This window comes from Triturus cristatus, chromosome 1_2, assembly GCF_964204655.1.
Source record: "Triturus cristatus chromosome 1_2, aTriCri1.1, whole genome shotgun sequence".
NCBI lineage: Eukaryota > Metazoa > Chordata > Amphibia > Caudata > Salamandridae > Triturus > Triturus cristatus.
In genome coordinates, this window is record NC_140580.1 from 300,495,859 (window position 1) to 300,784,216 (window position 288,358).

The 288,358-nt window shown below is 46.8% G+C and overlaps 1 protein-coding gene across 1 annotated transcript; it reads left to right on the forward strand.

Moving 5' to 3' along the window:
• Positions 1–232: 232 nt before the first annotated feature.
• Positions 233–243,367, forward strand: DNAJB12 (DnaJ heat shock protein family (Hsp40) member B12). Its single transcript, XM_085603836.1, has 9 exons — positions 233–481; positions 114,692–114,866; positions 134,163–134,308; positions 146,011–146,196; positions 155,978–156,057; positions 157,181–157,290; positions 218,635–218,807; positions 234,306–234,459; positions 242,747–243,367. Exons 1-8 carry the CDS (start codon positions 334–336, stop codon positions 234,425–234,427), a joined length of 1,140 nt encoding a protein of 379 aa, XP_085459962.1. The 5' UTR covers positions 233–333; the 3' UTR covers positions 234,428–234,459; positions 242,747–243,367.
• Positions 243,368–288,358: the final 44,991 nt, after the last annotated feature.

Sequence of the window (288,358 nt, forward strand, 5' to 3'; positions counted from 1 at the left end):
AATTACCAGTAACTAATATATACTTAATATAAATACAAATCGGCGGACCAGTAATAAGTTCCTTCTTTATTATGTGAAAGCTCCGTGTAGCTCGGTAGCAATAGCAACCGTGTTTCCAAACGTAAGCAAGTACGTGCGTCTAAGAAGTCAATGTGAAATGTGGCTTTCGGGAGGATACGTTCTCACAGTGAAACACAACGTCCTTCTTTCGTTTCCATGGTCAGAAGAAACTGCATCTGTCAGCACTGAAAGTGGTGACGCCTTTCTACTGCATCGCTCTTCCAATCGGTTTACGTCATCAGCAGGCGGCGTCGGCCGGAGCCAGGACTCCCGATGACTGTTTCCGCAATGGAATCGAACAGGGACGAAGCAGAGCGCTGTATTGCTATAGCGTTAACTGCCATCCAAAACGGGCATCAGGACAAGGCGCTGCGTTTCCTAGAGAAGGCTGAGCGGTTGTTTCCAACCAAGAAGGCTCGCGGTGAGTGAGGATGGGGGTCCAGAGGGGAGGGTGCAGCCCGGCCTGTCAAGGAGGCAGTCATGAAGGAGGGAGCGCATCAAGTGACCAGCCTTTAGTTCCGCTAGACGCATGCGCAATGCCAATGTGCATGACGGGAGATGAAGTCTTCAGTCGCGTCTCTCTTCTCAGTCCTGCTATTTGAAGTTACTTATTGTGTATTCGCGGTTCATGTGGTGGCAACAATATAAGTTTATTTTCTGTTGTTTTCATTACAGAATCTGTACATTTTCCAAAAGACTCTTATTTCACCTCAGGATCATTAATGGAACTACAATCGCCGTTTCCGGTCAGTCGACTGGTTGGTTTGTCGAATCATGGGATTTGTAGTTCATATCCAAGCTTTTATTACGGTTAGAACAGTTTGTATATAAACCCTGTGCTTATATCAAATTGTGGCCACAAAGTATGAACATGTTTTCTACTCACTTTGGTAGAACATTTTAAGTGCTTAGTAACAGCTGGGACTGCCCGTGCCAAGCACGTAAACAGGACTCCAGCTCACAGAGCATTTGGGCTTCTTAGCCCGAGTAGGACAGGCCATCGAATCAGCTGCTGGAGGTCGAGAGTTTTTCTCTCCCACTCTAGAATCCGAAACTCGAAATAGTGATTTTTGGGAAATCGTTGGACACAAGTGATTTCCCCGACCATATGAATTCTCGGAAAACCTTTTAAAATAATATATTTGTGTCCGTTTCAGGGAGATGTAATCCCTGTTTTTGTGATTACTATGCCATCGTCCGCATCCGCACACCGTACCCCTTGCCTGTCTGGTCATCAGCTGCGTTTGGAATGCTGGCCGGATGTCAGCTGATGGCTGAGACGAACGGACGCACCTCCTGGTTGTTCCCCTCTGATGTGAGCTGTAACGTTTGTTGGAATTTATAATCAATAAATTCATTCTTTGCACGTCTCCTGCGTGGGTATTGGACGTTACTCCTGTTCAGTGTGTTTTGGTGTAATTATACATTTCCTGGTTGTCCAGTGAGATCAAGCCATTGTGCCTACTACGACTTGAGACAATTGAAGGTGTCTGAAAGCGGCAACCTACACGCACGTACATATCCTGGCCAGGCACGTCAGCTGCCCGCGAGAGATGTTGAGGCAGTGGTTTCTTTCCTAGAAAACTCAAGAATATGATTCAGAGAAAAATGGGATGGCTCCGATCGGGTGGATAAAGTGTAGGGCTAGATAGACAATGCAAGTGGTTTGTTGGATTTGTGAGGCAGGAGTATCTTAATGGATTTGAATGGCTTGGGAGAAGAGGTGGCCCTTAAGTAGTGTGCTGAACGGCAGTAAATCGTCGATGGTTCTAATGATTTGCATTATGGTTTTCCTGAGCGGCAAATGCTCTGAGTGATCAGCCATTTTCTATACACGAGTTTATTGTAGAAATGATCTGGAAAACTTCAGTAGTGAATGTGTTGGGGCTTTGAATTAAGCTCCCTGCTATGCAAAGCCTTGAGTAAGAGGCTTATCAGTTGATCTTGGCACTTTATTTGATGGTGAGATAGTATGGCTACATGAGGATGCACGAAGTGACATAATGTGCAGTTACTTACTATGGGGCATATCAACAAGGGCTTTATCTCTGCTTTTTTGGCTTTAAAAGCCAAAAAAGCAGAGATAAAACTAGCACCCTATCAACAACAGGGTGCTAACATGCAAATTTGCATGTTAGCACCCTTTTACTCTACGCTTCCCCTTGCATCTCTAATGAGATGCAAAGGGGGCGTTCCAGAGTAAAATAATAGAAGAAATGTCGCTAAGCGACATTTCTCCTATTATCAAGAATATCGCTAACCCTGTTAGAGACAAAAAAAGCAGCGCTAACCGCCGTTAACGCTGCTTTTTTACGTCTGGTATTTTTCTGACTTAGCCATGATATCCTATGGAAGGAGGATATCATGGCTAAGTTTGCCTGTCCCTATCAACAAGCTAACGTGAGATTATCGCTGGGTTTCCAGCGATTATCTCACGTTAGCCTGTTAGCGTGAGGATTTTTATCGCTATTGAGATAAGCGTTGCTAATAGCACGCTATCTCAGCGATAAAAATTCACGCTAGCCGGCGATAATTATCCTAGCGCTAAGTGCGCTTAGAGATAATTATCGCCGGTTGTTGTTGATATGCCCCTATATTACTTCGTTCATTCAACCTCAATGAATTAAAATACGAGAAATGTGTAGGCAGGAACAGTTGTATACCGCGGCACCTGTAGCATGAAATAAAAAGTGATCACCCATACTGAACAAGTTAAGTGGTTTTTTTCTTCAGTAACAGTCAGTTCAGAGTGGTGCATGGCTTGCATTACAGTTTGACTGTCCTGCCCAATTTATCTGATGGCTCCATGGCAAATCGTGAGTGGTAGCGAAGGGGCGTAAAGGACAACACGCAGAAAGGAACTTCCTATCTTTTAGACGTCCTAACTTTTGGATTGTTTTTTTTAATATATTACTTCATTTCTCCCCTCCGATCCCAGGAGTTCCTTGTTGGCTTAAATTGGTCTTTTCACCGTCATTGCAAATCTTTCAGAATATTTGTAGAGCTCTGTCCCCAATGCGTGTTAATTAGGGTGCAGTAAGTAAGTGCTATAAGTAAGTTGGAGTTTCTCAAGGAGGTAATTGGTTTGCAGCTACTTTTAGATCCATACTTAAATGGGGGTTGAATGGAAGACCGATACTGTCTTTAGTCTCAGAAGGTGAGCTACATGCTTCCATGCTCCCAGACTCTGTACCAAATACAGTTCAAATCTGAGACTGGTTCCCTCACTCGAGCAATTGAGGATAGTTAAAAACATCTTTTCATGCAAGTCCTACCTCTCTTCAGCAAAGTCCTTATCAGTTCCTTCGCTCCCAACCAGTTCCATCTACCTCTTATGTTCTGCCTATAAAGCATTGCATGTTTAACCCCCAATTTATATGTAAATGACGTTTCATGAGTTCTATAACCAGGTACAGCCATGCTCCTAAAAGCCTATACTTTGTAAAGTAATTTAGTGCTTTCGAGAGCAAGTTCAATCCTCCATTTATTATTCACAACATTGGTGGCTGTTATAAATATTTCTCAGACCAACTCGCAAACAAGGATTCTACCTGAACATACTTTAGCATGAAAATATTATGGATTTTCAGGTTTCCTCCAGAGGTGGAAGGCTGATTTACTGTACTATTTTAATATAATTTTTAGTTGGCCCAAGAATAGGTCTCAAACACCATCTCCAGAACATATATCAATATGTAGTATGCACTAACCAACGACAGCATTGCTATTTTGGTTTATTGATGGGTAAGCTCTGCATATTTGGAAGACGTTGCCTGCTGTTAAGGAGATGAGGTGCCTGCTGTGTTTTTTATCATTGCAGGTGTATTTTTGTCCTCCACTCTCCTCTGGTGCACAGTAAAGACAAGACAGTCCTACAGAAATCTACTCGCCCACTTGCTATTTCGAGTCAGATGTAAGCAGGGTGAGCTATGTTGAGGGCCTCCTGGCCCATTCTGGCGAGCTGACAAAGAACAGGTGTTCTGTTCACTCAGGAGAATGACCAATAAAGATAATTTTAAATCTTGTTTTTTTATTGTCACATTTTCTCTGCGTTCAGAGACAGAGGTCAGATGTCAGCTTATGTCTTCTTACAACATGCTGCTTATTTAATCCTAGAGGTTGGTGTTTACTTTTCTTTCTCTGACTTGCAAAGTTAGAGGCTTTTGTAAAGTGAAATGCCTGACAGTCGTGCTGTACAAAGAGTAAACCGAAAGGCTGTAGGATGTCCGTGTTCTAAAATACACCATTTATATAGCTTGTAAATGAAATATACAAACATCTAAAATTACATTTCAGTAGTTATGAAAGCTCCTTTTTTGTAATTCATGAGTGATGCAAAAAATATTGTGATAGGATGGAAACAGATAAGAACACTTTACTTGGTGATATGCAAATGATAAATATTTTTGCTGAAACCCAGTTTCCACAGATTGTCTATACACTTTATCGTTTTATCAGTAAAACTGAAGGTTTGTGGGGAAGTTTGTGGCCATTTAAATGGAGAATGCGCTGTTTATATATGTCAGTGATCTATTACACTATGCTTTAGTAATATATTTATTACAAGTGAGTTTTTAAACATTAATTAATAACTATTCCTGCCCCCAAAGTCAGAGGTCATGTGTACTATGTGGGCTAGGTTCTTATAAATGGAGCAAAAGTTTAGTCTATTAAATCAAACAAGAGAGTTTATTGTGCTGAACTCACATATTTGAAGGTACTCTTGTGATAATGAAGAAAACGACGGTTCTGTAAAATTAAATATTTGCGTAGGATCATGCAATTTGAGTAAGTTAAGTACATTCTAGTTAGGTTGGGTAGATTATTCAAGTCACTAGACCTGCAAGTCCGGACACATTTTTTTGATTTTTTCGAGGTCTGAAAGAAAAGAACATGGGTAATAATACATCTTTTAAAATTCCCATTATTGTAGCAATTGTAACACCAGCACACAGTGCTGGGTTCCTACATATTTGAGTGCTTCATATCTTTAGGAAAGGGAAGGCTTACATTGATTCCCACAATATTATTTTCTTTAATGCCTATGTTTTATAATCTGAAACACATTAGCAGTGCAGAGAGAGAAAAATTACTTTGTCATCGCTTATATTTTGTAGAGATTGCAAAGTCTGTTCGCTTGAATAATTTGTGATTGTACTAGTGCTTTAGTCTGTTTGCTTTTAAGTCTAAAATATTTGTTTTTAGAGACACTGCTAATGTAAAAGTCTCATTTTTAAACATTGGTTGCTATTGTTGGTGGCAGGGTTGTACTCATTCAAAGGAAAGCTATAATGCAAAGAAAGTCAAAGTCTTCATGTTAACTTTTTCTTTTACATGACGATCAATATGAGAATAACATATTACGCACAAAAGGATTGTAAAAAAGTACAATAAAATAAATCTTATTTTCTGATTGTCTAATATGTGTAGAATCACCACTCTCTTGTGTCTTTCGTGTTTGTTTCTTTAAAAAGTCTTGCACGTATAATCCAGACGAATCAGGAACTCTACCCTTTCAAGAATGCACATCATTACTCTGTGAAAGTGGAAGAATCACTCCTAGCTGTTTGATCATCATTGCATGGTTCGGTGATTGAAGTTGTGTGTTTTTCTGCCCATACCTGAAAAGACTGATATGTTCTCTGTGAAGATCCCCCGGTTAACGTTTGCTAACTGAAAAAATGCTAATTGGCAGTCTCAGTTCTACATTCATGTCTTGCAGCAGTCCGTACCTGGATTAAAGCTAACTGTTTCAAATTAAATAGCATTAAAACTTGGGTAGTTGTTTTTTGGGTGTAGTGGACACCCCTAAACGATAATGTTCCTGCTCGGGCTCCTACATCACTACAGTCTTTTGTTAAATCCTTAGGTGTTCAAATTGATGAAGACCTTCATTTGATCACACTAATGAAGACTTTTTGTAAATCTTGCTTATTGCAACATAATCTCCCTTAGAAAATCTTAAACTCTCCTTGAAACTAAGAAAGCATTGTCACTTCTGTACATGTGCATTCTTGAAGCATTTTTGTGACTAGAATCTAGGAATCCTGTCTGACTTAATCACTTATAGCATCTCCAGAATACAGCTGCTCAAAGGTTGTGTTGTGAGAAGCTACACATTATCCCTGTTTTGGTCTTGTGTCCCTTCCTGACATTTAATAGGTGGATTCAGTTGACCGCATTGTTTGTTGTACACAGAACTGCGTTGGGATTGGTTTCATTTTTCTGGCAACTCCCTTTATTCCGCACGTTCCCTCATTTGTTTAAGCTACCAACTTCTCAATATCCACAAGCGAATATTTGGCTAGAGTTTCTAAGGAACGATATTTTATTATCATGCTCTTTACAAAAGAAATAATGAAGGTTTATAGAACCTTTTGCCCCTGCCATCCAATCACTCCTCAATTTGTATGTACAATGGCAAAAATTGTGCCTACATCAAGATCTTTGAATAGATTGCTTATTGTGACAAATTGCACTGTTATTTAACAGTCTTGTTGCAGCTGGCCTATAATTATTGTTGCTACTCTTTATAGTGCCACGGTGTTGGAATCCTGGTGTGAAATATGAGACCGCTTTTGAAATGTTATGTATGTGATTACCAAAGGGTTTTGGAAAGGAGCTGAGTACCAGGCAACCTATCTGGAGAAGAAATAGATTGGTGTATAGCTTCATGACTGAAAAATGTCAGTTTATAGCCACGCGGTGATGTTTGGTCTTTTATGTACATTTTGATGTTTTCTTTGCATGGTGGACAAGAAAATGCTGTTGTCCAGGATCTTGTTTGCAAGGCTTATTACAGAACTAGGGGCAAATTCATTCTCTGACCATTCCTTTGTAAAACTTGAGCTGGAAATTGAGGATGGAAGGAGGACGACATCTAGGTGGCAGATGGATCGTCTCCGCCTTCAAGATACTCATCGGGTAGCTGAGTTGAGGGATTGGATACTGGATTATTTTAGGATCAATGAGGGAACAGCAGAACTCTTTTCAGTTTGGGGGGGTTCAAGGCAGCTGTGCGTAGGCAAGTGATCGCTTTTTCTGCTGCTCAGTCAAAAAAAGGTGCGCAAAAATTATTGAATTTCAGCATGCTGTCGACAGTGCCCTGAGCCAGAGAAATATCTCTCTTCAGGGAGAGGGGTAAGTAGAGGGGGAAGCAGTGGGTCAGCTCGAGCAGGGCAAAATGACGCTCAGGGAATTTTTCTTAATTGAAGAAATAAACAGCTCTAGGACTTATCAACAACATGTATACGAGGATAGCCAAATGGTCGGTAAATTACTAGCCGGTTTAACTAAGACCAGACAGGAAGCAGCCTTAATCACCGAGGTCATCGATCCCAAGACTAAAGCCACGATAATAGATAAGGATAGAATAGCCCAAGTCTTCATGGAGCACTATCAACAGCTCTATGCCACTAAATATGTGGTTGGACAGGAGTCAATTCGGGAATAGTTTGAAAGGGTAAATCTTTCAAGTTTGTCTGATTCGCCCGCGGAACAGATTCAACTCGATATATCAGAGGCAGAAACTGTAACAGCTCTGAATTCCATTGCAGGGGCGAAAACCTGTGGTAACGATGGGCTACCAATAGAATTTTATAAGGCCTTTTCCATGGAGTTGATCTCCTTCTTGATGAAGCTGTTTAACAATATCAAGTTGGGGGGTCCCGGCCCCTCAAGTTTTAAAGAGTCTATAATAATACGTTTTGTGAAGAAGGGTAAAAACACCAAGGATGTTAATTCTCATAGACCAATTAGTCTTCTCAATGCAGACTATAAAATTTTAATGAAAATCAGGGCCCAACGCTTCACTCCCCTAGCGCAGGACCTGATTCATAGTGATCAGTCCAGGTTTGCTCCTGGAAGGTCGATGTCCTCCAATACCGGGTTCTTAATTCAGCTCTCGACTTTTTAAATAATAATGATACTCCAATGCTAATCATGATGGTGGACGCTGAAAAGGCTTTTGACCTGGTTAATTGTGACTCTTTTTTTTTGGTCTGGGCAAATTTGGTGCCCTGTCCAGGTTATAGATATGTTGAGAAACATCTATCACGGTGCCCAGGCTCAAGTGGTGATAAATGCAAATCAAGTAGGGACAGTAAATATCAACCGGGGGAACCAGACAAGTGTCCGGTGTCCCCCCTACTCTTGACCTTCTTTATTGAGTCCCTGGCCACAAAAATTTGCGACAATTTGGAAATTAGAGCTCCAATACAGGGTATGGCGAAACTAAAACTGTTCGCGGATGATATTGTTTTTATATTTAAGTCCTGAGAGCCTGAATTTGGACCTGGTATTTACAGAATTCAGCCAATTTGAATTGATTGGCGGTTATAGAATAAATTAAAACAAATCTGAGATTTTAACTTTAAACACTGACTGCGATTTTCTTCCTCTAAATCTCAAACCTTAGGCCTTAAAAGCGGAACCAATACGTTACCTGGTGGTATTCATCTCCAATCAGTACGAGCAGCTATTTAAGTTAAACTATCTAGCAATGTGGAATAAAATCAAGGTATTGCTGGACAATTGGTCATTTTTACCCTTATCATTAATAGGCCGTGTAGCCCTTATAAAGATGCCCATACTTCCCCAACTTGTGTTTCTTTTTTATAAACGTGCCTTTGAAAATCAATACTAAGTATTTTAAAGAGTTAGAATCTATGTTTAGGGAATTTGTCTGGTGTAAAAAGGCTTCCAGGGTCAAATTAACAATACTACAGCTAGAAATTAATCAGGGTGAGTTAGCATTGCCAAAAATTCGAACTTATTATGAGGCAGCGATTTTAGATCTTACAGCTCATTTACTGCAACCTAATGGATTATTAGACAATTAAAAAAAAAAAAAAAAATGATACAGGAATCTGGCTCGCAAATTCCGATATTTTGGAAAATATCTAAATTGCCGAAGAAGACTAGATACAAGACTTTGTAGGACTATGCTTCCAGATTGTAATCTTTCTTTAAACAAGCTGGCTCTTACGGATTCCGCTATTTGAAGTTAGCGGAATGTAAAAGATTGGGTCTCCAAATCCATTCTAGTCATCAACTGAGTGACGCATCTCAGAGGCGCGGATAACATTGCTCTACAAAACTCACCCTGGAGACCAGCTACCAGAGGTATGTGGAAGTCACTCGATACGTACCTAGACTCCTACGAACCCCCTTGAGGCCATTCCGATTCCCTCCTCCCCTCCCCCTCGGGGGCGTGGGGCGAGCAAGTTAAAATGTTACCACCTTAGGCCGAAGAGTCATCGGGGGGCCTTACAGGACTATCAATCCCGCCACAGGCTAATTAGTGGACTGTCGGCTTTGTCACATGGCTGTAAACCCAATTAGGCTCATTGCTACAGAACCTCTCTTGTATCCTCCTTTCACCCCTTTCATTCCTGCTTCTACCTTTCTACCTTCCTTTGCCTAATTTTCCAGCAAGTCAATGCAGAGGGTATTAGCTAAACATATACGTCAAAGTACCTGTAATCACTGCAATACAAACTACATTTGGCTAACCTCGTAACAGAAATGCTAATGTACTTGTTAATAAAACTAATAATAAAATACTTTGAAATCAAAAACTGGAAGAACTGTGGCTTAGAAGAACTAGGGCACCTTTTTATGAATAATAAAATAATTACCTGGCAAGAGGTTCAAAGTAGATACGGTCAACGTAATAAGCTTGGCTTTTTTGAGTATCTACAGATTGTGAATTTTATAAATAGATATCATTTTTCATCAAGCGGCGTCCCAACCAAGCAGGTGAACGCTTTATTTCTAGCCAAACTAAGAGGGGTGGGAAACTGGTATTCTGAACTTAGTAAATTCAATGAATCTCCCTTGGTTGAGAATTTTTCAGAAAGAGTAACACGGGAAATGAACTGTACTTTGTCAAGACACGAGTGGCAGTCCATTTCCCAGTTAGGGAGTAAGGCGTTAAGAGCTGCCAGTTTTAAAAGGATGGCCTTTTTGTCTCGGTAGATGGCATACTATACTCCAAAAAATCTTAGTAAAAAATATCCGGAAGTGCAGAATAGATGTTTCCGCTGTCAGGCAGAAGGTGAAGGGGCTTGCCTACATACGTTCTTCACCTGTCCAAAATTAGAGCCATTCTGGGTCAACATTTTTTGGGCTATTAGGCAATTCAGAAGAGGCTAGACCTGGAGGCTGAGATAGCCCTCTTTGGCTTTACAAAAATAAGGAAAGATCTGACAAAAGCTGAGAAGACTTTTACAGCCATTTGCTCCCTCATTGCTTCTTCTTTAGTCCTTCAGAACTGGAGGTCGGAAGACGTACCTTCCTACTCAAAATGGTTAATCAAAATGAAAAGAACTATGAAGTTTGAAGAAGCCTACACCGGGAGGGTAGGTGCTACAAGAAAATTCACTGCTGTTTGGGAATATTTAACAAACCTGGAAACCATGGTGGTAACAGAAATTTGATAGATTTTGGCACTTTAGAATTTCAGCACCTTGCACTTGATTATGCTGTATATGCACATCCAGAAAAAGTTGGGATTTCTGACCAAAGCTCTATTTAGAAGTCTTGAGGAAGTGACCAGATTATAGTCGCAATTATTCCATTTCTATTTTAATCTCTGCTGGCTATATGTCGGTAAAAGGCAGTTTATTGTGGGTCTGCCTGGGTACCACAGCACTTTAGCACCATTGTCTGAAATATTTTCACACCTGTAAATAGCCGTGATATCGACCCAAGTTTTGCCCACAAATTAAGGGTGCTGCTGGATTACCGCTGCAATATACTTTTCGTTATCTACTTGAATTTAATCTATGGTGGTTTTAAGTAAAACGTTCAGGTTCTGATTAGTTGATAATGTGTCTTTGTGGCTACTGTAGCACTTTAGCCCATTAGCACTTTACCATGCAAGATTTGCACACTTATAAACTGTTCAGGATGTAGCCAGATTATTCTTTTAACATGCTTTTTTTTATTTCTCGCTTTCTAATCCATGGTGGTTTTCTATGTATAGTGAACAGATTTTATATCGCAAAGTGTAAATTAAACTTCCTGTTGACAACTGTTTTTGTTATGATTATTTTGCTCAGCTCAATAATAAAAAAAAATCGAGAACACTAAACTAATTTAGTATGTTATCATTTTCTTGTAAATCTTTGTGACAAGATATGGCAGGCTTTGTATTTGTTTACACTGATATTATCTATTCTTTCCTTCTACTAACACATTATATTCGAGGGCAGTTCTATAATGGTTGATTATTAGAGTTCTAGAGTCTAGTGGCTTGTCCAGAGAAATCAGTGTCAGCTTTGTATTTTCTTTTGTATGGTGGTATGATGGACAAAGGTGCAAGCCTGTAGCACAGTGTCCGTTTTTGTTTGTATTGCTTAAATTTAACTTGTAAGTGTAGTGATCCTTCTCCTTAGGCGGTTCAGTGGTAAATGCAAATTGCCTTGAACTCTGCTTCTAGGTACAAGTAGCCATCCAGTGGAGTGAACTCAGGACTGGAGTCTTGCATTCTCTTGGGTGGAGGTTAAGAAGGAGTCTTGTGGCAATACATTGAACTATTTGTATCTTGCGTATGATGAAACTGGGTGTGCCAAGGTGTAGGATGTTAAAACCACAATGTGATGGATGGAATGCTTGAATTAATCTCAGCCATTGGCAATTGCTCGGGCTGCATCACAATCCTTCATTTTTTACCAACCATGCCAACTCAGTTTGGACCTAGCCATACGTAAATCAGTCTTGACCCTGCTCCTCATGGGAACAGTCCAGCCCGAACTGCTATTCTAGATCCTCCTTGAACCGTAATAAGCAACCCAGGACTGGTGTGCCCAGATGGGGGTTCCTTGGGTCCCTTCAGTGGCATAGTGATATGCCACTGAAACCAAACCCGATACTAGAGCCCCAGTCAGGTTGAAACCAGTCTTGGGTTGCTTGTGTTTTGGGTCTAAGAAGGACTTGGCTTTGTAGTTCGGGCTGGACTGCTCCTATTGAAGCAGGATAAATACTGACTTGCATATGGCTCGTCTAATCTGAGGTGACTCGATGAGCAAAAGAACGATGGGTTGGAAAGCTACCCCAAGCAATTGCCAGTTGTTAGACTTACTGCAGGCTTCATCCTTTCGCCTTTTGTGTGTGTAAAGTGTAGGATGTTGGCATAGTCAAGCTTGGAGATTATGAGTGTGAGGATGGCTTGTTGCTTTTTGTCAGTATCCAAGGTATGGCAGAATGCGTTGCAGTGTTTTTATTGTGTAGAAGGTGTTATCGGTGCCCTTGTTTACTGGTGGTATTATGGATAGTCTTGACTCCAATTTTACCCTAGGTTTCTGGCTTCTCCTGATTTTGTTGGAGAGGCTGTTAGGACCTCGGTCCATATGGAGATAGGCTGACATTTTTGACATTGTCAACGGTTCAAGATTTCAGTATTTGCGGTGTTGAACTTCAGGGAAAGATTCAAGTGCTGATTAATCACTAGTGCATTTTAACAGGGTGGTCTTCAAATACTGGCCTGGCATTTGGCAAGTCTGCCTTTATGCCCATCATTAATTTGTGCTCTTAATTACAGCAAAATAGTACTGTTATACATAGCAAACGTAGAGAATATTTTCTGTAATTATTCTCCTGTAGAAGATGATACAGCAATGTGTGAGTAATTGCATTACAATTATACTGATATACATAACGAACATACAAATTATGTTCCATAATTTTCTCATCTACTGCAGAGCATAAACTTGAGATCAGGTTATTAATTCTTGGATCGTGAGTTGTGAGGTGCGCTCCAGACTAGTAACAGCCATATTCCCAGATTGCAGTTGAGCTCACACTTACATACCCAGAAGAAAGTCGAACTTTTGTACTCAAGCAAAAAAAATCACAGCATTCCACAACCACCGATGCACCACCGGGCCGCCCAAATACAAAGGAACCGGAAGCCTTACAAAAGCCCTAAGCTTGCATGTCAAGACAGGGTAAAACATGTTGGCTGATTTTTAAGCATATGCAGTACATTATTTTGAATTTTTGCAAATGAATTCGAGTCTCTCAGTTTGGATCAACAATTCTGAGCTTTTTTCTAGAGGAGATTAACCACAGAAAATAATCTAACTTTCAGTCACATCGGTGATGTGTCAAACTGCAGTTTATTTTTGGTAGCACCAAGAAACCCAGTAAGGTCAGTGTTAAACCATTTAAATATATTATTGATGATAATAATAAGAACAAAGTGATCCTCTTCCTTTCAGTTTGGTCTTTAGCAGTAGTCTTCACGCTTTTTCCTGGTTAATAAATGGCTGTCCTAGATTGCAGGGCTGCTGCAGGTGGCCTAATTTTGTGGTGCAGCAAATGTGCTGGCTCCCAGTTTTGGAACAGACTACTTTATACATGATAAAGACATTTAAGGCTTTTCAAAACAACAGTGGCGGGTGGTGACATTCGAAAGTGGTGAGCGTAAAACAATAGCCTTACTGCAATGTTGCGAGCAAGCGTAGCCAGCGAGCCCGAACCACCTACGGGGGGTTTGGGGGGATTGTCTCCCCGAAAGTTTTTGTAAAAAGAGTGGGCAAATGGTGCATTTTGAAGCAAATTTGAAATAGCAGCAAGGTTAATAAAGCAATTGTGAATCTGTTCTAACAAAGGCAGTGAATGGCAAAACTCTCAGTCTAATTGGATGCATATCAGATGCCGGCCTACCGCATGCTCAGTCCATCTGTGCCACTGTGTGCTATTCTTTCACAAGTGATGGTTTGTACTAAACTGAGCTGGAGACCCTAGGCCTTAATGCACCACACAGATCACGAGGAAGCGGCCTCGTACCTCCCCAACCTGCTGATGCCACGCCGTAGACCAGATGCCAAAGGTTGGCCTGCTAAAACAGACACATCCACTGGACAAGATGCAAACGATTTGTGGGCAGAAAGCCATGGTACCAGGCCTCGCACTCTGGAACATGCTTCCTCTGCCCTTTCATTTAGAAACTATGAGAATCAGGAAAAATATGGAAATGCACCTGTTCCTAGGGACTTCTGGAGTGCACCAAAGCCGAATGTTCACCAAAAGGCAGTCTTTTTACATAACATGCAGGTTTCGGACATTTCTCTCATAGAGTCCTAACTAAACTTTCCTTCGCCGCACCCATGCAAAGCACTGCAAAGTAGCCTCTGTGCAACAGAAAGTTCTGCATATATATAAAAAATACAGGTATAGTGCCATAAAGAAGGAGTGAGTCTGCAGGTTTTTATCTGCTCAATGTGATGAAGCTTCTGTAGAAATATGTATAGACTCATGTTTAAACAAGCATTTACAATGCAATGGTCTCGGCATTGTTAAAGTTAGAGCTATTGGCATTGCTCATGACATTATTTTTGTTTATGTTTTTGTTTTTAAAACATTTAACCTCTTCTGTGCCCATGACGAGATAGTCTCGTCATGGAGCACGGTCGCGCTGTGCCCATGACGAGACTATCTCGTCATGAACCCCACCCACTAATGCAACGCCCGGCACAGGAGGGGGAAAGGGCGTGGCACTGAAGGGGTTAAAGAAACGGCATTGTTATTTACAATGTCAATAGCACCATGGAGCACCATAGAGAGCATGCACAACATGGCCCAGAGAAAGGATGCGCACAGCCCCGAGACAGCGAGTAACAGGACTAGGAGGATGCTCAGACCCTTCGACCTCAGGAGCATGGACTCTCCGTAGATGGGACACAAGGGCGCGCAGAATGAGGACAGTAAGGGGACACGAAGAGACCATGCACTTGCACCTGGAGAGGGCACAGGGAGTCGGGGACCTAAATAAAAAAACGCAAGGTCTCTTTGGAGACAGGAGACGGAGAACTCCACCTCCTCAGAGATAAAACACAGGAGACCTCAGGTCGATTATGATTCAGGGAGCGTCTCTATCATATATTGTATTTATATAGCGCTTACTACCCCTTGCGAGGCGTTGAAGTGCTTTGTGGAGAGTATGATGGGACCGCACAGATCTCCGGAGAAGCTCCGGAGGGCACCATGGTGAAATAAGAAGAATATAAAGAAACCCCTCCAGAGAGGAAGGCAGGTCGTGTAACTCTGAATAGTTTGGGGTCCGGTGCGTGGATCTCCAGAGGGGGGCTAGGGGAGTACAGCACTTGGAATTTAGGGGGGGCCAAGAGCTCTAAAATACCCTCGTTCCACCAGAGATTAGAAGTGAGGGCACGAAATGAGTAGAACACGCGGAAGAAGAACGTTCGGTACTGCGCTCCGTTCCCGCCTAGTCTACAGCCTCGTCGAGGGTACTGCCCGTGCCCTCAGCCCTCACCGGACTCCCCCGAGCCCCTCAGAGACGCCGCCCACCCCGAGGCTCACCTGCAGCCGCTGCCTCTCACGCCGCCAGCCTGGTAACGCCGGGAGACGAGGACACTGGATCCTGCAGGAGTCCGCCGCGGAACACAGGTGTCGCTGTGCGAGGCGCCTCTCCCGGAATCCCTTCCTGGAGCAGCTGGGGCAGCGGTGACGTTACCATCGCAGCAGCGCTCTCAGCCGAGGGGCCATAAAGCGGCGCTGCCTGCCCCTACTGCGCCACAGTGCTGGGTGTGCAGGGCCACACCACAGAAACAGCCTTACGACTCCTGTAGCCCGCCAGTTAATCCATTTGACTATTTTCAGATGGCTTCCGTTATGGAGTAACTCCCAGTTGCAGTTTGGACCTCAACTTTGGAGTTGAATTGAGCTTATTTTTCCAAATGGTATTTTCATTTAACAAACAAAATATGTATTATTTGAGGTGTGCATATGCTGCGCTGATTCCAGTTACGGGCCATTTGTAACTGGTCGACTGGAGCTTACACTGGGGTTTGAACGACTTGTTCCGGAGTAGACACCAGCCGGGCCGTGTACGGGGTACCATGGTGGACGGGGATGACGCCATGAACACCACCATCTTTCACCGAGGTCAAGCAGAAATGCCTTGGAGAAACGCAGCGTCATTTTCGGATTCGGGGGCGTGTTTTTCTTTCTCTCCTCTTCCCATTGGCTGGAATGTTTACATTCCAGAGGAGAGAAAGAAACTAAAAAACACGCCCCCGAATCCGAAAAAGACGGGGCTTAAATGGACAGACGCCCCTCTCCTCCAATGGCTGGCCTCCGTTTAGGAAGCCAGCCAATGGAGAAGAGGGGCAGGATCAGCCCCACTACTGAAAAACGTTAAATCTCGCGAGCGAGACTGCGCAAGCGCAGCCTTCGCTAGCCGAGACCTAATAAAGGAATTAATTCATGCACCCTAAAACAAAGGAACAGACAAATCTAGATAACCACATTCACAACTCATTGAGACATAAAACGCACAAGGCAAAGACTGCGTAGACACGCACACAAACTGGCCACAAAGAGCTCCTTCATTAAAACCATATTAACTGTGAGATAGCACTACTTGACAAACGGATACCTGCCTTGGCTCTTTTTGTTGAGAAATCGCAGAATGTGTAGAGAGAATCGCCACTGCTGAGAGCAGCAACGCCAAACAAACAGCAAGAAATGCATTATGCATGGATACACATACATATACTTCTTACATAACCGGATCTGTTGAAGTCCTACATGCATCGAGATGAAAATCAAAGCTCTACGAACACAAACAAATGTACACTCACGACCTCATTGCAAGTAGGCACAAAAAGTCTAAGCGACACAAGTCATATGGATTATAAAGTCCAGAAATGAAATGTAGAGCAGAAAAGCATGGAAAATGGAAGACGACACCTACATGCATAAAACGTTAAATGTCCAGGTGGCGCAGCTCAAATAAATTAAAAATTACCTAAAAGAATAAAGCACAGTCAAACATGGGAAATGGGAGATGTATGAAAAAGGGACCACATCTTATTTTTAAAACGGTTATACCCGGGGTTCTCTGAAAATAATAATTAACGTAATGTCTCGCAGGCATGAAATGTTATTTTATACAGATGAGGGATACACCACAGAAGCACATTTAGATCATCACTGTCTGAAAGATTGAATCGCATCACAGAGCTTTTGCATAGCAGTTTTCCTGCCAAGAAATGCAAACCTAAAAGACTCTTGTAAACCAGATATCCGTGCCGAGGATGCCCTGTCAAACACTCTCATAAACGGAGAATCTCTCCCAAAGCTAGAAGAGAATCCATAAATCAGGGACTGCTGTAAATAATGCAAACACCGCACATTCCCATAAAGCAGGAATCTCCCCCAAAGATGCTAGCAGGAGCGCTCATAAACCAGGGTGACTGTAAATACAAAACTCTGTACAGCTGTGGCCAGCATGCTTGCAGGAGGGGGGGGGGGGTGGGGCGCGGGTGTTCGCGGGAGCCGGGTGGGGAAATAAAAATAAAACTTAACCTACCTTACTCTCGGGTACCGCGCCGCCTCTGCTTCTGGACGGTGTGTAATGCTGCAGCCGGGTCTGCATGTTCCTACAGGAAGCACTGGAGCAGCCAGCAGGCCAGGCAGCCTCCCTCCCTTACCCTAGAGAATCACCATGCATGCAGCCTACATAAAGAAAAAGGCAGCGTGCGCATGACTGCTTTGTTCGGCCCTGGGGCCGACCAAACAGTCGGTACCCACAACAGTGGGCAAAGACACTCCCCCCTGCCCTCGAGCAGGACCGCTCCACTCACCCGCCCCCAACCAGGCACTCAGGGCACTTCTGCTTTCTCGCAGTGCAAGAAGCAGAAACATAAAATGGTAGTTTTACCATTTTACGTTTCTGCCTTCTCGCACTGTGAGAAAGCAGTGGGGTGACGCCCCTATGGAGGAGCCGCCACTGCAAAACAAAATTATTATTCTTTTTTATTTTTGTAGAAAACCTACAAGGCAGCAACTACCACTGAACTGCAACTGATAATCCGTGTTCCAAGGGGCATTTTTTTTCATATATATTAATTTGAATGTGTTTTTAATGTTACTTATGTGTTGAAACATTGTTGGTTTGTGTCGATTGCCATGAAGCTGACATCGGGCCACCTGTGGTACTTCATCAACAATTATAATGGAAGCTAAAATAAAACCCTATGCAGAATTCAGTTTACAAACCACCTTTCTCCCAAGTTCAGATGAAAAATAGAGCTTTTAACTATAACATTAATCAGACTAAATTACTGGTTTACTTTCTAGTAATAATGTGTACAAACAGTATGTAGTAACACTTACTTTCCTTCGTTTGTCTCCTTCCATATAGAATTCTTTAAGTACCTTTTGTGCTTTTAAGAAGCCTGTAGTAAAAGACACTGAGTTGTGAGATTTACACTGGCAAAACACATTATGACTGCTTAGTTCACATTACTCTCACTGAGCAGATACATACACGGCGTTGTTACCTCAAGTGCTTTATTTGTGCATTTGGTGGGTACTGACCCTCATTTGTTGGGATAGGACTCATACTTTGAACCACGGTGAAAGAGAGGAAGAGGCAAAGAAGGAAGGGAAAGAAAGAAAAACCGTGACAAAGGTTGTAAGCATGTATACAAAAAACAAAAAGAGTGACATAAAGCGACTAGAGGGGATGTGGTGAGAAAAAACAGAGGCAAGAGGTGGAGTCAAAACATGGAAGAATTGGTATTTGGCAACCCCAGCATTCAGAAGCGCCACTAATCAAGTCATGTGAAAAGCTGTGGGCCAGTGCACTTGTCTTCATTACAAATTCAGCAGTGCCCACAATGTTATTAAAACATGAAATTGAGAAGTATGTAGGTGCCACAAAGGCCTCACAACTGCTGTTCAAGAAATCACCAGCTCACTAGGTGTAAATTTTATCTCCTCCTGTCTCCCTTTTCAGCTCTGCTTTATTTATTGGATTACATGTTTTAATCTAGACACATTACCGTTTTGTATGTGCCTGACAATAACTGGTCATGCAGAGTCTGTTTCCACTTGAGCACCAGCGAGCAGCAGTGCCCATGTTTTGCCTGTTGTCACTAGACAGACAGACGGACAAAGCCACTTTATTCGATTAATTAAAATCATAAAAGTACAATACATAAATAGAAGGTTAAAATAACATAAATGATCCAATCTACAGCAGGAAGTCACAATCCTAGTTAAAATACAAAACCAATTAGAGTTCAATCAGAGTTGACCAAGGGCACTAGACCCACAAAAGGCTTTGGAGGTGGGCAGTTTCATTTTCCTCTCCTGTCGTCTGCGGGTAGTCTCTTATTCTATTTCAGTATGCATGAATTGAGAGCATTGCCAGGTCAGTGAAAGAATACAATCCTAGCAATGCTGCTGGGGAGACTCACAGGTTTCGAGTGCCCAATCTGATATAAAGGGAGAAAAGTCACTTAAATCCAATGAAAACAGTTGACCTTTCATCTTTTTAATGTCTGTAGTACTAACCAACATACTGTGCTCGCTTCAGCTTCCGAAAGCTCTCTGTTCATATCCCATGCCTAGTTACTGGTGATTATGAAGGCTTTCAACATTGAGGAGTCTCAGCGCGAGTGATTTATAAATGTATTTGCTCATGCATTGCCTTTCCTTCCACTTGGCCACATTTTCCTGATCATCAGTGGGATGTAGCTCTATAGATTTTGCAAAATCTGAGATTCCAAACCAGGATAAATCTCAATCTTTTCTGTGTTGTAAGAACTGGGCTTCTGATGCTTGTCCCTCCAAATTGGCCTTTAACATAATGTGCAAACGTTCATCAAATATGCTGTAAGCCTCTGGTTGGTTTTAATTTTTTTGTTTATTAATTTGTAACCTTTTATTGGGTCCCTAATACCAGTAAGACCTGCTTTGTTTCTCTAGATCCTAACACCTGGATTGCCAGAGTCAAACCTACATTACATAGTTAGACAACAAAGATTGGCAAGATTGAAAAAACACTCTACTTACATTGAGTGTTCTGCTGTAGCGTGCTGTGATGGTTCTCTTGGCCTCCTGGCAAACCACCTTAAATCCTTCTCCAAGTGGTTCTTAATATGCCTGGCAAAGCTGCTTGTGGATACCTCAGGCATCGCTTATGTGGGAAATGGCCTTTACAACGTGGTCCTAAGAAAGCGTGCCATTTTCCTGCAAGCGGGACAATGCCTGCCTTAACAACGCATATGCGTTAACCACGCATATGCATGGTTAAGGCAGTTGGTGTTCTAGCTATGTGAGCGGATGGGTGGAGGAGAGGAACCGAAAGGTTCGCGGCTGGAAGAAGGACAAGGATGCAGCTGGGTAGGTTGGGCTAGGGCTGGGGAGGAGGGGGATAGGTTTTAGGGTTGGGGGATGGTTTAAGGGCACGGGGGGCTGGGGTCAGGGCAATTTTTAGGGCAGTGGACTGAATTTTAGGGCTCAGGGCAGGGGTGCTGTGGCTAAAGTCGATTTTTTGGGCTGGGGGCTGGGTTTTAGTGCTCAGGGTAGGAGTTTGGGGTAGTTAATAGGGCTGCGGCGGGTAGATTACAATGCAGGAGGGACACATTTTAGGGCTCAGGGCAAAGATGGCTGGGGTGGGATCTTTACCACACATTTGCCAATCATGTCATTACAACTAAATTTGTTGAAAAGGTATGCGTGGTAAAGACGCGGTCATTGGAAAGACAGCGTGGTTTTGGCATATTTAGTTTAGCCATGCGTGGTTGTGTCATACAACCCGTTTATGCTAGTCCTCTTTATTAGAGCCTGCAACAACTTTACACAACATACTGCAGAAATCCTCAGTGGCTTCTACAACACTCTGGGGTACAAGCAAGTTTGTTGCTCATATCCAATGCTTTTTTGGCAGTCTGTATGCCCCTTCTTCACTTTTGAAGGTCAGGTTGCCTACCCTTTAACATTTCCACATCCAGACTCTTGAAGCAACCTTCATTTTCCTGGACAGGTGTAGTGGCTACAATAGGCTTGTCCTTCAGACATTTTTTTGTGTATGTTGTTGGCAGCTGGAAGTATACAGTATCCATTTTGAGAAGGTAATGTTCAGCAAATAAAGAACAGAACCAATTGATAAGTGGCAAGCAAAGAACCAAAAGTTAACTAAACTTAAAAGAAATTGAAGTTGTAAATTTCAGGGAACTGAGAATACATGTAATACCAAATATAGCAACAACATATAAATGTGGCTAGGTAATATCTAGCACACACAACCAGGTGCAATTGGAATATACTGCAATAGTGTTCTAACAGTTAGATGCTCAAAGAGGGACGGTTTGCCACGGAGACTTGCCTCAGCTGGAAGAAAGTTGAAGCACAATTAGTTAACCCTGAGCACTCTAAGGAAGTCAAGAAGCTCAAAGTCTTGTTGTAGTCTTTATATAATTTTTTCACAGATTTCTTTAATTTGTATTCTATGTTCACAACGTCTTCACAATTCTAGACAACACATGTATCGTTGTTGAATCAATTTCCCATCAATTTCTTCAAGGCTAGAGCAAATACAGTTTAGTAATGTAACCAAGGCTGATACTAAATTTGTAAACCTTCATCAAGGTCACACCATCCATGTGAGTGCTTAGGAGAGGAACTGTAGATTGAGAATTCAGGTCATGTGGTTCGCCAATGCACTGTTTAAAAATATAAATCGAATATGCCCCCATGTGTCAAAGTAAAATCATGTGCAAAAAACACACCTCGTGTGACACAACAAACTCTCATGTTTCGGATGTGTCAAGTCAATGTATGTTCCCAAGGTGTACCGTAAGAGTGCATGAAAGGGTCGGTGGCCTAGCAAGATAGTTGATCAGACATGGGGCTAGAGCGTCCCCCCGACCTACCGAAATATCCTGCCCGCTAGCCTGTAAACACCACACATTTTGCAAGTGCCTCATTGCTGGTGGGCCACCATGCCCATCTGGTATAATTTTGAGGAGACGTAGAAGCTGTGCCTGGTAGGTGAGTCATACTCTCCCTGGGGCCCGCGAGGCACTGAATCGGAAGTGGATCAGCTCCTGGTTGTGTTAGGTGGCAGCCAGGTGCTGCTGCTTTGTGAAAGGCTCCAGTGGCCCAGACGAACTGGTGGATGCTGTGCCAAAGGTAGGGAAGTAGCATGCCTCCTGAGCCTATAAACTGTATTCCACAGAGGGAGTGGCAGTTTGGTCTGCGGTACTCTGCTGGTGGTAGCACTCCATACCACATTAGCAATTGGGGTCACCTCTGAGTAACCTGACGGGGGAACAGAGGGGATTGAATTAGTTCTGTGTTGACTGTCCCTTTAATCTATGTTGTAACTCCAGCCACCTTGCTCGGAGAAGTGGCAGTTGAAGCCATTTTGACACATAAACATATGTCAATAGTACAGTGGCAAGTGCGAGGGTGTAGATTACTGGGTGACCTATAACCTGGGGAATTTGTTCTCTCCTTTCATGAGGCACTGGGGACCTTCTCAGTGGGAGGACGCCAGCATCTACAATATGAAAAAATTGCATAGACCACTAGGGAGATTTTTTTTTTTTTTTTTTTTTTTTAAAACCGTTTATTACAAAACTCAAAAAAATATACAAAGATGGGCCTACAACCTTCCGGCCGGCCGCTAGCAGACAAAAGGAGCATATGATACACATTGTAGAGCGTGTGTTGCGGCTGAGGAAGATGCACAGGAGTTAGCAGCGTTGATAGCCACACCATCCGGACCCCACTGTACGGTTTCATTTTAAACTGAAAGAACAACCAAAAAAACAAACAAACCCACAAGGCAATCCACAATCAGAAATAGCAGCATGTGCTCCCCTGAGAGGGGGACCCTACCAGTCCATAGGAGTATCAAGAAGGGGAAGAGATCAGGACTAGGGCTGGGTAAACTCAATGCCTGGAACAAGGAAGATGGGTCGGCTAAGGGGATGGGGCAGGCGACGGATCGGGCAATAACGGCGGAGCACAGATTCCCCCACGGTAGGCGTTCCAGGGGCCCCATACTTTCACCCATGTCCCAGGCTTACCTCTCACCACATACACCACCTTTTCCCGAAACATGCACCAATCCATATGTTCCTTCCAGGCCGAGACAGTCGGGGACCTCTGGGATCCCCACAATTGAGCAATATCACGCTTGGCCACCATATATCCCAGAGTCACCCACCACGTCTGTGGCGCCGAGTAGTCGGTAGGTTCCCACACATTCAACAGGCATCTCCTCGCTTCGGGTAGCAGCACCACATGCGTAACCACACGCAGGACCTCATGCACACCAAGCCAGAATCGCTCCACCTCCGGGCATTCCCACAATATATGCAGAAAGGTCCCCAAAGCGCCACACCCACGCTTACACAACCCGTCCACAGCATAGCCCATACGCAGGAGCCTTGGCCCCGTCATGTAGACTCTGTGGAGTATCTTGAGCTGGGCGAAGCGGAGGCGGGCAGGTATGGCCACCTCTTTCGGGGAGGCCACCGCAGAGGTCCAGTCCTCGTCGTCCAGCTCCAGTCCATCGGCAACCCAAGCCTCACGAAGGGCAGTCAGCAATCCCGAGCGGTCATTGATCAGTTTTTTGTAGATCAGTGAGATCGTGCTGTCCGGAACGTGTCCATCCAGCACTCTATCCTCCAGGGGGGAATACTCCGGGATGGATGCAACGTCCGGGAAGACGGAGCCCAGTGCATGACGGATCTGCAAATACCGAAAGTACTCCCTGTCATGCAACTGGAATTCCGTCTGCAGCATCTCAAACGTTTTAAATCCTCCCCTCGTCCAGAGATCCCCCACTTTGCTGATGCCTATCATGTCCCACTTCTCGAAGCCCTTCGAGGTCCACAGGGAGCCCAACTGCTCGGACGCGTATAGTGGTGATGCCCGGGTCAGACGGTCCTTCCACCCCATCGCCACATTAGCCGCGTGCCACACTCGCACCATGACACGCGTGGGGCCGGTCAGCCGAGCGTCGGGCGCGCTGGAGTAGAGCGCTCGATTATAGTCCCCACCCGGGAGTAGCATCTTATCCATTTCGAATGCCGGGTTTAAGGCGGGCCCGTACAGGCCGTGATTAATCGCAGCCAGCTGGGAGGCCCAATAGTACCGTTTGATATCTGGGAGGGCAATCCCTCCGTCATACCATGGGAGCGTCAGCTTCGCCAGGGCGATACGCGGCCTCCCGTCCCAGAACAGGCGGCGCTGCAAACTCTCCACCTCACGGAAGTAGCGCGCTGGGACGAGGTCCATAGTATTCTGCAAAGCGTACAGGAAACGCGGCAGAGACATCATCTTAAACAATGCCGCCCGGCCGAGCGGCGAAAGCGGCAAGCGCCGCCAGCGCGTGACATCTTCCTTCAGGCGCTGGAGGGGGGGAAGCAAGTTCCGATCATACCGGGCCTCCGGGTCCAGAGTAATGAAGACACCCAGGTACCGAAATCCCTGCGGGGCGATCTGGATCGGACAGCCCCGCGGGAGAATAGGAGCCTCCCCAGAGAGAACATACACGCACGATTTAGCCCAGTTGATGACAAGACCGGAGTTACGACCAAATGAATGCAAAACATCAACCAGTACTATCAGTGATTTACGTGGGGAAGCTAGGTACAAGAGGATGTCATCAGCGTATAGGGATACGCGGTCCTCATACTCGGGGGTCCAGCGGAGACCACGGATGGAAGGATCCCACCGCAGCCACTCCGCCAGGGGCTCCAAGGCAAGCGCAAAAAGGAGCGGCGATAAGGGGCAGCCCTGCCGCGTGCCCCGGCCCAGCTCGAACGGAGCCGATACTCTACCGTTCACCGCCACCTGCGCCAATGGGCCCGAATACAGCAATTTGACCCAACTGATGAACCCTGCGCCAAAGCCAAACTTCGCAAGCATCGCCCAGATGTATGGCCATTCAAGCGTGTCAAACGCCATGGTGGCGTCCAAGGACGCCAAAATGGCCGGCTCCCGTATGTACTGAACACGTGCAAGCACCCCATGCAAACGCCGCAAGTTAAGGGCCGTGTTACGATGGGGAATAAAGCCGGACTGATCCTGGTGAACCAGGTCGCCCACCACGCCGACCAGCCGATTGGCCAGGACCTTGGCGAGAATTTTGGGCTCCGCGTTCAGTAACAAAATGGGCCTATAGGATGTAACCCGGTCCCGAGGTCTCCCCTCCTTGTGGATAACCACGATTGTAGCCAGACGCTGGTCCAGCGGGAGGGAGCCCACCGAGTGAGCCTCCAGGAACATCGATCGGAGATGTGGTGCCAGCGTATCCGGTCGCAACTTGTACAACTCGATGGGGAGACCATTAGGACCCATGGCCTTGCCGGAAGCGACCGAACGTATGGCGAGGGCGATTTCGTCGGAGGTTGGAGCGGCGTCCAACGACACTCTGTCCTCCTCCGAAAGGGAAGGCAGCGCGATATCCCTGAGCAGGGCACGGGAATCCTCTTCAGAGCGGGAAGACACCGGGGAATACACCCCACGGAAATAGTCCGCGAAGCAGGAGACAATTTCTTCCGGCTCAGTAACACACACACCGTCCGTTTTTTCAATCAGCGGGACTACACGACTCGCTCTCTCCTTTTTGTCCAGCCACGCAATCAATTTACCAGCCTTATCACCCACATCATACAGTCTCCCCTGTTGCTCTCTACTGAGGCCCCTGGCCGCCTCCGTGACGAGGGCCCTATAGGCCGCTTGCTTGAGTTGGAGAACATGTAATACGGCATCCGTCACCCCACATTCTAGATTACCCTCCAACTCGGCTATCTCAGCTTCCACCCGGGTCACCTCCTCCCGCTCGCGCCTCCGGGTGTGGGAAATAAGGGACAGGGCCTCTCCTCGTAGTACTGTCTTGAATGCCTCCCACAGTGAGACAGCCGAAGGCACGGACCCCACATTCTCGTCAAAATAGCGCTGGAGGGATTTAATCAATTCAGCGCGAATGGTGGGGTCGCGCAGGTACCAGGGATTAATCGGGACCACCCTACCCTCACCCCTCGGAAAAAGATCCAGGTGTAACAGGAGCGGGGAATGGTCCGAGATACCCCGTGCCAAATGGCGCACCTCTCCCACCCTCCCAACATAGGCCGCCGGGACCAGGACATAATCTAGTCGTGAGAGACTACCATGGGCCCCCGAATGGAAGGTATACTGTAGCTGCGTGGGATGTTTTAAACGCCAGCAATCCACCAATCCCAAAGTGTCCAATAGGCCAGATAGCCACGCTTGGGCCCGGGGGAGGTCCCTAGGGGGGTGACGATCCACAGTCCCGGAAACCACCGCATTGAAATCCCCCCCCACCACCAGAATCCCCCCCGGAAGGCCAAGGAGGAGGCGCCCCAGGTCCGCAAAGGTAGTCGACTGCAGCCCCGGCGGGACGTATACTGACACAAAAACGACCACTTTGCCCTCCATCCTTCCCACCAAGACCGTGTAACGTCCCCTGTCGTCATGGAGCACCTCATCAATCTCCAACGGGAGCGAGTTCTTAACCATGATGCCCACACCCCTTGAGCCAGACGTGAAGCCCGAATGGGCCACTAGGCGATAGCCACGCCGATTCATGGCGCAGAAGGAGTTGCCAATGAGGTGTGTCTCCTGCAGAAAAACTACATCGGGCGAGATTCGCTTCAAGAACTGCAGGACCACACCACGTTTAATCCTGTCCCCCAGTCCATTCACGTTCCAGGACAACAGAGTTAGTTCCCTACCCCCCATCATAGACAGAAGCCACCATTTGTCCCCCCGAGAGCACTATAGAGCTAACACAATGATACTTTTGCCTTGTGGTAAAAACGAACAACACCCCCCCATCCCTGCCCACCGCCCCAACAAAACACCCCCCTCCCTGCACCCCTGCATGAGCCCGAACAGCCCCCCCAACGTGCAGTGTGCCTGTCGCCCCATATATATAGTAAAAACTAACTAAACCCCCTAGAGGAGGAAGGAGAACCCCCAGTAGACCCCACACAACCTCCATAGGAGGGGAAATTATACAGACAGACGCTTAATCGAGAGTGGCATCATTTTTGTCCAGAGTGAAGCCCAATATTACCCCCTCAGTCCCGATCTAGTGTGCCGTCTCCCCCCGCCACCCCCCCCGCCCCCTCGATCACGATCCCCAGACAGAGTGTCCAGCCAGTCTCCGGCCGCTTCGGGACGATCAAAAAAGTGCGTGCGACCCTCTACCTCCACTCGCAGCTTGGCTGGGAAGAGCATAGCGTATTTAAGGTTCAGGTCCCGAAGACGGCGCTTGACGCCTAGGAAGCTCAGTCTCTGCTTCTGGACCGCTGGGGTGAAATCAGGGTAAAAGTTCACCTCCATATTGTCAAGCTTAACCGGCCCATGCAGTCTGGAGGCTTGCAGGATAGCGTCTCTGTCCCGAAAGTTGAAAATCCGGGCAATGAGAGGTCGCGGAGGGGCTCCGACCTTCGGCCTTCCCCCGGGAACCCTGTGGGCCCGCTCCACCGCGAAGAATTTACTCAGCCCCCGTGGCTGGAGATGGGTAGCGATCAGGTCCTCCACAAATAGGTCCGCCGCCGCTTCCTCCCGTCCCTCGGGCACCCCGATGATGCGGATGTTGTTCCTCCGGGCCCGACTCTCGGAGTCCTCCAGGCACCGATCCATAAGCGCGCTCGCCTGACTAAGCCGGCGCACCTCTGTTTGTAGTGCCGCCACCTCAGTAGTAAGGCCCGATGCGGTGTGGGCCAAAGAATCAACTCGGTCGTTGGTCTTGGAAAGATCGGCCCTCACCAGGCCAACATCCACGAGGACCGAGTCGATCTTCTGTGCCAGTGTGTCGAACCGCTGGCCCACCGAGGCCTTCATCTCGGCAATGGCGCCCATGACATCCCGCAGAGTCAGATCCGTGGGCAGGTCCGGGGCATCAGGAGGGCCCTCAGGGGATTTGTGCGGTCCGCCGGGAGATCCCTTCTGGAGGGTATAGCGGTCCATACTGTTGGCCTGATGGGTGGTGCCACGCCGGGTCGACTTGGTCTTTGCCCGGTCTCCATCTTGTTTTGTGGCCATGGCCACCAGTCCCCCGGTCGCACCAGCCACGTCGTGAAGGGCAGGCAATCAGGGCCACAAGCTCCGGGGGGGGCCACCCCAGATCGGCGGGGTGGGTCACAGCCGGCGGGCAGGCCGAGTCTCCCAGCGAGACCACACCAACACAAAGAGCCCCGCGACCCAACCCTGCAGAGACGGCAAGGGGGTGCGAAAGCGAAAGTGCGGGGTACGCGACTCGCCCGGCCCGCCGCTGTTGTTCACTTTGTCACTGGGTCACCCCTCAGCGCAAATCCGGGGTCTGGCGAGGAGAAGGCCGCAGACTTCAATCGGTGCTCACTCCGGTGTCCGAGGTCCGATTTGACAACGGGAAACGGGTGCCACCTCAGCTCAGGCTCACCAACACAGTCCCCTCATCCGAGACAAGATAAATTCAGGATAGTCGTAGGAGGTTGCGGAGGTCCTCGGGAGCCTCGCACCTACGCGGCCATCTTGGTTGCGCGCTAGGCTCCTCCTCCACTAGGGAGATTTGAAGTGAATTTCCAGAGGTTCCCTCCTGTTCCAAGACTCCTGCAGGTGCTTCTCAGTATAGAGGAGGGTGAGCATTTGGTGGCATGGTTTTCTTAAAACAGATAGATCTAAGAGAGAGCTGGTAGTAAGAGCGGCATGGAGCGATGACCTGGATGGATAGCCAATAGATAGTGACTGGAAACTAACCTGGGAATTAGTAAAGAGGGCTCCTGCAAAATTTAAATTGGTCCTTTTCAAATACATATGCAGCATACCTGTCTTACCCCACTCAAATTGAACCAAATTTACACAGCTCATTCTGCGGATGTCCTCAAAGCGGACAGAGGCGAAGTTACCTTTATCAACTAGACATGGTATTGCAGCAAAGTTTTGATCTACTGACAGGAAATAGTGGGGAGATTGCATGGCGCAACAGAGATTGTCCTCGACCTCTCCCCTTGACAGTTCCTGCTGGGTAGTGGGTATCATAACTAAACTCAAAAATCAGAAGATGCAACATAAATTCCTTTACCTAGCGCTATTATAATTCGTGAACAGGCGTATAGTCATGGGTTGGCTGGTGAACAGAGAACAGGTAGTGTGTCTGTGGGTGAGAGACACAGTTGGGCAATGGCAGAGGAGACACAGATTAGGATGACTAAAAATGACAAGCAGGTGAATGAGGATCTGGAAACATGGTGAGTCACTCTGACAGAATTTGGTGAGGTGGAGAATGGAAGGAGAGCAATGCTGACTCCGCCTCATGCAGCCATTGGAGGTATCTAAGTCTATTAGTGTTTTTCTAAAGACTATTGGGGGGTATATCCACGGGCAATTGAAAATATTTATGATATTGAATGAAGAGTGTAGGTTGTGGGAATAATGTATTGGATGACTAGTAAAGTGCTTCACAGTGACATGCATGCTGTAAAACTTTAACTCATGGAGGGTACGGGGCTATGCGACACAGTGGTTTTTGTTATGTTACTGTTTCCTACTGGGAACATGATAAGAACAAGCATTTACATAGCCAATAGGTCTCGCCTTTGGGACCTTATAAGTGTTTAGTTATCCAGCATAATATCCTTGGTGCAACAACATCAAGTGTTGCATGGCTAAACACTTATAAGGTCCCAAATGCGAGACCTATTGGCTATGACAATGCTTGTTTAGACCTGCATTAGCACCATCAGCTGACGTGGCATACATAGCTGACAACTATCACGTTATTGGACAAGTTGGAGGCTGTCCCGGATAATTCAATATCCCGGGACAGTCCCGGCAACTGCACTTGTCTAGCCTTGCATACAACCTAGTGGACTGCGGGTGGGCTGAGTGGGTTCATCCATATAGTGTGCCTCAGGCGCAGAAAAAGGGGGGGGCAGGGTAGGAGAGGAGTCGCCAGAGGACGGAATAGGTAAAACTAAATAAATCCTATTCCGTCATCTCCATCAAGCGAACCCCCACTACACTAGGACCCTGGATCAGCATCAGCATGCGCGCTGACTCAGCGAGACCTAAAAAATGAAATAAGTAAATATTTAAAGAAAAAAACAAGTGCATGAAGACCATAATAAGAGTGTTAAACAAGTCAGAGAACTAAATAACATGGAAGGAGGTCACCCATTCATTCTAGAGTCCACTTTCAAATCTTCAATGTACTTTATAAATGTGACCTATCAACTTTCTGTTTGAAATAAAAGAAGGAACCAAAATCCAATTCATTTGGTCTAAGGATCAGAGATCCAAACAACCACATTTGTATACCCACATAGTGCTTAGCCCAACCATTAAGAGTAAAATATACATGCTGAGAAGTCATTCGATTCACTTGATTGGCCTTATGTGATGTCAGTGCTGCAGAAAATGGTGTTTGGCCACAAATATAGGTCTTGGATTAGACTGTTGTCCTTCCGCCCTCGTGCTCAGGTGTGGGTGAATGACACGCTCTCAAGGGAGTTTCGACTAGGTCAGAGGGACACAACAGGGCTGTTCATTGTACACCCTGCTGTTTGCCATAGCGATTGAGCCACTGGCAGAATGGATGAGGAGAGATGCCTTAGTGAGAGGCCTGTGTTGCTACCCAGATTGAGAGGGTGTCACTTAACTATATGCAGACTGCATATTTCTGTTCTTAGCTAACCCTATGCATTAGATCGTGAGGATTTTAGAAATACTTAGCACATTCACACTGCATGCTGGCATCAGTATCATCTGGCATAAGTCAGTGCCTCGCTCGCTGACTGGTTGGGAGCTCCAGCAGGTTTGGACATGTCCCCTACAATGGACTAGAGAGAGGTTTAAATACCTAGGGATCTATATCATAATAGACCAAAAGGGTATCCAACGACGGAACCTGGGTTGGTGCTTGATGAGTATAAAGCAGGCGTGGAGCAATGGAAACAATTGCCATTGTTGATGATGGGGAGAGCAGCTTTATATAACATCATCACCCTCCAGAATTTTCTTTATGTATTGCAAAACACACCTTATGGGGTCCTTGACAGTTTCTTTGGGTCCGTTCTTTCTGTGATTAGGTCATTTCTTGGGGTGAGGTGAGGGCACAAAGAAATACACTCAGTACTTAATGAGATATCCATATGAAGGACATATTGCACTATCTGACCTACGATTTATTATTTGGCTGTGCATATGGTAGATATAAATGACTTTGTGTTTCCCATGCAGCATGCACCCTCCATTATGGTTGGAGGGCGATGGACACTCAAGGGAGGGGGTACCCATGAGAACTCTATGGGTGAAGGTGGCCTGATCACCACCTACGCATACAGATTCGCTCATAAAAAATTGAAAATGGGGTGGTATAGCCATCTCGCCATGGAAACCCCCTTTGGGATTTGGAAATCCTAAAGGATTTGAAGCCCCTCAAAGTATTTTGTAGGTGACGGACTCCCAAAGATTCGAATACATGCATGTTTGTCACACATTGAAATACTTCTGCAGGGGCTAGAGGACAAGTCACTGCTGAAATATAGGGTTCTAGCTGCCCCACTGCACAAACCATGCAACCTTGTTGGTCTACAAAACTTTACTAAATAATTGTCACCAACCTCTTCCTGATATCAGGGAAAGGTGAGAACAGGGCATGGACATCCTGGAGGGTGCAGAGTTAGGAAGGCTTTCCAGTACCTACAGGAGGTCACCTTCAGAACAGGATATAGTTTGATACAACTCATTATCCTACATTTATCATACTCCACCCGTACTAGGCTGTTAAAGATGAGCCGGGCAGGGGACAACAGATGTCTGACATATAAATGCTGTTTGTTATTGTCACACTTATTGTCGTGAGATGAGATGTGATAAAAGGTTGTGGGGGGCGCAGTGGCCCTGTCATCTGGAGATGGACCTAGAGTATGAACTGGTGCATGCTAGCAGAAGAAGCTGTTTATAAAGCAGGAGGTGGCACCCAGAAATTTTCTAAAATTGGGACCAATCACGAGACCCAAGAGTCTGGAGAGTGGCGTCGCTCAGCGGGAGATGGTTACGGGTATGGGTACCCTTTCAGGTGACGCAATGAGCAAGACATTCCAACAGCTTAGAGTAAACGATTAGTGGCTATGGTATTTTCTGTAGATTCCACTGCGATTATGCAGAAAGTCGATGATAACTACTGTCGAAGTGTAATGTGATTAATTGCACCAGGGATTGCCAGCATATGGGGGGGCTTATGTTTTCGTCGTTGGCATGACAGAACAAATAAAAAGTAAGAACAATAAACAAGCATTAGCATAGTCAATAGGTCTCACCCTTGGGAACTTGTATTTAGCCAAGCAGCACTTTATCCTGTTAATAATCCGCTCATTCCCATAATTTAAAGGAAGACCTTTTAAACCCACTTAATTACTGGGCAAGTGGTGCATTATCTACATATTAAAGTATTGTGTTTCCTTACTTACGCTGAAGTCCTACCTTTTCAAAACTAACAACAAAGCAAACAAGCATTGGCATAGCCAATAGGTCTCGCCTTTGGGACCTTATAAGTGTTTAGCCATGCAACAGTTGCATAACTAAATACTTATAAGGTCCCAAAAACGAGACCTATTGGCCATGCCAAGCGGCCGTGAGGCCGTGAAAGTGATTACAATCACAATCACGATCAAACATCAAAGCGGCCGCGAAAGTGAAAGTAATAGCGGAAAGCGCGGCGCGCGCCCGCGAACATGCACTGTGGCTCTAGACTGGCCTGGTAGCACTTTTCGGAGCCCTCTCAATAAGTCTCGCCAGACCAGCGCATGTGCTGGGTCAGGCGAGACCTAAAAAATGACTAATACAAAAAGTAGGAAAAAAAGTTTTGACTAAAGTAAACAAGCAAAAGACACTCACTTTTATGCCATGATAGCGTTTAATTTTAGAATGCTGCTCGCATTTTTTTTTTTTCAAATAGCAAATAACGTGTGTTGTAAACTATGTTGCTAGGTAAAAATTAAAGTTCGAGCTGCTCGGTAGCGTGTTGCTGTTTGGTCTGTAAAAGTAGTCTGTGTAGAACCGAAGGTTTCACAATATTGTTTTTTGGCGGAAAGGTAGAATAGCCTTTTCTAAAAACAATTCCTGTTTGCGTATTTGTCTCCTTGAAAAATACACCTCTCCTCCTGTTTGTTGCTTCATCGAAATGCCTCCCTATGCATTCTGTTTTCTCCCTGGTGCTCCCCTCCCACAAGTCCTTTCCCCACTGTCTCCGTTCTGTCGACTTCAACTAAATACACCCCAAAAAGCCCGACTCGTTTTCATGTTGGACATCCTAATTAAATGAAGATGCTGTCCGAATGTGTGTGTGCGGGGAGGGGGTGGGGGCGATAGGGAGGGCTGGAAGTGACAAACTCAACACCGAGTTGCAAGACTCGATTTGAATTCAAAGAGAATATCAATAGCGTAGGACACTAAACAGCTCTCTAAAACAAGCAACGGCTACAGCAGCAGAGAGTCTCGCTTCAGGCCCCAGGGCGAGCAGGAGGAACACCACTGGCAGCCACAGACCGTTCAGCGCCACGTAAAACAAGCGAAAGCACGGCGCGTTATGTGGAAAGAGTAACCTGACCCACGAGGAATGCAGCTGCCATCCAAGGAGGCACTGCAGCTGCCGCCCTGCGTGCCGCTGCTAGCTCCCGTAAGCAAAACGCTGTGGGAGTGAACCTTTGCAAAAGAGGTGGGACATGCACCCACCTTTAGCCATTTGCAGGCTACGATGACAAAATGACACAGGCAACAACCAACCCAATGCGTGGGTGGAGTCAGACCAGCACAGAATAGTTTAGAGTGCTTACAAGAAGCCTCGCAGAGCAGCGCATGCGCGCTGGCTCAGGCTCGACCTAAAAAGAGTACTATATTCATGTGTCTGGATGATGAATTAAATCTCCCAGTGTTCTCACGTCTTGGGAAAAAAAATCACTCAGCCATAGTAACCTTTCAATGTATAACCACGGCTGGTGTTCACTAAATCAGGAAGTGACACATATCTGGATAAGGAGATGCTAAAAGGTAGACCTAGGTATATTCATTACATCTACTCAATGTCTACACAATGTTGTATTATAATGACATACAAGTGCCAGAATTATTATACATCTAGATGCTAAGTACAGTGTTCAATATGGATTCTTTAATGTTTACACGTTGCCATGAAAACTGTGATTGATTTTGCAGCTAGTAGTATATTGAGTTTGACTGAATTCATGCTTAAATGACGAGCACTCTGTTCAGTTTAATTGGATTATTTGTGGTGGTAGTACATGTGTGGTAATCTGAAATGATGAATAAACAATTCATCTAGCGACCACGGAACTCATGAACAACTGGGGTCGGTACATGAGGACCTTATTTAGTCCACGGCCGACGTTCTCTTTTCCATTGGAAAGATAGGAGCCAGTAGGGCGAAATGCCCCAGCTGGTATATCGCTGCATGCCGAAAGGCCAAATCAGACCTGCTGACATCGATAAAGGAGGGTAAAAACAGATTGTTGATACAGGCTTGTAGAAGGGAATACAAGAAGTTGATTACCCATGCTAAGATTGACTGGGATTATGAAAAATGGGAGAATCTTACTACCAGCTTAGCTGTCAGGGACTCTCGTAAATTCTGGAGAGTAGTAAACACAGGGTCCGAGGAGCTCGCTTCGGCTATTGAGCCCAATATTTCAGCCAAAATCTGGCAGGATCACTTCCAGTCCCTTTATAAGGACCTAGATAGAGTCCCATCACAAGCATCGCCCAAAATACACAGGCAACACGAGGGGGACCCCTTCACGGAGGGGGAGGTACGTGCCGCGATTTACGGGCTGGCAACAGGTAAAGCGCCTGGCTTGGATGGGCGCCCAGGAGATCTATTTAAACAAGAGCCTGATGTGTGGGCCCCATATTTGCTGGTGATTTTTAACGCAGTCTTGAGGGGCATGGAGGTGCCCTGTACTTGGCTGGGCGCAGAGATTGTCCCCATACACAAGAAGGGATCGCCTCTGCTCCCAGCCAACTACAGGCCCATCAGCCTCATTGATGTTTCACAGAAACTATTTGGGAGGCTGATATTAGACCGCCTTCAAACTTGGATGGAAGAATTCTCCATTCTGAGCCCCTTCCAGGCGGGATTCAGGAGGAGAGTTTCAACAACGGACCAGATCTTCCGTTTGAACCTCTTGTTCTGGAAAACTGCAATAATCGAGGGCGGAAGCTTATACACGGTCTTTGTAGACTTGCGTGCCGCCTTCGATCTGGTACCAAGAGCCAGATTATGGTCAGTGTTGGCGGACCTGGGTATCCCTCCAGACATTTTGAATATCCTGATAAGGTTACACCAAAATAACTTTGCGCGGGTTAGGTGTGGCAGGAATGGGACCCTTTCAGAAAGATTCCCCGTTGACAGGGGGGTGAGGCAGTGTTGTGTGCTCGCACCTACCCTCTTCTGCCTCTTTGTCAACGGGGTAATCGCCCACTTGGCTAAAATGGGTGACATTGATGCTCCAAAGCTCGGCGGCAGTAGGGTGCCTGCCATTATGTTTGCGGACGACACCCTGCTGCTGTCAAAATCCCCAATGGGAATACAACGCGTTCTGGATGGTTTCTCGTTATTCTGTGCAGAGCGGGGGCTGGAGATCAATGCTTTGAAAACAAAATATATGATTCTTAACCCCCCACCATCAACACGTCCCAACCCCACTATAGGCACACTGAGATTAGAGAGGGTTTTTACATTTGAGTATATAGGGGTGACTATTAACCAAAATATGACCTGGGATACACATTGGACAAAGGCCAATATTAAACTGGTACAGCTAACGGGTGGTATTTGCAGGTTACCAAACAGGTCGACCTACAAACCCATTGGCCCACTTCTTCAAATTTACAGCATGCAGGCCAGGGGTGCAGTTATCTATGGGGGGGAAATGTGGGGACATTTACCGGCCCAAAACCTCAACACCACTGAAAACAAATTCATCAGACAGCTGGTGGCTCTACCTCCAACTACCCCGCTTCTCCCTCTGAGACTAGACCTTGGCCTCAGACCAATTGAAGAAGAATTGGGTTTAAAGCCACTAAATTTCTGGCGTCGAATTTGGTGCACACCGGAGCTCTTGAGCTACAGGATGGAGTTACAGGAGATCTTACTCTTACCAAAGATAACAAACATCCCATGGCTAAAATATATCAAACGAATGTGCGAGAGCTTAGGAAGGCCGGAATTATGGTTAGATCCTGTAAATTCTTGCAGAAATGTACCACGTAAAGTTTTATCAAAAGAATATTATGATTTTAAACTAACCTCCCTATTAGGAAGCACAAAGCTGGGTTCCTTAACCAATTTTTTTATCCAATTTAAAGATTCATATCATCTGGAACTTGTGCTGGACCGAATCAGTCCTGTTATGACCAGAAAACTATTCTTACAGTGGAGATTTGGCACTCTCCCCCTCAGGTCATTCACCAGTACTTGGTCTCAGCCCCCGTCCACCGAGCAATGCCCTGTATGTTTAGATCCCCCGGAAAGCGAAATGCATGTGATATTCTTCTGTACTGCTTATAGTAAACCTAGAAAATATTGGCTCGTTCCCTTGCTTAAAAACTTAGGGTTCAGATAGTGTTATACAGCCTATAGAGTACTAAAAACGGATGCATCACCTTCAACTGTGTTTGCGGTAGCCAAATTTTTAACAGCGATGTGGCACACTCGTACCCGTTATATGAACTAGGTCGCAGTTTTGCCTTAAAGTTTTACAATGTACTGTATTGATGATTTTTAATTGAATTGTACTTTCACTTGATTTTAATAGACAAACTGCCAATGTAATGCATTACAATTCATGTTTCATGGCTTTTAATAATCTTACTGTTATGCACATCATTTATGATCTTATTGATCGAAATAAAGATTAAAGAAAGAAAGAATTCATCTTAAAATTGGATATTGGTTGCTTCTTATGTTTCTGACAGCAAGTTGATTGGGTACCTTTATAACTATAGTACATGGAAGATTTGAAACTTAACTCTAGCAATAGGAATAGGTGAAGTGTTTAAATATTAAGTTGGTCTCTGAGTTGTACACCACCCTTTGTTATGCTCTTCATGCACTCTTACGGTGCACCTTAGGAGCATACATATATTTAACTCATCTTAAACTTGGGAATTACCCGGTTGTTGTTTCATTTGAGGTGTGTTTTTTTTAACACGATTTTACATTGACACATGGATACTATTGGTTTAGGAATTCTTAAACTGTCCGTGGGCGACTACGTGACACAAATTCTTAACCTGCAGTTCCTCTCCTAAACATTCAAGAGATTGTTTTGACCTTGGTGAAGGTTTATGAATTTAGTATTGGGTTTATGAATTACTTTACTATACTGTATTTACTCTAGCCCTGAGGAAGTCGATGGGAAATTGATCCAATGATTAAACACAAATTGGTTAGAATTGTGAAGAAGTTGTGAACAGAGAATGTGATATTATAGAAATCTTTGAATACATTTTATGAAGACTACAACAAGACTTTGAACTTTTTAATTTGTTTGGAGTGCTACGGAGCAGTTTGGTATGTTATCAAACACGGTGTTCTTCACAGTTCTACTCTACGTCTTGACATATGATCAGGGTATCCCCTTGTCCTGATTAGATGGGATGGGAACTCCTAGAAAAGATATGCAACACATTCAAAGAATTATTATTTTTTACTGGGGGGTTGTAGGGGACCATTTGCACAGCCCACTTTGTCAGTCAGACCTTGGTGCGCTTTATTTTCAATCTGTCCTCATGAAGTTACAGCCAAATCATATCTGTTGATATGTTAAACACGGTCATGCCACAACACATTTCAGGAAATGCTTCCTCCAAAAGGAGTTTTTGTGCGCAAAAGAGTCAAAACATTGACTCTTTCGCTTGTAAATCCCCAAAGATCGAAGCAGAACCTATTGAGGCTCCCATGATGATATTAGAGCATTCTGCCCTCAGTTGGTGGGCTATGTGTTCCAAATTCTTAAAGCCCTCTTTCTGTGGCATTAGCAACTTTTAATTACCTCTTATTTCATTATGCGTCCTTGCCTTTGGCTCGAAGCCGTGCATTGAAGGTATCCCTATGACAGTGATTAATGCCCACAGCAGAAAACAATAATGGTTAGTTAATGTAAGCATCGGTTAAAGTATTAGGGTACATAACAACAACTTTTTATTGCTTCTATGCTTGATGGTTGGAAGTGTAAGAAGAGGGAGGACTTTTTGTGGGCTCTTCTGAAATTAATGTAACCATTGTGTGGATATTGTAGGTTTCCAAACGCTGGATATCATTTTTTTATGTATGGTTCTCAGAGAGAGCCATTAGTGTGAATAACAGGATTCCAAATACTGTAATTCACTGCTATGATTTAGCATCAGTGGTTAATGAATGTTACCCACCTATAATTCTGTAAATTGTACAGGCAAACCTGTTTCTAATTTCCTTATTGCAGAAGAGGTGTGACGAGTCAAGTCATCTGTAATAAGAAAATGGCTGAGCTGCTCAACTGTAATAACTTATTGCAGATGGGTTGTGATGTCATAATACCTACTGCCATAGTCACCAGACAAGGTAAAAGGCAAGTCGCCAAGCTTAAATAAAGTTGCAGTTAAAATAATGAAAAAGAGAACTATCTTTTCCTACTTATGATTTGTTTTTCTAAAATGAACAGTGACAAGCGTAAAGGAGATATTTATGCTAATGTGTTTATTTACTGCTCATAGTTCATTACAGGAGGAACCTCTGTATATTACTACTCTTTCCTAGTCTAAGCCCTTTCTTTAGCGTGATTAATAATGAACAGTTTGTAATATATTTTGTTACAAATTCTTAATTGCGTTTGGAATACTTAATTTCTGTTTTCATTCTGCACATCTGCAACCCTATTATCTCTTTCTTATAAAGAAGCAAACCCCCAAGGATTTAAGATGTTTGTAGGAAGAGTGACTATGTTAACCAGTATTATAAGGAATAAATGCCCTCTGCTGTATGTTAAAATTATATTTCAAGTCACCTTGGAGAAACTCTTTGGGGACATGCAATATCCTTAAAATGTATGGAAAGGGGGTAATTTAGCAAACACAAGGAGATGATGGACGGAGCACTGAAACTTTTCAGACACTCACCCCCAGTCACAGATCAGGATGCTTGTTTCCGGTCCAGGGAAGACATGGCTTGGCAGTTCGTGCTGGACTGTTCCCATGAGGCACATGGTCAATACTGATTTGCATATAGCTGTGTCTGAACTGGGGTAGCAAAGTGAGCTAAAGAACGATGATGGATTCAACCCAGATCTGTGACTGGGGGTGAGTGTCTGAAAAGTTTCAGCGCTCCGCCGATCATCTCCTCGTGTTTGCAAGGGGGTAATTTATCCCATAGAGCAATTATTTTCATCTGTAAGCAAACCATTTTTTTATTTGTATGTGCTGTATATCAGTTGCATGAATTAGACCTATAGATATCCTTAAAATGCTTTGGATATTACCAGTGCATTTTTTCAGCTGCGCTCTGCTGGTAAGATTGTTTGTTTGGACTTGAGGCAATGATATTTTTTACTGTTGACAAAGCAATATTTGCACATTATGTTGGTAACATAAAATCTGTCTTTGTTGTACAAATAATGGTGTTTTCTATTACAGCGGTTTGCAATTCTGTTTGAGATTGTGTTTGTAAAAGGTGTATATATTTTTCTTAATAACAGATTTTATTAGCATACATTTGATGACTGCGATCTTAATCATGTTTATAGCGTTATTTTGAGAACGTATACATAAGTTATTGATACGAATGTCAATTACAAACAAAACTTTTAAATAAAAACAAATCCAATGCCATCACATGAATATTTTGGATATGTATAAGATAGATATGTCTGTGACGGTAGGCAAGGATCAGGCTGAACACGAGGGCTAGCAAGACTTGGTTTTATTGCAAACACTCTTTTCTTGCGCGATGCCAGAGTAAACAACACTCCTCTTAGAGTTAACAACACTCTTCCTATTCAGTCCTGTTGTACTCCACAGGTACTGATCCTAGTCCTGTTACATTCCGCAGGTGCTGGGTTCAGTCCTTCGCGTCCTTTTTCTCACAGCTCCCTGTTCTTCAGGTATCTCCCCGGCACTCAGGAGGAAAAGAGAAATGGAATGGACTGCGAGGGCGGATACTATATAACAATACAAAATAGGGAGGGAGTGAGAGAGCACCAATGGCACAAATGAAAACCCTAAGTCCGTGCGTGACAGTGCTGGGAACCGGGTTACGTGAGTGGAAAACGGGAGGTGTCTTAACGGTTAGCGTTCACCCTCCTCCCCATCCACCCTGACATACGTTCCCGTACCTGTTGAAGCCACGCTGCTCCAGGGGCTTGGCTGGGCGCTGCACCTTGTCGTTGGCCTTCTGGCTCTCGCAGTTCCACTTCCCTCCTGGTCGATGAGAGCAACACCGCTTGTTCCTCCTCTGGGCGCTTGGCTCGGGACTCCAGGAGCTTCTCTTGTCTTCCAATGGCGTCTTCCTTTTCCGAACCGGGCTCTCCCTCGTCACAGCTTTTTTCCGCTCCTATTGGCTGGTTGGAGAGGTAGTCATGGTTGTGGGCTGCGCCTTCAGTGATGTCCTCCCAGTTAAAGGGACCGGGTCCAAAACATACAGTGTTTTCGCTGTCTCCCGTATGTGTTCCAGTCATCTGGCTGAAAGGAGAGGAAAGGGCTGGTTTTAGGGAGTACGGTCCACCAGTCATCTGTATGCTCCTCTCCCTCTAGAGGCAAGTGGGAATCGTGACCCTCGAGCCCCCCCCCCCCCAGGATTCTCCTGATCGGGGAGAGAGAATACTCTAGAGAGGAAGTCAGCGCTCCCGTTTTCCATGCCCTTGCGGTGTTTCACCTCAAACGAAAATGGCTGTAGAGACAGGAACCATCGCAGGATGCGGGGATTGTGTCCCTTGTTCCTACTCATCCATTGAAGGGGAGCATGATTGGTATACAGGGTGAACTGATTGCCCTCAGATAGTACCTCAGTTTCTCTATTGCCCATTTCACCGCAAGACATTCCTTTTCGATGGTTGGATATTTCTCTTCTCGAGGGAATAGCTGTCTGCTGATAAAGAGGATAGGGTGATCGATGCCGTCTGGGAAGAGTTGTGACAGTACTGCACCCAGACCATAGTCTGAGGCATCCGTATGCAGAATGAAGGGCTTGCTAAAATCGGGAGATGCTAACACCGGGCTAGTGATGATGGCTCTTTTTAATTGTAAAAAGGCTCCCAGCATCCCTTCTGAGGGGGTCAGTAGTGTCTGTGCCTTTACATCTTTACGTAGAACATCGGTTACGGGTGCCGCCACCTCTGAATATGGTGGGATGAATCGTCGGTAATAGCCGAGTAACCCTAAAAAGGCTCTCAGCTCTCTTTTGGTTGATGGGAACGTGGTTTCAATGATCGCCTTCACTTTTTCTTTTTGAGGGGCTATTACCCCATGACCCAAAACATATCCGAGGTATTTTACTGACTGGAAACCTACACAGGATTTTTAATGAATTGATATGGAGACCTACTTGTGCTAGGGAGTGCGGTACTAGGCGGAGGTGGGTTAGATGTTCCTCCCATGTTGGGCTAAACACCACAATATCATCCAAGTATACTGATGAGTAGGCGTGGTGTTCCCGGAGCACATGTTCATCAAACGTTGGAAAGTGGCGGGTGCTCCGTGAAGACTGAAGGGGAGTACTGTAAACTGATACAGACCATCCGGTGTCAGAAAGGCGGTTTTCTCCCTAGTGGTTTCTTTGAGAGGGACCTGCCAGTAGCCTTTTGTAAGGTCAAAGGTAGTTATGTACCTTGCCTCTCACATTTTCTCGATCAACTCATCTATCCTAGGTATTGGGTAGGAGTCGAATTTTGAGATAGAGTTGAGTGCCCTGAAGTCCATACAGAACCGGGTGAATCCGTCTGGCTTGGGGACCATCACTATGGGGGAGGACCACTCACTTTTGGATGGACGAATGACCCCCCATCTTTAGCGTCGCCTTCACCTCGTTTTGCACAGCCTCCCTCCGTGAGGCTGGTATGCGATACGGTCGCTGTTTTGTGATCTGGGCCGGAGGGGTTGTAATGGAGTGCTTTATAAGGGGTGTCTTCCCTGGTTCGTCAGGAAAAAATGGAAGAAAAGGGACCCAAGACTACCTCCAAGGACTGCTTCTTCTCGGGGGACAAATCCTCGTTTACAACCAGTTGGGTCAGAGTGCAGGAAGGAGAGATTGTTGCCGTGGGTAAGACTAGGTGGGCAGAACTGGGAAGGGGCCCTAACCACTTTGTCAATAAGTTAATGTGGTATGTTTGCACATGTGTAGGTCTTATCTCTATCTTGTAGCTGGCATTCCCCACAGTTCCCACAACTCTGTACTGCCCCAACCATTCTGATCAGGAACTTACTTGTGGAAGAGGGCAGCAGTACCAATACTCAATCGCCCACAGCCAACCGTCGCCACTTCTTCCCTTTATCGTAGAATTGTTTTTGTTTGTCTCGCTTTTTCTCCAGGTGAGAATAGGCAAGATCCCTCCGCTTTCCTACTTTTGCTTTAAGGCTCCTGGTATACTTAAAAAAACCTCAGGCTTCATCTGTCTTCTCCTTTTCCCAGATCTCCTTAGTCATTTCCAGGAACGATTTCGGTGGTCTCCCATACAGCATCTCAAAGGAAGAACAACCGAGACTGCTCTGGACATGGCTCCTGATCACATATAGAGCTAGAGGGAGAAGCCTGTGCCAATCCATCCCCTCACTGCCCAACATCTTTTTAAGAATCAATTTCAAGGTCCCGTTATACCTCTCAACCAGACCGTCTGTTTGAGGGTGATAAACGGAGGTTTTGTTGTGCTTAAGGTTTAGGGTTTTACACACCTCTTTCATCAACCGTGAGACGAAAGGCGTGCCATGATCTGTTAAGATCTCACGAGGGAATCCAACTCTAGAGAAGAGCTTGATTAGTTTATCAGCAATGTTGTGGGTGGTAGGTGCTGTGAGAGGAAAAGCCTCCGGATAGCGGGTTGTATAGTCTAACAACACTAGAGCGTACTGATGTCCCTTCCGTGTCTTTGGTAGGGGACCTATAAGGTAGATACCCACTTTTTCAAAGGGTACCCCTAGTATCAGTAGAGGCTGGAGGGAAACCGGGGGAGGGCGATATGGATTCCTTTTTTGACAGGTCTCACATTCCTGGCAATGTTTCTTAATATCTCTATACACCCCAGGCCAATAAAAATACCTTAAACTGATCTGTGTGACTTTTTCAACCCATATGTGTCCTGCCGTAAGATGTGAGTGAGAAAAGAACAATATCTGGTCCCTGAAGGCTTTGGGAACAATCAACTGTGGTTCCTCCCCCTTTGTCCCGTTACGATATATTATTTCGTTTTTGGTAAAGAAATGGGGATAGGTGGTTGGAGGCGTGATGTCATTGTCTCGGGCGCTTTGCCAGGCATGCTGGAGGGTGGGGTCATTGGACTGTGCGAACTTAAAGTTCCTATCTAAGAGCCATGGTTCAGATGTGACAAGAGCTGAGAGGTGTTTTTCCCTAGGGTCTCCCCCCTCCTCCCTCTTGGCTTGCTTAAGCACTATGGAAAGGAACATGTTAATGAACTCCGGGTTGTCCGTCCCGATAATAAGCTCCTCTGGCAGTTCTGTCAATACCCCAACCCGGACTCAACAGGGGGACCCACCCATTGGTGTGATGTCAACAGTGGCGACAGGGTAGGGTTTCACGTCTCCGTGCACACATCTGATGTGTACTAAAGCTTCTGGTTGAATCTGAGAAGAACGTAACGGCACCCCCTGTATAGCAGACTGCCTACACCCAGAGTCTAATAGGGCCTTTACCACCTTCCCATTCACCTCTACACTTGCGTAGAAGGCAGTTCCCATCTCTGCTGTATACAGAATGGAACGTGGTATGTATACAACTTCCACGGGTTCTTCTATTGTCCTTTTTCGGGGACACATTCGGGCTTTATGCCCCCACTCGCCACAATCAAAGCATTGGGGCCCTTTGTATGGCGGGATGTTCGGTTTTGGTAGATGCGGCTTTGGCATGTCTGGTGGGGGTCTACTATTTTGTTTCTCAAACTTTCCTTGGGGATTACGGGTTGGTTTCTCAGGTTCCCACGTCAAAGTACGAAGTTGGGCCCGTGAAAACGCTGTAGCCATTTCGATAGCTTGTTCGGTGGTCAAGCGAGAATGTTGCTTCAACCACCTCTGGGTGTTGTAGGGAAGCGCCTCCAGGTATATACGGTCCATTATTTCCTCCTACGTACTTTCTGCAGGCTTCAGCCATTTGTCCATGGCTGCTTTAAGGCAGAAAAACAGTGTTTTGGGAATCTCTCCTGGGTGACCCTTTTCCTTCCGGAAGCGCACTCGGAATGCCTCAGCGTCCAGACCAAGATGATCAAGGATTATGGTCTTGATCTCACCATAAGGCATGTTGCCTGTGCTGTTGGCTACCTGGTAGGCAGCTTGGGCTTCGCCGGTCAATAAGGGTGCCAGGAAGAAGGGTCACTTCTCTACGGGCCACCCGCAGGCCCTAGCTGCTCTCTCAAAATTGAGAAGGAAAGCGTCTGGATCCTCCCCTGCTACGTACTTCTGGAGGGACACCCCCATGGGTCCTGGGGTAGAAACACCTTGGGTTTCCCTGGTCCGGCATGCAGTCTGTTTAGTAGCCAGCTTTTGTAATTCCCCCAATTGAGCGGCTAAGCTGTCCTTAAAGATGTCCCTGTCGGCTTTGGCTGCGCTCATTTGCCATTGTACGGCCCATCCTAACTTCTCTTGTCTCACTATCAAGTGCTGAATTATGGCGTCCATTATATCTTTGTCAATGGACGGGTTTCCCGCATTCTCCACCAGTTGTGACGGTAGGCAAGGATCAGGCTGAACACGAGGGCTAGCAAGACTTGGTTTTATTGCAAACACTCTTTTCTTGCGCAATGCCAGAGTTAGCACCACACTTCTTAGAGTTAACAACACTCTTCTTATTCAGTCCTATTGTACTCCACAGGTACTGGTCCTAGTCCGTTACATTCCACAGGTGCTGAGTTCAGTACTTTGCGTCCTTTTTCTCACCGCTCACTGTTCTTCAGGTATCCCCGGGAGAAAAAGAGAAATGGAAGGGACCGTGAGGGCTGATACGATATAACAATACAAAATAGGGAGGGAGTGAGGGAGCACCAATGCCACAAATGAAAACCCTAAGTCCGTGCGTGACAGTGCTGGGAACCGGGTAACGTGAGGAGAGAACGGGAGGTGTCTAACAGTTAGTGTGCACCCTCGTCCCCATCCACCCTGACATACGTTCCCGTACCTGTTGAAGTCACGCTCCTCCATGGGCGTGGCCAGGCGCTGCACCTTGTCGTTGACCTCCTGGCTCTCGCAGTTCCACTTCCCTCCTGGTTGATGAGAGCAACACCGCTTGTTCCTCTTCTGGGTGCTTGGCTTGGGACTCCAGGAGCTTCTCTCGTCTTTCAACGGTGTCTTCCTTTTCCGAACCAAGCTCTCCCTCGTCACGGCTTTTCTCTGCTCCTTTTGGCTGGTTGGAGAGGTCGTCAAGGTTTTGGGCGGCGCCTTCCGTGATGTCCTCCCAGTTAAAGGGACCGAGTCCAAAACATATGGTGTTTTCGCTGTCTCCCGTATTCCCGTATGTGTTCCAGTCATCGAGGTGGAAGGAGAGGAAAGGGCTGGTTTTAGGGAGGTACGGTCCACCAGTCATCTGTATGCTCCTCTTCCTCCCAAGGCAAGTGGGAATCGTGACAATGTCATAATTATATTCATCCTTCTTTTGAAGCATGTGTCTTTCCTGTGCGTCATACAATCTGATTTAAAAGTCAATTGCGTCTGTTGCTGCCTCTAGCCTCGGTAGGACCAATCCCCTATAATCCGCCCATCTCTGCCATATATTCTGATGTTTCTGCAGACATCCACGAGCCCAGAAGACAGTAATATCCAGAACTATGCAGTAGTCCATTCCGTTTCGCCAAGCCCTGAGAGAGGGGGGTAGATCTAGTTTACATGCCCTGGCAATATCTTGCTTGGCAATGGTAAGACACAGCCCGAGGAGATGACGCTTATATTTATTGCCGCCTATTGTGTCTGTTGTGTGTAATAATATCAGTTTGGGAGACCTAGGTAGTCCCCATCCTAGAACCTTGACTAGGCATGCCAGCACTCCCGTCCAAAACCTATCCAGGGCTGTACATTCCCATACTGTATGTATGAAGGACCCCTCGTCACTGACAGCGTAAGCATGTAGGGGATGCTATTAGGTCTGCTCGCCACGGCCTTTAGCGTGTGTAGTTGGCTGTATGCAGGTATTTGAATTGAATGAGTCTCAATCACGAGGATATGGCTGCCCCTCTGGCGGACTCAAGGGATTCAGTCCAATCGTCGGAGTCCAGAGGGCCGATGTCTGCTTGCCAGGCATCTTTAAGTTTCTCGAGGGTGGTGGCGCTATGAGTGATAAGAGATTGATATATTTGGAGATCTTGTGTTCCCCCAGATCCCCCATAAGAAGTTTGGCCTCTAATGGGTTAAATTCTGGGATTGATACGATTTTGTCTGTGTGTGGGGTGATAGCATGTCGAAACTGCAAATATTTGTAGAACTGAGAGTTATGAAGGGAAAATGTGTACTTAAAGGTCTGAAACGATTTGAGGACGGTACTCTGGAAGATGTCTCCAATAGTCGAAATACCAATATAGTCCCATTCGCGAAATCCCTTGAGCCCCAGCAGGTGGGACAGGAGCTGTTTATGCCAAAGAGGTGTTTCAGGAGTAATGCGGCCCTACCACCCCATTGGGAGAAGGGATTGTCGCCAAGAGAGAATAACTACCTTGGTGGTGGGTAGCAGCATATGATGGTTTGAACTATTTTATAAATGGGATGTAAGAGTTGGGTCATTTAAAATCCATCGTTGTATTGCGTACGCTGGGTCATCGCTAGGGCCATAGCGCCAGTCGTTAATCACCTGTAGATGTGACGCGGTATAATAGGCTTGTATATCTGCAGCCGCAATGCCCCCACAGTACATGGATTGGAAGCATGTATGGAGCGCTCCTTGGGACGCACCACCCCCATAGGAATTGTCCCAGTAAGGCATTGATACGCCTAAACCAAGAAGGCTGAATCGGAAATGGGTAGTTCTGTAGGTGATGAAGCAGTTGCGGCAGCGAGACCATTTTAAAAATTGCGGATCTTCCATACAAAGATAGGGGCAGCCCCGCCCAAAGCTTGATGCTGGAATGCACTTTTCCCTCAACGATGCCAAGGTTTCTATCCCACGAGAGCTGGGGGGACTCAGATAGGAACACACCCAGATATAACAGTACATCCTTAGCTAGTTGTAAGCTCTCCGCCCACTTGCCCTGTCCCAGGGTGCATCTCAGTGGCCATATTGTGGACTTTCGGGGATTCAGACACAAGCCTGATGTCTCTCTGAAGATCCGCATAATCTGTAATATTCTGGGCTCGGATTTTTATGGGTCAGTGAGGAAGAAGAGCACATCGTCTCCATATAGTGCTATGTGATCAGATATGTCTAATGTCCATTCAAATCCCCGGACTAGTGCGTCTTTCGTAACCCTTATGGCAAGTGGCTCGATAGCCAGTGCAAAAAGGAGAGGGGATAGAGGACATCCCTGCTGTATTCCCCTTCTCACTGGAAAGGGGGGTGTGGTGCAGTATGCGACTCCTATTGTGGCAGTCAAAACAGTGGACCAAAATTGTACCGGGGCAAGAGTGTAAATAGATATGTCCAGCTAATCGAATCAAAGGCTTTATCCATATCAGCTAATAATAATGCTGCTGGTTTATTTAATCGATCTACAGCTGCGATTGCATTATGTGCTCGCCGAATGTTATGACGAGTTGAGCGATGGGGCATAAAGCTAGCTTGATCAAGGTGGACAACATCCGACATATATGGCATCAATCTATTCGCGAGAATTTTAGCTAAGGTTTTGACTTCAATGTTTAGGAGAGATATTGGACGATATGAGGAGTGTAGTTCGGGTGGTTGACCTGGTTTGGGGAAAATCACAATCTCTGCATGCCGCCAGTCCGATAGGAGACGCATCTTCTCTACCGATTCCTGGATGGTGTTAAGGAGGTGGTGGCCTAGTTGGAGTATAAATGCTTTATAAAATTCGCTCGGGTATCCATTGGGGCCAGGGGCTTTACCCGTCCGCAGCTCAGACACAGCTGCTGTGACCTCCTCTACTGTAATCGGCGTATCCAGGGAGTCTCGTGCGTCTCCCGAGACAGTACACGGTGAGATATCATCAAGTAAACTTTCGATCAGCGATACCTGTATCACCTCTCTTGGTTGATGTAGATCACTGTAGAATTGTGAAAGCTACTGGCGATCTCCACCGGGTCCATGATGGTCATTCCTTGTATATCCTGGATAGAGGGAAGAGGAGCAGATGCCACAGTCTGTTTACATAATCTATATAGTAATTTGCTGGACTTGTCTCCCTATTGATATATTCGGCTTTGGGATGCCAACCAAGTTTGCTTGGATTCCTCCATGAGTGTGCTTTGATATTGTTGCTCGGCCAATCATAGATTTCTACGCTCATTAGGAGATTCCTGTTCACGGCAACGACTTTCTAGTGTTATGATTTGTGCTTCCAGTGGCAAAAGCTCCTGCCGCTGGCGCTTACACTCCACCCCGGTGTAGATTATGTCAACCCAGCGTATAATAAGCTTCATGGCTTCTCACAATATCTCTGATGAAGAGACGGTATGCTCATTATGAATAAAATACTCTGTGATTGACACATTTATTTGATTCCTATATTTATGGTTGTGTTGATGCCATGGGGCTAACCGCCACCGGAATGGACGTGGATGTGAGCCGGTTGCAAGTGTTCGTGTAATGGGGGAGTGATCGGAAAAGCCGCAGGGAAGGATTGTGGCTTCAGTAATTCTCTGAATATGAGACCCAGGTATAAAATAGGTAATCTAGTCGCGATGATGTATTGTGTACAGCAGAGTGGTATGTGTAGCCCTTGTAATGGGGATGTCGCACTCTCCATGTATCCACCCAATCCATGATGTTTACCAGAGTAAGTAGTCTGGACTCCTTGGAATTCTCTTTAGTCCTGGGGGCCCGTCCCCTATGGACATGAGCATGCATGGTATCGTTCCAGTCTCCACTCATGATTGCTAGACCCTCGGGTAAAGGAGCCCATACTTGTATGAAACAGTCAATAAATGTTTGATATAATGGGGGTGGAGCATATATGCTGCCCATAGTTATGTGTTCTCCATTGATAGAGCCATGGACAATAATATATCTCCCATGTGTCGCTCCATTGGGAGAAATGTAGGAATGGGACACAGTGGTGTATGAGAATTGCGACTCCCCTAGAGCCCTGAGTGAAACCCATGTGATAAACCAACGCATTGTCCACGTACAGTGACACTATATGTTCCGTTTGGCCTATCATAATGCCATGACCTTGCAGCTCCGTCCGGAGGTGACATGCCAATGGTTCCATTGCGAGGGTAAATAACAAAGCGGACATCCTTGTCACGTGCCCCTTTGAAACAACATGGCATTCGATTCAAACTGCCCCGTTGGGACCCTCGCCATGGGTCTAGCATAAAGTGATTTGTTGCAATTTACAAACCCGGAACCCAGTCCCATTTTTAGAAGGACCTGCCAGAGATATTCCCATCGAACCGAGTTGAGCGCTTGCTCAGTATCTAAAAGTGCCAGTGCGCTTTCCTCTGCGTTCTCCCCAAAAGTCTGCATTATATGTGCTAGACTTCGGATATTCCTCAACGTATTCCTACTAGGTATGAACCCGGACTGGTCCACATGTACCAGCTGTGGGAGACAAGGGAGCAGCCTACTCGCCAGCACCTGGCTGATAATTTTGAGGTCTACGTTTTTCATAGAGATGGGTCTATATGAGTTTGGAATTGACGGATCTTTCCCTGGTTTGGGAATCATCACTATTAATGCTTCACGCATTGAGTCTGGCAGTTCACCCATCTCCTCTGCTTCCTCAATGACCTCTAACAATCTGGGAATCACTAGCCCGGCATATTCTTTATAAAATTCAGCCGCCAGAAAGTCCATACCTGGAGATTTAGCAGTTCTTAAATGTGTTATTGTTGCTCTTATTTCCTCTTCTATCGATTTTAATTGTAGTAATATTCTCCTCAAGCATTAGCTTATTCTCAGGAGATAGTTGTGGCATTGTGAAATCTTTCCGAAAAGCACACACGTCGTCCACTCCTCTGTGTGTTTTCGACTGATAGAGGGGTCTCATAGAATTCAGTAAATATTGCAGCTACCTCACCATTGCCCGACAGTCTCTCCATCAGCCCTCTCGAGTAACATTGTCCTGTTGATACCTGTGTCTCGTTTCCCTAGCCAAGCCAAAAGCTTGCCTGCTTTATTGTCAACATCATATAGGTTTCTTTGAGTGGCCAGGAAACCATTCCTAGCCTTGTTATTCATTAAGTCCTGGAATTCTTTTTGCTTTTCTAGGAGTGCGTGTTAAGTCTGCTCATTCCTATTAACAATACATGTCCTCACGAGCCTAATGATATCTTCCTCCACCCGCTCAGCCTCTGCTCTGCGATCCTGTTCTTTGGCGGTATTTAAAGAAACCACCAGACTCCCACTAATGGCCCTGTAGACTTCCCATAGAGTTATGTGGGAGGAGATAGAGCTTGTGTTTAAAAAAAAAAAAGTTGGCAGTCCCTTTTTGAAGTTTTGTCACCACCCTGCTGTCTTTCAGTTTCCAGGGGTCGAGTCTCCAGGTGCAGTAAGGCCGTGGCTCTCATTCCAGCAGGTCCCAAGGGTAGAATGATTAGATATCTCTTTCGCTAATTTTAGGTTTCACACATGATGAATGTTGTGTCCATGGGTAATACAGTGTTCTATACGTGAGAAACTGTGGTGATTAAAAAGAATACTGCTGTCACAAAACTCTTGTGTCTACCAGACCTCAACTAAATCCATGGCTTACAAGAACCTCCCCAACCTTGTCGCCCCTGCCCTATTATCTCAGTGTGATATGTTGAGTTCAGGTGCCACTTCAGACGTGCCTGTCAACTTCTGGGCTGCTAGGACAACAATGAAGTGGCTGGCCTCAGTCGCTTGAATTCCTGGTCTGTGGATATGCTGCGCAGCCCCTGCTGAGCTCCAGTGTGGGGCAGTGTCACATCCCCAATCACCACAGAGGGCAGGGCAGCTTGGGACGGCACAGGTTTTTCTTCTATCAATGCTCATCATCCAGTAGAACAACCCTCACTGATTCACTGTGCTTCAGTCTAGCCCCACTCATTGCTTTATCCAGGAGGGCCTCGCCACTGCCCGGCAACTTACAAACTGCAATTGCTCCTTCTCCTCTGGCCCGCTCTACCACTCCCTCTGGGGGGCCGCGGCTGGGCTTGAAACACTCATTGCTGTAGCTCCCCAAAAGACCAAATGAATTATATTGAAGTTGCACCACTTTTCAATTATATACAGTCAATTAGTCCACATTGGATCCATCAGATGATTGAATTTCCTTCTTTTTTTAGAAAGAACCACAGCCAACGCGTTTTGTTCTCGAAAGAGAACTTCTTCAAGGCGTTTGTAATTTTCACGGAATGTTGGATGTAATATTTAAGACAAAACAGTCCTTGTCCAATATAGCATAATCGTCCAGTGCTTCTAAATCAACTTGTAGGTTGAAAATGCTTTTATCATTCAAAGATCAATATTAATATCCTGTATGATGTAGTGATATGATAATCACTGTCAAGTTCTCTAATCCATATTTACATTAGGAACATCACGCACAGTGCCTAGCAATGGGGCATTGTTGCTCCTATCGATCTCCCGTCATACCAGATCCCGCCCGTGTTTCAAAGACCAAATGTCCCTGAAAGGGCCTGTCCAAGGCCACATCACTACTTCCTGTTCACCGTCTGCAGCGTCCCAGGCTATCCCGGGTCCCTTTTGGCAGTGGCGGCTCCTCCACTAAGGTGGAGGAGCGTCGCCCCGCTGCTTTGCAGCAGTGAAAAAGAGGAAAAATAAAATGATAATAACTTGACGTTACTATTATTTAATTTTTTCCCTGCAGCTTTGTCGGCGAGGCTGGGCTGCTCTGCTGACAGACAAGGGGAGGAGTGGTTTGCACTCCCTAAGTGTGCATCAGTGTTTGGCCGGCCGTCTCGACCTGGCCAATCAGTCATGTGCACTTTGCATGTTCTTCACCCAGGCTTCATTATAGCAAGCTCCCATTCCCTGGCTGAGCGCCGAACCACGGCGCTCAGACCTATCACAACACTGCATTGCAGCGTTGTGATTTGCTCAGGGGAGCCTTAGCTTGGGTGCTTCCTGTTCCTGGAACACCAGCCGGGAGAGACGATGGCAGAACAACGAAGAGAGGCGCTGCGAAGGTGTACTTTTTCTTTCTTATTTTACACCCCTCTTACCAAGCCCCATGCCCCCCACCCCGCCACCCCCAATCTGTGCGGGCCACTCCTTTTAGTTGTGTGCATGTGAAGCCGACTCGCCAATCTCTGCTGTGTGTGTGTGTGTGGGGGGGGTGCTTCACCAGCCTGAGCTTCTCTTAAATTTAGCTGCTGCAGTGGTTCCTTTAAGGGTTGCCCACTTATGTCCACGCCATGGCAATCCAGCAGATCCTGACTGCAACTCCACTGCCGTTCCAGAAGGCCTAGAGATCCCGGCAGACCTCACCTCGGGCTGTAATGTCACAGTCTTCCTTCGCGGCCCACAGTGTACTAGGCTCTCTCTGTTTTGATGTTCCTTGATTGACTCAGTGGTTTTGTCCGGTGTTGTCTGGTTCTCTGTCGGACTTTATGGATCTAGTAAGCAGCAGATTGTGTTGGATTAGTCGGGGATGGTTGGGGTGCTGGGATTGTGTTGAATTAGTCAGGGATGGTTGCGGTGCTGGGATTGTGTTGGATTAGTCAGTGATGGTTGTGGTGATCGAGGGAGTGTCCACCTTCTTCAACTGCTTGGCTACCTGCATCTTCAGCCTTAAACTAATTGTTCAGCTCTTTCTTGTACGGTCATCGATTCAGGACTTGGGCACTTCAATCTCCACTGACAGGCTGTGAACCACTCCTTCCGTTTCACCCTCTGCCAGTTACAGTATGAAGGTCAGCTTTCAATAGGTTAGCTTTCACATTAAGAATCAGTAGTAGTTTGAAGCCTATGCAGGATTTTTTAACTTAATTCTATACCTCCCACTTAAATGGTTGGGTCGCAACTGTTGAGGATAAAGTATCCCTGTTAAGCCCCCTTGCTGAATACATCTATTTTCCTGCCCCCGAGATGGCCTGTTTTTCTGTTGCGTTGTGCTGGCCTGGCTGGTATGCTTAGCCCTCACCACTGTGGCCACAATTAAGTATTGAACCCCACAAGGAGTCTCGATCTATTGAATCCCAAACCATATGGCTGGACCAATACAGCTGTGTCTTTCCACGCAAGCCAAATCTGATGTCCCGGTACCGCCCCCCCCCTCCCCCCTTCCCCCTTCCCCTCCCTCCCCTCCCCAATGAAAAATTCAGCAAGCATGCTGGATGAAAAACTGAACAGCGCACTTTCCAGAGCCCACTCAGTTCGGTGTCCCATCACATCGTCCAGTTAAGGCCTAAAGTCACGCCGTACACTGGGGGTTGGGGGAGCATGGGAGAGATTATACTCTTGGTCAGCCCCAGGGCACACAGCTGATGGCTCCAAGTGGGTTACAGCAATTCAGGAAGGGTGACTTCCAGAAAGCACAGAGGAGCGCCTACTCGTGTACGGGTCCTCAATGAAGACAGGGGTTATTAGAGCCCGCTGAGTTCGTGATGCAATCGGGATATATGTCATGTTTCATCAGAGCTGCCCTCGGCGCTCTTAGACTTCCATTTCAAACTAGTGTATACATTATGATGATTTTGCTCTACTTCATCTCTCAGACGATTGTGTTGACTACTTTATCTGTTCACTGTAATTAGGGATGTGTCTGTCTGTGAATAAACATTATCATTTTTAAAATCACTTTCTAAGGGACAGTGATTGTCAACTTTTTAAACATTCTGCATCGCCGAGACCGTTTGCCTTCAAACAATTGCTGTTTAATTATTTTTCTAATTGTCTGTGACTAATTATGCTTTTAATTTCTGTACTCACTGGCATGTCTGTTTATGGGCAATTACTGCTACTCTGATTGTTTTAATTATTACTCAAACTGAATTAACCTTTTTGTTTTTGCGCAATGATTCTCCGTGACCTCTCTTTACTATTAGTTATACGATTATAATGGTCTGATAATCAGCGATGAAACTGATGTTGAATTAACACATATTTACATGTGCGTATAGTTAATGTGCAGATGTGGGAAGAGGCTGTGAAATCATAAGAGGCAAAACATCAAGTAAGTCTCCTCTGTCAATAATGGTAAAAAATAGCATATTATAAATTGCACAATTGCATAGATGATTTATGCCTTGATATTGTTTCATGTGTTGGAGTTTTATATAGCGCGAACTTGACCCAAAGGTATTAAAGCGCTTTACACAGCTCCAGTTGGGTTACAGACGAACATATTCATTTTGTTAGGCACGGGGAGAGTAAGTGCTTTGCCCAGAATCACAGGATGTTGAGCCTACGCCGAGGCTTGAACCTGGTTCCCCAGCTCCGATGTCAACCGCTCTAGCCGTTAGGCCTAATCAGGTTAATTCGATAGGGACAGGACATACACAAGAATAGGGAATCAATGCAAAGAAACAGGAGCACCTAACTTAAACAGGTAATAAAGCTTTTCAAGTCATGAGCAAGAGGTCCACCTAAATCCTCACTTTGTCTTATTGTGTTGTAGACTATAGGTCTTCAAGAACAGGCAGCTAAAGGTCAGGCATTGATTTATTTTTCTAAATAGACATTAACTGCATCCCATTTGCGGTGGACGTAGGCGGCATCAGGGCTTTAAGTGGGATGGAAAAACTGGGGGGCTCTGAAAGGGGCGTGGCCAGTGTATATAAGGGCGTGGCTTAAAACACTTAATCTAAAAATCTGTGCTGAGCATTGTGTGCCGCCCGACTTGTATTTTGCTATTTCTGTCATTGCATCTAGATATATGATACAACAAGTAACATCATATCTACAACAAGTCAGGACTATTGGCTTTGTCAAAGGTTGTTAGTTGCATCAGATAAATCCGCTGCAACTATGGAACTATGGCTTGTATATATTATTGAAAATACTTCCACAAACTATGGATTATACAGGCCAGCTGTAATTGGGTTGCACTGGTGGGCTCCTGGTACCCATGAGCCCTGGGCCACTGCACCTGCTGAATGAATGGTAGCTGTGGCCATTGAGACAGGATTGTACCTTTGAGCCCCTGAGAGAGAGCAGGGGCATGCCACCACTGCACCTCCTGTATGCTCCAGATATGACAATCACTTCTTGTATGCTCTAGATATGACAGGCACTGATGAAAAGGCCACCAGGCACCGCCAGGGCAAGGAATGCTCAAGGCAAGAAACCAAGCGCCCTGGAACCACAGCACTTCCCAGGTCACGTGCAATGGAAGCACTGGCCCATGCACATGACTAGCCGTTCCCAAAAGCGCCTGCATGCCATGAACCCTGTGCTGACTGCTTCATCCTCCAAAGGTGGCAATGCCTCACTAGGCCCCCTGCGATGGCTCAGATGCCAGCTCGTGCTGTCTTCATTTGAACTGTGACTTTATGAATGAAGGGCCAATGGTGGCCTCTCTGCACTGCCCAGCTCTTGCTCCATTGCTCAGGGTTTATATGAGCGGACGTCCTATGACGTTCCCTCAGCAACCTGAAACCCTCTGTCACACTTGAATAGGAAGATATTCAGCCTCTTCCATCCATTCAGACTTGCAGCCTTGCGCCCCAACTTTTAACCCAGAAGCGACACCGTACCTATGCACTCAAAGCAACTCCAGCTCAGCTAGGTTGTAATTGTCTTTATATATTGCTTCTTGAGCCCGCTCAACGCAATGATCAATCTATGCAATGACATGCAAATTCACTGGGTTTTACCTACCAATTTAATCTCTCAGTCTTGCCCAACCGGAAATAGCTCCCCCTCAACCAATGAGACACACTGGTTTGTTTTCTTTAAACTGACGTCACACACACACTGACTAATGCTTCTGTCACCCACAAAAGGCCATAATAGATTTTACTGAACCCCACTAACTCGCTGTCTCGTCCCCAAAACAGGCTGCGCTTTCTTAATCTCCCCTCAAAGGTTATTCATTCCTTCCCTCTTCCAGACAATCGTTTCCACACAGTGAGGCACGCAGACAGACATTTACCTTCAGCCAGTCGGACATTTCGTTACTGACTCGGACAAAAGCTGATTTAATCTCGGCCAGCGAGGCATGTAGACCCTCTTACCGCCAGACTCATATTTACTGAACTCTTCACAGCGGCAGTTGAACATATGCCGACACACTTCAGCAGCGGCGAGGGCTGTCTCGTGGACTGACGACTCGTACACCGCCCAGCGTCATTTCTTATTTACTGGTTATGCAGCATAATGTCGTTGGGATGTTCAGGTCTGTCTGTGTTCACTTGTTACCCCTCTGATTTTTTTTTCTCACGGTACTTCAGGAATCAGTCTGCCACAAAATGACCCAATAACTCTTCCCACTCTGTTGCTAATGGACATTGTAAACATACACGATGAGAGGCCTAGTGATGTGGTGTTTCCAGATGACAAGAGAAGAGAACAAGGAGATGGAAACGTTGAAAAACACAAATACAGAATCAACTGCTAAAACAGGGAAGCGCCCGGTACCTTCTAACGACCGGGTCTTCTCTACGCCTGGCAAAGAAGATCAGAGTGCGCCCAGGACAGGAGAGCGCCGCTCCCTCTCTCTCAGGTAAAACAACGATGGAGGAAGCTGCTTCGCTGAAGGAGCAGTGCGGACTACCGAACCCCCCCCCCCCTCTCTCTCTCAGGTAAAACAAAGATGGCGGCGGGCAGTCCACATGCGCGTGCATTTGCACGTGCATGTTGACAGCCCGACGGCGTTAGCAGCGCACAGCGCTGCTCTCGCCATGCGAGGGCTTTTTACATGTGCACGCGTACGGAGGGACAAAGATGGCGTCGGGCTGTCCACATGCACGTGCATTTGCAGCTGTATGTGGACAGCCCAACGCCATCTTTGTCCCTCCATACGCGTGCACATGTTGAATTGATTACAAAAAGCCCTCGCATGGCGAGAGAAGCGCTGTGCACTGCTAACGCCAGGCGAGACCTAAAAACTGCCGGTGCTCAGACCCGGTGAGACCAGCCCCACTTAAAGCCCTGGGTGGCATACATTAGCTAGTGCTTCTCTAACCTCTCAGCAGTGGCAGGTCCTCCAGGCAATTGCTCACCGTGAAGCTCAACTTGGCAAAGCTTGGGACAGAAGCTTGTCCTGCAGTAGCTGAAGAAGTGTATGGTTTCTCGGCTAACATCGAGAGCCCCAAAGAGTAGTGGGTAAATGGAGATTCAATATGACTCCGATTAGTAATCATTTTAATCGCATCTTCGTATTCTGTCAGTCAAAGGTTGGAAGATGTAGTTTGTTTTCCAGATTTAGGCAATTTTCAAGCTTTTCTACCAACTGACAGCGATCACATACCAGTGCACACACTAGCCAAGTACTACGGGGCATACTCTTTTTTTCGGTATGCGCTTTATGAGCAAAAGTATTGAGGTTCAGAGTACATATGTAAAAAGATGTATATCAAACTGAGCTGGAGTAGCGATGAAGAGGAAAAAACTTTAACCCTTGTAACCTATGTCATTTAAGAGGCTAATCAGGCCAGCACTTCTTTGTGTAAAGTTTAGGCTGCTGAGAATGATTAATTTTATGGTAGCATTCGGTTCATCATTTTGCACACAGAGTTCAACGGTACATTTCTGATGGATACATCTGCCAGTGGATTCCTCACCTTGTGAATATCCCCTGCGCCAGCAACATTCGGAAACTTTTGTAGCAGTCCACGCCGATGGGGTCGAAGATGACGTCACAGAGACACGGCTCCGCTCGCGACTCCACTGACGTCACCGGCTCCATAAGAAGACCTCCTCGGCGTGATGACGTCAGTTCCCTTTTTTCCGCGCCGACGACGCCAACGGATTTCGGGAATCGTTACTGGTAGCTTTACCTGTTACTTTGTGTTTATTCCGAAGTTTCTCTGTCTTTCTTCGAGAATGTCGGCAAGGAAGTCTGGTTTCAAGCCTTGCCATGAATGTGGCAAACACATGTCCATCACAGACCCGCATGACGACTGCGTTTGGTGTTTGTCATCGGACCACGATGTTGAAGGATGTTCGTGTTGCAGGAAGATGAGCTCAAAGGCTCTTAAGGAAAGAGAGGCAAAGCTCTTTATCGCCCGGATGAAGAGAAAGGAGAAAAGAGGTAGAAGAAGATCCAGGTCGAGGTCGAGGTCGGCTTCCAAGTCGACTTCGGGACATGCTTCAAAGAGCAAGAAGCATAAGAAGAAAAGGAGGCATTCGTCTCATCACAAGGCCTCGACGTCGAAGTCTAAATCACCTGCTCGGCGTCGAAGGGAGTCAGTGTCTCCTTCTCCTGTTCCGGCTTCGCCTCCCGTTCCATCTTCTCCTGTGTTTTCTCCGGCTCCGGCTGGTTCGCCGGTGCCGGCGTCCTCTCCGGCGCCGATGGCTTCTCCAGGTCCTGCAGGTCCTTCGGCTCCGTCTCCGACTCCGGCCCAGGATGAGGATGATCAGGCTCCGGGTGAGTCTGTGACGCCGCAAGTTCCACCGTCGGCGCCGGCAGGCCCGAGTCCGGTGTTACCTGACCAGTATCCGGCTTTCCCTAATCCAGGTCAGGACCCCTCGCAGTATCTCAATGCGATGTATGGGGTGTTTTCACGGGCCATGTATTCCTCTGGTGCACCTATGGGTCCGATGGGTCCGATGGCTTTTAATCTGGGAGTGCCGCAGGTTTATCCTCAAGCACCGTTTATGCCTTTCTTCCCAGCGACGCCGTCTTGGCAGATGCCGGCGCCGAAAACATCGACGCCGCTTCCCTCTTCACCGGCGCCGACTCGACCTCGTTCGACGCCGGCTGCTCCAGCTGATCCGCGTTCGACGCCTCTGCCGGCGCCGTCGGATTCGATCACGGCGCCGCCGACGCCGCAGGTGCGGATCCGTTCCAGGAGGGAGGCGCAGAGAGTGCTGGAGGAGAGGAGCTATCTTATGGATGAGGCTGAAGAGGGAGAATTGGTCGAATCCGATGAGGTGTTTGACGAGTTGAAGGAGGCAAGTGGTTTGGATTTGTCTCCGGAGTGGGAGATCACTCCTCCTTCAGATGAACCTTCTAAAGACGCGGCTCCTTATCATGCTGTGATCAGAAAGGCTGCAGAGTTGTTGGACCTTCAATTGCCATCTGTTGAGTTCAAGTCCAATATCTTGACTGAGGTGTTGCACTCTCCAACTGCGGTGTCAGAGCCGCTGTTGCCTTTTAATGAAGCAATATTGGAGCCTGTGTTGGATGTGTGGCGCAAGCCTTTTTCGGCTCCTGCGGTGTCCAAGGTGGTTGCAAGGAGATATAGGGTGGCTCCGGGGGATCCTGAGTTTTTGTCATCACACCCTTCACCTGAAAGTCTGGTCGTTCAGGCTGCTTGTTCTGGACGTTCAAAAGGTGCGTTTCCTCAGGTCCCAGGGGACAGAGAGGCCAAGAAGGTGGACCAATCAGCCAAGAAAGTCTTTTCTTCAGCCAGTATGGCATTAAAGTCTTCTAATGCGACTTGTTTATTGGGGCGCTATATCCATGCGCTTATGGATTCAGCTAAAAAGTTGGCACCGAAGCTGTCGGAGTTGGATAGGGCAGGCTTCAGTGAAGTACTGTCGGATGCCCAGGCGGCTGCTCGCCAGGTTATACAGAGTGGCTTGGATACAGCAGACTCAGTTGCCAGGGTCATGGGGTCTTCAGTTGCCACCAGGAGGGGTGCATGGCTTAAGTCCTCCGAATTTTCTTCGGATGTCCAGTCGACCTTGTTGGACTTACCTTTTGATGGGTCTGGTCTGTTCGGGAAGAAGGCTGATGCTGCTCTCGAGCGCTTCAAAGAGAGTAAGGCTACGGCTAGGTCGTTGGGCCTTCAATCCCAGCCGAGAGGTACTTTCAAGAGGTACAGAGGTTTTGGAAGGGCGAGTTTTCGTTCTTATAGACCAGCCCAGCAGCAGCAGCAGCAGCAGCAAAGCTCCAAGGGATATAGAGGAAGACTTAGAGGTCGCTCACGTGGCCGTCAACTCTCCTCCTCCTCTTCCTCTTCCTCAGCCCCTCCCACCACCGCAAAACAGCCCTAGATTCGACATTCCGGATCATGCTGGTCCTGTGGGGGGCCGGCTTACCCATTTTCTACAAGATTGGGAATCGGTTACTACAGACCTTTGGGTTCTGGATCTTGTAGAAAATGGGTACGCCCTTCCCTTTCGGGAATTCCCTCCAGTTTACCCTCCTTGCCAAGGTGCTTGCTCGGAGGACCACCGTCTTCTCCTGCAGGAAGAAGTCCTGAAGTTGTTTCAGAAAGGGGCGATAGAGGTGGTTCCGGAGCAGGAGAGGGGTCAGGGATGCTACTCCCGGTATTTTCTGATCCCGAAGAAGGACGGCAGATTGCGTCCGATACTAGACCTCAGAATCCTGAACTTTTACCTGAAACAGGAGAAGTTCAAGATGCTCACCCTTGCGCAGGTTCTTCAGGCGCTGAATCAGGAGGACTGGATGGTGTCGCTCGACTTGCAGGATGCGTATTTTCACATCCCCATCCTGAAGTCGCACAGGAAGTATCTCCGTTTCACGGTAGGATCGCAACATTATCAGTTTGCGGTCCTCCCGTTTCGTCTTACTTCGGCACCTCGAGTCTTCACAAAGGTGATGGCAGTGGTGGCAGCCCATCTCAGGAGATCGGGAATTTCGGTTTTCCCTTATTTGGACGACTGGCTGATCAAGGCGGAGTCGTCGGAGAAGGTGCTGTGTCATCTGCAGGATACAACTCGGCTGTTGTACAGATTGGGTTTTTCGATCAACGTGCCCAAATCTCACCTGGTGCCCTCTCAGCGCAACCTGTTCATAGGTGCGGTACTGGACACTACTGTGTGTCGAGCATTCCCTCCTCCTCAAAGGATTCTCGACATACAGGAAATGATTCCTTTGTTTTTCAGCGGAGCGGTTGTTCCAGTTCTGAAGGTCCTTCGCCTGCTCGGTCTGTTCGCTTCCTGCATACTGTTGGTCAACCATGCACGCTGGCACATGAGGGCGCTCCAGTGGTGCCTCCGCAAGCAGTGGTATCAGCACAAAGGGGATCTCAGGGAGTCTGTGAGGATCTCCAGAGAAGCTGCAGCGGATCTATCTTGGTGAAGCGTGGAGGGCAATCTGTCTCAAGGAAGGCCCTTTCATCTACCTCCATCGGTGACCACAGTGATAACGGATGCATCCACCTTAGGGTGGGGTGCGCATCTGGGGGATCTGGAGATCAAGGGTCTTTGGTCTCCAGAGGAAAGGTTGCTTCACATCAACCTTCTGGAGTTACGGGCGATACGCTTGGCGCTCAAGGCCTTCCTCCCTTCCCTTCGCGGTCAGTCTGTTCAGGTTCTGACAGACAACACTACCGCGATGTGGTATATAAACAAGCAGGGAGGAGTGGGGTCTCTTTGTCTATGCAGAGAGGCCCTGCGTCTATGGTCCTGGGCTCAGGACCATCGGATTTGTCTGATGGCGAATCATCTGGCCGGGGTGCTGAACGTACGTGCGGACAGTCTCAGTCGGCAGTTCTCTGCCGACCACGAGTGGAGGCTCCATCCGGAGGTAGTTCGTCACGTCTTTCGGACGTGGGGAACTCCTCGGGTGGATCTGTTTGCCACTTTCGAGAACGCGCACTGCCTGTCATTCTGCAGTCTCCAGTATCCGATGCAGGGGGCGTTGGGAGACGCGTTTCAGTTGAGTTGGGGCTCACGACTCCTTTACGCGTTTCCTCCCATACCCTTGATTCCTCGGGTTCTGAGGAAGGTTCGCCAAGACCGGGCCCAAGTTATATTGATCGCCCCGGATTGGCCAAGAAGGGTGTGGTACACAGATCTTCTCCACCTCTCCTCGTGCCCTCCGCTCCGTCTCCCTCTGAGGGCAGACCTCCTCTCGCAGTCGGAGGGGCAGGTTCTACACCCCCACCTCCAGAGCTTACACCTTCATGCCTGGAGATTGAACGGGGCAACCTGAATTCTTTCTCTCTCCCGCCAGATGTGGTGGATGTTATTTTATCGGCCAGGCGACATTCCACCAAATCCATATACTCCTATAGGTGGTCTAAGTTCGTTCTCTGGTGTGGAGAGAGGTCGATTGATCCCTTGAAGGCTCGTTTGTCTAACATTCTGCAGTTTGCTCTTTCTCTTGCCCAGCAAGGCTTTGCTGTGGCCACTGTAAAGGGATATTTATCGGCTTTGTCGGCTTTCCTATGCCTGCCGGATCAGCCGTCCTTATTTAAATCACCTATTGTGCTTAGGTTTCTCAAGGGCCTTACGAATAAATTTCCTCCTACTCCCTTTATTGTACCTCAGTGGGACTTAAACCTTGTACTGACTTATCTTATGGGTTCTCCTTTCGAGCCCTTACATAAGTGTCCCTTGAGACTGTTGTCTTTTAAGACGGTTTTCCTCGTTGCAATCACCTCGGCAAGGAGAGTAAGTGAGCTTCAAGCTCTTAGTTCAAAACCCCCATTCTTGACTGTGCATGCTGAACGAATGGTTCTCCGGACCAGGGCTGCGTTTTTGCCTAAGGTGGTAACTCCCTTCCATCTGGGGCAGTCCATTACCCTTCCTACCTTTTATCCTCCCCCTCACCCTTCCAAGGAGGAGGAGAGACTTCACCGCTTGGACCCTAAGAGGGCGGTGAGCTTTTACCTGGACAGGACTAAGGACTACAGGTTTGATGACCAGCTCTTTGTGGGCTTTGCTGGCTGCAGAAAGGGTCGTGCGGTGCACAAGCGCACCCTTTCAAGATGGATTGTGCTATGCATCAAGATCTGCTACTCCCTAGCTGGTAAGGAGCCTCCGGAGGGTTTAAGAGCTCATTCCACTAGAGCAAAGTCTTCTACCTCTGCTTTGTCTAGGGGTGTTCCTGTGGAGGACATTTGTAGGGCGGCAACTTGGGCCTCCCTTCACACCTTTGCAAAACATTATTGTTTAGACTCTGAGGTGAGGAGGGACGGACATTTTGCCCATTCCGTCCTTCAGGATTTTCTGGTATAGGGGGATGGACACCCTCCTCCGGGAGCGGGGACTGCTGTGGAATCTATTCACAAGGTGAGGAATCCACTGGCAGATGTATCCATCAGAAGAACAAGTTACTTACCTTCGGTAACGCTTTTTCTGGTGGATACAGTATCTGCCTGTGGATTCCTCACTGACCCACCCGCCTCCCCGTTGTCCATCCTTCTATTCCAGTGACTCTATGATGGTAATTCTATTGATGATTTCAAATGTATTTATGACTGTCAAGGACACTGGGTTATTTCTAGTGCTTTGATGTTTCTTTTCCACACTGTGTGTGTTAATATGCATATTGTGTACTGTGTATGCTGTTTATGTACATATTGCTGTCAGTCCGTCCGTGTGCCTCGAAGGCACAGAAAAAAGGGGCGGAACTGACGTCATCACGCCGAGGAGGTCTTCTTATGGAGCCGGTGACGTCAGTGGAGTCGCGAGCGGAGCCGTGTCTCTGTGACGTCATCTTCGACCCCATCGGCGTGGACTGCTACAAAAGTTTCCGAATGTTGCTGGCGCAGGGGATATTCACAAGGTGAGGAATCCACAGGCAGATACTGTATCCACCAGAAAAAGCGTTACCGAAGGTAAGTAACTTGTTCTTCAGACTCATTGCATCATGTTTTACAGTATTGTGCAACAGTGTGGCTGCTTTGAATCATTCAGTGGTTCAAAACATGGAAATTTATGCAAGGCTCTTCTGTGGTATATCTTTAGTATTTTATTGTTTTATAGCAGTACTGCAACTTGGATCATGTGCCTCTCTAGTTCGACTCTCGTTAATCGACAAGCCATATTTGAAATTATAACTATAAGGAAAAAAATGAAACTGTAAGAGCAAGAAATGTATTTCTAGGCGAAAGGTTTCTTGCACGTCTTAAGCAAAGTTCAAGAAACGCATGTTTTTTGTGTGGCATGATGCATAGTTGTGTGTTTTCATTTATTACAGAATTATGAATTTTGAAGAAGAAAGCAGTATGACAGGAGCACAGAGCAAAAGAATTTGTAAACTTCTCAGTTCACGCTAGGCTGTGAGATGTGCCCAGTAAAGTGAGCAACATATAGGACCTCATTCAGAGTGCCAGGGAAATACTGAGATCAGATCAAGTGCCAGTGGCAGCTGACAGGGAACGGGGGTGGCGGGGCGGGGAAGAGGAGGTGAAAAAACCAAAGTATAAAAAAGAACCACTTACCTCTTCGGCCGGCCGCGTCTCTCCTCCGCTTCCTTTCCGACGAGTCCCGGAACAGACGCAGGAAGCATACAGGCTTCCCTAAGCCAAACGCAAGGCTGCAATGAAGCGTTGGGATTGGTCTGAGCGCCATGGTTCGGCGCTCAGACGGGGACTATGGGCCGGTGCATGTTCACCACCAGGCTGGGTGTTTGCATTACAACCTGGTGGGGAACATGCAAAGTGCGCATGACCGGTTGGCCGGCTCAAGACGGCCGTCCAAACATAATGCACACTTAGTGTGCCCACCACTCCTCCCCCGGTGGCCCCTTCCTGACCTAACCTAGGCCCATAGCTAAGACAAATAAAATGATGATCACGATGTGATTATCATTTTATTTTTCCTTTTTTCACTGCTCTGAGAGCAGTGGGGCAACACTCGACCGCCTTCGCGTAGGAGCCGACCCTGTCAAGCGCAAAACCGTGTATTGTGCGTGATATTGGTAGTCAAGTTGTGTAGAATTACGGAGGACAAACGTGCAAAAATTGAATAGGAGAAAGTGATCGAAAAGAGGAAAAAGTTTCCGCAGTAATTGGGTGCCTGGGCAATATCTGCATTTCCCAGGGTGTTTCTACATCCTAATTCCTTTCTACTCGAAATGAGGGCATCATTACGATGAATAAAGGGAGGATGGAAGTCTGTGCTTTGGTCACGAGGAATTTTGATGGAAGGAACTAATTCAGTGTAACCTGTGTGTGTTAGGGTACACTAATAAGTAGTAAGGGGTTAGTTAGGTTCAGTGTGCTTACCAAAGCTTTCAATTTTACTTGCGTACAAATAATATTTTGTATTCTTTCATGTTACATGCCTCTTTATTTTAACTTGGTATAGCCTACTATGCAGTTAAATAGACACAATCCTTTGTCACCACGTTACTCAAAACTGTATCTGTTAGCCTCTGTATACATCTTCATGTACCATAAAATCTATGAAAGAACCCTTTGTTCACTTTAATAAGGCTGTTGTTAAAAAAAAAACTGTGCATTGATAGGTCTATGGAGGGTTACGTTTCGTGCTGTAGGAAGAACCAGCACTAAATTACATAAAATTATGTAACTTGTTCATTCTAAGAAGGTATTGTTGCTCTTAGATCTTCTGCAGATCCCTATTTTTGAGTACTCCTGTTGCACAATTACTTCGACTTTGGGTGCCTTTATTCTAATTGAGTAGTTTGCCCAAATGCACAGCACCTTGAGACATAATGCCCAAAATGCACAGACAACTTGGCTCAATTAAAGTGAGAGAAATAGCATTTGCATATCTAGTCTGACTTCCTGCCACCATCAATTGTAAGAGATAGTTTTGTAGGTGTTGACTCTACCCTCTACTACTGTATTTTTAAATAAGCAATGATGGAAGCTGCCTATCTTCTGTATTAATGGTCCATGGCTTCATTGTCTTTGTTCCACGAAGCTCAAGCAAAATCTGTAGACTGGACTGATTAACAATGGTCCGATCATTAGTGCAGTGTTTGGATTCACAAGTCACGTATTACAGTTATCTTTGGTATGGGTATAGGGCCTGACCGCAATCTGTGTGAGCTCGTAGCACTGCTGTCTCATCACATGGATTGCAGGTCGGGGTTACATGCATGTTTATCAGTAGCGTGGGTATTGTGTGTTCTACATCTAATGGGATCTGGTCATTTTGTGGCTAATGTGTTGCAGGAATTTACCATTCAAGAGACACAGCATTGTGGATTAGATGGTAAAAGCTATGGTCATATGTAGATACATCAGTGAGTACTAAACTGATGCATGTGGATTGAGAAGTCACAGTCCAGAGATCCCAAGTGTGACTGAGCCGTTGCCTTGCTGGTCAGCACTAGCAGATCTAGTCTTACTTTCTGCTTCCAATAATCTAAGATGTAGTTTTATTAGTCTTGATGTGGTTGACTCTATCTTCTCCCAACTCCGTATTTTACCAAGCAGAGATTGAAGTAGCCTGTATTGTTGATCCATGGCTTCACCATCTTCATCCCTTTATGCCCACGCAATATCTTGTATGGAGCCTCATCAACCATTGTTTTATCATTAGAGTGGTGCTCACGAGTACTGTATTGCAGTTGTCATGGTATTTGGGGATTGGCTGCCTCTTGTGTGGCCTCATAGCTGCCTCCAATAATCCTAAAAGGTAGTTTCATTGGTGCTGGCGTGGCTGACTCTATTTTGTCCCAACTCCCCTTTTAAACAAGCAGAGATGGAAGTAGCCTGTATTGTTGGCCCATGGCTTTACCATCGTAATCCTTTTATGCACAAGCAATATCTTCTAGGGTAGACCCCTCAATATCATTAGAGTAGTGTTCACGAGCACTGTATAAGCAGTTGTCATGGTATTGGGGATGTGGATTGGCTCCTTCTTGTGTGACCTCATTGCAGTATTGCATTGTCCAATGGATTACAAGTCGGAGGCTGTGTACTACTTGTGTGTTTGAAAATTGCATTGGTGCTGTGTATTCTACATATGATGTCATCTGGCCATGTTGTGGCTAATGGAATGCATGGCGCAGACACAGAAACGTGGATTCGATGGTAAAGGCTATGCTCATTTTGATGCACATACCACTGTGTTTACTACAGTGGGGCCGGGTCATGTGGATTTAGGACACAGGCCAGACATCCTAAGAGGGGCTGGGCTGTCGATTTGCCCATCAGGGAGCTGAGATGCACAGGCCACAAATCTGGTTTCAGCCAAGTTCTTTTTCTGGAGCTATCTTCGGCGGTGACAGCAGAGAATGATACAACTAATAAAGGGCATGTAGGTGCACCAAGGACTGGAAAGTTAAAATGTCCTATACGCTAAGGAAGGGAACCACCGTTTTCTGTGGCTTGCAGTGGCTCCACTCAAAGGGCACCTGGACATGGTGTCATTGTGCACCAATCTGAGCACCACTGTACTGCACAAGCTCTGAGGTGAGGGAGTAAAGGATTCCGATTATGTCAGATTGAACAGATATTATCAAGCCGGTTAGAGAACGCCTCATGTGAGGGATGGGTGTAAAAAGGCCTGAGTCCCTGGCTATCAATCATGTGTCTTACATTATAATTTTCCTCTAAACCTGGGGTTAAGGCAGTATCCACTCTATGGGCAGTGGTATATTGTGAGTGCTGCGTCAAAAAGGGGGGAGAGGGGGGTGGACCAGGAGCTAATTAATGGTCCAGTACCTATGCTCCGAAATGTCAATGAGGTACTCACTATGGAGGTACTGTTCCGTGGTGGATGTGGTCAAAGATCGACCGGTGTCCACCCAAAGGTTAAGGGAGAGGAAGAAAAGTGAGGTCTAGGGTGAGGTACTGTGGATGGGGGGAGAAACACTAGGTGTCTCTTGGTGCCCTCACACACCCCGAGGGATGTCGTGCTTCATCATCGGGCGTATGCTCCTCGTCGGGCCGGCGGTGCAATGCCCTACGGGTCCCCCGAAGGGTCTCTTTGTCGGAGATCTTTTCGAGAACTGCCGATGGGTGCATGCGGGTATGCGGAGGGGGAGTACCAAGATCAGTGATGAAAGTAGTGTGTGCAAAGTGAGATAAAAATACCTAAGGGTTACCAAAGACTAGGGGTGTTTTAATAAAGAGGTACCCTTGGTACACTAAAAACCCCGTAGGTTATTAGTTCCCTATCAGGACGTAATGTGTCTAAGGTAGCTTACAGAGTGGTCGACATGTTTCACGCCTTATGTGGTCGAAGCGATCCTTGGCGTTTCATCAGGACCAGAGAAGGTGAGTTATGTGAAAAAAGTGCACAGACTGAGTGTAGTGAGTGGGGTATTAATCACCCTCTCACTGGGCAAGGGGGAGGTAGTAACTCTGACACAAGTAGTGTGTGGTTAAGGAGTCAGTTGTGCCCCCTTTGCGTAAGACCTAGAAAGGGAGTTGGGATTACTCCATGAGCTATGCGGCGCAGGAGGCCCACACCATCTAGGAGGGTTGCTCAGGTGACGGCACTGGAAACCTGCCCGATCCAGACGCCAGCTTGTGAGTGCACCCTCAGTCCGAAGTGCCCTCTCTTTTTTTTTTTTTTTTTTTATTTATCTGATAAAGTGCAGTGCACAACAATTAACAGTGGAGCCCATACCGGGATATTGATACATAGATTAATGCATCATAATACATGTTTGGCATTGTGAACCAAAGTGCGTACATAATAAATTGTCAAGATACATTATAAGCATTACAGTTATAGTAGGCACATTTTGCAAATTGCCAAAATTAGGCTAGGATAAAGCAAGTGGACTCCTGCTGTGCAGGGAACAAGAACAAAGAGAGGAGGGAAGGGAAGAGGAGAGGCTAGGAGAGTGAGAAGGGATAAAAAGAACAACAATCCAACAACATGAGAGCTCTATTGTCCGTGTTATGCAGATTTTAGCGTACTAAAGCCATTCATGTTCATATCACATATATATCAGTAAACAGTGCCACAAGACAATACGAGTGTGTGTCCTTACCAATGGAGGGCATACATGCAGCCCCATTGGGCCGCAAGCACGCTACGGAGCGGGAGGCAGCAGGTCAAAAGGGGATACTGGTGGGGGTGTTCGCGGGTGAGGGACCGCGTGTATGAAGGAGGGTGGTCCTGGGGGGGATGCATGTTGAGTAATTCTATGAACAGTTAGCAGTAAGTATAATGATGATCACTATTGTGTCACCCGTTACTGCAGCTGGAGTGAGTACATTTGACCTCCAGTGTGTTCAGGGTGGGCGTTTATCAGTTTTGGCTTCGACTGCGATCAGGTATGTCTTCCATTCCTCACCTCCGTGCAAGAGTCGCCCCTCTCAGAATGTGTGTTTCCACTCTGGTCCACATACGTAAGACACAAAGCCAGCCCCAATTTCTGGAGGAACCGGGTATTTCCAGGCCATGGCTAAGTTTCATTTAAAAAGAATGAAAGCCAAATCAATAAGTCGGTGTCAGCAGTGCCTTCTTGTCTGCTACGTGAGTAATAACAACAATGTTCATCAGATGTAACCTCCATGGCAAGGATGAGCTGAGGCGAACAAGTCCAGGATGGTACGCTGTCTATACAGTATGTGTATTATTTCGGTCTACACAAAGTTGCACTGCATTTGTGCTTGGGCATTATTTATGTTTTTTTTAAAGCCCAATGTATTGTGTTTTGTTTCTAACTTATTACATGATTTACATGAATACCTTTGTAAGACCAGCATTCAGTGACCATCCAGCAAAGTCATAGGCATAGAAACAAAAGAGACATAAAATGTTATTCTGAATGCATCCACAGCCAAATGCTCCTAGGAGCACAATAGATTCACGCTTGTGAGGTGTGGGAAGATTGTGTGTTATATTGAGTTGATCTCTGCTCTCCATCCAACATTTCTCGCCACTCCTGTAAATCATGCTGCAGCTTTTTGTCTGTTCGTACCAACTTCATCCAGACTTCCTCTGCCAAAGACCGCTCAAAGACATCTTTATACCGCAATTGTGGTGAAGGGCCTTCGGCCCTATGCATGGCTAGCACCAACATTAAGGACATAAACTTAACATACATCTTTCACCTCTTCTGTTTAGGGTGTAATCTGAATATGCACGGTGTCCAAAGCACTCAATTTGTACCCCTGGAACCAATGAGAAAGCCTTCACCACCTATGCCTTATATTGATTGCCTACCGGCACATTCAAATCCTATGTAAAAAGAAATCTTCCCCACTTCAGCATCAGGGGCATCCACCTGAATGTGATGGATATATTTTGCTGAGGTTTGTGGTAGGATAAGCCTGGTGCTGTATTTTAAACTAGGCCAAGTGATGGCAGATGTTGATAGAAACATGTGATACTGTATTACTCTAACCCACTCCGGGTCTGTAAATGGGGCGTCCCAGTCCATCTCCTACTTGGCTTGCACCATCAGAGGCTGCGACATTTGGTCCCATAGTGTCGCTATATATAGACAGGAGTTGCATCCACCCCATCAGTAAGGTCTACAATCACCTACAGTGTGACCGAATCTGGGGGGGGGGGGGGTCGTCCGGGTAATCCTCCCCAGCACCGTTGATCTGTAGACCTCATCTAAGCAAATGTAAGAATTTGCAGCAAACAGAGTGGAAATATTTGTCTAGCCTCATCAAACGTGACAAAGTCCTCTCTATCATATAAAAGCCCTAGTTCCCTACAAACCCCATCAACCCCTCCTGCGGTTTCTGCTGTTTTTTTTGGTTTTTGGAAGTGCAGGAAGTCCATGTTCCCCACCCCACGTTTACTGTACCAATCCCAGATTTATGGCATCAAAACCACAAGGAAGGAAGCTCTCTGGTCCACCTTCTTAATACTAAATGCGTTGACTCTAGAGGGTAACACCCAGCCAGAAGGTCCTGCTCCCTGTTGCACTCTCATTTCTCCAGAGTTGCAAATGCTACATCTGAGATGCCAGGCAGTAACACTCAAAGTTAGGAAGTGCCAATACCCTTTCTCATACGTAAGCTTCAGTGTGTTAAGCTTTATCCTAGGGCGTGTTCCACCTCATAGAAGGGTGATCAGTATTGTATCTATTCTGTAGAATACAGTTCTGTGCAGATATCACACCCTGGATAGCATAGAGGCATCTTGGAATAAGTATAATTTTACTTACTAAAGGCAGGAGACCGCGCAATGCCCTGTATAATCTTTTCAATATTAAGTTCTGCACTGTGTGGGTAACCATTATCCCAAAATATTTACAAGAGTCAGGTTGCCAATGCATTCCTTAGTCTGGCAGCAATGCCCTGATCGGTCTGCGGGCCACAGCACTCATGGGGAATAACCACATGTGTATTTATTCATGGTTAACCCAGACATGTCTCTAAAGTCTTCTAATTGTTTCAATAGGCACGTGGTGGATCCCACAAGGTATCTCATGTACAGCAGTGTGTCATTGGCATACAGCAACACCACATTCATTGTGTATCCTATAGTTATGCCTTCCTCAATCATTTCCAGTCATAAAATCCTAGCTAGCAGTTACGCAGTCGTGGCATGTACCTCTACCCTGTTCCGAGCTTGAGGATATCAGTTTCACAGTTTTTACCCTTGCCGTTGGCCGGGCATATAAGAGTCCCACCCAGAGCATGAAAAAAACGCTCAAAGTTCATAGCCTTTAGGACCTGAAACATATATTCCCAATCAGCTGTGCCGAAGGCTTCTTCTGTATTGAGCAAAGTCACCTGATAATCCAGGTCTTTAGTACTCAAATAATGCTCTAATTGTAATTGTAACTGTAAATAGTATTTAAATAGTGCTTACTACCCCCAGACAAGCTGTTGAAGATCTTTGCTGCGAGTGGCACAATACGGAACCCAAGATTAAAGTTTAACAGTTAGTAGGTTAGTAATACGTTTTTCCCCCTTGTGAATTAGTTGTGTTAAGTTTATGCACTTGATTTCCTGTATGTTTATTAGAGTTTAGACTTTGTGTACTCACCTATGGAAATTAAAGATGATGCTTCTATTTGGGATAACTCCTGCCTGGTCTTAATAGACCATATAATAATGGTCTTCATAGACCAGCACAGAAATGACTCTTGTACAACATCTAGCTAATAGCTTACTAAGAATCTTACTTCTGTGTGGATCATTGAGAGGGGCCTAAATGACCCCCATTTCCCCAGGTTCGTTCCCTGCTTTGTGTATCCTCACAATTAATGCCGCCCTCACTATACTCGAAAGGTAGCCATACTAACCTGCCTCTTCTGCGACCTCAAGCAGTGTGTTCATCAGTTGGATCTGGGCTAGCTTGTAAAATTCAGAGGGAAAGTCAGTCCGTGCCAGGAGCATTCCCACTCTGCAAATCTTCCAGGGCTTCTCATAACTCTGTACCCTGTCATAGGCTGGTCCAGTTCATTGTTAGTGTCCTGAGAAAGTCTTAGTAGCCTCATCCTGTCTAAATATTGTCTCCGGTACCCTGACATGTGTATATCTCTTCATGGGGTTCAAAAAAGGTGTGTTTATTTCTTCCTGTGTCCTAAAGATGTCCCCTGTACCTGCAATAGACGTTAAGGTAGTCCTGTTAACATCCCTCAGGAGCAATCAGGACAGCAGGACAACATTGCTCTTAAGTTTTCCCCTTCTGTATTTAAAAGTTGCCTATACATTCTGTGAGAAAACTTGTCTAATCTATCATACGCTTCTGCCAGAGGGTTTTCCTGGTGCGTTAAGGCTCAGGCATCCCCTCCCTTCTGCCACAAGCCAGCCTCTGTTTTCTTTACTTTTTGCTCCCCATCAGATGACAGTCCCTCGAACAACAACCTTCATCGCTTCTCTATGAGCGTTCTCTTGTTTGTGAAGCGTCAATTAGTGTCAGTATAGTCTGTTATTGTTTGCCTTATTGACCTAGAGAACTGTCCTTCTGGCAGTGCCTCCATCCTCAGTTGCCGCATAGGCCCTGACCCTGTTTGAGTGTCCGTATCACTGGAGAGAGATCCAGGAGAGTTCTGCCCATATGCAAGGGCTCTCGTCTAGGTGTGTCTGTCCTTCTCAGAAGACATAACACAGTTTAAAGTCTCCTGCCCACAACACTGGTCACTCAACCAAACAAACACAGAGTTCTTGAGACTAAGTAAAGAAGGTCATGTCCTCCACATTCGAGGTGTAAACATTTAACAAGCATATTGGACAACCCTCCAGCAAGCCCACGACCAGAAGACAATGAGCCTCTACCCCACGTCGTATGTCTGTAGACTCAAACGGGCAACCCAGATGGGCACTGCCCTAGAATAAGAGGAGTAGACAGATAAGTATAGCTGACTCCTTCTCTTTAGTGCCAACATCACATGTTCCAGAAGTATAAAATGTGTCTCTTGAAGAAACACCATATCAGTGATACCGTTTAATATAGAAAAAAATTCTATGCCACTTAACATAATTCGGAAGGCCTCTTGCATTCCACATTATTATTTTAATGTTATTCATATGGTCGTCTGTTCACTTATAGTAATCGACAAAGGGTCAAAGAACCTCAGATCGTGCACATCAACATAAATAATTGTGCATGTATTATCTATATCTGTGTGTAAATGATATGGTCTCCTGGTCAATTCAACACTTATTCTTATGCATTCCTCCAACCCACCCTTTACCCCTCTCCGGGACTCTTTGTGAAACCTTTAGTGCCACATAATTGCATTCTATATATTGCCAGATCCCCCCTGTTTTCTCGTAGAAGGAGCCCTCAAAGGTAGTACCAATTTGTGGCCTTCCAGGGACGTCTATCCCCGGGCCTCCCCGTCATTGATATTGCAGTATCGTTCAGAAGCTCCACGATGGGAGCCAAGCACAATGCTAAGCTGTGCCTCTCCTAGGCGCTTACGGCATGTGCCGCCGCACACAGGTTGCATCTTCGTTCCTCTAATTGCTCCCAGGTTATCACAGCCACGGAGGACCCTCTCTCCCCCCTCAGTGTTACACCAGCCCATCCCCCGTGAACTTTGATAGGGCCAGCAGCCTAAAAACACCACTAGTGAGGCAAGGCCCAAGAAGTGAAGGTACAACCCTCTTGTTGCTTGTTGAAGAAGCCCTCGGTGGCATCAGTATGCTTTCCCTACTAACGAGGAGGTAGGTGGGCTCGTCCTGACAGCAGTGGAGTCTGTTGGAGGCTTAAAGGAAAGATTTTGCAGGACTATAGTTTGGGCAGGCCAGACTTGTGCTGGAGTACTTATGCTCCTCCATCTTGACAGCCCTGCCACCCTTGGACATTATTTTGAGGGTTTCCACTCCTTTTGCATTTTCTCATGCCTCAACCACTCTGCTCGTCTTGGCTTGACATTGGTTAGTACATGCACATTTATTTAGTTATGTTTTTGTCCTGCCCAAGAATGTTTCCACGCAACCCGCTCAAAGTGGCAGTTTCTGCCATCTGTGTTTCTGTGGAAGATTTTCCATAAGCATCTGAAGCTTGATCATCAACTTGCAGTGTGCATAAAGTTCAAACCAGGACCTAAGCATCTCTGCTGTCTAGCACATCACCATAAAGTTGGCTCGTTTTACAAGGCACCCACCCATTGCTACCTTGATATTAGTAGATTGCTTTATTACCAACAAAAATAAAGAATTGTGTATTGTTGTCAGATGTGCATGCAGATGCAGTTAATGCATGTGTTTCAGAGATTGGATTGCGTTAAAGAACATAACCGGTTAGAAGGACTGTCTGTTCCGTCACAACCATTTGCTTATATAGTGAATGCTCATATTTAGGCAAGCCTAATGACATTTCTAACCATTGTTTATAGATCGTTGTATGTGCAGCTCAAGTTATTAGCAGGAAATATCGTTGGGATGGCACTTTGAGATGGGAAACCTTTACCCGGATATCACATTTTTATTATGATTATTATCCTAGATGTGAGCCTATTTCATTATGCCTCAATGGCAGCGTGTATCTCTGCCCATTTTTGCATTTAAATGTCCGTTCTGCAGATCCTATCATTTACTGGATGATCGAAGCCGAAACCCTTTTTTCCTTACAGAGGATATAGCACATGAGAGGAATTATTAATTTACTTTCATGTATAATTTATTGGTAAAGGGAAGTGTCCTGCTTTCCATGGCTGTAAATTTAATTAGCGGCCCAGGTTATTCCAGTGTACATTTCTCACAGAAATAGTAAACTGGATGAGCCTGAGGTATAGAGGAGACCTTGGTAGGCCTTTGAAAGGCTGGTTCAGGTTCGGCATCATTGGTTAGTGACTGGTGCTCTATGTCAGAAAAGATTAAACAGACCAGATTTGCCGTAATCGAAATAAGCCTCATTGCTTCCTAAGTAAAGTTTCAATCTTGCACCCTTTCACCGATGGCCATTCTTCTGCCCACAGTGCTGTTTCCATGTTATCACTAGACTATTTCAGTGGCTGTCATTTTCTACTTCTGTTCATGGTGGGTTTATCTGAGTAGACTGCGGAATGTAGATGCCTGTGTCCTAGCATGGCCACAGGTTTCCAAAGCTACTCACAAGGAAGTATTTTTGGGGGTGGTTCACTTCCAGTGTCTGACATCTTTGATTGAAAAGATGTCATCGTATGAGGACCTACGAACTGAATGGCAGTAAGTTTGGTTTAGAAATTTTATTAAACCTGACACTGTGAACGCTTCCTTGTATTTGAAATTCTTAGGTTTTAGTCACTTTAAACTGTTTGTGTGCTTTTCTGGTTGAACGTGGTTATGACTTACTTATTAGATTTGCCTTCATCTGAAAAATCTTTCACCAAAACAGCTTGACAATTTAAAATATTTTGCTAAAATAACAATTTCAGCAATAATTCTGGATCAGTTGCCCATTTACCAACTCCATGTGGTTTCAAAATAAGGGTTATGGCCAGGAAGGGAAATTGAGTCTATATTAATTAATGCTATGGAGAACCATTTGGAAAAAGTAGATAGACAATGATATTAAACCTCTTTTTCTCACTTCTCATGTCAAACCTGCAACTGTCACTCTTTTTCTACGCTTACAAACTTAACAGGAAAGGGCTCTGTACCCATGCATAGTTTAACAAGCAATAATAAAGTAACAGGTCTGCCTTAATGTAGTATTGCTTGAAAATATAATTTGTTAATACCTGTGTATTCATGCATTTACTCACGACAGTGATACATTCTCAGTTCACCAGTGCTTGTTATGCTGTTTACATCAATCTGGCATGAGAACATTAGAAGCGAGGTACACATTTCCTTTTCATAAAGGAGAGGCACTAAGGAAAAAGACCACATTTTAAAACAAACTTATCTTTACACTACACACTACATGCAGTTTTTATGATGTAGCTGTGCAAGCTTCCCTCAGACAAAACAGCTGGCATAGCGTAGGCAGTAGCTGACAGCTAGTTACCCCAAGCACGGTTCAGGAAAGGCTCAATTCCTGGGTTAGAGTCCCATGTTCCTATTCAATATTTGTCGCTGAATGAAGCTACAGTTCCATGAACTTGCCTGATCAGGTTAATGGCGTGTTGTGCGTACTTAGATGTAGACATGGGTCAAGGGAGAAAGAGGTTTGTTTGGAGTGAAATGGGGTTGTAGACCAGAGTATTTGGCTGGTTAATACCAAGTCGTTGGAGAGTATAATGGGTATGCAATGGTTACTGGAACTAGTAGAGGGAGCAAGTGAATAGGAATCCATTATGTTGGGACTGAGGTGGATAAATGAGCTCACTGTTCCCTTAGGTCCGAATCACGCACTCCCCTTTGGCATTGATTTGCCACAGATTAGATTGTACATTTTCATGTTGCTCATTTGGCACACCAGTGTAGTCACTGCACCCACATAGTTTCCATGAAGCCGCCCATGAAAAAAACACTAAACTCGAAAAACCGTCCACTTTGGGAACCTAGTAACAAAGAAGGAGTATGCAGTTCCTAAAGAGGCTAAATGTGACTGAAGAACTAAGTGTATATGACTGGCTTACCCAGAAGGAGGATGCCCATTCGATGCCGCCAACCGATGGGGCCAGTCTTGAATAATATATAGGTGAGTGGCTGCATCCTACACAAACTGTGACCATTATTTACCTTCCTGTTCCCTGTTGCCCCGCTGCCATAGTACCCACAGGGATTTTTAGGTCTCGCCTGAGACAGCGCTTTAGCGCTGCTCTGGCGAGACTTATAGTAAGCACTTTTGGAAGTGCAAACGAGTGCTTTCAGGCCGCCAACTACAGTGCATGTGCTCCGGGCGCGCGCACCATTTGGCAGCCTGAAAGCACTCGTCTTTCACTTTCGCGGCCGCTCGGCCGCTTTGATGTTTGATCACTTTCACTTTCGCAGCCGCACTTTTACAAGCTCCCGTTATGCAATTTGGCAAGATTCTGTCACTTCGCGGTTAACTTCCTTGTTTTTTTAGCGTATACGTTATGTACATATTTCTTCGCTTCTATATGACTTGTTCTTCCTTGGACCTCTGTTTTGGCATGAGTTTCTCTTTTTTTCTTAGCCAGCTGGGGTGGATCCCTAGTTCCAGCTTCCCTCTGCTGCATGTCGCAGCTGTGCCCTGCTGCATTTTCAGCGAGGTCCTGATCGTGGCGTAGTGGTAGGAGTCTCTGTTTTTGTAACACAGAATATTTATTTAAATTATTGCCAGATATCACTCGCTGTTGGTGCAGCAGTGTTGTAAGAACAGTATTAAAGTTTGGCAGACCTCTGCTATTCTAGTTTTTCCCATTCTTGTTCATGTTGGTGGAATTCACTATCTGATTGTATCTTCCTGTTCGACCCTACGTGATGCAAGAGGTATTCTTGCTTGTATATACGTGCTAAAATAAAATCTAGGGAATGTATTTTCCCCATTGACGTATACTGAAGCAAACAAAGGCAAGTTAAGGCAGGAGACACCTAAAATAAAGCCATTTGTGGCTTCAAAAATGTTAAGTGAACTTGTCACAATGTATACTTACATCACGCCATTGGTGCCCTTGCTGTTGCACATTGATTTTCGGCAGAGGCTCTATGAACTATACTGGGCATCCTGTGGCCACCATGCTTTATTAGCACACAGATATCTAAGCTACCTGTAGAAGTCCCCGTGCCTTTCCCGGCACGATCATGCTTGTGGATTCTGCCCGCTCCTAGGCTGTGGCTCCCTTGCATGCCTATGGGCTGTGAAGTCTGGTACTCTGTTCAGTTCGGCATCACCTGGTCTTTATTCCAACTAGGTCGATTTTCCAAGAACTTATGCCACAGTTGCCTTGCGTGGGAGCCTCACTGCTGTCACTGCTGTTACTGCCAGGGTGATCTCAGATTGAGATCCATGGAGCTCTGTTTGCCGATGGGTCTGATCTACTGCTGGTCTCCTCTTCAACTAGGTGCTGTTCCACGATTTCAAGGTCTGCAGTGTGGTCGTGTACTCGTCCATGCTCCCCCGACCCCAATTTGGGACCTCTGCCTGTCTTGCCAGCGCCATTCCAGGCACCATCTCCCTTGCTTTCTTCTAGAGTGCCTCTTTTTTCGATGAAGGGGTGCTCAGGGTGGTGAGGTTGGTTTCCGGTCTCCATCCTCTTGCTGCCTTTATAGAGTGATGATGTTTGATTCCGTTTTAGGGGACCTCAATGTCTGTCCTGGGAAAGAACAAAGGTCTCGTCTGCTGCTTCTTCAGTTGCCTTCATGTTTTTTAGGTCTCGCCTGACCCAGCGCATGCGCTTGAGAGGGCTCCAAAAAGTGCTACCAGGCCAGCCTAGAGCTACAGTGCATGTGCGCGCGTGCGCACATGCTTGTCCGCGATTATTTTCACTTTTGCGGCCGCTTGTTGTATTTGCAGCGCGCTGCTGCACGCCACACACTGCTGCACGCGGCACACTGCTGCACTCCACACACTGCTTTTATGCGAGTTTATGCTACTGACGTTGTAAATGACAATGCCTTTTATTTGTTTTAAAACCAAAACATAAATAAAAGGCATTGTAATTTTACAATGCCAATAGCTCAAACTCTTATAAATGCGAGACCTATTGCATTGCAAATGCTTGTTTGGTATGCTGCATGCTTTATAACTATACACGATTGTGGCGCATGCATTGCCCCAGCTGTTCCACTTGAAGCTAGCACTACATTGAATGGTATAACTTAAGGATACCGTGTGACATGCTTGGCTATGAGACAATCCTATTTGGACTAGTCTTTTTATAAGTGACTGTTTTTATGTCTGTGTTTTTATTTTTAGATTGGCTACCGCACCTACGGACACCACACGCCACTGGTGCCAACAGACTGGTAATATCTAGGTTATCGCACCTCATTACCAGCCACTTAGTGTAGATTCCAAACTTTCATATTTTGGTCCTGAAGAATTGCCGCCTGATCCCCTTTGGGACAGCCTAGGCAAGAAACATGTTGACCACTTGAAGCTCAGAGCAACTGCCTATAACATCACTATAGACAGTCGCCATCACTCCTTTTAATCAGGGTGGGAGACAGGATTATTAAATTAGTTGCCCTGATCCTCCCTTTTCCTGTTTTAACTCACCTGGTCCTTTTTAGTAACCACAACACTACACTTCTACACTTTAGGGCCCCTCACACACAAACTCACCATATGGCAAGTATAAAAGATCTCCGCTAAAGAGCCCCCACTGAAGGTGCCCATTGGGTATTGCAGCGCCGACCCGACGAGGAGCATCCCCAATGATAAAGCATGACACCTAGCAGGCTGGGTGTGTGAGGGCACTAAATCCGAAAGGAGGAATTCCCATCCTCCTTCTGGGTAAGGCAGTCATATGCACTTAGTTTTCAGTCACTTTTAGCATCTTTAGGAACTGCATACTCCTTCTTTGTTACTACTATCAGGGCACGTATGCTGGACCTTTAAAAAGACCCTTTGTCTCTCCTTGTTGTTAACACTTTGGGAACCTCTCATGGTAGGAGTGGCCATTTTGAGGAAGAATATCTCTTTTGTATTCGTTTCTGTGCAGGAATTAGTTGAATGTTTTAAAACCTTTCTGTTAAAAACGTTTTACTGTTGATACAATCCTTTCATGATCAATTGATTATATTTTGCCAAAAATACAAAATATCTCACGTTTATGTATGGAAACAAAAATTCAATTATGTTTGCAACATTCTAAAGAGTGTTTTTTCTGGGTTTTCTTTTAAATACAATGAACTGCATTAAAAGTAGCCCCGATTACAAAAAAAGCATGCACACATTCGCCGCCAGTGAGAAGACTGGTGAGTAAGTGCTTGTGCTGTAAATGGATCCTGTTGACCGACCACTTTTAACTTCTAAGGAATGCAAATGTAAATACCTCTGCAATACTTCTTTGGCTGATCTAAATGTTAAAGACACTTCAGTGATGCAGTTATTGAAAGGGACTTTCCCAAATTGACAAATAGCCGAAAGGAGCTAACCCAAAGCTTTTTTATAGGTTGAGCCTGGGCAGCGCATGCGCTGCATGCTGTATTCAGGTAAGGAACTGAGGCTCCGCCTACTCTCTGCCCGTTTTTTCCATTGACTTGTGTCATTGTCCACTGTAAACTGTGGCTGTTCATTGGTCAATAGGCTTAGGAGTCCCTCCTTAGTACTGCCTTGTCTCATTTTGTAACAACCCATGACGACACCCCCTGTTACGTGTGTTGTTACTCTGTAGGCTTTAATTGCAGCCTCCGAGCTGTTGCAGGCAGGACACACTCTCTCTTAATGCTTTTTTAAAAATGTTCACAGCACGGGCCCAACGCATTTGCAATGCAATAGGTTTCTCATTTGCGAGAGTTTAAGCTATTGACATTGTAAATGATAATGCATTTTATTTATCTGTTTTAAAAACAACACATACATAAAAAGCATTGTCATTTTAGTTACAAATCCATCTTGGAACAGAAACTTAACCAATAAAAAAGCACCTGTTCATTTTGTAGGCACGGGCATGCAGCTACTTTGAAGGGGTTTGTTAAAAATTCTTTAGCCATGCTGCACTTCATTGGTGATTCTATGTAGCATGGCTAAAAAACATTGACAAAGCCAAGACATATTGGCTTTGCCAGTGCTTGTTAAACTGTACAGACCATTTCAACCTCAGCGTGTTACATAAACATGCATGAAATGCACTGGATAATGCAGGTTCCATAAATGATATCCGCTTGGTTAAGTGGATTGCGCTTAGGCAGGGTCAGGGCTTCAATGATTTTAAATCTCAGAAGTGTATTTCCGGGGGATATAATGCTTGAAACCAGCCTATGGGCATTTTTGTTAAGTGCCACCTGAGATTTATGTATATTTCCCACTAAGGTGCCTAAACAGTCCTGCCAAGGAGGGAGGCTGTTCATACTAAAAGCCGGAGTTCTAGTTGGGCTTACCTTTTTATATGTAATTTTATCCCTGTGCTATTGTACATGCTTTATATATTTGCCACTATAATTCTGTTGTAGGGTTTCAGCTCAGAGGCTTGAAATGACCTACTCTTGAGATCAACTGCTAGAATTGTTTCTAGCAGTTTCTAATTGGTAATGGGTTGCAGTGCCTCAAGTAATGTGCTAAATATTATTGAGCACTCCTGAAGGACCATTTTACTTTCATGTATTTGATAGGCATACACAGTTTTGAAGCAGAAATAATAAATGTTAATTATTTAGGACATTGGCGTATGAATATTTTGACTACCTTGATTTAAGTTGTCAAGGCTGTGAGAGGAACTCCACAGAGAAGCTACACGCAATGAAGTGGAAGTGATTTCTAGAAGGATAATTATTACAGCTTAGAACTGGCAGATTGTGTTGTTTTTTGTTATGATTTGGGAGGTAAACTTAGCCTCGAAGTCTTAGGCTGCATTCTACCTTGACTGTTTTAAGACCCACCATTACATATGTCTTTAGATCTCAGTTCTAACCAAATTCCTGCACTTATGTCAACATTGAACCCTACTTCTAGAGATTGGCCAGGTCCCCACAGTCTGGGTGGTAGTCTTTTACACTCCTGTTTTTGCCTCTTCCTCAGGTCGGGTACCACTTGGGCAGAGCCTTTTACTTCACGTCCTCCCTCCTTCTGAACGTGTTTTTACCTTTTATTACTAGAGTGGAAAGCTTCAGTGTACTGGATTCGTAATAAACCCAAAATCAAGGTACATCTAGTGTAAGGTGGCCTTTAAACCATGATGACGAAGGCCTCTTGACTTTTGCTGAAATGGGAAGGCAATTTTATTTTAGTTTGTAGCAATTAATTAAGGATTTTATAGCTGTACTAATAGATTCTGAATCTACACATTTGATGTTTTAAATACTTTTTGTTCGTATTTTTTATCTGGTTTATAGAGCAGTTTGATGTCTGAGTAAGGTTATGTTAGTGACTGCTCAAGGGGAGCGAGATGTGCTTATAAGGCTTCTTCAGAGAGATTCTGGACTATGTAATAGCACCAAGATGCATATGAACTACGCCCTTTGAACGTTTACAGAGTCAAGATCCACTAAAGAGCGTATGGTAAATGAGTGTACACACTAGCACACGTGGTCCAAATGTGTAACACCTCCCCCCTCACACTCACCTCCGCTAATTTTAATTCCAAGGCCCTGACAGCTTCTGTGTGGGGGCCGGGTTAAAAATTGAATGATTTTCACAGGATGCCAAATTGTGCATCATCTCTATCAACCCACTGGATTATCGTTGTAGTACCTTTTAATATAACTATAAATAACGTGAAATATTTACGTATTTCAGCAATAGCAGGCCTTATGACGGCAGATTTTTAGGCACGTGTTGCAGAGGGCTCCCAGCCACAAGCTAATCCGACCGTGAGTGAGCCCGAATAAGAGCATTCATTGTTGTGCACTCTTTGTTTCTCCCTGCTGCTGCTGCTACTAAGAGCCTGTCACATACTAAACACTGGAATCCGCCTTTGGCTGCCTGCCTCCAGGCCGCTTTGCAGCATCCAGCCTGCCTTTCCAGCATGCAGCAAGCTCAAAGCAGAGTAGGGGGAGGGATGGCTGTGTACCCTTGCGGTGCAGATGAAGATGCAAAAAGGTGCATTCCTTACATCGTGTTAATGTACATTGTAGTGCTAGTTTGTCAGTCACACTGTAAAAAATAACTACAGTTGTTTATCACCCGGCATTTCTCTTACCTAATATAACTAACTGTCCTTGTTTTTAACAACTTTAGAAGCATGAAATGCTGAGTTGGCCCGGAATAATTCAGACCTTTGATCTGTATTTTATATAATATATATCAATGTTTATTTATGGTTTTTCTATTTCTTGCCTACAGCTTTAGATGTGTATGACGAGACCAACTGTATCCTATATAGACTTAGAAGTGTATTTGTGTCCACCCCTGGCTCATGATTCAGTGTTTTCTTTTTTATCTCATTACCTACCCCTTATTTGATGGCTTTCCTCCCTATTATTGTGTTTATCTCGTCGATGGAACATTTTCAGTCTCACTGTGTCTTAAGTAGATGAGTGTACCCCTGTCACATACGATACATATTGGCTTTGCCAGTGCTTGTTTAACACGGGCGACAGTTTTTATAGTGTTTTAAAAGAAGACTGCACAGCTTGCCGTCTTTCATATGTGACTTTGGTTTTGAATTTAGTATCCTGAAAAGAGGCAACATTTCAGTCTTCGTCTGTTGGCGGATGTGTAAACTGCACTAAAATGTATTGATGCCTGCAATTAACCTTCGGTGCCTGTGATTTTAGAAACTGAAACTGTTATTTATCTGCTTTGCTGATATCTAAATGTAGCATAGTTATTGTCCCAATAGATAGTTAATATATTGAATTATAGTAAAACAGCCTGATGGGCAATGTCCAAATGTGTGCATTATAGGGCTTTGAAAAGCCTTACTTGTTAAAATTATCCCCACTCAAACTTATAATGCCTAGAGTGTATTTCTGCCCAAAATGTTTGGTGAATGTGCTTGAAGCATTTTGTATCGATATGACTTTTATCTTTCCTTTGTACTCTTTGCACAGGAAGCTCTTTATGGTTCCGGTACTCTGCTCTGCTAATTGTAGACATTATAAGACAGCCCTTATTTTTCTGCAGAAGGTAGCTACCTCTAAAATTTTATTACTCAGTGATAACTTTATTAAAAGTGCCTTAGTAACTAGGAAGAGGCATGGACTAGCTTCATGCACATAAAGAATGTTAATTTTACGGGTGTGCACTGTGTACTGTCGAGGACAGATTCTCTGTTCTCCATTATTGTACATTGTTTTCAATTTGTTATTGTTTGGTTGATTAAAACCTTTACAAACTTTTAAAAAGAGATTTAAAAAAAAAAAGATACTGTGTGCAATGATAAAACCATGTGATAAAAAACAAACGTCGCTAAATACAAGCAAAGAAGGTTCAGCTGAACCGTTTATTTTGTATTTATTTTTTGTTTAAAGTAGGCGTCATGGCACATAACAGAACAGACTTTGGCACATGAAAATAAAACCGTGTGCAAAATAAGCAGAACACAGACCTGTTGGAAAACAATAGATCTACAGAATACAGGCAGAAAAGATTCAGCCGAACCTTGTTTTTAAGGGTAGTGCAAGTAACAGATCGCCTTTTTTTACATGGATTATAAGCAGTGTCCAAAATACGCAGAACACAGGCCAGTTGTGGAGTAACAGATCTATAAACGATACTAAACAAAAACATGTCACAAACTTACTCAGGAGCTGACCTGATACAGTTCAGACAGTGCAAGTTTAGAACAAACCAATAACCGACTGACCAATATTTTTCTTTGGTGGTAAGTGGCAACCCTAACAGCAACAGGTATATTTCTTCTACCATTTGGTGAAAGAGCATGCTTTATTGGGATGGTTTTGTTTTATCTGATGAGTTCCACTTAACATGCAAGCCCAGTCCTTGGCACACAAAGGTAGCATTAGGAAGCAGTGGGAAGAGTGGAGTGATACACTCAGCCACCTTTTGAGGCAGAAGATTCACGTGGCACGGCTGGAAAGGAAACCTCTCTTGTCTTGGACGTTCATAGGCCTGCTCCCTCGAGAGCTGCAGAACACCAAATGGCTGGAGCATTTGGTTCAAATTCATGTCTAATAATTCCACTGGGTTTGCGGGAGCCGTCTAATACAGATTGATGGGTGTTGGCTCATTGGTTCTCCAACTGGATAAGCCCTTTTACCACTCTTGTGACAAACTTGGTGGACCGAATATTAAGCATCGGATTCTCTGGGTTCATGGATGTAAGGATAGCTTGCTGGCAAGTGCGGACACCAAACTTGCTCAATTAGCCCCGTAGCAGAGTTCTTCGGTCATTAAGCAGTGCAAGGCATAGACATACTACATGCTCTATCGATTCCTTGCTGCTCCCGCACCCCTTGCTCATTGTGTTGTCGTTTACGAAGCACCAGCCGGGCAGGTTTACGTTGTGCCAGTTGTGCTCTGTCTGAATGGAAGGACCAGGAGCGAACACTCTTTTTGATGTACATTTTGAGGGTCATCTAGGATGGGATAGTACTCTAAATTTCTTTTGCTTCTAGAAGTTGGAAGGAGTCATCTAGGTAACATCGGTGTGACCGTCCCAGCGGGCTGGAAGATATTTCCTGCCACAGCATAGCCTCCAGGCTTGCTTCTCTGGGCATGTGTAGCTTATTACACAGCTTGACAAATGCTCCGGCTGCAACGGCCCGATAATCTTGAAGGCCAAACTCAAGTCGTATCTGGGTGGGAGATGCAGTTTTTTGAAGAATCAGCACTTGCGTAAAGATTCTTATTGTAATCTTCTTGACCAAGCAATTGTCCTTCCCCAGCATGGTCTCCTTATCGTAGGATAAATCGTTGGAGATTTTAGCCTTCATAACGGTTATTAGAGGGGTCAGACGTAGTCCAGATAGCCGCTTTGCAAGCTTCATAAGTGCTACCTGAAAGGTCATAGCTTTGGTTCCGACCTCATGCCTATGTTTTGAGAAGGTGCACCTTCTAGCCATGTGGGACCCCTAGGTCTTTGTATGAGGTGGCCCTTTCTATGTTTTTACTGTTGAACTGTCATCCGCCACCTTGATATTTTCTTGTCCCATAGGTGATTGTCCTTGTCTTTGACTGAATTAGTTCCAGCTCATTTCAAGTTGTGTAGAGCAGCAACCGATCGAGCAGCCCCCGCAAACTATATACACACTATAAGATTAGCCTAGTTTACGCGTTGGCCTAAGTGTATTTGCCTTTTGTGGATTTCTGTGGATTCCGGAAGTTTCCATCAAAGAAATGTAAGGGAAAGGCATGATTTCAGGCAAAGGTTGACGTTTGCAGGGCATTGTAGGGAAGAAAACCTTGTGAGATCCAGGCAAGGCACACCACCCTGGAGTTCCCTGGTTGTCTAGTTTTCAAAAATGTCTGTGGCTGATGGGTTCCATGGGTGGTGGCCGAGCATGGCCCCAAATCCCGCAGCTACCCCTGTCGCTTATCTCTCCATGTAGCGATTTAGGGCCTTTTGGGTCATGGTCTCTAGGCTCACCCACTCAAGTGGGGTACTATTCTTATTGAGAGACGTGTGGGAACATAGGGGCCCTGTCATAGCAAACAGCAATGTCCCGGGGGTGGGCACCCGGGACATTGCAGGAGTCTGCCTTGGGGGTAGCGGTCCCCAGTGCCATCAAGGGCTTCTGGAGGGGGTTGCACAGCCCCCCTCCCATCATTTGTAAAGCCCCTGTAGGTGGTGCTTTTCGGGGGTCTGTAACAGACCCCCGCATTTGAATATTTAGTGCCCCCGGGGAGGTGGTGGTCCCTGGGGCAGTGTGGGGGGGGCTTGAGCCCCCCACACTAATTATTAGTTATAGCCCCGGGGAGGTGGCACTTCCAGAGGCTGCGGGGGGCCGCGTGCCCCAGCGCATAAATTGTAAAGCCCCAGGGAGGTGGCAGTCCCCGGGGCTGTCACCACACCATAATTTAGTAATGCCCCCATGACCTGGCCCACCCGGGGGTTTCTAAACAAACAAAGCGCGGGAGACCACTCTTCATTTTTTTTAAATTTTATATAATTTCATCTGGATTCATGCACCCAGCGCTAATTTGACCGGAATTATTTTTAAAAAATGCTTTTGTTTGGGCCTGGGGGTCCTTGTGGGACCCCTGAGCATGCCTAGGGGTCAGTGTGTTTCTAACCTGCCCCCTTTTCTTGTTTTTCATCTTTTTTCTATATTCTTGTGACTCGGTTACCGAGTCACAAGATGGCTGCCAACACTTCCTGGTTTGGAGTGTTAGCAGCCAATTAGAATGAAGCTCTGGATCAGGAGTCGCGACTCCTCCTCGGTGTTCAGATATATAATTTTTTTTATTTCTTGATTTTCACAGTAACTACTAAACGGGAAAACGTGTTTTGGGACCGCTTTTTTTCTCGGCCCCCGCTTAACGAATCATCCCAAAACTTTCAAGACAGGAGCTGACCGGAGCGCCCCATTCTTTTTCAAAATTTTGCGAAGTTTCGTCAAACGACGCCAAAGATATTGGCAAATCAAAAAACGCTTTCCTATGGAAACTAGGTCCTAACTATAACTACCTAGTGGCAACTGCCAGTCGGGGTGATCAAGACCGGGTTTACCCGGTCGAAATGCATCATGCTGCTATTCATGGAGCAATAAAGCACTTTCATCTTTTTTCACGTAATTGAGTGGTCTGTACCTGATTTGCGCGATCTGCATTTCTTCAGGATTCCTGGTGTGTGTGTGTGTATATATATATATATATAAAATCCCTGATGTCTAGTGGGCTTTCTGCCCCCCCTCCCCTGGAGGGGGGGGCAGATTGAGGGTATTCACCCCAGTCTGCCCCTGAGGGGGTCAGAAAGACAGCACATTCTTTTTGGGGTGGGGGCATGGCCATGCTCTTGGTGGGTAGCCCCCCACACCTGTGTTATTATTTATTTATTTATTAATGCCCTGGGTTCCAGTGGAGATTAGGGGTAATCATCCCCATCTGTCTCCCCGTGGGGGGCAGAAAGGTTGTCTGCCTTGTTGATGCAGTAGGGCACATCCATGGCAGGCAGCCCCACCACTCCATTTTGTTTCTTATTCCCTGGTGTCTAGTGGGCTTTTTGCCCCAAAGTCAACCCCCCCCCCCCCCCCACCCCCGGTGGGGCAGAAAGACTTTCAACACACATGGGTTTTGGGAGCATGGCCAAGTCCATCGTGGATAGCCCTCATGCCTATGTGTTTTTTTAATAATATGCCCTGGTGCCCAGTGGGGATTGGAGGTAATCACCCTCATCCTCCCTGGGGGTTGGGGCGTAGGGTTGGAGGCAGCAAGACTGTCTGCCTTGTTGCTGGGGTGGGACCAGTACATATATATTCTTGAAGAACTGGATCGGTGTGGCTCTCAGTCTTTACATTGGAAGACTTTCCTGTTTGATATATATATCACAGGGGATTGAACTTTTACGCAATGCTAATCATCTTGCCTTCCGCCCAAGAATGCTGACATTGTACAGTACTCCATGCATCACTTACCTGGTAGCCACAAGGTGCATCCTGGGAATCATGGTCCACAAGAAATGCGTGAACTGTGAAGGGTGAGCATATCATCAAAGGGGCGGAACGGTCTTTCACCAATCGTAGTGGGGCAAGATGGTATTTAAAACGCACAGCGCAAAGCCTCCTGCAATATCCTGGCGCTGATGAAGGCCGGAACAGGCCGAAATGCATTTGCCAACAATTGAATAAAGGAAGTTTCCACTGTTCCCCTACGGGCTTCTGCTCTTTCTTTGGGAGGAGTTTTGGTGATGTAGCACGCGTCGGCCAGAGACGCGGTACAGAGGCCCCCATCTCTCAAGCAGGCCCGGACAACACTGGCATCCGCTTCGGCAAAACCCTTTCTTCAAGTTATTGAAAGTTCCGGGCACGCCTGCATACTCGGAAGACTAGCTGGCGGTACAGCGAGGTTATTAACCTCGGTTGGGCGGGATGCATTGCCAGACCTGCCCCCACCTAATGGAACACCGAGCACAAAGGCTGAGATGGTTCTGGGGACCGGAGGAAGCAACTTAATTTTAATTCACAGGGGATTGAACTTTTACGCAATGCTAATCATCTTGCCTTCCGCCCAAGAATGCTGACATTGTACAGTACTCCATGCATCACTTACCTGGTAGCCACAAGGTGCATCCTGGGAATCATGGTCCACAAGAAATGCGTGAACTGTGAAGGGTGAGCATATCATCAAAGGGGCGGAACGGTCTTTCACCAATCGTAGTGGGGCAAGATGGTATTTAAAACGCACAGCGCAAAGCCTCCTGCAATATCCTGGCGCTGATGAAGGCCGGAACAGGCCGAAATGCATTTGCCAACAATTGAATAAAGGAAGTTTCCACTGTTCCCCTACGGGCTTCTGCTCTTTCTTTGGGAGGAGTTTTGGTGATATATATATATATATATATATTACCGACTGGCGGTCGCCAGTAGGTAGATATAGTTAGGACCCTGTTTCCATAGGAAATCCGCAACATTCTATTTGGAATAACTTTGGCGCCGGTCGACGAATCCTCGCGAAATTTTCAAAATAGGTGGGGCGCTACGCTCCGCTCCTACCCTGAAAGTCTCGGGGGGATTCGTCAAGCAGGGGCCGAGAAAAAAGGGGGGTCCCAAAACGCATTTTCCCCATGCATTTTTCCATAGGACCTTTAGACACAGCTACAGCCCGAACAGCTGAACAGAATTACTTGAAATTTGGCAGAGAGGTAGCCATAAGGTCAAGGCAGTGCCTTTTGCAGGTGTAAATCTGTTCAGTATTTCCTGAGAAAATAGCATTTAAAAGCATATATATATGTGGGCGGAGCCTAACCACACATCTCATCCTGAGATCTGATTGGCTGTCAGCACTTCATCCAAGAAGTGTTGGCAGCCATCTTGGGACCAATATACATGATAGCACCTCATTAAAAAGCATTGCAGTTAATAGAAGGTTTTAAGACTTTAGTTACATTATAAATCATTTGTTGATGGTACCATACTCATTTTAGGAATTGTGGTATGTTCTAAGGTGATTTCACCATGTGAAAAAGCCTTCTGCTGGGATATCATGATTGAGAGAAAAATATTTTCTCATGCTTTTACCACAGAGGTTTAGAAGGTGATCTATAGGCTAAACTGAGAGCTTATTTTCTGTAAATTCACATTATCTTTCTCAGTCATGTGAGAATGAAGTCTGACATTCTCAGTAAAACATGTACATCCAACAAGGGCAGAGACTGTCAGTTGATTCCTTTGTGTTCTACTGCAGCTTCCCAGAGTGTTCCAAAGAACTACTAGAGCGCTAACAGTCCTACTTATGATAAACGTATGGCACACCTTAAGCCATCTTGCTTGGATTAAAGTGGTAACTCTTAAAACATTTAATTTAAAAAGGAACAAAATGAGGGGGTTCATTTTTCCATAAAAAGTATGATTAGTGCTGCAGAAAGAAAAATTAGGGCACATTTTGAGTGACTTCTCAAATCCTCTTCTATTTCATTAAAAAATTCTGACATGCAGACTGAAACATGCACTTTCAATACCAGCAGCAGTTTTCCCTGGTGAGCAGTAGCTTTACTACAGTGATCTAATGAGCAAAAAGAGTGCTAACATTCTGAATTTATGGCACATGTGTGACACATCTGAATGCCTTCTTGATGGAATCAAAGTAAAAAACTGAAAGTATTTCCTACTGAGGAGACTGCAGTAAATGAGGAAATTAGGAAACATCATAACAAATAAGTCTCCCAAGATGGCCACCAGAGACAAAAGAGCCCAAATGTAGCCCAAATATCACCCAGATGTAGCCCAAGTATAGCCCAATGACAGAATGTCCCAGAATGTTCTTAAAAACAACTAGAGCGCTTACTGTCTTCATTATGACAAAAGTAAGGCACACCTGAAGCCATCTTGATTGGAATAAACTGGTAACACTTAAAACATTTAATTTAAAAAGGAACACAATGAGGAGGTTCATTTTGCCATAGAAATTATGATTAATGCTGAAGAAAGAAAATGAGGGCACATTTTGAGTGACTTCTCAAATCCTCTTCTATTTCATTAAAAAATTCTGACATGCAGACTGAAACATGCACTTTTAATACCAGGAGCAGACTTCCATGGTGCAGTAGTTTTACTACAGTGATCTAATGAGCAACTAGAGTGCTAACATTCAGAATTTATGGCAAATGTGTGACATATCTGAATACCTTCATGATGGAATCAAAGTAAAAAACTGAAAGCATTTCCTACTGAGGAGACTGCAGTACATGAGGAAATTAGGAAACTTCATAACAAATAAATCTCCCAAGATGGCCACCGGAGACAAAAGAGCCCAAATGTAGCCCAAAATCACCCAGATGTAGCCCAAATATAGCCCAATGACAGAAGTGTGCAAAACACTTATTATTTTGTGTTTTTGCAGTGTTATATAGTGCAGACTTGTCAGGTATTGGAGTGCTTTACATGAGCATTGGTTACATCACACAAGAACAAATTCATTTTGGTTGTAGACATGGGGAGACTAAGTGATTTGACCAGAATCACGGAATGTCGAGCTGAAGCAGAAACTTCAACCTGGTTCCCCAGTTGCAAAGTCTGCAGTTCTGGAAGTAACACCACATCCTCTCCCCTAAGTGCAACATTTAATCAAGTGGTCAACTGGATAAAAAAACATAAAGATAACAAATAATTTAAAAGTGCTTTGTCGCTATTTGAAAACTCAGAAAATATGTCCTTATTTTAGTCTTTTAGAGCACTAACCATAATTTTGATGCCAATAAGACCCTCTCATATATGTAATTTCTAAAGGAAATGCTCTAGGTATTACAGTTTTGATTACATCAAGATGATGTCAGGCGTTCCACACTTTTGTAATAAATGTAGAATGTTAGCAATCTAGTTGTTCATTAGGATACTGTTGAGAGGCAGAGGCCAGGGGCACGGACTCTGAAAATTGAAGGCAGGTAGGAGGGTGCAAAGGCAACAATTTAACCACACTGAGCAGGCAGGAAGGGCCGTGGAAGCACAACAGACTATGGAGGGCAGTGGAAAGGGGGGCAGGGGCAACAAACCAACAATACAGGACTTGCAAGAGAGGCTGTTGGAGGGAAGATCTATTACGGGTCAAGGAAGCTAGGGGCGGTCCCCAGATCCCCGGGAGCCACCACAGAACTGAGCAGGAGAGTGAGTCAGGGACAAAAGGGGCACCTTAATTTGAGCCGGGGTGCCTAGGAACGCTTGCTCCAAAAATGAAGAAAACAGACATATGAGACATGGAATTGGAGGCAGAATACAATGGCAGTTTAATGAGAAGATGCAACTTCAAAGAAACCGCAGAATAGAGACATAAAGTACAAAATACAGAATCCAGATAATCATACAGCTGTCATAATATTCTCTGTATCTCAATTAATGTACTGACAGAGAGAGAGAGAAAACACATCTATAAATGCATCATGAAAAACAAGTTACACCAAGGAAAATGTTACCTAGGAACACTCACGTTTACTCTTAGAGCAAGCATTCCTGCAATTACAATACAAAATCTTTTAAATGCAAAAGTAAAGAGAACAATGGTTAAACATAACATGACATTTCATATAGGTAAAATAGAATAAGATACTTCAAGCAAAGCAGAGCAAGACATTTTAAGCAAAGGAAGACAAGAGCTCCCAGCTCTTGGGTAAAACCTGCACTGCCTGTTAACCTACATACAGACGGCGAGGTAGTCCGTCGATATCTGTGGGTGCTCCCTTTTTATATCATTTTGTGGGCTCTTTTGCACGCTACATCTACCTACGTATGCTACCCAAAAGCTTCGTCTGCAGATTTTACCAGACATTTCGTCATTTACCCACTTAATGCTGACAATGGACTGGGTGAAAAGGTCAGTCTCTCAGGCCAATCGCTTATCGTAAGTTCCATAGAGCAAGCAGAAAATAATGGGTATTGTACGGGAATTCAATATATTCATGTATAAAATCTCCTCAGTTCTCCTAACTTGACGCTCTGCGGTTGCCACTTCCTTAAAAGCGGGAAACCTGCCCAGGAAGCAAGTACCAGTCCAGGATGCAGCCTACTGTATGTCGACAGCTTCAGGGGGATGTTGAACTTTGATACCGAGCACGGAGCACTCGGGTAGGGTGGGGGCTACTAGTTTGGATCAGAAGGCCTCGCAGACCTGCCTTCAGACTGCTATACACTAAAATTGCAGAGCTATGGTCAATTTAACAAAGAGGCCTACATATTGAACAGAAGGGCCTACACAGGGGTTTTATGCTGGCTGAGTGGTAAGGATGTCTCAGGATAATTATATAGCAACACAGGACCCGCTGGTCAATTTAATACGGCCTACAAATGCAGCTGGCAGGGCAAGGACAAGGGTCTCATACTTCAGGTGTGGACAGAACGGGCCAGGGGCCCCCTGTGATACAAAATCTACCCTCCTTCAAGGCTGTGGCAATGTAATAGACCATTGTGGGCAGAAGGAAGAGGCAATGGTAGTACAACCATACATGCCAACAGACCCGATTCAGCCAGGAAACGTCCAATGTTTTTAAGCTCAAATGGGCTTTATTTGATCTGTCTCCTGTCTACAATATCCTCTTTTTCAATGTAACTCAAAGGGGAAAATCAATACCCCAGTTTTTTTTCAAAATCTCCCTCTTACCAAGTTCAAAATGTTCGCAAGTATGGTACATTGGATCATGGAAGGAAATGGGATAGGGACATGGACTTGGATAACAGAGGACAGGAGGGACATGGAGAGGTGCACCAAACTGACCCTGCAGGGCAGGCATCAGGGTTTGCAGCAGCACAATACACCACACAGGGCATGCAGGACGGGAGTGCAGCACAACAATCCATAGAAAGCAAGAGGGAGGGGACAGGACCATGCACATGGACAACAGAGAACAGAGGGGCAAGAGGCAATGGTAGCTAGCTGACCATAATGGACAGACAGGAGAGAAAGCTGCAGTATAACAGACCATAAAGGGCAGGAGGGACGGATCAGGGGCATTACAATGGAACAGACAAGCCAGGAGGGAGGGAGTAGGGCTGGGGGCAAGGGGGCAGGGCAGGAGCAGCAAGATAGCCATGGAGGTCAGGCAGGATGGGCACTAGAAGCAAGACACACCATGAAGAGCAACAGTGAGACTGTGATGGCATACACACAGACCATGGAGGGAAGGTGGGAGGGGGTCAGGGGCAGCTAACTGACCACACAGGGAAGGTGGGAGGGGCCATGGCAGCACAGAAGACCATGCATGGCAAGTGGGAGGGTTAGTGGCAGCACAATGGCTATGATGGGCAAGAAGGAGGGTGGAGGGGCATGCACAAAGGACGATGGAGGATAGAAGGAAGGGTCAGGACCTGTGCACAGACAAGAAAGTTCAGGGGAAGGGACCTCACAACAGACCACACGGGGCAGGCAGGAGGAGCAGTTGCAGCACAACAGACCAGGGAGGGCAGAAGGGTGTGGCAGTACAATGGACCATGTAGGACAGGAGGAAGAGGATAGGGGCATGGCATGTGGACAGGCAGGGTGGAGGTGGCAGGGACAGGTTACAGTCATCTGACAATGCTAGGCAGGTGGGAGGGGAGTGGCAGCTCAACAGAACACTCAGAGTAGATAGGAGTGGCAGGTCCATGGGACATGGTGGGCAAAAAGGATGGAGCAGGGGCATGCACAAAGACATCGGAGGGCAGGGGGAAGGAGAATAGGGGCAGCAAGCTAAGCACAGAGTTTAAGCAGGAGGTCAATGATGGGGCATAGAATTGGGCAATGGAGGGCAGGAGGAGTGGACTGGTACATCATACTAAATTGAGGGCAGTGGCAGCACATCAGACCATGCATGGCAGGAGGGAGGAGGCTAGTCCATGGATTCACACAACAGAGGATAGGGAGGAAGGGGATGGAGCAGCAAGCTAACTGTTCAGAGAAGGCGGGTATTAGGAACTTTATTGTTTTTAAAACATTGTGTCTGTGCGAACTACTTAAAATATGAACAAGTATGCAGCATAATCTCACTTTTATTCAGGAAGAAGAGGACGTTTGTGACTGTGACTCCGGGCTCACTTGGCAGAAACACCCCCTGACCCTCCACCCCCTATCGCAAAATGTAATGCCCGTGAAAAGGGTAGGTGAACACAGTGTTATATAGAACATAGTCCTGAGAGCACGATTGAAAATGAAAACTAGATATAGTGTATGGTATAAACTATGCACCAAAAAGTGTGATATAAGATGAACCGGGCGTGAAATATAATATGCAATACATTGTGCGCAATGACAGATTCATGGGAGAGCGCGAGATAGCACAGGCACTAGCGCGTGCTATGCGATATGCGCCTTGGAGTGTAATATGCACAGGGCAGTGTTGTGTAACCTAACTAGTCTCTAAAGTTGTAATATAAAATATGTGCTGGGGAGTGTAACGTTGCATATGCACTGTGACAAAGATATGGATCCCAGATTGTAATATGTATGGCATAGCACTGTGCGTTATAACATAGGCATCGAGAAAGGCACGTTAGATGGGGCAATATAACCCGTGCGAAGACAAGTGTGGCATGACATATTCACGGGGTGGTGTTACAGTGCACATGGGCTAGAGAGTGTCATAGCATATGCACTAGCTAGTGGAATACAACACAGAGGTGTGTGGCACTCGGCAGGCAATGGTGGGTGTAACACAGCATTGGGCTCTGTCAGGAGCACGCTGTGACTCTCAAGTGATGTTCGTCCCCTTTCCAGAGAGTAAAATAAAAAGTATTACACATCCGGCAGTGGATGTGTGTTTTATTAACCGTGAGGGGGGTTTCTGGGGGATGGGGTCATCAGGGCCAATAAATTAGAATAAGAAGGGGAACCAAACAGCCCCCCTTCTTAAAAAACTAAAATAAATAAAAGACTGGCATCGTGCCGGAGGCCATGCCCCCTCCGTGCAGCACTCTGCAAACGCGCCCCCAACAGGCATCTCCAGTATGCGCCAGGGAGCTGTGCTGCAGCCAGGTGTTCTGAGGCCAAGCCCCTTTTTACACCTCTCTGCAACGCAGCTCTGTGGCGCTTACTGGAGGTACCTAGTGGTCTAGTTTGACCCTAGGGACCCTTAGGATTCAGGGGGACTTAATCTCTCAACTTAGAACAGCCACAGGGCGCGTTTACACAGTGGTGAAGGGAGGGGACGGGGCCTGAGGTGACGTGTGCAAACACGCACTATGGCACGTTTTAAATTGGGGATATAATTTCCCTTCAATACTGAGGGCCCCTGGGGGCTAACTAGCCCACCAAGTGCTTCCAGTAAGCGCCACTGAGCTGCATTGCAGAGAGGTGGTCCAGGCCGTTCTACTTTTTACACCTCTCTGCAACGCAGCTCTGTGGCACTTACTGGAGGTACCTAGTGGGCTAGTTGGACCCTAGGGACCCTCAGGATTCAAATGAACTTAATCTCCCAACTAAAAATGGACACAGGGCGTGTTTACACAGTGGTGAAGGGAAGGGACGAGGCCTGAGTTAACGTGTGCAAAAACGCCCTGTGGCCTGTTTTAAGAGGTAGTTTTAATCCCCATGCCCTATTATACACTAGGGGCTTACAGAGGAGGTCATGCTAATCACAGGGGGACCCCAACGCATAATGTTCCCTAGTGTATGTAGGTGTTTTCACTGTATTCTAAGTGTCTTTTAACATAGCACTGGCTCTAAGACTGGTTAGTCAGACTCAGTTACCACCAGTATCCGTCTGAAAAAGTTGAGGGTACAGGATGATTTTGCAACAAGGCTTCTTTCTGCTCTTCTTTTTGTTCTTTCTGCACGTTATCCTTCTTCCTGCACTTATCTTCGTATTTGAGGACTTCTGTTGCTTCTTTCTGCACTTCTTTTGTTTCTTTCTGTGCATTTTTTCTTCTTTCTTCACATGTCCTATCTCTGTAGGCATAGTTAGAAATTAGCATTTAAAAAACCTTTAAAATTCACAGAAAAAAACATAGGTTTCAGGCACGTTATAGTTAGGAATTAGCATTTAAAAAACCTCAGAAATTCACTGAAAAAACCATAGGTTTCAGGGGTGTTATAGTTAGCTGGACTTTTCACTTGTACAAAACCATTGAAATTCCCCCGTTATAGTTAGTTCAGCTAACTATAACTCGCGCGCCCGCAATGCACTGCTGATGACGTCACATATTACATCACTCATGACATGGTCAGTGACATCACTCATGACATCACTGATGACATCTCAAATGACATCACTGATGACATCACTGATGACATCATCCTTGTGATAGAGTGGCAGACCTCCTCTTCCCCTAATATAACCTTTGATACACACATTCAAAAATAGAAATTAACATTTTAAAAACAATGGACATACCAATACCAGTTACAACAACCTATACAGTAATTCTAAGATCCACATACACATCCACTCATTCACCAACAGTCCTATACAGTCACTCATACATGTACTCACTCATCATATGTACTCATACACCTATACATCCTGTTACACAATGCCACTCATCCATAGAGGTACTCACACACATAGTCACTCATGCTAATAAAGAATCAAACATACATTTACTTGCATATACAGTTATACACACACCACCACACTTACTTCTACGGAAACTTACACATACTTAGTCTTTTAAACAATCACTTATAGAAACACATATTTATTCATATAGGAACTCTTTCAATCTCTCACTGTCACATATACTCGCTTATATACACCAATAGTCACATATACTAGTTTAAAACATATGTAGTTACTCATAAAGACACTATTGAGACAGTCACTCACTCACTAACACACCCATACACTCACTCATCCACCCATAGAGTCCTGCACACATGCTGTCTTCAACACATACAAAGAGTGAGTCATTCATTCATGCACCTATGCACTACGTAATACCCCCACCGAACCATGCAGACACTCAGACTGATACTCATAAAACCAACTAATAACCTATATAAACACCCATGTAGCTACTCACCAACCCATGCAGCCACTTATACACAAAGTGAGAGACTGATACAGATATTTACATATTTAAACATTACTCACTAAGCCATGTATTCACTATGAAACACTTAATCAGTCAGTTACACAATCAATTTTTCAAAAACAAATCATCAATTTAGACACTTATATACCCATTTATTCTTCCATCGACCTTGAGATATACATATATAAAACATATTTAATTTTCAGAAACACACACATTCACTGGATGATGTCATCAGTGATGTCATCAGTGATGTCATTTGAGATGTCATCAGTGATGTCATGAGTGATGTCACTGACCATGTCATGAGTGATGTAATATGTGACGTCATCAGCAGTGCATTGCGGGCGCGCGAGTTATAGTTAGCTGAACTAACTATAACGGGGGAATTTCAATGGTTTTGTACAAGTGAAAAGTCCAGCTAACTATAACACCCCTGAAACCTATGGTTTTTTCAGTGAATATATATATATATATATATATATATATATATATATATATATATATATTTTATTAAAATGTCTATGGTGTCTAGTTTGCTTTATGAAGGGGGGCATATTGGAGGTATTGACTCCTATCCACCCCAGGGGGGGAGGGGTGGGGCAGAAAGACAGAAAGGGTTGGGTGGAGCAAAAGACTTTGCCCAGGGGGCGTTTCTCCCAAAATCCCTGGTGTCTTCTGGATGGATCCCTGCTGGGGGATCACTCCCAACGCAGCAAACCGCTCAGTGCGCATGTCGATTTGGCAGTCCTGAGACGGCTGACCAAACCGACATGTGCACTGATAGCATATAATAGTGCAACCACTCCTTCTCGTCACTGCCCTTGCAATGGCCCCGCCCCTTAGACTCGCCCCGCCCTTAGAACCACCTGAAAAATAAAACGATAAACCAGTTTTATTATTGTTTTAATATTCAAGTTTTGAGGCTGGCAGAGAGGTCGATGCTTCTCCGCCATAACAGAGGAACTGAAACTGCACCAGTTCACCAGTGCGTGAGATAAACATCAAGATGTTCACCTCACTCAGTTTGCGACTACTCAACGTTTATTCCCCACCCCCACCCACAGCATGTAACAATACAAGGATAATCTCACTCGTGTTTCATAACACATTCTTTATCACATCCGTGGTTGAAAACAATAGGTTTAGCTCACTCCTGCATGTGACGTACCTGGTTTATCTCACAACTTTGTGTGACAATCGAATTGAACTCACCTGGATTTGGCAGCACGGCAAGTCAAACTCACCTCTTTGTGCACCATTATGGAATGTATTTCTTTCTGCGAGTGACAGTATGAGGTTATCTCACCCCTCTGTGTGATAGTAACAGATGTTTTGTCTCGCCTACCTCCACCTACGCATGTATCTTTCTCCCCGAGTTATCTTTTTAGGTTGAGCCTTCTGGACATCAGCCTTGTAAAGATTCCCAGATTCATGCGTGACATGTTGCTTCAGCCAATATTTTTTCTTTGAATTGTAGGATTTGTAGTCTTGATTACCATTATAGAACAAGACTACGAGACCCAGAAATCAAATAAAAAACCTGGACTGAAACGGCACATCACGCATGGACTTGGAAAACTTGGCAAATATGAGACCGCGCATGTGCTTTCTGTTGCGAGATATATTGTAGCTAAACAAGAATAAAGGGATTGGAGCCCACCCACTGCTTATCATTGGTTGCCTTTCCTGTCACTCATGTACCAGCTTCCTATTGTCGTACCAGCGTGTCAATCTTGTGTTTGTACTTTCCTTGGAGCATTTCCTCTTTACCATCTCTTTGATTGCCTGGCCTCTCTGCTTCCGATTTAAACACTGCATTTTTATTTTGTGTTAAGCACTTCATAACAGTGCATGTGTTTTCAAGCTGACTCTCATATGTACTTCTTGACATCTGCAGATGGGTTTGCTCAGCATCGCCTGAGTGCTTCCCCCTGCTTCCCTTCCTGTAGACCTTGCACGTCTGTATCTCCCCATTGCCTCTTCACACCTGTCTTGCTTCCCGCTCCTTATTGTCCCTTACCGCCACCCGCACTATCTGTATTGCTTTACCTCCAACCCCTATATTGCCCCCCCCCCCTTAAAACAATGTTTTTACACGTTTTCTTTTCTTTTTAGTTACTGATCCAACTTGGAACGGTAACCAAAAAGAAAAAAAAAAGTGCATCTTTGTAGTTGTATATGTGTGGTGCACACGCCTTTAAACTAAAGCCACTTTTTAGCCATCATGGCTTAAAAACAATTGGCAAGGCCTATAAAGGTTACAAAGGCGAGATCTATACGAGAGCTGTTGGCTTTGTCAATGTGTTTTTAGCCGTGTTGTGCATGGATGCTGTGCAACTTGGCTGAAAGTAAAGAACAAAAACGCAATGATACGGTCAGATCTGACCATATCATACTGTTTTTTTCCTACTTTACTTTCAGCCATGCTGCACAGCAGCCGCACTGCTGTGCAGCACGCCTAAACAAAACGTTGATAAAGCCAGTAGTTCTTCCGTAGGCGAGACCTATTGGCTTTACCAATGCGTGTTATTCATCAGCATTTTATTAATAACGTCTTGTGCAATGGGTGAGGTATGAATACAGGCCGTCCAATTAGAAAAATATGAGAAAAATCGTTGGAAACTGTACGAAAAATGTATATTATTAGTTTTTTTTTTAATTTCATCATACCTTGATGATTAGAAAACAAGCTGATACGTACTTGGGAAAGCTGATATGATGGTGAAGAGTTGCTAAAATCTTGGCATCCTAAAACACTTCTGCTGGCCTCCTCTTGCTGTTTCTTTCCATAAGACACATTTCTTACCACATTCAGTCATACCTAATAGGACATATCATCCCGTGGGTGACTCAGTGACTTTGGCTGTGTGTTTTCGTGACAATATAGTCAGTTATCTTTTTAATCAACAGAGAATCGAACACCGTGGCAGTGGGAAAAAAGTCACCAAGTTGCCCTTTTAGAAATATCCCAAATCTAGTGGGAATGAAATTTGCCTTTTCCGCCAAAAGACAGAGGGGCTTCAGATTTTTAACAGGCCCTATACAAGAGTCGGCCGCTGTGTCTGGTCTTGCTGAAATAATAGTGTGGGCTGCAAGAACAACGGAAGTTAGGAGAACCAGATGAAAACAATACGTAAGTTTGATACTTATGCAGGTGTTGAGGTAGTTTTTTAAGAAAGGGTCTCCTAGACTGCTGGGGTAGTGTATTCGTTCTGCGGCATAAGCCGGGACATTGAATTTGGCTATATATATATATATCTCAGTTGTACAATTTTAGACAGCATTTCACAGTTGAGAATCAGAATCTCTGTAGTTCCCTTCATCTTTTAACTCAAAGATGGCTTCCTGCCACTGACTGGAATACCTGGTCATTCTAAAATGTCACTTTTCCATGTTGTTGTTGCACCGCAAGGCTCATTTGCACCATCTTTCGTAATTGTAATGTCTAGTTCGCCACCATGCAGATGCTACACCAGTGAGTGTGGTAAGTGCGGAATCCACTTTTCTCGGCCATCTAATGTGACCACAAGAGAATGTAGTTCATTAATTAACTGCATTCTTCAAACATTACACTTTCTCTACATGTCAGGCAATTCTGCAAGAGATATATATATATCTCAAGAAACGATTTGCCGAGCCCGGTTAAGAATAATTTCCAGCCATTTAATGCATTTTTCTATATAGTAGGAGTCTAGTTCTCATTATATTTTCAGTCTACCCTGGTTTGGGAAATCTGCTGTTGCAGATGTTGGGGCATGTGGAGGCCACCGGCCAGACTGGGATTTTCTTAGCTGTATGGCACTCTCCCTCTTTTCTCTCCCTGTATGGGTAGAAAAAAGTGGCCAGCCTTTTTATCCACTTTCCTGACCATGTCTTTTGAGCTCTGGTCATTAATTGCTAGACTTAGTGTGGAGGGGCAGTGTGGTGTCTTCCCACATAAAGGGCCTCTTGTCCTACCACACATTGACAGGTTTTTAGGAGATGTCGCCTAAGCAGCAAAATACTTTTCTCCATGGTGGATACTTGTATTGATGACCCACAATGCATATCTTTCATCCATTTAGGTTGTGGAAGGCCGTGGGACTGCATTTGCTTTGGTGATTCCCCCATGCAAATTTTGCCGCTCTCTTACCTTCCAGCGCTCATAGGCAGGGTCTACTGCTGTCACCGCCCGGCAGGGGTCAGTGGGTAGCCTGGTCCACCTACTTACGCGTTGTCGGTCAATCTGGTTGACTGCACCTGTCTTTGTCACTCTTGTCACAGACCCCACTGTGCATTTTTCACCTGCTTGTGATTGTCCAGCATACAATCATTTCCCCACAGCTAGAAGTCCCAGGACAGGACTTCCACCGGCGTGGACGAGGGAAGATGCCATGATTTTATTTCTCATCTGTTAGTCAATGACAGCTGTGAAACAGCCTGATGTCCATTTGTGTTTGCAGCCCGATGTCCTTCCCATTTTGGGCCAGAAAAACGGTTGAAGGGATTGGAGGTGGGTGGGTGAATTAAAACTATGCATCAATTGAAGTCTCAGAAATTCATTATGAAGTGCATATTTCCCAACCTTTGTTGGGACTTTACAGGTGTAGGGACTAACTTCCCTTATTTCTAGTTATGATGTGGTTGTGACACTGCTTCCTTTTGATATGTCTTCCTAGTTAGGGCCAGCACCTTGCATATGCTAATTAGCCCCATGCTTGGCTTTAGGGATTTTGTATCTTGTTTCCAAGGCTCACAAAGTACAGCATCAGATGGGTAAAATAGGGGTTTTGAGGATGTCTGAGAATCAGCAGAGATGATCATTAGGCCTGCGTGATGGGCCTTAAACGCCGGTAGAAGGCTGAAATTCTCTGAGGGATCTTGGTTCCCTTGGAACATTTAAGTGAGCCCTTGAGAGCACATGGTGTTCCCTTTTTTGTTTTTTGCGTGCATTGCTGCTACCCATGATGTACCTGGTTTGTGCGAGGGGAGCACGCGTTGGACTTTCTGCTTTACATATTGTGTGTCTGAGGGAAAGCTCATACTTCTGCCACCCATTATGTATATCGTGCTTTGTGTGTTAATAGTAAATGTAGTAACTGTTCACTGCACGAGTGAAGCTTGTACAGGTGCCTGTGCAGGACACATTGTTAGCTCCACTTTACATTTAATATGTTCAGGGTATCATGAAGGCATGTGTCATTGAATATCATATTTGTCCTCCTGTCGTTTAGCTCCAAAGAATGCCACTTACATTAACGCGTTAATCTGACCCTACTCGAACCTTTTAGCAAGTTACACAACGCGAGGAGTGAGAAAGACAATTTCATATTTCAGTGAAGGATGCTTGGCATAAAAAATGTTTGAAGGCCACTGCCATAACAGGACAGCAGTGATTGGTACCCCTAGTCTTAATTCGGCAGGGGTGGGGATCTTGAATCACTTGCATGATATTTTCATAAAGTACCAGACACCTGATGAAATCTGAAGTTCCCAAAGCCAAGCCGAGCAAAGCCTCATAGAACTATATTGGCCATAGGGCTAACTTTATAGAAAATATATTGGTTAACCTACAGCAGGTATATTAACATTTTATAGAATTTCCTGTGCCCCAGAAGATACCACCACATACTGAATTTCTGTACAAAACCTATTTTTTTGAAGTTTTCTCCCCACCTGTTAAGAAAGGTCCTTCTCTCCCCAAAAGATAAAGCCCTGATTGAACTTTAAAAGTTAACGAGTCGCTCTGATACCTCCGGGTCTAGCCAGCGCTATATAAAACTCGTCAAAATAAAATTAAAATAAAATAAAAACGAGTGTTGTATATTGGGTTTTGATTTCTAAATTATTCAACATCATGGTTTTATAACCTGTCTGAACACCTTCTTTGCCTAACTACAGTAAAGTTCCCAAAGGGAGTAATCTGGTTACCTAATTGTTAAGTTCAACTGTTGTCTCCTAATAAATCGGTGTTAAACTACTGTTGATTTTTCTCTGACAGCCAAAGAAAAGGCCTTGCACAAGAGGATCAGAATGGCATACTTTTCTTTTTTAGCAATATGTTATTTGTCATTTCCGGTTGGCAGCCTCGGCGGATTGCTTTTTGTTCTTAGTCTGAATGCAAAGTTATTGTTCTCAACCAGTTCGAAGATTTTGGCTATGGTCATAGTTTTGGAAACCTGGCAGTAGTGGTCAAAGTTCAGGAAGTCTTGTTAATCTGTATGTAGGGTATTGTGATGACCTACCTTTTGTTAGGGTGGCTGGGATGTTTTATTTAAGTTAATTGTGGATAATTGAGACAAGTGTTGGGTCATCCACATAGGAAGTGTCTTCTGGGTATTTGGTGAAGGGACAGTTGGTTTTCGCTTTGCAATGTTTTTATGAGCTCTTATTTAGTGATGAGTGACCGTCTGAGATTAGTGTGTAATAGGTGGGTTTTTTGGGGGGGTGTTCTAGGCAATATGTTTCTGTTGGACCTAAAGTCCTAGGGTAGCTTGGCTCAGGTGGAAAGGCCTTGTTCCGGAGTAACATGTCGTGCTTGCATCACACTCACCTCAGCACTCCAGCGTATCACCACTAAAAACGACACTACACCAAGGTATTATAAAAGTTAGAAAAGCTTTATCTTTCCTTTTATCAGGTTTCTCTTTTCTTTCAAATGAAACCAATCAGTTTTTATCTACACCACATTAGGGTCAAAACATTTCATTGTGGTTAAATTGGCAGTACTTAAGTACCTTAGCCCTGATGTGAAATCAAGCGCGCCACCTGGTGGTCAAACACAGCACAGCAAATTCAATAACGCTTTAAATAGAGTCATTAAACATAGCGCTGCACATAGCAATTTCATAGCGCCTTAAATAGAGTCATTAACATAGCGCTGCACATAGTAATTTCATAGTGCCTTAAATAGAATCATTAACATAGCGCTGCACATAGCAATTTCATAGTGCCTTAAATAGAATCATTAACATAGCGCTGCACTTGGTAATTTCATAGCGCCTGAAGACATGGCCTGTGACATATCACCGCACCCGGCAGAACATTTGCGCCTCAAAAGTGGCCCTTCCGCTTAGCAGTGTACTCAGTACCTCATTAGTGCTATCCCCGGCAAGTACCTAAGGCCTTAACGGGACTCTCCGTCTGAGGCGAGGTCCTCGGGCCCCAAACTCCCTTGTCCTGGAGCCCTACAGAGGCAGGAGATGCTGGTGAGGTGGGTCCCAGGTCAGGGGGAAATGTTGTGGCTCACTGGGCCTCCCCAGGGGAGGGGCGAACTCTGGGCCTCTCTACGGCCTTCCGCCCACCTCCCCCAGGGGTTACCTTTCTCCTCAGCCTTCTCTCGGCCCTTGCGCTGGTTTTCGCCCCTCACGGGCCTCCTCTCAGTTAGCGCTCCACTCGGCGCGGTCCGGCGAGGTGGTGGGGGTTCCGCAGGACTCCAGACGGCTCCGGAGTTTCCCTCAGACTTCCAAGGCCCGCGCCCGCAGCCGCCGATGCAGCGCGACCTGCGGGGGCACGGCCCAGTCGGCAAATCACACGGCGGCAGGGGCGGCGTCTCGCAGTCCGCCCCCGTCACGTGATTGGGGGGAATCCGCTTCACGGCCTTACGAAGCTCTCACAGGATGGCTCCAGGCCTGGTGAGGCCTTTGCAGGATTCCAGTGGGCTTTCCTGCCTTCCGGCTGCAGCGATGGGGCCCTGGGCTTCTCCACGGGCCCTGATAACTATGGGGGCGATCTTTCCGGCCCTGGGCTGCAGCGGTGAGCTATTCTCTGGGACAGCCCTGACGCAGGTGGCACAAATTAAGGGGTGGCCTGCAGTTTGGGGGTGGCGAAGTGTTCGGCGCCTACCGCCCCCTGTTTCCTCACAGCGACGCCCAGGCTCAGGACAGGTTGGTTGGAATGCGGCCGGCCACACGCCAGTGGCGGAACAAGATAGGGGGGACCCAGGCACAGTCAGGAAAATGGTGGATAAGGTCAGAAATGGTCACTCTCTTCCCCAGTTCTCTTCAGGGGTCCTGACTAGGCGGGGAGCACAAAAAGTTGACGTGATCCCAGGGTCAGAGGCTGAAGGCAGGGCTAGGTCACGAGGTAGGGGATAGTGTCAACCGAGGGGGGAGAAAAAGCAGGCCCTAAGAACAGTCAGTTGCCCCCTCTTGCGCCCCTACCTCCCCACTCAGGTGCCTTACTCCTGACTACCTCAGTTCACACAAAATGGCCGTCGCACCTCACCTCTATATATAGCCTGGGCCCTGACTGGCTAGAGTGGCCCAGAAGGTTCTGGAACTCCTCATGCCAGCCTATGGCCCAGGTTCTAAGGTGACAGTTTAGGCCACCATTTTGTGGAGGAGCTCTCTCCCTCCCTCCATTTTAGGGAAGCACCGTGCGCCACACCATCAATTAGTGATGATGGGGCACCCAGAGCCTCTAGGTCAACACCAAAAAAAAACTAGTGGACAGAAAAATTAGAGGGTAAAGGAAGAAAAAAGGGGACAGCCAAAGGGCTGGCAGGTCTAACAGTTTCATTAATACATATGTTGTTATATTATTGCAGAGCTCTTGCAGATAGGGCTGAAGTTGGCGAGATCAGGAATGATTTTTGAGTTACTTAGCTTTTTGTTGGAGTGTCTTTATCCATGCCTGTGACCATTCTGGACTTTTGTGTTGTAGCTAGCTTTGCTGGTGTTTTGCCGCTTTGTTATGTTTAGGTCTCTCCTCTGCGCACTCTACAAATGGCCATATTTCTTCCCTGTCATAATTTAAGGAATGTGTGAACCAAAAATGTGCTCTTTTGATGACATATTTGTTTTTAAGGGTTAAATAAGTCCTTGTCAGTAATTAACTTCAACAAGTTTTTTTTGTAGCTTTCTGTTGACTGGGGTCAAGCTTGTATCCAGCTGTGAGTGAGTTGGGCCTGCCAGAGTGTGAAATCTAAGCTTTGCAGATTTGCGATGAGAATATTAACTGTGAGGTATTGGAGGGACATTGAATTCAAAGATGGGGAAGATTTTTAGCACAGTAGCGAATTTTAGGTGTTGTCTCAATGAGGAGCTACACTGTTGCGGCAAAAGATTTTGGAGCCTGGACCAGGCACATTCCAGGGCTTATGGGGTTGAAAAAGCAAAGTCGGACTTGACTGAGAGTAGTTTAATGCGTCTGCAGTTAGCAGCTCCGGTAAGTTGGTCACGCGACACTTGCACTTGGGCTCTTTCCAGGGCCTTAATGCCTACCGCGCTTTCTCACTTATCACTTGTCTGACAGAGGAATGCCGAAGGGGAGCTTCCTGGTGCTCGGCTGCAGGGTGAGGAGTCTGAGGTGGTGTCGATGAGGTCACATGAAGTGACATAACTTACCCGAGCTCGCGCTGCCGCTACAGGGAAATAGCTACGGTAAACAAGTTCGACGTTCTTTACAGTGCTAGTGTATGATTAGGGCAGAGATAGTTTTCCCTGCCTGGAGTCAGAGGGTTGGCTGGCGTTTTCTAAGAGGAGTGCAGTGCAGGCTTGCATTCCTCAGTGACTTGCCAGAGCTGTTGTTTTGATTGCAGCAGTTAAATCTTCAAAGCGTGAGATTGAAAACGACTTGCAGTTTTCGAAAATGTCCGGCAAAGCGTCAGCCCTTAATAGAAAGTGATGTATCGCTCACACTGTGGGGATCTTGTAGGTGTTCACTAAGCATTTCTGATGCATGTATCACACTTCCCTGCACACTTGAACTTACCTGGATGACCCCGGTGTAACAGTTGAAGAAATTGTGGAAAGCTGCACAGTGGCTGTTGGGCTGACTCAGAAATACTTTTCATTGAAGATGAGTTTCCATCCAAAGAAAAAATTAGCACATGTATTGTGTGCATTTTGTGTTTGTAGTCCTCCTAAACCCTCAAATCATTCTCACTTCCTTTAATGCTCTTTAACATGTTGATTTTAGTCTCCCTTTCTTCAATACTATGCAGCCTTCATGTTTGTGCGGGCTGTACCTTAATAGCAGAAGTGGTGCTTTCCTGCAAGAGTCTGGACATTCATATTTTTTTAGTGTGCCACACATTAGCTCAAAAGTCTGAAAATTATATCAGTATTGCATTGGCTCCCAGCCATATCAATGACCTCACCGTGAGCTAGCATCCTTTTGTAGAGCTATTGCCCATCTTTTAAAGCCACACACTTGAAGAAATAATCTTGCACCTAGGCCGCAGCCATATGTCAATCAGTTTCAGCACAAGCGCTCTCCTGTAGCCCTTTTGACTCTCTTTGTTCCATTCTACTATCCTGAATTTTTTTGTGAATTTATGGCAAGTTTTTTTTTGATGGCCACCCAACACCTGACCAGTTTTATGAATCATGCTTTTCGTAAATGGACTGTAGAATAGACAATACAACACCATTTAAAGCAAATATATATCTAAAACAGCAGATAAAACACACCAACACTAAACTGTTTATTTAGTGCTTCATTCTGCTGCGGCTGAGTGCTGTAACAGGTGTTGCTATTGCCCAGTGAAATGGCACTCAGTTTTCAGATTTCTAAAGGATGTGCACTTCGCTTGTCCTTATCAAAGTTCAATCTTGAGAGTTGCCAATAACCACAGATTTCAGTGGCAAACCATTTTGCAGAACCATTTACCGTTTAGCCTCTGGCATCTATTGTGATTTTTTTTCCTGTAGGACCCTCTTGAGATCACCCAGTTGCCAAATTGCCAGTGCCCCTTTACATCATTACTTATGAAGTGCCAATGACTTCAATTCCTCCTTGCTTCTCACCACTTCAGTTTCTAACCCCCATCTAATTATGCCAGTGCTGATATGAGTCCTCACACGTTTCCCTTTCAGAGTTTAAGAACTGCTTCCATTCGTACTTGTGCATTCCTGGTTTGCCTTCCTGTTTTATCCTGGCCTTATTTGAGCCACAAAGAGGACGATTGAACTGCATTGAAGAAACATTTGATTGACCGAAGACCAGTTACCTCAGTCCTGTCCTTTGCTCCTTGTGACATGCATTTGTTCTAACACTTTTCTTGTGTCTCTCCTATCTCGAGGAACAGAGACTTTAGTTAATCCAATACAATTCTGAAGCATTATTTATTGTACTTAAATTCTTGCACCTTATATGTTGTTTGTGTTTCATGTGATACCTTCTGTCACCAGCTGTTATTTTCTTCTGAATTATTTATTATGCTTCCATTCCTGCACCTTACATGTTGTTTGTGTATCATGTGATTCCTTCTGTCACCAGCTGTAATTCTCTTCTGATGTATTTTTTAGCTGTACCAATACTGTACTTGTGTCGAGAGTCAAGTAGCATAATGTTTTTGTACACTGGGAGTTTCTGTGCAGTATTTGTAGGAATGTACTGTAGCCTGCTTTTCTCTGTGAGGCTAGGCACCGAGAGCCTTCACCTCAAACTCAGAAATCCCTCCTCTGATATGGACTGGTGCTGTCTCCCTTTCCATCCTCCCCTCCCCCACGAGGTCACTAGTAACGCCTCTACCTCCTCATGGAAGATGGATGTACCAACTTCTTCTCAAAGAAAATGGGGATCCTTTGTTCTCCGAAGAGAAAAGATATGGCCTGAAAAGGTACGATCAAGAATCTAAAATTCCTGAGACCATACAATGAATGAATCGATAGTTAATAGCCAGGAGCTAAGGTTATAAGTGCTGCACACACTATAGTCTGACACTAAAAGAGAGACAGGCTGTTTAATATCAATCAGCATATAACACACGCAAGCGCATTCAGCTGGCTTTGCTATATGCCTTGTAAAGATATATGTGTCGTTTACACATCAGTTTAAACAAAGAGAAACATACAGTGCATGTACACACAGTACATTTCCATAATTGTAACTTATTTTGCAGTAAGAAGAAAGTCCGTTTTCTAGACCATCTGCAAGGCAGATAACCCAGAAGAGCTGGGAAGGAAAGGGCAGTCCAAGCAACAGTGCAAGCAGTAACATTCCTGCAGGAGGGGTGGAAGATTAGGGAGTGAAGACTTTGCTTGACACCTCCCGACACATACACACCTCACTTCAGTGGCACATAAAGGGATGCTCTGTCACAGTGCATTCCAGAGTTGATCGTATGGGGGAGGGGGCTTTGTCTTCTTTCTGATAGAGCTTACAAAATGTAAAGTTGGATACTATTTTAGTCCAGCATGAACATTCTAGAAATCCATAATGTGATTGATGGTTATTGTGAGAAGTTGGCCTGGCATATGCTGTCTCCCAGTTACAGGGACACCTTGCACCAGTCCAATTCGACTCTTATTGATGATAGGTTTAAGACAACCTTTAAAGAAAGCTTTCCTAGTGGTAGCTGTGGAGAGCAGCCTTCAGGCTAAGTCTTGAAGGAGTGTTAAGCTTATTGTTTTATCATAAATAACCTCTTGAATAACCAAATGAAAGAGTAGCCCACACAGGTGTATATATATCAAATATATGTATTTATTCTAGAAAGAATCCCACAGTCTCTTTATGAAGCTGTTGCAAAGTTACAATTCAAACAAGCATTTATAAACACAATAAATAGCACAGGAATCACAGGGCCCCAGGGGGGGACCAAACCATATATCAAAAAAGTGGTATAAGAACCATGACAATTCTACAGACAGTGCCTAGGGCATTTAGGATCGCTGGCCCCTTAAGAATCCACCCCAGGTTATGAGGAAGCGGACCCACGGGAGGCGCGTGCTGTGGAAATAGCTGCTATCAGGATCTCTATTAAAGTCTATGGAGAATGTCGCGGTTTGATTTACACAGATTAAAGACACTTCTAGCAGGAGTTCAAAGTTAAAACTTTAGACTTAAGCTTTTGAGGAGCCCACTACCACGAGAGTACCGAGGTACCCCTGTTACCTGCCCCAGGGAAGCCGGGTGCATAGGTCGTTTTCGATGTCGGGTCGCGGGCTGATTTTCAATGGGAAAATGTTCAAAAGTGCTGCTAGCCAAAAGCGTTGATGATGCCGTGAAGATTGAAGTTGTAGAAGTTGAAGAGAAGAACCTGAAAGCAGAGGGGACAGAGTCTGGGTCACGGCACAGTGACCAGGGAGCTCAAAGCAAAGAGCCCTTCAATGTCGGGTGCTTCAAGTGGAAAGAGGTGTAGCTTGGATCTGCAGCCACGGGCTCCGGGAGGCTTCAAGGAAGGCCAGCTTCTGGAGGGCGACTGTCCCACGTCGGACGAGGGTCGCTGCGGTGTTAGTGTCCGGATTGGATCCACTAAGCCTTGGCAACCGCAACCCACGCAAGATGAACAAATCAGCTACTGGTGCAGACCCACGAGGTCTGTGAGAGGTCTCCTTTGGAGAGACTGTAGAGCAGGCCTGGATCAACCAGGGGAACTCTTAGATGTCAAGATTGTCCTCCGCTCGGGCCCACAAGTCGAGAGACAAGGGACCGTGGAAGGCAGCAAAATGGAGTGCGTAAAAGGGAGCCCACGGGCCACCGGAGGGGGCGAGGGCGCTGATCTTTGGCACAAATGCTGCTTGGTGGTTGGCTCAATAATGGGCCAAAGCACAACTTCCCCACTGGTCAGGGTCGTGTGCTACGCAAGAAGTGGCCGGTGTCCTGGGGTATTGGGAATCTCGGCACCCACGCGGTCCATGGTGCACAGGTTTGCTGTGCACACTCACTGGCCTCTGGGATGCTTAGGAAACCCACCTCAAGGGTGCTGGAAGTCGACGAAGTTCGTGAGAACAGCGAAGTTCCAACCGGGTCACTTGCAGTGTTTCAGGTGCCTGCCATGCAGGGGGGTAACTCCTTTACCCCAAGGGAGATTTCTTCCGTCAGCTGGGCAGCAGCAAGTCGAAGGTCAAGACTGTAAAGTTCAAGATTAATCTGAGGCTCTGGGGGCCACGCTATTCACCTTTATCCCCAAGATTAGGGGAGTGTCCAGAGTAGTGTCCACCAATGAGTGGTGAGGCGGGAAAGAGTGGCTACACCCTCTCCCCTTTGTGTGTTTCCCGCCTGGGCGAGGGGCAGGATGCCCCTGAACTGGTTCCAAGCGGTGTATGCAGAATGCAGGCTTGTAGCTGCCTACGTGCAACTCTGAAAGGACATTTGGTGCACCCACCCAGTTCCAATCCACATATCCTGTCTGGGGAGATGCTAGCACCTCCCTGCCACAGGAGCCCTATTGTCCAGCTGGCGAGGCTGGGATTTTCCCCAGCAACAGCCAGCCAGAGTCGTGTGGGTGGCGGGTAGTAGCCATTTTGTACTACTTGTGCACTTTTAAATTGGTGTCTAAATTCTGCTGCTTTTCCCATATCGCCCCTCTAGCAGGGGGGAATCGTACCCTCATGCCCATGGCTGGACTGGGGGTATGATTCCTACATGTTTGACACCAAACACGATATGGTTCTGTGTAGCCATTCTCAAGTTATCGCGTTATCGCGATAGACTTATAATGCGGTTAAGAGTATATGGTATGGCTACACTACAAACAACCCAGCAATGGTTTTACGAAGGTTGCAGAGAGGCCCTACTCATGTAGGGGTCCCCCCTCACACGTACCTCAGCACCCTGCCTTGTAGGATTACCAAGGCCTGCTATAGGGGTGACCTATGAGAGTATATGTGTTGTAATGGGGTGGGATATAGGGTACCTATATCCCTGTAAGTGGTGCTAGCACCACCTTACCCAGGCTACAGTAGTGGTCTGGTGGTGTCAGTTTGTATGGCTGTCCCAGGGTGGCACAATAAGTGCTGCAGCCCGGGTAGGCCTACTGAGGGACCCATGCCCTGGGTACCTAGGGTACCATCTACAAGGGACTGCCAGGGTATCCTCAGTATCGAATTGGTTTGTACCTAGGGTGCTCACATTAGTTTTAAGGAGAAAGCAGATAGGCTGGGGTCCTGGATAGCAGGATCCCAGCCAGACTAGTCAAAAACCACTCAAATACCAGGCAAAAAGTTGGGGGCAACCATTAGTCAGATTCCACCTTCCTACAGTTATACCGTTATAAATAATACAGTAATTTGCAAATATGGTGTAGAAGTACCGCACCTGATTGATGCCATATTAGAGAACTCAGTATCTCTTTTCTCAGCTATAGAATGCTATTGCAGTTGAAATCTAAAGATCCTTTTTATTTGTTTAAGTTGACTGCCGTTGGTTTTTTATGGAAACCATAGACCTCAGCTTCTAGTGTATGAACAGTCACTATAGTAAACTTACACAAGTGTCCGTTCAAATGAGAACTTGAAGGCCAATGAACCCACATCCATCATAGGTCATGTTTTAAAGACCCATGCTATTTGGGCTGCCCAATTCCACTAAGAAATGAAGCAACTATATATCACTATTAAATAGAGTACTTCTCTGGTATTTTATCAGTTGTTGTACAATGAATTATGCAGCAGGAAGAGCAACATTAGGTGCCCTCCAAAGCCATCCCTTGAATAGTGATGGGAAGGCGACCCAAGTGGTCCACCGTTAGCGGTTTGAATACATACAGCTAGGTTTTTACTTTTTTCTGAATCTGATTTAAGGTGACTCAGCACATAAGAAGAAAGGTGCTGATTTCACAGTTCGGCAGCTGCACTTAGAAAGCTGTTCCACCAAATTTCTTGTACTTGGACTGGTAAACAAGGCATTAGATTAATACTGCAGCGTTAGAAGGGGGGGGGGTGCATGTTGTAAGTTTCTATTTAGTAAAAGAGAGCCATTGTTGTTATAGAATCACAACTTATTAGAATTACTGACATCTGGATGATCGATCAAAACGTCTAAATAAAAAAATTAAAAAACAGGAGCGGAACATTCTTCCCATCTAAAGGAACCAAGATGATAAAGGTGGACTCGAATCTCAAATGTACCCCCACTACTAGACCTTCTTGAAAGAGGAGTTTTGAGATCTCTGTGCTGCACTTTGACATGGAGTGTTTTTTGTACCTTGCCTAATGGCTCCTTTAGACAACCATGTGCTCCTGATGTCGAGATGCACTTGGCGGTGGGCTGAGTCTCTGTGATTTGGACTCTCTTTGACAGAAAAAACATTACTTCTCATTCATGGGACCTCAATCTAATGGGGCCTTCCTGTATTGACTTTCTTTAAACCTGCAAATAATTAATTTCTTGTATTTCTGTTTCTTATTTTTGTGGCAGCTTCTATCTTGAGTTAAACTGCATGATGTATATTGATGTTTTTACTTTGTTGATGCCGGTGGAATGGTTCTGCTAATGATAAACTAGTGTTGTGTGTAATGTTGAGGTATTCCTGGCTAAGTCAATATTGTTTGACTGTTGATAGCCATCAATGTATGAGGAAGTTGAACAAGATATATATTCTCTGCTTCCACACAGAACTGACTGATCACAGTAGTCCATTATTTGGCGCTTATTAGGCAAGAATATCTGTGCCCCTGTGCACTAATTGAATTAACACAAGAAATGCTCCAAACATTTATGTGCAATGAGGGCATGCCTTTTGTAAAGTGCACATGTCCTGCTATGGGCACAATTCCCGATTGCCTGTTCGTCAGGTGTTGTATGCCATCGGGTTTCTGAGACCGGTATACCAGTCTGCCTTTGTTAGAAAGCATGATAACTCAGTCCACCTGAAAAGGATTTGCTTGTGTTGTCAGTAAGGTTCACTGCTACACCAGAATGCTGACTCTAAATATGCACGAGGCTTCGATGTGTGATGATGTCAGTCTAGCACCTCTCCGAGGAGCTGCGAAGCTCGTTGTTTGATTAATTAGCAGGCTAAGTAGGAATACAATGCTAATGGTTAATCTATTGTGAGCTAAAATGTAAATAAAGTTGTTCCTAACCTATTTTTAAAGAAGATGTTCCTAATGCTTGTGGGACAACGGTAATTTATTTATTTAACCTGCACATAATGAATGAGTAAAAAATAATTGCTTTAGCATCTGTACACTTTGATATTTTTGATCAGCATTTGATTATGATTATTTTTTTTACCTTTTCCCAGCACTAATTGAATCCCTCACACAAAGTGGTCAGTCTTCGGATAAACATTCGCACAACAGAGACTCTACGCACACTCGGCATAGAAACCCTGGAAGCGAAACCCCTTCGGCCAACGGAGAAGCAGTCGGGGAAGGAAGCAAAGCCTTCACGCCTGACCAGGTGGAAGCAGTAAAAAGGTACGAACCAAACTCTGTTTCTCATTATGGGCACCATTACAAGTCTGCTCCTTTCAGTCATGATGGGACCTCTTCCTGCACTCAGATTTACAGGCTGCAAGAAAAAAAAAAAACGGACCGGATTTTACCTATCAGAAAATCTGTCCTGTAGAATTGCCATGGTACTGCTCCCCCTTTCTAGGCCCCCATCAGACCCCCTTTTATGCCATCACCCAGGGCCACTGGAATTATGCAGCAGTGGAGGGCCAAATTATGTGGCAGGATTGACTAAACTATGCAGCAAGAAAAGACAAATCATGAAGCGGATTGCGGCAATTTTGTGCTAGTATTTTTCTTTATTTTATCTTTTTTATACTTGTTAACATTGCCTGGTGATAGGGAGCTCCTCACTGGTATCAGTTCAACACTTAAATATAGCAGTAAGCAACAGAAAGGTGACCATTCAACATTTGCAAAGAGCCTTCCACTGCGCCGCGACTCCTGTCGCTGTATTTTTAGTAACTTATGAACTGTGCAAGAGCACTGAACTGACTATCTGTAATAGAACTTTGTAGATGTGTGGGAAATAAAGAGAAGTTGGCATCATCCAAAAGTTAAATTTATAGTATAGCCCATTTGGACCATAATGAGGACCCAAAAGACAGTAAATGGGATTAAATGCAGGTTAATTACAAATTCAAAGCCAAACGGATGTATAAAAGTCTCAATAATCTATTGTAAAAATACAGAATAACTACTGGTAGTCCAAATTGTTTAATAACATTTAGTCTTAATAACATGAAGCACACAAGGAATTCTGTAATGGCAATGCAGAAAATAAGTAACCAAAATCTGGTGATCGGTATATGATTTCCAGTCCTCTTGCCTATACATGAGTAAATCTAAATTACCTAACCAAGCCTAAACTAAGTAGCATTAGCGGTAGTTGGGGAAAACCCTAATTAGATCCTGTAAACAGGAACATGTCCGCTTTGCAGAGACCTCTGTTGAAGTTCTCCAAAATCTGGAGTATTTTAAAGAATAAAGCCACACATCAGAAATATAGCAAATAGGTCTGCACCCCTCTGAGTCTCAAGGGAATCTGCCTAAAGCTAAAGTGTGACCAGTAATTAAAACTTCACAGAACATTCGAGAATCCCACATCAGTCTTTCAGTTCTTTTCCACCTTCTCACAGTAGAACTTGACTGCCTCATTTGATACTCCCATCTCTTGGTCTGAACATCAGGGCATCCTTGGAGTCCTCCCATCTCCAGATATTAACATGAATCAGGGTCCTCCCTTTGTTCGTTCCTCTCGTCCTTGCCAAAAGTTCTCCTCCCGAGCCTCGCTATCTCTCATACACAGTGTGCCTTTCACTAACTACGAGATCATATGAATGCAACTTTCAAAGAAGAAGGAAACATTGCAACCCGAGCAAACTTTCACATTGAAGGTTAAATGTTGGTGTCCAAATGCCTAAGGCCTTTAGTCAAGTTACGTAGCAGAACATTTCAATACACATTTTAAATGTATGGTTATGGACACATATACAGTTACAAAATAAATGTATATATATAAATGTATATATATATATATATATATATATATATATATATATATATATATATATATATATATATATATATATATATATATGTTAACAAAATTACTCAAACTACACGTATGGTGATGTATATGATAACTGCAATTTGGTATCCCTATAAGGAAAGTATTAGTATGCACACTCATGTAAATGTGTGTATTATACAGCGAATGCAACTTCAGTAATTCGGTGAAGTGCACCACTTTATGTTAGTGTTATTAATGCACACAGATATCTAATACCTCATGCACATATATTTATGGCATAGTCAAGACGTGAAAGGGTGGAACCGAAATTATGCTGCTTCAACTGTTTGATCTAGAATTTTTTTTTTGCGGTGGGGTTAAAATCTGCAGATTATGGGGCAAATGCAGCAAACCCATTATTATGCAAAAAAACGCTGACCCTGCAGAACTCGCATAATTTTAGTGGCTCTGCCCTTACCCCACCCCTGTTCCGCCAAGATAGGGACGCTCCCTTTTAAGAGATGCAGAGAATATGTGGTAAATGTGAACTTTAATTCCACAACAAAGGAAACAGGGCATAGAATTCCACCTGGTAAAACTTGATCTGCAGAGTACCCATTCAATGGGGATTAACTAATAACTGCAAAGTACTGTCGGGGTATTACCAGCACGGAGCCAGTATTTATGGGTGCATAGTTACCACACCACCAGTATCTTTGGATTCAGTTGTTGAATGGTTCATCAAAATACAGGGAAATACCTCAAAAGAGCTATTTCATCTTCCACTGAGAACAAATGTGAGAAGTGCAATAATAAGGGGAGTAGTTTGTCTCAAACTGTACTTCTTTATCTGATACAGCATGTCGATAATAATTCTCCTTGAATGAATGAAGACTGTATAGAGCACTGCACTCAACCCCGGAGGGGCATCTCTGCGCTGAAAACGGAGGTATGGAGGCTAGAACAGACGATCAGTTGCTAAAGAGTTCCGTTTTCAGGAGTTTTCGGAACTTAAGAAAATTCAGGCACTTGCATAAGTGAATGGGGAGCGAGTTCCAGTATCGAGGGGCAAGGTAGGAGAAGGTTTTGCCACTGGAGCAAAGTTTGTTAAACCTAGGGATAATAAGCAGAGCCTTCTCTCCAGAGCGCAGCGATCTGCTTGGTAGGTAATGAACACATTTTTCTACAAGGTACATGGGACCATTGATTGTTTTGTGGACCACGCAGCAGATTGTAAACTTAATTCTTTTAGGAATGGGACGCCAGTGGAGGCATCTCAACAATGGGAGAGGTTCAGTTCTAGGAGGCATATTAAGGGCCAGGCGCACTGCCGTGTTCTGAACCACTTGCAACCTGTTCAGCACGGTGTTGTTTGCTGCTGCCAAAAGGGCATTACAGTAGTGAGACAATTGACTACCAGGGCTTGAATCAGGGTCTTACGTACTGATAAAGGGAGGAGGTGGAACACTCTCCGTAGAAGCTTCAGCATATAAAAACGGGTGCCTGAGGTAGTTGCAACTTGATCTCTCATAGATAGGGAGTGGCCCAAATAGACTCCCAAGTTTTTTGCCTTCGTTGTAGGGGTAGGGACAGGGCCTAACTGTGGTGGCCCTCAATCGGGGGACGACAGTGTTTGTGCTATGCCAAAGAGTGGTAATTCTGTTTTTTCGGCATTAAGCTGGAGAAAATTCTTCGTCATCCAATCGGAAATTACTCGCATACCTTCAGCAAAGAGATATTTTGTCGGGACCGATTAGTTATCAAACAAAAGAAAGAGCTGGGTATCGTTCACATACGAAAAGGGAACAAATCCATGATCTCTAATCATTTTTGCAAATGGGACCACATACACATTAAATAGTGTGGGACTGAGACACGAGCCCTGCGTCACCCCCCTCGTAAGAGGTCTAGCACAAGAGCGAAAGGACCTAAATTAACGGTCTGTGTGCACTGCTCTAGAAAACTTGAAAGCCATTGAAGGGCAGGCCCCTCATTCTTTTTAAATACTTTGTCTATGCATCGCATCATGCACAAACACAGTGCAAGGAAGGAAGGATGAAGAAAGTCTAAGAACTCTTCTGTTATTTCCTGTCATCATCAATATCAAGTTCTGCATGAGTCCACTTTTAGTGTAATCTCACTTCTGCCACACTTAAGTGCTGCTCTTTCTGTCCTTGGTTTTGACGAAGTAAGAGAAGTTCTGGTTCGGCACAGGAAAACCCTCGATTTAGATTTTCTGCATTTTGTTTCAGGGACAACCCTAGGATTGAAGTTGCAGCTCCTCCTGAGTTCTCTAATTTAGGCCAAGCTATGTACTCTTTTATTTTTGCCATTCTGGGAATGGTCATCCTGCGCTCATCTTCTTCAATATCATGATCCACTAAGTTATGTACATCCTCCATCCTTGATGTAGATTCCATGATAGTTATTTGAAGCATACTTCCCATCTCATTTCCAGAAATTTGGCTCGTCATGTTTGTTTTTCATTTGGCCGCTTATAAGCTTCTTATTTGGACTTTCATCAATTTGTTCATAGCACTTCAGAGTGCTTCACAAATGGAGAATATTCCAGTTCCATCTTTTACAAATAAAAACAGGAAAGCTGAATTGAGTCTTGGGAAGGGAAAGTAGAGACGGGTACATCAAAATGTTCCATGGATTATACAGATCAGTTACTGAAGAATTTACTTGAGAGGAATGTTTTCAGATTTTCTGGGATTCAAGAAAAATGCTTTGAATGAATGGAAGATCTTTTTTATTCTGTTCTGCTTTTGCTCCTGGAAGTGTCAGATTGGAAGCTTCTTTCAAGCTTAGCTATCCCTGGCATCTGAGTTCTTTCAAACCCCTATTGATGGGGCATATACTGGAGTATGTGTACCTTTATAAGCAGTGAAATTGATTCTCACCTCAAGGAAACCTAACAAGGTTTCTTGGGGGAGTAGTAGTGAGAATATTGCTTACTTTGAAATCTCCATGAATATCTACTTAGAGGGACAAGGGTAGATCTTCTAGATAGACCTGTCAGGTCGGTATTTCCAGAATCAAGCAGTAATGACTGAAGAGTGGAGGCTGTACAGAAGTTATTTGTGGTGAGAGGAAAATTTATTTCATTTATCGGTTAAAGTTGGTCTAATGTATGAGCTGCATGATATAGGGTTCCATTACTACATACTAGGTAAAATTAGGAAGATTAATGATGGATCAGCATGATTTACAGGCAGGCACCCCTTTTTATCCTGAACATAAAGTGGACCCAATCGGAATTATACCAATGCCTGTCTCAATACAAAGATATAGAGTGAGGACTTAGTTAACTGTGCAACACTCGCTCTCTGTTTAATCTCGCAGAGAATCTGTAAACATACTTTTGTCTTGCTCATGTAGCTCTCAAGAATGCAACATTACCTTTTCCTGAGCTCCCCCCTAAATTCCATAAGCGCGTTTCCAACTCAGTTTAAAATTTATAAAAAGATTACTAATTTTTCTGCTATATTCTATAGATCAGTTACAGCTGAAATTGCTTGAGATGTTTGGCAGCAACGGTGTTTTTTTATAAAGTTCAATATGAACTCTTAACAAAAAATAAAGGATTATATACCGCTGAATGATTGGCCAAAGCCTTTAACCCAACATCCAGCCTCATGGCATGTATAACTGAGGCTTTTACATGGCCATGAGCAGATTTCTAGTGTTTTCCAACTAGGGACTCATTGTCAAATGCACAGAATGGACACCTAGGGAAAGTGCAAAACTTGGAAATTGCAGATTCAGGTACCCACTGCTGAAAAGAGCTTGGTAGACACGCACTACCTCTTCCACTGAATATGCAGTTTCAAAAGGGGGGAGATTTACTACCCCCAGATCCCTAGTCATTGAAGTTGGTGAGATAGCACTTAGCACAATAGTTATAGAATACAGCTACCCAAATTAGTCATAAAATTGAATGCATATCCTAAAAGAAAACGTCTTGCTACACATGGCTGTTACGCTTCAGAGTATAAAATGTTTGCATGTCACAGCCTTGCAAAGGACAATGCTCCTTGCAATTCAAAGTTCAAGCATACAACAGTATTTAAATACAATGAAGGGATCTTAAATGACCTATAAATTAATTAGTGTTAATTCATCAGGCAGTATGATTTATTGGCAAGACAGGGAAGGCTAATCAAGTTTAGGATCCTCACCATAACCTATGCGTTTATGGGAAGTTTAACAGAGTTTTAATTTCATGCACTCTTGCAGTGCATTCATGGGACTTTAGTAATGTACTAACAAGGCTTAAGAAATCACAGGCTTTAGACCCATCCAAAATATGACTTTAAGGTGCTGTCATGAAAGACAGTGGTTTCATTGCAAAACTCAGTGAATAACTGGGACTCTCTATATACAAACGTACTCGCAAATTCACAATTATTGTATTGTGCTAGTCAGGCACCCCAGATTTCCATCTGAGGTTGTTTACCCATTTCATATCATTGTAAGTGGGGCCATTATTTACTCCACTGATCAATCATCCAAAACAATTCAGAACTATGAACCAACTCTGTGTGGCCTTTTTTACCCCATGAAGAAAAAAAGCAACCTCCAAATCTGATGTGGCCCAATGGGTCATCTGGTGTATTAAGCTATGCTAAGCTCTGCTAAACAGCCAACACGACCTGTGTCACCTTCATTATAGCTATAAGAAATCATTCTATAAGGCACTGCAGCTCCCAAGCAGGAGGTAAAGCATTGGCTCAGGTGTTAGGTCCGTTACGTAGGCAATGCTGGTAGGACAATGTGAGACAGAACAGCAGTCTCTGCAGTAGAAACATGGATGAGCTTCATTCTTTAAACAGTAATGTCAGAATAGACTGGTGGGATAGTGAAGTTCAGCACTGTAACAATGGTAATTGCATAGATGCCCAACTCACTAGCTTTGGCAAGGCATGTCCAGGGTACAAAGCAGCATGCCATGTAGGAAGTACTTAGTTTATTTTTTTTTAAAGTATAGTTGTTGATTGCCAAAATTATGTGGCTTCCATCCACCAAGCATGGAACTCCTCCAGTCCTCCAATAGCTCTGCTGAACCTGTGTGTGCTGTGAGTGTGGTTTTAGGAAGCGCAGCCTGGGCCACCCGCTACTAAGCAAGTAGGGGGTGTGAGCCATGGAGGCAAGCCATACCATCTTCACTTTTTGCACATGTCCTGTCTCAAAAGCAGCTTCAGTGCCACTACTGGTCAGAACCTCTGATCGCCCCTGAGAGCTACCTCGCAATCAGCTCTAAAGTCAGCCTGGCCAAAAAGCAACATCACACTGTCCGGGGTGAAGGAATATCCATGGTCTTTATTTTATTTTCGTTGTGGTTTGTGTAAATAGATGGAATGGACTGCCAACACATTGAATGAGAGGATCACTGCATTGACTCTCCTGTTGTTATGGGCCTTTTGGGAAAATGAAAGAATTACTGACTAATCCTGCTCCTTCCACTGTGTAAATGCTAGGGAATTGTGAAAGAGTCCTGGTTCTATGAAGTAAATGCCAGTGGCTCCAGTTAAGTCCTGAGAGGAGGTTTAGATCAGTGGATTGTGACAGAAGAGTCATTTCAATGTCTTTTCTGTTCCAAGCTGTCACCTTCCATGTCTTAGATGAAAGAGACAATTACCACACAAAACGTGAATCTTAGGTTATTCAAATTATTTCTACCTTGTTGCTGTGCTACCATGCACCGTTAAAAGACAGCACTATAAAACTAAGTAAAAAGCACCCAAGTGTAGGAACCTGTTTTGCCAAACACCGGTAATTGATAAATATCAACCCTGCTGTGGTTGACTAGTCGTATCTCATAGGAACAGGAAGTAGGGGATAGTCCTGTAGTCAAACACTAAGGCATGGGACCAGGCGAAAAAAAGTGAGAGGAAAAAAATGTTTTTATCTTTCCTAGTCGAGAGGCCGTCGGAGAACCTGTCGGCCGCACTCACACAAACTTCCATTCTACTCACGTCATCAAGGATCCTGCCCCGCTCAATCACCTATTTGGGTCCGCGTATCCTGGCTCTCAGAGACCTCTTAGTGAGAGCGACGTGTGTTTATATGTGTGAGAGAACCATTGGTGAGTCTACACCCCGGCTCTGCGTGTGACGTCACTTCGACTTATGGAGTGGCGACCGACAGAACTCCCAAAAATCATGGGAATTGTTGTTCAGGAGCTTTTTTCTTTTTTCATTCATGTGTGAACATGAACGGGTATTTGAGGCATTTAGTACATGTAGGCTCAATGTGAGACAACAAAACCTTTACTGGATTGTATACCATCTAAGGGAACCCTGACCTTACAATACTTAGTATGCAGAGATCTAAATATCGTGCAAATCTTTATAACCTGTGTATCTTGGAGAGAACTCAGAGACACTACTGATTTGACTTGACACGTGGGTCTAGCATACATGTTTAGAAGTGGAAAGAGCCTGTAAATAATACCTAGATAGTGTCTAGGGGTCTAGGGTTACAGGGTGTGACTCATTTATATGTTAGTTGGCCCCATGGGATGGAGTCATTGATTCCTTGTTCATGAGTCCTGAGGGGGTACACCCTCATTTGCTCTCTCTCCAATAGCCTTTTGGACAACCCTAAACCTCCTCTGATTTTTTTCATTTACCGTCCATTGGAGGTCATTGGCTGAATGTTGCATTTCCAGGTAATGAGATGTAAGTCTGGTAGCTGTTACACCCCTACGTATAGTGCTTCTATGCTCACTGATATGTATTTTAACTTTCCTGGTAGTCATTTCGATGTACTAGCTTTTGCAAGGGCACAAAATCATATAAATGACGTTCCCACAATTACAGTTCGTGTGGCATCGTTGTTCCCAGATCCGCTGTAGTCCGAGGTCAATTTCGGCAGTGTGGACTGTAAAGCGGCACACAACACATGAGCCACACGGGTAGTGTCCCCTCACCTGAGGTTGGTTCCTCAGGGTTAACTGGGTGCTCTGTTGGGGTTTCCAGCTATCAGTGTGGACCAAGGTGTTTCTTAGACTCCTGTTGCGTTTTAAAGAAAACATTGGTTTCTCAAACTTAAGTCGGTTGGAAGTCAGTTTGTTCCACTTGGTATTTATGATCTTCTTGATTGCGTTTGATGACTATTTAAAAGTCGTGATTCATATCGGAGGGTTAATTAATTTTTTTGTGGTTGTCTCCAGTAAAGCAGAGCGGGGAGTGTCACGCGATCTCTTTTGGGTTTGTTCTATTATCTTCTTTGGATAGGCTTTATCCTGTTGTTTTCTGGTGAGCTTAGTTGCTTCTTCTTTGTAGCTTTCCAAGTCTGAACAGTTCTTGCGAATTCTTACAAATTGTCCCACAGGGAGGTTTTATCTCAAAGCGCGAGTATGAGCGCTATTGGAGTGTTGCAGGCTATTTCTGTCTGTTGGTTTTGTGTAGAGAGTGCTTTCCAGTTTACCATCTCTGGCTATGATACTAACATCCAGGAATATCATCTTCATGTTGTGGGTGGACATGGTTAAGCGAAGAAAAGGATTCCGTTGGCTCATTCATGTTTCAAAGGCTTACGTGTTTTCTCAATCACAGTGCCATATTATCAGGATGTCGTCGATATATCTCAACCAACTCCGGATTCTGTTGGAGTATGGATTATTAGTCCAGATATGCTCTTCTTCCAGATGGCTCATATAAAGGCATGCAATGCTGGGGGCAAATGTGCTGCCCATGGAAGTCCCATACTTCTGTAAATAGAGCTGGTCTTCGAATGTGAAGAAGTTCTCAGTTATGGTCATGTGCATGAGTGTCATAATCCATTCGATAGGTGCTTGCCAAGGCCACTCTTGTGTGCTTAATAGGTTCTCAATGACGCTTAGGCTCTCTGTGAGAAGTTGGCCTGGTATATGCTGACAACTAATTAAAGTGGGCACCTTGCACTAGGCCAAACGACCCTTATTGATGATTAGGTTAAAGACAAACTTTATTGAAAGCTATCCTAGTGGTAGCTAAGGAGAGCAGCCTTCAGGCTAAGTCTTGAAGGAATGTAAAGCAGCTTGTTTTACCAGTTTATAACCTCCTGAATGACTAAATGAAAGGAGATCCACACAAGGAATATATAAAATATATGTATTTATTACTAAACACTCTCTACTAACCTCTTTATAAGATTAAAGAACAAAGCACACAATATTAAATCACTAGAACGACAGTAAATAGCACAATACACAGTGGGCTCCAGGGGGGAGACCAAACCATATACTAAGGAAGTGGTATAACAACCCCGACTTGACTAGACACAGTGCCTAGAGCACGTAGAATCGCTGGGACCCCAAGGAACCACCCAAGGTAGTGACTCAGGGGACCCACGGAGGACGGGTGCAGTGTGTGAACACAGGCGCGAACTCCGTACAACTCTATGGGAAAGTCGCAGTTGGAAATTTAAAGATTAAGGACACTTCGGAGAGGACTTCAAGCAATCCCTTTGGAACATAGAATGTTCTAAGGCCAGCACCCTTGTGAGTACCGAGGTACCCGTGTTACCTATCCCAGAGGAGCCGGGTGCATAGGGGTCAAGTGGTGTCGGAAACGCTCGTTGATTTCAATGGCGTGATGCGAAGAAGTGCTGCTGCCGGGAAGATGAAAAGTGTCCTGTGTGATCCAATCCTAGATCGTTGCTGAGAAGAACCTGAAAGCAGAGGCGACAGAGTCTGGGCCACTTCACAATGACCAGGGGTATGATAGGCGAATGCCCACCGATGTCTGGTGTTTCAGGTGAGAAGAGGTGAACTTGACTCTGCAGCCACGGGGACCAGGAGACATCGACGATGACCAAAGTCCGGAGGTGCGCTGTCCCACGAAGGAGTCAGTGTCCGGATTGAACACCAACAAGCCTTGGCAACTGCAACCCACGTGGGCAGAGGAAAGATGCTTCGGTGAGGACCAGCAAGGTCCTGGGGACTATCCAAGCTATGGAGAGTCAGGGCACGCCTGGAGCAACCAGGCAAGCCCACGGAAAGTCAAAGTTACCTTCACAGGTACCCACAGGTCAACGGACCAGGGATTGCGAAGGGACCTCGAGCTGAATCACAAAATACCAGCCCACGGAACACTCGTGGAGTGTAGGCCGGAAATCTTCGGTGGAAACACTGCTCGGGGTCAGGACTACAAGTAGCCCAAAGCACAGCCTCAGGGATCGGCAAAAAGCATATGCTGCTGCAAAAGAACGTGGTGCACAGGGGTTCGGGTTGCATGGTTCCCACGAGGGATACGGGCCTCAGAATTGCTGAGAGCACAGATCAACCTCAGAGACTTCGGGAACCCACCTCCTGTGTTGCAGAAATCTTCGGAGTCCTCAGGAGCTCGGGAGATGCAAACGGGTCAGATGCGTTTTAGGTGCCTGCCTTGCAGGGGAGTAACTCCTTTACTCCAAGGGAGATTCTTCAGTCATCCAGCGTCGTCGAAGTACTTGGTTTCTGTAGCAGAGTTTAGTCCAGGTAAAATCTAAAGTCCTGTAGTCAGGGGTTCCTACTTTATACCCAAGGAAGGGGTGGGTCAAACTCTGGGGACCCACCTATGGGAGGGTCAGGACAGAGGGGTGGCTACACCCATGTCCTTTGTCCAGTTTCGTGCCAGAGCAGGAGAAAATGGCTCCTGCAACCGGTTTGAGCTGAACTATGCACAGGGACACCAAATGTGCCCCCAGTGCAGACTTCAAAGCACTCTCAGAGTGCACCCGCCCAGCCCCAATACACTAAAGCCTGTCTGGGAGGTGGTCACACCTCCCAGTGACAGGAAACCTATTGTCAAGCCCTCCCCTGCTTGAGTTTCGTCCAGCAGCAGAAGGGCAGACTCGTGTCTGTGGCTGGCAGCATCCATTTTGTGATGCCCAGGTCGAGAAAACCGGTACCAGGTGTACCGGTGTTGTCATATTTCTCCGTCTAGGAGGGTGGAATCATACCTTTCCCACCAAACACAACATGTTTCCATGCAGCCGTTTTAAAGTTCGCATCTACCGCGAGGTTATAATGCACTTAAGTATATATGGTTGGCTGCATCACAAACAACCCCGGAAAATAGTTTCTGAAGGCTGCAGAGGGGCTCTGCTCATGCATGGGCACCCTCATAAAACCCAGCACCCTGCCTTCAGGATTGATAAGGCCTGGCATAGGGGTGACTGGTTTATATGTGCAGTGATTTAGGATAGATATAGTGAACCTATATCTAAGTGAGGGGTGCATGCACCACCTTACACAGGCTGCTGTAGCAGACCTGTGGTGTCATTTTGAATGGTCTCTCAGGGGTGGAATAATACATGCTGCAGCCCCTGGGAGGCCTCTGGGGTACCTATGCCCTGGGTACATAGCAAACCATATACTAGGGACTTATAAAGGACCCCAGAATCCAATCTTGAGGGTTCCTAAAGTACATGACAACCAATTTAGGGAGAACGCAGATAAACTGGGGTCCTGATTAGCAGGATCCTAGTCAGACTAGTCAAAAACCATCAAAACACCAGGAAAAAAGTGGGGGTAACCATGCAGTCAGATTCCACCTTTCTACACTCTCCTCCTGCGGAATGCTGGTATATAACGCTCCCACATGCAAACACATCATCATTTCTTGTGTGGGATTGTATTCCAAATCCGATAGGAGGTTGAGAAGATGTTTGGTGTCCTTTACATATGACCTGATCTGTGTGACCAGCGGTCGCAAGAACCAGTCGGTATACTGGGAGAGAGGTTCTAGGACCGAGCCTATCCCGGAAACAATAGGTCTTCTTTTTGGAGGAATCCTGCCTTTATGGATTTTCGGGATAGTGTAGAACAGTGGAGTTCTGGGGTCTGTTGTTTTAAGGAAATCCCTTTCATTTTTTTTCTTTTCCAGCGCTCTTCCTGTGATCTCAGCAATCTTCTTCTGTTGGTATGAGGTAGGATCCCTTTGAAGTTTTTTATAGTGTCTTTCATCTGAGAGTAGGATAAGGCACACCTCCCTGTAGCTGTCTAGATCTTGAATAACAGTTGCTCCGACTTTATCCTCTGGTTTGAACACAAGGTTAGGCTTATTGCTCAATGATCTTAATGCCTCTCGTTCTCTTCTGCTGAGATTATTGAAGACGTCACTTCTAGGTTGTAGTTGTTCTACCTCGTTAATCACCACTTCCTCGAATGTAATTACCTCTGGGGGCATCATAGATCATGGGGAATTGAAGGAGGGTTTTTTTTGCAAAGTAGTATTCATGGTCTGCTTCAAGTTGAGGCTTCCCCTCAAAGTATGTTTTTACTCAGATTTTCCTGAAGAATACTGCCAATTCACACCGTGTTTTAAATTTGTCAAACTAGGTTTTGGGAACATAACCGAGTCCTTTATTAAAGACTGATAATTCGTCTGAAGTGAGGATCTCATTTGTGAGATTAAAATCAGGTCTACAGGGAACTCGCACCTGCTTGTTGATCCTTTATCTGGCTCCTCGTGTTTATCCCTTCTCTCATGGTGTCGTCCCATTGGACTCTTCTGTTGTTCTGTCTGCCCCGTCCTAAAAAATACTGTTGATTTTGGTTTGGGTGGAAATATGGCATGTTCTCGAACTGAGGGTGTCCTTGGAACTGTTGTGGTCCATATTGACCAGGCAAGTGAACATCTGGGGAGGGGGGGGTATGTGGGGTTGTACCCCTTCCCTCTCGGAGGACTTGGTCTCCCTCTCCAGCTTCTAGATGAGCTGTCACTCGCCCAATTATCCTGGTGTGAATGGGACTAACCTGAGTCACTCTTGTATGATGGTTCAGTGTCTCAGTCTTGTTGCTTCTTATAATCATCTCTAATGTATGGGTATACTTTCTCCTTGCGAGAACTTCGTGAGATCTTTTTGTAATTTATTGATTTTACTCTGCATCAAATAATCTTTATGCTCACTAATCTCTTTATTTACTTCGTCTAGTTTCTTCTCAAACACTGTTATTTTGATCTGAGTGTTCAACATGTCCTCACTCGCCTTGATCTTAATGAGCAGGGCTTCAGATAGTCTTTTGGCTGTGTTAATGATTAAAATTAACCAGTCTCGCGTGCATCTCCGCAGTCAATGACCATTTAAAAAATAGGATCTTCCAAGAAAATCCATGGCTCATTATTCACTAGCAGACCTGTTGAGGCTTCTTTGCCACGTAGATATTCAGTCATTATGGCTCCGCAAAGAAGGATCTTCATCTGGTTTCTCTTCAATTCTTTCAGTTCATTCCAATTCTGTGACTGATTAAGGCACTGGGTAATGTTTGTGTCTGGTAGTAGGGACGGAGCTGCCGCAAATGCCATTTTGTCAGAGTACCCAATTCCCAACATTTCCGTCATCTTTGGTGATGAATGGGTGTATTTTATTAAAAGTGGTGCATGTAGCAAAGACTTGTGATTCACTGAAAAATGAGTGGAGTTTCCTATGTATACCTTCCAGCTGTGCGCTTCAGTGCTACTATGAAATCTTGGCCGATGGACGAGGGTAGATCCCCTAATCCGAGCCGGAAGGGTGGAAAAAAGGAAGAAATACGGAGGGATATGTCCTCCTAATATAATACTGGCACTCAAAAAAAATATCCCAACTTGGTTTTTAATATGTTGTGCACTATTCTCAATTGGTCATATACCATCAGCTCATAGGCAGGGAAGGAAGCAATTCCTTTTTGTTAACTAACCCTCACACACTCTAGTAGTGTCATGCTCATCGGCTTCACCCTGACTCCTAAAGGTCAGGGAGGGCTCGACTGTATTTCAAGGAGCACTTAGGAGAATAGGCCAGGGGGTTCTAAAGAATACAAATCCTCCGAAAACTGCAGGTATCCCTTAATTAGCAGAATTTCAGGGGATATTAAAAGAAAGTAAGGTAACGGGGTCGTGAGGATTTCATGGCCTAAGGCAAGCCCGTATGCGCCCGTCCGCGTCTGGCCCACGTCTAGCGCCATGACCCCTGCTCCAATTCTCAAATGCCATAAGTTATCGTATTCGCGAGAGGATCTCCTAAAGCTGAATACGAATATCAATACGGGATGCGGCATACCAATAGACCTCAGGTTTGAGCCAAGGAGGTCCCAACACTGTAAGTTGAACTTTAGTTATATTAAGGCAAAGAATATCACTAGCCAAGAGGCACAAAAAAACAGATCAAAGCAGAATGAGTGGAGAGCAGTAATAATTAATGCACGTTCACTGATTCGACACAACACTGAATTGGCGGATCTGATTGAAAGCCAGAAACTCGATCTAGCATTCATCACAGAAACGTGGGCTGACGCTGCCTCAAATTCGGAATTGAAGGCAGCACTCCCTACGGGTTACTCTATGGTTAGAGCAGACAGAGAACATAAGCGGGGGGGAGGGCTTGCTATTATTTTTAGAGAAGAACTTAGAGTGTTGGGTTGTGCTAGAGGCAGCTCACCAGAGTGCGAAACTCTAGCATTTCAGATTACACTCCACGACAATTACACGTTAAATGGCATCCTTATTTATCGTCCACCAAAAGCTCAGAATACCCTGTTGGAGAAGATAAGTCCCTTTCTAGAATCCAGTATAAAGCATTCCGACTTCACAGCAATTAGGAGACTTTAATTTTCACTTAGAAAAAGGAGAGGTTAATAACACGGCCGCACTTACTGACTCAATGGCAAGTTTTTCCTTAAAACAGATTGTCAGACAAGAGACCCATAGTGCAGGGCACACCTTGGATGGAATTTTTACCTCCAATTCAAAAATAAAAGTGTTGGAAGTTATACCAGTCATTTGGTCAGACCATAAAGCTATAGTATTCACCATACAGGATATCGGACAATCAATGACACCTACTGATACCCGGGCTAAAACGGTATATCAGGATTGGGCCAATACTGATATCTCCAGGCTACAAGATGTACTAGGAACATCCAAGTCAAATTTAGAAACTGACTCGAACGGTATGGCCAATAGAGTATACCTGTGGACCAAGTTGACGGTAGAATCAGTAGTTCCAAAGAAAACCTTCCTGTCTAAAAGGAAGCAACCTTCTCAACCATGGTTCTCGGACAAACTTAGAGAACATAAAAAGGCATGTAGAAGGTCAGAAAGAAGGTGGAGAGCGAATTATGATGATGTGAGGAAAAGAGAGTACGCACAGACGTTGCTTGAGTATAAAGAAACTATTAAAGAGGAAAAGTCTAAATATTTTACTAATAGGATTTTAGAAGCAAAAAATTCTTGCAGTAAATTGTTTGATACGGTGAAGAAACTTACTAGCCCTCCAGAGAGTTCTCAGAAGCAGAATGACCTAGAGTTTTGCAACACTCTGGGAACATTTTTATTGATAAAGTTGAGACACTATACAAATCATTGAAAGCTAGTTCACAGTTAGCCTCTGATGATAGCACGGCAGGAAATTGCACTACAAAACCAAGTCCGGTGTTCCTCTTTCGTCCGCCTTCAGAGGAGCAGATCAGACAAATAGTTATGTCAACTAAGTCTGGAGCTCCTTCTGACCCCTGTCCCCCCAAAATCTTTCATATGCTCACAGATATGATCAGTGAACAACTTACAATAGTATTCTCAGAAATAATAAGGTCTGGGATTTTCCCAGAATCATGGAAAATAGCATCAGTCCGGCCTTTATTAAAAAAGAGTAATCTAGATCCCAATGAGCCAAGTAGTTATCGACCAATCTCAATAATTCCCTTTTATTCCAAGGTGTTGGAAAAGCTAATTAATACGCAAATCTCAACCTTTATCATGGAAAAAGATCTTTTAGATCAATCACAATATGGCTTTAGAGAAGGTTATGGAACCGAGACAGCATTGGTAATGGCAGTAGAAGAACTTAGAACAACTCTGGATGAGGGAAAGAAGGCCGCCTTAATTTTGTTAGATCTGTCGGCGGCCTTCGACACAGTCAATCATGGAATCCTAATGGAAAGACTAACAGAGTTAGGGCTCCGTGACTCTGCCACCACACTGTTATCATCATACTTAACAAACAGATCGTTTGTTGTAGAAATCGATGGACTGGTCTCTAAATCCTTCAACTTGTCATGTGGAGTGCCACAGGGCTCTTCCCTCAGCCCCACTCTCTTTAATATATACGTGGCACCTTTGGCGGCCATAATTAGAAAAGCTGTCTTCTCGGCTGTCTCATACGCCGATGACACACAGATAGTGGTCTTGGTGTCTGATAACTTAGATGAGACAGCTGACCGATTCAATACCTGCATGGTACAGATTAATACCTGGATGCAGAGAAATTACCTCAAACTTAATGGGGGGAAAACAGAGGTGCTGCTATTAGGAGCCAAGACACCCTTCTGGTCTCCAAGATGGTGGCCGGCTGACCTAGATGAATGTCCAGCCCCAGTCACGAAAGTGAGGAACTTGGGCGTCATAATCGACGAAAGACTAACGTTTTAATGGCAAATCAAGAAACTGGCCTCTGTCTTTTGGGGTATCTTGAAAATGATCAGTAAGATCCGTCATAATATTCCACTAGATTCCTTGAAAACTGTGGTTGTTGCTTTGGCTTTATCGCGACTGGATTATGCCAATGCCCTATATATGGGTCTTCAAACACAGTTTCTAATTAGACTCCAAAGGTTGCAAAACGCAGCGGCTAGAATGATTTTGGACATTCCTAAGTTTGAGTCTGTCTCCCTTCGACTGAAAGAACTTCACTGGCAACCCGTGGCCAAAAGAATTATCTTCAAGTCACAGTGCCTAGCATTCAAGGCATTACATGGGAATGGATCACACTATCTCAGAACACATATTAAAAAATACATTCCAGCTAGGAACCTAAGGTCATCACAAGCACTTCTTTTATCAATACCCAGATATAAGCAAGCACGGTAGGAGCTTCTTTCTGGGAACGGCAAAAATTTGGAATACTCTACCTAGGTCAATAAAGAATAGCAATTCACTAATGACATTTAGAGGGTTGCTGAAAACATGGTTATTTAAGAACTAACAATCTAAACATTTGGTGATCCAAGCAAAACTGTATAGAATCCTTATGTGTCGATCATAGCGCCAAGACGCCCTTGGGCATTCGTGCGCTCTATAAGTTTATAAATCAAATCAAATTATGACCCTTATCACATTAGACCTTATCTTTACTTTGCACATGAAACACCAGTTATCAAGAGGAGGATATAATCACGTTGTGTGTTCACTTCTTGCTAATGAGGGGGGTGTGGGGCAACCAGTAAGAGAGTCACTGTGGCTTTCTCAGGTAGCACAGTGTCAATAAACATTATTCACAGGATCCTCTTGACCAAAGTACCATATATTGCTTCCCACCTGGAGTTTGGACTTCTAACAGCACTGCAAGCAAAGCCCTCCCAGCACTTAGGCATGCCAACAAGATTTGACCCAAAAGGTATGGGACTTCATAACCAAATATCCAAATCATTCCAAACAAATCCATATACTTCGTCTTCAAGTATATTCCCTCTTGCTTGACTGCTCTTGAACCTTGAATGAGGAGATTTTTTCTCTGAACTCAGTTTAGAAAAGACCATGGTCCTGGTTGTAGGATAATCTTTAATCATGTAGCTGCCTTCCTCTCTTGGTTCCTGTCATAGCAGTGACTGCAGCACTCAGTCTTAGCTACATCATCTTGTTTTTACCACCTGTGGTTGCTAAAGGAAAACAAAGCCTCACAACTTCTAGATCCATGTACTGTGCATGTTCCTACATCGAGTAGTTGGAGTCAGAAAGTACTCCTTGTTTTAACCCCTTATTTCTTCTTCTCACAAGCACATTTTCTCTGATCCATATTTTGGCCTAAGCTGACGTCTGTGTTTATTCTTTGTAGGTAGAGAGGAAGATATAATATATGAGTGATAGAGCGCAGGATAAGAAATGGAAGTGACCACCCAAATGAAGTCTAAGATCTTGTTCAAGATGCTGTCATGTGATTATCCTGATGTCCTACTCTTGTGATTGCAACTGAGATCCTACAGTGATCTTTCTGTAGTATTGCCACCCTGATGTGTTCCAGCTCCTAAACATGTGTGCCGTTCTGTAAAATGTGAGTTTTGTTGCACACTCCACTGTGCTCTGACAGTCTTTGAAGAGTACATAGCCACTTTTCAACACCACAGTTCCAGTGTGTTTTTATGATTGATCGCATTCTTCTCACTTCATTTCAGTGTCTGAAAAAACAAACTTTATGTCAAGCTTTCTTATCAGCCCAAAATTATTGGAATTCACTTTCTCTTTTTCTTTTGAACCTGTTCCTTGCAATGATTCCGGAAGGAGCGAAATAACATTTGTTTACATTAGCTTTCGGAAAATAAGTGAACATGTTAGTCTGTGTGCCCTGACTTACCTGTTTGCTGGCTTCTTGCTGTTCTTACAATGGTTGAATCGACTGGGTTGTTGAGGGGTGCAGAGACATATTGCAGATCGTTGTTATGATTTTGTGATGTTGTTTTCATCGTTTTATATTGTGTTGTTATTGTATTGTTTATTTTTCTGCCTTGGTATGAAAATTGCTTATCCTAGTTTTCGGAGCCATTCTCACAAGTTTGTGCTTAAACAAAAACTCAAAATGCATAAAAGAAATACATGTCTAAATTTATAGTAATTGAAGTAGCTTTCTGATCAAGCCATAATTCCTGTCAACTACAAAGTTTAAAGCAGAGAAGTGAATTGAGATGGGGTAATCCATGCCTCTTAACTTTCACTGAGCTGGTAATACTTAAACTATGCTATATTTAGATCTTGGGGTTATAACGTCTGTTTTATTTCTTCTTCCTCTCCTCCAACTTGCAGAGTGAAACAGTGTAAAGATTACTACGAAATCCTTGGAGTGACCAGAGATGCCACAGAAGAGGACTTGAAAAAGGCTTACCGTAAACTAGCACTAAAGTTTCATCCAGACAAGAACCACGCGCCGGGTGCTACGGAGGCATTTAAAGGTGAGTCTTGGTTTTCAACTTGTGATCTCTCATGAGATGTCCGGTGTCGGAGCCACAGGATATTACAGCTGTTCTCTTAAACATAATGTGTTTCATTTCTAAGAGCTTTTTTACCAGCGGTTTTCAATGCATGTAATAATAAATTACGGTCCTCCCTCATATTATAAGTGCACTGGACTTTGCTTCCCATGTAGCTAGTTGTATGCTTTATAAATACTTTTAAAAATTCCACCAGATACATAATTTAATTGTGGGGCTACTACTACGTACAGAATGTGATTCTTGTTCAACATGGTCATTTATAGTTTACTTTAGTTTAATAAGTTGACATAAAGTGTTATCCTTCATCACATTTGTTAGACTATTTTTTACCCTAATACGTAAACATCTGATTTTATGCCATGTTGTTTCTGGCTTCCGCTTCTCTGTTCACCATGGGGGGTTCCCAACGTCTTGCTGGTAATGAGCAACACTTGCATATTAGTTGCACTGGTGCGCAGCTTGAAGCTCAAAAGATCTATCTTGCCTCCCCTCTTTTCCATCTCTTGCCCACTCTTTACTTTACCACTCTCATTCGTTGCCATTCCTTTCCCTCAATTTACATTCTCTTTCCATTCTCTTTGCTGCTTTTCTTTCCCTTAGTGTCTGTCATGCTCTCTTCTTATTTGACTTTATCTCCTCACATCTAATTCCCCAATAAGCTAGCTGGCACCTGATCTGTATACAGTGCTGGTTTCAGTAGCAAAGTATCGTTTCACGGGAAAGCTAAGATCTAAACAGCCCAGTAAAGTTCTTCAACACAATCATAGTTTCCTACACAGTAGATGAGCAACTGTATTCGTGTAGTCAACCTTTAGGGCCGTCTGGCTCGGGCAGTCATAGATTGATGCTGGGGACGGATAGGACCAAAAAGCGTCTGAGTGATGACTCGGGAGTGTATATGCTCTTTTTCATGGGTGACATCGCTGAACGTTTCCCCAGACAGTCCATCTAAATCAATGCGAGTTTTATGTATTTTTAAAATCTATTCAGGTCTGTAATAGCTGGGGTATGAGATGGCGCTGCAGTCGCTGAGGTGGTGTGTCTATACCACAGCTTGCTGATATCATGATATAGGTTGCAGCTCGCGCTCTTAACTGCCTCTCTGCCTGCATTTACCTCTAGCACCTATAAATTGTAGATCGGTCTCTTTCGTAGTCAATCTCAAGAGAGAGACTATAATTAAAAGGGCTTTTATGCAGCTCAGGAATGATGACTAAAAACTTCCTAGGTAAGTTTTGTTTAATCGCGAGTTTCTGACAGAAGCCGATAATTATATGATTCTTACATAAAGGACAAAGGTCGAACTTGTGCGGCCTGAACCTCTCTTAGATTCACATGCTTTGCATTATTTCGCCATCTAGTGGTTGGGTCGGTAGATTCTGGGGTTGTTAAAAGTTTTTCTCTTTTTGTGCTTCCACAGTAGATGGATGTTGAGTGTAAGCTCAGAGTACCTCTGGGCTCCACATCCATTTTCATATTTTTAGGTCTCGGCTAGCGTAGGCTGCGCGCGTGCGCAGTCTCGCTGGCGAGACTTAATGATATGGGGTATTTTCTGTAAGGGGCATTAAGCCCCGCCCCTCTTTTCCATTGGCTGGCGTCACCGTTTATGCTAAACGGTGGCCAGCCATTGGAAAAGAGCTCCTTGTGACGTATTCGCTTGGCTTTTTCGGCCTTCCCATTTGGACGGCCTCGCTTGCTTTGCGTTCCTTGCAAACGGTTTCTTATCTTTATGGGGCCAAACACATGGCCCCAGAAAGATAAGAAACCTTTTAGCAGCGAGGCCGTCCATGTGGGACGGCAGAAAAGGCGAACGAAACGTCATGGCAGAGTCATTGCGAGCGCTTGGTCCTGTTCTACCCCCACCCGCCCTGTGTCCTACTTCGGTCCCAGAATCCGTGTTCACTTATCACCACAGACAGGCAGGAGATCTCTAAACACTTCCGGCAACATAAAAACAGCATCACTGACAAACCAACGAAAACATCTCTCAAATACGTTCCAACAATCGCACGCTAGCTTCGAGCTTGATCCCCACTCTGATGCGCGAGGAAATGCTAAAAATAGTAATGAAGCTCGAGGGTGACGAATACCTCAGAGAATGGGAAGTTTAAAAAGTGAGAACGAAAACTTAACTATAAAGTGCTCTAGAAAACAAGCGCCATCAGATGAATTGGACTCATTTCTGCTTTGCAGCGCTCGGTTTGATTCCAGGTTGTGAAGCGCTACTGGGTTTAGAGGGTAAGGGAACCGAGAGAGCAGGAAAGCAAGGAACTTGCTCGGGGTCACACAGTTTTCTTAAGTGGTGGGCAGAGCTGGGATTATAAACCCATCTTGCTGGTTCCATATCCGGTGATCTGAAGTCTGGGCCGCATTTCTTGCTCTGTAATCCCATTAAAGACGCAGATGAGAAGAAGGCTTTCGACAGCTGGACAGAGGAGGGGCCTCCCCAAGCGACAGCCAGATGTGCTGCTGTTTTCTGTAGGTGTGGGGGACAATGCCTCACCGACAATTGCACACATTCTGAATGAATGCTCCCACCTGCTCACACCAATCAAAGGCCCTTCAAAGCTCTTTGTGTCAGGCAGTTTTAAAAAGAAACATACAATGGAGATATTTAGATGGAAGCGCCTAGCGGTACCACGGCATAGTAATCGAAGCACTCTTAGAAAGTCGATAGTGTTAGCATGTTCACAAGTGCTGGTGTGAGCTTTAAAGCAAATGCTGACACTAAATGGGCTGCAAGCACAGCCCTCCTATTACGTCAGTATGTCAAATCACGGGTCACATATCAAGCAGAGTGCCACGAAGCCTCTCAAGCACTAGAAAATGTGCGTATGCTCTGTTGTGATTTTTGATGTATTTGTTTTTAAAGAAGCCGCCGACGGGAAATATTTTCAAGAGTTTGAATTGCTAGGTAGGATGACAAAACATTGTAAAGGATTTTTCTTTTTTAACTGAGTGATATGTTAATTTGAATCTGTTTATATGTCCGTCATTGTCTGAACATGTATTTAATATGTTTTTTTTTAAATTGGAAATGATTCATTTATTGATTTGAAGTCATTGTAATAAAATATTAAAAATTGTTTTGTTCATCTGTCCCGGTCGTTAATACGACTTGGAAAACAAATTCTGACGTATTGAGAGTGAAATTTCTATTGGGTGCGGGAGTATATTCCCAAAAAATATGACAGAAAAGAAAGCGTATGTGTAACGAAATGACGCGTTTCTAGCAAGTTTAAAAATTGCTGGTAAACACGTTTCTCACCAAGAAAACACAAGGGAAAGTCGCTGCAAGTAACGGGCCATGTATAAAAGATCACAGTACAGTGTAAGAAAGGGCTATACACACACACTAGATATATATATATATATATATATATATATATATATATATATATATATATATATATATATATATATATATATACATATACACATACCATTTCTAGGGGTGACGTCATTCGCTGCTTTCGAGAGAGAGAGTTTACAGCGGTGCCCTTACTGTAGTTCCCTTTACAGAGTTACAAGATTTTTTTTACCCTCCTCAGGTAACAGCCTTATATAAGGTATCAAAAATTGTGTCTGTGTGTGCGTGAAGAGGTTTTGAGCACGTGTCTGTGCGTGCGTCTTCGTGAGTGTGCATTAGCGGGTGCATACCAGGTGGCTGCTTTTATTTTCGTCGGTAACTGAACATGTAAATATCTAATGTAAAACAGTGTCAATAAACGTAGGCAATTTTATAAGATGAAACGGAGACCGAATATGTCTTATTGCAAACCCTGCATTTCTGTAACTGCCAGTTGCCCCCATCACAGAACTTCATGCGCCCCTCCCCGTGAATATCCAAGCCTTTATGCGGAAAATACTGTTCCACTTGAAATTAACTTGAGGTTAAAAATGAGACCTGGAACTGTAACGACTTCATTAGTAAAAGCATGCACTCAGAACCCCGGAACTACCTCACAAACACAATCACAGTACAGTTGACTTAGCGCGTTCAACACTCGCTGCTGACATCGGATGTCATGGGCAGTCCATCCTTCTGAGGTCGGTCACTTATCTTTACTTTGATTAACAGTACTGTAACGCCGATTATTTACAGCGCTTAGAAGTGACAACGCGCTGTTAAGTTGTTGCTGTTAGTAGCGCTCTCCGTTCGAGGCAGGAACACTCCCAGTAACAGTAGCCCCTCCAGGTGGAACCGGATGTGCATTCAGTGGCTGGACTCGGGCTCGGGGCACTCACAGCTGTGTGAAAAGGACAGGATGAGGGAACTGGGCTGCAGGTTGCCCTCTCCATGGCGATGCATTGCTTTGCCGGGCCTAGTATTATTAATTAAACACCCCCAGTTCTAGGGGCTAAGCTTTTCCTGTGGCTTCAAATATCGATGGGCGAAGGGGTCAAGACCGAGAGAGAGCTCATCTGCACAGGATCACACGATGCAGGTAGGGATTCGGGAACACGTGTGACTGTAGTGTGGGCCGCCTGTTTCTACTGGTGACACTTGGGCACCACAATTTCTTCTCACGGATTTTAACACCAGGATCTCTAACGGGTCCCAGATACACCTTCTTGCTGTTACAGCCCGTTAGAACCTGCAGACTTTTCGTACTTTTATGTGTATATTTACTAGGGGTGGGCGGAATTTGCGGAATTAACCTTCGCAAATTATCGCGAGAATGTTTAAAATTATCGCAAACAAGCAGAAATATCGCGAAGATGCGGAAGGTTTTTTCCGGCATGTTCGCGCGATTTTCTGCATGGTTGCGGGTCGCCAACTTACCCATGTGGCTGCTTGCGGGCGCGGCCATCTTGTTTTGAGTTGTTCTCGCGGTGCATGATCGCGAGAAGAAAGACGTGATCGCGCGACGCATGACGTCACTGCGGGCGCGAACTGTCGCGAGACAGCGCAAATGGCTAAAAACAATACAACATCTCATGGAGAACGCGACCGGATCAAGAAAACTTGTCGGCGAACGCAGGGAATCAGGTAAGGCGATCGCGCGCGCGCGAGAATGTATCATTTTACAGCGCGAGCAAGAAACAAATTATCGCCAAGCTGCGGAAACCGGAATTTTTGACATCTTCGCGCTCTCCGCGGAACGCAAAAATGTCAAATTATCGCAATTTCCGCGAACGGAACGAAATTTTTGCCCAGGCCTAATATTTACACATGCCTACACTCCATATATATTCCTCAGAGTACACAAGTCGCTACAGAGAGGCCAAAAGGAAAGCCCTTGGCCACAGGACCCTTTTCATAAAACAAACTACAATTCTCAGCGCGTTTTTTGGCAGAAACGTACTGATCCCTGCCACTTTCAGAATGCAATGTATTCCCTGTGCAGCTATGGCCCTTTTAACTGTAATAAACGATTTCACCTTGCCATGCATTTATTTTTTTCTGTTTTGGTTTCCTCAATGTGTAGGACGGCGCCTTCTGGTATTCGTCCAACCTCTGGGCGCTTTAAATCACCGTGCCTGTGTAAGTCTGCGCGTTTATATCTTGGGAGCACCGTTGATTCCACGACAGTTTAACGCTGTTAAGAGGGCCCCGTGGGGTGTTTCTGCTCCGAATCGTAGGTGTGTGCCACACCTTTTTCTAGCTCCTTAGACTACTTAGGTAACTCACAAGCACTGTGTATGTTACTGCTCATCTTGCATACGTAATGTCTGCAGTTTCTTGGAGAATTAAGGGTAGTACACAAATAGAAAATGGAGTCATTTGGCACATGTTTCAGAACTGATTTAATGCCCTATTTTAACTCTAGTTCTGCTGTGCTTGTCTGACTTCCTAGTAGAGGAGTGTTCCAAAAACATGCTTGCTTCTAAAACAACATGCATTGAAAATGCAATAGGTCTCGCCTTTGATTAAGTTAAAGCCATTTGCTTTATTAAAGATATCACTTTATATACATATATCCATCCCAATATCACTAATACATGCTTTTTATACATGTATAGATCTGTATATGTATGCACACTATGCTATTATATACCTATATACATATATAGATCAACATATATATGCACATATATACACATACAATACATCTGCATATCTAAATAACGAAACCTCTAAATACATGCTTAAATATGCATATTATGTACATTGAAAAATGCTAACACAATAATAAAAACACTTCTAAAAATAAACACAATTTGCTAGAAAAAATGCTCTAACTTGGACAAAGACGAGACCTGTTGCATTTTTAATGGTTGTTTTATCTACCGTTGGGTTTGGAAATGAATAAATCTACAGAGCAGCCAAAGCTACCATAAGAAACAGACCAATAAAGCTCATAAAATTAATTACGTCGGAAGACAAACATGTAGACTTCAAGCCGTAATGGGATATGTTTTTCAGAGGAATAAGGAATTCAGCGCCTTAATGGCCTCATACAAAATCCCAAGTAAAATGTGTAAAAAAAGGCCAAGAGAAGCAGAAGTCAAGTATGATGGTCTTTTACACCAGAACTATAGAATATAGGGCAGGATAGTCCTTTTCAAACAGGATGCTGTAATCAGGCAGCGATGTATGGGATCAGAGTCGCCACAAGAGCAAGCAGAACATACCCAACTAGGCCATCTCCACCAGATGATTTATTGATCTGTCGTGCTGATGAGAAGGCCTGCAGGTACATATGAGTGAAGGAAGACGAAGAATCTTGCTTCCTCCTGGAGAGCCCACACCCTTTACAAAGAAAAAAACACTACCTCCCTGCACTACCTAGTCTTTTACAACAGGGAATGAAGTATTTGAATAAGACTGTTGCATTTAGTGTGCAAAAGAAATACAGACTCCACAAGACCCACTGACATTATTAAAGCCCAAGCAGAGCCCAGCTTGTTACTACAGCCATAAAGAGAGCTTGTAATACGGATCACAACCAGATGGGGACGCAGCGAGCAGAAAGATGGAGCGAGCAGCAACCCAGTGGAGGACTGCAAACACAGGTGCTCTTCTTTCAACACATCGCCACCGACTGGGAAAAATAGAAGTGCTCATGCAGCATCTACCGTCCTTCTAAGGAGAGCAAGGAGCGCACTTACAGAGGATAAGGCCATACTCGCTACCGTCTCTGGACTCCAGATACATCTAATAGACAGTTGTGTATAGGCTTGGTACTTCATACACTTCCAAATCTACGAACCTCTGTGATTAACAACCCTCTATAACAGTCATGATTTGGTTGGTAGCAGTGCCAGTGAACCTTAGAAAAGTTTATTAAGACAACCGCGACAGCTCAAGGCATGGGAGCCTTACAAACATGAGTAAGTGTTTTCAGTGGATCACCTACACTCAGAAGAGGAAATGGCGTTAATGGAACCTTATTCACACAGACCCAAACACAATAATCTCAGGGCCATTACACATCTCAGGTGACATCACAATGGCAGCAAAGCTCACCTGCACATCACATATTTTTAGAGAACGAGCTCATGCTATGAGAGAAAGCGCATAATGAAAGTAACTGAATCATGTCACCATGAAAGAGAAGTGGGTGTTTAACAGGCCTTGAACAATCATTAAAATGTTACCAGACCTGTAGGTCTAGTGACTTACATAATCTACTTAACTTAACTGTAATGGTTTTGATCCATAAACTGCTCTCAAATTGGGTGACCCTAAGAAGATATTTTATTTCACCAAGCTGCCTTTTCTTTATTATCACATAGAGCATCTTCAAATATGTGTGTTCAGCGTGTGTGCTGTACAAAAAGCTGGTTTGTTTGATTAATTGACTAAACTGTTGCTCCATGTATTTTTTCAAATCTGACCCACATATAGGGGCACGTATGATCCTTGACATGTCTTTTAGTTCACTAACCGAATTGTCATCAGGGTGGGGGCAGGAATGTTTTTCAGTTCAGGTTTAAAAACGTTCACTTTTAAATAATCTCACTAAAGCATGATGTGGTAGTGTACTATCATTTCCAGTCAGCACATTTCCCAGTGACATGGCCACAAAATTTCCAAAGATGTGCAGTTTTACTATAAAATTATATACAGTACTAACGATAATGTTTGGAAATCAGGTTTCTGCAAATATTTAGCATTTGCACATCAGCAAGTAAAATGGTCTGATTTGTTTTTACCCTATTAAAATCTTTCCCATCACACTTCTGAATTTCAAAAACTGTGCTTTCCTAATTGCTGATATATTTTGAAATATTTGTACTGTTCATTTGCAAGTTATTTATATGTTGTACGGTAGAAAAAAAACTAACAGCCTTTACTAGCACGATTATCAGACAGACCACTTTACAAAATCCTTTAACTTTGCAGTCAGAGAAACACAAATCTTCAGCATAAAATAACCAGCAATTTGCAAGAAGACATAAGCGGACATTCAAGCTCTGTCTTTGAATGCACAGCAGATAAAATCAGATAAAAACAAGATTTGAAGGCATCTTAATTGCTAATTCACTTTCTGAATGAACAGGACACCTGTTCTTTGCCAATTCAAGCTCTCTCTCTCCAGAGTTGACCAGTAGGTCCTAAAATTATTTGACTCGCCATATCGAGTGTGACTAGATTTTTCTTGGCCTGTTTAACAATATCAAACGTGGATACTTCATAGAAAGAGAAGGCAAACCAACACCATGTATGCTTAAGAGACGGGCCCACAATATCCCAAAAAAGTCCATTCTAACACTGCAAGTAACAGAACTTCTAGAAAAGAATGCCATACAAATAGTACTGGTGCCACAAGGACTACCTGGCAACAATAGGCTTAAAAGATGGCTACTTTCACATGATAAGTCAATATCATCGCACGTACCTGAGATTCATAATGGCTAATAACCAGTTGAAAGTTCTACCCATTGTGATAAAGTCTGCTTCAAGAAAGTTCACAGAATGTCTTTGGAGTAGTGGTGGTTTAGCTCGGGGGGGGAGGTAATCAGTATATATATATTTATACCTAGACGACTGGCTAGTGAGGGGAAATTATTTACTACAATGCCAGAAGATCACCAGTATGGTGATTCAGTTATTGCACTGACTGGATTCTCAGTAAACATCAAGAAATGATCCACTATACCAGAACTGGAGATAGTGTATTGGGGAGCCCAACTAAAATTAAAAGGGCTGCACTAGCAGTCCACACAGAAAGGAGGATGATGGCATTTCAGGAACACATTTGTCTTTACTAGACGTCACAATGTCTGACAGTAAGAACACCTATGAGATTAAAGGTCATGCACGTATTCCAGTAATACCACATGCCATGCTATACACAAGACCACATCAGGAGTTGGTGATGAGACAGTGGTCACAGAAAAAGGAAAAGTATGACAATCTCGTGGTAATTAGGACAGCACTTCCCTCTATGACTATAAGAACCATGGATGCGTCACACAGAGGCTAGGGGCGAGCATATCAGGAGATCTCCAAATAAACATCGAGGCAGCTGTACAACTGTAAACATATAAGAAACTAAAGACAATTTTTCTAGCATTGAATATAAATAAAAGAAAGGGACATGTTGTTACAACCAGACAATACAACATTGATGTTTTACTTGAACAAAGTTGGGAACAAAATCGGGCACCTGGTCAAAACTAAAGCAGGAAAAATTGAAAAGGGCAGCAGAGAACAATATCACCGTTACTGCAATCCATCTCTCAGGACAGCCAAACATGGGAGCAGACAGGATAAGCAGAGAAGTAAGCATATCTCCCAAAAGGGAACTCCGTTAAATAATTGTAGACAATATTTTTGCAGTCCAGAACCCTCACAATAGATCTGTGTGCAACTGCAGAAAATGCAAAAAGCCAAACCCTCGCATCCATGTTTCATTACCCACTTTCTCTCAGAAATGCACTGCCACTGAATTGGTTAAGGATATTTGCCTACACTTTCCTCTTCCAATGGTGCTGTAGTTCAAAGTGAATGGCAAATGCAGGATATCCGGGATAAAGTGATTCTAATAACCCCAGTGTGGGCAGGCAGTCGTGGCTCTTACTCCGGATGACAACGTTCAAGAGACACTTAGAGGTTGCCAGAGCTCATAAACCTCATTGTTATGGAAGGAGGAATCTTTCCCTGTTCAGAGACCGATCAGCTAGCCATAGAGTCATTGCTCCTGAAGGCATAAGATTTCCGCACCTTAATCTTCCTAAGTCTAAGACTGGTCACATACAAATGCTGTGCCGCTAAATGATTAGGATTCATGAATTGGAATCAATAGCAGAGATACAGAGACTTTATGACAAGTGAGACCATCACTATACTCTACTTAATGTACCTGTGAGATTGTAAACTGCATCTGTATCATTAAAGGTTCTCCTATCAGTAACAGACATAAGAGACCAGGATAGCTAACAACTTTTTAAAATACCAACCATAAAATAGTGTCTGGAAGGACTTGAGAAAGTCTGCCCCCAAGAACATTTCCGCCAGCAATGTTAAACTCTAACATGGTTCTAACAAAATATAAAATACATGACATTGAAAACAGTCTGTTCGGTAGCAATAACATAACATCACTAAAAAGTGAGCTGCAAGCGGTTACTATACAGAAACCATACTTTCAAGTGCATTAAGATAGGATCATGATGAGAACTAATCCTAAATTAATTCTCAGGGTTACATCCAGGTTTCACATTAACCAAACTATCCAGTTGCCTTTTTCTGGACCCAGTTAGTTAATCAACCTGGTAAACTTTCCTTCCTCTATTCCTGAAGTTTATCTCATCGAGGACTATGCTTATGAGAATTCAACTAGCATAACAAATATTAGTATTTTTGTGTAGCCCTCTCTGTTCCAAGTGTGTTGGAGGAAAACTCCCTCCCGGAAGTTTCTGAAAGTTTAAACATTTAGTAAAAAAGTGACAGCTAAGTCACCGCGACTGTCCTCATTTGCACTTCGTCATATCCCGGTGGGCCCCAGCTATATACCTCAATCTTAACTTTATAACTGTTCTGCCAATGGTGTAGAAGACTATGATGGAATCATGCAAATATAAATGTTGCTCATTTAAATGGGAGTGGGTGATACGGGATGTGCTTTCTAATATCAACCCATAAACGTTTCATTTGGTCTACTTGGTTAATGCCAAAAATGACTCATTATACTTGTGTTCTCCAGATGATTTGCTTCTGCTATAATTTTGAACAGAGTATGCATGAGGGATATGGTTTAACAGATGTAAATTTGCATCAAAGCTAGTGCCCTATATACCAATCCCCCAGGATCAGAGATGATCATGGCTGATAAATAACTCCTTCTATGAGTTTCCCCCAACCAAATTCAGATTTTTCTCCTCTCTGCTCCAACATCTGCATATCCTGGAGTTTAGAGGCTTTTATTTCTTGTTAAATTTAGGAAGGTTTGAACTGTGAATATTAAACTATGATCGATTTTTAGAGCAACCAGTAATAACCAGATGTAACAGAGTCTGTTAAACATATAATTGTGATCCCTGCACGAACAAGTGTTTATTCAGCGGCTGCTATTTACTGAACCACTTGTAATGAGGGCCTGTATGTTATTATAGATAATGAGAAGTGACGTGTATATTGTTCCATTGTCACCGTTACTGGGGACTATTTGTATCTTAAAGATGTCCATGTAAATATTGGTAAATGTTTCATTTAAAAGATGTCTGTGCTAAAATAGCCATAACTGGCGGCTCACTCTATCTTTTAGCAATTGGCAATGCATATGCGGTACTGAGCAACCCAGAGAAGAAGAAGCAATATGACCAGTTTGGAGATGAGAAACAGCATGGCAGTCGGCATGGGCACAGTCACGCAGACTTCCATCGAGGATTTGAAGCAGACATATCTCCAGAGGACCTCTTCAATATGTTCTTTGGTGGTGGCTTTCCTTCTAGTAAGATGTTACCATGTTTGCTTGTATCTGTTGTTGAAACAAACTTTTGGGTGCATCAATGGCGTACTGATTTCACATTGTAGCTATCATGGAGCTCTTTCTGGGGATGCTGAAGTTTCACTCAGGCAGGGCAACAGCTAAGTCACTATAGTTGGTGGAATTCTGACTTTCCTGTCATCCTATTAAACTTGGAAGAGAAGATACCGGTCTCAGTGCAGTAACTAATAATTCTGAGGAATCAAGAGCCCCCATCCATAGTCTTTGTACAGAGTCATTAAACAGACTTTAGCTCCCAAAAGACCTCATCAGAGACTCTGGCTGCCAACCTGAGGCATCTTGGAGCAACCTGCTTTGGCTAAATGTGTAATATAATTTAAGTCCCTCACTGTGCAGCTTCAGATGTGTTACGGTACCCAGTAGTAGTCCATATGTGTGCTGGAGCCAAGATGGGGTTGCACATGCAGAGCCATTTATCATCTGTTGGAGGAGCTCTATTAATACATGACTGACGTTTTTGACTTGATGGTTTCACCTTAGTTACCTGGAAGCTAGGGTTTCCACAGAACTCGCCATGTAGATTACGTTTCTGGTATCAAGAACACATGAAAAACGTCTTTTACAAGTAACGTGGTAGACCGTAGGTTTCAAAATATTTATATGCTCCAGTGTTGTTCATGTGAAGAGGTTTGAAGCTCCTGCAATGCTAAAATTGTATAAAGTGGTTAACAGCTCAGTGCAGAAACCCCCCACTTTTAATGGGTCACACCCAGTACATCTCCTTGGTCCCCAGAGGCTGTGCCATATTAGCCTTAGCCATTGCGAGAGACAAAGAAAACAGACCGGTATTTTCCACTCCCACCTTTGGACTGAACTCGTAGAAATATTGTGAAGTTAGGAATCAGGCAGACTTGTAAAAGAAGTTCTTGAAGGGTATAGAATAGTTAAGGAGACTTGCCCTCAAGAAATTCCGAATTAGTTTACACACACTGTGTTGTCTTTCATAATTAGTGCTGTATACATGCAAATCCAATTAACCATAATAACTCGGTGATAATGAATGTTATTAGAATGAATAAAATATAAATCGCGAACATTGTTCACCATGCATTCCTAACCAGTTCGTTTAAGAAGCTCCCTATTTGCTTTGTCGTGCTACATTGTTATGCTGTCTTGCTGCAGAGCCATGTAATATACCCATACAGAAGCTGCAGAGCTCTTGGTCTTCAATATCTTATCCATACAGACAGCATGTCCACCAGCATCTGGTTTTTTTCTCTACCCTACCCTGATTGGGAAGAGCTAATATACCTTTTTCTCCATAGCATCTCTATGGAGCTGGAGGGACACCTGTCAGTTGAAACACCGATGATGGGCGAGTGGCAACAATTAGCTGAAAACAATTCTTTCATTTGAACCATCGTGAAGCATAAGTGCAAGTTACTTTCTAAACCCTGCTCGTAGGGAAACTATAGTTTTAGGAAAGTAATTTTGAAAGAAAAGTTTTACCTCCTAACTGCTAGTTAAAGGTAAAGCAGTGCAGAAATGAACAATGACTGCATAACTCATAACAATGACCACCCCACAACATAAAATAAAGAATTATTATTTTGCACAAACTTGAGCAAAACTGGAACTCATGTTAAACTAGCACACTCACTTTTAGGTCTTATTCTTAGGCCTAATGCACATTTCTGCTAACTAAATATACTGAGACACATTGTTCGTATTAACATATTTCAAGGCCTATGGCATACATTAACATTGCATATGTATGGGGATTTTTCTCCCTAGGCTCCATCAAGCTTCACTAGATATTGGAGAAGAAAATAAATGTATTATTGTTGAGGAATTGAGTTTAAAACCACATATGTAGGGTTGAAATATAATACGAAGCAATTGCCTTGTTGGTGCAAGTTTTAGTAATTAGCTGTCCAAGGGGATAAATATAAATCCTGTATACCAATGGCAAGTGCTATCAGCATTAAAAATAGCATTTGCTTCTGGTGGTTTTTTCTGAAAAACCTAAGCAGCATACTGGATTGGCCTGTGTTTTTTTTTCCTTCAGATGTATGGGAAAGAAGTAAGTTCGAGGCATGTGGGCTGCTGAATTCATATCTGTGCATAGATCGCCGCCTAGTGTTGGGTCCGGATGTTTGCACGTTGTTGTCCTGGAAGAGTCTTCGAAGTATCCTGGGATAGGTGACTCCTCCCCTGGACTACAGTGCGCATGGGCATCCTCTCCATCCTCAGATTGTTTTTTTCCGCCATTGGGTTCGGATGTGCTATCTTGACTCAAGTTAGGAAAAAATATTTTCGAGGCCAAAAGGCCTTTAGTTCGCGTCGGTTTTGTTTCTCGATCGGTATCGATAGACCCTTTGTTAGTTTACTAACTTCTAGATCCAACTTTTCGCATCTTACCTGACCATCGGCCCGAAATCGACGATGGAATCGAGGACACCATTCAAGAGGTGTCCGGTATGCAATGCGAAATATCCCCACATCGACGTCCATCCGGTGTGCAACAAATGCCTTTCGCCGGATCACGACGAATCTACATGCATGGCCTGTGCCCGGTTCCGATCCAAGAAGACTCTACGGAACTGACGAGCGGCGAGGCTCGAAGCACAGCACGCGGCACCGGCCCCGGCCGACATCTTCAACGCCGAGACCGAAGATGTCGAAGAATTAGGGAACCTACCCTCCAGTCCCGCTCCCGAACATGACTCCGGATCGGAAGACGTCGACGAAACACTCTTTCACAGAGATGAAGACGACACCGAGGTAGGAGACTACAATGAGGCCTTAGGGGCCGAAGAGAGTAGCTCCGGTGACGAGCAAGGCCTACCCGTTCAGACTGAAGAGAGCCCAGTGCAAAAGTCTATGGCTCCGGTCGAGGGATCGCCTTCGGGCCTTACCCAAGACCTATCCCGCAGTTCTTCGGCCCCGCCCTCGGGCCCGGCCTCGGACATTCAGCGGCAGCCATTAATGCCCAAACCAGCTGGTTTCCCCTCTTCGAAACCGAAACCAAAAGCTGTTCAGGTTCAAACGAAACCGAAAGTGGCGCTGGTCGGATCGAGGCCTTCCACACCTTCGACGCCATCGAAACGCGTCGACACCGAGCGCACCAAGCGCGACTTCGGTGCCGAACTCGAAGCGGCCGACGTCGGAGTCGGCATACGGAAAAAGGCCTTCGGTGCCCCCACACCTGCTCGGCTCCAGGCACCGACGCAATCAACTACGACCCTAAAGGTCAAACTGCCTGCTGCGTCTCACATCGCTTCGACGGCAACACCAAAGCCTCATGCATCGAAGACGTCGACGGCCATTCCCGCCCCTCGACTCGATGACCCACCGGCGCCGAAGAAGTCCACGGCCGCCTCTACAGAACCGGTCGGCGCTAAAGACTCGAGGGCGCTCCAGACGCGACCCGTTGCGGCGCAGAGCAACAAAACCAAGACAGTCCTCAAGGACACGTCGGGCTCCGAGCCAATAAAAGCTCCGGCAGCCTCTTCGGCGCCAGCCAACATTACTTTTGGCCTGCCACCAGCCACGGCCCCGAAACTGTTCCAAATCAGGACACGGGTCACACACACCACGGTCACACCTGCAGACCGCTCTGATGAGACGTCTCCATCACATCTCATCGACGCCGACACCGGCAGGATGATTATCCACAAAAGGAGGATAACTTCGGAGCCAGCTTTGGACTCCTTCCGGATCCCACTAAAAAGAAAGCTGCCTGTGGTTTCAGAACCTGTTCTTTACGAACCTTTCCACTCACCCTACCAGGATCCACAATCCTTCTCTCCCACACACTCCGACACGGATGCGTTGGAAGACTACATGGGTGAACAAGTCCCCTACCACGGAGACATGGACCCTGCCGACCAGCAGGACCCTGATCAAGCTTGGGATGACCCTGTGGACCCAGGTGCACCTCTAGATGCACAGGACCCGCAACTCTATGGAGCAAAAACATCTCCCACAGAAGACACTGCAGCGTTCAACGCTCTAATTGAACGTGCTGCGGCCAATCATGGAGTGCAGCTTCACTCTGACACCGTCGAGGACGACTTTCTTATGGACACTTTCGCATCCTCAGAAAGGCATGTAAAGACTCTGCCCATGTTGAAAGGGGTCCTCAAACCAGCCAAGGACATCTTCAAGGAACCCACCAGGGCAAGGGTGATAAACCCCAGGATCGACAAAAAATACAGATCAGCGCCTGGGGACCCTACTTACATCAGAGGCCAATTACCTCTAGACTCCATTGTCGTTGCGAATGCTCGCAAGAGGGCACACTCGCAAACGACAGGTGACGCTCCTCCCCCGGACAAAGAGTCCAAGGTGTTAGAGACCTCTGGCAAGCGAATTGCCGCCCAGGCAGCTAACATATGGCGTATAGCCAATACTCAAGCGCTCCTCGCTCGCTACGATAGAGCGCACTACGACACATTAGAGCAACTACTCCAACATCTCCCTGACCAATTCAAAGAAGGTGCAGAGATCCTCATCAGGGAGGGACAGCTCCTCACAAACGCATCCATCAAGTGTGCGCTAGATGCCGCAGACACAGCTGCCAGGGCCATAAACACTAGCGTCATGCTGCGACGACATGCCTGGTTGCGAATCTCCGGATTCAAACCAGAGGTGCAAAATAACATACTCAACCAGCCTGTCAACCCCGACTATTTATTCGGCCCGGAGGTTGACACCACTCTAGAGAAAATAAAAAAGGACACGGACACTGCAAAGTCCATGGGGGCTCTCCAGACTCAGTCCTTTCGGAGCGGCTCCTTTTGTCGCCCCGGAAATAAAGGAGCAGGTAGAGGACAGGGGTCACAGCAAACATACAACAAGGGCAATACACAAACCACCTACGATAAAAACACCCGGGGTGGATATCGTGGCTCCAGTACAAAAGGCAGAGGACGCGGCTACGGCAACACCAGGTCCTCCCCCAAGAACAAGCAGTGACGCCCTCTCCCTTCCTCCCGACCACCTAACACCTGTCGGGGGAAGGTTACAGAGGTTCCTGTCCACGTGGAACTCCATCACCACGGACAGGTGGGTCAAAGATATTGTCGAATACGGTTACTGCCTAGAACTAACCTCCACTCCACCCACAATTCCTCCAAAAAACCGTCCTATGTCCTCAGAGCACTTAACGCTCTTACAGCAGGAGGTGCAAAGTATGCTTCTAAAAGGCGCAATAGAGGTCGTACCCGTCCACGAGCAAGGTACGGGGGTGTACTCCCTGTACTTTTTAATACCAAAAAAGGACGGGTCTCTCAGACCTATATTAGACCTGAGACCCCTGAACAGATACATTCTTTCCGAGCATTTCCACATGCTCACTCTACAGCAAGTCCTTCCGCTTCTCAGGCAGGGAGACTTCCTGGCTACACTGGACCTCAAGGAGGCGTATTTCCATATACCCATTCACCCCTCACACAAAAAATACCTCAGGTTCACTGTCCAGGGGCAGCACTACCAATTCAAAGTCCTACCCTTCGGCGTGACAACAGCACCCAGGGTTTTCACAAAGTGCCTAGCTACTGTGGCAGCACATCTACGGAGGCAGCACATACACGTCTACCCCTACCTGGACGGCTGGCTCGTTCAAGCGAAGTCAGCCCAGCAATGTGCCAGCCACATGTCCCGCACCATTCACCTCCTTCACAGTCTGGGATTCTCACTAAATTACCCAAAATCCCATCTCCAGCCCGCACACGTACAACAGTACCTAGGTGCGACTATAGACACTCTGGCGGCCACAGCTCAGCCAAATTTAGTGAGGATCAACAGCATGCAAATGCTGATTCCCAAGTTCAAACCCCAACACTCACTTCCGGCGCGAGTGTTCATGCAGTTGATAGGCATGATGGCCTCCTGCATTTTCATAGTCCTGCACGCGAGATTACATATGCGCCCACTTCAGGAGTGCTTAGCACGTCAGTGGAATCAGGCTCACGGACAGTTGAAAGACCTAGTGTTGGTGAGCGGTCGGGCATACAACTCTCTGCATTGGTGGAATCCACAAAACCTTTGCAAGGGCCGACCGTTCCAAGAGCCTGTTCCACAGATAATACTGACAGCGGACGCGTCTCTCCAGGGATGGGGAGCTCATGTACTCCACTACACAGTGCAGGGACTATGGACAACACAACAGAAGAAGATGCACATCAACCTTCTGGAACTGATGGCAATTTTCCTAGCTATGAAAGCATTCAAAGTACATCTGTGCAACAAGGTCGTGTTGATCCGGACGGACAACATGACCGCAATGTACTACATACAGAAACAGGGAGGAACACACTCTCCACAGTTGTCTCATCTGGCTCAGAGCATGTGGAAGTGGGCCATTCAGAGGAACATGTTCCTCATGGCAGAACACCTCCCCGGCAAGGACAACCAGATGGCGGATCTGCTCAGCAGACACAGCCACCAGATGCACGAGTGGGAGTTACACCCATCAGTACTCCAGCCGTACTTCCAGCAATGGGGTCATCCGGAGATAGACCTGTTCGCCACAAGCGAAAACGCAAAATGCCAAAGCTTTGCCGCCATGTTCCCACATCCGCAGTCGCAGGGCAATGCGATATGGATGAACTGGTCCGGCAGATTTGCGTACGCTTTTCCCCCAGCACCACTGATACCGCTGGTGGCACGCAAACTCAGACAACACTCACTGACACTCGTCCTGGTTGCTCCAACGTGGGCACGCCAGCCGTGGTACACCACCTTTCTCGAACTTTCCGTGGTGCCGCATCAAAGGCTGCGGATCAAACCCGCGCATTTGACGCAGAACCATGGAGACATTCAGCACCCAGATCCGCAACAGCTGAACCTGGCAATCTGGCTCCTGAAGTCCTAAAGTTTGGCTACCTAAACCTGCCACCTGACTGCATGGACATCATTAAGGAAGCCAGGAGACCAACTACCAGAGCTTGCTATGCAGCCAAATGGAAGAGGTTCGTCATTTATTGCAATAATAATGACATTAACCCGCTAGACGCATCCATACAAAACATAATTTGTTATCTATTACACCTATACAGATGCAATCTGGCGTACACCTCTATACGTGTCCATTTGACCGCCATATCAGCCTATCTGCAGACCAGGCAGCGCCTCTCTCTATTCAGAGTGCCTGCCATCAAAGCATTCTTGGAAGGCCTCAAACGAGTCATTCCTCCAAGCCACCCACCGGCTCCAATGTGGAACCTCAACTTGGTCCTCACACGCCTGATGGGTCCACCCTTTGAACCTCTACACTCATGCGAGCTTCAATTCCTTACCTGGAAAGTAGCTTTCCTAGTAGCGATCACTTCTTTAAGAAGAGTTAGTGAACTCCAGGCACTAACCATTCAAGAGCCATTTATACAGGTTCACGCCAACAGGGTCGTACTACGTACCAACCCAAAATTCATGCCCAAGGTAATATCGCAGTTCCACATGAATCAAAATATTGAACTGCCTGTTTTCTTCCAAAACCCACAGACTGTCGCAGAAAGAGCACTCCATACACTAGATGTAAAGAGGGCCATAATGTACTACATCGACAGGACTAAAGCCTTTAGGAAGACAAAACAACTTTTCGTTGCCTTTGCCCCACACCACAAAGGTAACGCTATCTCCAAAGCAGGTATAGCCAGATGGATCGTTAAGTGTATTTAAATTTGCTATCAAAAGGCTAAACGCACATTAACGATTCCCCCACGAGCCCACTCAACACGTAAGTTAGGGGCCTCCATGGCTTTTCTAGGAAACATTCCCCTGCATGATATATGTAGAGCAGCCACCTGGTCCACTACACACACATTTACAAAACACTATTGTGTAGATGTGCAATCAAAACAGCAGGCAGCTGTAGGACAGGCTGTTCTCAAAACTCTTTTTCAGACCGCTGCAGCTGGCACGGGTAGCCGCCGCTAATAGAGGGCACTGCTATGTATTCTATGCACAGATATGAATTCAGCAGCCCACATGCCTCGAACTGAATATGCTACTTACCAGTATGCATCTGTTCTTGGCATGTAGGGCTGCTGACATTCATATCGCCCTCCCTCCTCCCCGGCGCCTGTAGCAGCTGCAGCTCTCAGAATTACTGTAAGCATGGTCATCACTTTCTATATCTACTCCATCACTGCCACAATGGCGAAAAACAATCTGAGGATGGAGAGGATGCCCATGCGCACTGTAGTCCAGGGGAGGAGTCACCTATCCCAGGATACTTCGAAGACTCTTCCAGGACAACAACGTGCAAACATCCGGACCCAACACTAGGCGGCAATCTATGCACAGATATGAATGTCAGCAGCCCTACATGCCAAGAACAGATGCATACTGGTAAGTAGCATATTTACTATTTAACGTCGGCAAAGGGGAATGACCTTCTCAACAATAAAAACAATTTCCCCCATGGAAAACAGGTTACATCTGCAAAACACATTAGCGTCAGACTTAACTACTAAAGCATTTTCTCCCTTGTGGAAACCTTTGTCTAAACATTATACGTTGGAGTATGCTAGAACATTTACAATAGTCATTGATTTTCCTGGAGTGCCTCCTGTTTAAATTCCTGAAAAAGTCACAAATTTGTTTTATACGTTGGTGAAATCCAACAGAAACAAATTCACACTTCTTCAACATTGGACTTGGTGAGACTAGCCAATGTTCTCAACCCATAAGAAACCGGAAAGGAACAGTCCATGGAAGTGAGACCTTGTATCCTCAGCATGTGAATGTGAATAAATGGTTCCATCGTCATGCACAATGCCCTTCACATATAAAGGGCTGAGGGGATGAGAGAGATTGTTTATAGGGGCTCTCATTTGTACTCTCCCTTTCAATATCACGCACACGAACAACAAACGTACCCCCATATTTGGCTCTAATTAGTGAGTAATTTACCCAATTCAGGATGATTTGCTTCTCAGTACCTGCAGATAGTGCCAGAAGGTATTTCCAAAAAAGAATGGGATGGCCTCAGACACCCTATGGGTGTCCTACTTCATAATTGGCCATCCCATGCTCGCCAGAGAATCCTCTAGTGGCGGGCGGCCCTCATCGTGAGTTGAGGAACTATCCAGGGATGATCCGGGGAATGGGGATCAAGGTAGCTAAAAACCTGTACACCTACCCGTAACAGAACTGTGCCTTTATTAGGGGGTGGTGTAGGGATGATTAAAACTAACAATCAAACATTTGAGGCTTAATTTCACAGCTCATGTTCTTTTGGATCGACAGGTTTAAGCCCTGAAATCCTGCTTGCCCCATGTGAATCTCTGTCTATAAGTATACACACCCACTCACTGCACACACATACATACTATACCAGTTCCTCATGGCTGGTTATGGCAGAAATTGATTTTGCTCTTTGTCAGTGTTAGGGTCCCTAACTTCGGGAAAATCACACCTCATGGAGGAGTGAGGTGAGGGGAGCCTTGAAGACACACATTGGTCAAAGGTCTCTCCCTGGAAGTGGCACCTAGTTGTGCGCCTCTATACTCCTCCCAATTATTTGGTCAGTCAGTTCACGTGCTTCAAAGATCTGTGTGCAAACTTCACATTACACGTTGAAAATGTGCAGAGCGTCAATGACTTTCGTGATATTAACACCTGTATATTTCAATGACATAAACTATTATTAGATTCCCATTTTTAGCAATATGTATCGAAACATACTTAGTGGAACAATATTTTAGATCAAGAAACAATGCTTTTTGGGGATATGTATGCAGCAAAAAAGTCTTAAAACCTCATATTTTTCCACCAGGTAACGTCCATGTGTACAGCAATGGTCGGATGCGCTACACCTACCAGCAGCGTCAAGACCGGAGGGAACAGCAGGGTGATGTGAGTAGCCTTCATGGATAAATTTCTGAAGTTATCTTATTTAGTAATTCATAAGCATATTAATATCTAAGGTATTTGCTAAACATCACAAGTATTTTCTAGGTATACTTTATATAATTTAGGCTATGATGGCTTTACTCACGCACATTTCTAATTTCATCTCCCCGCCCTCCTGCCCCCATCTCCCATGCCCCCCTCCCCCGAATTCCCCAGTAAGTTGCAGCTTCCAAGAACCAGAAACCAGAACCAGGAGCCAAATGGATCTCCCTTGACCACAAACTCCGAGTCTAGCCTTTTTAGGTGGCACTTCCTGTTTTCCCCTCCCCAACCCCTCCATTGCTTTACATAGTATGCAAGGAGGAAGCAGCACCCCTCATGTTTTCAGCCACCAGAAGCAGAGATAAGAGAAACAAGATGGCAAACTTAGAGCTCAGCGTTTCAATTATCCTCAGGACCTAAAAGCATGAAATAAGTTAAAAGCTCTAGGGGTGGGAAATACTACTTATTTATTTAGAACTTTACCTTTAAATTATTGTTATTCTAAACTAGATGCAACTGGTTTTTTGCACTCCACTTATATTGCTGACCACTGAATGATTTTATCTTGTGCCAGCCAGCAATTTCACAACCCTTGCTGGTGTTGGACCTCATGTATTTTGATAGTGGATGTCTTTGCATATTATTAAAGCCCCCTAGACCACACAGACTTGTGAAGGAAACTGCCTACAGTGTCCTCTTCAGCAGTACTTCCTGGGCCGATGCACATAATAGAATTAATAGCTAAAAGATGGTTCCTTGTGGGCGAGACAGTCTCCCGAAACTGTCTGGCAAAAGAGGGTGTTGGTTCTTAACCTCTTCTATGCCCATGACGAGATAGTCTCGTCATGGAGCACGGTTGCGCTGTGCCCATGACGAGACTATCTCGTCATGGACCCCGCCCGCTAATGAGAGGCCCGGCACAGCAGGGGGAAAGGGCGGGGCACTGAAGGGGTTAACAGGCTAGTTTCAGCAATGGGACGGGTTACCTGTGCATGTCGTGAGATGTGTCATCCTGGGAAAAATTAAGATTTGTTGACTTTTAGTGTAATATTTATTTTCTTCTTCTTCCGAACCATTCCTCCAGGGTGGCCTAGGATTGTTTGTACAGCTGATGCCGATCTTGATCCTGATCATTGTGTCTGCCCTGAGCCAGATGATGGTCTCCAGCCCCCCGTACAGCCTTAGCCACAGACCGTTAGTATACATACCATTTATTTTCAGTGCAAATATAATGTCAGGTAGCTATTTACTTGCTTTTGTTGTTTACTTTCTCCCTGGATCATAAGAGTTTTTCTTTTGTACCAAAATCTTTGACTTATAAAATTATTTCGAGCCCATAGGCTTCTCATTTAAGAGATAGATCAAGGTATTACTTTTCCTGTTTCTTTGATCTGTGCCACTGCATGTTTGGTTTACAGAAACCTAATATAGCAAAACCAGGTACTGTATATTCTTTCAGGTGTATCGCCATGCCTTCTTTGTTCTGTTTCTGTCACCGTTCCTTGTTGGAGGGCCTGTCCTCTGACATGATTTACAGGGTTGGCTTATTAAAAATTAGGTCAGAAGGCGATGTCCACTATTGGTGCTGTACACCTTCAGTGTCATACCTTAAAAAAATTTCTCCAATACCTTACCTGAACACATGAATAACTGAACAGGCAAGAGATCAGTCTGAGAACTATATGAGAAGTGAGCTCGGTTTTACCATGTTCTCTGATGGATGTCTCAAAAAAGGGTTATTCCAAAAACACAAAGGCTAAATTATCATGAAACATGGCACTTGATTAACTTCTTATTTGTGCATGTCTTTTTAGAGAAATAAACATTGCACAGATATGAGGATGACTTTTTCTTTTACCATGTTTTTTTTACAATATGATACCTGTATTAATGAAGATCCTATAGTCATAAATGCTTGAATAATTCATGCTTTGTGCGTGGACTTTTCCTTACATACATATATATTGTTCATGTATGAATATAGGGTTCCAGTGTCCATATGATGAACAGCAGTACTGTCAGCTGGAATGTTTTCCTAAATGTAGCTTTAAGAATTGAAAAATACAATTTTCACGTCTACATTGCAGCATCTTTGCTGCAAATGAGTTTGAAAGTCTATACCAGAAAGGGAAAATTGCATTCTAATAGGCCTACACTGAAAATTGTGAAAAATGCATCGTGTTTCTTTCAAATTCCAGGCACCTCCTCCACTGATAAGGCATTATATTGGCAGTTGCACACCAGATCCATGTTCCCTTTTGTGACTCCTATGAGTAGGATCTCAGAGCACATGTGTGTTTTCACACCCCAGTTTTTGTACAGCAATATCTGAAAGAGACACGTTGGTGATAGATTCCTTACCTTAAAATTTCCCCCAGCCGTCATTCTGGATCCGGAAAGTTTTCGTCACTAGTACCCCTGCGAGTCGGAAGGTGGTGTCGTGCGGCTCTGCGTCCGTCATAGGTGTCATGATCGCCGGGATGACGTCACGGCAGCTACTTAGATGCCAGTTCTGTTGTTTCTTTTTCCACGCTAGCATGCGCAGATCCAGAGAGAGCGGTACCCCCAATCAATTTTTGACTAAGGGTTTTAGTGACTTTTGTCTCTGTTCTTTTGAGTCTTTGACTCCTGGTGTATAGGGATGCCCGGTTTTAAGTCTTGTGAGGCTTGTCCTCGCATGATGTCGGTAACGGACCCGCACTTTGAGTGTCTCTACTGCCTGGGGTGCGACCATGACCCCGCGTCATGCCCTGACTGCCGGGTGATGGCTCCAAAAACTTTGCGGGAGCAGTCCCGAAAGTGGCTTGAGGCCCAGGTGTCTGCTCCGCACCATTCAAGGTCCCGTCGGAGGTCGAGGGACCAGTCGCGGAGCCACCACCATCGTTCAACGAAGCCTTTGCACTCTGGGTCAGGTAAGGCGAAGCACAAGAAGTCAAAGAAGCGGTGTCGCTCTTTGCCTTCCCCTAGCCTGTCGCACAACATGGCTGAGGGTGCAGGTGGTGCTACCCCACGGCTCCGGCAGAGCCTATGCAGTTGCCGAAGGGCTAGCCGCCCTTCGTGGGTCCGTTGGCGACTCTGGCCCAGCTGCAGGAATTTCTGTCAGCCATGGCTCGCCTCTTTGGCCCGCGGGTCCGACTGGGGGTCCTTGCCCTTCTTCGTCGCCGGCTCCGGCCCCAACATCATCGACGGCTCTGGCCTCTGCGCCGCGAGACCCCCATGGATCCATGCATTGATCCAAGCCGATGTCGGTTGGCCTCATATGACCTCCATCAACGTCTATGGCACCGCCGCCATCTTCGGCCGGTTCCCCTGCGGATGCTGTCCCCGGCTTCCACTCCGACATGGAGGCGGTACCGGACCGGTGTCGATTGACACAGATTCCGACGGGGAATTTCTATACCTTTCTCCATCCTCCTTCTTCTTTTCCGCCTGCCCAGCAAGTTCCGGAGGACGGGGAGGGGTGTGAAGACCCTCTTGCAGCCCAATGCGAGCTAGACCCGGACTAGGAAGAGGATTTGGAGGACGCAGGTGGACTGGATTTTTCCCCAGAACCTGGCGCACTGTCTCCTTCTACCGTGGCTTCGGAGGAGGGTGGTACTTATTCAGTGGTGCTGCGTAGGGCAGCCGAGGCTCTCCACCTCGAGCTCCCTACAGTGGCCGTCAGGACTAGCCTTCTGACAGAAATGCTTTGGCAGGCGGCTTCCTCTGCGGAGCCGCTACTGCCCTTCAGTGACACACTTTCAGACGTTCTTTTGGGCACCTGGTCCAGGCCCAACACAGAGGCGCCTGTGGATAAGAACGTGGCCCGACGCCATCGCCCGACTCCATTTTCCTCTCCCAACACCCTACCCCTGAGAGCTTGGTTGTCCAAGCCTCTGCGTCCCCGAGCAAATTCGCTTCCGCACCTCTGGAAAGGGAATCCAAGAAACTGGAGCAGTTTGGGAAGAAGATTTTCTCTTCCACTAGTTCAGGGTTGCGGTCTGTGAACACCACATGCCTCTTGGGCCGTTATTCCCACTCTGTGTGGGATACCGTGGCGCAGGTGCTGCCTCAGTGTCCGTAGGAGGCCCGGACGGTGCTCTCCCAAGCTATTGCTTAGGGGAGAGATGCAGCCAAGTTCACGATTTGTTGTGGCCTTGATATTGCCGACTCACTGGGCAGAACGATTTCCACGACAGTGGCACTACGCCGTAATGCCTGGCTGAGGACAACTGGCTTTTCTAGGGATGTCCAGAACACTCTGATGGACATGCCTTTTGATGGCACTCGCCTTTTTGGCGACAAGACAAACAGTGCGTTGGAGCATTTTAAGGACTAGCGGGCTACAGCCAAGTCCTTGGGCCTTTCAGCCACACGCACTCCTTCGGCTTCTGCTTTTCGCTCCTTTCGTGGCCAAGGAAGGGGCGCACAAACATGTTTGTTTCTAAGTCACAGCAACAGTCTCAGCGCAGCCGCGAACGTGGGACCCGCCGAGGTGGGTCACGGGGTCAGCGGGCGGGTCAGTCCACCACCACTGCCTCCAAACCTTCCTAGTTCGGTGTTTCAGGACCACCAAACTCCAGTGGGCGGCAGGATTCGCCATTACCTCCCCCACTGGCGCACCATCACTTCAGACAGGTGGGTTTTACAGATTATCCAAAGGGGCTACTCCCTCCCTTTCAAGACCACCCCTCCAGCCATGCCACCTCAGTACTACCGCATGTCGGGGGATCACTTGGCACTTCTCCAGCAGGAAGTTGCGGCCCTCTTGGCCAAGGGGGCCATCGAGCGCGTTTTGACGCCAGAAGTAGGTTGTGGTTGTTACTCCCACTACTTCTTGGTTCCAAAGAATGACAAGGGCCTGCGTCCTATCTTAGACCTTCGGAACGTAAATCGCTTCCTCCGGAAGGAGAAGTTCAAGATGCTCACACTTCCTCAGGTCTTGTCTGCCCTAGACCCGCAAGACTGGATGGTAGCGTTGGACTTGCAGGACGCTTATTTTCATATCCCTATCCTGCCGGCCCACTGTTGTTAACTGCGGTTCACGGTAGACCACAAGCACTTTCAGTTCACCGTGCTCCCTTTTGGCCTTACCAGCGCCCCTCAGGTGTTCACGAAAGTGATGGCGGTGGTCGCAGCTCATCTGTGCAGATGAGGGGTTTCAGTCTTACCCTATCTCGATGACTGGCTGTTGAAAGCGGGCTCGCCCCAGGCAGTCGTCTCCCACCTCCAGACTACGGCCGACCTCCTGCATTTGCCTGGGTTCTCCATCAATGTGCCGAAGTCGCACCTGATTCCTTCTCAGAAGCTCCTCTTTATCGGAGTGGTTCTGGACACGGCGCGGTTTTGGGTTTATCCTCTCGAACAGTGAGTCCGGGACATTCGGGCTATGGTTCCGAACTTTCGGCCCTTGTCCTGGGTTTCGGTCAGGATGACCTTCAGGCTGCTAGGCTTCATGGCCTCCTGCATCCTGCTGATCAATCATGCCAAATGGCATATGCGGGCTCTGCAGTGGGACCTGAAGTTCCAGTGGGCGCAGCATCAAGGGGACCTGTCCGAGTACGTCCAGATCTCGGGGGGCACTGCACAACAGTTGCAGTGGTGGCTCACGAACCAGCATTGGGTCAGCGGCAGATCACTCTCCCTTCCCCAACCGGAGCACACTGTGGTGACGGATGCGTCCCTCCCGGGATGGAACGCCAACAAGGGAGAGCCAGAGATCAGAGGCCTCTGGTCTCCGGTGGAGTCCTGGCTCCATATCAACCTTCTGGAGCTCTGGGCGATCCTACTTGCACTGTAGGCATTCCTTCCCTCTGTCAAGGGGAGAGTAGTGCTGGTGTTCACAGACAACACCACCGCCATGTGGTACTGCAACAAGCAAGGCGGGGTGGGGTTGTGGACCCTATGTCAGGAGGCTCTGCGTCTCTGGACATGGGTGGAATGTCAAGACATTTCCTTGGTGGTTCAACACTTGGCAGGTTCTTTGAACGCCAGGGCGGACGAACTCAGCCGCAGGTGCATTGATGGATCACGAATGGCGTCTTCACTCGGAGGTGGTGCAAGGTCTCTTTCGACAGTGGGGAGAGCCTTGGTTAGATCTATTCGCCACCGAAGAGAACACGCAATGTCAGCAGTTCTACGTGTTGGAATTTCCAAGGCGGCACTCGCTCGGCGACGCTTTTAGTCACAAGTAGAGTTACGGTCTATTGTACGCCTTTCCGCCTATACCACTTCTACCCAGAGTGCTGAAGAAGATCAGGCGTGACGGTGCCCAAGTCATTCTTGTGGCCCCGGACTGGGCTCGAAGAGTTTGGTATCCCGAGCTACTCAGTATGAGCGTGGATCCCCGATTCGACTGCCTCTTCGGGAGGTTCTTCTGTCACAGCAGCAGGGGACGGTCCTCCACCCGAACCTGTCCAGCCTCCACCTCCTTGCGTGAAGATTGAGCGGTGACAGTTGATTCCAATTGACTTGCCTCCTGAAGTCTGTGATATTCTGGCAGCCAGGCGTCCCTCCACTAAATCGGTATACACCAGCAGGTGGAACAAATTTGTGGCATGGTGCATAGCAAAGGCTGTGGATCCCTTTCTGACCCTCTTTCAGAAGTCCTTTTGTTCCTTCTCTCTTTGGCCCGGCAGGGCTCTGCTCTGGGCACCGAGGGCTATCTTTCTGCAATTTCGGCCTTTCTCAGGCTCCCTGATCAGCCCTCTCTTTTCAAGTCCCCTGTTGTAAATAGATTTCTCAAAGGCATTACTCACCTTTTCCCTCCTATTCCTTTTGTGAGGCCACAGTGGGACTTGAACCTGGTTCTTAAATATTTGATGTGCGCTCCCTTTGAGCCTCTGCAAAACTGTCCTCTACGTTTACTAACTTTGAAGACTGCTTTCCTGGTTGCCATAACCTCCGCTAGGTGCGTGAGTGAGCTCCAGGCTCTTTCCTGTAAACCTCCTTTTCTGTCTGTTCATCCGGACAAGGTTGTGCTTCGCACTCGTCCTTCCTTCTTGCCAAAGGTTGTTACTGCCTTCCACATCGGGCAAACTATCACATGCCCCCTTTCTTTCCGCCTCCGCACCCTTCCAGAGAGGAAGAGAGGCTCCACCGTCTGGACCCAAAACGTGCGCTCTCATTCTACCTGAACCGCACACAACCGTTCCAGTTGGATGACCAGCTCTTTGTTGGCTACGTAGGCGCCAAAAAAGGCCGAGCTGTACACAAGAGGACTATCTCCCACTGGGTCGTCTTGTGTATAAAAGCCTGTTATTCTCTGACTAAAAAGGAACCTCCAGTGGGGTTGCGCGAACATTCTACCAGGGTGACAGCAGCTATTACTGCATTGGGACGTGGGGTCGCCCTGCAAAACATTTGTCAGGCAGCCACATGGGCCTCGCTGCACACTTTTACTAAGCATTCTTGCCTTGACAGTCAAGTCCGGAGAGACAGCTTCTTTGGCCGTTCTGTTATGATCTTAGTTTCCAGGCCCACCATCGGGGTTGGTATTGCTGGGGTATCTATTCTAAGGTAAGGGATCTATCACTAGCATGTCTCTTTCAGATGCACAAGTTACTTACCTTTGGTAACGATATATCTGTAAGAGACATTAGTTAGTGATAGATTCCTTACCGCCCCACCCATCCTCCCCGTTCTGCGAAATGATTTCTAGGGTTAAGGTCATCCCTTTCAGGGCCTTAGTTTCAATGCACCAGTAGTCAGAATCTTTCATGGCTCTGCGTTCCTGGCGCGGAAAGTCGTGTACAGAACTGACGTCAGCGCGCGAGGGCGGCGTCTAAGTAGCTGCCACAACGTCATCTCGGCGATCATGACGCCTTCGACGGACGGGAGCCACACAACGCCACCTTCCGACACGCAGGGGTACTGCTGACGAAAGCTTTCCGGATCCAGTCTGACGCCTGGGGGTAATTCTAAGGTAAGGAATCTATCACTAACTAATGTCTCTTACAGATATATCGTTACCGAAGGTAAGTAACTTGTGCTTCAGTCCGCTTTGTGATTTTTCACCTTCTTCCAAGTGAAATGTTTTTTATCAGCAGCTGAACACATTATCCAGTGAGAAGTGCTCTTCAAGTGGAAGGAAGAAGGCTGTCTCAGACCCAGACAAGGTCTATGTGGTTTTTCTTTCGGCTTCACACTCTGCCTCCCGGTTCCACACTCTGTGAAGGAGAAAATGTCCAATAGGTTCTTGAAGGACCAACAGGGCATAAGGCTCAGAGTGATGCTCTGGGGTATGAGAGCAAAGAAAAGAGGAAGTGGAAGGAGGAAACCTCTTCAGCTGCACCCTCCAGATGCAAGCTGGTTCCCGACAAGGAGCCCTCAAGAGGGAGATCCAGAGACAGAAAACTAGGCACAAAACACAGTTGATATCATCACTCTTGTTGTCATTCATAATTGCTGTAGTAACTTTCCATGTTGAATCCTTGGGCGCCTAATCACTAGCAGTCTACTATGGTGGGTACAACACCATGTACTCTCCACTGTTATAAAGCTATCAAGAATATCAATCTTACAAAGATGTGATACCTTCGACATCTAAGGACCTTCGGGTGACGTCACCAAGATCACGTCACCATCAATGTAAAAAGACTCTTTTATTGACGTCCACAGCGCTATTGTCGCCTGAGGTCTCAAAGATTAAGCGTCAATATCGAATAAACAACATTGAACAAAATCACCTTCTTCATTAATGTCGGGAGGAACAAGAATGGATATCTCTCCATCACCGTCAATATCCATGATGATATTTGGCTCTCCATCTCCTCCTGCTTTATCAGTTGCCTTGTGAAAGTCCCTCATTCACAGAGGCTTGTATCACATGATCAGACTACCACTACAAGGTTTTCTACATCTTCTCTGTCTTCAACACCACAAAACAGAATAAGAGAAGGCATATCTAGATTGCATCAGGCCTTACCAACTCCTGTCATCCCCTTCCTTTAAGGACCTTGAGACCTATTATTCCATTTGAGGATCCCATTCAAGAGCTCTTGCAGTCTTTGTAATTGTCTCCACCAAAGATGGTATCCTGTACCACATCTACATTTCTGGTGAGTCAGTCCAAGAGAAATCTATCAACTTCCTTTCATCCTCCATATTCTTAAAGGGATACATGTTCGAGGCATGTGAGCTGCAGATCACACTCTAAGCATAGATCGCCATCTGGTGTTGGGCCCGGATGTTTGCACTTGTTTTTGTTTTGGAAAAGTCTTTGGAAGTCACAAGGTAGGTGACTCCTCCTTTGGATGATAGTGCACATGGGCATCGGCTCCATCTTCAGATTGTTTTTTTCCACTATCGGGCTCGGATGTGTTTCTCGCACTTCAGTTCGGAACCGTCACCGATTCCACTCTCGACACGCAATCCTTCACCCTTCTCAGGTATTGTTTTCAATCGTGATCCCTAGTCTTCGCGCATCTCTTCAACATCGAAGTCCTCGATTCCGGTCGTCGACGAAGGCCTTCGGGCCTACCTGTTCCTTAGTATCTGGCTCATGAAAAAGACGCCATTCAAGAAATGTCCTCAATGTGGGTCGAAATTTCCCCACACCAATCTGCATGAGGTGTGCAACCTCTGCTGGTCTCCGGAGCACGAGGCCAGAGACTGTGTGGCTTGTGCCTCTTTCCGCTTAAAGAAGACCATTTGAGATCGTCGAGCCAGGAGAACAATGGATCGCTTGTCGGCACCCATCCCCGATGACATCTTCCAGAAGTGCGTCAATGTACCAGAACAACAGCGCATCAAAGACAGTACCGTCAGCGCCTCCGAAGCCAATGACTCCGACCTCGAGGACATCACTCTTGGGCAGCGGGTCGTATGTAGAGACGTCGACCACGACCCCCTCCCTACACCATTGAAAAAGGCTTCGGTCACACCTTCACCTTCGGACCCAGGTGCACACCGAGAGACTGCTTCCCATGCCCCGCCCCCGGGCACGGCAAAGAAGCCTACTAAGCCTTCAGGCGACTTGGGCTTGAGTCAGTCTACCATCGGTACCGAGCGGACACCGGCACCGAAATTGAAACCGCCCTCCTCCTCCACCAAGCACTCTGCGCCGAAATCTACAGGCACCCCGCCCCATCGACTCCGAAAAAACACTCGGAGCTGAGCAAAAAGCCGATCCCTAAAGCTTCGGATTCACACCCTTCGGAGCCGAAAAAAGCCTCGGATCTGAAAAAACACCCGGTTCCACAAGCGGCCACAGAGACTGTAAAACATCACAGTTCCAAGCCAAAGGAGCAAAAAACCATTCCAGAGTCGGTGCCGCGCAAGTCTTCCGAACCGAAACGGTCACGCCGAAAGACCAGCCTCCATCAGAAGAGCTATTTAAACCAGACCCTAAACAGAAAACTCTTCTAAAAGACCCTAAAACTGGTCAGCTGACTTTAAGTACAAAGAAGAGACCATTGGATACGCCTGTATCCTGAGACTGAGCCTTTAGCTCCACCACCTAAAAAAAGGGACATTGCCACACATCTCTCCTCAGGGTCCCTTCTCCACCACCTCCCCCTCCACCTCCTCCCCCACCACACCATTCTCCTACACCATCTCCTCCACCAATGGAAGATGATGATGACACCTCTTATGACCCGGGAGGGGGTGCGGATGATGAGCCACTAGGGGATCCACCATTCCCCTGACCCCATGGACGAATATAGTACATCAGATGTCCCTAATGCTCCACAGGATGACATCTACCCCTCCAGGCCTTCCCCTCCGGAGGACACAATGGGTTTTCATCAGCTTCTACACAGAGCTGCCCAATACCATGGGGTTGACTTACATACTGACCCTGTGGAAGAGGATTTCCTTATGGACACCTTTGATAACCCACAAAGATCCACGGCTATTCTGCCCATGCTAAAAAGAGTTACCAAGCATGCACCTGAGGTATTTAAAGATCCTGTCAAGGCTAGGGTTATTAACCCCAGGATCGAGAAAAAATACAAGGCTGCCCCAGCAGACCCAGCGTACATTAAGGGCCCCGTACCACTAGACTACCTTGTAGTCTCCAATGCTAGAAAGATGGCCAACTTTCAGACATCAGGGGACGCTCCACCCCCGATAAAGAGTCCAAACTCTTAGACGCCTCCTGGCAAAAGAACCGCTTCACAGGCAGCTAACATATGGTGTATCGCCAACACTCAAGCCCTGTTAGCCAGGTACGATAGGGCACATTACGACCAGCTTGAAACCCTTTCAATACCTCCCGGACAAATATAAGCCTAAAGCCAATCACCTTATACAAGAGGGGAAACTCATCACCAACACATCCATTCGTTGCGTGCTGGACGTGGCAGAAACCACCTCCAGAGCTGTCAACACATGTGTTCTCCTGCGTAGACATGCCTAGCTGCGCATTTGAGGTTTCAAACCTGAAGTACAAAGTTCCATCTTAAACCAACCATTCGATCAGGAACACTTATTCGGCCCTAATGTTGATTCATCCCTTGAAAAGATGAAGAAGGACACGGACACAGCTAAATCAATGGGAGCCTTGCAAGCGCAAGCTCCCAGACGTTGCTTTCGTCGTCCCTCTGATAAGGGCACCTCCAGAGGCTACTCCTCTGACAACCCCTCCACCTCTTATAAGACTCCCACCCATTCTACATTCACCAGAGGTTACCAGAGAGGAGGCTACAGAGGCAACAATAACAAAGGTAGAGGCAAGACCAACAACACCTGCTCTGCCTCCACCCCTACCCAATGACTTCCCACCGTTCCCCCCGGCCCATTCCAGTCCAGTCAGGGGAAGATTACAACAGTTCCTGCCTGTTTGGACCAACATCACCACAGACAGGTGGGTGAGACAAATCATTCAATCAGGCTACTGTCTAGAACTCACCTCTACCCCCAAACATACCACCCAAACAACACCCAATGTCGTTACAACATTTATCACTGCTCAAGCAGGAAGTCATCTCCTGCCTACAAAAAAGTGCAATAGAACCAGTTCCCCTGCACCATCAAAACACAGGAGTTTACTCTCTGTATTTTCTCATACCAAAAAAGGACGGCTCTCTGAGACCTATTCTAGACCTCAGATCCCTAAACCTCTACATACAGTCAGACCATTTTCACATGGTCACACTTCAGCAGGTCCTTCCTCTTCTCTCACAAGGCGACTTCCTTGCCACTTTAGATCTCAAAGACGCCTACTTCCATATTCCCATTCACACATCTCACAGGAAATATCTCAGGTTCGTAGTGGACGGTCAACACTACCAATTCAATGTACTCCCTTTCGGAGTCACCACAGCACCCTGGGTATTCACCAAGTGCCTGGCGGTAGTGGCAGCTCATCTAAGAAGACAGCACATTCACTTCTTCCCGTATCTAGACGACTGGCTCATAAAAGCCAGCTCATACAGTCAGTGTGTACAACACACTCACGCCACTATTCAACTACTCCACGACTTGGGGTTTACAGTAAACCACGCAAAGTCTCATCTACAACCGTCCCACATACAGCAGTACCTAGGTGCCACAATAGACACCTCACGCACGCGAGCTGTTGCTGCCTCAGTCAGCCTCGAGACTTCACGTGCTAAAGGGAGCATGGATCTCCGGAAGGCCACTGAAGGCCCAGGCGTGACTCCGCTCGCTGTTATCAGATTGCAGCACATTCCTCTCAGTGTCCCAAAGGAAATTCACAGGACGAACATTACACGTCTGTAGGTGCCAGTACTGGTGTAATGAGGAATAGTCCCATATCGTATGATGTGTCATAGATCAGCGTAGTTCGAGCAGCATAGAGGGAACATGAGTTGTGCAACTGGTATATCCGGCTGGCGTGGGATAAGCTCTATGTACATGGAGAATTGTATTTTTTTAACCGAGCGTTCCTGGAGAATGAGTGTGGGTAGTCTAATGCTTTTAACCACTTTGAGTTGTGCATTCCCATCCCGATTGATATCTGTTTCTCAGGTCTCACGAAGTCGCGTAAATTGGATCAGAGTATGTTATTTCAGGGCCCTATAGAGCCAGGTAATGAAGTGTCGGCCTTCAAACACTGTTAATAATTTATGTAGTACTCCGTGGGTTTGTGATGCTTCATGGGTAATCCTCCACAGCTTATTGCTGATCCTTTTGAGCGGTGAGTACAGTAGAAATTGTCCTGCTTATCAAAGTTGAGAAGTTGGCCATCCACAAATAAGTCAACCCAGCATTGAAATATTTTTGTCTTGTCAGTGTCTTAGTTCTGCAAGTGTCAAGGGTAAATTGTCATTGGGTAGACCCTAAAGTGGGATTTCTGGGGGCATATGCTCATAGCCTACATGTGAGCTGGAGAGCTCTGTTGAGAAAACAGTTTTTTATAGGGTCAGCAGTTAAATTAACAACCTACATTACTAGCGTGCTGGGACCACAGATGTGACGGAACCCAAACCATAGCTTGAGAAAAACACAATCTATACTTCACTGATGAGGACTAAGTAGGCCAAATGTGGCTTGGGTCGCATGTGTCGCCATCTGTAGAGGGACTTGCCAGTTTGGGATTGACTATTCCTATTGGAGCCAGACTATGGCTTGTTTAGATAGGGTTGGTCTCTGTAAAGAATGGCATAGTGTATCATAAACAGTGGACTAGAATCGTCCTTGAGCAATCCCCAACTGCAACAAACAAGAGCCTTCTTGTAGTTTGTTGCAGTCTTTTGAGGAGGAGAATCCACAGTATCATGTTCATTAGAAGTTCATTCAGTTGTACACATCACAGCTAAAAATAGCAGAACTCCTAAATGTACACCATTGTTAGAACAATACGCAGTAAATTTCAATTTACACAGGAAGACTAGCATCAGAGTGAAACATTTGCCTCAGACACTAAACACACCACATGTGTTTCTCCCATCCCTTGGCTCCTAGTGATCATGGCTGCTTTCCAGGAGGCCATGAAGCAGATAAATGCTGGTCATCAGGGGGACACGCTCCATATGAGCCACCATAAAAACCTGTGTCAGCAGAGGGATTTGTCCAATTAAATCAACATGTTTAATATTTTTTCTTCACTGTGCAATAGAAAGTAGAAATGGCAAGTACTGAGCAATACAGAGCCTAGCATAACCACGCAAGGACAGAAGTACTTAAACAACTATTCCACTCTGCGCATTGGTAAAGCACCTGTCAACAGAAGCCATTTTTTTAGGTTTTTATATTTTTTTTTGTAATACTGCAAAGTCATTCTCAATTTATTTCATAGACTCCCTCTTAAAAGTTGCCACTTTTCATTGATGATGCTGTATCATTTATCACGTGATTTTGGGGGGGGGTAGCTATTAATAGTTCAGCAGGTGCTGTGGCACCTGTGTCAAGGGGGCGAGGGCGCTGAGAACCCCAATTATAGATGTATGTTCCACTAATCTGTGGGTATGGAGGCTCATTTCCATTCCTTGCACGAACGCACAGTAGTATTGACTGAGCTGTTCTTCACACCTTCTGGTTTGCTTGAAAATGCACCATTTGCCCACTCCTTTTTCAGATTCCCCTCCCCCCCCCCCTCTCCCCCCCCACCCCACCCCCTGTAGGTAGTTGCGGCACGCTTGCTCGCCGCAGTGAAGTAAGACAATTGTTTTAATGCCATACCACTTTCAAATGTCACCAGCCGCCACTGCTGGTGGATCAGGGCAGAATGAGCCTCCACTGCTTATTTCCATGGCATCACAATTTGGTGATCTTAGAGTCACCACCTTAAAACCAGAAACTCAACTGAAGATTTTAAACCTTCCATATTCTGGCACATCTTTTAATGGTCATCATGCCAATGAGAAAGTGGTCAGAATGAAAAATGAAGCACATAACAGCAATTCGCATCCCAGGTCACATGAACCAACAAGCAGACTTTAACCAGTTGCCATTACGAGGAGACCCTCTTCACAATGACACAAAATTTAAAATGCTAAGACTGCGCCTCCAAGGAGCCAGAACATGGATCAAGGAATCTCCAGGGAAGAATATTCTAATTGCTCCAGACTGTTTGTGACTATTGTGGTACCTGCCTGTTAGAAATGTCCGTCAAACCACACATGAGGCTGCCACCTAAACCCAACCTACTAACCAGATGTCACGGGCAAGTCCAATATTTAAACTTTGCTGACTATGACAGCACGGTTTCTGAAGTCAGGTAGTAAGGACATCTAATCTTCCCAGTTTGCCTCAACATTTTGCGAGAGGCTAAACACCCTTCGATAAGATCTTGTTAGTCTATGCTGTGGAAACATTTCTGTTTGTGGTGCCAAAGCAATGGTCACAATCGTATTGCCTGTAGAGAACATCGTACTACCTTATCTCCTGCACCTGGCACAGTCTAAGATTTCGTTTTCATCTATTAATGTACATCTGGCAGCTGTCACAACATAGAGGAGATCTCCAAATCAGATTTCGTTTTTCAGGGTTCCAGTAAATAAATACTTCTTGGAAGGACTCAAGAAAGTATGTCCACCATTCCGTAGACCATCTCTACTGTGGGAACTTTAATCTAGTTTTATCAAAAATAATGTTCCCTCAATTCGACCCTTTTCACAGGGCTTCATTGCAGTAGATTTCATGGAAAGCACTTTTATGAGTGTCACTTCTGTTCGAGGAGTGAGCAAGATACAGGCTGTCTTTCCTTCTGCCTTACATTAACAAATATCATTTCTGAGTTTCATATCAATCAAAACATTACACTACACAACTTCTTTCCAAATCCCTCAACATGTTCTGAATTGCCCTTCATCCATTAGAAATAAGGAGAGTACTTTATTTCTTCCTTGCCAAGACTAAAATCTTTAGAAAATCCAATCATCTCTTTGTAAATTATGGGCACATTAGATGGGGTTTAGCGTCATGTAAGCAGTCTAATAATAGATGGATAGTTGCTTGCATCCAAAACTCACTCCATAATGGCTAAAGCAGCTACTGCAGTGTGGCTCAGAAATATTTTAGTTTGACATTTGTAAAGTTGAAACTTGGAAATCTGTGCATAGATTTACTAGACATTATTGCTTAGACTCAGACACACAGACTGATGATAGGGTAGGTCAGGAATAACTTGTTGCTACTCTATGCCTATCAATAAAGGTCCTGCGATGCAAAAGAAAAGGCTACTGACTTGCAGTCCTGGTTCTGTATCGTAGCAATCTGCATTGATGTTCTAAATGGCCTGCCCTCCTCCCCTGCTAGGTAGAGTCGGGCACTGGATATTACAATTATTTGTCTTTCCATAAACTACTATCCAGGAGACAACTGTAGTACAGAAGAATGGTTGGACCACAAGATGCCTCCAACACTGGTGCAGACACTATGGTTGAAGCACTGAAACCTTAGCATACTGCTCTAGATGAACATTTCTAAACTGGGCTCAGTATGACTGAGAACATTCCCAGAACTAGACACAATGCCTAAATTCAGCCTCCAGAATTGAATGCTCCAAGGGTGACCTCTGAAAGTAGCAGCAATGCAGCAGCCAAGAAGTCTCAATTGATAGAGTACTTTAGGCACTTCTTTGAGTGTTACGCTCCATAAATGACTTTCATGTCCCAGTACATCAAAACTTACCCATAGAACTGGGCATAGTTCACCACATGCAGCCACCACATCTGTACCCGAATTCGGATTCCTGAAACCAGCCACAGCATACCAGATGCCATCCTCTGCACTAAGCAAAGCAATATAGATGTAGCCTAGTGTAATAGTGACTATGTACAAAGTGTGTCATCTGCACTGGAAACAGTACTCCAGTTTCTTCTGGAGACATTTACTTCACAAGTACGGGTCTCAGCTACCAGAGGCGAGAACATCATAATAGAAAAAGGGCTCCAACAAAACTTCAGGTGTGGTCTCCAACATTCGATAAAGTCCACCTTTCAGTCTCAAGCCTGCTCACAACACATTCTCAAAATGAATGGCAGTAGTAGCAGTCCACCTATGATGGGAAGGGAATTTTCATCTACCAGCTGTAAGACTGGCTACTAAAAGCTCATAGTCATAAAAACGTGAAGCAACTGCTGAACATTCAATGTCTTCACAAAGAGTAAAAAAATCACTCTCAGCACCAACAGTGCAATAACTCTTATTTTGGAGCAATGATAGACACTGTAGAAAAAAAGAGTATTTTCTTTGGAGGAGAGAGTGCCATCCATCTATGACAAATTCTAGCGAAAACCTCCAACCCAACAGTGAGACAACAATACATAGAGGATCAGTGCTGCCAGAAAAGGAACAATTGGGAAGTCAATGTGACCTTAACCTCAGTGGCAAAACAATCACTAGCATGGTGGTGCTTGAAGCAGAACCTACTCTTAAGGGGCTCCTTTTCAGAAAGAGTTTCTATCACACAGAGTAGAGACGGTGATGAGCTCATTTGCAGTACCTGTCTGTGCAGGGGTCAAAGCCTTGTTACATGTAAACTATCTGAAACTCATAGCATCCACCTAACTTTCAAAGCTTTCCTACATTGCTGGAAAAGAGATCAACAATTCAGATTCAGACAGACAACACCACTACGATGCATTATCTGAACAAACAAGGAGGCACCAGATTGAGTTCTCATTCTGTGGAAATACAAATGTCTGGCACTGGGCCTTAGCCAGGGAAAATACCATTAACTGTGTTGCACATCCAAGCAACAGTAAATCAGCTAACAGACTTTTCCAGGCACTATTATGAGTAATCGCATAAATGGGTTCTGGATGACCGTGTCTTAAATTAAAAAAACACCCTCTTAATACCCTCTTCGCAATGGCAAAAAAACACAAAAAATGCAGAGACTTTAGGTCCAGATGGGCAGAACTGGGCTCTGTAGGGAATGCCATGTTCATCAGTTTGAGGCCGTTTCTTAACATTTTTCCACCGATTGCCTCAGTAATTCTGCAACTGCTGAGATATTTAACAAAAAGGATACTAATAATGCCAGATTGGCCGACGCAGGGGTAGTGTCTGGACTGCCTACAAATGTCCACTGCACCACACTGGATGCTTATATGCAAGCCGGTTCTACTGACCAGACTTCAGAGCCAAAACCTTACAACCACCTTGAAAATAATTGAATTTGGCTGCATGGCTTCTGAAGTCAGACAGGATGGTCATTTGAATATTCCACTGGCCTGTATGAAAATATTAAAAGAGGCTGAACGTCTGTCTATATGACTGTTATTCCGTGAAATTGAAAAGGCTTTGTTTTTGATGCAAGGATAAAGAGCACAAGCCATTCATCTATTTACTCTACTTAGCCCATGATGAGCTTTAATTTGCATTGATGAAAGTTCATCTGGCTGCCGTTCCAGCCTACAGAAAATCTCTGAGTCAATAATGCTTTTTATAGAATGCAAGTCGAAGACTTTCTGGAAGGACTTAACAAAATGTTCACTCCAATTAGACCTCCTTCTCTAAAGGAGCCGAACATTGTCCTCTCAAACTTGATGAGTTCTCCTTTGGAGCTAATGCACAATGCTGCGTTGCAGCATCTCTCATAGAAGACAGCTTTCCTAGTTGTCTTTACCTTCACCTGAAGAGTGAGCGAGTTGCAAACCTATCAGCAGTGGAGCCCTACATTATTTCCACTCTTAACAGTGTGGTGATGAGAAAACATTCATTATTCCTTCCCAAAGTAATTTTGGATTTTCATATTAAACAAAGTATTACTCTGTCGAAGTCCCTCCCAAATTCTTTCTGAGCTGCCGGACAGGCCCTCCTTCACTAGATATTAGAGGAGTCCTTGGCTTTTACCTAGACGCAACCAAAACATGAAGCAACTTCATAAACTATGGCCAGATCAGACTGGTTTAGCCACATCCAAGCAATCTATTGCAAGAAGGAATGTATCGTGCATCACATTACACAACTGGCTAGCAAACATGTGCCAGGGAGGCCTGAGGCTCATTCTACTAAAGGAAAAACAGCAACAACAACATGGGTTAGGACTATTCAAATTGCTGACATCTATAAGATAGTAGAACTATTGCCTGAACTCTCAAGCATGTTTTAGGATTGCAAAAGACACACAATTGCTGGGCAGAATGCAGAACAAATTAAAACATTCACCCCCAGTCAAGAGATCTCGGTTAAATCCATCATTCTTTTGCTCACCATGCCACCCCAGTTTAGACCGGGCCATATGCAAATCAGTCTTGACCCTGTGCCTCATGGGAACAGTCCAGCCCGAACTGCCAAGCCAGGTCCTCCCTGGACTGGAAACAAGCATCCTAGGACCGGTTTCGGGGTTTCACCCCTCTTCAGCCAGGATAGCTTGATTCCAGTGGCACAGTGAGCCCAGGGCCCACGTCTGGGCATACCTGGCGCACTTAGGGCGAAAAAGCAAAAGACACACAATTGATGGACGAATGCAGAATAAATCAAAACATTAGGATTGGCCAAGAAACCTTGACAAATCTCTTTAAATGGAGACTCTGGTTATTTTATACTACCCTTACCTGACTTTTCCATACCTTTCTATCCCAGCTGCTTCCACAGCAGCTGCCTCTTTCTGTAGTCACTTGTAAGACAGGTGGTGCTTATGTAGGTCAGTCTGTCTCAGTACAGTGCACCAATATACTATATGATCTCCCTGACAAGCGCATTGTGCCCTCAACGCTAGCACATTTCAGCATGAGCATTGCCCCATCCTCTCTGTATGTTGGTGTTTGAACTTTAATTTTATAAACTCCTAAAAAAATAATCTTTTTGGTTATCAATTGTGATGCGAAAAATACACACTGACATGCTGCCTCATTGCATTTGCGGGTGGGAGGCTAGTTATTTGGGTGTGGTGGTACCTGATCTGAAATGTGGGCGACACCTGCAAATTGTGGCCTGACAGGTTTGGCTTCGGGGCCATACTGCATACATCTTCGGACAGAAACGTATAGATGCAGATTTCTCACCTTTTGATTATTCACCAGGCAGACTGAATCCAGAAACTTTTCGATAGTACCTCTGCGCGCCGGAAGTTAGTGTGCTGCAGCTCCATGCTGATGCAGTTTCATTCAGGAAGTGACGTGCGAGGCCTATATAGGCTCCACCCCCGCGTTCCGACATTTTTGCCTTTCTTTCCATGCCAATAGACACAGATCCAGAGCTTCTCTCATCTCTCAGAGACTGCTTTTCTGCTTTTTTTTTTGTTTTGTTACAAAGTTCTCAACAGTGTGCAAGGGATGTCATCCCATAAGATGACAGTTTTTAAGGACTGTCGCACACAGATGTCTTTGACATCCCTACCAGATCTGCCTGTGGTGTCTAGTGTCGAGCAACCACTCCTAAAGACATGAGGGGACTTTGTATCAGTGAACCCTAAGACCATCACGGAATGTGAAGTTAAACTCTTATCACCAAGCACAAGATGTAGTGCTGGAACTGCTCCAACACTCAGTCCGCCACCCCACAGCTTAAAGGCCGAATCTCTTAAGTGTACCCTTGTAGGGTCACTGCCTCCCTGTTGGAGGCACAATCTAACGTTTCTGTACGGGTTGGTAAGTGGTCACATCGGGCAGGTGGGATATCCAAATTCTTCTCAAAGGCTACACCTTACCTTTCCCTTTCTTCCCGCCGCACTTCCCTCTGTCACCTCAGTGACTGACGAAGGACCATCTCTCCATTTTGTGGTAGGAAGGGCATGCCCTTTTGGCCAAAGAGGCTGTTGAGAGGGTGCCCGCACCGGAAGTAGGGAGTAGTTGTTAATCCTGCTACGTCTCTGGTATCAAAGAAGGACAAAGGTCTTCAGCCTATTTTAGATCTGAGCCCCCTCAATGCTTTCCTCCTTGTGCACAAGGTTTATATGCTCGCCCTGACCCAGGTCTTGTCTGCTCTAGATCCTGGAGACTAGATGGTGTTGCCTATTTCCATATTCCCGTCCTTCTAGCCCATCAGCACTTCCTGTGGTTCGTTGTGGGAGAAGAGCATTTTCAGTTTGTTTCAGTTTCAGTTCTCACCTTTGGTCTAACCAGTGCCCCTCGGGTATTATGGAAGTGATGGCTGTGGTGGCAGCACATCTTCGCATGTCATGGGTGCCTGTCTTCCCCTACCGCAACGACTGGCTGTTAAAGGCGGGCACGCTCCAGACAGTCGTCAACCACCTCCAGACTATGGTGAACCTCCTGGCATCTTTAGGGTTCACTATCCATGAACTGGTGTCACACCTGACTCCTCAGACGTTCCACTTCATCTGGCCCATTCTGGACACGGTTCGGTTTTGTGCTTTCCCCCCAGGAAAGAGCGTCCAGGACGTTAAAGCTGTGATCTCCGATCTTTCAGCTTCGGTCCTGAATTGCAGTGGGGTTGACTCTGAGGATGCAGAGATTCATGGCCTCGTGCCTCCTGCTGGTCAAGCATGGGCCCAACATCAAGTGAACCTCTCTGACCACGTTCAGATTTCGGAGAATGCAAAAAATCTGCAGTGGTGGCTACTGGACTGCAATTGGGTGAGCGACAGACCTCACTCCCTTCTCCACCCAGAGCTCACAGTGATGACCAATCCATTGCCTCTGGGTCTTGGAGGCCACCTGGGAGAGGTGGAGATCATGGGTCTCTGGTCTCTAATGGAATCCCAGCTCCATATCAATCTGCTGGTGCTGAGGGCTATTCGCTTGGCACTCAAAGCCTTCTGCTGCACATCAAGGGGAGGCTGGTACAGTCGCTCACTGACAACACCACCGCGTTTTGATACTGCAAAAATTGGGCGGAGTGGGGCTCACAGTCCCTGTGGGATGAGGCCCTTGTGCCTCTGTAAATGGCTGAACCACCATGATATCTTCCTAGAGGCAGATCACCTGTTAGGCTCACTGAACGCCAGCACAGACAAACTCAGCTGTCTATACCTTGCAGATCACAAGTGGCAGTTACACCAATGGCGCAAGGGCTCTTCCACAAATGGGGAGAACCTTGGCTAAATCTATTTGTCATCACGAGAACATGCCAATTCAGCAGTTCTTAATGTTGGAGTTCCCCAATCGTCTCTTTCTCAGAGACACGTTCCACCTCGAGTGGAACTCAGGACTCTTATATGCCTTTCCACTGATACCCCTCCTGCCTTGAGTTCTCAAGGAGAACCAGACAAACCGGTCTCAAGTCATCCTAGTGGCTCCAGATGGGGCACAGAGATTTTGGTGTCCAAGAGCTCTGGGCTTCAGCATATGTCCTCCGATTAGGCTGCCCCTCCTGGAGAAGGACAGCGGTCACAACAACAGGGCAGGATTTTGCACCTGAGCCTTTGCAAGCTCCACCTTCTTGCATAGAAGTTGAGCAGCTACATCTAAACACTTTTGACCTTCATCTAAAGGTGGTTCATGTCATCTTGACAGCAAGGCATTCCTCAACAAAAATTGTATATGCCTGTCATTGGGACAAAATGTTTGATTTGGTGTGGCACTCACCAGGTAGACTCTCTCCAGGCCATACTGTCTGACATTGTGTTATTTGTTATGGGTTATCTTTCTGCCCTCTCAGCCTTCTACGGTTGCCTGATTGGCCTTCTTTATTCAAATCACTAGATGTGATTCAATGTTTAAAATAGCTACAACACATTCCCTCTTCTCCGTCCGTGATGCCCCAATGGCACCTCAAACTTGTCCTTACTTATTTAACCCCTTCGCTGCGGCGGGAATTCCGCCGCAGCGCTGGGGGGGGGGTTTGGGGGCAGCGCGGTGGCGCTGTGCTCATGACGGAGCCACTCCGTCATGAGCCACGGTTGAGCTGTGCTCATGACGGAGTGGTTCCGTCATGACTCCGCCCACTGCGCTAATCGCCCGCACAGGCGGGGAATCAGCGCAGCGTGGGAGGAGCGGCGGCCAACGGCCGCAGCATGACAGAACCACTCCGTCATGAGCACACGGCACCCGTGGCTCATGACGGAGTGGCTCCGTCATGAGCGCTGAAGGGGTTAATGTGTACTCCATTAGAGACGCTCAACTACTGTCCTCAGCTGCTTCTCACCATTAAAAGTGGGTTGCTAATTGCCATAACCTCGGCGTGGCATGTGATGAGCCTCAGCCTCTGTGTGTTCATCCACCATACACTACCTTGTTCCCCCAATTAGGTAGTTCTGTGCACTAGAGCCTTTCTACAAAGTTGAGATGTCGTTCCTTGTTGGTCAAGCCATCACCCTACCAACGTTCTCTGCTCAGCCTCACCCCTCAAAAGATGAGGAGGGACTCCATCGCTTGGACCCCGAAAAAGTGCTTGATTGTAGCAAAGATCACAGTGTGAACGATCAGCTCTTTGTGGGGTTCGCCGTAGTGAAAAAAGGCGAAGCAGTGCAGACCATCTTGTGCTGGATCGTGCCCCGCATTAAGATTTGCTAGGCATTGGCAAAGAAGCTGGCTCCAGGACGCTAGTGAGCCCACTCCACCAGGTCCAGAACTGCTACCACTGCATTAGCATGCAGAGACCCAGTCATAGACATCTGCCAGGCATGTGGGCATTCCTCCATACGTTCATGAAACACTGTTGTCTGGACAGCCAAGTCCGTGGAGACGGGCACTTTGCCTGCTCTCTTCTGCAGAACTTCCTAGTTTGAGTCTATTCACAGCCCAGCTCCCAAAGGGACTGCTTTGGTATCTGTTCAAAAAGTGAGGAATCTGCAGCTAGAAATCTCTCTCAGAAGAACAAGTTATGTACCTTCAATAATGCTGCTTCTGGTACACAGATTCCTCACAGACACTACCATTCTTTCCATTTTGTGTTTGCACTCACCCATTAATAAGATCCCAAGTCTAGCATTCTGCACATTGGTCTATCAGTTTGCTTCTGGGGCTCAGCACCTACAGGCACAAAAGAAAATGATGTCAGCAAGCAGGTATGGCCCTTCTATAGGCTCCGTCCGTCATTTCGGGAGCGGAGAGGTATCAGTACGGGGCCGTGCAATGCCACTTTCCAACCCGCAGAAGTACTATGGAAACGTTTACGGATTCAGTCTAATACCTGGGGAATTTTCAAAAGGAGAGATATCTGCGGGTAGATAGTCTATACCGGAAAGAGCGTTACTGAAGGTAAGTAACTTGTTCATCCAGGGTGGAGTGGACACGGGCCCTCGTTTTGTGCGTTCCCAGGACCCTGTGGCACATATATGGTACCAGCACTATTTTAAGGGGGTATTTCTTCATTGGCATTGAGGCATTGGCTTTTGCTAATTAGGATCCACTTTGCCTCTGCACCCACACTGCCTCTGCACCCACACTGTATCATGGATGTGGGCACAGAGGCAAAGAGACCGCAAGAGGCACCATGACCCTCTGAAGGGGTAAAGAGGGTCCCATGGACCCCCTCCCCCTACAGACATCACCCTGCAGTAAAGTGCAGTCACTCACTTCACCCTCCTGCAGGAGGAATTCTGCCACCCTTGAAAGTGCAGACCTGGTGCCGCCTGTGCTGTGAAAGACGGACCGGCTGCTTCAATCAGCTGGGCTATCTTTCACTAATAAGCTGTGGCTCCCTGAGCGGCACTTGTTCGTGGTGCATTATATGGAGTATGGTTCTCTGTCCTCGTTTTCATCTGGCGCAAACAGGGACAGTGCGCCTTTACTTTAAAATGGCCCCCGTTGTTGTTGCAGAGGCCTCTTCTCCCTCCATTGCCATCACCAACTGCACACATCCGCGCACGCACACCTAGTACTTTCCAGCCTCATATCGCCCCAGCTTGGGAAGGTCTTTGCTATTTTCAGCTGTGGCCAGCACAGCACCAAACAGGAGGATGAAAAAAGAGGCAGAAGAGATGGAAGGAGGGAAGAGGCGAAAGAATGGAATAACGAAGCACAGTGCATCTTTGCTATCCGGGTGGGTAGACCAAAATGATATAGCATTGGTGTTTCACATGGTAGTGGTGAGGGACTGCATGGCAATGTACGTTTTATTTACTGGAAGTATGAGTAGACTTCGATGACAAAGAAGCTTTACTTTTTGCAGGGAAAAGTAGTTGGAATTTTAAGGTTCTATGGCTATGTTTGGAAAAGGGCATGGCAATGTGTATCTTAACTGTGGGGTTCAACAGATGCAGCAATATTTGCTTTAAAATGTATGTGGTTATTGGCACAATTATACTTTCTTTACATTTGGGTGCATTATAAGTTTTAGCATCCAGGGCATCTTGCGCATCCAGGCAGTATCTGTATCCCTATGTTTAATTCTCCTGTCTGAGCTCTGAGTTCGTTTGATTACTAATCCTAAGACTAATAAGTAACCTGGGCAACATCCTGGTCAATTTAAGCACTGACCAACAACCGTGTTTTTCCCGTCCCTGGCACAATGAACTGCAGAGGTCTATTCGAGCACAGTACTAACCTAACAGGTGTACATTATATACTTCGATTAACCTGTGGTGGGTGGACACATTGAGCATCCTGTTATTAGCAGCAGTAGACTGTTTTAACAGAACCATAAAATATAATGTTGGCACCATGGAATATTTGAGCAATACAGATATGCATCTGGGAGCTGCTAGGGTAAGTGTGTGTGTAGATCCTAGTATTGAATGGCATAAAATTAGATGGTATATGACTTACTGGCAAAATAGTTTTGGTTGGTTATTATCTGACACAAGAAAAGTGATGGGCATTCAGTCCAGGCACAGTGTTTATAAATGATCTTATTTTGCATCTAATGGGAATGTTAAAGGAGATGCAATAATTCAGATTGGTGGTGCTACTTCAAGGGCACACATGTATTTGGTTGCTGTTTACCCTAGGTTTTATACTGGGCACACAGTGTTAATACAGAGTCTGTGGAGAAATAACGCTCATGAATACTCCACACTGTGACGGAGTACTGTGGCTGATCCTAAAGTATTTGAGTAAACAGTTGCTATTCAGATATTGTATTGCAGTATTTATGTAGCACTTACTACCCCTAAGTGGGGCGCTGAAACTCTTTCTTACACGGGTAGTATGTTACATACACCATGAATGGTGTGTGGTTGGGAGGGTGTCTTTGATTGATTTTATGAAGGAAGTGTTTCCATTTTATGTGCAATGACCACAGACGTGTATTTATATAGTGTTATGGGACTGGGCGCTTTGCAGTGTGGGGATGATGAAGTGTGATCGACAGGACCGCAATTATGGGTTTCAGTATCCTGGTGGCTTCAAACAGCTCAGCAATTCCCTTTGTTATTTCTTTTGATATAGTCTGCTTAGATGGTTACAGCACTGGGTTGTCCAATGTGAGATTTTGTGTATAGTTCGGGCCCTGACCTGGCATGAATGGAGAGAGAGAGAGAAGTGGGGAGATTTATTTGGGTGGGCTTTTATTATCATCTCCTATCCGAATGTCTCTGTGAGATTTTAGAAGCGATTGGTTTATATAGATGGGAGTCTCCAGTCTATATCTCAGGAGCTACTGGTAGCTTGCCGGTAACCTAAAGTAGCTCCTTGAAGTGTTCTGCAGGCGAGTATGTAATTAAGAGGGTCTAACTACATTGAAGGAGGCAGAAAAACACATCTCCAGACCCTTAAAGTAGCAGCCAGCCAAACTAATGTCAGGATCACATGCTTACACAAATGCATAGTGTGACAGTCTGAGGGACAGGCAACATGACCACTTGTCTCCGCTCTCAATTTAGCAAAGTCACATGTAGGTTTGTCACTTTTCAAGACCCACTCTCTTAACCGCTAGACAATATGTGTGATAAAGACAAGATGTTCTTGGAGTGTTACTAGTCAAAGTGAAAAGGGCATACTTGAAAGAAAATTTTGTATTTGGCAACGTGATATGATAATGTTTGAAAATAAAGTGGAAATTCAAACATGTTTAAAGCTGCTCTCTGAATGACAATTCATGGTGTTTTGGGGAGATTGGAGCAGTTGGAGACGCCTGGTATAGATATTTGGGATCTGCAGTTGTGTAAGTTCTATAAGGTACAATCTGATGCTGACTGCTGCGTATTATGATCTTAGTATTATTGTGGGCAAATAACTGTAATATGTGCAGTACACAACTATATAAAGCCTTGGTGAACCAAAGGTAAGCCCTTTTGAGCTTACCTGCATATTGGAAGCAGTTTGCTGGTTGAGTTGTTTTTCCAAATCATCGGTTGTACGCTGAGGATTGCGTTTTTTTCTGGGCTTTGTTGCCAGGTTTGTTGGTGGTGCAGCTACCCAAGAAATGAGCGTGAGGATGGCTTGCAGTTTTTATTGATATGAAAGGTATTGTGGCATTAGTGTTTTCATTATGTAGAAAGAAAACTTTGTGACATTGTTAACATGTGGTATTAAGGATAGGCCTGAGTTCATGATTACTCCTAAGTTTCCAACTTCTCCTGATGTTGGAGGGGCTTCAAGTTCCTTAGGCCATATATGGGTAGGCCGGTACTTTTCCCATTGCTTGCAGGTATTTTTCTGTCTTTGCAGTATTAAGCATTTGATGGTTATTCATCATCCATCATCAATGTGTTCATGGCACCAGAGGCAGTCATCAAGTTGTGTATCGTAGAGGTCTTCGGGGATATCCATTTAAAAAAGTATTTAGTTGTACATCTGCATAGTTGCAACAGTGGAGGTTGTATGATTTAATCAGATTTGAGAGGGGAATTAGGTAGATGTTGAATAATAGAGGGGATATGATGGACCCCTGATGAGCACCACAGTGTTGTGTCTGAGTAGGTGATGTGAGAAAGGTAGTATGTAGACTACTCTTTTGTCAGTCTGTGAGATAAGAAACTTCATGAGAATTTTCCCAGATTGTGATGTCCTTGTAGTCGTGTGGTGGGTCGGACAGTGTCAAATGCAGCTGATAAATCCACAAGCAGCAATCTAGCTCACTGCATTCTTGTCTACTGTGAGTTTTAGATCATCCCAGATCAATATGATGGCTAACACTCCGGTTCCGGGTCTGAAGCTGGACTGCTGGGCTGACTTTAACCCATAATGTTCTGTAAACAGTGCTTTCTCATAAATGATTCCTAAAATGATCCAGTTGCTGTGGGCCTGTAATTTGCTGCGCCAAGGTTTTTCTTTTGAGGAGAGGTCTAATGAAGGAGGTTTTCAGATGGGGTGGGAATGAACCTCATTCCAGGGACTTGCTCAGACCCATCGGGCTACTCCCCCTGCACACACTGTACAAAGGATATCTTTAAAGATTTGAGCGGTGTTGGGTCTGAAAGTGATCCTGATGGGCTGGTTGCAATGATCATGTTGAGGAATTATTTTTGTGACAAAGTATAAAACGTAATCATATATGGATGATTATTGTTGTATTTTTCTTTGGTGGTTAAGTCATGTATTATTGTGGTGTTTTATAACTTTCGCTTATAAACTGCCTTCCTCTGGCTCGAAATCCTCCTGGTCGCTTTCAAGCTAGCTTGTTTATTAGGTCTCGGGACCATCCGGTCGGCAGACCGGAAGTCCGGAGATTTAATGTCATTGAGAAGAGGGGCTTGCACCCGCCCCTCTTCGCTCCTGTTCTCCATTGGCTGGCCTCTTAAATGCTGGCCAGCCACTGGAGAAGAGGTCCAGTCACTCCGTTGAAGCCCCGTCTTTTTCGGATCGGGGGGCGTGTTTTTTGCGAGAAGTCTCAGGGAGGAGACAACAGCAAAACACTCCCCCAGATCCGAAAATGAGGCTCCCTTTCTCCGAGGCATTTTCGCTGTGCCTCGGAGAAAGGCGGTGGTGTTCCTGGCGTCCTCTCCCCCTGCTGTTGGCTCGGCGTGTCAATTTGCATGTTCTGCGCTATCTAAAAAGCGGCATCGGACTGCTCGGCGTGGATGTGCCTGGAGGGATTCGGTTTGGTGTGTAAATCATCTTGACGGACAGTTCTGCGACAGCTCTTGGAATGTGTCGCTCACACCCCCTCTCGTTAGTTTACCTCCTCGACCTCACTGCGGGACTATTCACTGCTGGGGCACAGTTCATTCGTTTCAAAGGAGATCGAGAGACCCCAAAAGTTCAGGAAAAGGGCTGCGCCCCCATGTCTCTGTCAAGCTATCATTTGGCGAGCAAGGATTCACACCATCTGTGGCATGTCCCTCACTCCTGGGTAGAGTGATGTTAACGGTTAATAAAGCCCTCAGCCGGGAAATAATCCTAGAATAGTCCGACAAGGCAGGGCCTGGAGTGCTTGCCTAAAATACCAGCTCGGACACTTATAATACAGATTACTATCGGAGGCAGCAGAGGGCCGGGGGCTTCATTCATCGGAGCACCAGTCTGCCAATGGCCCACGGGCGTGCAAGCGAACACGTCATATGTACGCACAGGCAGGCATTTTTATTCTATTTACTGAAAATATGGCGAAGGTCAAAAAAAGACTTTCCCTCAAACATTGGAGCTAGAATAGTAAACCGCCCTGTCCTCGAACATCTGAGGGTAATTCTGTGGGTATACTCAGCATAACCACTGTGTCATGGGCCCTACTCACCGCAAAGCAGGAAAAGGGGACCCTTTACGGCTGCTTGAATTACAAAATACAGCCGTAACCAGGGTTCAGTAGGCCCTCAGGCCTCTGTGCCCCGGTGCCACCGCACCTGCTGCACAAATGAAAGCTACGCCGAGTTTCAGGGGAGGGATACAAAAGGAGGCTCCTGCAGGAGGCATCGACAGACAGTATTTAGAACTTCGGAACACCTCGTTGAAACATTGATTGTAGTGCAGGCCTGGAGGGCCGAGTCACACTACGGATTTATATACAGAGCGAGGACGTCGCTTGTGAGCCCTTTGTGAATAATATTCATTTTCCCTGTTACAGATGCTTGGCAGCACCCGGACTGCCCTGTCAAAACGTAATACATGTTTGCCCTGTCCATAGAACACTACTGTCCGTATTTAATGAAAACGGGGCTTCTAAGGTGCCTGTGTCACCCATCCTTAGACATTCCGGCCCGGTGCGCGCGCCACGCCCTGAGCGGCGGTGCGCGACCTGCGGTGGTGTTCCTGGCGTCCTCTCCCCCTGCTGTTGGCTCGGCGTGTCAATTTGCATGTTCTGCGTTATCTAAAAAGCGGCATCGGACTGCTCGGCGTGGATGTGCCTGGAGGGATTCGGTTTGGTGTGTAAATCATCTTGACGGTCAGTTCTGCGACAGCTCTTGGAATGTGTCGCTCACACCCCCTCTCGTTAGTTTACCTCCTCGACCTCACTGCGGGACTATTCACTGCTGGGGCACAGTTCATTCGTTTCAAAGGAGATCGAGAGACCCCAAAAGTTCAGGAAAAGGGCTGCGCCCCCATGTCTCTGTCAAGCTATCATTTGGCGAGCAAGGATTCACACCATCTGTGGCATGTCCCTCACTCCTGGGTAGAGTGATGTTAACGGTTAATAAAGCCCTCAGCCGGGAAATAATCCTAGAATAGTCCGACAAGGCAGGGCCTGGAGTGCTTGCCTAAAATACCAGCTCGGACACTTATAATACAGATTACTATCGGAGGCAGCAGAGGGCCGGGGGCTTCATTCATCGGAGCACCAGTCTGCCAATGGCCCACGGGCGTGCAAGCGAACACGTCATATGTACGCACAGGCAGGCATTTTTATTCTATTTACTGAAAATATGGCGAAGGTCAAAAAAAGACTTTCCCTCAAACATTGGAGCTAGAATAGTAAACCGCCCTGTCCTCGAACATCTGAGGGTAATTCTGTGGGTATACTCAGCATAACCACTGTGTCATGGGCCCTACTCACCGCAAAGCAGGAAAAGGGGACCCTTTACGGCTGCTTGAATTACAAAATACAGCCGTAACCAGGGTTCAGTAGGCCCTCAGGCCTCTGTGCCCCGGTGCCACCGCACCTGCTGCACAAATGAAAGCTACGCCGAGTTTCAGGGGAGGGATACAAAAGGAGGCTCCTGCAGGAGGCATCGACAGACAGTATTTAGAACTTCGGAACACCTCGTTGAAACATTGATTGTAGTGCAGGCCTGGAGGGCCGAGTCACACTACGGATTTATATACAGAGCGAGGACGTCGCTTGTGAGCCCTTTGTGAATAATATTCATTTTCCCTGTTACAGATGCTTGGCAGCACCCGGACTGCCCTGTCAAAACGTAATACATGTTTGCCCTGTCCATAGAACACTACTGTCCGTATTTAATGAAAACGGGGCTTCTAAGGTGCCTGTGTCACCCATCCTTAGACATTCCGGCCCGGTGCGCGCGCCACGCCCTGAGCGGCGGTGCGCGACCTGCGGTGGTGTTCCTGGCGTCCTCTCCCCCTGCTGTTGGCTCGGCGTGTCAATTTGCATGTTCTGCGCTATCTAAAAAGCGGCATCGGACTGCTCGGCGTGGATGTGCCTGGAGGGATTCGGTTTGGTGTGTAAATCATCTTGACGGTCAGTTCTGCGACAGCTCTTGGAATGTGTCGCTCACACCCCCTCTCGTTAGTTTACCTCCTCGACCTCACTGCGGGACTATTCACTGCTGGGGCACAGTTCATTCGTTTCAAAGGAGATCGAGAGACCCCAAAAGTTCAGGAAAAGGGCTGCGCCCCCATGTCTCTGTCAAGCTATCATTTGGCGAGCAAGGATTCACACCATCTGTGGCATGTCCCTCACTCCTGGGTAGAGTGATGTTAACGGTTAATAAAGCCCTCAGCCGGGAAATAATCCTAGAATAGTCCGACAAGGCAGGGCCTGGAGTGCTTGCCTAAAATACCAGCTCGGACACTTATAATACAGATTACTATCGGAGGCAGCAGAGGGCCGGGTGCTTCATTCATCGGAGCACCAGTCTGCCAATGGCCCACGGGCGTGCAAGCGAACACGTCATATGTACGCACAGGCAGGCATTTTTATTCTATTTACTGAAAATATGGCGAAGGTCAAAAAAAGACTTTCCCTCAAACATTGGAGCTAGAATAGTAAACCGCCCTGTCCTCGAACATCTGAGGGTAATTCTGTGGGTATACTCAGCATAACCACTGTGTCATGGGCCCTACTCACCGCAAAGCAGGAAAAGGGGACCCTTTACTGCTGCTTGAATTACAAAATACAGCCGTAACCAGGGTTCAGTAGGCCCTCAGGCCTCTGTGCCCCGGTGCCACCGCACCTGCTGCACAAATGAAAGCTACGCCGAGTTTCAGGGGAGGGATACAAAAGGAGGCTCCTGCAGGAGGCATCGACAGACAGTATTTAGAACTTCGGAACACCTCGTTGAAACATTGATTGTAGTGCAGGCCTGGAGGGCCGAGTCACACTACGGATTTATATACAGAGCGAGGACGTCGCTTGTGAGCCCTTTGTGAATAATATTCATTTTCCCTGTTACAGATGCTTGGCAGCACCCGGACTGCCCTGTCAAAACGTAATACATGTTTGCCCTGTCCATAGAACACTACTGTCCGTATTTAATGAAAACGGGGCTTCTAAGGTGCCTGTGTCACCCATCCTTAGACATTCCGGCCCGGTGCGCGCGCCACGCCCTGAGCGGCGGTGCGCGACCTGTGACACAGAGGCCCTTCCGCCTGCATCCGCTCCAGTGCCGCATGGCGTCTGTACATCACCAGTTTATTGCCGCTCAGCTCTATTTTCCATTGTTTCTACCAATTGCCAGTGGGGTAAAGAAACTTGAGGGCCCCCCCCTGCAAAGCACATGGAGCCCCCCCACCCAGCGGCCTGGCCCACCACCTACCACTTTGCCCCACTGCCCAAAATTCTGGTATATTTTGATTTTAAACCTCCAACATTTAATGAAATGCCTCTATATTGTCTTGCTCAAAGTATTAATGAGAAAGTGGGAAACACTCTGTGGCTCTGTGTGTGGGTGCAAATGCAATAGGTCTCGCATTGGAGAGTGATTAAGCTATTGACATTGTAAATAACAATGCTGTTTCTTTAAATGTTTTAAAAACAAAAACATACAAGAATGTCATGAGCAATGCCAACAGCTCTAACTTTAACAATGCCGAGACCATTGCATTGTAAATGCTTGTTATTAATTTGTGTGCATAGTTTTGGTTCCAGTCTGGGCCTTGTGATGGAAATTGTTATGTATTTGAGCCAGCAGAGGGCGCTGCTTCCTCGGATTTGATTACCAGTTTGTCCCTGACTTGTAACATCCTTTTGGACTTCAGACCTAGTCAATCCTATGAAAGTATGGAGCAGTACTGTCGAATATTCTTGCTGATAAGCATTAGATTACATAGAGGCCATTGAATGCCTGAACTTTCACTTAGAAGTATTTGCTTTGTGCAGATGGTTGTGACCTGTTTCTATGCCTTCGTGATTACTACTCCAGGCGCCTCGTTTCCTGCCCACTCACCGCTGCTATGCCAACCTCGCTCGTTCTGATAGCTGTGCTGACTGAACGAGTGCGTTAAGGCTTTTAACTCTGAATCACCACCACTATGACAGCGAGCTCTGCAAAAAAACACCCTTTTACATAGAATAAAAACACTTGCTGGTGGTCCACACCCGTTGATCTGAATAAAATCATAGCAGTAATTTGGATTATTACTGCGAATTTTGAGTTACAATCATTTCTTGCCTGCACACTGCAAAGTGATCTGTGAAGCAAATGCTTTGCTTCCAAATTCGGTTCAGTGCATTATTCACATCCTTCTTTAATGTCTGGAAACTGGTGTAGGCTCTCTGTTCCTGCTTCGGGAGGGTGATTGGAGCACCCTGCAAACGTGCAGTCCATGCAGAGGCAGGGCAGTGCCTAAATGTTATTGAAATATCAAGCATCTCCCCTCTGGATGTAGGCACCTCCTCAAACTTGTCGACACTATCGCATCTACTCCTTCTTCATCGGAAACTCCTTACCGATTTCCAACCATCTGCTTAGCTCCAGGACCATATCAAGTACCGTTAAAAAAAATAAAAACATTTTATTCGGTGTTTGAAGTAATACAATTAAGCATTATCCCGGATAACATTTTCCATATCTCAATTATCTTTTTGTTTTCATTTCATAGTTTAGGTAGTAGTGACCTCAATCCAAAATGTGTCATCCATACCATTAGGTGCATTGCAACAAATCAAACCAAAACCATCGAATTCATCTACATGTCTAGCTATCGGTAAGATGCTTGAACCTTTACTGAGCCTATTGTGCACAATCGACTAGTGGTCTTGTCTAATGCGGGTTATTGAGTGGCGCCAAAAAGTGCCCAGCGGGTGTTTATACCTACCATTCTAATGACCATCATGTATCCTTGGCCATAAGCATCTCCTTCCAACCACAAACGTTACCAATTCGCCCTTTCTTTAGTCCTGAGAGTTACAATGGACAATATTGCTTTGTCCCATAGATTAGCTATCGGGCACATGTATAAGCCTCTCGTCTTCTTTTTGTAAGTCTGTGGACTCGTTTACCGAATCTTTAAAGGTAGGAAGATGTCCAGCAGACAGAATTCCTGAGAGCAAAGGTGCAACCTATCCGATGTTTCTGAAAAGTGGAGAAGTGTGGCTCAATGATTAGAGCGGCAGACCCTGATGCAGAGATCTAGCCCGGGACCAGGGTTCAATTCCCCGCCTCGGCGGGTCTTGGGCTCAAAAATTCCACGGACCTGATAATTCTCGCCTCGGTGCCTGTTCCAATCATGGAGTCCCACTCTGCAACTCTGGGCATTAGCTTGCTTAATCTCCACAACGGCCCCCACAACGCTAAGGATGCCTGGTCTCCACCTTGGGGGTGCCCAGGAGTGGACACCTCACAGGGAAAGCCAGGATGGGTTCCACAGCGGTATTCGTACAAGCGCCTTGAGACCCTTGCGGGTGAGTAGTGCGCTATACAAGTATCAATTTACAATTTACATTTACAAAAGTGATTAGTAATCTCTTCCAAGAATGGAATTATAAGGGGACATCCCCACACTGTGGTAATGAAAGAATCCCTGTTGAATTATGTACATATAGGACTTGTCGTTGTAGTTTCATTGTTCATCTTGTTCTTCATCTTGGGTCCAGGTAGGTCTATAATTGGATTTTGTGTGGTTAAAGTGAGCATTTCTAAAGACCTTGTGGGCCTTGTCCGTCTCCTATTTCATCTTTAGGCCCAGCATACTGGTCATATTCATTGCGGGGAGAACTCTATTGAAATAAATCACTATCTCTGGCCCTTTCCTATTGTAAACAACAATTTTAACACCTCTTGTCTCTAGGAGTTCTCCATCCTTAGATCTCCATTGTTTCCGTAAGAGCTCAGAATTGCACCATATTATGGAAATTGTCCAGCCCTGGGGTCCATCATTTTCAATCATGTCAGTCATGGATTTCAGTTCTCCTGAGGAGTAACAGTTTCCCAAAGATGGGAAGCTCACCCCTCTCCAAGCTGCCAGCTTTCTGACCCCCATGTGTGCCATTGCTCTCGGCAAGCCAACTAACAGCAAAGCCAGGGCATTTGTTTGGGCTGGTGCGGCTTTCTGTTGACAATTAACAATAGCTACTTAATGAGTGTCCATGTGCTGGATAGAAAAGCTGACCAGCCTGCTGACTGTTATTGATAAGCTACCCCAAAAAGCCAAGTCTTGCGAATTCTCTTGAATGCCTGTACATTCTTCATGGAGTGGAGATGCTGAGGAAGAGCATTCCAGTCCCTAGCAGCCATAGGAGAGAGGGAGCTACCACCCCACCTCTTTCTTTTGAATTGCGGGATTATTCTGTCAACCAGGTACTGAGGACCAGACTAATAGAAAGCTCTGTGCATCAGCACAGTCCTTTGAACCTTACTCGTTCCTTGATAGGTAACCAAAGCAGCTCTTTCAGATAAGGGCAGATGAGGTCCCTTCTTGGGAGTTTCAGCAGAAGCTGCGCCGTGGCATTCTGAACCCGCTGATGTCTCTTAAGTAGATCAGCAGGAAGACCACTATATAAAGAATTGGCATAGTCCAGACGTGATGTGATAAAGGCCTGTATCACTGCTTCCTGCTGCAGCTGTGGAAGCAGATAGAGACATTTATTTAGAACCTTCAAAAGCCCAGCAACCTGAGGACCAAATGAGACAATACTGTCAAACTTCACCCCAGATTGCGTGCTATGGTAGCAGAGGCAGGTGGTGACAGCACACCGCTAGGAGGGAGTAGACTGAAAAGTAGAATTCCTGTTTTACTAGCGTTACATTGTAAGTCACTAGAGCACATCCACTGAAATACCGCCATAAGGCAAGCCTTAAATTTTCTAAATGCGTGGAGTACGTTTCTGCCTAGGGTAAGGAGAATCTGAGTGTCGTCAATGCAAGACACTATTTCTAAGCCATAAGATTCAACAAGTGTAGCCAATTGAGTTATATAAACATTGAACAGTGTTAGGCTTAGTGCCGAACCCTAAATGACACCAAAACCTATGTGTTTGGGCTCCGAGGCATATGGAGCCATTCATACTGATTGGCTTCTTCCCGACAGAAAATACCAGACCCAGACTAATACACCAATGCTTCCTAGACATGCAGAAGAATGTGATGCAATCCGGTGTCAAAATCTGCAGATCGATCGAAGTATACCGACCTGCTTCACCTGATCTGCCGGCATTTTAATGGTGTTCACAACCTTCAACAGGGTACTTTCTGTGCTAAAACCGGGGCGAAAGCCAAATTGAGATGGATCTAGTAGCTGGTTTTGTTCAAAGAAGTCCTATAGTTGTGTACATAATGTATGGAAAGCTACTAGTGGCTAACGCAAAGCGTCTGGTTGGGTACATTTCTCAACAATTTTTAAATACCTCACCTGGTTAATTATGGGTGTCTTCAATTTGGACTGTAAAGAAGTTTGCTTGAGCTCTCCTGGTTGCCCGGTGGTAATTGAAAGGAGCACTTTTATATAGTATTTTGTCTTGAGAAAGAGAAGATTTCCTCCAGCCTCTTTCCAGTTTTTTACATTGCTTACTTAGCTTTTTGAGTTCATCATTAAACTAGGGTGCAGAATGAAGTTTGCCCGTGGAGGGAGTAGATCTCACCTTAATGTGGTAATGGTGTCTATAAAAGCCAGACATTAACCGCCAGGGCATCCGAGTCAGTGTCTCTGCCCATTGGCGGTGCATTCTCATTCAGAGGGAGACTAAACTTTGGGGTGGAGACTGTGGCCCAGTTTCTGCATCACAGAGGGGGACTAGTTCCACGTCCAAGAGGATCGTGTACAACCCTCCATTTGAAATTTATGAAAGCATGGTCTGACCATTAATTCTTTATTATGTCTTAAACCGCAACCTTGCCGTTAGTGAAAATGGCATCCAGGATGTGACCCGCCACATGGGTCATTAACGAATTGTTGCATGTTCCAGGAAACCATATTTTCCAATATTAGTCGACCGTGCAGGTCTGAAGCCTGATCCACATGTATATTCAGGTCCGCTAAAACCATGAAGTTTGAGAACTTCCAAAAATGTAAAGATGACCTATGAATCTCTATTGGTACATTAATAAAATAATATAGTAGTATTGGGAGCACTACCATTTTTGCCAGCGCTGTCGTGCTCATAACAGCCAAAGGTATTGATTTCTAGATGTCGGTGCATCCTCTCAGAGACTGCATCGCTGCTCCTACATTCCTAGCCATTGGGTCTCAGAGTGATAAATAATCACCCAGGAATCTGAAAGTATGTGGCTTCCAGGAAATACCCGGATGGAGCTGCTGTGGTCAATCTAACTGGAAAGACGCAGGTTTTCCCCCAGTTTACCCTGAGCCCAAATGTTCTTCCAAATTCTTTTAAATATTCTACTGAAGGTCCCAAGTCTGTGCTGCTATCCCTCATTTGCAGTAATAGGTCATCTGCGTACAACAAGATGGTGTTCATACCGTCCAACAGTAGAATGGCACTGTTCCTGCCTTGGGTCCATCATACACTGGCCGAAGTTTCATCACCAGAGATCACAACATTGGGGACCCATTCTGTGCCCGATAGACCATATATGAGGAAAGATTTGTATCCTCTGTCCTAACTGTAAGTGCGGACTTGGAGGTAGACCCACCAAAGTATAGCGTCATCCAGACTGAGGTGTCGGAGCACCGCCTATAGGTATCTCCAATAAGCTACATCTAGATCTACCAACATGATAGTTGCTTTAAAAAGGTTTTGTGGGACTTCCTCGAGCATTCTAAAGTGAGGTCTGATGTTCCAGTATGTAACTCCCAGGGATAAACACACTATGCTCTATGTGTACCAGTGTTGGGAGTACAGGAAAGAGTCTCTTTGCTAGGATTTTACTAGTGATTTTGTAGTCTGAGTTTAACAGGCACAGTGCCCTATATGTGGCCTTTCACAGGTTCATGTCGAGACTGAGTCAAGGGGACTATTAGGGAATCTCTAGTTGATTCCAGAAAGTGCCCTAAATCCAGGGCAGCCAAGTACATTTCCTCCAATCCCGGCACCATTTCTCCTTAAAAAGTAATATAAAATTCTTCAGGCAAACCAACTGATTCCATGTTTTTTCCATGAGTTTTGTCTCTTTAGACCCTTTCACCAAAATCTGTCACCTGGCCCTTCATGTAATCCCAATATTCCTACGATATTTGCATTAGTCCCACCTTCTCTAAATAGTATTCTATTTTGTGTAGAACCCTGTTGAAGACGTGGTATAGTTTCACAGAGTTGTCTTGGATGCTTCATTGAAGCCATTTTGAATTCCTATTCGATCACCTAGTTCATTTCTTAACTGTAGGATTCGCACCTCTCCTGCACGGGTGTAGCCAACCGTGCAAGCAATCGCCCAGCCTTATCCCCCTCTGTAAATGAGGCACCACAGTTTCTCATTTAGCTTGATGTATTTATCTCTTTCGGCTAGAAGTGTCTTTAAGTTGGAGGCCTTGCAAACTATTAACCTTTTAGGTCTGGTAATTTTTGTTTAAAGTGGTCCGTTCAGGACCCATGATTTTCCTCTCTCCTGCTATTATTATAATACACAATCGAATAGAGACATCTAGCCCCAGATTCCTTTCCTTTGAATTTTCCAGACGTCAGACTGGATCTGGAAGATTTTTCTTCGAGCAATACCCATGTGTACCAGTTGGTGGCGTTGATCGGCTCCAAATCACGTTGGCACCGCCTGCGCTATTGTGAAGTCCACACCACCTATGTAGACAACCATATCGGGGTGCTGACATTACTTCTTTTCTTTCCGCGCCAGCCAGCGCAGATCAATGGAGAAAGCTAACCTCTGTCTCCTTTTGACAGGTTTTTCGTCACATTTTGTTGATCTCTTTTTTGGTAAGTAGGTTTTTCCTCATGTCCAAGAAGACTTCTGGGTTCAAACCGTGCAACGCCTTCCAGTGCGCTATATCTGTGACGGGCCCAGACCTGGTTTGTCTCTGGTGCCTGGCCCCGGCACCGATAACCCCCACCCCTTGAATCCAGCGATGGATCTAGACTGACACCAGTCGAGCCATTGCAACCTTCCCTAGTGCCAGCCCCACCAACACCACCACCACTGGCAGCACCAGCCCCATTCTCTTTCCCGACCCAGAGCTGGATTGGCACCTACCGGTACCAACAGAACCCTTAGGTCTTAGGTTGGTTCTTCATCCTTTTTTCTGAAGGGCTAGAAATGGGAGAAGATTGAGAGGTATCACTGGACCCTTTACAAAACCAGCCTTATCAAGACATGAACTGGTGTGAAGAATTGGGTGAGGTCAGCGGACTGGATACCTCTCTAGAATCTGCCCTGCTTTCTTCTCCTACCGTGACTAATGAGAAGGGAGCATCATACGCTATGGTGGTACGAAGGGCAGCTGAGGTCCTGGACCTGCAGATCCCTTCCGTGGCAGTCAAGAGGAATATCTTGACAGAGGTCCTGCAACCAGGTGTCTCCTCAGAACCCTTGTTGCCCTTCAACGAGGCCTAAACTGATGTCCTACTGGGAACCTGGTCCAAGCACAGTATAGGAGCTCATGTGAATAGGACAATAGCCCGTTGCCACGGCCTTTACCTGCCGACCCAAATTTACTCAACAACCACCCTACCCTGAGAGCTTGGTGGTCCAACCCTTTACCTCCCACGGCGCATTTCTTTCCGCACCACTGGACAGGAAATCCAAGAGACTTGACAGTTGGGATAAGAAAAACTTTTTTTCCGCCAGCCTTGCATTGCAGTCGGTGAACACCGCATGCCTATTGGGCCGTTACTCCCACTCCCTGCGGTTAACAGCTGTCCAAGTGCTGCCACAGGTCTCGGAGGAGGCCTAGGCCATGCTCTTCCAAGCAGTATCAGACGGGAGAGTTGCAGCAAAGTTTGCCATTTACTGTGGTCTCGACACGACCGACTCGCTGGTCAGAGTGATTTTATCGACATAGGCTGTTCGACGCCATGCTTGGTTGAGAACTTCTGACTTTTCAGGGAATGTCAAGGCCTCTCTCATGGACATCTCTTTAGAGACAAGCCAGACATGGTGCTAGAGCGCTTTAAGGACTCCCAGGCTATGGCCAAGTCCTTGGACCTCTCAATGGCCACACATCTCCTGTCTGCCTTTAACCCCCTTCATGGCTACGGAAGGGGCTTTCAGCTGCACCTGCCATACCCCCAGCCACAAGACTGTGAAAGTTTAGTACCCTCTGCGTGGCCATGGGCGTGGCTCGTTTTGACCCCATGGTTTGGATGGCCAGAGGTTGGGTCAGACCCCCAACCCCCTGTAGCCTCTCTAGTCGAGCCCTTCTAGATCATGGACGGCTAGTTAGTGGCAGGATCAGCCTTCACATCCACCACTGGCAGAATATCACTTCGGACAGGTGGGTTCTCCAGAAAATCCGAAGGCGCTACTCACTCCCCTTCAAGACTACCCTTCCTCCATGCCTCCAACTTACGACCGGCTGACGGAGGATCACCTGACTTTGCTTCAGGAGGAAGTCATGACTCTTTTGGCCAAGGAAGCCCCATCCTAGCTCTGTAAGCCCTCAACTACTTCCTCAAAAAGGAAAAGTTCTAGATGCTCTCTCTGGCTCAGGTCTTGTCTGCCTTGGACCCAGGAGACTGGATGGTAGCATTGGACTTGCAGGATGCATATGTTTCACGATGCTGTCCTGCCTGCTCATTGGCGCGACCTGCAGTTTACGGTAGGCCACAAGCACTTTCAGTTCAAAGTGCTTCTCTTTGGCCTTACCAGCGCTCCTCGAGTGTTCACCAAGGTGATAGCGGTGGTCGCAGCTCATCTGCGCAGATCAGGGGTTCCAATCTTCTCCTATCTCAATGACTGGTTCTTGAAGGCGGGCTCGCCCCAGGCTGTCGTCTCCCACCTCCAGACTATGGCGAACCTCCTGCATTCGCTGGGGTTCACTATCAAAGTGCCGAAGTCACACCTGACTCCCTCTCACACACTCCCTTTCATCTGAGTTGTTCTGGACACTGCAGTTTTGGGCATATCCTCCTGAAAGGCTAGTCCAGGATAATCTGAAAGAAACACGTTAGTTAGATTCCTCACCTTAGAATATCCCCAGGCGTCAGACTGGATCCGGAAGATTTTTCGTCAGCAATACCCCTTGCGCGTCGCTAGGCGTCGTCTGCGGCTCCGCGTCCGTCGTCGGCGTCGTGCGCCGGGATGACGTCGTCGGAGTACTTAGACGCCGCGCTGACGTCAGTTCTTCTTTTTTCCGCGCCAGTAAGCGCAGATCCGGGAGAGCTACCCCTTTTAGTCTTTTTTGACTAAATCTTTTTGATAATTTTTGATCCTTGTCTTCGACATCTGGTGCCGGTAGGATGCCTGGGTTCAAGGCTTGCGAGGATTGCCATCGACTGATGTCGGTGACCGATCACCACCGCCGGTGCCTCTACTGTTTAGGCCCCGACCACGACGCGGAGTCGTGCTCCGACTGCCAGGCCCTGACTTCGAAGGCTAGGCGGGAGCGGTCCCGCAAGCTTCTCGAGCTTCGCCACTCGGCTCCGCGTCATGCGCGATCCCGGTCCAGGAGGAGGTCCAAGGATCGCTCGCGGAGCCCTAGCCGACGCCACCATCGATCGTCCGGCTCCAAGTCGTCGGGTAAGTCCAAACGTTCTAAGAAGTCCAAGAGGCGACATCGCTCTTCGGACTCCCCTCGCCGGTCGCGCGACTCGGCCGAGGGTCAGGGTGGTTCCACCCCCGCGGCTCCGGTGGAGCCGCAGGCGCCGCGTCCGTCCCCATACCTTCCGGTCCCTGGGACTAACGCGACGCCGGCGGAGGTCAGTGCCTACCTCTCGGCCATGAGGAGCCTGGCCCCGCCGTCGACGCCCGCTGGCGCGCCTTCGGGCCCCGCGGACTCGACTGGGCGACCTTGCCTGCCGGCGGCTCTGGCCCCGGCGCCGTCGTCGACTCCGGTCTCGACGCCGCAGGTCCCCGCGGGGCCCATGCCTGGGCGGTTGACCTGATCACTCCTCCACCGGCGCCGGCGAATGAACCACCGACGCCGCCGCCGGCGCAGACGCCTACACCTCCGGCGCCGCCGACGCCTTCGGCGCCGACTCCGGACGGCGTCCCACCCCAGTTTAGCCCTATTCCGGACCCGGCGCCGCAACGGCGTCGACCGACGCCGCGTCCGGCGCCGCTTGAGACCTATCATCTCTACAGTCCGGTTCCGATCGTTTCTCCTGTTTATCAGGAATCGGAAGAAGGGGACGACTGGGAGGGGTTCGAGGACCCTATGGCTGTTCAGTCACAGCTTTCACAGGACTGGGCAGATGAACTGGGGGAGGTCAGTGGGCTGGACACCTCGCCGGACACTGGATTCACTTCTCCTCCGACTGTGGCTTCGGAGGAGGGTGCAGCATTTTCTGTGGTGCTGCGCAAGGCGGCCGCAGCCCTTGGGCTCGAGCTGCCTGCCGTGGCTGTGAGGACTAACATCCTCACTGAGGTGCTTCAAACCGCAGCAAGCTCCACTGAGCCTCTGCTGCCGTTCAATGAGGCCCTCACTGACGTTCTGCAGGGCACCTGGTCCAAGCCCTCCACAGTTCCTCCTGTGGATAGGAACGTCGCCAGGCGCCACCGCCCTGCTCCGGGCGACCCCAGTTTCCTGTCCCAACATCCCACCCCCGAGAGTCTGGTTATCCAGGCCTCTACCTCCCAATCCTCCTTCCCGACCGCTCTGCCGGACCGGGATTCCAAGAGACTCGAGCAGTTTGGTAAGAAACTGTTCTCGTCCCTTAGTTTGGGCCTGCGGTCTTTGAACACCGCCTGTCTCTTGGACCGTTATTCCCATTCTCTGTGGGATACGGTGGAGGACGTGCTGCCCCTGTGTCCAGAGGAGGTCCGGACACGTCTTACCCAGGCTTTGGCCGATGGGAGGGATGCGGCACGGCACGCCATACGATGTGGGCTTGACACCACGGACTCGCTGGGTCGGGCGATTTCCACCACGGTGGCGCTCCGCCGCCACGCCTGGATGCGGTCCACGTCATTTTCCGGGGATGTCCAGACCACCCTCATGGACATGCCCTTTGATGGCACTCGCCTGTTTGGTGAGAAGGCGGACAGTGCGCTGAACCGCTTTAAGGACTCCCGGGCTACGGCCAAGTCCTTGGGCCTCTCGGCTCCGCGGGCGCACACCTCCGCTTTTCGCCCCTTTCGTGGCCAAGGAAGGGGCGCCTCCTCACGTACGCAAAGCCACCAGCCGCAGAACCAACCTGCGCGCGGTCGCGGACGTGGTTTCCGCCGTGGCGGAAATGGAGGACGACGTGGTCAGCCCACCTCCACCCCGGCAGCATCCGCCTCAAAGCCCTCCTAGTCCGAGCTTTCAGGCCCATACCACGCCAGTGGGCGGCAGAGTTCGCCATCACCTGCTCCACTGGCGGTCCATTACATCGGACAGGTGGGTGCTGCAAATCATCAGAAGGGGCTACTCCCTCCCCATTCGAGACGACCCCTCCAGCCATGCCACCGCAGCACCACCGTATCTCGGGGGATCATCTGAATCTTCTCCGCGAGGAAGTTTCGGCCCTCTTGGCCAAGGGGGCCGTCGAGCGCGTTCCGAGTCCAGAAGTAGGTCGTGGTTGTTATTCCCACTACTTTCTGGTTCCCAAGAAGGGCAAGGGGGGCCTACGCCCTATCTTGGACCTCCGGAACGTCAATGCCTTCCTCCGAAAGGAAAGGTTCAAGATGCTAACGTTGGCTCAGGTTCTAGCTGCCCTAGACCCCGGAGACTGGATGGTAGCGTTGGACTTGCAGGACGCATATTTCCATATCCCCGTCCTGCCGGCCCACCGGCGTTACCTGCGGTTCACGGTGGGCCCCGAGCACTTTCAGTTTACCGTGCTCCCCTTCGGCCTCACCAGTGCCCCTCGGGTGTTCACGAAAGTGATGGCGGTGGTCGCAGCTCATCTGCGCAGATCAGGGGTTCTGTAGTAGGGGATCTCTGTGTATAGTCATAATCTAGTGAATAGTCCCGCCCATGTGCGTGGACCCCGGAGCAATAAAAAATAATCTCTAAAGGTGACAAATCATGCAGACCTGCATACACCTTTAAGAGAGAATTTAATTTAAAGACAGATAATGCAGCCTATACCCACAGGCTACACTGTCCAGTACTTCAACTAGAATTCCACCAAAAAACCACAACAGCACTGCCTGTCTAGTTTTTCTCCCCAAGGAAAAAAACCCTGCCTCTACCAGCAAAAGCCTCTGGAATGATAGAGAGGAAGGATAGGACAGACAAGCCCCATAGGCTGCCATTATGTGGCTTAAAACAGGATACTGTGCCTTTAAGAAAACTTTCCAGGCTTCCAGAACTTTCCCCAGTATCCCAGAATGCCCAGCAGGTCCCATTTACTTTCAGTTCTTTTTTCCGGCTCCTGCTAGCAGGACCCTGGAGCATTGAGCTCTTCCTTTTTCAAGGTTTTTTCAGTGAGATTTGGCAATTTTTGTCACTTTTGCTTGTGTTTAATAGCTGGTACTGTCGACATGCCTGGCTTGTTCGTCAAGTGCCCTGAATGTGGTCGGAAGAAGGCTAAAACTGACCCATACGAGGTGTGTGTAGGTTGCCTTCCCCAGTCCCACGTGCCTGAAAGCTGTACCATCTGCCACTCGTTTTCAGCAAGGACCCTGAGGGACAGGATGAAGAGCAGGCTTCAAGCCCTGGAGGAGCGAAGACTGAAGGCACCAGGTGGGTCTGGAGGGGCTGATTTGACCCATACTGAGGCCTCTGGGGGGCTCCCCAGGGGCAGGAAGACCAGTAAATGCTCCCACTCCCCGTCGAGGGCGTCGACGACGGCGTCGAGGAGGATGACCACGGTCTGCTCGCCGTCTCCCCAGGGCTCTGTGGAGAAGCGGCGTCGACGATCGCCGTCGAGGGACCTGAATAGACCGCCGTCGACTACATCGGCGTCGTCGGTGACGACGCCGTCGTCGGCCTCGTCCGGCGGTCGCCGTCGAGTGAAGACCCGGCGTCGGCGTTCGGCGTCGAGAGGTCACAGCTCGCCGTCGATGAAGAGAAGGAGATCGACGTCGAGAAGGAGATCGCCGTCGAGAAGGAGATCGCCGTCGAGGCGAAGATCGCCGTCGAGGCGAAGATCGCCGTCGAGGCACCGGTCGACGTCGAGGAGAAGGAAGTCGACGCCGAGGAGCTCGACGTCGAGACGGAAGTCGACGCCGAGGAGATCGACGTCGACGTCGAGACGGAAGTCGACGCCGAGGAGATCGACGTCGAGGCACAGGTCGACGTCGAGGAAGGGAGAGTCGCCGGAATCGGTGTACTCGGAGGTGTATACCCCACCTTGGAAGGCTCCTACGCCTCCACCGCCTCCTCCACCGCCTCCACCGCCTCCACCACCGCCTCCACCACCGCCTCCACCACCGCCTCCACCTCCGCCACCGCCTCCTCCACCACCGAGGCCGCGGACGCTGTCTCCTCCGCCCCAGCCGCTGTTGCTGCCAAGCACTCCGGCGGGACCGCCGCCGGTTCCCCCGAGGTCGGTTTCCCTTCCGCGGTACCCGACTCCACCGCAGGGGACCCCGAAACCACGCCGTCCACGGTCGCCTGGACCAGCGAGACCGGCGGAGAGGCCTAAGCCGAAGAGGTCGCGCTCCCGTTCTCATAGGAGGCGACGATCGCGGAGCCGAGGGCGGTCCTCGTCGGACTCTAGACGGCACCGCAGGAGGTATAGATCCAGGTCGCGCACGCGCTCCTCGGACAGGGATCTTTCACCGACGTTGTCGGACTCCCCGGGGACTAGGGTGTCTCCGGTGGACGACCTGGTCTCGTTCCAGGAGGTGCTGCTACGAGGGGCGGCGAAACTGAATATCACGGTGACGGTGCCAACACCTACGACGTCCGTGATATTTGAGACGCTTCATCAACGACATTTGTCTCGACCCCTCCTGCCTCTCGTGCCTGGCCTGGTGGAACCAGCCTTGGAACTGTTCCTCACCCCCGCAACGGCGAAGGCCGCTCCGTCCAGGCTCATGAAGAAGTACAGGGCCCCGGAGTCGGATCCGTCTTTTTTGAGAATGGACCCAAAGCCGGATTCGGTGATAGTAACGGCGGCGAGAAAGCAACATGCGACCGCACCGGCCTCCACGGTTCCACCGGACAAGGAAAGCCGCTGGCTGGACTCGGCTGGCAGGAAGGTGTGTGGTACCGCTGCCACAACGATGAAGGCGGCGAGTGCAGGGGCGTTGTTGGGCCGGTACGACCGGGCCCTGTGGGAATCCCTGCAGCAATATGCGGACCTCCTGCCACGAGACAAGAAGGAGGACTTCTTGGAGACGGTGCGCGAGGGCATGCTGGTTTCGAACCAAACGATCAGCGCGGCGGCGGATGTATCACTATTGGCCGCTCACGCCTACTGTCATGGCGTCCACCAACGGCGCCATTCCTGGTTGCGCCTGACATCCTTGAAACCGGAGGCGCAGCAGAGAGTGGCCAACCTGCCCTTCTCGGGGGAAACCCTGTTCGGGAAGCACGCGGACGATGAGATGGCCCGCATGAAGGCCGAGGCGGAAACCCTGACGGCCGTCGGGTTGGAGAAGACCGAGAAAAAGAAACGCCCGTTCCAGAGGAGGTTCGGGTCGTCCGGCCGAGGGCGTGGGCAGGGCTCGGGACAGCAGCAGCAACAACAGCAGCAGTTCCGCAAGCCCTTCCAGAAGCGCCAGAGGGGTAGAGGAGGCCAGCAGGCTACTACCGCAAGCAAGGGCCCGGCCGGGTCTCGGCCCTGAGCTGCTACTTCCCCCTCAACCGTTACCCACTCCAGTGGGGGGAAGCATTCAATTTTTTCCGGCAGAGTGGAGAAAAATTACTCAGGACAAGTGGGTGCTGAATATTGTTTGCAATGGATACAGTCTTCGGTTTATCAGCCCGCCTCCAGCGATCCCGCCGGTCAGCTCTCGCTTCCAGCTGAGGGAGCTCCAGGCGGAGGCAGACATCTTGTTGAGAAAAAAGGCGGTAGAAGACGTACCTTTGTCTCAAAGGGGAAGAGGTCTGTACTCTCGGTTCTTCCTCGTTCGCGAGAAGGACAAGAACGAGTTCAGGCCCATTCTGGATTTGCGACAAGCAAACAAGTGGATTCGCAGAGAGAAGTTTCGCATGCTATCGTTGCACCAGATTTACCCTCAGCTGCAACGGGGAGACTGGCTCTGTGCCATAGATCTACAGGATGCGTACTTCCATGTGCCCATAGCGCGGAAGCACAGGAAGTTCCTACGATTCCAAGTCGGCGCCAATCACTATCAATACACAGTACTGCCATTCGGGCTGAAGTCTGCGCCCAGGACCTTTTCGAAGTGCATGGCGGTGGTGGCGGCACACCTGAGGAAGAACAAGGTGTTTGTCTACCCGTATCTGGACGATTGGCTGATCAAGGCATCATCCTTCGAGGAAGCGCAAGAACACTTCCGATGGACGTGCGAGCTCTTGAACAAGCTGGGGTTACACGTCAACATGTCCAAATCGGTCCCGACTCCGGTACAGTGCATACAGTACCTGGGGGCCTCCATCGATACACGGTCAGCAAGCGTGTCTCCTTCGGAGGAGAGACGGTTATCACTCCTTCGGAAGGCTCAGGACCTCAGGACTGCTCCATCAACGACTGTGAGGAAGGTGTCGTCTCTACTGGGATCGATGGCCTCCTGTATCTTCCTCACTCCGCACGCACGGCTACACATGCGACCTCTGCAGGAGTGCTTGGAGGACCAGTGGGATCAGAGGACAGGCTCTTGGGACGACAAGATCCGACTGTCTCTGCATGCTCTTCAGTCTCTGAAGTGGTGGTGTTCGGCGGAAAACCTCCTCAAGGGGGTTCCTTTCCACAAGGACATTCCCACGACGAAGGTGGTGACGGATGCGTCTCTCCAGGGCTGGGGGGCGCACTCCGGGGACCTGCAGATTCAAGGGCTATGGTCTCCTTTGGAATCGACGTACCACATCAATTTCCTGGAACTCAGAACTGTCTTCCTGGCACTGAAGGCCTTCCTTCCGTCCTTCCAGACCAACTCGCTCCTGATACAGACGGACAATACAACCACGATGTATTACCTCAACAAGCAGGGGGGGTCGAGATCGCGCACTCTGTCGCAGGAGGCGCAGGCGATCTGGCGCTGGCTGCTGGCCAGGGGACTGACGATTACGGCCACTCATCTGCCGGGGGTGCAGAATGCTCAGGCGGACGCCTTGAGCAGGCTGATTCAGGAAAACCACGAATGGGTCATAAACGACGAAGTACTAGGAGAAGTCTTCGCAAGGTGGGGGACTCCAGACGTAGATCTGTTCGCCACCGCCGAAAACAGCACATGCCGAGACTTCGCATCCAGGTACTACCAGCGGGGGACGCTGGGGAATGCGCTATGGATCGACTGGTCGAACAGCTTTCTGTACGCTTTTCCACCCATTCCCCTGATTCCGGCGGTGCTCATCAAGCTGTCCCGGTCCAGGGCGCGGATGATCCTGATCGCCCCGGAGTGGCCCAGGCAGTGGTGGTTCACGGACCTTCTTCACCGGTCTCTCCTTCCTCACATGCGGTTGCCGTGCAGGCCGGACCTTCTCACGAAGTTCGGGGGGCGGATGGTGCACCCCAACCTCTCGTCTTTGAGTTTGGCGGCATGGCTCCTGAAATAGTGCAATATGGTCATCTGAATCTACCAGACGATTGTATGGACATTCTGAAGGAGTCTAAGCGACCTTCCACTAGGACATCCTATGCTTACAAGTGGAAGAGGTTCTGTATTTGGTGTAAGTCCAAGAACTTTGATCCGACGACATGCAAGGAAGATGTCATCCTTCCATACCTTTTACATTTGGCGCAGTCTGGCCTTAATTTCCATTCCATTAAGGTGCATCTGGCTGCTTTGACTGCTTACAGGAAATGCCCTTCACAGACTTCCTTCTTTCAGATCCCTGTGGTCAAGGATTTTTTGGAAGGCTTGAAGAAAGTGTTTCCTCCCGTCAGACTTCCCTCGCCTTCCTGGGACTTGAACGTGGTGCTGTCCAGACTGATGAGGGAGCCTTTTGAACCCATTCACAAGGCTTCGTTGCAGCACCTATCCTGGAAGGCGGCGTTCCTAGTGGCCATTACGTCGGCCCGCAGGGTGAGTGAACTTCAGGCATTATGTTGTCAAGAACCTTATACTGTATTTCATGCTGCTAAGGTTGTGATGCGTACTCACCCTAAGTTTCTTCCTAAAGTTACCTCTGATTTTCATGTCAACCAGACTATAACTTTACCTACGTTCTTTCAGAATCCCTCTTCGCCAGCGGAAAGGGCTCTCCATTCCCTGGATGTTCGAAGGGTGTTGAAATTTTATCTGGATAAGACCAAGGATATTCGTAGGTCTGACCAATTGTTTGTTAATTATGGCTCAGTCAGGACTGGTCTTGCGACCTCGAAGCAGTCCATCTCTCGGTGGATTGTGTCCTGCATACAGTTGTGTTATCAAAAAGCTAATAAGACCTTAGGGGGTAAGCCTAAGGCTCATTCCACCAGGGGCAAAGCTGCCACGACGGCTTTGCTGCGTAATGTTCCGATTGCGGAAATCTGCAAGGCGGCCACTTGGAAGTCGGTCCATACTTTTGCTGCGCATTACTGTCTGGACACGGATGCCAGGGCAGATGCTCAGGTTGGGCAGGCTTCGCTGCGAAATTTGTTCGCACAATAGTGGTTGTGTCTTGTATGTTCTCCACCGCTTTTGTTGTGTGGGGATGGGCTTGCCATTCTATTCACTAGATTATGACTATACACAGAGATCCCCTACTACAGAAGGAGTAGTTTCTTTTCTGTAACTCCAGTTCTGTAGTAGGGGTATCTCTGTTATAGTCATAAGCGCCCGCCCTCCTCCCCGGTGGAGAGATATTTATTTATAGATGGAATGCTACAGGTCTGGCGTGCTACGCCTTCAAAAAGAACTGAAAGTAAATGGGACCTGCTGGGCATTCTGGGATACTGGGGAAAGTTCTGGAAGCCTGGAAAGTTTTCTTAAAGGCACAGTATCCTGTTTTAAGCCACATAATGGCAGCCTATGGGGCTTGTCTGTCCTATCCTTCCTCTCTATCATTCCAGAGGCTTTTGCTGGTAGAGGCAGGGTTTTTTTCCTTGGGGAGAAAAACTAGACAGGCAGTGCTGTTGTGGTTTTTTGGTGGAATTCTAGTTGAAGTACTGGACAGTGTAGCCTGTGGGTATAGGCTGCATTATCTGTCTTTAAATTAAATTCTCTCTTAAAGGTGTATGCAGGTCTGCATGATTTGTCACCTTTAGAGATTATTTTTTATTGCTCCGGGGTCCACGCACATGGGCGGGACTATTCACTAGATTATGACTATAACAGAGATACCCCTACTACAGAACTGGAGTTACAGAAAAGAAACTACTCCTTCCAGTCTTCCCCTATCTCGACGACTGGTTGTTGAAGGCGGGCTCGCCCCAGGCTGTCGTCTCCCACCTCCAGAGTACGGCGGATCTCCTGCATTTGCTGGGGTTTTCCATCAACGTGCCGAAGTCACACCTGAGTCCCTCTCAGAAGCTCCTCTTCATCGGGGCGGTTCTCGATTCGGCGCAGTTCCGGGTCCATCCACCGGAACAGCGGGTCCGGGATATACAGGCCCTGATTCCCATCTTTCGGCCTCTATCCCCGGTTTCGGTCAGGCTAGTGTTGCGGCTTCTGGGGCTGATGGCCTCCTGCATCCTACTAGTGCATCACGCCATGCGGCGCATGCGGGCTCTGCAGTGGGACCTGAAGTTTCAGTGGGCCCAGCATCACGGCAACCTGTCCGACCATGTCTTGATCTCGGAGGGCACTGCACAACAGTGGCAGTGGTGGCTCACGGACCGCGAGTGGGTCAAGGGCAAGAGCCTCTCCCTTCCCCAACCGGAGCATGTCGTAGTGACGGATGCGTCCCTCCTGGGATGGGGTGGCCATATGGGAGAGGCGGAGATCAGAGGCCTCTGGTCTCCGGCGGAGTCTCGTCTCCACATCAACCTGTTGGAGTTGAGTGCGATCCGACTTGCACTGAAAGCCTTCCTTCCCTCTGTCAGGGGAAGTGTCGTGCAGGTGTTCACGGACAACACCACCGCCATGTGGTATTGCAACAAACAGGGCGGGGTGGGGTCGTGGACCCTTTGTCAGGAGGCTCTGCGCCTCTGGACATGGCTGGAACACCAGGGCGTCACCCTAGTGGTTCAACATCTGGCGGGCTCTCTGAACGCCAGAGCAGACGAACTCAGCCGCCGGTGCATGATGGATCACGAATGGCGTCTGAACTCCGAAGTGGCGCAAGGTCTCTTTCAGCAGTGGGGAGAGCCTTGGTTAGATCTATTCGCCACCGAAGAGAACGCGCAATGTCAGCAGTTCTGCTCGTTGGAATTTCCAAGGCGGCACTCGCTCGGCGACGCTTTTCGTCATGAGTGGAGTTGCGGTCTGTTGTACGCCTTTCCGCCTATACCACTTCTGCCCAGAGTGCTGAAGAAGATCAGGCACGACCGGGCCCAAGTCATCTTGGTGGCTCCGGATTGGGCACGAAGGTACTGGTATCCCGAGCTACTCAGTATGTTGACCGATCCCCCGATACGTCTGCCCCTTCGGGAGGATCTTCTGTCGCAGCAGCAGGGGACGGTCCTCCACCCGAACCTGTCCAGCCTCCACCTCCATGCGTGGAGATTGAGCGGCGGCAGTTGATGCCATTTGACTTGCCTCCTGAAGTCTGTGATATCATTCTGGCAGCCAGGCGTCCCTCCACAAAGTCGGTATACGCCTGCCGGTGGAACAAATTTGTGGCATGGTGCACAGCAAAGGCTGTGGATCCCCTTTCCGCCCCTCTTTCTGAGGTTCTCCTCTTTCTTCTTTCTCTGGCCCGGCAGGGCTCTGCCCTGGGCACCCTGAAGGGTTATCTTGCTGCCATCTCCGCCTTCTTGCGGCTTCCTGATCAGCCTTCTCTTTTCAAGTCCCCTGTGGTTACACGCTTTCTCAAAGGCATTACACACACGTTCCCTCCTGTCCCTTTTGTAATGCCTCAGTGGGACTTGAATCTGGTATTGACATTCCTGATGTGCGCTCCCTTCGAGCCTCTTCACAATTGTCCTCTTCGTCTTCTGACTCTTAAGACTGCTTTTCTGGTAGCCATCACCTCGGCTAGACGGGTGAGTGAGCTCCAGGCTTTATCTTCAAAGCCTCCTTTTCTGTCTGTTCATCCGGACAAGGTTGTCCTTCGGCCTCGTCCCTCCTTTCTTCCGAAAGTGGTGACTCCATTTCACCTTGGGCAGTCTGTCACCTTGCCCACCTTCTTTCCGCCTCCGCATCCTTCCAAAGAGGAAGAGAGGCTCCACCGTCTGGACCCAAAACGTGCGCTCTCCTTTTATCTGGACCGCACAAAACAGTTCCGGGTGGACGACCAGCTTTTTGTTGGGTACGTGGGCGCTAAGAAGGGGAAAGCTGTACACAAACGGACCATCTCTCGGTGGGTCGTTTTGTGTATAAAAATTTGCTATTCCTTGGCTAAGAAGGACCCTCCTGTTGGGCTGCGCGCCCATTCTACTCGGGCCACGGCGGCTACTACTGCCTTGGGACGGGGAGTCCCTTTGCAGGACATCGGTCAGGCGGCGACGTGGGCTTCGCTACACACGTTTGCCAGGCATTATTGCCTTGACAGCCAAGTCCGGAGGGATGGCTTCTTTGGCCGTTCTGTCCTCCAGGACTTTCTGGTGTGATCTTGGTTCGCAGACCCACCACCGGGGATGGTATTGCTTGGGTATCTATTCTAAGGTGAGGAATCTAACTAACGTGTTTCTTTCAGATGAACAAGTTACTTACCTTCGGTAACGATGTATCTGTAAGAAACATTAGTTAGTTAGATTCCTCACCGACCCACCCATCCTCCCCGTTCTGCGAACTGACATCTAGGGTTAAGGTTGTCCTTTCAGGCCCCTAGATTTTATTTTTGGCACCAGTGTCGGTCTTTGCATGGCTCTGCGTTCCTGGCGCGGAAGGCTGTGTACAAGAACTGACGTCAGCGCGCGAGGGCGGCGTCTAAGTACTCCGACGACGTCATCCCGGCGCACGACGCCGACGACGGACGCGGAGCCGCAGACGACGCCTAGCGACGCGCAAGGGGTATTGCTGACGAAAAATCTTCCGGATCCAGTCTGACGCCTGGGGATATTCTAAGGTGAGGAATCTAACTAACTAATGTTTCTTACAGATACATCGTTACCGAAGGTAAGTAACTTGTTCTTCAGGCTATGAAACCGATGTTTCAGCCTCTAGTCTGGATTTCGGTGAGGATGAGTCTGAAGCTGCTGGACCTCATGGCCTCCTGCATCCTGCTAGTGACACATACCAGATGGCATATGAGGGATCTGCAGTGGGACTTGAAGTTCCTGCGGGTGCAGCATCACTGGAATCCCTCTGAGATCTGTACCATGTTGGAGAGAACTGCACAGGATCTGCAGTGGTGGCAGACCAACCACGATTGGGTCATAGGCAAACCCCCCCACCTTCCCCAACCAGACGACACAGTAGTGACAGATGCATCACTCCTGGGATGGGGTGGCGATCTGGGAGAGGTGGTGATCAGAGTACTCTGGTCTCCAGCAGAATCGAGACTCCACATCAACTTGCTGGAGCTCCGAGCGATTTGTTTAGCATTGACAGCTTTTCTTCCTTCAGTCAAGGGAAAGCTGGTTCAAGTATTTACAGACAGCAGCACTGCCATGTGGTGCTGAAACAAACAGTGCAGGTGGAATCGTGGACCTTTTGTCAAGAGGCCCTGTGTCTCTGGACATGGCTGGAACAGCAGGGCATGTCCCTGGTAGTTCAACACCTGGCAGGTTCTCTGAACGTCAGGGCGAACTAACTCAGCCATCAATGCCTAGCGGATCACGAATGGTGTCTCCATCCAGAGGTGGCGCAGAGTTTCTTTAATAAATGGGGAGAGCCTTGATTAGATCTGTTTGTCTCCTCCAAGAATGCGCAATGTTAGCAGTTTTGCACGCAGGCGTTTCTAGGGCGGCTCGTGCTCAGATTGGAACTCGGGTCTCCTATATGCTTTTCTGCCTATACCACTCCTGTCCAGAGTGCTCAAGAAGATCAGGGGCGACCGGGCCCAAGTCATTCTTGTGGCTCTGTACTCAGCACAGAAAGTCTTGTATCCTGAGCTTTTACAGTTGAACATCGATCCTCTGATCAGGCTGCCCCTTCAGTAGGATCTTCTGTCACAGAAGCCGGGAAAGATCCTCCACCCGAACCTTTCAACTCTACGCCTTCTTGTTTGGAGATTGAACAGAGGCCGCTGGTAGCTTTCGACCTTCCTCCCAAAGTTTCCAATGTTATTTTGCCAGCCAGGCTGCCCTCCACCAAGACCGCGTATGACTTCCGGTGGAAAACATTTGTAAAATATTGTACAGAAAGGTCGATTGATCCTCTTTCTGCTTCCCTCTCTCAAGTTTTGCTTTTTATTTTGACCCTTTCCCAGCAGAGCTCTGCAGTGGGCACTCTCAAAGTGTTCCTTTTGGCCATATCTACCTTCCTGAGGCTGCCAGACCAGCCCTCATTATTTAAATCTCCTATTGTAAACAGATTACTCAAAGGCCTTGAACATATGTTCCCTACTTCCCCTTTCATTATGCCTCATTGGGACCTTAATTTGGTTCTTACCTTCCTGATGTGTGCTCCATTCGAACCTCTGCACAATTGCCCCCTCTGGCTGTTTACCATCAAAACAGCCTATTTAGTGGCAATCACATCTTGCAGGCTTTGCCATCCAGGCCTCCTTCCTGATAAATTGGTGCTTCACACTAGGGCTTTTTTCCACCTGAAAGTGCTAACATCACTCACTATGGGGCAATCTTTCACCTTACCCGCCTTCTGCGCTCCTCAGCACCCTTCTAAAGAAGATTAACAACTCCACCGTCTGGGCCTAAAAAGAGCGTTGTTGTTCTACCTTGACCGCATTGAAAAGCTTTGGGTGGATGATCAACTTTTCGTGTGGTGAGTGGGCAGGAAGAAAGTTTGTGCGGTGCAGAAGAGGGCGATCTCGCAATGGGTCGTCCTCTGCATCTCAATTTGCTATGCTCTGACCAAAAAGCAGTGTCCTGAAGGCTTAAGGGCTCACTCCACCAGAGTTAAGGCTGCTACTATGGCGTTTCAATGTGAAGTTCCAGTCCTCGACATTTGTCAGGCAGCAGCGTGGGCGTCCATGCACATGTTTACTAAGCACTTCTGCCTGGACAGTCTAGTTCACAGGGGTGGCCTTTTTGGCCGCTCTGTCCTGCAGGATTTCCTGGTCTAAACTTGTCCACAGTCCCTCCTCCGGGGATGGTATTTCTTGGGTATCTATTCAAAGGTGTAAGGAATCTGCGGCTAAATGTCTCTATCAGATGGACAAGTTACTTACCTTCAGTAACGCCTTATCTGGTAGAGGCATGATCTAGCCACAGATTCCTTACCGACCCACCCATCCTCCCCGCACTGCGGACAGGTTTCTAGGTTCAGTGCTGATCCTTTTCACTGCCCTAGTTGTTCAGAAACACACCAGTGTCAGTTCACTTCATGGCTCTGCGCTTCTGGCGTGGAAATGCATGAAACGTATCTGATGTCAGTGCACCGAGGTGGTGCCTATACAGTTGACGCGGCCGTCACAACTGCGCAAATGATGCCGACGACATCACGCGGAGCAGACCTATGCCACTTAACGGCCCGCAGGGGTATTGCTCAACAAAAATCTTCCAGATCCAGTCGGATGCCTGGGAAATTCGAGAGTAAGGAATCTGTGGCTGGATCATGTCTCTGCCAGATAAGGCGTTACTGAAGGTAAATAACTTGTCCCACAATGCCATATAATATAGGATTGTAGTCTGTCGGTACCAAGATATTTAGAGTATGAGATTGATGGAGTGAACTTGTACATGTTAAACTGTTCAATGGGACATGCAGTTAATCAGAAAGTGCATTCTCTGGGCCCCGTAAGTAGTTTTCTTCAGGAGCCTAAAACCCTATAATTCTCTATACACGTGGCAAGTCCGCGGTCTATCTTTTCCACCATTGAACCATTGACAGAAAGGGTCTAAATATAACACACAGTCCTAGTCATCCAGAACCAGAGGCGCATGCATCCAGTCATTTGAGCGTTCCCAGAGAGTTGTGTGGAAAGCCACCTAAACAGAACTGGGTGCATGTATGCTACCTTGCAGGATATATGCTCCATCCAGTCAACCCAGCACTAAAACAAATGTTCCTTCCTTATCATAATCAGGTAATTTGCTGCAAATTAAGACTACAAGTTGCACCCAGAACAGGGTACTTTGTGCTTATGATAAGTACCACTGGCGATTGCCCCTCCATGCTGCAGTTTCTCGGCCTCCGTCTTGATGAGGTGTGTTTCCTGGAGGAACACTCTTTCAGCCCCTCTGTGTCTGAGAGAATAGAATGTGTCTTAAAGCACTTAGTGACCGACCTCGTATGCAGAGTCTAGTGGGTTTCCGACCCCTTTCAAAACCCTTTTCTGTGCTGACCAAACACAGCCTCTGTAATTCTAATCATACTAATCCATGCGATGGCCGACAGCGTCCAACCTCCACTGAAGGAGCATGTTTTGGAGCTGCTTGCCACTTGTATGTCACACAGTCACAGGATGTCGGCTATTCTTGTATACCATAAGGGGCTCAGAGTCTCCTAACAAGGACAACTTTTTGTCAGAGCTGAAGCTGGTACGATCCTGTGTCATAAGTCTTGCACCGTTCGATGATCCTCTGTTCTGAATTGCGCTTACTGCCTCAACAACATATGCTGTTTCGGCTCTGGCCTGGTTGCGTGAGGGGCATTTCATGTTGCAGCACCTAGATTACCTCTGTCTGTTGCTTCAGAATCTGGAAAGCCATTGGATGTTTATTGCCTTTTCACATTTCATAAAGTTCCAGCCTGCCACCACCACTGACTGACCAACAGTTTCAGGCACACCAGCACTCAAATGACTGCAATCGCCGTTTTGAGCTTCATAGTGGTTAGACGCGCTGCATGGCTCTGCAGGGATCATATGCAGGTTGTGGCCACAAGTGGTAATTTCATTGTGGTTCACTTGTGTTCAAGCTCCTGCCACAGCCCCAAGTGGCAGTATTATGGGCTGAATTCCATGCTCATTTTTTCCCGAGGCACCACGTATGAAAGCCTTGTTATCTATGAAAAAGGCAGTGCAACAGCAGTGCACAGGGAGCTGAAGCTCTCTCCACGAGCCCAAGTGTTTCCATGATTCACTACTTCTCACGTGGCAACTACAATACTTTGTTCCCCTCCCTTTTTCTTCAACACTGAGCATTGATGGATGGCTTTTCTGATTTGTGAGAGGGTTTGACATTTTCTTTTTTTGCGTTCTAGATTGTAAGTGCCCAAACAGTTTTTTTTGTTATCAATTGGCATCTCGCTTGTACTCCTCAATGCCCAAGAGAGCTCCCATTTTATATTTAACATCGCACAATCTCTTAAACCTCTACCAGATCCAGCTTTGCACATTACATCCAGTGCCAAACAGGGCAGCCTCATGTACACCAACTTTGTCCAGTGCCTTTTTGATTCTGGCTTTGTAGAGGCATCAGTTTTTTAAACCTCTTGTATCTAAAAACACAGGTGATCCTCTTTGGTTTAGGCAGAAGTGGTCCTTTGTTGGTTGCGTAATCGGTGTCTGTCGTCCGTATGCCAAAGAGAGTGTAACTCCACTTCCCTCTTGCCTTTTTGGATCCTCCGATTGTAGAACATTGTAGAACACTGATCTGAGTTCCATCACTTTAGCTCCTGGACTAAATATCTCCATTTACACAGTCAGTGAAGACAACTGTCTTTTTCAAGCTTAATAGCTGCAAGATTGTGTTTGGAACTTTCTGATACTCTAGAGAATCACGTATCACCACCGGTGCCTACCCAATTGCCAGAACAATAATTTGAACGCATGCCCACCGTATATGCTACCTGGCAATTTTATTTTAGACTAATTTTAAACTCCAGGTTCTTAACGAAAAGCCTTATTACCACACCTATTTGTCAAACTTCTTTTACGAATGTTCAAATGCAGTGGTAGAGCCTTTCCAAATGATTTGAACATAATTGTATCGCCCCCTGTAGAGGGTTAAACACTTTTTTAGCAATAGTTATTCAGTGGTAGAGTCAGTAAACAAACAAAATTCAAACCTCATTGAATATGAATGCAGAAGCAAACAAAAAGAAAAAAAACATTGGAAGAGAATCAGTGTGTGTTATGTCAACTGTTTTACAGTTTGAAGGCATCATGTGAACTGCACATTTCATTGTATTTATATATTGTACTACAGTACTGTGTTACGATCATCAAACAATGAAAACAAATACATAAGTTGGGCAAACTGCTGAAAAAAACTCTTACAGTGCTTAAGCTAGTAAATATACTCTTCATCCCCTTGGATGTGGTTATGGGAACTTCATAAGGGAATGTTTAACCTTAATAGATGGCACTTCAATACATTTTGTAGGGACAGTGAAAGTCAGAGATGAAGTTGTGTATGGATGATGAGTGCAATCAGTCGCCTGGGTACAGTCAAAGGTCTGACCAAATTGAAGTGACTGGGTAGTAATGATTGCTACATGCTATCTGGGTTTTAAGCTCCAGGAGCTTACTTTTGAGCAGAAGCACTTGGAAATCTGCTTCCAAGTAGCGTGAAGATTATCCAGTAAGGATGTCAGGATGCAGCAATACTTCAGTTCAAGATGGTGTGCTGTGGAAGGTAGAAGACAACTGTTACACCAGGCCAAGTGGCTCCCCTGTCTAATCCACTTGCATCATTATTGAAGAAGGATTCTTCTGGAGCATTGGTGCCGTTAAATATCAGTAGATCTTCTGTTCCTGCAAAAAGGGGCCTGGTTGTATTTACGAAGGGCTGTATGTAGCCTCACAATATGAATACAACAGTGAAAAGGGTAAGAATTTATAAAAGGCACACTAAAAAGTCCTCTTTAGAGGCTCATTAACCCCAGGATCCTAAACAAACGAGAATCCCTTATTTGTACCACACAACAGCGAGCAAGCAGGGTCAGCACTCACTCTAATTACAATCTGTCCCACAGGTGGGCAAGGTGCAACAGTTGCCCGGAATCAGGGTGAGGAAAGGGGCCAGACTTGGTCTTCTCCCGCAGCGATGCTCAGTTCCCTTAGCACTCCTTTATGTTTACACACCGTCGACATCCAGGTCGGGGGCCATCAATCCAGCTTGGAGGCCCAGAGCGATCTCCAGGCTCCCATCAGCCAGCTCCTCACAGGCAGCAACCCAGTGCATGGACTGGCCATCGAGGTGTCGCAGGCAGCAGCAGGTAACACCCACCAACCTCTGCAGGCAAGCGCAAGGGACCAGCAGCCGCACCCCAGGGTCCAGATGCATTGTTTCCAAGGGCCAGCTACCTCATCAGCACGGCCCACAGTCACTCTACTCCACCTCCACCTCCCCACAGGCGAAATCTCCAGCGGGGCCCATCACTGTAAAGCGGGGTGGTGTGTTTTTTGGGGTGGGGCAGGTCTCGGAGCACGGTCACCGCTGCCCCCCCCACAGCCAATCAGCCTCACTTCTGGGCACTGTAGGCCTCTCAGCCAGGCCCAAACAAAGTCAGTCCCACAGGTGGGGCAAGTCTAACAGGTGCCCAGATTCAGGGTGAGGAAGGAGGGCAGACGAGGGCTCCTCTTGCGGCAAGGCAGTGCCCCCAGCGTTCACCTCGCATGATTTTCAGGCTCCTGTCAGCCAGCTCCTCACTATCAGCGACCCAGTGAACACACTGGCTACCTCAACTTCACAGGTAGGAGCAGCGGCAAGTAACACCCGCCGACCCCCGCAGACCACCGCAAGGGGCCAGCGGCAGCACCGCAGGGTCGGATTGCACAATCACTAAGTGCCGGCTACCTCAATAGCGAGGTCCGCAGCCGCTCTGTTCCACCGCTGCCGCCACTTCAGTGAAACCTCTGGCGGGGCTCCTCACCGCCAAGCAGGGTGGTGGGGGAAGGACCCCCGTTCAAACTTTGGTCCTTGCAACCCCCCTTCATCGATCAAGACTGCTCTTGGGCTCCGCAGGCCACTCTGATTAGGCCCTGTGCCCAGCATGCCACGCCGGATGCCCTCCAGTCTCATGAGGATTCAGCGCTGTGCAGCGGTACTCTGGGCTGCCGGAGCATTTATCCAGGCCCCTTGGCTTTCTGCACCTCACCGGACAAGCCACCTTAGTCCTATGGTGTCTTTTAGCGGATAGATGGTACTGGATCGTGGCCCCAGGCACATAGCCCGCACAAAAAGCATCTGCCATCTTGCCGCTGTTGACCACGCCGCATTTCATCACATCACATCTAGGCTACCTTGTCCTTAGTTCCTCATATCTCCTGCATGCCTCACTCCATAGTTTCAGTTTTTAAAAGCAGATCAGGGTGATTCAGGTTGTAGCATAGGTGAAAGTGGTCATCCTGAATTTGGTAATAAAAGAACACTTAGTACATAGTTTACAGTTGAACCACTTTTCATTATTCTGGCCCTCTTATTCACAGCTTTCAGGCACTAACGGGCGCTCATATTGCCGAGTGGTGGGGTGGGAGGGAGGGGAAACACAAAATACAGAATTATGAATATATAAAATAGCACTTACCTGCTCCGACGGCCACCGCCTTGCTCTGATCCTCCCCTCCCATTCAGGAACTGCTGCACACTGGGCAGGCTCACAGCTGCCAATACCGGCGTTTCACTCCCAGCATGAGAGCAGTGCTGTGATTGGTCTGAGCACCCTGGTTGGGTACTCAGACATGGGCTGGGAGCCTGTGTTGTTTCTCCACCCAGCTGTACAACACAGCTTGGGTTGGAGAAAGGCTAAGTGCATGGCGGTTTGGCCGGCCCCAGACAGCCGGCCAAACCGTCATGCACACTTAGCAATGCCTATGATGGTTTGGCCATCCCCAGACAGTCAGCCAAGCTGTCAGGTGCACTTACCAGTGCCCACCACTTTCCCCTCCTCCCTGGTGCTGCTGCGTCACTATGGAGGGCCCGCCCCCCACCCCCCCTCGGTTTGGCTGGCAGCCTGCAGGACAAAAGAATAAAATGATGATAAAATTGTTTTATTATCATTTTATCATTGTCCTTTGCGGGCTTTCAGCAGGGGGGGCAACGCTCCTCCGCCATAATGGAGGAGCCGCCCCTGCTTTCAGGTTGTGATGGGAGACTGGTGAAGGTTTGTAAGTAAGCTTTGATTAAGTTTATATAGTGAGTAGAATGTTTAGAGAATAAAAATCGTGACCAACGTTCTGAACAAGAATACTTTACAAGGAAAAAGGAAGCCACCAATGCTCTTCTAAAGGATTGGTGGCTTCATTGAATCTGGTTTGTTTTAAGGCACAGTATTGGGAACTGTGGGACCAAATCCAACTGCAATCTGTAATGTATTGTATTGCAATATTTATATAGTGCTTACTAGCTTTATGGGGGCGCTGAAGAGCTTGTTTAAATTGGTAGCATGCTACACCTTGTAGGGTATGTGTTTGGGTGTGTGTTTTCTTTGCTTTGATCCTGTATGGGAACTGTTTACATGTTGTGCGTGAGTACCCTTGTGGTGCAGTTGTCATGTAATGACTTTTAGCAGTGTGATAAATGAAGAAGTGTGAGAGAAAGGAGCGCATTTAAAGGTTTTCAGTAAGCTAGCAGCTTTGAGTAGCTCTGCAGGTCACTTAATAGTATTTATGTTCATAATCCAGTTAGCTGGTTAACGCATGGGGTTGCCATTCTGATATTTTGCTTCATGTTTATGGGCTAAAGGGAGAAATGGCAGAGAGATCTGCTGGGATGGACTTGGTTAAAATAATCATGTATCTGATTGTCATTGTGAGGTCATGTTATCATAGAAGAATGGATCACTTGTCCTGTATTGTTACAAGGGTTTGGGTTGTTAGCCATCTTTAAAAACCCTTATTCACATAAATGTTACCGTGGCGGTATATTTTGATTTTCCGCTTGTGTACCTACCTGAAAAGCATCATCATTGGGTCTTCAATATACTTTCGTCCACCTGGAGTGAGACCTGCTGGTGATTGCAGTAGTGATCAGAGATCGTGAAAGTGTGAATAAAGTAAATTTAAAATTACCTCCATCACTCAACAGCATGTTTTATTCTATTCTTAAAGAAGTCAGTCAAAGTTAACATTGGTAGACATAGTTAAATAAAAGTTTCAGATCTCTTGGAATATCTGGAACCATGAATTTAATGAAAATTAAATGGCAATTCAAATAATAACATAGGCCTGTGTCGTGGTGTAGCAATGTTACAGACGGGATTTGTTGGCAAAATTTTAAAAAAACTGCAGTCCTTGATATCTTATCTTTTTTTTTGGCCAGGTCTGTTGGGCATGTGCACAGAAGAACAACAGAAAACTTGAAAGTAATTTACTATGTAACAGATAACTTTGAGGATGAATATACTGGGACAAACTTAAAGAATGTTGAGCGGAGCGTGGAAGACGATTACATTGCTAACCTCAGGAATAACTGTTGGAAAGAAAAGCAACAGAGTAAGTTGGATGAAATGTATTCCTTTTTTGGTTCTCTTTGTTTCCTTAGTTGTCTCTTCACCTACAGAATCTTCGTCCTGCACTCATCCAAGCTAGAGGATACTGACTGTAAAAAAGAAGAAAAAATAAATAAATATATATATATGTGTATATGTATGTGTATGTATATATATATATACATGCATACATACATTACCTACTGGCGGTCGCTAGTAGGTAGTTATAGTTAGTATATTTTCAAACTCATCATCATTAATCCTACATTGTTGCACTTCAAAGGTATTGTGCATTACAGTCAGGCTTTATTCCATGGGTACAAACACTATTAAAAAGAAAAATCTCTTAGAGTGATTCTGTACATTTAGGATTGGTCTGTTTTTGTTAGAGTAACCCAACTGTTCTGAGACTGAGAAAGCAGTTGGCCATGCAGCAGCTAGGTTCCAAACCACACTACCTCACACATATTAAGAAAGCTAAGAGTAATTGACTTCCAGAATAATGGTCCTTTATAAAGCACCGATCCTGGGTATAGGTGGTTCTCAACAGGTAAGATGCATGCTACAGAGTATGAACAGATTCTTGCATGCAATGTGCAGCTATGTTCCCTTTTTTATGTGATTCTTACCTTTCTTCTGTGTGAGGGCAGCAAAATATGTTTCATTCTTTTCACTCTGAACTATTTTTGAGCATGATATTTGGATCCAAGCCCTGGTGTGCTGGCTGGTTTACATTTTTGGTATAATGCCAGTTCTTTGGATCTAGGAATAATCTCTTCAGTTTTTAGCTATGATAAGTGGATTCTCCTGTAGCCAGGTTTTTCTGATCCAAAGAAGCAGTAAACAAAAAGTGTCTACAACAAATATGGAATTATGATGAGTACACATATCTAAACTCTAGACATTTCAAGCTGTGCTTGCATGTGATAGGTTACCTGAATTATAGCACGTTGATGTGCTGAAAAATTGCTGCAAACAGCATTAATGTAGTCCCAAATGATATTGTAACAGTCATGTTCCTTACAACATTCAGGTCATTATTTGGTGGTACGTTACAACTCGTCGTGAAACTAATTTGATTTCAAGACCTGAAGCTCCCAGTATGCTTTATTTTTTTTTAAAAATGTCTTTATTGTGTTTTTGGTTTTTTTTTGCCTCTTTGTTATTACATCAATTTCAAGAGTCAATGCACTTTGCACAGTGGACAACAATAGCCATATTTTTTCCCATTGTTAGCATAAATCAGTGCATTATTGACTTACGGTTTCCAGTGTAAATTACATTTACAATGTATGAGTATTCGTGCACATATCAGGTACCTTGGGCAACGGAAACCTATACATACTGTCGTCTCCAATCGAGAGTCGGATCATGCCTCCTTATATATCTGTGGTTGTTTATAATTGAACATATCAATGTAAATAAAAGCACAATGTTCACATATCTCTAATCTATGCAATTACCACTTAAAGCCTCGCATATCAGACATCTATTTACTTTTTTTATATATAACCATATAAGCACATCTAATAAAAACTCCAACAAAAAGAAATACAAAATCTAAATAAGGGATATCGATTGCGCAAAAGTACATGCGGCTAATACGTAGAGTATCGTTGGCTCCCAGTATGCTTTATAACTTCCTGTTGAATAAACAGTAGTGAATTTTTAAAATACCTTTAGATAAATAACACCACCCACGAAAACGTGGAATTAGAACTGCCAACAGTGGTAAATGAACAACCAATCACATTAGGGCACTGTGAATTCCAGTTATAATTAGTTATGGTTGAGCCTCTTCTGTTTCTTAGCCAGATAAGTGGCAATACGTACTACATAGTGCAGTTTGTGAATCAGCCCTCCGAGTTTCTTTCTCAGTTGCTGCGCCTCATCTTATAAATACCGCAATGGCTTTGCTCACTCCTAGTGACTTCTGACAAACAAATCTCCTCAGGCATTTCTTCATGAGCATCGTGCATGGGACTTATGTTTGTGTTGCTGCATGGCGCCCAAACTCATGTATGTCTCACAGTAGTGGCTTGGGAATCATTCTTATGCTCCAAATTTTTACATATATTAACATAAATGTGGCCCACAAAGGTTTCCTTACCGCTAATCATTCATTTCTGCTTTTTCCTTACTGCTGCACTTGCAGTATACAGAATAGGAAGGCAGTGGGCTTCTAGAGGTGGGCGAGCCACTGACACCTAGAACCAGATGTCTTCTTTGACCATCGAATCAAAAACAAGCGGAACATTCATTGGCTCGTGCACAGTCTCTAAGAGCCAGGCCAAACCCTTGGCTTGGCTATCAGTGTTGAATTGTTGGCTTGCCCATATCTGTTGCCATCATAGACAAAAAAAAATCCTTTCACATTTTTTTGAATTCAAACGATTTGCAGACAAGTCCCCGCAGAATACATATCAATGCACTCAGTAGATGGGCGTTTGTCCTGCATTGATAATGCCGCCGCTGTGTGCTGCTGTCTTTTTTCCCTTACCCAGAAACCATGCATATCTTTTTTCTATTTTATGCGGTCTCTCTGTTTTAGGTCATCTGTTAGCCAAGACTTTGATTTTTACTAAAATTACATTTATAATATCCTTACCTATACAGACTTTCAACTGACATTGGTCTGTTGTATCATTCATGTTTTTCTTTGGCTGGCTACAGTTGTTAACCACCTTCATTGTGAGTGACAGCATTCTGCGCTTTCACAAGTAGCACTCCAAACATGCAGTAGTTCCCTTCAGTGCTACAGACGTACTTTTTGACACCAAAAATATTTTTGCTCTTAGCCTAAACTTTTTCTGTATTAGTGAGGGACCAGCAACTCCCCCCAACAATAAAGCTTTACAAATACCATTACGAAACAAAGCATTAACAAAACCAAAAGGGCTGGCAATGTAACACGCTTCAGGAAGGCTGCCATACCATTAAAAATATTTTTAAAACTTTGTTACAGAAACAGACAGTCCGCAAAGTGTTAGAAGAAAAGAGTGACAGGCTATTGTCTAATGTGTCAAATACGTTTTCAAATTTAACAGCACAGTCCAGAGAATTATTAAAGAGGCAACTTCTTCTCAAAAGCGGTTTCTCCCTCATTGCAATCCTCAGTCAAAGACTAAATCAAAGGCTCTTTATGCTCAGTCGAGGAATCACAAACCTTCAGCTGAAGTGTTGAACAAGATGAGTAACTCTGTTTTAATACTAAACCACGAGCAGGCACTCTAAACAGGTCAAAACTAAAAGTTACCCCCTAGACAACTTCAGGAGGCAGTGGTGCTGAAACAAATTTCAGAGTGCGAGTGTGGTCATCAGTGATACATCATTAAAGACATAGAAATGGTCACACAAAGAATAAGTATAGCAAATGAGTCATGCCCATTTGGCAGGAGAGTCGCAAGAGTGTGGTAGCTAGCCATTGGTGCATTTTGGAGCACACAGTCACAAATCTATCACTTAAGGATGGTGTGGTAGCACACTGTCATTTACAGACAGCATATGTTTCATTGAAATGGCCACAATATTTTCACTAACTTGCAGTTTTACTGATAAAACTATGTAGCACAGAAATGATAATGTGTGGAACTCAGGTTTCAGCAAATAGTGTCTTCATTTGTTTTGATCCTATGAAAATCTTTGTTTTGCATCACACCACAGAGTTACAAAAAATGTGCTTCATTTGTGCTTTCCTAACTGCTGATACATTTTGAAATATTTTTGCAGTTAATATACAGGTATTTAAATGATGTTGTTGTATTAGAAACCAATACAGACTTTCCTTCACACTCCCAGTACCCCAGCAAGATTGTCAGATAGCTCGGTTTACAAAATTCCTCTACCTTAGCAGTCAGAGAAAGAAAAGTGAACCCCAGTGTCAATGTAAAAAGAATTAGTAGTTTATTTGTCAGAAGGCATAGTCTAACTTTTGACCTCTGTCTTCGAAGGCAAAGCAGATGTGACAAGATAAAAGTACAGTTTAAAGAATCTTTATTGCTCGTTCACCTTCTGAACTCCAGGATTATTATTTAGGGGGCGCAGCACCAGCACCCCTACTTCCAGTGCCTATGTCAAGCGGTCTCCCACACTGCTTCATTCCCACTGTGAATGTACTTCCTGATACTAACTCTGATAATCAAATACTGAGATCCATTCGGATTCAGATGAAGATGACTGCATGCATTGATTTGGAACAAAAAATAAGAGGACAGTGTCTTTCCAAATATGAATATGATCTTTTGGATGGATCAGGAAAGCCTCGATTAAATCCAGCTTCAACTCAACACCATTTAAGATCTGAATGGGCACCAATGGATCATATAATTGAATATATCAGAATAAGTTTAAACCCTCCACCAGATAAATTGGGCAGGGTCAGACTCAAGTGCCTTGATACACTACCATGTCCTGGGTACTCCAGCCACTAATCCCAAACTAATAATATTTTATGAATGGCAGCCCTAAAATATGTTGTAGATTAAGCTTGGGCATTATAATATTTTAAGATTCCGAATCACATGAGACTCATGACAAAGATTTTGAAGTTGGCATAGTAACCAAAACAATGCAGCTCTCAAATGAGACCCATTGAATTATCCAGCTGGGTTTAGAGAGCAGCATTTTTTCTGGGAAATGGCAATGCTGTTATATCTAATAAGCACTGAAATGATCTCTCAATCAAAACAGGCACAAAATTGAGAAACCTGGTTTCTTCTGGAGGAAGTCCAACACCTATGGACTTTCTTTTCGGTGGCCAATTTTTTATGTTTAAAACGTTTTTATTGAGACAAAACAAACCATGGGGGAGGGGGATAGGAGGGCAGGATACATGGAATACAGTCAAAGAAAAAGGGTGCAACTCCAGAGGGTTGGCAATAGGTAGCGCGGTGGGTCAGGGGGAAAAACACAGTAAATGAAAGCTAGAAATGCAAGCTGTGGAATCCCCGCACGCGTATCCGACACCCCAAATCTAAGCAATAAAAACCCCCCCATCAACACCTCAACAGAACACAATCCCCCCCCTCCCATCCCCCATCCTCCCAGTAACGAAACAACAACACTCCCCCCCCCCCCCCCCCCCGTCCTATGGTCCCGCATCAGAGTAATCCTAACCAGGAAGCCCCGCACCCCCCCCCCTCCCCCGGGGGGGTCCCCGTCTCACATGTAAGCTAGTCCGCCGGGGTCACCGGCGGCGTCAGCCTGAGAAGCCTAAGATACCTCGGGCAGGTGAGCTCCCGGAATTCAGTGGACAGCAGCGCTAGAAAGGGTTGCCATAGCTCTTCAAATTGGTCTATCTCCCCCGCAACCGTAAGCGACAGCTTCTCCATCCCCAGCACATGCCAGAGCCTATGCAACCAACCGGTGATGGAGGGGACGGTGGTTGTGCGCCAGTGGATTAGAATGTTCTAAACCGCAGACCCCAGCGCGATTGCGATCTGCCTACCCCTACGGGACTTCAGTGGGTACATTAGGTCATTGGGGAGGCCCAACAGGACATACGCCGGGAGTCGCGGCAGCTCTATCCCAAAGTGCTTATCCACCTCGTCCAAGACTTCCTTCCAGTAGGCGGTCAGCACTGGGCAATCCCAAAGAATGTGTGTAAGGGTACCTTCCTGCCCACAGCTCCGCCAGCACCCCCTGTCAGTGTGTTTATGCATTTCATACAGTCTCTCCGGGGTGTAGTACCAGTATGTGGACACCTTAGTAAAGGTCGGTGGCCAATTTTTTAAAGAAATCCCAAAATATGTATCCACCTTCATCTTCATTGCGCAGAGTCTTTGGTATAATAGTTTGTGTGAATGCTGGTAGAAGTAGGGTTCGCGCTAACAGCAAATATGCATTTGACAGTCTATCAGTATTGCACGTTAACCCATAGGACCTCAACAAATGTTGTCTTTCCATCCAATCCCATTACCAAAGGCGCAACACTGCATTATTTATGGTAAACTGGATATATATTTCAACAGATTCTTAGATACTCCTGACAGTTAAAGGTTTGCATATGGAGTTCTTCCAAACCCTTTATCAGTCTTTGCATGCTGTTCAAATATACTCTGGAAAAGTAAACAGCGAATGTGGAGTTTCTACATTTCCAACACAAAGAGGCTACAGAACAATCCAATTTGCTGCAAAATAGATTTAAGCAACATTTTGGTTCATGAAAAGTAAAAAAAAAAATTACTTCAGATCATAAACCTCTGAAACGTCATCATTTAACACAGTTTGATTGATAAAATTATATTTAAAAGATTAATATCTTTCTAGTCCAGTCTTTACTGAACACAACAAATGTCTGCAATCCATGTGGCGAAGGCAGTCAAAAATCTCTTCATTGCACCTAACAAATATCTTGTTTCTTAATCTGGGGTTTATCTATGCTTTCACCTGCTTGGAAGTTCCACCCACATGGAATTTCTAGGGAGACTCAGAAGTCTGCATTTTCCTCATTCAAAAGTAACTCAGATGAACCAAGAACTTATGTCCCTCCTACTTACGTCATGCACCTCCTTTAAATATGTCCCAGAGTAATTGGGCTTCTTAATCTTTTCCATTAAGGGCATATTGCCCTTCAATATAACGTCCTCAGAGATTAAAGAGTTGTTACCTAGGAATAGGTCTTTCGGTCTACGACATGATTCCTTTAGATCACAAAGCAAGAGAAGAAATTTGCTGAAGTTACATGACATAGAGAGCTGTAAAGGCAAAGCAGTACTCTAATCTTACCTAGATCTACTGTTCGAGACCTATGCAAGTTTGTTCAGATGAAGTGCTCACCGTGGCTAGTGTTCATTTATGTTGTTTATGGTCACAGATGGATTCAAACATGCTAAACTTTTATTTAGAACAGCGGGCCCTTTTTTTGCCATACAAGCTTTTCCCAAAAGAAAAGATATTGCTCAATTCTCCTTTTTATGGACAAAATTACAGTAGTGCAATACAAACAACATTTAAGGAGTGCAAAATCAAAGCTCCTTGCACCACTGGCAAGTCTGTCTTTCGCACCATACATCTGAGCAGAATTTGTTCTGGGAATCCGCAAAAGAATTTGCACATTGGTATTCCAGGAATCAACTACATCACAGTGACTAGAGTCCCAGCCTGTCAGTTTTTTTGCTGACCAGAATTGATTGTCATATTATTTCTTTGTTCGCAAGAGAGCTTTTTTTAATTGTTGTTATTCCGTTCTAAGATATTTTTATTTATTCCTTGTCTGTCAGGTTTTTTTTTTTAATTTTCTGACTTCTAGATTCACCTTCCTTTAACTCTATTTGATGGTCTTTAATATCGGTTCACTAAAATTACTCTGGGCAAAATCTGTGGTCTGTATTCCTTTTGACATTGGGAAGTTTTGTTAACAGTTCCTTCATACATTCTACCAATCCTATAGAGAGTTAATCATCTTGATTTTGCCAATCTTTCAGAAGATCTGCACATTTTGTGCTTCTGTGTCCTGTACATTTTGAACATCCCCCTTCAGTTTCTTATGATTTTCAGTGAAGACTGAGGATGCTAAGCAATTTGCTTTTGGTAGCGGAAGAAGCCTAATATTTATTTCAGTGGTCTGTGGAAGTGGTCACTTTCAGGTCGATGGTCTATTTTAAAACTCCTAATATGTCTCCAAAATGACAAACTCACCTCCAGAATTACACACTTGTAGTTGTCTAGTTAATGATTCAATTTGATTTAGGGGAAATATGAGTCCAGGCTGCTGGTTGGTTCTCTCTTCACCTTCTGTTAAATATTCTTAGTCCAGCCTGCGAGCTGTTTGTCACAAATATTTCTCTAGTTTTATACAATAGTTGTTTTTCAGATCTACCTCCGCTTGAAAACGTGTAATAAGGCTATTGAGGTTTGCTAATTTGCAATCTATGCTGGAATACAAAAAGTGGAAGTGTGTTTAAGAGTCCCACTTGCATATCTAATTTGTCAGAATGATAATTTAGTGCTTATACAAGGTTTGCAAGGAATTTAGACAAACTTTGGGCTTAATTGCAAGATGGGATACTTGAGATTTAGTTACTAAGTTAAATCTGAACAGATTGTTATTATTATCCTGATACACAGTACATCAGTTGTTTGGCAGCAAGTTTCTGTTCTTAGTTGACCTCTTTTATTGTTCATGCACAATACTGACATATTGTCCCGATTTTATTCTGAATTGTTTAATGAATTTGGAGAAAAAACAAATGCACTTTCGGAATTTTTTGTTAGTTCAATTTGATTATACTGACCGTATCGGTCACTAATTTGGGACAAGCATGGGCTCGAGGGAGATTTTATAATATCCACAGGTGGCTCCTGAAGTTCCTATATATTGGGGATCAGGTCAATTATGACTAGGCTAGTACCCAACCCGGTGGATGGGTTCTGTCCCTTTGTACCAATACTTTGTTCATATGAGGTAGTTATTTTTGACGAGTTCACTTCCCCAAATAGATCTAGATCTTTTCTAACCAAATGATGAATTGTTATATTTGGATGGGGAGTGATTCTCCCCAGCCGTTCTAAGTCTTGACCATAAATTGTGTCTTATGAACCACTGATGAAAGCATCAGTTAAAAAAAAATTGATCTTTTTCAATGCCTATGCTAATGGAACCGCACATATTCCCAGTCTCCACAAAGCTGACCTGATGGTTGATATTGGTGCTAACAGAACTTTGGCTAAAGTCAGTCAATTTTTTCTTATTCCTGTGGCTCCTAGTTTGCATATAGATTTGTTCATTAGGCACATACTTTGTTTTGGTGGGCCCAGGTTGTCGACTTTTTCTTGCTGTTTTCAAAGCCGGGGTTCCTTGTTTACCTGATCTCATTTTATTTTCATAATATACTCTGACCGCAACAAACTTGCATAGCCCTGGGATCATTCAAACTTAAATTTATCAATGTTTCAAAATATGCTTGACAAGAGATTATCCGATGGTGGCTCTCAGTAGATTTTTCACTGCACCTAATACCATGGCTTTGATCATCTCTAGGTGTCTATAAACAGGTCAGTGCATCAATAATCTTGTAGGCCACAAGCTGTGCTACGCTCCACAGGCTGCAATGAGGTTATGCACGCACCCCACAGACCTTTCACCGCAAATGACTTCCAAACCCACTCCTAGCTCATCCTCCTAGCTGCCCAGACTGACCCTCGCTTCCACCCCAATGAGGATCCCACCGGAAACATTTGCAGCTGGGGAGTAAAAGCCAGCGAGGGGATCCCCGGGCATCACAGGGCACTGCCAATATGGTTTGAGTGCTGCTTAGCCTTGCCCTTGGTGGCCAGCACAAATGCCCAACCGATTCCATGACCACTGCTTTCTGATAGTTCTAATATGCAAGCTCCACAGCACAACTGTAAGTTTCCTGGGCGCTTCGCACCTGCGCCTGAGGACTCGTGAATGGTGCGTGCGATGAGTCAGCTGCGTGTACAAACTTGTCCTGGTCACAGTCTAGAATTGAGAGCCACTCGGTCTGCCCAAAACCACTCAGTGGCTAATAATATAGCTAATAATATGCAGCTGCCATCAGGTTACATAATTTAAAAAAGACATAAGATGAGTAATCCAAGTCAATATATTAGGCATTCTGGCATGTTCATTTTCCAGAAAATGTTACATGGAACCTTCAATTCAGCTACAAATGTGTAGTAATATAAGATCTGAAACACTTTTTAATCCATATAGTATTTCTAATACAGGATTATTTAGCTGATAATAGTCTATTCTATATAAAAGTCTAGTTAGATATGTCCTTGCCCCTAACATAATTTGGAATAAACATAAGACCTACTACATAACATATTGATCCAAATTTGCCTTTTCTGTATGGTCACAACAGATTTTTCACCTTTTTCTGGACCCTATTTTCGTTGGCTTTGGGACTTTGTGCACTTTACTACTGTAAACCTTAGCATACTTGATCTATTTAACTTTGCAATGAATCTACTGCAAATTATGCCTTAAATGCATCTATGGCATAAAAAGTTAAATGGCATATGTGGGCTGCAGTGTGTATTTACACCACCCACATGTATTTCAAAATATATTTCTGCCAGGAACACCCTTGCGCTCTCTCTTGGTTGCAGTTTAAATGCACTGTAGTGAGTGACCCATGGCAAGGTAAAAAATATCATTGCCATGTTGGAAAAACTATTTTTAGATTTTCATAAATCACCCCTAAAATTGGGCAAAGTGTTAATATATAAAAATGAGGCACACTGCAGTTAATATGCCCCCACCGTGAAACAAAATCCAAAAGCTGTTTCACTTTGTAGGCCTGGCCAAACCTTTCCCTAATAGGGCTAGTTGGGATTGAAATTTTAAAAAATCCACCTCCACCTAAGAAAAAGCTAGAACAATGCTTTTAAGTTATTCCCTGCTTACAGGAGATTTAGAGGTTGGCGGACAGATATCCATCACAAACGTGATGGGTATCCCGTCCGCCTTATTACAAGTGTCATAGAATATAATTGAAATAAGGTGGACAGGATACATGACGTTGTGATGGAGTAACCCGTCTGTCAAGTTCTAAATCTGCCCTTAGTGTTTTTTTTAAAAATCTGACTTTAAGATTAAATCAGATTTTTGATAACTTAAGCAGAATACGAACTTTGTAAAAAATGTACTTTAGGCTGCCAGGGCCAGAAATGACTTAACCCCGTCCAACCAATGACCGCATCTTCAGAATTGGAGTAAATAGCCTTGCAGGGAGACTTAATGATCCTATCTCAGAGGAAAGTGTTCTGCCTCTGGGATAGGAAAGGCTCATGGAAAGTAACCGTATATCAGATTAAATGGTAGAGTTAGCACTTCCTCTTTTGGCTTGGATATGGCGAAGAGGGCGTCTTCTATTCATCCACAGGACCCTCATAGAGAGTTAGGCTCCAGTCACATTATGAGGGAAAACCTGTTTTGGCCCTGTCCGGTAGGGGAGTGGACATGAAGATGAGGACAGATCTGCTTGGTGGCAGCTATGTTCTGCTATTTTGAAACAGGGGCCCATGTGTAATTTTACAGCAAGGCAAAGAGGAAGTGCTGCAAAAGTATGTACGAGAAGTGAGAGAAAATTGTTAGGATTGAGTAGAATTCCTCCAATCACTGGCTAGATCACCATCTGCACAGGATTTTCTTTGACCTGGAAAGACTCCATCTGAAGAATGCCTTTCTGGAAGAATTCTGATTTCTGGCTCCGGCTTGAAGGAGGACTCACAAAAGGACTCAAGGACCCCAGAGTCGTACTGGTACCCAGGGACTAGAATTGCTTTAGCAATGTTCAAGTAGTTGCATCCATGTATACCTGGTAGAGTGACACAAAAAGCAGCAGGACTCCTAACTCAAAGATTGGACCCTGCAGTAGGCATGGCTGGTGAGGGACCTGGTGCCCAGATGCTTATCCTGAGAAGCCAGAGGTCTACTGGGATGCCAGAAGATGCTTTACCAGCCATTGGAGTCTAAGAGAAGGCTAAACCCTTTGACTGTGACAACCTGCTTGGTGTACCTAGGTCCCAGTCAACCACTACCTGCTGTTTTTTCATTCTGCTTGATTTTTTCCTAGCCGCATTTCGCCTTAAATCTTTACAAATCCATATTTATTGTTCCCCTGAACCTTTTTTGATGATCTTGGTGTCTTTTTCCTCATTAAATCTTTATCGATGCTTCTAAAGTGGTTTGAGAATTGTAATTATATTGTTTTCTTTATTTTAAAATTGTTGGTACTAGTTGAATTTGCACATACTTCTCTGGGGATTACCTGCTGCTTGTACCATACCTACCAGATGTTGAACAAAGATTCTCTCAGAACTGTGTTTTGGCATAACCAGTCTAGGCTTATTGGGTTTGTATAGGTACCCCCGTCCCAAATTAATAACATAATTTCGGACAGATACCATATAGCTACATACAAACACATTAGAAGGTAATGCTGGATATTATCTAATGATTCGTCAGGTTACATCATGAAAATAATACTACGTTCTCAAGAAATAGGATAATTCTTTGCCAGAGTTCAAACCATTTAGTTTCATAGTTGATAACATAATCACAATAGAAGACTCAGTTTGTCTTACTTTGTAATTTTCTATTTCCTCCTGACAAATGAGACCCAAGTGTAGATGCCTGCAAAACTGATCAGTCCCTAATCAGAATTATGATTGTCTGTAAACAGATCCCCCAGTATATTGTGTTTTCGCGATGTGCAAAAAAAACGCAAATTCTGCACTTTTGTAAAACTCCCCTGATTTTTACAGAAGTGCCTGCAAAACTCGAGTAGAGTAGACCATTTCAGAATCAACCGTAGTCCTCGTTGCTTTTTAGGTCTCGCCTAGGCAGCGCCTGTGCTGTCACTTTGAGACATGCTGTACTCAGGTAATGGGCATTAAGCTACGCCCATTTTCCACCTATCTTTTTAATTGGTTCCTGTCCTTTGTGAATGGTGGCTTTTCATTGGTCAAAAGGCTTAGTAGTCCCTCCTTAGTACCACCTTGTCTCTTCTTGTAACCTCCCATGACGACGCCCCCTGTTACATGTGTTGTTACTCCCTAGGTTTTAATTACACACAACCTCAGAGCTTTATTTTCTTAAAGGGCTTCAGGCAGGACACACGCTTGGTCGTAAGCAAGGCTGGCAGTGGTTACTTTACTCACTAGCACATCTCACATTTATATGAGATCTTCTATACATTTCCCTTCATCAACTCCACACACAGTACAACCTAATCTGTAATTAGTACGATAACTTTTTGTCACATTTCAAATCTACTAACTGTATATATGGACATAGCTATTTGAATGTACTTGTGGTACTGTCTTGCATGTAATGCATTATGGGTAGGGTGGATTTACCATATTTTCTGCAGGGTGCAGTACCATATGTGGCCAAAAGAGGTCCCATGAAATTTCTTTTGCCCACATATGGTACTACAACATGGCTAGGTAAAAAAATTGCCATTTATATTGCCAATAACTCCATTTCCAACAAATGCAAGACAGATTTGCATTTCCAATGAAATAGGTCTCGCATTTGTTAAAATTAAAGCTGTTGCTTTGTTATACCACTGGCCATAGTGCTATGCTAATATAACAACTCCACTGCAGCTTTAATTTTAACAAATGTGATACCTTTTGCGTTGCAAATGCTTGTTGAAAGATGTTCATTATTTGACATGTGTGAGCAACATAAAACTGAGATGCACGGGCTAAGACAATGTTATCTAGTTGATACAGTGTCATTTCTAAAGCGCGAAGTGCACTTTCAAGACGGAAAACCCATCAATGTGTTTTTTTTTACCCTGCCATCATCCCCCACCATCCCTCTCGCCACCACCTCCCCCGCAACTCTTCACTTGCTCCCTCCTCCCATGACTGATCTGGCCCTCCCACCACCCTCCCCAGACTCTTATGACCCCCACCTCACTCCAGTGCACCCCCTCAACTACCGCTGACCTGCGCACTGCAGAGAACGCCAGAGCAGGTTTCATATTACAATCTCCTCTCTGTCAGGTTTTTGTGCTCCTCTCGGTCCGGATGATGCAATAAGGGGCCCACCCCTTGACATCCCCAAACTCCAACTGGAAAGTCACAGAGTATTAGAGCGATCAAGTGAGGGAAGGGAAAGGTAGGGAACAGCCGGGATGAGAACCTATAAGACAAAACAACAGACATCAAAAAACACAGAAACATATATGACTACACTCATATGGTCTCTCTACGAGGACATAAATATCTTATTCATCCAAGTATTTCACGCCCGTAATTAGCTCCTGAAAACAACCAATCCCCTTTGGTGGATGATCCTACAAAATAGAACACATCAGTTCAAAACATATGCTTGCCACATTCATCTCCCAATCCCCTAAACATTTGTGCCTAACACACCCTATCTTCTCTCCCAGCTCACTGGTTCTCTTGTGGGCATCAAAAAAAGAAAATATAGAACCGAGTCTTGCTAGTGGAAGAAAACAATAATGCCAAAAATAGTTCAGGTTTGTGAAACCAGGCAAAAGCGTTTGTTAACACACTCCAGGTTATCCACTAACATATAGCAACTCCTCTATAATAAGTTAGGGATCTCCCACAAAAGTTCTCCAAAGTAAATTCCTCACGGGCTCATTGTCTTGTTGCACCAGCGAAGACAACCCTTGAACTCTTTTGCCACTGAAGTTATCCCATCAGCTGTTCCTCATAATAGCAAACGCGGTTTCCTCACCGCTGTCCGTAAACAATATTTTTTTCACAGGGAATAACCACAAAAGGGCTTCCGCGGTTTCTTCACCGCCACCCGCTCCGTCTCATTGGCTCGTATTCATCGTCCGGTGAAAATGCTGTCGCCGTTCGAATGCCGTCATATTGTCATAGCTTGCACTCACCCTCCGACGAGCGTTTCAGTCCCCAGAAATGTCCTTACCAGGACTGGTACGTGCTCCGCCGAGCACCCAAAAAGCGGCTTCCCTCAGAATGGAGATTTCCCCACCGCCGCCGAAAACGAAAGCCTCTGAATCTTAGAATTACGCACGCTCATGGGCGTGCGACGTGTCTTCTTGTAGATGCTGGCTCCTCCTCCACATTGCCTTCTGGGAGGTGTAGTCTAATGATTAGATAGGCGCTAAACATCGCGGATCGTGACACTCTGTGGCATCAGATATCCTCCAATTCCCTGGTGTTGTGCTGCTGTAGACTGCAAGGTTACGACTGTGACATAGCAAAGTCTCCAGCAGTGACAGAGTACAGGCCGTGGAGTATTTTTGTGGCAGGCACATTTTCTGCCTTCTGCAAAAATAGCATGAATTGTGAATTTTCGGCCCGCAAATTTTTCATTTTTTGTGCGCCAAATATGGTACTCCAAGCCGAAAAATCCGGGGGGGCGTCTTTTTAAAGCAGCTGGATATTTATCATCTTTCTCTTGATGGGCCAAATGTGTTCAGAAAAGCATAGTTTAGTTTAATAGTAATGCCTACATGTTACGGGTCACAGATGAATTGTAATATATACACCGCACACAAGCTTCTACAATTTGGAAATCTTTCCTCAGCAATACATTCATTTCCTGGTCTGCCCAGAAGTTCAACAGGCTTTCTCAGACTGGATCCTCATCATCTTCATCACAGAAGTCTACTGCGACCCACTAAGGGTTACTCGGTTCAACACATCAAAATGACTTTCACAGCATGATATAGTGAGGACTGGAATTCACTACCACTTATTATTAGTTGTTTACATATCACTGTTTGAGGTTCTTTTCCCTGGTGTTCTAAGTAATGAAACTTGTATATGTCCCTTTAAAGCCTGGTTGCTTTATATTAAGCAACCAATGAAGATGTACTGCACTCTACTCCGTGCCTTTAATAAAACCAGGACAATCGCTAAATACTGATATTGCGGGTATGGTATTCAGTGTTTTCTTTTTACGCATTAATTCCAAGTTTATAATGTTGGAATGGGGATAATGTCAAAACTCTATGGTGGCAATTTGGTGATATAAGGTTGTGTTTCATAATGTTCTCTTTTTTTTTTGCAGAGGAAGGCTTGCTGTACAGGGCGCGTTACTTTGGCGATTCAGATCTCTATCAAAGAGCACAAAGAATGGGCACCCCCAGCTGTAGCAGACTATCGGAAGTTCAGGCCTCAATGCACGGCTAGATCCAGCCAGACATCTCCTCGTAGTTTTAAGTGTAAGCACTTTTATCTTTTCAAGAGCTATTTTAAGGGGAAACATGTATGAGCATTTGATTTTTAAAACGTTTTTCTGGGTTTAATAGAGACAACCTCTGGAGAGTAGTCCTCAAATATTGTGTTAGCTTCTTTTGGGGAACGTCTCTTATTGAAACTCTGTGGAAATTGTTGGTGCATGATTGTGCAGTAAATCCACTTGGGAGCAATTGTTTTTTATAGCTTGTTAGATGCACAGTGTGGACAGCCCTTCAGGAAAACCGCTCTAACTTTCCAAAAAAAGGCTGTCATCCTGTTATTCTTCATAACGGTGAGAATGCTTTGGAAGCCGTGCTTATTCTTATACCACATCCTACAATCAGTGCCAGCTTTACCATTGGTTTCGCCCGGTGGGACAGTCTTTTTCACCATCCCCTCTAGCCCCCAGCCCCCATGACCCACTTCTCCACAGATTTCCTCACTACCACCCTCCAGTACTGCCCCTCATCTCTCTATAGCCCCTCATTCACATGCATTTCATTCGTTTTATAGGGCCTCTCATACCAGTGTAGGGTGTCAGCACTTAATGTCACACACACATTTTACAGAGACAACTAATCAAGCGTGTGTAAATCAGTCTTTAGCAAATGTTACAGAAGACACTGAGGATTACGTCATCCATACTAGAAAGCAGTATATTTTGTGTTTGGTCTGGAGAAGGACAAACTCAGGATATAAAATGTACTACAATGGTCAGGGTTGGCTTTTGTAATAGGAATGTATTGTTACCCAACCAAACCCTTTTTAGAGAATGAAAGACTGGGGGGGGGGACATAACTGAGCTATTCACATAAAATACAGTTCTGTGATCTGCATGGTACACATTCATTGCAGCAGACATATTAACGTAGCATGCTCTACCGAGCATTAAAGGTCCGAGCCGAAGACGAGGGCCTTTAACAAGAGAGCAGGCCTTTAATGGCCGGTAGAGACCACTACGGAGGGCTCTAAGGGTATTAGAGCATTCCGCCCTTAGAGGGCAGAATAATATAATTCGTAAAACAAAGGCCTCACGGAGCCCAGGGGGGATGAAATCCCTTCGGGCTCCGTAAGGCCTATGTTCACAGCAACACCTGTGAACAAATATTGGAGTGTTGATTCTCTGGGCTCAGCGATTAGAAGCCTGGAGCATTCCATTGTCTTCAATGGAGCACGCAAAATTCCAGTCTTCTAATCAGGGGCTGCCCTTGCAGGTAAGAGCGTATGGTGGAGGGAGCCCTGTTGGGGACAATTCGAATGATGACGACGAGGTAAAATAACATTAAAAAAAAAACTTACCTTGCGCTCACCGCATCGCTGAGTCTGTGATGGGGCGCGCGCAAGGTAAGTGGTTTTTTAAAAAAAATATTTTATTTTACCTTGCCGTCTGTCGACTTCACATCCCCCACCGCTGGCGTTTTAGGTCCAGATGTATTAAGGCTTTGCACCAATGCAAAGTGACACAAAGCAACAAATAGGTGATTACTTTGCAGCACAAAAGTTAATTTGTATGAGAATAGTGCACTCTTCTCAGCAACAAGTACTTTTCTACACTTTGAATCAAGGGGGTGTTACTTGTGCAAACACCCTTATCTTTTGACGCAATGCCTGATCTATTAAGATAGACTGAGCAGAAAAACAAGCATTGCACGTGTGCTGAAGTGCACAGCACACATCCAGTGTGTGGGATCCTTCGGAGTTGTCTAGGAAAAGAAGCCTAACAAGTGCACCAGCTCAGGTGGTAACATCAGCAGCAGGCCATTATTAGTTGATATGGCTCTGCACTGTGTTTTCTCCCATGCACAGTGTAGCACAGCAAATATGGTTGCTGTGCTGTATGAAAAATAAGTATGTCTGCCTAGTAGTCTCTTACCAAGATTGTAACCCAGAAATGTAGCATCAATAATGATAGTTTACAGTAAGCTACTGGAGGTACTCCTGGATTACACTGTTTTGTGAGATTAGCAGGAATTTTGGTTTTTAATAGGTTCAGTTTCAAGAGGTTGTGTGTCATCCCCTTTCGTACGGTCTTGGCAACCTGGTTGTCCTCAGTGTTGTGCCATTGGGCAACAGCCAAGTTGTGAGTTGATTCTCACAAGAGGATTGGTTGTGGATGGACTAAATATATCTTGGCATTGTATTCCATACTTGAGTACCTTTTGTCGAGGAATTGTTTCCTCCAATTTAAGCCTAGTTGAAATCAGGGAGTGTGAGTTGTAATTATGAGGAGCCACTTAATGCTCAAGTAGGTTTCCTAGGTTAAGGGCTAGTTTTTAATGTGATGTTGCTCTTTTGGGAAGAGCCAGGTTTTGAGCAGGTTTCCAAAACAGAAGTGTTTGTCGGGGGATGAATTATGTCTTTGTAGTACATTCCATAGTTTGGTACCTTTGATTGAGAAACTGTTTCCTAAAAATCAAATTTTCCTGAAATTGGAGATCATGATTTGTAATTCTGAGGACGAATCTCTTGTATGTTATGCATGTATAATATTAACTTTTTATCTTGCACGGACTACCACAGCCTGAAGCACCTGTAGGGTGTCTAGTAAACCTTCCCAGTCTGCTGCAGTGGGCCTCTTCGCAGTCCATGTCCCTCATCCCATCTCAGTGCTGTGGCTTCAGCCCTAACCCACTTAAGCGTTGCGGCTTGCCAGTGTCCCATCCCAGGCAACCAACTGGCCTTTGAATGCATGGTAACCATTCTTCAGACCATCAACACCACCAGATAAATAATGCAGTTTGTGGCTCACTCAAGCATTTCTACGTTTATAAAGGCCCAGCATGCCACTCGCCATACTATGAAGGTCGGTACGACCGCATCCTGAACAAACAAGGTTTCGACCAGTTCACCCTAAGCCACAAAGCGGCGGGAAACTTTGCCAGAATACTCGCTATTTCAGCAATGCCTGCCTGTATATCTCTCACATCTATCAAAACATCGTCTGCATATTATGAGACCACATGTGTCGTCCCCGCCAGTGGTGCGCTCCAGTTCTGACCCAGCTGTTCGACCCTCTGCTCCAATGGCTCAATTGCAGGTTAGACAGCTGTTGGGAGAGGGGGCAGCCCTAACCTGTGCCTTTACTTTTGTGAAAGGTGGTGAGACACATTGCCCTATTTTCACCGGTGCTGTGGGCTTCAAATATAGGAGCCTTATGAACCGCTGTAATCTACCATCCGTGCCCATTGCGCTCTATGTTGCAAACATGTACTCCCTGTTTACTGTGTCAAATACTTTTTGCAGCTCCAGTACTATGCACGCCGCGTAGGGCCACTGGTGAGAATCCGTTTTAACCCAGATGGACAAGGAGTGGGTGTGAGAGGTGTTTGAGTAGCCTCACTGCTATGATTTTGCTTAGTACTTTATATCCATACCTAACATCAGTAGGGGCCTGTATGATAGCCATTCCAAAGGGTCTCGCCATGGCTTTGGAAGCAAGACTAACAATTCCTCACAGAGTTTCGGGGGCAGTGAGGACGGCAGCTTTGAGATCAGTAGCGCTTCATATGTTTTGTAATATTTAATAGGTAGGGATCATATATTAAACGATAATAGGCAGTGAGTGCTTCTTGAATGTCAATTTGGCTGGTGGCGAGCTGTGTCGGAGATACTCTCATTACGGTTGCTGATGTGGTTGCCATGGCGCTCTTCGTAACCATGCCAGGAGTCTGTCTGGTTTATCGCCCTCAGCGTGTCTGTTCGCCTGGCATGCCTTAAAGTCTACACACTCGCGCTTCATACAAAGCAGGCCACTCAGCAGTGTCCTCTTGCACAATTATCAAGGAAACATAGCGATGCTTCTGTTAGCGCCAGTTTTCGGTTAAGGGTAGCTCGTGCACCCACCATATTATGCATGCAATGACCCCATATCATCTCCTTCAGTGCTTCCCACTCTGTCAGCCTAGTGGTAGCAATGCCCCAGTGGTCTGCTAGGTAATTTGATAGGCCGGCGTTAGTAAAGTCCCGGAATACCGAATCCTCTAATGCAGCAGGTTACAATCAACAAGTTAGTACTGGAGGGAGTAATGTTCCTCACGTTAATCGGAGCTGTAGTGGATTATGATCTGACAGGGTTTTCCCTAAATACTCTGCCCCCATAACGTTCAGATGTGTGGCATGGTGCCAGAGAATGTGGTCAAGGCTCATGTGGCGGCTAATTATATGAATATTCCCCGGTGTAGTATGTGCCAGCTATCCTCTAGGGGACAATGCGAAAGGCACCTGAATAGGTAAGTCGCAGCATCTACCATTGGGGAGGTTGGCAAAAAAGGGTGCGAACAGTCCAGCTGTGGGTTCAGTACACAATTAAAATCCCCTCCTGTAATCCAGGGTAAGTGTGCCTAGCTGGTCAATATGGTGGAGAGAGACACCATAAACGGTGGTTACACACATTGAGACCATAAATACTTCCTAGCAGTAAAAATTTGCTTTCTAGTTATCCCTCTACACGGACAGTCGTACTCCTAAAAAGCACTGATGGTGGAGAGACACACCATAAATGGCTGTTACACCACATTCAGACCATAAATACTCCCTAGCAGTATAGGTTTGCCATCTAGTTGTCCCTCTATACGGACATTTGTACTCCTAAAAGGCACTGAGGGCCTAACCCATATAACGGCCCCTCTAGCATACCCCGAGTGTGTGGTGCTGTATCCTTGGCCCCGCCATCGTTTTTGTAAATGTATGTCCTCTCCCTTGGGTTTGTGTGTTTCGTGGAGGAATACTATCTGGGCGTCCTGAATGTATTGTAGTGAATGTATTGTTTTCACTGCATATCGCCTACGCGCTGTCTCCGTCCCTTCGACATTCCGTGTCAGAAACCGTAACATACATACATTAGTCATAGTCCGATGGGGGAATGTCAGGTAGGGGAGGGAGAGTAGACGCCTCGGCATTCGAGCGCTCTACAAATATTTCAGTATTCAGTAGAGTTGTATCTGCGAGGTGCACTAGTGCAAGTGATCGTCTGTACTCTGGGTAGGCGCCGATCATGCTTCATGGCTTATAAAACGAGCATTGGCATAGCCAATAGGTCTCGCCTTTGGGAGCTTATAAGTGTTTAGCTATGCATCAGTTGATGTTGTTGCAGTAAGGATATTGTGCTGCATAACTAAATACTTATAAGGTCCCAAAGGCGAGACCTATTGGCTATGCCAATGCTTGTTTATTCTTCTTTCTTTCTCTCCCCCCTCTGCCCCCACCCCCGCTCGCACCACTGCCCCGCCACTCAACTCAAAGCCGGCCACTGCTGTCTGCTTTGTGTCTCTAATTTGCGCGAGTGAAGGTCACACTGCTGTTTATGAGAAAACTTTGCACTGGCCTCCCGCAGTTCGTGGTGTATGTATGTGAAGCTTGCACTGCTACTCTCCCTGCTGCCCAGGTCTATCGGGCACAGCTGCAGGCTGCACTGTATCTTCTCTTGGTATGTATGCCCTTGTACTCGCGTGCAGTGGTTGCTCTAAGAGTGAGAAATCTTTCCCTCACTTTGCCTGGCCTGTGTATGATGGAGGTGTGCACTGCTAGCGACCGCTGCTAAGTCTTCGATTTCAGTAGCGGACTGCTGCAGGGGGGGCTGAGTAGTGCTTCTGCTCGCAGGCCCTGCCTTGCAGCATCAGTGACAGAGTTTTCAGGCACTTGGGATGGCGAGATGGGGCATTTCTCTCCGGGTGAAAAATCCCCATTTGGAATCGTAACTTGTTCAGCAACAGCACAAACAGCAGCAGAAAAAAAGTTCCAGGATGTAGGTGGAATATCAGGGTGGTCACAGAGGAAGAGGCACTGCCAAGAGGGAAGGAGAAGGGCCATGGAGGGAAAAAGTAAAGGGGTCGAAAGGCCACAGATACATTTTTGAAAAATAACTATGAAACGGCATTGAAGATAATAACGAAATGGGAACCAGTGCAAATTAATCAAGAGGTTGGAGTGCTCTGGGGGCACTGGGTGGTTAAACAAGCGAGCAGATTTCAGAGGCCAAGAAGTGGAGGCAAACCCAACCAGGGTGGGAAAACACTGAAGTCAAGGTGGGGGCAGGAATGCTCAGTCTGGCAGTGGTATGTTCGGGAAGAAGTAGGCCCCAGAGATGAATGACCCAGTGTAATTAAAAAGGATCCACAGTTCTGAACTCTACTGCACGGTGTAATGGAGGAAATGGAAACAGAGCTATGGAAGTTTTAGGATCTGGGCCACGCGAGCAGAAGGAAAGAAAACAATCCGTTGTAGATCAAGAAATATGCAGAGCTCCAAGATTCAACATGACATCACCAGCATGAGGCTTTGTACATGATCGGACTGGCCTACCCGACGGTCAGTGCCACAGTGGCCACTTTAGCTTAAGTGCTGGAACAGTTTTGTGGGCACGTGTGGGCCGATTTTGTGAACTGCATCGCGGCACCAGCACTAGTCTGTGCACTGCTCGCAGGCTCAGATCCGCACAGATCAGGTGCACAGAGCTGTGTCAAATCAGGGACATCCGCCGACGCCGAGGCCCGAGTACATATATTTAAATTAATCCATTTAAACACCGATGACTGCATCTATCTTGACTGTGTTCATGGGTGCAAGCACTGCTGTTGCTCTCGCTGTCTCTCGTCTGGCACTATGGGCGATTGCACTGCTGCTGGCATTACTGTACCGACTTAGTCCATGACAGAAGCTGCATTTCTGTTTGCAGGGCTTTAACTGGAATGAAAAAACTGAGAGGTCTCTCGATGGAGCGTGGCCAATGTAATTAAGGTTGTGGCTCCCGACTTGTATTTTGCTGTTTCTGTCATTGCATCCAAATATACGACACAACAAGTATCGTATCACAACCATTCAAATGTTATTAAAAACATAAATGTTGCAAAAAAGGCAGAGGAGAGAGATGAAGGGGATGAGGGAGCTGGTAATTGTACCATTTTTGTTAAGCCTGGCAGGGCTTTGAATGCCGGGGCTGTCAAGGCGTGCACACTACATTTCATTCTAATTTAAGACGTTAAGGTCACTGGCAGCAAATGGGGCAATGTTTAAATTAAAAAGTGGGAAAAAAGGGAGAATGCGGCGATAAAAGAGAAACTAGCATTGGCCGCGCGCGGCCGCGAGACGCGATATGTGGTGGGGGAGGGGGAGATGCAGGAGTTGTGCGCCCGCGGCCAATGCTTAAAAAAACAAGAAGCTTGAGCAAAAAGTGGACGCGAGTGGTGCGCGCGATGGGAAAAGTGAAAGTAGGCTGGCGAGTGGTTTGCGATGTGCGCGCACCATGACAAGAGAGGAAAGCCATATGGCGCCTCTGCTCGTCATTGTGCGCGTAACCGCACGCTCTGCGCCAGCCAAAAGCGTGTGGTAGGACTTTTAAAAGCCCACACACTAAATGTCTTGCAGAGCAGCGCATGTGCTGACTCAGCAAGACCTAAAACTAAGATCAGAACTCCCAATCCAAGGATGGCAGAGCAACATCTACCTGCCCAAACAAACAACATTCACTCCCGCTCGCGGGGACCTGTAGCCTGTATGCCGCTACGCACAGCAGTTCTCCTGGAAAATGAGGGGGGCAGCCAGCCTTCGATCAGCACGCACATAGACCGTGTGCATCAGGCAAAAGGGGGGAGGGGTATGACCCTTCTGGAATCAATCTCTGCATAGGTGTTGTAAATAACCCGGGCCATCCTCACCGAGCCTGTTACTCTCAGAGAACCCCAGCACGGTGGTTTAGGCTCAATGAAACCCATGGGGGAGGGTAGAACGCATTTTGTTTTGGTTCGGGGGCGGGGCTCACATGCACCTCACGTCTTGGAAACCACCTCCTGTGGCCCCCGGAAGTCTGTGTATAGTAAGGGTCAGGTAATGTCATCCATAGTCTGTGGCGTGACAGTCGTGAGGTTAACTGAGGCAACACTTTTCTCCGATTCACTCAACCCTGTCTCAAATGGCGTCTCTTCAAGGTTGTGCATTGATGGGCAACACCTCCCCACCCACATGGTAGTGGCCGTTGATAGCACCTGCACCTGTTCTTAACGTGCCTGGGCGGTAATGGAGGGCCCCAGCCACCACCACATCTCCACTCCCATGAAAGTGGCAAGTTGCTCTTGTTCTTACCATGTACTGTACCAGCCCTTGAGCACCGACATTGAACACCCCCCTTTAGATCTTAAATCAACAGCTTTGATTAATGCATACTGATGTACCCTCTGGTCGGTCATTGATATAAAATTTGAACAAATACTGTATCGTCTTAGTCTACAATCAGTTTCCCACATTTTAACTTCTTTTTTGTGTTTTCCTCCCCCACAGACTTTCTGGAATACCTGGAGACTTTTGGTGAAGTCCTCTGAGCCAAGTTAACAGACTTTATGTAAAAAGCATAAAAAGTAACCTTCATGGACCTGGAACCTTAGCAGCACGCAGCTGCCCTCTTTCAACGTTAGTTGCTTTAGAGAGCAGATAGGACAGAATGTTAAAGCTGCCGTGCGTCTTTCCAGTCTTCGTGTCTCCATTTCTAGACTTCTGCAGTCGCATAACTCGCTTAGGACTCCAGAACTATGACAATAAACCGAGATTATAGAGAACTTGACAATGAAAGCTTTCCTGCGACTGCACTGGTCACTTCAAGCGGAACAGAAATCAGAAGTGTTTTTTAGAAGAAAACTGAAATGTAAAGAAATAAATAAGCGAAGCAGAAAAAATCTATTTAGAATTAATTTATAGCTGTATATATGTTGTACTTTAAAAAAGGAAGAAAAGCAAGGCAGGGGCTGGATAAAATTTAACCAGTGCCTGCCTGAATAAATTGTAATATGTGAACCAGACTGTGCTGGGGCTGTCAGTGCCCACCCTCCCCACCTCTGTGAATCTTTCCTATTTAAATGACTGCGTATGATTGATCATATTTAATAAAGCTAGAATCACTTTGAATATGTTTTTTTCAGACGAAAAATTGTTGTGCCGCAAGTTGTTGGTGCCTCAAGGTGGTTGGTGCCTCGTAAAATATATCGGCCTGTGAGAGAACAGTTTGTATCTGATTGTGTCACATTTTTTCTTGCAGAATAGTTGCTGCACGCCAGGAAAATTATAACAATGCACAGATGTGTTAAGATACTTGTTTTTTTTAAAATTTGATTGAACAGTTGGCGTGTATCTTGTTCTAATCACTGCCCAGATCCAGCACTATGTGTGTCTAACGTGCTAAAGACCTCCTTTTCTTCAAGTTGGATGATAGTTGTGGTAGAAAGCCATGGCAGCATCTTCTATTTTATTATTTGCTGTGCTAGTTTTAGAAGCATTGTGTACACCAATTCTTTTTTTTAAATCCTTCTTTTACATGTGTACTATATGTGCACTGGTATGAAATGTGAGAGAAGGAGACAACACTGTATGAACTATGTATGTAATTATTAGTGAAGTGAGCACTGAGCCAACAAAGACCATGCAAGTATGTGTTCATGGCCCCACAGAGAGTGCCTGCTCTCTTCTATGTTTCTGCAGTGGGACCAACTCTCCCTTTGTGCTTCTTCGGTGTCCTAGTCTTCTCTTGATCTTGCTATGTCTTTACTCTTCCTCCTCTGCTGCGCTCCCTCCCTGGGTCTCATTTTCTCCCCTGAATGTACTGGTCCTCCATGCATGCTTCCCTCGTTCTTCTCAGTCACTCCGCTGGTCTCGCTGTGCCTTCTAAGTTTCTAGTTCTGATCTTTTCACAGTGGCTGTGTCCCAGTTTGTCTACTGCCAGTAACTTCTGCTCACTCATCTACTTCACGGCAGCTTCTCCTTGGTGGTTTCATAGCCTGCTGCATCTGTGGTAGTTGTGTCAGGCATGTGTGCTGTGGGGCTGGAAGAACACTTTTTGGACAGGATCCTCCATGATTAGCAAACAGTACAAATTATGCATTTGCAATGATATGCTCTCTTACAGATGCACTGGTATTTGCTTCATTTGCTTGAAAGACTAGTGTGTGTATATATAAATAGATCCTAAAATAATGTGCTACCCATAGGAGTGATGTTCTGCCATTCACCTATGCTTGGTATAAACTGCCACAGGAGTGAAAGCATCCAGTGATCCCACTCTGCTCTACTTGTTTCCCCATCATATTTAAGATTAATTACACTGGTACTCACTTCATAAAATGAGCAGTCGAGACACCCCAAATGCCTCCTACCTTTTGGTATAAATGTGCACTTGATGTCCACGTTCTCTGCCAGTTCATGGTCCTGCAAATGTTGTTCCCCTGTATTGAGAGACTGTTACAAGCCAGCCCTCCTTGGGCAGGTTCATAGAATTAACAAAAACAAAGCTGAAACATTGTATTAATAATGCGTACAAATTTATAAAGATTCAACGTTCAGAAATAGCTTTATCAAGAAACGAATATGTGAGATTCTGTTACTAATGGAACATTAGAGTTGATGACGTGATGGCAGGCTTCTGTGTTGAGCCTGCGGTGTTCTGGGGTTAACACTGTTCATTGTTTGGAAATAGTTATTTAGTGGTAGAAGCTTCATATACATTTCTGCTACATGATCCTTAAGAATTGCATGCACAACCAAAGGATTGATTGAATTTCCCATGCAAAGTGAGGCCGCAGTATGCCCCCAGAGTTAATGGCATCATTTTAGGGAACGTATGGCTACAAGAAATTTCTGATGTGGGAATCATGGGATCCAGGCAACATGAATTACCAAATAGCAAATTAGGTGGTCAAACTCAAATTCTGTTAATATGTTTTAAAGTGAATTGCAGTATGCTTTTGGAATACACCTTCCTGCCTTAAAAGTCTGACAAAAGCTTTAAAGTATTGTTTGCAATACAAACAAAGTTAACATGGGTGATTGGAATTGATGTTTTTGTGCAAGTCGCCCTAGAGGTTACTCCTCCGGTGGTGGTAACAAGCATGTGATGGGTAGCAGGTGCACAATAATCAAAAGGGGGGGAGAATCGACCATTGATCCTTTGTAACCAGTGTCTTTGTTTGCGTGGAGACCGTCTTAAAAAACCCTCATATACTTACACAGGCAAAACGGCGGTATATCTTGGTTCTCCGCCTAGGTGTACTGTAACAGCATGATCATTGGGTCTTTTCTTTGTCAATATGCTGACCTCCGCCAGGAGGGAGATCAACTGGTTTGTCAGTAGTGGCCAGGAATGAAAAGAGGGTATGCTCGTGCTCTGATTAAGTGAATTAAAATTCCCTACATCACTACTTGCAAGTGTTTTATTAAAAATTAGTGACGTGGGAAATTAAAAACGCAGTCTTGCGTGTATAGACCCAGTTACTGGTCTATCGCACTAGTGTTGGTCAACATGTTTCAGCCTCATGGACCCTCTAGAGGCTTTCGTCAGGACCGGGGTTTATTAAAGAGTGCTTTTTGACTCTTGATAATTGGGGGGTGTACTCACCACCCTGATAGTCTGAGGTCAGATCTGGAGTATCTGTACCTGAAAAGAAAAGAGTATAAGTTGTCACAACCTGGTTCTATACCTACTTGAAAGAAAGGTTGTTGGTACTGAGACAGTAGTGGTAAGATATTATTCTTGCGACTCGGTGTTAGAGGCAGAAATCTGTTAACGTCTTATTTACGTGTTTAGTTCAAGTGCATGTAAAAAAGTGCGGGCATTCGAGCAAGGAAGGGAAGTTTCTATTTAGTATAATCATTTACTTTAAAAAACATTTCATGATGCAAGGTGCTTTGTAACTCAATGGTTCGGCATACAATAGTCGCTATGTAAATAATGCGGTCATAATATGTATTCCTAACATTTTGAAGAGCGAAAGCATCCCAGAATTATGTGCAGACAGCTATTGCTCAAATTTATAGCTATTGTGGTTTAGAAGGAAAAGGTTATTATTGGCAAAATCTTCTTCTTGTACAGAAGCATCTCATGATGTTAGAAAGTCAGTGCCCCAATTGCTAGTCGTATTTGGGTAGCTGTTTTGTGAATGTGATCTAAATATTCAAAGTGGTGTTCTCAATGTTACGGAGAATGAAAGGGCATCTCCAGGGTCATGCGTTAATCGCCGCTATTCAAAACGAAGGATATCGTGATAGAAATCAGCAGCGTTTCAAAAGAGAAACTCGGTTGTTAATAGAGTGTAATTTACAAAGTGAAACGCTCGTACTTTTTTTGCCAATGTAGAAATATGAAGGTAGCCTCTTTACCTCTTGAGAATTCTAAATATTGCTTCCTCGGAATACCGGAGTGCTCTGCAGAACACAATTGCTGTAGAGATAAATAATAGATTAAGGTCCTCGGGTAGATGATCCTTATCTATGAAGTGTCTACTCATCTTCGTGGTTGCCCTCTTGCAGGTCACGTTGCTCCTGTGTTCTATAATGCGTTGTTTGACTTTGCGGCACGTCATTCCTATGTACCTCAATTCACAGGGGCACACAATCATGTAGATCACATGGGTTGTATTGCAGTTCGTGTGGTTGCGTAATGTCCAGTACAGATTAGGCAAGAGTTGTAGGTTCTTGGTTATTCTTGTCAGTTTGCAAACAGAGCATGAACCACAGGGGTAGTGACCCACTATGGGACTCAGATTATATGCCGACGTTATAGTTTCTTTTCTCATCGTCTGTCCTGGTCTCGTGTGTACTAGGAAATCCTTAATGTTCCTAGTCCTTTTGTTGGCAAATCTTGGTTTAGGCTACTTCAATGTGTTTGACGTGAGGATCCTCCAGTTCTTATTAATGATCTTCTTCACAGTGTTTGACGATGTACTGTACGTCGTGACACAGGTTAAGAGGTCCTCAGGTTCTTGGCGCGGAGTGATTTCTAGTAGACTTTCTCTCGGCTGGTTGCAAGCTCTTTTCTGACATTTTTTTACCGTACTGACAGGATAATCTCTTTTCACGAGCTTGTGTTCCAGATCTTTTGCTTGCTTTTTATAATCCTCCAGTTTGCTGCAGTTACCTTTTAAGCGTAAAATTTGGCTGTTGGGTAGGTTATCCCTCAAAGGGGGGGAGTGGAAACTACTGTAAGACAGTATACTGTTCCTTGCTGTTGGTTTGTAGAACGCTTTTGTTTGTAGTGTGCCCCTTTCTGTGTAGATAGTGACATCCAGTAAATCGAATGGTTTTTTATTAGATGTGCGTGTGAATTTCAGACATTCGTCCCTTGTGTTTATCCAAGTGAGGAACACTTGTAATGCTTCTTGAGTGTCCTCCCATATCATGATAACGTCGTAGCGACGCCAAAGTTTCATTTTCGTGAAAAAGGGATTAGTTTGGTTGTGAATGTGTTGCTGTTCAAAGTTGCTCACGTACAGCCCGGCCACACACTGGGCAAATGTGCTGCCCATCGAAGTGCCATGGCATTGTCCAAATAGTGTGTCCTCATATTTAAAATAGTTCTCAGTGAGAGCTAGCCTGCAATATTCCAGGACAAAGTGTCTGGGTGTCCTGTAGTTCCAGTCTTCAGAGAAAAGGATCTCTTCCAGAGTTTCCAAGGTCTTCTGTTGTGGGAGACTTGTGTAGAGGTTTTCTACATCAAGTCCTACTAAAAGCATTGTGGCATCATCATAGGTTTGCCCATCCAATAGATTCAGGAGGTCTTGTGTGTCCTTGAGATATGTCTGGGTTTTCTGTACCAAAAATTTTAGGAACTGGTCCGCGAATTGGGACAACGGTTTCAAAACAGATCCAATTCCCGAAACAATTGGGCGTCCCAGTGGTGGAACTTTGTTCTTGTGTGTCTTGGGTAGAGAGTAAAAGTAGGGTATTCTAGGTGATTTGGTCTTGAGGAAATCGGGCTGGGGCAGGCAGGAGAGAGGTAGCAGGTGTAGGCAGGCAAGGGGCCACAGTTTGAATGCAATAGAGGTGCAGGAGGCACAAGCAGAGGATGGCTGGCAGATGCAGGCAGGTTTGTCTGTGGACACAGGCAGGAGAGGGGGGATAGGTACAGGTGGAAAAACAGGTGGAAAAAGCTGTTTTCCAGCTAAACTGAGGAAGGCACAGGAAGCATTTACACAGCCGCATCGTCATCCCCACTTTCTCCAGCCATGGGCAAAGAGAGAGCAAAAACACACCTATATTTGAAAATTCTTAATTTCTCCAGGATTTCATCGTTCATTAATTCACATGCTTTAATCATTCCCTGTCGTCAGGCTTGGCATCCAGTATGTGAAAATATAAAAGATACATACCCTAGAGATGTGGAGTTACAGGTAAGTAGCTAACTTCGTTTCCAGCATTGGGGACACCTAGAAGGTTAATGACAACAGTTTTCAAGTGGTGGCAGCATGGGGGGTGCAGGGCAGGGGGGTGGCAGTCTGTTAAGGAAAGATCATTCACTGTGCTTAGGAACTAATATCTGAAAGAGACACGTTAGTGATAGATTCCTTACCTTAGAATATCCCCAGGCGTCAGACTGGATCCGGAAAGTTTTGCTAGCAGTACCCCTGCGCGTCTGTAGGTGGCGTTGTGCGGCTCCGCGTCCGTCGCTGGCATCGTATGCGCAGAGATGACGTCACGGAGACTACTTAGGCGCCACCCATACGCGCTATCATCAGTTGTTTCTTTTTCCGCGCCAGAAAGCGCAGATCCGGTTAGAGCACGGTCATTTTTTTACTACCCTTTTTGAGACTTTTTGTCTCCTTTTCTCCTTGGTGCACGTAGGGATGCCTGGATTTAAGTCTTGTGGGGCCTGCCGTCGCAATATGTCAGTGGCGGACCCCCACGATGTTTGCCTCTACTGCCTGGAGACCGACCACGGCTCCCGGGACTGTTGGGCCATGGTCCCGAAGGCCTTGAGGGAGCGGTGCCGGAAGATGCTCGAGGTCCGACCCCCGTCCCAGTGCCGTTGCAGGTCCAGGGACAGTTCCCGAGAACGCTCGCAGGGCCGCAGTCGTCGGATTCGGGTAAGCGACGACATAAAAAGAAGTCGAAGAAGCGAGTTCGCTCTCCGACGTCCCCCTGTCGGTCCTCAGATGCGGGGGACAGGGGTTCTGCCCATGCGGCTCCTTTGGAGCCTGGGAGTCCCGCGGCCTACCCGCCTTACCCGGGTCCGTCGGCGAATCCCGAACAGGTGCAAGAATTTCTTGCTACCATGGACCACCTTTTTAGGCCTCTGACACCTGCCGGCGCGCCGGCGGGCCCCGCGGTCCCGTGTCCGGCTCATGTGGGGCCGCCAGCACCGCCGGCAGATCCAGCTTCAGCACCACAGGATCCTGCGCCGTTAGCTCCGGCCCAGGCGCCACAAAGTCCAGCGCTTCCGGCCCTGGCGCCACCCTCTGCAACGCCCCCGGCGCCGCAGTGGGTGCCGTTTGTCCCGCCCTTGCCCCGGTTCCAGGACCATTTTGTTCCTACCTGGGATCTGCATTGGGATGCGGTGCCGGCTCGGCCCCGGCTGGCGCCGTTCCCGGCACCGTATGTTCTTTCTCCGGCTCCAGCTCTCCCGCTGCGGTCTGTTCCCCATGCAACAGAAGTGGAGGACGACTGGGTGGGGTCCGAGGACCCTCTTGCACGTCAGTGTGACTCCGAGCAGGACTGGGTGGATGATTTGGAGGACGCCAGCAACCTCGACGTCTCTTTTGACCCGGGGTATGCCTCTCCCCCGCCTACCATGAAGGAGGGCGCCTCCTACACGATGGTGCTCCGTCGGGCAGCTGAGGTCCTCAACCTCAATCTTCCTACGGTGGCCCTCAAATTAATCTCCTCACTGAGGTGCTCCAGACGGCGTCCACTTTGTCTGAGCCCCTCACTGACGTCTTGTTGGGCACTTGGTCGCGGCCAGCCACTGGGGCCCCTGTGGATAAGAATATCTCCGGGTGTCATCGCCTGGCGTCCCCGCATTTCTGACCACTCATCCTGCGCCTGAGAGCCTGGTCATCCAAGAGTGTCTTTCCCACGGCCCCGCCGGATAAGGCCTCTAAGAAGCTGGAGCAGTTCGGTAAGAGGTTGTTCTCTTCAGCCAGATTCGGGCTGCGGTCAGTGAACACCGCCTGCTTATTAGGCTGCTATTCCCACGCGGTGTGGGATACAGTTGCGCAGGTGTTGCCTCAGTGTCCTGAGGAGATCCACGCTGTGCTGTCCCAAGCTGTTGCTGAGGGTAAAGATGTGACTAAGTTCGCCATTCGGTGTGGTTTGGACACCGCAGACTCACTGGGTAGGGCGATTTCTACGACTGTGGCGCTGCGTCGCCACGCCTGGTTGCGATCTACCGGGTTCTCTCCCGATGTCCAGAGCTCGCTCATGGACATGCCCTTTGATGGCACTCGCCTGTTTGGCGATAAGGCCGACAGTGCACGGGAGCGTTTTAAGGACTTGCGAGCCACGGTCAAGTCCTTGGGTCTTTCTGCAAATAGCCTGGCACTCCTGGTTTTCGTTCCTTTTGTGGCCACGGCAGAGGCGCCCAGGCACGTTCAGTCAGCAAGCCTGTGCAGAACCAGCCTCAGCGTGGCCACGAACGCAGCTTCCGCAGGGGTGGGTCTGGAAATCAGAGTGGGGGTTAGTCCGCCTCCGTCCCCGCTGCTTCTACCTCCAAACCTTCCTAATCCGAGCTTTATGGCGCACCCCACGCCGGTGGTTGGCAGGATCCGCCACCACCTCCTCCACTGGCGCGATATTACATCGGACAAGTGGGTGTTGCAGATCATCCGCAGGGGTTACTCCCTCCCCTTTCAGTCCTCCCCTCCAGCCATGCCACCTCGGTGCCACCGATGTCGGGGATCACTTGGTACTTCTCCGGTAGGAAGTCATGGCCCTCTTGGCCAAGGGGGCCATCGAGTGTGTTCCTGCGCCGGAAGTAGGGAGTGGTTGTTATTCCCACTACTTTCTGGTCCCCAAGAAGGACAAAGGGGGCCTGCGCCCTATCCTGGACCTCCGGTACGTCAATCGCTTCCTCCGGAAGGAGAAGTTCAAGATGCTGACTCTGGCTCAGGTCCTGGCTGCCCTCGACCCTGGAGACTGGATGGTAGCATTGGACTTGCAGGACGCATATTTTCACATCACCGTCCTGCCGGCCCACCGGCGTTACCTGCGGTTCACGGTAGGCCAGGAGCATTTTCAGTTTGCTGTGCTCCCCTTCGGCCTTACCAGCGCCCCTCAGGTGTTCACAAAAGTGATGGCGGTGGTCGTAGCTCATCTGCCCAGGTCAGGGGTGTCAGTCTTCCCTTACCTCGACAACTGGTTGTTGAAGGCAGGCTCGCCCCAGGCAGTCGTCAACCACCTTCAGAGTACAGCCCACCTCCTGCATTTGCTGGGGTTTCGCCATCAACGTGCCGAAGTCAAACCTGAGTCCCTCTCAGAAGCTCCCCTTCATCGGAGCGGTACTGATTTCGATGCTGTTTCAGGTTTATCCTCCCGAGCAGCGAGTTTGGGATATTCAGGCTATGATTCAGATCTTTCAGCCTCTGTTCTGGGTTTCATTCAGGATGACCCTCCGGCCTCTGGCCTCCTGCTGGTGACACATGCCCAATGGCATATGCGGGCTCTGCAGTGGGACCTGAAGTTCCAGTTGGTGCAGCATCAGGGCAACCTGTCCGATCATGTCCAGATCTCGGAGGGCACTGCACGGCAATTGCAGTGGTGGCTCACGAATCGCGATTGGGTCAATGGCAGATCCCTCTCCCTTCCCCAACCGGAGCACACAGTGGTGACTGATGCGTCCCTCCTGGGATGGGGAGGCCACTTGGGAGAGGCGGAGATCACAGGCCTCTGGTCTCCGGCGGAGTCCCGGCTCCATATCAATTTGTTGGAGCTTCGGGCGATCCGACTTGCACCTAGGCATTCCTTCCCTCTGTCCGGGGAAGTGTGGTTCAGGTGTTCACGGACGACACCACCGCCATGTGGTATTGCAACAAACAGGGCAGGGTGGGGTCCTGGACCCTATGTCAGGAGGCTCTGCGCTTCTGGACATGGCTGGCACATCAAGGCATCACCTTGATGGTTCAACACCTGGCAGATTCTCTGATCGCCAGGGCGGACGAACTCAGCCGCCGGTGCTTAATGGATCACGAATGGCGTCTGAGCTCGGACATGGTGCAAGGTCTCTTTCAGCAGTGGGGAGAGCCTTGGTTAGATCTATTCGCCACCCAAGATAACGCTCAATGTCTTCAGTTCTGCGCGTTGGAATTTCCAAGGCGGCACTCGCTCTGCGACGCTTTTCATCACGAGTGGAGTTGCGGTCTATTGTACGCCTTTCCGCCTATACCACTTCTGCCCAGAATGTTGAAGATTCGGCGCGACCAGGCTCAAGTCATCCTTGTGGCTCCGGATTGGGCACGAAGATACTGGTATCCTGAGCTACTCAGCATGGCGATCGATCCCCCGATCCGACTGCCTCTTCGGGAGGATCTTCTGTCGCAGCAGCAGGGGACGGTCCATCACCCGAACCTGTCCAGCCTCCACCTCCATGCGTGGAGATTGAGCGGCGACAGTTGACAGCTTTCGATCTTCCTCCCGAAGTCTGGGATGTCATTCTGGCAGCCAGGCATCCCTCCACTAAGACGGTATACGCCTGCAGGTGGAACAAGTTTGTGGCATGGTGCACAGCTAAGGCTGTGGATCCCCTTTCTGCCCCTCTTTCTGAAGTCCTTCTGTTCCTACTTTCTTTGGCCCAGCAGGGCTCTGCTCTGGGCACTATCAAAGGTTATCTTTGGGCCATCTCCGCCTTGTTACGGCTTCCAGATCAGCCTTCTCTTTTAAAGTCCCCGGTTGTTAACCGTTTCCGAAAAGGTATTACACACACGTTTCCTCCCGTACCGTTCATAATGCCTCAATGGGACTTGAACCTTGTCTTGACATATCTGATGTGCGCTCCCTTCGAGCCCCTTCATACCTGTCCTTTGCGTCTTCTCACTCTCAAGACGGCCTTCCTGGTAGCTATCACCTCTGCCAGAAGAATGAGTGAGCTCCAGGCTCTTTCTTCGAAACCTCCTTTCCTTTCTGTTCATCCGGACAAGGTGGTTTTAAGGACCTGTCCTTTCTTGCCAAAGGTTGTCACACCCTTCCACATCGGGCAGACTATCACTTTGCCCACCTTCTTTCCGCCTCCACATCCTTCAAAAGAGAAAGAGAGGCTCCACCGTCTGGACCCAAAACGTGCACTGTCGTTCACCCTGCAGTCCACACGACAGTTCCGGGTGGATGACCAGTTTTTTGTTGGCTATGTGGGCGCCAAAAGAGGTCAGGCTGTGCACAAGCGGACTATCTCTCGGTGGGTCTTTCTCTGCATCAAGGCCTGTTACTCGCTGGCTAAGAAAGAGCCTCCTGTCGGGCTGCATGCCCATTCTACCAGGGCGACTGCCTTGGGACGCGGCGTCCCCTTGCAGGACATTTGTCAGGCAGCTACGTGGGCCTCGCTGCTCACGTTTACCAAGCATTACTGCCTTGACAGTCAGGTCCAGAGAGACGGCTTCTTTGGCCGTTCTGTTCTCCGTGACTTTCTAGTGTAATCTCTTCACAGACCCACCACCGGGGTTGGTATTGCTGGGGTATCTATTCTAAGGTAAGGAATCTATCACTAACGTGTCTCTTTCAGATGTACAAGTTACTACTTGTGTAACTATATATCTGTAAGAGACATTAGTTAGTGATAGATTCCTTACCGCCCCACCCATCCTCCCTGTTCTGCGAACTGATTTCTAGGGTTAAGGTCGTCCCCCTTTCTAGGGCTCTAGTTTCATGGCACCAGTGGTCAGTTTCTTGCATGGCTCTGCGTTCCTGGCGCGGAAAGTCGTGTACAGAACTGACGGCAGCACGCATGGTTGGCGCCTAAGTAGTCTCCGTGACATCATCTCGGCGCTTACGACGCCAGCGACGGACGCGGAGCCGCACGACGCCACCTACTAATGTGCAGGGGTACTGCTAGCAAAACTTTCCGGATCCAGTCTGACGCCTGGGGATATTCTAAGGTAAGGAATCTATCACTAACTAATGTCTCTTACAGATATATCGTTACACAAGTAGTAACTTGTGCTTCTAGTTTAAGAACAGTGTCTTCTTGTATACATTACATCCAGTCCCAAACTACCAGCAGTTTCGGTGACTTGCACTTCTCTTCCAGGGGATCCTCATCAATAGTCATAAGCATTGAATATTCTCGCCCATGTGTGAGGACCCCGTAATATATAAACAATTATGTATGAAAACATATATATATATTATTTTTTAAGTTGTCCTGCAAAGAGCACAGGCATTGTTAGCCCATAGGCTGCATTGAATGATTACCAGCATAGAAAATGAAAGTAATTGTAAGCATAAACTGGCACCGTGCCTTTAAGGCAGCCATGACCCCCCCCCCCCAGATTCCCATCATGCCTCAGGGGCGACAGTTAGGTCAGTTGTTCTTTCCGGCTCCTTCAGTCCTGACCCTGGACTTTCATTTCTACATTTTTATGACTTTTCTGTCAAAAACATTCTCCTTTGTTGCTGCATCTACTTTTATTTTGATATTTTACATCTGTTGAAGTAAGGAGTTGCCTTTTTTCTAGCTGAGATTTGGTTTTATTCAGTCAGTGGATGCCTTCTCTTTTGGATCCTTGCCACTCCTGTGGTAAAAGGAAGGCCAAGACAGATTCCCATTCTGTTTGAATTCTATGCCTTCCTGAGTCTCATTCTCCTTAGACCTGCCAACACTGCCAGAGTCTGTCAAGACGCACTCTCAGGCAGAGAGAAAGAACCTGTCTTTATGGTCTCTCTGAGAAGAAAAAGCTTACAACCTCCAGAGGCAGATCTCCTGTGAGGCACAAGAAGAAAAGGCCCAGGTAAACTTATAAAAGTAAGGTCCCAATCTGTTGTTCTTCGGTGTCAGGCTCGGGGTCTAAAATGCCCCCAATGATGAAGAAATCTGCTAAGGCAGCCCCTCCGTCGACTAGATCACCGTCGACAGCATCGGAGCATCGATCGTCGTTGGAAACTTTGCAGAAACATGGAGGTACGTCAACGCATCGACGTCCTGCTTCAACGTCGAATCCTCCGTTACCGTCAACCTGGCGACAGTCATCATCGAGGAGTCAATCTCCGTTGGTGCCGGCTCATCACCCAATATCAAGACATCACTCTCCATCTTCGCCGTCATTACGGCTTTCGACGTTGAGGCGTAGCCCGCTGTTGCCGTCAACAAGGCGGTGGTCAGCGTCAAGGCCTCGGTCAACCACGACGGCGTCCAGAAGAGGTTCGACGTCAAGAAGACGCTCCTCCTCACCTTTTCCCCGCACGATGTTCAGGCTTCGGTCTCTGTTGGCCAGTCCACTCCCGACATCGAAGCACCAGTCTCCATCGCAGGGGCATAGTTCGACGTCGAAGCAGAAGTCTCTCTTGATGTCAGCACTTCAAAGACTGTCGGCTCCTCATGCCCCAACATCGAGACCTAGAACTCCGTCGATGGTTTCACAAATCTTGGTAGCACATAGCTGCTCGACTTTGAGACATGCTCATCTGTCGACGCCGATGCACTGCTCGCCATCAGTGAGGCACCGCTCAGCATCGAAGGCTCTCTCTGAGTCTTCAGTTTCGGAGGCAGATCTCCTCAGGTACCGCTCTCGACATCGAGAAGCTGTGCTTCTCCGTCTACAGAACGGCGAGCACAGAAGAGCACTCCGCAGGTTATTGTTCCTCCTGCGCACCAGGAAGAAGGTCAGAGATCTCCTTCCATTCACCTATCTCCCAGATGGCTCCTTCCAGTACACCACTGGCAGAAAACTACCTCTACAAAGATCCAACAGCCTCTGGACTATTATAGCCCTCTCCACAGATCTCCTTTGGCTTTTTTGGCGCAGGCAGTGGATCGTTCTACCATGCCTTCCAGGAGTCGTCAACGTGACCGGACTCCATCTCCATCAGGTCAGAGGTCCACTTCATGTAGCTGCCGCAAAAGGCGTAATCACCTACTTGGTCTTTGTCCTCTACACACTCTTCTAAGAGAGACTACTCTCTCACACTAACAGACAGTCCACCCTCTATAATATCGCCTGCGGATGACATTAATACCTTTCAGGATGTACTGGCAAGTGGAGCACAAAAATTGAATATTGAAATGTCCGCCGCTCAGACATCAACGTCAGTCATCTTTGAGAGTCATCACCAGAGATCAGTGTCAAGACCTCTACTGCCTTTGGTTCCGGACCTTCTACAGCCGGTCATGGATATCTTTCTCACCCCAGCGTCGCTCAAAACGGCTCCTGCGAGGATCCTAAAGAAATACGGACCATCCGAGCAGGATCCTTTTTTTCCTCAGGGCGGATCCTCCACCAGACTGTGATCATTGCTGCTGCGAAAAAGACTCACGAAGTAGCCTCTTCTTCTACAGTTCCTCCAGACAAGGAGAGCGGAGTGCAGGATTCATGGGGAAGGAAAGCATGTGGCTCTGCAGCTGCATCTTTGACGGTATCTAGTGTTGCAGCCCTATTGGGGCGCTATGAAAGGGCATTGTGGTATTCATTAGAGTGCTCCAAGGACAAACTGGCCAAGGAGGATCGCCAGGATTTCGGAGAGATCCTCCCAGAGGGAGTTCTTGTGCCGAACCAGATGATCAATGCGGCAGCAGATGGAGCATCTCTGGCTGCGCACTCTTACTCCCATGGCATCTGCACTAAAGATCCTCCTGGTTACGTATTACGGCCCTGAAACCGGAGGGCCAGCATCGCTTTTTGAGCTTCCATTTTCAGGAAATTCCCTCTTTGGGCTTGCGTACAGATGAAGAGATGGCCAGGATGAAAACTGAACTGGACCCTTTAAAGGCGGTGGGTCTAGAGAAGAGGAAGGAATTCCGGTGCCGGTACAGGCCTTATGATCGCAGTCTTTTCCGCAGAGGATTCAAACCCCTTTGTGGTCTCAAGGCAGTATCACCAGCACTACCAAGGACGTTGGCCTTCCTGTGGTAGAGGTGCACTTCGACAACCCTCCTCCACCACCAAGAACACTGCCAAACAATGAGCAATCGCTTCCTCTGTCGCCGTTACCCATTCCGGTGGTAGGAAGTATTGCCTACCATGTGAAAGAGTGCCACAGCATTACAAAAGATCAATAGGTACTGAATATACTGCAAAATGGATATGCTGCATGTTTCCGCTTTCCACCGCAATCCACCTCTCCTGTAAAAATGAGCTGTCACCAACTGTCGCTGTTACCGCAGGAGGTATCCACACTCTTACAATAAGTGGCCATAGAAGAAGTTCCTCCCTCACAACGAGGAAAGGGGGTTTACTCCAGCTACTTCCTGGTACAAAAGAAAGGCCAAAAAGCAGGATTCCTACCTATATTAGACCTCTGCATCCTCAACAAAGCCATCCAAAAAGAGAAATTTTGTATGCTGGCGCTTTATCAAATACATCCTCATCTCCAACAAGGGGACTGGATGTGCCCGATAGACCTTCAGGATGCGTACTTCCATGTTCCCCTCGAGTGTTTATCAAGTGCATGGCCATCGTAGCCGCTGCTCTATGTCGCGTACCTTGACAATTGGCTTCTAAAGAACTCATCTCAGAGTGTGAAAGACCATCAAATCTGTCTGAATTTGCTACAGCGGCTGGGCCTTCAGGTCAATCTGGAGAAATCAGTTCATCAGCCCACTCAAACAATACATTACCTGGGTGCTACCCTAGACTCCAGCACGCGACAAGTGTGTCCTTCGGAGGTGAGACTATTATCAATCAGGCTGAAATGCGATCGTCTGCTTCAAGCTCACCAGCCCTCAGTCCGACAAGTTGCATCGCTCCTGGGGTCGATGGCATCTTGCATTTTCCTAGTCCTCAATGCCAGGTTGAGGATGAGGCCTCTGCAGCATGACCTGGAAGACAAATGGGATCAGAAAACCGCTCAATTGGACGACAAGATTCTACTTTCCCATGCTGCGAGATCATGCATCCCATGGTGGGCTCATCAGAAAAATCTCCTGGTGGGAGTTCCTTTCCACCAAGCTCCTCCAACACAATCTCTGATGAAAGACGCCTCCCATCAGGGTTGGGGATCGCACATGGGCCCTCTGCAAACTCATGGCCATTGGTTGAGCAGGGAACAAGCAGAACACATCAATATGCTGGAGCTACGGGCAGTGCATCTAGCCCTCAAGGCTTTCTACCCTTCCATTCAGTCCCAATCCATATTGGTCCAGACGGACAACACGACCACAATGCCCTATCTAAACAAGCAGGGAGGGACCCGCTCTCGCCCCTTCCCCCTGGAGTCTCGGGCGATCTGGCATTGGCTCCTGGCCAGGCAGCTTTCATCACAGCAGTCCATCTGCCAGGAGAACAAAACTCTCAAGCAGACTCCCTAAGTCGTCACTTCAAAGATCCGCAACACTGAGTTCTGCACGATGAAGTGGTGGCAGACATTTTTCAACAATGGGTTCAGCCAAGCATCGATCTCTTTGTGGACGATACAAACAAAAAATGCCACGACTTTGCATCATGGTTTTACCGGCCAGGGTCGAAAGGGAATGCCCTTTTGATCAACTGGTAAGGGGACTTTGTGTATGCTTTTCCTCCTCTTCCTCTCATCCTGAAGGTCATAACCAAGCTCTCACACTTCAAAACGAGGATGATACTGATAGCACCAGACTGGCCACGGCATTGGTGGTACCCGGACCTTCTGCATCTCCCGTAGTGTCCACACAGGAGGCTTTCGTGCAGACCGGACTTGTTGTCCAAGATGAACCGGAGGATCCATCAACCCAGCCTTCCCTCGCTGAACTTAGCAGCATGGCTCCTGAGGTCCTCCAGTATGGTCACCTAGGTCTTCCTCGGGACTGCATGAACATCTTGAGAGAGTCTAGAAGGCCTTACACAAGGCATTTCTATTCTTTTAAATATAAAAGATTTTATATGTGGTGTGTGCAAAATGGTTTCCAACCTGCAAGAGGAGGTAATTTCGCCTTATCTCCTACACTTGGCCAAGTTGGGTCTGAAATTTGCTTCCATAAAAGTGCACCTGGCTGCCATTACGGCATACAGAAAGTCACCTACTCAACCTTCTTTCTTTCAGCTTTAGGTGGTTAAGGATTTCCGACATGGATTAAAAAAGTTTTTCCCCCAGTCCGGCCTCCTTCGCCTCCCTGGGAGCTAAACCTGGTCCTTTCCAAGCACATGGTCCCCCCCTCTGAGCCAATTCACAAAGCGACCTTTGAGCACCTTACATGGAAAGCCGCCTTTTTGGTGGCAATCACTTCTGCTCGTAGGGTGAGCGAGATTCAGGCACTGTGCTCCAAGGAACCTTACACTGTCTTTCACCACAACAGACTGATTCTGAGAACCCACCTCTCCTCCTTTCCGAAGGTGGTGTCGAATTTTCATGTTAATCAAACCATCTCACTGCCTACTTTCTTTCCCAAGCTTTCTACTCCAGCTGAGACGTGTCTCCACTCTTTAGATCTAAAAAGAGTTTTAGGATTTTATTTAGATAATTGCAGGGCTACTAGAAAGTCTGATTATTTGTTCATAAACTATGGTTCCATCAGAACAGGTTTCCCAGCCTCCAAGCGTACCATCTCCAGATTGATAGTCTCATGTAAAGCTGGTTTACTAATTGGCAAATAAACCCCTTTTGACTCCTCCCAAGGCTCACTCCACTAGGGGAAAGGCAGCTACGATAGATTTTCTGCATAAGGTACCGACTGCTGAGATCTGCAAAGCAGCCACTTGGAAGTCGGTACATACATTCACAAAACATTATTGTCTCGACTCAGATACTAGAGCAGACACTCAAGTAGGCCAAGCCTCCTTGAATTTATTTCAATACTGAAGTAATCTGATGTTATTTCACTGCTACTGTCTTTTGCGGTTGTCATTTGCCCGCAGAAGTAGAGGATGTGCTTGCTATTCGATTCAGTGCTTATGACTATTGATGAGAATCCCCTAAAGAGAAGGATAAGTTACTTAACTGTAATCCTAGTTCTGTTCCAGGGGCATCCTCATCAAAGTCATAAGCAACCCACTCACCTCCCCTGGCAAATGATTGATAATTATGTCATCTCTTTGTGCCCTGACCTCTGGGTCTCTGCAAAGAACAACTGACCTATCAACCCAGAGGCTTGACGGGAATCTGGGGGTCATGACTGCCTTAAAGGTACGGTGCCAGTTTATGCTTGCAATTACTTAAATTTCCTAAGCTGTTTAGCTTTCAGTGCAGTCTATAAGCTAAGAATGCATGTGTTCTTTGCAGGTCAACGTTTCTGCTGTTAAATAAATAGAGTTCAAGTGTCTCCTTGTCCTGTTTTTTTGTGTTTGTTGCAAAAACAAGGTCTCAGAGCTTTGGTTAGCCTTGTTTTTTCTGGGAGGCAGCATTTGTTGGTGAAAAATTGTATATGTGCATATATATATATATATATATATGTGTGTGTGTTTTCATATATGATTTTTTATTTCTTCCGGGGTCCCCGCACATGGGCAGGAATATTCAGTGTTTATGACTTTGATGAGGATATCCCTTGAAGAGAACTAGGATTACAGATAAGTAATTTATCCTTCCAGGTCAGGATAGGAGGTTTCATCGTGGTTCATCTATCTAAGGAAAGCATTTTTTAAATGCATTGCATCTCAGTGATTCAGACGTTCCATCTGTTGTGCTGTTCGCCCTTCAGTGCTACAGTTCCGTGTTTCCCTGTGGTTGCTGAATGTTTGTGTTGTTAACTTCCTTACTTGCAGTGTTGGACTTTTTTGGAGTTTAATACTTTTTGCATTTTTGTTGAGGTTTTTTTCTTACATTTTCTTCTGTACGTGTTTTCCTCCCATCTCTCCCTATGGTTGTATTTAGGCGCGCTAATAATTACCACCTTTCTACCTATTTGTCTTGTCAGAGGGACAGCAAAGTGCCAGTGAGGATGGTTGCCTTTCTCATTCTTCTGCACAAAGCAGACTCCAGGCAAGAGCTTGTACCAGGCCAGAATGTGACACCAGCAGTCAAGAATAGTCAAAGCGAACCAATCTGTATTCAGGTAATTTTAAATGTGGATGAGTGATGTACTCCTGTAGTGTTCATTTTATACTGTCACTATGAATCTCTTCAGATTGAGTGTGCCAGCAATTCCTTCCACTCCAATATCCCACTGACTCCTTTCTGAGTATGAGAATTCGCCACTTCTGAGGCAGACATGTTTCTTAACAAGGAAATCTCGATTTTGTAGCTTATCTGTGACCTTCGCAAGCCAGGCCGTCAAGAATGGGTTACAAATTGTAGACTTGTGCACCATGAACCAGAGCTCCACTTGGCACATTGTCTCCCACAAATATTGGTGGACGGAGCGTGGTGGAAAGGTTGCACAGGTAAATTATAGGATCAGAATCTCATTTAGAAGTCTTCCAAATTGTAGGTGACTTTGTTGGATTCCTTAATATACGGTGAAGCGTTGCCTGGCAAAAGGTCACACAGAAAGTCAGTCTTACTGGCAAACGGCAAAATGTAATTATTAAGGCAAGTGAGTGAGCATATCGCACATTATGATTAGATTAGTTAGGATTTTACTGTGGTTCTACCTGGTGCAGCCTTCTTTAAAATGGCTTCCATTTGTAACTATTAGAATTTCCTTAAGGTGAACTGGCATGGTTTGTTTGCCACAATGCAGGAGGGCATGTTTAAATACTTTGTCAGATTATGGGGGATGAGGGTGGAACTTTCCCTCCAGAACTTTAGAAGAAGCTTTGCTTTGGGTACATGACTTGCAGATCCCCTTAATCAAATGAGCAAGAGTGGTATAAAGTAAGAAGAGCCCGGTTTTATGTCGGGGAGCCCTTGTGTGCTATTTGAAAAAGTATTGTAACAAGCCTACTCATGATATTACGGATACCAAGATTTTATGTTATAAATCTATACACCGCACGAATACCAAACTGAGTCTTGGCGCTAACAGTCAAGAAGGGAGCTGGAGCACTATTCATTAAATAACCAAGTCTTAATGGCTCTCCTGAAAGATGTCAGTCAAGGAGGGAATATTTCTGATGGTAATGGGGAGAGTGTTCCAGTTCTTCGTAGCACCCACTGTGAAACTTCTGATGCCCCAGTTAGACTTAAAAAATCTCTGCAAAAGAATCAGTTTTGCCCCTTCTATCCAGAGGCATCTGTTTGGCGAATACCAGTGCAGTGACAACCTCAGAAACTGAGGACTGGTACCGTATAATGCCTTATGTGTAATACACAAGGCCTTGAACTTAATACGACTCTTGATTGGCAGCCAATGCAGACTCTGAAGGTGCTTTCCCACTGATTGAAATTTGGGGATCCCCAGGAGGAGCCTTGCAGCCACATTCTGAATCATCTGAAGCCTATGTAGCTGCTTCTCGGGTATACCGAGATCTAGCCCGTTGCAATAATCCAGTTTGGTAAGGATTAAAGATGTAACTTCCGTTTTCCTTCTTTCTGTTAGAATCAAAGGTAAGATGTTCTTAATCGCTTTAAGTAAAACGAAGCTGGATGAAGAAACTGCCTTGACTTGGGCTTCGAAGTTCAGTCTCTCATCTATCACCACACCCAGACTTTTGGCTTTAGGTTCTGGGATCGGTACTGTTCCCAGGCCATCCGGCCACTGAATCTGAGACCAGGTGGGGGAGTAGTTGTCGAACAGTATTACCTCAGTTTTTCCTGAGTTCAACGTAAGGCAGTGCGAGCTCATCAATGAGTCGACTGCCATCATGCAGTCCCTAAATCTTTTTACTGGTGGCAAGATATTTTTGCAGACGAACAAGACAATTTGAGTTTCGTCCACGTAGGGTGTTAGTGCCATCTCGAACAATCTAATCAGTGCCGCCAATTCAGATACATATACATTAAAGAGTGTAGGGCTCAGAGAGGAACCCTGAGGTACTCCACATGGGAGAGTGAAGGACGGAGAAGTGTAGTCGCCCAAGGCAACTTATTGTATCCTAGCAGATAAAAAAGAGGAAACCAGTACTGATGCCTTTTCTGAAATGCCAAGAGAATTGAGACAGCTAAGCAGCATCTTATGGTCTACTTTGTTGAATGCTGCCGACAGGTCGAACAGGATAAGAGCTGCAGAACTTCCAGTGTCCAGTGCTGCTCTGATTTAATCTGTAGCCTTTATTTGGGCTGTTTCCGTGCTATGTTCTGCTCCGAATCCAAATTGGGACTCATCCAAAAAGTTGTGCTCATGTAAATATAATGTGAGCTGGTTATTCATTACTTTGTCCACCAACTTAGCTGGAAGTGGAAGACACAAAATAGGCTTATAGTTACTAGGATCTAATGCATCGAGGTTAGATTTTTTTCAAAAGGGCAAAATTGAGGCCCTCTTCCAAATGGAGGGAAAAACACCTTCTGTGAACATTGAGTTAAAAATGAAGGTAAACTTAAGCCAAGGATCTCAGGGGCTTGTTTGAATATCACAGGGGAAAAAGGATCATGGGGAGAGCCTGATTTTGTTTTTAAAATATGAGTAATTTTCTCATTACCCGAGTACTGCTCTGAATTCTGAAAAGGTGGGAGCATTCGAGCAGTGTGGCCTTATAGTATCATAAGTATCAGATTTGACTCTATTATCAAAAGTGGCACAGATTCTGATTGATACATCTGCCTGTGGATTCCTCACCTTTTGATTTACCCCTTAGCCAGCAATCCGCGGAAATTCTTTTCCTAGTTCTCCCACATCGAAGAGGATGTCATAATACCACGGCTCCGTTCGCAACTCTGTATGACGTCATCAGAGCCATAAGAAGACCTCGTCGGCGCGTTGACGTCAGTTCCCTTTTTTCTGCGCCGTCAACGCGTAACTGATTTTTCTGGGACTCTCCATTTTCTACGAGATTACTTTGTTTCTCTGTATTTCCTTCAATTTCCTGTAGAAATGGCTTCTTCAAAGATGTCTGGTTTTAAGCCCTGCAGGAAGTGTGGTGGTCATATGTCGATCACGGACCCTCATGACGACTGTCTCTGGTGTCTTCTGATCACGACATCAATGGGTGTTCGTGTTGCTGAAAGATGAATCCTAAGGCGTTGAAGGAGCGAGAAGCGAAACTCTTTATGGCAAAGGCAAAGAAAGAAAAGAGGGGTCGTAAGCGTTCAAAGTCGTCGACCTCGCATACTTCTAAATCCAAGAAACATAAGAAGTCGAAGACACAGTTCTTGATGTCGCTCTTCGAAGGGCATGGCTTCTAGGACGGCTTCACCTGTTGTCATGATCCAGCGCGCCGCGAGGCAGTTCCGCGAAGAACAGACTCCAATTCCCAGGAGACACCGCGCCTACCCGCGGCACGTGACCTCCCGCGACCCCCGGAAGCGGATAAAGAGCGTGACGACCCGGGAGGCGGGGCCAATGATTCCCGTCGCCTTGTTCCTGATCAACGGCTCCGTCGCTATCCTTGGATCGTCTCGTTCTCCCCGGCGTCTGCATTTCTGATCTGCATTTGCTCCTTGAAGGAATCCCGAGGATCTGTAAGGGCGCGCAGTAACCCCACCACCGGCATCGTGAGAGAGGTGAGTGCTCTGACGAAGTCCGTCTTCACTACGCCCTTGGCCCTCGAGGACGAGCCTCAGCACTCTCGCATTTCTTCCTGGATTTTCCCTTGTGATTCTCACGGCTGTGCGGACCGCTCCACTCAGAGTCTCCGCTCCAGGCAGGGGACCTTACCTGCCCTCCCGGCGCTCCTCCGCCCCAGGATTCCGGGCGTGACGTAGCAGCGCCGGCCTCTTTGGCCCCGAGACCACCCGCTCACTCCGTGCTCTCCCGTGAAGCAACGGGACGGCACGAGAGGGGAGCCCTTTCGCCTCCCGGCGCTCCTCCGCCCCAGGACTCCGGGCGTGACGTAGCAGCGCCGGCCTCTCTGGCCCCGAGACCACCCGCTCATTCCGTGCTCTCCCGTGACACAACGGGACGGCACGAGAGGGGACCCCTTTAGCCTACCCGGCGCTCCTCCGCCCCAGGATTTCCGGGCGTAGAGTGGCAGCGCCCGTTACACTTGACCCTGGCTCCTCTGGTGACTTTTGGCTCTCTCCTCGCCTCCCCGTGACGTAACGGAATGGTACTTGAGGAGGGCGCTCTACCCTAACCACTCTCTACCTCCCTGGCTCTCTGCCCAGTGAATCCAACTGGGTCTATGCTTCGTTCCTCGCGGGGATCCAGACAGAGGGAGGAAGGAGCATCAGGTATGGGAAAAGTCAGCCTAGGGGTGGTGTCTTGAGGTAGGGGGCAAGGATTGGGCTAATCCTTCCACTTGTTTCTTGCAGGTCTCTCTCCCCGCAGTTCCTATCCTTCCTTCCCTCACCCACCTGTCTTCTGAGTCCGCGGGTATTACACCTACACCGGACTGGGGACGGATGGGCGGTGGACCCTTGTATAGCATCGACGTCATCCTGAGGAGAGGATCCAAGGGGACTGTGAAAGAATCATTGGCCCACGAATAATTCTCCTCCTGATCACGTCGGTGCAGAATCATGGCCAAGCTGGACGATGTGTTGGCCGCGTTGGCCCAAGTGCAGCTAGAATTGGCGGCATCCAGGGCGGAATCCGCCGCCTTGCATACTCGCCTAGATCGCATCCAGCGGAACCCCTTTGATGCAGGGGCTGCACCCCCTTCACATACACCTCAGGTCATAGTGGAACTGCCTGCCCATGTACCCTTGGCCCCCCCTGAGAGGTTTCACGGGGACATTCAAAAAGTACAAGTCGGAGGAGCTTAGCGCGCATCCAAGATGGTCGCGTGAGCACAGGGCTCTCCGGACCCTCGCCACTCCTCGCCATTTATCCTGATGATATCCTGATTTCTTGCAAAAACCAAAGGAAATGATGAACGGAGTGTTGAACGTTGCAAGCACTCACCCCCAGTCAACTGATCTGGGTTTAATCCATCACCATTCTTTAGCCCACTCTGCCACCCCAGTTCAGACATGGCCGTATGCAAATCAGTCTGACCCTGTGCCTCATGGGAACAGTCCAGCCCGAACTGCCAAGCCATGTCTTCCCTGGAACGGAAACAAGCTTCCTAGGACCGGTTTCTGGCATTTCAGCCGTTTTCAGCCAGGCTTGCTTGAATCCAGTGGCAAAGTGAGCAAGGGACTCACGTCTGAGCATACCCTGCCACCTTATGGCGAACAAAGCAAAAACCAAAGGAAATGATGAACGGAGTGTTGAACGTTGCAAGCACTCACCCCCAGTCAACTGATCTGGGTTTAATCCATCACCATTCTTTAGCCCACTCTGCCACCCCAGTTCAGACATGGCCGTATGCAAATCAGTCTGACCCTGTGCCTCATGGGAACAGTCCAGCCCGAACTGCCAAGCCATGTCTTCCCTGGAACGGAAACAAGCTTCCTAGGACCGGTTTCTGGCATTTCAGCCGTTTTCAGCCAGGCTTGCTTGAATCCAGTGGCAAAGTGAGCAAGGGACTCACGTCTGAGCATACCCTGCCACCTTATGGCGAACAAAGCAAAAACCAAAGGAAATGATGAACGGAGTGTTGAACGTTGCAAGCACTCACCCCCAGTCAACTGATCTGGGTTTAATCCATCACCATTCTTTAGCCCACTCTGCCACCCCAGTTCAGACATGGCCGTATGCAAATCAGTCTGACCCTGTGCCTCATGGGAACAGTCCAGCCCGAACTGCCAAGCCATGTCTTCCCTGGAACGGAAACAAGCTTCCTAGGACCGGTTTCTGGCATTTCAGCCGTTTTCAGCCAGGCTTGCTTGAATCCAGTGGCAAAGTGAGCAAGGGACTCACGTCTGAGCATACCCTGCCACCTTATGGCGAACAAAGCAAAAACCAAAGGAAATGATGAACGGAGTGTTGAACGTTGCAAGCACTCACCCCCAGTCAACTGATCTGGGTTTAATCCATCACCATTCTTTAGCCCACTCTGCCACCCCAGTTCAGACATGGCCGTATGCAAATCAGTCTGACCCTGTGCCTCATGGGAACAGTCCAGCCCGAACTGCCAAGCCATGTCTTCCCTGGAACGGAAACAAGCTTCCTAGGACCGGTTTCTGGCATTTCAGCCGTTTTCAGCCAGGCTTGCTTGAATCCAGTGGCAAAGTGAGCAAGGGACTCACGTCTGAGCATACCCTGCCACCTTATGGCGAACAAAGCAAAAACCAAAGGAAATGATGAACGGAGTGTTGAACGTTGCAAGCACTCACCCCCAGTCAACTGATCTGGGTTTAATCCATCACCATTCTTTAGCCCACTCTGCCACCCCAGTTCAGACATGGCCGTATGCAAATCAGTCTGACCCTGTGCCTCATGGGAACAGTCCAGCCCGAACTGCCAAGCCATGTCTTCCCTGGAACGGAAACAAGCTTCCTAGGACCGGTTTCTGGCATTTCAGCCGTTTTCAGCCAGGCTTGCTTGAATCCAGTGGCAAAGTGAGCAAGGGACTCACGTCTGAGCATACCCTGCCACCTTATGGCGAACAAAGCAAAAACCAAAGGAAATGATGAACGGAGTGTTGAACGTTGCAAGCACTCACCCCCAGTCAACTGATCTGGGTTTAATCCATCACCATTCTTTAGCCCACTCTGCCACCCCAGTTCAGACATGGCCGTATGCAAATCAGTCTGACCCTGTGCCTCATGGGAACAGTCCAGCCCGAACTGCCAAGCCATGTCTTCCCTGGAACGGAAACAAGCTTCCTAGGACCGGTTTCTGGCATTTCAGCCGTTTTCAGCCAGGCTTGCTTGAATCCAGTGGCAAAGTGAGCAAGGGACTCACGTCTGAGCATACCCTGCCACCTTATGGCGAACAAAGCAAAAACCAAAGGAAATGATGAACGGAGTGTTGAACGTTGCAAGCACTCACCCCCAGTCAACTGATCTGGGTTTAATCCATCACCATTCTTTAGCCCACTCTGCCACCCCAGTTCAGACATGGCCGTATGCAAATCAGTCTGACCCTGTGCCTCATGGGAACAGTCCAGCCCGAACTGCCAAGCCATGTCTTCCCTGGAACGGATTTCTTGGACGGGCCTTTGAAGGTGAACCTAGACTGAGTCCATAACTCCTTTTAGAATTTGAATCGGACTTGGGGGACCGAACTTACAGCATTTTGAACTTTCGAGGCCCATCTCGTGGCGGTGCTGGGGACTTGGTGAGCTGTGGATCCGGGACGTAGTTGAATAACAACGGCATTGGGACCTCACCAGTGGACGTACCCCCACTTTCAGTTTCGCTTTTGGTTTCTGGCACGGTCTGCCTGCGGGTCTGTTCCGCTCTGCCGGAGACCAGTCCAATCTGGTTTCATCACTGCTTTCTCCCTACGGAGTACTGAGTCAAGTCGTGACTTTCTCCGGACCCTGCGGCCCAGCTTCTCGGCCGGCTGGTGCCCGGCCTACCAGCGGCCATTTTCACTCGGTCCTGCGGGCCCCTCCGGGGTGCATCTTCCACCATGACGGGCAGGGGTGAACCCGAGAAGCGGAAGACCAAGACGTCTCTTCGCGGGGGACAGTTCCAGACAAATGTTATGGACCGCTACACTCAAGCCAGGGGATCCCCAGGGCTCTCCAGCACTACCCCGGAGGATGCTAGAGACGGCCCATCTGTCCCTGTCGACTTGTCCCTGCAGGACATTATGGGCGCCATTACCGGTATGAAGGAGACCATCGGCCAGCAGTATGAGGCCCTGGCTCGTAAACATGACACGGTCGCCATCGATGTCACTTTAATCAGGGCTGACCTGTCCAAAACTAACGAGAAGGTGAAGTCGTTGGATTTAACGACCTCCAGCCTCACGGCCGATGTGTCGGAACTTCGAACAGACCTTGGCGCCCTGAAATCGGCAAATGACTTGATGTCCCATCGGTTGGATGATTTTGAGAACCTGGCAAGACGCAACAACATCCGCGTCATAGGTGTTCCGGAGAATCCCGAGACTCGGTCTGTTGACCTCCTGATCGAAGAGCTAATCCTCACCCATCTTGCCCCGTCTGGACTTAGCAAGTTTTTTGCTGTGGAGCGCACACATCGTGTCCCGGGCGGTAAGCCTAGGCCTGGCGCTCCCCCGAGGCCTATCATCGCCAAGCTTTTCCATTTCAGGGACCGTGATGCGATTTTGCAGGCCTCGAGGGTGCACGGCCCGGTGAAATCCGAAAACTCCTCAGTCAATTTTTTCCCGGACTTCACTCAACTCGTTCAGAGACAGAGGGTGGGCTTTCAGGGGGTTAGGCGACGTCTTCGGGACCTGGGCTTGAAGTATGCGATGCTTTTCCCTGCCAGGCTTCGAGTGGAACATGAGGAGCGGACTTTCTTTTTTGAACGACCGGACAATGTGAGAGACTGGTTGGATTCCCTGCCTGGTCGGGGCGATCGAGCGGGGCACTCTGGCGGTGCCGAGGGTGGTGAGCCTCTACAGAATTGACTTTTCGGTCCCTAACCTTGATACTCGGACATTACTCAGTTGGGTTCTACCTCTCTGGTATATTCTGTTTTATAGCAGCTCTCGTCGGGGTGGCGGGTGGTGGCTGGCCTTCCTCCTCCTCCGGGGTCTTTTTGTAGAATGGGATTGTTAGGGCGACAGGCACACTGCATTTTGGGGTGGTTTTACAGTTTGCAGGGGTGCAGGGAGGGGGGAGTTGAAACGGGTTTTGGTGGGGGTGTTCTTTTTTCTCTCAAGGCGGCATATTTGTTCTTTCTTTGTTTCCGGTGTCCTGCTTTCTGCGGGGAGACTCCTGCTACTTTTGTGGGGATGGGGGGTAGTGGGTTGAGGTTGTTAACTTGGAACGTCAATGGATTGGGGGATCGTATCAAACGGGGTGTTGTACTACAATATTTGCTTCGTCTGGCGCCTGATGTTGTACTCCTGCAGGAAACGCATTTGGTTGGCAAAGTGTGTCATGCTATGAATAGGTGGGGATACCGACTGGTTGCACACTCCGGGTTCACCACCGGTTCCAGGGGGGGCGGTATTCTTGTTCGGTCTTCCCTCCCACTAGAGATTGACAACGTCATCCTTGACGACAGAGGGCGTTATGCCGCCCTAACTGGGAGGTGGGAGGGTAAGACCCTTTCTTTAGTCACGATATATGTCCCCCCGGGCCTCCAGACCTCCACTTTCTCTGATGTTGGTCGGATGTTGCTGGAACTCCCGGATAGTCTTCTCCTCATGGGTGGTGACTTTAATTCTGTGCTATCCGGCGACCTGGATCGGCATCCCCCCAGGGCCCTTCCCGTTTCCCAATCATGGCTTGGTGGGTTCTTGGTCACTTTTGGGCTGGTGGATTGTTGGAGGTTGATGCACCCGACGCAGTGTCAGTACACCTTCCACTCCGGGGCGCATGGGAGTCTCTCCAGGCTTGATTACTTCCTTCTGCCCGCGGCCCAGGCCACCCACATTGGTGAGGTTCGACACTTGGCCCGGGGCATCTCAGATCACTCCCCTGTGTGGCTGCATTTCGATACGGGGATGCAGGCCACGGGGCGGATCGCCCCCATTAACCCTTGGCATCTCCGTAGCCCTAAGACTCGCGATAGCCTCCTGAAGTCGCTCGATCACTACTTCTTGGAGAACGAGGGGTCTGTCTTGTCCTCAGTGTCCTTGTGGGAGGCCTTTAAAACGGTCGTACGGGGCCAGGCCCTCTCTTTAATTGCTGAGACCAAGAAAGCTAGAAATGGGGAGGTCGTGGGGCTTGAGGCTGAAATACTGGAGTTGGAGGCTGAGCTAGACTCGGGTGTTACCCATGAGGGGCTCCATGCCCTTAGCTTGAAACAGTTCGAATACAAATCCCTTGTCACTGATGCCGCCAAGACATTGTACAGGGAACAGCAAGGTAGACTGTATGATGTCGGGGATAAGGCGGGTAAACTGATTGCTTGGCTTGATAAGAAGGAGAGAGTGAATCGCGTGGTCCCTGTGCTTCAGAACCCCGATGGGGTGCGTGTGACTGACCCTGGCGAGATTGTGGAGTGTTTTGCTGACTATTTTCGTGTGATCTACTCCCCGGTGTCTGACCGAGATGTGGCTGACTCTTGTTCCCTGTTGAGGGATATTGCGCTGCCCTGCTTGTCTGAAGAGGATCGAGAATGCATGGATGCGTCGTTGTCAGCCGACGAGATTGCGGCCGCGATTCGTTCCCTTTGTACTGGTAAGGCTATGGGCCCCAATGGCTTGCCCATTGAATTGTACAAATTATGCCCTGATAAAGTGGCGCCGTTTCTCCGCGATATGTTTTTGGAGTCGCGTGAGCTCGGTTCCCTCCCTGGTGACCAACGTCTGGCTACCATAGTTGTGATTCCTAAGGAGGGCAAGCCTTGTGATCGTTGTGCCTCATACAGGCCCATTTCCCTATTAAACGCTGAACCGAAGATTCTTGCCAAGGTCCTCGCTAATCGCTTGCTCGCTGTTATCTGTGACTTGATTCATCCGGATCAGTCCGGTTTCATTCCCCACCGGAACACTTCTCTCAACCTGCGGCGTTTACATGGCGTTCTCGCCGGGGCGGAGTTTCTTTCCGAGCCGGCTATCTTGGCTTCGCTGGACACCACGATGGCCTTTGACACGATCGAATGGCCGTACCTCTGGGCCACACTGGCGAAGTTCGGTTTCGGGGCGGGATTTATCAGTTGGGTGAGACTTTTATATACGGATCCGCTAGCTCAGGTTGTTGTCAATGGGAGGGTGTCCCAGCCCTTCGCTCTCGGGAGGGGCACTAGGCAGGGGTGTCCGTTGTCCCCCCTGCTCTTTACTCTTGCTTTAGAACCGCTCGCAGCCTGGCTCCGATGGGAGCCGTCGATAAGGGGTATTCAGTGGGCCCCTGGCTTTGAGGACCGAGTCTCGTTGTACGCTGACGATATTCTCTTGTACCTCACCTCCCCGCGTGAATCCCTTAATGTCCTTTTTGATGTCCTCACTTCTTTCGGGAAAAACTCCGGGTTGACTATTAATTGGTCCAAATCTTGTGTGTATGTCATTTCCGGTGACCTTCCCCCCCTGCCGAATAGGTTTCCCATCCAAATCTCGCAATCCGGTTTCAAGTACTTGGGGGTCTATGTATCGTTGGACCCGGCGGTCCGCCATGAGCATAATCTCCTTCCTCCTCTTCGGCGTTTGAAGTTGGATGTGGCCCGCTGGCGTAGGTTGCCGTTGTCGCCACTCGGTCGAGCTGCACTTTTTAAAATGATGTCACTGCCCCGATTTCTCTACGCACTCCAGAACTCCTTTGACATTATTCCGGCGGCTTATTTCCGGGAGGTAGAGGTTTTGCAGAGGAGACTTATTTGGGATGGTCGCGCTCGTATAGCTCTCGCAAAACTGACTCTCCCCTGGTACGACGGAGGCATTGCGCTCCCGGATATCCGGAGGTATTATTGGGCCTCCCAGCTGTCCGCTATCAACCATGCTACTTACGCACCAGGTCCGAATCCGGCTTTTGCGATGGATAAACATCAGTTGCCTGGTGGCGACTTCAACAGAGCACTCTATTCTCGGGCGGCTGGGAGGAACCTAACGGGACCCACTAAGATTGCAGTACGTGTGTGGAGGGATGCTAATGTTGCCATGGGTTGGAATGGGCGCCTGACACGAGCGACCCCCTTGTTTGCGTCGGACGGATTGGGATGCCTCTGGACAACGAAAGGCTTTGAGAACTGGGATATGATTGGCATCAGCAGAGTGGGTGACCTCTGGGTGAAAGGTGCAGTCAAATCCTTTGCGGTGCTTCAGAGTGAGTATGAGTTGAGTGAGAGGGAGTTCTTCAGGTACGCACAGGTTCGCCACGCTCTGCTGTCGGCCTTTGGGGCAGGTACCACGATCCCCGCAGCTTCCCCACTCGAGGACCGTATACTTTTTTTTTTTTTTTTTTTGACATTTTTACATTTATTAGAAAAATCAAGTTAAAGAAATAGCATGCGCTGAACAGTAGTGGGGCACAACATAGCACTCACTGTACAACCTTACAATGAACCCATACAAGTAGGGCACACAGTGGGGAATGCTAATGCATTACAAACAGTTTGAATTAGGAGCTCCGTATGCTAATGATACAAATGAACAAGAAGGGTTTGCTTGGTCAGATTTTGTGATAGATAAAGCTGCATGTACAACGTTCAAACCTCAATCGATCTTTTATCCTAATCTACCCCATGATTCAATTGACACCTTCTACGATGTGGTTACTAAGGAACTTATTAAACAAAAACACAATATTGTGGATTCCAGAACATGGAATCAGAACTTGACTAGGAAACAGTATAATCTGGTTGTCTAAAGATAACAGTTTGGGTATACGTCCATCTGATAAAGGTGGTAATATTGTTCTATGGGACAAACAAATGTATATCAATGAGGCTAAAGGTCAACTTGCTGATGATAAGTTTTACTGTATGTGTGATACAACGGCGTACAATACCAGTATAACTACTACCTGGCGTAAATTGTCCGAATGGCAAGAAATGGGTATTATCTCATGGCAAGAATACTGTTTCTTAAAACAAGATTTCCCCAAATTATCTATCTTGTATCTCCTTCCCAAAATTCATAAACACCCCACTGTTCCACCTGGGAGACCGATTGTTTCCTCTGTGGGTAATGTCAATGAAAATATATCCAAATACGTAGATCAATTTCTTAAGGAATATGTGATAAAGTTACCATCTTACGTGAGGGATACCAAAGACTTTTTAAACAAAATAGAAGGTCTAATTTGGGAAGAACACTACTAGCTCATCACCTTGGACGTGAATTCCCTTGATGCCATAATCGACCACGCCCAAGGTGTGGAAGCTTGTTTGCAGTATTTAGGTACACGACATATTATGTACTTAGAACATACACGTATGCTAGCAGACATGATGATGTTATGTCTTAAAAACAACATCTTTAGGTTTGATGGGACACTGTACAAACAGGTGCGAGGCACGGCTATGGGAATGTGCTTCGCACCTAGCTTTGCTAACCTCTTTCTGGGTAAATGGGAGGAGGAGATTTGCCTAGACAGTGTATTTTCTACAGGCTTTGAGTCAGTAGTTTTATGGCTCAGATATATTGACGATCTGCTCATTGTATGGAATGATACTAAAGAAAAGGCGGTTGCCTTTATAGATAAGCTCAATAACAATCCATACAATATCATACTGAAACCTACCATCAGCAAAGTGAATGTAGAGTTTCTTCTTTTTTTTTTTTTTTTTTTTTTTTAAACCGTTTATTACAGTTTGAAAAAGTTACAGGTATGGGCCTACAACCACTCGGCCGGCCGCTAGAGTGACAAAAGCATATGACATACATACAGTAAGAGTCTCTTGGCGGTGCAGATTAGCAAAGCAGGAGAAATCAATGTTGCAGGCCGCATAGCTCCATGCCCACAATACGGTTCCCTTTTATCAAAACAAAACAACACACAGAACCACACCCGCAAGGCAACCCGCGATCCAAAGTGACAGCACGTGCTCCATAAGTGGGGGATCCCAACCAGCAGCAAAACTCTGAAGAGGGGAATGGGAGTAGATCAGGGACTGGGGAACCGCGTGCCCACGGCTGAGGGAGGGGGGCCATCTAGGGAGACGGAGCTGGCGAGGCAGCCGGTAGCAGTGGCGGCTCACAAATACCCCCGCGGTAGGCGTTCCAGGGGCCCCAGATTTTCACCCACGCCCCAGGCTTACCCCTCGCCACATACACCACCTTTTCACGAAACATACACCAATCCATATGTTCTTTCCAGGCCAACACCGCCGGGGGCCTCTGGGATCCCCACAGTTGAGCAATGTCACGCTTAGCTATCATGTATCCCAGAGTCACCCACCGCGTTTGCGGGACCGAATAGTCATTTGGCTCCCACACATTCAGCAAGCATCTCCTCGCTTCCGGCAACAGCGCGACACGCGTAACCACACGCAGGACCTCATGCACACCACGCCAGAATCGCTCCACCTTAGGGCATTCCCACAGTATATGCATGAAGGTTGCCAAAGCACCACAACCACGCTTACACAATCCGTCACCAGCAAAGCCCATACGTAGAAGCCTTGGCCCCGTCACGTAAACCCGGTGAAGGATCTTAAGCTGGACGAAACGAAGGCGAGCCGGGATGGCCTCCTCTTTCGGAGAGGCCACCGCGGAAATCCAATCCTCGTCGTCCAGCTCCAGCCCGTCGGCAACCCAGGCCTCGCGAAGACTAGTCAGCAGGCACGATCTGTCGTTGATCAGTTTTTTATATATGAGGGAGATCGTGCTGTCCGGGACATGGCCATCCAGCACTCTGTCCTCCAGGGGGGAAGACTCCGGAATGGACGCGACATCCGGGAAGACGGAGCCCAGCGCATGGCGGACTTGTAGGTACCGAAAGTACTCACTGCCCTGTAGCTGAAACTCCGTCTGCAGCGTCTCAAAAGTCTTGAATCCCCCCCTCGTCCAGAGATCTCCCACCGTGCTGATTCCGATCGTGTCCCACTTCTCGAAGCCCTTCGACGTCCACAGGGAGCCCAACCTCTCAGACGCATACAGCGGTGACGCCCGGGTCAAACGGTCCTTCCACCCCATAGCTGCATTAGCCGCGTGCCAGACACGCACCATGACACGCGTCGGTCCCGTCAGACGGGAGTCGGGCGCGCCAGAGTAGAGCGCTCGATTGTAGTCGCCACCGGGCAGGAGCATCTTGTCCATCTCAAAAGCCGGGTTCAAGGCGGGCCCGTAAAGGCCATGATTAATTGCAGCTAGTTGGGAGGCCCAGTAATACCGTTTAATGTCCGGGAGGGCGACCCCCCCATCGTACCACGGGAGCGTCAATTTAGCCAGAGCAATGCGCGGCCTCCCGTCCCAGAACAGGCGCCGCTGGAGGCCCTCCACCTCACGGAAGTAGCGTGCCGGAACCAAGTCCATAGTATTCTGGAGGGCGTACAGGAAGCGCGGCAAGGACATAATTTTAAACAAGGCCGCTCGGCCGAGCGGCGAAAGCGGCAGACGCCGCCAGCGCACCACGTCCTCCTTCAAGCGCTGGAGGGGGGGTAGCAAATTCCGCTCATAGCGGGCCTCCGGGTCAAGAGTGATATATATACCCAGGTACCGAAACCCCTGGGAGGCAATCTGGATCGGACAGTCCCGTGGTAGGACTGGAGCCTCCCCGGAAAGCACATATACACAGGATTTCGCCCAGTTGATGACAAGGCCTGAGTTGCGACCGAATGAGCGCAAAACATCAACCAGGACGATCAGTGATTTACGCGGGGAGGCGAGATACAGAAGGATATCGTCAGCATAGAGGGACACGCGGTCCTCATGCTCGGGGGTCCAGCGGAGACCACGGATGGAAGGGTGCCACCGCAGCCACTCCGCCAGGGGCTCCAGGGCCAGTGCAAACAGGAGAGGCGACAGGGGGCAACCCTGTCGCGTGCCCCGCCCCAGCGCGAATGGGGCCGAGACTCGCCCATTCACCACCACCTGCGCCAATGGGCCCGAGTACAACAATTTGACCCAGCTAATGAAACCCGGTCCAAATCCAAATTTCGCCAGCATCGCCCAGATGTATGGCCATTCAAGCGTGTCAAACGCCATGGTGGCGTCCAAGGACGCCAAGATGGCCGGCTCCCGCACAAATGGGACACGCGCGAGCACCCCGTGCAAGCGCCGCAGATTGAGCGCCGTGTTGCGGTGTGGTATAAAGCCAGATTGGTCTTGGTGGACCAAATCGCCCACCACGCCAACCAACCGGTTGGCCAACACCTTGGCGAGGATTTTGGGCTCCGCGTTCAAGAGCGAGATCGGCCTATAGGATGTGACCCGCTCACGGGGTCTCCCCTCCTTGTGGATCACCACGATTGTGGCCAGACGCTGGTCCGGCTGGAGGGAACCCTGCGAGTGGGCCGCCAGGAACATCGCGCGCAGGTGGGGCGCCAGTGCATCCGGGCGTAGCTTGTATAGCTCGATGGGGATACCATTGGGGCCCATGGCCTTGCCGGATGCAACCGAGCGAATGGCCAGGGCAATTTCGTCCGAAGTGGGAGGAGCGTCCAGCGAATCCCTGTCCTCCACCGTAAGGGAGGGCAGTGCGATGTCCCGAAGCAGGGCATGGGAATCTTCCTCCGAGCAGGGGGAAACCGGGGAGTAGACCTCGCGGAAATAATCCGCAAAGCAGGAGACAATGGCTTCCGGCTCGGTGACACACGCACCATCCATACTCTCAATCAAAGGAACCACGCGACTCGCTCTCTCCCTCTTATCCAACCACGCAATCAATTTGCCAGCCTTATCACCCACATCATACAATCGCCCCTGCTGCTCTCTACTGAGGCCCCTGGCCGCCTCCGTGACGAGGGCCCGATAGGCCGCCTGCTTTAGGTGTAGAACATGCAGCTTGGCATCCGTTACCCCGCTCCCCAGGTCACCCTCCAGTTCCGCAATCTCGGCCTCTACCCGGGTCACCTCCTCCCGCTCGCGCCGCCGGGCATGGGAGATAAAGGAGAGGGCCTCCCCTCTAAGAACTACCTTAAAAGCCTCCCACAGGGAGATGGCCGAAGGGACCGACCCCACATTCTCGTCGAAATATCGCTGTAAGGATTTGATCAAATCGGCACGAATGGTGGGGTCGCGCAAATACCATGCATTGATTGGAGCCACCCTGCCATCCCCCCTCGGGAAGACATCGAAATGTAACAGCAATGGGGAGTGGTCTGAGATACCCCGCGCCAGATGGCGCACCTCCCCCACCCTCCCTGCATGGGCCGCCGGGACAAGGATGTAATCAAGCCGCGAGAGGCTACCATGGGCACCCGAGTGGAAGGTGTATTGCCGCTGTGCGGGATGCTTTAGTCGCCAGCAATCCACCAGGCCCAGCGTGTCTAAAAGGCCGGACAGCCACGCCTGTGCCCGGGGGAGGTCCCTAGGGGGATGGCGATCCATAGACCCAGAAGCTACCGCATTAAAGTCCCCTCCAACCACCAGCAGGCCACCCGGAAGGTCCAGAAGGAGGTGCCCCAGGTCCGCAAATGAGGTGGCTTGTAACCCAGGCGGGACGTACACTGATATAAAAATAAACACTCTACCCTCCATTCTACCCACCAGGACAGTGTAGCGTCCCCTCTCATCATGGCGCACCTCATCAATCTCCAACGGGAGCGAGTTCTTGATCATAATACCCACCCCCCGCGAGCCCGAAGTGAAGCCAGAATGGGCCGCCAAACGATAGCCCCGCCGATTCATTGCATGAAAGGAGTTACCTATAAGGTGTGTCTCCTGCAGGAAGACAACATCTGGTGAAATACGTTTCAAGTACTGCAGGACCACACCACGCTTAATCCTATCCCCCAGGCCGTTAACATTCCATGACAACACAGTCAAATCCCTACCCCCCATCATACGTCGAAACAATCGGTCGTCCCCCACTGAGCATCTTAAAAGCAACAATACAGTAGCGGGTTTGCCTTGCGGTGCAAACAAACAACACACCCCCCCCACCCCCCCATCCCAACAGAACTCCCCCCTCCCTGCACCCCTGCATGAGCCCAGACAGCCCCCCCAAAGTGCAGTGTGCCTGTCGCCCCATAGCTGAAAACTAACTAGTCCCCCAGAGGAGGAGGGAAGCCCCCAACAGACCCCGCACGACCTCCATAGGAGGGGAACATATGCAATCAATAAATGGTGAAGGAACATCGTCCAGAGCAAGGCCTATTTATTCACCCCTCAATTCTGATCCGGCGGGCCCTCCTCGCTAACCGCACCCCCCCCGCCCCCCCGGCCCCGATCTCCAGGCAGAGTGTCCAACCAGTCCCCAGCCGCCTCGGGCCGGTCAAAGAAGTGCGTGCGACCATCCACCTCCACCCTCAGCTTAGCTGGAAAAAGCATTGAGTACTTAAGGTTCAGGTCCCGTAGGCGACGTTTAACACCAAGAAAACTCTGTCTCTGCTTCTGAACCGCCGGAGTAAAGTCTGGGTAGAAATGCACATCCATGTTATCAAGCTTGACCGGTCCCTGTTGCCTGGAGGTCTGGAGGATAGCGTCTCTGTCCCGAAAGTTAAAAATCCGGGCAATGAGAGGCCGCGGCGGGGCACCGGTCTTAATTCTGCCCCCAGGGACCCGGTGAGCACGCTCCACCGCAAAAAGCTTACTCAGCCCCCGGGGCTGGAGATGGGTAAGGATCAATTCTTCCACAAAAAGATCTGCCGCCTCCGCCTCTCGTCCCTCCGGCACCCCCACAATACGAACATTATTCCTCCGGGCCCGACCCTCGGAATCCTCCAGTCGCCGGTCCATCAGGGCGCTCGCCTGGCCAAGCCGGCGCACCTCCTTTTGGAGGGCCACCACGTCCGTCGTGAGGCTCGTTGCGGTGTGGGCCAGGGAATCGACCCGGTCGTTCGTTTTGGACAAGTCAGCCCTCACAAGGCTCACATCCACAAGGACCGAGTCTATTTTTTGCGCTAGGGTGTCGAAGCGCTGGTCCACCGAGGCCTTCATCTCTGCGATGGCGCCCATGACGTCCCGGAGGGTCAGATCCACCGGCTGAGCAGATGCCTCCGTCGGGCCCGCCGGGGATGTGCGCGATGTCTCCGGAGAACCCTTCTGGAGAGTGTAGCGGTCCATACTGTTAGATTGGTGCGCCGGGCCACGGCGGGTCGTCTTCACCTTCGCCCGGTCGCCATCTTGTTTGGTGGACATGCTTGCTCTCCCACCGTCGTGCCAATCTCCTCGAACGGGCCGCTATACCAGTTCACGGGTTCCGGGGGGGGGGGGAGGGCGACCACCGAACCGCAGGACAACCCACAGCCGGCGGGTCAGCCGGGCACCTGGACAAGACCACACCACCGCACCCCGCTCCGCAACCCTACCTCGCTTGAGGGCAAGGAGGGCGCAAAAGCGAAAGTGAAAGTGCGGGGTACGCGAGTCGCCCAGCCTTGCCCGCCGCTGTTGTTCACTTTGTCCCCGGATCGCCCCACTACTCCAATCCGGGGGGCCGGCGCGGAGAAGGCCGCAACCTTCGATCGGTGCTCCCACCGGTGTCCGGGGTCCGATTCGAGCCCGAAAAACGGGTGGCGCCTCAGCTCGGGTTCCCCGACACAGTCCCCTCAACAAGGACAGGATATCGCCAGGATTAATTCAGGAGGTCGCGGAGGTCCTCGGGAGCCTCGCACCTACGCGGCCATCTTGGTTGCGCGCTAGGCTCCTCCTCCCGAGGACCGTATACTTGATGGTCATCTGCCCGATAGTACGATCTCCTTAATTTATAAGAAGTTAATTAATAATCGGGCAGACCTCCTTGTGCATCTTCGGGAGGCCTGGACCGGAGACGGGTTGGAGTTGGACGACGAGGACTGGCAGTCTGCACTGTCCTCCCCGAAGGAGGTCGCCATTCCGGCCCGTCTCCGTCTTGTCCAGCTAAAAATTCTTCACCGTGTGTATGTGACGGGTCCTAGGTTGGTTGTGATGGGTTTTTCTTCGGATGGGCTGTGTAAGCGTGGCTGTGGATTGAGTGCCACCTTCCTTCATATCCTTTGGGAGTGTCGTGAGGTCGCGGCTTATTGGCGCCGTGTGCATGCGGTGATGGCGGATGTCACTGGGGTCGCTCTGTTGCCTGAGGCTCGTCGATGTTTGCTGAATGTATGGGAGCCTAATGACTACGTTTCCCAGGCCCGGTGGGCGGCACTTGGGAACATGATTGCAAAGAGGGATATCGCGCAGCTATGGGGTTCCCGACGGCCTCCCGCCGTGTCAGTGTGGAAGGAGAACATGGATTGGTGCATGTTCAGAGAGAAGACGGTATATCTGGTCAGGGGCAAGCCTGGGGCGTGGGGTAAAATTTGGGGTCAATGGAACGCCTACCGAGGTAACATTTGCACGCCCCCTTTTGAAGCTACTTCTGACAATCCTCTGTCCCCCTGATCCTGGGGTTCCCGGAATACTGTACTTGTTATGCGGATGGTTCTGACTTCCCCGCTGCCTTCCCTCCCCCCGGGTTGACTTTAGTGACCTCCTGATTCTTCATCTGGTATGGTGGGGTCCCCCCGTCGGCGCTCGGCACCATTTTGATTGTTTCTCGCCTTGAGTTTTGTGTTTTGTTTTTTGTTTGTTTGCCTTTTTTTCTTCAAAATTTAAAAATGTCTGTATCCTGTCTAACTTTTGAGTTGCCGAGAACAATTCTATACTCCTGCTGTGCCTTTGGGGATCAGTTGCTGCTCTGCGACGCTTTGTAATTGACTGGCACAAACTAGCGGCCGGCCCTGGTGGTTGTAGGCCCATGTCTGTAATTTTGACTCTCTGCACAATAAAGTTTAAAAAAAAAAAAAAAAAGTACAAGTCTTCCTGACCCAAGTGCAGCTGCACTTCCACTGCAAGCACAAGCTCTTTCTCACCAATCAAGCCAGAGTGGCATTTCTTATCTCCTACTTGACCGGAGAAGCAGCGCAATGGGCTGTCCCCATAGTGAGAAGAGACGACGCCCTCTTACACGACAGGGACGCCTTTCGGTGTGAATTCGAAAAGACCTTCGACCGCCGAGCCGACACCTTCTCCGCCGATCGCGACCTCCTTGACCTTCGCCAATCTCCCTCCGATTTTCTAGGGTATGTCAACAGCTTTCGCAGGTTGGTGGCCGAAACTGACTGGCCCGAGTCAAAGCAAGCCGCGATCTTCTACAGAGGGCTCACGGAAGAGCTGAAAGACGTCATTGCCCAGATAGACCCGCAACCAAACACCTGCGCTGCCATGATAGAGCTGGCTTCCCGACTGGAATATCGGCTGAGGGAAAGAAAAGGCGCACATAAACGAAAGGACAAAACACCTGCTCTCTTTGAGCATCCCCGTACGTCGGAACAGGCGCCAACCAGGGCTGACCCCATGGAGATAGGGACGGTGAGAGCCTCCTTGACCCTTACCGAACAGGACCACCGACGAAGACAGGGTCTCTGTCTTCATTGCGGCAAGAAAGGCCATTTCTTGCGCGAATGCCCGGTGCGCCCGAAGAACAGTCGACTCAGGGCCGGTCAAACAGCGGCCAGACTCGGCGAGGAAACGGCGGAAAACCTACGCGCTTGAAGGAACAGGAAGGGAAACCTTCAAGCTGTCATTTCATCCCTTCCCTGGAAGCAGACGTCACCAAAGAACCCGACCACCTGTTTATCACCGTGCAGGTGACACTCGACAGCGGACCCCTAGACGTTAGGGCCATGATCGACTCCGGAGCCACGGGCTGCTTTATGGACGTCAAAGAAGCGGAGCGGTTGAAGATCCCCCTCCGGCTCAAAGACACACCCGAGCTAGTTTACGCCGTCGATGGCAAGGAGTTGGAATCTGGTCCCATACGACAAGTCACTCCGTCCCTGTGGGTCACCATAGGGAAAGAACACGGCGAATGGCTCTCCCTGAACATCATACAAGCACCACGATGCAAGCTCATCCTTGGGTTGCCATGGTTAAGACGACATGAGCCCAGTATCCAATGGGCTACCAACTCGATCACGTTCGGCTCCCCCTTCTGCCAAAACAATTGCCTTCTCAGAGAGACCCCTCAGGAGCGAGAAAACGTATACACACACCACGTGGCCACAGCAGCTGAGAAGGAGGTGACTCTCCCCGACTGGTATTCACCTTATAAAGAGGTCTTTGATAAACAAAAAGCCGAAGAGCTGCCGCCGCATCGCGACTATGATTGCCGCATCGATCTGATTCATGGAGCCACCGTCCCGTGCTGCAGGGTGTATGCCCTCACCAGTCCCGAAACCTGCCACTTAAGAGAGTACCTGGACAAGTACTTGAAGCTGGGATTTATTCGACCCTCTAGTTCTCCTGCGGCATCCCCCCTCTTCTTCATACCAAAGGCCAACGGCGAATTACGCTGCTGTATTGACTATCGCACTCTCAATGCGATGACCGTCAAGAACCAGTATCCCTTGCCGCTCATTCCCGTCTTACTGGAGCAATTCCGGGAAGCCCGAATCTACACGAAACTAGACCTCCGAGGGGCGTATCATCTGGTTCGGATTCGCGCGGGTGATGAGTGGAAGACCGCGTTTAAGACAAGATTCGGCTTATACGAATACTTGGTGATGCCTTTCGGGCTTTGCAACGCCCCGGCCGCGTTCCAATACTTCCTCAACGAGGTATTGAGGGACTTCCTGGACAAGTTCGTCATAGTGTATATCGACGATATACTGATCTTTTCGTCCGATCCCGAGGAACATGTCGGCCACGTTCGGTCAGTATTGATGGCCAATGAAAGAAACCACCTGTTCTGCAAACTCACGAAGTGTGAATTTCATGTTACCACCGTGGAATTCCTGGGCGTCCTGCTCACCCCGAGGGACAGACCATGACTGACCGTAAGGTTCAAGCGGTTGCCAGGTGGCCACAACCAACAACCGTGAAGGAAATACAGAGCTTCCTCGGCTTCTCGAATTTTTACCGGAGGTTCATCCATCATTTCTCTCAAACAGTAACACCTCTCACCAAGCTAACACGAAAAGGGGCCCCCTTCCTATGGTCTCCGGAAGCCCAGACCGCCTTCGAGCAACTCAAGAGAGCCTTTACATCCGCTCCCATCTTACGACATGCCAAACCTGAGCTACCTTTCATAGTGGAAGCCGACGCTTCTGACGAGGCCGTGGGCGCTATACTGTCTCAGCGCCATCCGGACACCGGGCTGCTTCACCCGGTAGCCTTCATGTCCAAAAAGTTAAGCCCGGCCGAACTCAACTATACCATATCGGAGAAGGAGTTGCTCGCCATTCGAGAAGCATTCCTGGAATGGCGGCATTGGTTGATGGGGGCTCGACATCAAGTGACCATGTTCACGGACCATCGAAACCTCCAGTTCCTACGGTCAGCTCGCCATCTTTCACCCAGACAAAAGAGCTGGATGCTCTTCTTCGCGGAATACCATTTTATGGTTACATATCGACCCGGAACGCTGAACAAAAAAGCCGACGCCCTATCGCGCCAAGGCCACCCGCGGTGACCCCGAGCAAACCATTGTCTCACCGGAACAAGTCATAGGCAGCCTAAAGACGGAATCTTTTTTGCAGGGAGTAAAGCAAGGTATCCGAACTTTCGCCTGGGCTTCATGGCTGAGGAGCTACAAAGAATGGCACCTGCACCACGGTCTTCCCCTGTATGGCTCCAAGGTGTTAGTTCCCACACGCAAACTCCAGAAACTCGTCTTCTCCTGGTGTCATGACCTGCCCTGCGCTGGTCACATGGGGGGGACCAAAACCTTGGAAAAGGTGTTGAGACAGTTCTGGTGGCCTTCCGTTCGGCCGGATGTTTTACTATGGGTAAAACGGTGTGCAATCTGTGCACAAATGAAATCGGACCATCAACGGAAACAAGGACTTCTGATGCCGCTTCCTACTCCTATGAATCCCTGGGAACGAATATCAATAGACTTCGTGGTGGGGCTGCCGAAGGACCAGGGATGCACAGCTATAATCGTTGTCGTAGATTATCTCACCAAGATGGGACACTTTATTGCCTGCAAGCAAATCCCCACGGCAGGAGTATTGGCAACACTTCTGTTGAGACATGTCGTGCGACTTCATGGACTTCCGGTGGGGATTGTGTCGGACAGGGGGTCGCAGTTCACTGCTCGATTTTGGAAGGTGTGGTGTGAACAGCTCGGCATCCACTCCTCCCTCTCCACGAGCTTCCACCCTCAGACGGATGGTCAGACGGAGAGGCTCAACCAGACCCTTAAGCAATATCTGCGCTGCTACGCAGACCAATCATCGGACTCTTGGGTTGACTTGCTCTGGGTAGCAGAAGTGGCGTATAACAACTCTCAACACTCCTCCACACACCACACCCCCTTCTTTCTCGCTTCAGGGTTCCACCCACGCTTTGTTCCCTTTCTTCTCCCCCGGGAGAGGGTGTCTCTTCCCGATGCACAGAAAAGGCTCAGCACCATTCACTCCGTGCTGAAGCAAGCCCGGGCTAGCCTTCAGGTGGCGAAACATCGGTACAAAGCCCAAGCACAGACAGGCATCGCAGACCCACTCCAGTATATCACAAAGGGGATAGAGTGTGGCTGTCCACGAGGAACATTCGGTTCCGGAAACCCAGTGCCTTCAATCCCAAATACATAGGGCCCTACCCTGTAGTCAGGCACGTGAACCCCGTGGCGGTGCAGCTGCGTTTGCCCCCTCAGCTGCGCATACACCCGGTGTTTCACGTGTCGCTGCTCAAACCCTCGCTGTGCCCAATAAAGAAAGCCCCGGCCCCAGTTTGGGTACACCACGAACAAGAATATGTCGTCCGGCGAGTCCTGGATTCCAAGCTGGTAAGGAACAAACTGTGGTACCTTTTGGCTTGGAAGGGTTACGGTCCGGAGGAGCACTCCTGGGAGCCTGCTTCGGCGGTGCACGCTGCCCGCCTGGTGGCGGCCTTCCACCGCCGCTCTCCCTCCAAACCCGGGGGCTCCGGCGGTCCAAGAGCCGGGGTAAAGGGGTGTGTGCTGTCATGATCCAGCGCGCCGCGAGGCAGTTCCGCGAAGAACGGACTCCAATTCCCAGGAGACACCGCGCCTACCCGCGGCACGTGACCTCCCGCGACCCCCGGAAGCGGATAAAGAGCGTGACGACCCGGGAGGCGGGGCCAATGATTCCAGTCGCCTTGTTCCTGATCAACGGCTCCGTCGCTATCCTTGGATCGTCTCGTTCTCCCCGGCTTCTGCATTTCTGATCTGCATTTGCTCCTCGAAGGAATCCCGAGGATCCGTAAGGGCGCGCAGTAACCCCACCACCGGCATCGTGAGAGAGGTGAGTGCTCTGACGAAGTCCGTCTTCACTACGCCCTTGGCCCTCGAGGACGAGCCTCAGCACTCTCGCATTTCTTCCTGGATTTTCCCTTGTGATTCTCACGGCTGTGCGGACCGCTCCGCTCAGGGTCTCCGCTCCAGGCAGGACCTTACCTGCCCTCCCGGCGCTCCTCCGCCCCAGGATTCCGGGCGTGACGTAGCAGCGCCGGCCTCTTTGGCCCCGAGACCACCCGCTCACTCCGTGCTCTCCCGTGAAGCAATGGGACGGCACGAGAGGGGAGCCCTTTCGCCTCCCGGCGCTCCTCCGCCCCAGGACTCCGGGCGTGACGTAGCAGCGCCGGCCTCTCTGGCCCCGAGACCACCCGCTCATTCCGTGCTCTCCCGTGACGCAACCGGACGGCACGAGAGGGGACCCCTTTAGCCTACCCGGCGCTCCTCCGCCCCAGGATTTCCGGGCGTAGAGTGGCAGCGCCTGTTACACTTGACCCTGGCTCCTCTGGTGACTTTTGGCTCTCTCCTCGCCTCCCCGTGACGTAACGGAATGGTACTTGAGGAGGGCGCTCTACCCTAACCACTCTCTACCTCCCTGGCTCTCTGCCCAGTGAATCCAACTGGGTCCATGCTTTGTCCTCGCGGGGATCCAGACAGAGGGAGGAAGGAGCATCAGGTACGGGAAAAGTCAGCCTAGGGGTGGTGTCTTGAGGTAGGGGGCAAGCATTGGGCTAATCCTCCCACTTGTTTCTTGCAGGTCTCTCTCCCCGCAGTTCCTATCCTTCCTTCCCTCACCCACCTGTCTTCTGAGTCCGCGGGTATTACACCTACACCGGACTGGGGACGGATGGGCGGTGGACCCTTGTATAGCATCGACGTCATCCCGAGGAGAGGATCCAAGGGAACCGTGACACCTGTTCAGCGGCGCTGGGGAAAGGTCTTTGTTTCTCCGTCGTCTTCTCCTCCGCAGGCGACTCCGGGGAGTTTGCCGGCGTCAAGAGGCTCTTCGACGCCCAGAGGGTCTCCGGTGCCAAGAGGGTCTCCGGCGCCCAGAGTTTCTCCGGCACCCAGGGAGTCTTCTCCTGTGCCTGTGGCTTCGCCTGAGCGGGCGCCGTCCTCACCGGCTCTGCAACCTCAGCCTTCAGTTCGACCTTGGATGCATCCTAATCAAGGAGGTATGGATCCTTACCCTCCTTTTCCAGGACCCGGAACGGATCCCACGCATTTTTTAAATGGCATGTTTGCCAGGGCATCCTACCCTACTGGCGCACCTTCTGGCCCCGTTGGTCTGCTTGCCTTTAACTTGGGTGTCCCCCAGCAGTACGCTCAGGCGCCCTTTGTGCATTTTATGCCGACGGCTCCATATTGGCAGTTTCCGTCTGGTGTCGATTCGGCGCCGCCTCAGATTGGTCCGGCGCCGTTGCCTGTTTCTGAAGGTCCTACTTCGACGCCGGTTTCTTTGTCTCCGGCGCCGCCGCTGCTGATTCCGAAGCACCGTTGCAGAAGGGATGCACAAAGGCTGCTAGAGGAGGATGAATATCGACAGAAGCAAGAGGAAGGAGAGATACTCGACTCACTGGATTAATTTGAGGGCCTGCAAGAGGCCAGCGGTTTAGATACTTCCCCAGAGTGGGAGATCTCTTCACCAAAGCCTGTCATCTCTAAGGCTGTTGCTCCTTATCATGTAGTAATTAGGAAGGCTGCTGAGTTGTTGGACCTTCAGCTGCCTTCGGCAGAAGTTAAGTCAAACATTTTGACTGAAGTCCTTAATACTTCTTCTTCAGTTAGTGAGCCTCTTCTACCTTTCAATGAGGCGTTGACTGAGCCTATCATGGAGGTGTGGCAAAAGCCCTTGTCAGCTCCTGCAGTTTCCAGGTCAATTGCAAGGAGATATAGGCCTGCTGCTGGAGACCCAGCTTTTCTTTCTGAGCATCCATCTCCGTAAAGTTTGGTGATTCAAGCTTCTTGCTCCAAGCAATCGTCTGGGTCCTTCCCTACCACCCCAGGTGATAGGTATTCTAAAAAGATGGAACAGTCGGCCAAGAAAGTGTTTTCCTCTGCAAGTATGGCGTTGAAGTCTACAAATGCCACTTGCTTACTTGGGAGGTATATTCATGCCCTTATGGACTCTGTTAAGCAGCTTGCCCCTAAACTTCCTGAAGAAGATCGGGTTCATTTTCTTGAGGCTCTTTCGGATTCTCAGGCAGCTGCCCGGCAAGTTATTCAGTCGGGTTTGGACACTGCAGACTCTGTTGCCCGGATAATGGGTTCTTCTGTTGCAACGAGGAGGCAGGCCTGGCTCAGATCTTCTGGATTTTCTCTGGGTGTTCAGGCTACTCTTTTAGATCTCCCTTTGGATGGATCAAGGTTGTTTAGCACC

Bases quoted from the DNA above. Each gene is read 5' to 3' on its own strand.
- DNAJB12 (XM_085603836.1), top strand. From the start codon at position 334: ATGACTGTTTCCGCAATGGAATCGAACAGGGACGAAGCAGAGCGCTGT. The intron at 156,058-157,180 runs GTGAGTAGCCTT...CCATTCCTCCAG, and splicing joins GGAGGGAACAGCAGGGTGAT to GGTGGCCTAGGATTGTTTGT. The intron at 218,808-234,305 runs GTAAGTTGGATG...TTTTTTTTGCAG, and splicing joins TTGGAAAGAAAAGCAACAGA to AGGAAGGCTTGCTGTACAGG.